General features: G+C 49.6%; 58 protein-coding genes and 4 non-coding genes across 62 annotated transcripts; 33 read left to right on the top strand and 29 right to left on the bottom strand.

Moving 5' to 3' along the window:
• Positions 1–1,366: 1,366 nt before the first annotated feature.
• On the top strand, positions 1,367–2,209 carry ColSpa_09715 (acyltransferase mlcH; the record flags this gene model as incomplete). The annotated part of the gene is made up of 2 exons (XM_049275927.1): positions 1,367–1,727; positions 1,782–2,209. The coding sequence occupies 2 exons, from the start codon at positions 1,367–1,369 to the stop codon at positions 2,207–2,209; spliced, it is 789 nt and encodes a 262-aa protein (XP_049131884.1).
• Positions 2,210–7,992: 5,783 nt separating this feature from the next.
• ColSpa_09714 (5-aminolevulinate synthase, mitochondrial) lies at positions 7,993–9,663 on the top strand (the record flags this gene model as incomplete). The annotated part of the gene is made up of 3 exons (XM_049275926.1): positions 7,993–8,074; positions 8,124–8,332; positions 8,392–9,663. 3 exons carry the CDS (start codon positions 7,993–7,995, stop codon positions 9,661–9,663), a joined length of 1,563 nt encoding a protein of 520 aa, XP_049131883.1.
• A 1,715-nt stretch (positions 9,664–11,378) lies between these two features.
• On the top strand, positions 11,379–11,789 carry ColSpa_09713 (hybrid PKS-NRPS synthetase lepA; the record flags this gene model as incomplete). The annotated part of the gene is made up of 1 exon (XM_049275925.1): positions 11,379–11,789. One exon carries the CDS (start codon positions 11,379–11,381, stop codon positions 11,787–11,789), a length of 411 nt encoding a protein of 136 aa, XP_049131882.1.
• A 412-nt stretch (positions 11,790–12,201) lies between these two features.
• On the top strand, positions 12,202–12,414 carry ColSpa_09712 (terminal uridylyltransferase cid1; the record flags this gene model as incomplete). The annotated part of the gene is made up of 1 exon (XM_049275924.1): positions 12,202–12,414. One exon carries the CDS (start codon positions 12,202–12,204, stop codon positions 12,412–12,414), a length of 213 nt encoding a protein of 70 aa, XP_049131881.1.
• A 1,917-nt stretch (positions 12,415–14,331) lies between these two features.
• ColSpa_09711 (uncharacterized protein) lies at positions 14,332–14,511 on the bottom strand (the record flags this gene model as incomplete). The annotated part of the gene is made up of 1 exon (XM_049275923.1): positions 14,332–14,511. One exon carries the CDS (start codon positions 14,509–14,511, stop codon positions 14,332–14,334), a length of 180 nt encoding a protein of 59 aa, XP_049131880.1.
• A 4,532-nt stretch (positions 14,512–19,043) lies between these two features.
• On the top strand, positions 19,044–20,509 carry ColSpa_09710 (uncharacterized protein; the record flags this gene model as incomplete). The annotated part of the gene is made up of 2 exons (XM_049275922.1): positions 19,044–19,477; positions 19,612–20,509. The coding sequence occupies 2 exons, from the start codon at positions 19,044–19,046 to the stop codon at positions 20,507–20,509; spliced, it is 1,332 nt and encodes a 443-aa protein (XP_049131879.1).
• A 226-nt stretch (positions 20,510–20,735) lies between these two features.
• ColSpa_09709 (putative formate transporter) lies at positions 20,736–21,563 on the bottom strand (the record flags this gene model as incomplete). The annotated part of the gene is made up of 1 exon (XM_049275921.1): positions 20,736–21,563. One exon carries the CDS (start codon positions 21,561–21,563, stop codon positions 20,736–20,738), a length of 828 nt encoding a protein of 275 aa, XP_049131878.1.
• Positions 21,564–22,747: 1,184 nt separating this feature from the next.
• On the bottom strand, positions 22,748–23,352 carry ColSpa_09708 (uncharacterized protein; the record flags this gene model as incomplete). Its single annotated transcript, XM_049275920.1, has 3 exons — positions 22,748–22,774; positions 22,799–23,169; positions 23,256–23,352. The coding sequence occupies 3 exons, from the start codon at positions 23,350–23,352 to the stop codon at positions 22,748–22,750; spliced, it is 495 nt and encodes a 164-aa protein (XP_049131877.1).
• A 686-nt stretch (positions 23,353–24,038) lies between these two features.
• On the bottom strand, positions 24,039–24,686 carry ColSpa_09707 (ankyrin repeat domain-containing protein 27; the record flags this gene model as incomplete). Its single annotated transcript, XM_049275919.1, has 1 exon — positions 24,039–24,686. One exon carries the CDS (start codon positions 24,684–24,686, stop codon positions 24,039–24,041), a length of 648 nt encoding a protein of 215 aa, XP_049131876.1.
• Positions 24,687–26,082: 1,396 nt separating this feature from the next.
• On the bottom strand, positions 26,083–27,173 carry ColSpa_09706 (vegetative incompatibility protein HET-E-1; the record flags this gene model as incomplete). The annotated part of the gene is made up of 2 exons (XM_049275918.1): positions 26,083–26,094; positions 26,196–27,173. 2 exons carry the CDS (start codon positions 27,171–27,173, stop codon positions 26,083–26,085), a joined length of 990 nt encoding a protein of 329 aa, XP_049131875.1.
• A 1,336-nt stretch (positions 27,174–28,509) lies between these two features.
• Positions 28,510–29,854, bottom strand: ColSpa_09705 (uncharacterized protein; the record flags this gene model as incomplete). The annotated part of the gene is made up of 2 exons (XM_049275917.1): positions 28,510–28,554; positions 28,778–29,854. The coding sequence occupies 2 exons, from the start codon at positions 29,852–29,854 to the stop codon at positions 28,510–28,512; spliced, it is 1,122 nt and encodes a 373-aa protein (XP_049131874.1).
• An 822-nt stretch (positions 29,855–30,676) lies between these two features.
• Positions 30,677–31,737, bottom strand: ColSpa_09704 (uncharacterized protein; the record flags this gene model as incomplete). Its single annotated transcript, XM_049275916.1, has 3 exons — positions 30,677–30,883; positions 30,938–31,337; positions 31,400–31,737. The coding sequence occupies 3 exons, from the start codon at positions 31,735–31,737 to the stop codon at positions 30,677–30,679; spliced, it is 945 nt and encodes a 314-aa protein (XP_049131873.1).
• A 1,973-nt stretch (positions 31,738–33,710) lies between these two features.
• ColSpa_09703 (uncharacterized protein) lies at positions 33,711–34,300 on the bottom strand (the record flags this gene model as incomplete). Its single annotated transcript, XM_049275915.1, has 2 exons — positions 33,711–33,776; positions 33,839–34,300. 2 exons carry the CDS (start codon positions 34,298–34,300, stop codon positions 33,711–33,713), a joined length of 528 nt encoding a protein of 175 aa, XP_049131872.1.
• A 962-nt stretch (positions 34,301–35,262) lies between these two features.
• Positions 35,263–36,390, top strand: ColSpa_09702 (uncharacterized protein; the record flags this gene model as incomplete). Its single annotated transcript, XM_049275914.1, has 1 exon — positions 35,263–36,390. One exon carries the CDS (start codon positions 35,263–35,265, stop codon positions 36,388–36,390), a length of 1,128 nt encoding a protein of 375 aa, XP_049131871.1.
• Positions 36,391–37,765: 1,375 nt separating this feature from the next.
• Positions 37,766–39,211, top strand: ColSpa_09701 (endo-beta-1,6-galactanase; the record flags this gene model as incomplete). The annotated part of the gene is made up of 1 exon (XM_049275913.1): positions 37,766–39,211. One exon carries the CDS (start codon positions 37,766–37,768, stop codon positions 39,209–39,211), a length of 1,446 nt encoding a protein of 481 aa, XP_049131870.1.
• A 254-nt stretch (positions 39,212–39,465) lies between these two features.
• Positions 39,466–39,552, bottom strand: ColSpa_tRNA_258. The gene is given in 2 exon segments: positions 39,466–39,500; positions 39,516–39,552. It is a non-coding gene; the product is annotated as a tRNA-Glu (tRNA).
• Positions 39,553–40,654: 1,102 nt separating this feature from the next.
• On the bottom strand, positions 40,655–40,738 carry ColSpa_tRNA_257. The gene is given in 2 exon segments: positions 40,655–40,689; positions 40,702–40,738. It is a non-coding gene; the product is annotated as a tRNA-Gly (tRNA).
• Positions 40,739–48,085: 7,347 nt separating this feature from the next.
• ColSpa_tRNA_256 lies at positions 48,086–48,167 on the bottom strand. The gene has a single exon. It is a non-coding gene; the product is annotated as a tRNA-Leu (tRNA).
• Positions 48,168–49,986: 1,819 nt separating this feature from the next.
• ColSpa_09700 (uncharacterized protein) lies at positions 49,987–50,469 on the top strand (the record flags this gene model as incomplete). The annotated part of the gene is made up of 1 exon (XM_049275912.1): positions 49,987–50,469. The coding sequence occupies one exon, from the start codon at positions 49,987–49,989 to the stop codon at positions 50,467–50,469; it is 483 nt and encodes a 160-aa protein (XP_049131869.1).
• Positions 50,470–51,522: 1,053 nt separating this feature from the next.
• On the top strand, positions 51,523–53,010 carry ColSpa_09699 (uncharacterized protein; the record flags this gene model as incomplete). Its single annotated transcript, XM_049275911.1, has 1 exon — positions 51,523–53,010. The coding sequence occupies one exon, from the start codon at positions 51,523–51,525 to the stop codon at positions 53,008–53,010; it is 1,488 nt and encodes a 495-aa protein (XP_049131868.1).
• Positions 53,011–54,293: 1,283 nt separating this feature from the next.
• ColSpa_09698 (putative very-long-chain (3R)-3-hydroxyacyl-CoA dehydratase) lies at positions 54,294–54,981 on the bottom strand (the record flags this gene model as incomplete). Its single annotated transcript, XM_049275910.1, has 2 exons — positions 54,294–54,784; positions 54,843–54,981. 2 exons carry the CDS (start codon positions 54,979–54,981, stop codon positions 54,294–54,296), a joined length of 630 nt encoding a protein of 209 aa, XP_049131867.1.
• A 2,253-nt stretch (positions 54,982–57,234) lies between these two features.
• On the top strand, positions 57,235–58,193 carry ColSpa_09697 (uncharacterized protein; the record flags this gene model as incomplete). The annotated part of the gene is made up of 4 exons (XM_049275909.1): positions 57,235–57,272; positions 57,338–57,695; positions 57,813–57,973; positions 58,055–58,193. The coding sequence occupies 4 exons, from the start codon at positions 57,235–57,237 to the stop codon at positions 58,191–58,193; spliced, it is 696 nt and encodes a 231-aa protein (XP_049131866.1).
• Positions 58,194–58,244: 51 nt separating this feature from the next.
• Positions 58,245–59,764, top strand: ColSpa_09696 (polyol transporter 5; the record flags this gene model as incomplete). Its single annotated transcript, XM_049275908.1, has 5 exons — positions 58,245–58,365; positions 58,612–58,878; positions 58,931–59,125; positions 59,186–59,290; positions 59,358–59,764. 5 exons carry the CDS (start codon positions 58,245–58,247, stop codon positions 59,762–59,764), a joined length of 1,095 nt encoding a protein of 364 aa, XP_049131865.1.
• Positions 59,765–60,139: 375 nt separating this feature from the next.
• On the bottom strand, positions 60,140–62,046 carry ColSpa_09695 (putative transporter; the record flags this gene model as incomplete). The annotated part of the gene is made up of 6 exons (XM_049275907.1): positions 60,140–60,157; positions 60,210–61,028; positions 61,081–61,179; positions 61,235–61,596; positions 61,665–61,865; positions 61,941–62,046. The coding sequence occupies 6 exons, from the start codon at positions 62,044–62,046 to the stop codon at positions 60,140–60,142; spliced, it is 1,605 nt and encodes a 534-aa protein (XP_049131864.1).
• Positions 62,047–63,197: 1,151 nt separating this feature from the next.
• Positions 63,198–64,979, bottom strand: ColSpa_09694 (uncharacterized protein; the record flags this gene model as incomplete). The annotated part of the gene is made up of 1 exon (XM_049275906.1): positions 63,198–64,979. One exon carries the CDS (start codon positions 64,977–64,979, stop codon positions 63,198–63,200), a length of 1,782 nt encoding a protein of 593 aa, XP_049131863.1.
• Positions 64,980–69,713: 4,734 nt separating this feature from the next.
• ColSpa_tRNA_255 lies at positions 69,714–69,826 on the bottom strand. Its single transcript has 2 exons — positions 69,791–69,826; positions 69,714–69,749 (listed from the first exon to the last, which is right to left on the bottom strand). It is a non-coding gene; the product is annotated as a tRNA-Ala (tRNA).
• Positions 69,827–73,369: 3,543 nt separating this feature from the next.
• ColSpa_09693 (cell wall mannoprotein 1) lies at positions 73,370–74,008 on the top strand (the record flags this gene model as incomplete). Its single annotated transcript, XM_049275905.1, has 1 exon — positions 73,370–74,008. One exon carries the CDS (start codon positions 73,370–73,372, stop codon positions 74,006–74,008), a length of 639 nt encoding a protein of 212 aa, XP_049131862.1.
• A 4,646-nt stretch (positions 74,009–78,654) lies between these two features.
• ColSpa_09692 (uncharacterized protein) lies at positions 78,655–79,781 on the top strand (the record flags this gene model as incomplete). Its single annotated transcript, XM_049275904.1, has 2 exons — positions 78,655–79,235; positions 79,295–79,781. 2 exons carry the CDS (start codon positions 78,655–78,657, stop codon positions 79,779–79,781), a joined length of 1,068 nt encoding a protein of 355 aa, XP_049131861.1.
• Positions 79,782–84,869: 5,088 nt separating this feature from the next.
• Positions 84,870–85,322, top strand: ColSpa_09691 (uncharacterized protein; the record flags this gene model as incomplete). Its single annotated transcript, XM_049275903.1, has 1 exon — positions 84,870–85,322. One exon carries the CDS (start codon positions 84,870–84,872, stop codon positions 85,320–85,322), a length of 453 nt encoding a protein of 150 aa, XP_049131860.1.
• A 5,407-nt stretch (positions 85,323–90,729) lies between these two features.
• On the top strand, positions 90,730–92,118 carry ColSpa_09690 (uncharacterized protein; the record flags this gene model as incomplete). Its single annotated transcript, XM_049275902.1, has 1 exon — positions 90,730–92,118. The coding sequence occupies one exon, from the start codon at positions 90,730–90,732 to the stop codon at positions 92,116–92,118; it is 1,389 nt and encodes a 462-aa protein (XP_049131859.1).
• A 226-nt stretch (positions 92,119–92,344) lies between these two features.
• Positions 92,345–93,367, bottom strand: ColSpa_09689 (uncharacterized protein; the record flags this gene model as incomplete). The annotated part of the gene is made up of 1 exon (XM_049275901.1): positions 92,345–93,367. One exon carries the CDS (start codon positions 93,365–93,367, stop codon positions 92,345–92,347), a length of 1,023 nt encoding a protein of 340 aa, XP_049131858.1.
• Positions 93,368–95,040: 1,673 nt separating this feature from the next.
• ColSpa_09688 (uncharacterized protein) lies at positions 95,041–98,040 on the top strand (the record flags this gene model as incomplete). The annotated part of the gene is made up of 1 exon (XM_049275900.1): positions 95,041–98,040. One exon carries the CDS (start codon positions 95,041–95,043, stop codon positions 98,038–98,040), a length of 3,000 nt encoding a protein of 999 aa, XP_049131857.1.
• Positions 98,041–98,998: 958 nt separating this feature from the next.
• Positions 98,999–100,045, bottom strand: ColSpa_09687 (endo-1,4-beta-xylanase Z; the record flags this gene model as incomplete). Its single annotated transcript, XM_049275899.1, has 1 exon — positions 98,999–100,045. The coding sequence occupies one exon, from the start codon at positions 100,043–100,045 to the stop codon at positions 98,999–99,001; it is 1,047 nt and encodes a 348-aa protein (XP_049131856.1).
• Positions 100,046–102,753: 2,708 nt separating this feature from the next.
• On the top strand, positions 102,754–105,470 carry ColSpa_09686 (sterol 3-beta-glucosyltransferase UGT80B1; the record flags this gene model as incomplete). Its single annotated transcript, XM_049275898.1, has 5 exons — positions 102,754–103,490; positions 103,559–103,779; positions 103,803–104,166; positions 104,255–104,539; positions 104,675–105,470. The coding sequence occupies 5 exons, from the start codon at positions 102,754–102,756 to the stop codon at positions 105,468–105,470; spliced, it is 2,403 nt and encodes an 800-aa protein (XP_049131855.1).
• A 14,071-nt stretch (positions 105,471–119,541) lies between these two features.
• ColSpa_09685 (uncharacterized protein) lies at positions 119,542–119,808 on the top strand (the record flags this gene model as incomplete). Its single annotated transcript, XM_049275897.1, has 1 exon — positions 119,542–119,808. One exon carries the CDS (start codon positions 119,542–119,544, stop codon positions 119,806–119,808), a length of 267 nt encoding a protein of 88 aa, XP_049131854.1.
• Positions 119,809–119,922: 114 nt separating this feature from the next.
• Positions 119,923–120,348, top strand: ColSpa_09684 (uncharacterized protein; the record flags this gene model as incomplete). Its single annotated transcript, XM_049275896.1, has 1 exon — positions 119,923–120,348. The coding sequence occupies one exon, from the start codon at positions 119,923–119,925 to the stop codon at positions 120,346–120,348; it is 426 nt and encodes a 141-aa protein (XP_049131853.1).
• A 643-nt stretch (positions 120,349–120,991) lies between these two features.
• ColSpa_09683 (putative assembly chaperone of rpl4) lies at positions 120,992–122,966 on the bottom strand (the record flags this gene model as incomplete). The annotated part of the gene is made up of 3 exons (XM_049275895.1): positions 120,992–121,307; positions 121,389–121,544; positions 121,567–122,966. The coding sequence occupies 3 exons, from the start codon at positions 122,964–122,966 to the stop codon at positions 120,992–120,994; spliced, it is 1,872 nt and encodes a 623-aa protein (XP_049131852.1).
• Positions 122,967–124,426: 1,460 nt separating this feature from the next.
• ColSpa_09682 (homoserine O-acetyltransferase) lies at positions 124,427–125,791 on the bottom strand (the record flags this gene model as incomplete). Its single annotated transcript, XM_049275894.1, has 2 exons — positions 124,427–125,730; positions 125,782–125,791. 2 exons carry the CDS (start codon positions 125,789–125,791, stop codon positions 124,427–124,429), a joined length of 1,314 nt encoding a protein of 437 aa, XP_049131851.1.
• A 754-nt stretch (positions 125,792–126,545) lies between these two features.
• Positions 126,546–127,221, top strand: ColSpa_09681 (nitrilase 2; the record flags this gene model as incomplete). The annotated part of the gene is made up of 4 exons (XM_049275893.1): positions 126,546–126,685; positions 126,707–126,810; positions 126,861–127,054; positions 127,105–127,221. The coding sequence occupies 4 exons, from the start codon at positions 126,546–126,548 to the stop codon at positions 127,219–127,221; spliced, it is 555 nt and encodes a 184-aa protein (XP_049131850.1).
• Positions 127,222–127,285: 64 nt separating this feature from the next.
• Positions 127,286–127,806, top strand: ColSpa_09680 (nitrilase; the record flags this gene model as incomplete). Its single annotated transcript, XM_049275892.1, has 3 exons — positions 127,286–127,311; positions 127,377–127,695; positions 127,759–127,806. The coding sequence occupies 3 exons, from the start codon at positions 127,286–127,288 to the stop codon at positions 127,804–127,806; spliced, it is 393 nt and encodes a 130-aa protein (XP_049131849.1).
• A 2,739-nt stretch (positions 127,807–130,545) lies between these two features.
• ColSpa_09679 (uncharacterized protein) lies at positions 130,546–132,473 on the top strand (the record flags this gene model as incomplete). The annotated part of the gene is made up of 5 exons (XM_049275891.1): positions 130,546–130,634; positions 130,922–131,293; positions 131,348–131,906; positions 132,045–132,119; positions 132,171–132,473. 5 exons carry the CDS (start codon positions 130,546–130,548, stop codon positions 132,471–132,473), a joined length of 1,398 nt encoding a protein of 465 aa, XP_049131848.1.
• Positions 132,474–132,523: 50 nt separating this feature from the next.
• ColSpa_09678 (uncharacterized protein) lies at positions 132,524–133,215 on the top strand (the record flags this gene model as incomplete). The annotated part of the gene is made up of 2 exons (XM_049275890.1): positions 132,524–133,097; positions 133,163–133,215. The coding sequence occupies 2 exons, from the start codon at positions 132,524–132,526 to the stop codon at positions 133,213–133,215; spliced, it is 627 nt and encodes a 208-aa protein (XP_049131847.1).
• Positions 133,216–133,684: 469 nt separating this feature from the next.
• Positions 133,685–135,300, top strand: ColSpa_09677 (homocysteine synthase; the record flags this gene model as incomplete). Its single annotated transcript, XM_049275889.1, has 4 exons — positions 133,685–133,719; positions 133,780–133,895; positions 133,949–134,868; positions 134,926–135,300. 4 exons carry the CDS (start codon positions 133,685–133,687, stop codon positions 135,298–135,300), a joined length of 1,446 nt encoding a protein of 481 aa, XP_049131846.1.
• Positions 135,301–136,165: 865 nt separating this feature from the next.
• On the top strand, positions 136,166–136,555 carry ColSpa_09676 (uncharacterized protein; the record flags this gene model as incomplete). The annotated part of the gene is made up of 1 exon (XM_049275888.1): positions 136,166–136,555. The coding sequence occupies one exon, from the start codon at positions 136,166–136,168 to the stop codon at positions 136,553–136,555; it is 390 nt and encodes a 129-aa protein (XP_049131845.1).
• Positions 136,556–137,457: 902 nt separating this feature from the next.
• On the top strand, positions 137,458–138,414 carry ColSpa_09675 (uncharacterized protein; the record flags this gene model as incomplete). Its single annotated transcript, XM_049275887.1, has 3 exons — positions 137,458–137,560; positions 137,616–137,886; positions 137,949–138,414. The coding sequence occupies 3 exons, from the start codon at positions 137,458–137,460 to the stop codon at positions 138,412–138,414; spliced, it is 840 nt and encodes a 279-aa protein (XP_049131844.1).
• A 405-nt stretch (positions 138,415–138,819) lies between these two features.
• ColSpa_09674 (ligninase LG5) lies at positions 138,820–141,046 on the bottom strand (the record flags this gene model as incomplete). Its single annotated transcript, XM_049275886.1, has 3 exons — positions 138,820–139,599; positions 139,658–140,604; positions 140,932–141,046. 3 exons carry the CDS (start codon positions 141,044–141,046, stop codon positions 138,820–138,822), a joined length of 1,842 nt encoding a protein of 613 aa, XP_049131843.1.
• A 3,651-nt stretch (positions 141,047–144,697) lies between these two features.
• ColSpa_09673 (uncharacterized protein) lies at positions 144,698–145,144 on the top strand (the record flags this gene model as incomplete). Its single annotated transcript, XM_049275885.1, has 1 exon — positions 144,698–145,144. The coding sequence occupies one exon, from the start codon at positions 144,698–144,700 to the stop codon at positions 145,142–145,144; it is 447 nt and encodes a 148-aa protein (XP_049131842.1).
• A 3,098-nt stretch (positions 145,145–148,242) lies between these two features.
• ColSpa_09672 (ABC1 family protein YPL109C, mitochondrial) lies at positions 148,243–150,426 on the bottom strand (the record flags this gene model as incomplete). The annotated part of the gene is made up of 3 exons (XM_049275884.1): positions 148,243–148,287; positions 148,347–149,819; positions 149,875–150,426. 3 exons carry the CDS (start codon positions 150,424–150,426, stop codon positions 148,243–148,245), a joined length of 2,070 nt encoding a protein of 689 aa, XP_049131841.1.
• Positions 150,427–151,259: 833 nt separating this feature from the next.
• ColSpa_09671 (cytochrome c heme lyase) lies at positions 151,260–152,438 on the top strand (the record flags this gene model as incomplete). Its single annotated transcript, XM_049275883.1, has 3 exons — positions 151,260–151,361; positions 151,411–151,506; positions 151,578–152,438. The coding sequence occupies 3 exons, from the start codon at positions 151,260–151,262 to the stop codon at positions 152,436–152,438; spliced, it is 1,059 nt and encodes a 352-aa protein (XP_049131840.1).
• A 395-nt stretch (positions 152,439–152,833) lies between these two features.
• On the bottom strand, positions 152,834–153,465 carry ColSpa_09670 (uncharacterized protein; the record flags this gene model as incomplete). Its single annotated transcript, XM_049275882.1, has 2 exons — positions 152,834–153,351; positions 153,414–153,465. The coding sequence occupies 2 exons, from the start codon at positions 153,463–153,465 to the stop codon at positions 152,834–152,836; spliced, it is 570 nt and encodes a 189-aa protein (XP_049131839.1).
• A 2,036-nt stretch (positions 153,466–155,501) lies between these two features.
• Positions 155,502–156,265, top strand: ColSpa_09669 (uncharacterized protein; the record flags this gene model as incomplete). The annotated part of the gene is made up of 2 exons (XM_049275881.1): positions 155,502–155,713; positions 155,797–156,265. The coding sequence occupies 2 exons, from the start codon at positions 155,502–155,504 to the stop codon at positions 156,263–156,265; spliced, it is 681 nt and encodes a 226-aa protein (XP_049131838.1).
• A 304-nt stretch (positions 156,266–156,569) lies between these two features.
• ColSpa_09668 (uncharacterized protein) lies at positions 156,570–157,308 on the bottom strand (the record flags this gene model as incomplete). The annotated part of the gene is made up of 3 exons (XM_049275880.1): positions 156,570–156,964; positions 157,028–157,054; positions 157,161–157,308. 3 exons carry the CDS (start codon positions 157,306–157,308, stop codon positions 156,570–156,572), a joined length of 570 nt encoding a protein of 189 aa, XP_049131837.1.
• A 3,343-nt stretch (positions 157,309–160,651) lies between these two features.
• ColSpa_09667 (uncharacterized protein) lies at positions 160,652–161,689 on the top strand (the record flags this gene model as incomplete). The annotated part of the gene is made up of 3 exons (XM_049275879.1): positions 160,652–160,894; positions 160,972–161,390; positions 161,452–161,689. 3 exons carry the CDS (start codon positions 160,652–160,654, stop codon positions 161,687–161,689), a joined length of 900 nt encoding a protein of 299 aa, XP_049131836.1.
• A 644-nt stretch (positions 161,690–162,333) lies between these two features.
• Positions 162,334–162,513, top strand: ColSpa_09666 (uncharacterized protein; the record flags this gene model as incomplete). The annotated part of the gene is made up of 1 exon (XM_049275878.1): positions 162,334–162,513. The coding sequence occupies one exon, from the start codon at positions 162,334–162,336 to the stop codon at positions 162,511–162,513; it is 180 nt and encodes a 59-aa protein (XP_049131835.1).
• Positions 162,514–164,429: 1,916 nt separating this feature from the next.
• Positions 164,430–166,018, top strand: ColSpa_09665 (clavaminate synthase-like protein At3g21360; the record flags this gene model as incomplete). The annotated part of the gene is made up of 5 exons (XM_049275877.1): positions 164,430–164,848; positions 165,002–165,069; positions 165,181–165,474; positions 165,574–165,788; positions 165,854–166,018. The coding sequence occupies 5 exons, from the start codon at positions 164,430–164,432 to the stop codon at positions 166,016–166,018; spliced, it is 1,161 nt and encodes a 386-aa protein (XP_049131834.1).
• A 286-nt stretch (positions 166,019–166,304) lies between these two features.
• Positions 166,305–167,504, bottom strand: ColSpa_09664 (uncharacterized protein; the record flags this gene model as incomplete). The annotated part of the gene is made up of 1 exon (XM_049275876.1): positions 166,305–167,504. The coding sequence occupies one exon, from the start codon at positions 167,502–167,504 to the stop codon at positions 166,305–166,307; it is 1,200 nt and encodes a 399-aa protein (XP_049131833.1).
• Positions 167,505–168,359: 855 nt separating this feature from the next.
• ColSpa_09663 (cytochrome P450 monooxygenase atE) lies at positions 168,360–169,663 on the bottom strand (the record flags this gene model as incomplete). The annotated part of the gene is made up of 2 exons (XM_049275875.1): positions 168,360–168,881; positions 168,944–169,663. The coding sequence occupies 2 exons, from the start codon at positions 169,661–169,663 to the stop codon at positions 168,360–168,362; spliced, it is 1,242 nt and encodes a 413-aa protein (XP_049131832.1).
• Positions 169,664–173,957: 4,294 nt separating this feature from the next.
• On the bottom strand, positions 173,958–174,406 carry ColSpa_09662 (putative peptidoglycan-N-acetylglucosamine deacetylase; the record flags this gene model as incomplete). The annotated part of the gene is made up of 2 exons (XM_049275874.1): positions 173,958–174,183; positions 174,249–174,406. The coding sequence occupies 2 exons, from the start codon at positions 174,404–174,406 to the stop codon at positions 173,958–173,960; spliced, it is 384 nt and encodes a 127-aa protein (XP_049131831.1).
• A 662-nt stretch (positions 174,407–175,068) lies between these two features.
• On the bottom strand, positions 175,069–176,037 carry ColSpa_09661 (peptide transporter PTR2; the record flags this gene model as incomplete). Its single annotated transcript, XM_049275873.1, has 5 exons — positions 175,069–175,171; positions 175,227–175,518; positions 175,589–175,716; positions 175,781–175,836; positions 175,888–176,037. 5 exons carry the CDS (start codon positions 176,035–176,037, stop codon positions 175,069–175,071), a joined length of 729 nt encoding a protein of 242 aa, XP_049131830.1.
• A 2,867-nt stretch (positions 176,038–178,904) lies between these two features.
• On the top strand, positions 178,905–180,235 carry ColSpa_09660 (D-amino-acid oxidase; the record flags this gene model as incomplete). Its single annotated transcript, XM_049275872.1, has 5 exons — positions 178,905–178,963; positions 179,016–179,135; positions 179,198–179,396; positions 179,453–179,856; positions 179,926–180,235. The coding sequence occupies 5 exons, from the start codon at positions 178,905–178,907 to the stop codon at positions 180,233–180,235; spliced, it is 1,092 nt and encodes a 363-aa protein (XP_049131829.1).
• A 2,549-nt stretch (positions 180,236–182,784) lies between these two features.
• On the bottom strand, positions 182,785–183,665 carry ColSpa_09659 (putative endo-beta-1,4-glucanase D; the record flags this gene model as incomplete). Its single annotated transcript, XM_049275871.1, has 3 exons — positions 182,785–182,838; positions 182,904–183,596; positions 183,657–183,665. 3 exons carry the CDS (start codon positions 183,663–183,665, stop codon positions 182,785–182,787), a joined length of 756 nt encoding a protein of 251 aa, XP_049131828.1.
• Positions 183,666–201,136: 17,471 nt separating this feature from the next.
• On the bottom strand, positions 201,137–202,243 carry ColSpa_09658 (uncharacterized protein; the record flags this gene model as incomplete). Its single annotated transcript, XM_049275870.1, has 1 exon — positions 201,137–202,243. The coding sequence occupies one exon, from the start codon at positions 202,241–202,243 to the stop codon at positions 201,137–201,139; it is 1,107 nt and encodes a 368-aa protein (XP_049131827.1).
• Positions 202,244–203,544: the final 1,301 nt, after the last annotated feature.

The raw sequence follows: 203,544 nt of genomic DNA, 5'->3' as shown, positions 1-203,544 counted from the left end.
AACGTTACACTTTCTTCTCCACCATCCCAGTCTAGTGTACACATTGTCGAAAAGACAAACCGGAACGAGGTGTGAGCCGCAGTTGTAGTGTTACCAAGTCTCTCACCCAAATCGTATTGAGGTTCGCCTATGAAACCGCAGTTGCATCGTCGCAACGCGTCATTGTAGGTCGTCCACCAACATTTAGCACCGACATGCAGTGAGGCTTGGGTTGTCGGCTCAAACAACTCCATTCTTGTTGATTCATTACAGTTCAAAAAATCAAGGAAGAGCTTCTGCGGATCCGCATGCAAATAGCATGACATGCAAAAGGAATGCGGAGAACGGCTTACGGATGCGGATCCGCAACTACCATGTCAAGCATGTCACCGCGACTTTGCGGGGAAACAAACTCTCGCACAGCGGCTTGCAGGGTACCCCTTGTCTAGACCGGGTCAACTCGGGCTCTCACTTGTTCCTCTTAGAATTGTCATGGTAGAGTTCCACAGGCGTTATTGGCTACCTATGTTGGGGCCAAGGATGCATCAACCGAGGCTCGCACCGGTTACGAAGGTTGTCTTCCAGGTTTGTCCTACTTCGCTCCTCACCTTAGATGAAGCTTTGATCATTTTCGGGGAAGAACAAGCGACGCATCCGAAAAGAAACACACCCGAAAGCGCTGATTGCAGGAGCCAAGAAACCGGCTGAACCAGTGCCTACAGCCATAACACCTGGAATTTCTGCTTCAAACTCTCACCGACCTGCATCGTTCCTCCCTCTCCAACTTTGTTGGCTTCAGCGTTTGTCTCTTTCAACTGCTTACCACCCTTAGCTGTACCAAAGCTTTCCCGGGAGCCCAGTTCATTTGTTCAGCCATGCCTTTTTCGACGCGAACTGTCGAACAGATCAAGAGCATTGTAGAAAATGCCGTGGCGAAGGACCCCAAGCGAATACCTGGAGCGACGGTGGTCGTTATCGACCGGACAGGTGCTGAGCAGTTCGCTCACTCTGCTGGTAATAGAGGAATATCCTCCAAAGAACCCATGACTCTGGATAGTGTGTTTTGGATTGCCTCATGCACCAAGATGGTAGTCGGTATTGCATGCATGCAGTTAGTGGAGAAGGGTTTACTGAAGCTGGATGATCCGGATCATCTGGAGAAACTGTGCCCAGAGCTAGCTGATATCAAAGTTCTTGACGATGAGGGGAAACTCGTGGACAGAAAACGAGGGATCACTTTACGCATGTTACTGACACACACCGCCGGGTTTGGATACACGTTCTTCAGCAAGAGACTCCGTGATTGGAGTCTTCCGGCCGGGGTTGACGAGTTCTCGGGAAGCATCCGAGACATGGTGCAACCTCTGCTATTTCAACCAGGGGAAGGATGGGAATATGGGGCAAGTCAGAACTGTTTCAGCTCTATCTACGGAGATTGTTCCTGACCAAGACACAGATTGGTATCGACTGGGCTGGCGTCGCCATTGAGCGTGCCACAAACATCAGTCTAAATGATTACATACAGGCGAACATCTGCCAACCACTGGGACTTCAGAACATCAACATGATCCCAACGGCTTCAATGAAAGCACAACTGGCTTACATGCACTACAAAAAGCCAAACGGCGAGATTGTTACTAGAGACCACCCCATTCATCGCCCGCTCATTGCTCAATCACAAGAAGAGATCCGCGGATGTTTCAACAGCGGTGGCGCCGGAATCTTCGCGAAACCGCAAGAATACAGCCGTAAGAATGTTTTCGTACTATCTGTAGTCTGTATACTAACACCAGAAAACGCAGGTATACTGGCGGTTTTTCTGAACGATGGAACATGCCCTATCACCAACGCCCAAATCCTGAAAAAAGAGACGGTAGACGAAATGTTTACCAACCAGATAGCCAATTTCCCTAATTTCTCCAGACAAGGCGTTCAGGATGCTAAGCCGGAGTTGACCAATGAACTTCCCGAGCTTTACCCAGTTCCTGGCAACCCGCCACAAGGTTGGGGGCTAACGTTCATGATTACCGGTGGAACAACGGGACGGTCTGATGGGACGGCCTGGTGGGCGGGACTGCCAAACCTGTTCTGGTGGTGTGACCGACAAAACGGGGTGGCTGGAATTGTTTGCTCTCAGATTCTGCCCTTTGGGGACCCAGCAGTGCTCGGATTGTGGTCAGAGGTCGAAACTGCTGTCTACAAAGGGCTCAGAATTCCAAACAAAGTATGATGATGTTTAGTTGTAGGCCTGGATAGGGTTCCAGATGATTGTTTATTCCACGTCGCATACACCTGGATTTTGATGCCAAACATGATACTCAATTAGAACTAGTTGTCAGGATTCTTTCTCCCATGGATGCTGAAGCCAGCCACTGGCATTTACTGGCGAAGCCTTTGTCAATACTGAAGTAATAATTGGAAAAATGCAGAGCCCTGGCCGAACTGAGATTTTGCATTCCTGGGTCCAATTTCAGCTTGTAAAATCTGGAAACAACGTCCAATACCTACATCAACATCACATAAGCTTGGACCGACATCTTGTAGCCAGACGAGGGCACCAACACAAGGCCAATTGTTAGTCCTAAACCCCAGCAAAGGATCGGCGGGGACGAAGCCGCATGCACCCCGCTCCTTGCATGCAGCTAAATGCGGGGTTGACAAGGAATTCCCCGTGACAATGGCGTTTCGGATGGCCGGAGCTACGCAAGTCACTGGGGAACCAGCGGAGAGAGGTCGGGGTAACTGGAGCACGTCCTGCTGTTGCAATCTCAGCGTGGCTTAACCTCCCCTCCACTGCATCTCATCTTTTTGACGTTCTCGAAGCCGAGTATGCTCCCTGGCACTCGCGATGAGAAGGCAGAACAGCAGCTGTGATCAATGCCGTAAGGGCAAAAGGGCCTGCGACGCCGGTGCCCTCAAAGACATCCAACTCTGCCTGGACGCCGATTTGCAATGGGAGGTTGGCAAGTTTTTGAATCATCTCTCTAGATCAATGAGCATAGGTTAATTGTTCTTAACAGACTGGCAAAGCACGACTGGATCGTGCTCCAACTGTACGAAGACCAGTAAAAGCTGTACGTTCAACTGGGCTCAGTCACAGAAAGTCCAGATCCGCGAAAGGCGACAGTCGTCTGAGAAGGCTATTTTGCCCAGCCGCAAACGGTTGAAGTCTGGCCATGAAAGGAAACCACCCCCAACAAGGGAACTCAGTCAACCCTATGTTATCGAGTCTCAATCGATCGTCTCCGACAAAAACCTCACTTTGTTAAATGCCGAGTTACTTGGCATACCTGATTTCCCTGTGGTGGAGTCTCAAATCACCCGGAACTTTTTCTCACCGTCTCAACATGACGACACCACTAGCTGCGACCTGTCACTTGACGAAAACTCATTCGTCTTCCCGTCTTCCTCGTCAATGTCAATTCCTAGTTTCTCCGGAGAGCAATTAGATTTGGACCAGACCGAAAGTAGCCGGTCTCAAAACCAATCTGTGTCCGGCGTCAGTCCAGATTCTGCAGTGGATATTGTGAAAAATCAGTCTTGGCAATCGCAAAGCTCACCCATTTATGAAAACTCTGGACTCTCCGAATTTTCTCCATCGCAGAGAATGATCTTTCGAACAAATAACGGACTCATGACAGATAATCTCATGGGACTTTATCAGGACGTCATGGAGGGGGCTCTATCTTGTTGGTTGACAGAGCAGAATTGCCCTTACCTGACACCACCCCAAACTCCGAATCTGTCAGTCTTGACAGACAGTCAGTCGTATAAGTCAATCTCAGCACCATCAAATTTCCCGAACAGAATTTATCGGCGCGTTCTCAAGCTCGACAAGTCCCTTAGCTCCCTTGGAATTAAACCTTTGAGCAACTCAGAGGACAGAAAAGCCACAAAGGCGCTCCACCTTGCAATAATGGCATTCACATCACAATGGGCACAAGGTAGCCAGAGGAGCCAAGAGCGGTACAAAAAGCCAAACATCTTTGGCGAAGACCTTTTCTCAAATGGGTTCGGAGAAGATTTTGACGCCGCACTTCAAGTAACGTTCTGGAACCAAGCCAGAAAGTGTCTGGACGACTGTGCTGGGATCGGTTCATTTAAGGTAGCCATGGCGGAGTTAATCTTCGGTCTTACGCAGAAACACATTGACGAAACGGATCGTGAAGACGACAAATTTGGTAACTTAACATTGCATCAAGCTGAAGAAAATGGGAGCAAAAGATGTTGCACGACAAGAAGGGTTCAGAGAATCATTGACGAAGAAGGATATTCAATCTACGTTGAACGTGGCGCTCGGAGGCTTCATGTTCTCAAACATCAATCTGACAGTTTTGAGAGAAAGACGAAACTCGGACGGAGTTCTTCGACGCAAAAGGACTTCGGAGGTGATAACCGCTCGGAAGAAAAATCGACTTTGAAACTGATATTCTGGTTGGCCATCATGTTTGACACGCTTTCGGCTGCGATCGCGGAGAGACCACTTACGGTATCAGATGAAGACAGCAATGAAAGCGAAACGAGACGAGCCGCGATGAATGAAGATAAATCGGCCTCTTTGGCACCGAATGAGCGATGGAACGATCGGTATATCATTAAGAAGAATGAGACTTTGAACCCGTTGAGATTACCCTGTCCAGAGGAGAATATTTCAAGAGAGCTTATTGACGCAGCGCCCGTCAAGGTTCTACTCTTCAGGAAGATCACTCGTATACAAAGTCTTTTATCTCGAGGCGCGAGTCAAACCGTTATTGAAGATGCTATACAAGACGGCTTAGCGGTCTATCGCCATTGGAACATGAAGTACAGACCACTGTTCCAGGACTGTCTTCAGTGTCATAACTCGTTGCCGCCCAAGATCCAGAGCTGGTACGTGTGCCTCCTCGGACACTGGCTTCTCGCTGTCATGATGATAGCGGACTGCGTCAAACTCGTGGACGAGCAAGAGCTCAGTGTACCTTCGCGGGCAATGGAGCGTGCTGAAGCTAGTCTGACCGATCATCTTCGACGAACGAGTATGCAGGGGTTGTCTGACCTTGCAAGAGCTTCAACGCCACGAGATGATGAGATGGGGAGATTGACGGCTTTTCACCCGGCTGTGAACGAGGGCGCACTTCTGACTGAGCCCTGGACCATGGTATTGATTCGATCTTTTTCTATGGCAGGAACGTTGTTTCTCGATGAAGCAATTAAGTCAGGCAAATCGAGCCTGTGTACAGAAAACTCTCAGTCAGACCTCCTCAACAGATGCGAGGACTGTGTGAAGGCTCTTTGGTATCTGGGTAGAAAGTCAAGCTTGTCTCGACAGGTTGCTGTTATTCTAGAAGATGGTCTGAATGCTGAGCGATCTAAGATGTTCGACCTGGAAGGGGGTCTCGCATTGTATGATTCGTTGGCACTCTTCGACTCAGTTGAAGGATTCTGACAGAGATGGGAAAATTGGAGGCCAGAGACATACTGCTGACCAAGCTGGGCAGGTTTCACGAGATAGCGGGGCTAATCGGGCCATAAAATGTGGTCATACTCTCAAATATTGGGCGCTCCGGCTTGTAAACATTTATCGGGTTGTGGTTGGTCCATTTCCGTGACTCAACGTGGACGTCCATGAGGAGAACGCCACAAGACGTTATAATGGCGACATTTCATAATTCTCGTAGAAACGAAACAGTAATCCCCTCTTCCACGCTGAAGATGTATAAATGAATGCGTGTGATAGTACTGAATAGGCAGGAGATTTGCGAACATCTCGATGTAACGTTAGACGGGGACGGTGGATCGCGACATTGGGTCACCCCAGGCCTAGATCTCTTCAGCTCTCCACGTCAAGATGGCGCCAAAACCCACCACGCAAACATTCTGAATTGCGATAAATCCAATAGTATTGTGCAAGGCGTGCATGTGGTCTTAAAGCAGATGATCTTTGGTTCTCATGCGTATGACTGGGTCTGCATGAACCGATGTCGGGCGGTTTGGCTAATTATTCAATGGATGCCAAACTGACATCAGCACAAGGCCACCTTGTCAGTTCCGTTCCACTGCATGTAAAGGTTTTCTCCTGAATCCAACTTCATAGACCTTGCATGTCAGCCCCAACGCTAGCATGGATCGGAAAGGGTCCGGACCGCACCGCTATCCGCAGAATCTGAGTAGGTACATGCGCAATAACCTTGCAAGTATCCCGCAACCAAATCCTCGCAGCAGGGGGTTGTGATGAGGCACTTTGTTTTTATTCCTGCAAAAGTTCTTTCAAGTATTCCGAAGACAGCTATCGAATTTTGAACCAAGTGCTAGGGCAGTTTGCTAAGCGAAGGATATAACTACACCAATAATGTTGGAGTAATCTGATGGGGCATGGCAGTGGCTCTGCCAAAAGTCTGCTACCTAGCAGCTTGTGAGTTCTGCACGAACTAGTAGATTGATGAATATCGGCTTGTATTTCTAGACACCATTACGGAGAAGTCGTCAGTTCACTACTTAGAATGAGACTGCGCATCATTGCGTGATTTATGCGGATAGGGCAGGATTGGTTTCCGAGGACTTGCACCAATTGATCAAACGGAGGCAATACTAGATGATGTTTGCGACATTTCAACATCTCATCTGTGTATGGTGGGATTTGAAATGCGCTTACCAAATAGATTGCTTGCTCCGTAGCTTTGACTCATTTCAAGAGCGACTCTTTTTTGCCCTCTTCGGAACAGGATCCACCGACGTGCTTTAGTTTGCGGCTTGAATCTTAGGTTAGACGGGGAAGGGTTTCAAAGAACGACTACTTGACATGGTCACAGAGACATATACTAGTTCTGCCACGTCGGCTTGGCATGTATGCATTGTCTCTGTGAATCCTCAGGAACACATCTGGTTCACGCAGGGCTTGCAAGTGCGGGCCAACGACCCATTGGTGTCCCCAGTACCCCGAACAAAAGTCGAAGCACACCCTTTCGCGGGATAGTCTGCTGCGGCTGAATGTAAGCGACCCGAGAGTCTTCCCGCTCGTCCCTGCCATTGAGAACTATGCCTTTTTTCGAAGACAATAGGATTTAAATCCATGTTCGCGTTATTCTTGAGGCCAGTTTCTGACAAACGATATGTTACAACAGCATTCTTTCTTTCTTTCTCTCTCTTTTTTTTATCAAAAATATCATTCCATTTTTTTTTTTTGAACGATGTTGGAATTGGACTTCTGAAGGATCTTAACCCCATCTATGCCGTACACAGTTCACTTTCAAGGTGTAGTTGGTGGTGCGGTTCGGCTATTGGAATGAAACCGAAGATCCTGCGCCTAAGCACAGAATCAGAATGGGTATAGACTGTAGTGACTCTGCATGCTTCAAACCCGTAGCGATCATAACATTAGCGCGACAAAAGTTCTCCCCTCAAGTCTTCATGCATTGCCAAGGCTCATACATCAGTGAACCTTGTGAGATTCTTACAAGCTCGCCATTCAGTCAGACTTGTAGACAAATTTCGAACCAATCAACCATCAACAGTCTGCTTCTTGCCTCCTGGTCCCGTTTCAACTTGTTCTAATAGCCTTTCATTCAGGCTGACATGCAGCTCGTGTCCATGTTGGCTTCTTGTCCACAGACATAAGCCATTACATGCAAACGAGGCACTATACGCACGAATCTCACAAGGGTTGAGCCCCCATCCTGAGACGTATGACTAGACGAATGTTGTAACCAAATCATTCATGCCGGCAAGAAGTAGTAGCCCGCTACCTGGATGAGAAGTGATGCTGCAAGACCACTCACGATCCTGGGATCACACCCATGTGGTGCGACATACAGGACGCACGTATGGAACGCCTTTGCAGAATTTTCGATTTGAACTGAATGTATCAAGCGTAAGCCAAGTGAGCCTCGTGGAAACTATAAAGCCTTCCTTGTCCGAACTCTGTCGTCCGAACCTCGAGAAAGATGAAGCTGTGACTACCATAGCTAACCGCAGAGGCTGCTTGTTTCCTCAAAACCGAGCTTTTTCTTTGAAGTTTGTTCTCCTCTGGTTCTCAAAATGTCTGCGAGAATACTTGAAAAAGGCTGTCGCACCATTAGTCGGTCTGCCAAGCTTCAAAGTAACAATTCCAGACCTCTGGGTATGTCGCTGATTCCTTCGACGTCTTCATCAGTTTCTAACACCCAAAGCCTCAATTGCTAGTGTCGAGGTTCCAACTGGAATTCCGAACTTCGCTCGGTTCCCTTATGAGGACCGGTATGCAGAAGTCATTAAGACCAAGAAAGATGACAAGTCGTATCGGTACTTCCGGAATGTGAACCGTCTCGCACACGAATTTCCTCTTGCGCATTCAGCCGACGAGGGCAAAAAGATCAATGTCTGGTGTACAAATGACTATGTGAGTCTCGCAAGCTATGATACTTTCACTATTAAGAGCACCGCTAATGATTACTGCAGCTGGGCATGGGCGGCAACTCCGAAGTCTTGAAGACTATGCACGACGTTCTCGATAGATACGGAGCTTGCTCCGGCGGGTCTCGCAACATCTCGGGTCACAATCGCTTTGCGGTATCCTTGGAGAAGACACTTGCTAAACTCCACGGGAAGGAGGCTGCTCTCTACTTCAGTTCCGGCTATGTTGCCAATGACTCAGCTCTGACAGTCCTCGGACGACAACTTCCCGGCTGTGTCTTCCTCTCGGATGCATCCAACCATTCCTCAATTATCGAAGGCATCCGACACTCAGGGGCCAACAAGCTCGTCTGGAAGCACAATGATCTCGCGGACCTCGAGAGAAAGTTGGCAGCCATCGCACCAGGCGTACCGAAAGTCATCTGTTTCGAATCCATTTACTCCATGTGTGGCACTGTCGCGCCGATCTCGGAGATATGCGATCTCGCTGAACGCTATGGTGCACTTACATTTCTTGACGAGGTTCACGCCGTTGGTCTCTACGGGCCTCACGGAGCTGGTGTTTCTGAGCATCTCGATTTCGAGGCTCACAGCTCAGGTAGTTATGAGGGCACAGTACTATCCCGCATTGACATCGTGTCTGGCGCTCTTGGCAAAGGCTTCGGCACCATGGGAGGGTACGTTGCTGGCTCCTGCGATCTTGTGGATATGATTCGGTCGCTTTCACGAGGATTTATTTTCACCACCGCAGCTCCACCAGCTACGATGGCCGGGGCTGAGGCGGCCATCACGTTTCAGGGCCAGAACCCTCAGGACAGGATTCAGCTCCAGCGCAACACTCGTTTCGTCAAGCAGCGGCTGCTTAAGCACGGAATACCCGTCTTACCCAACACTTCGCATATTGTCCCTGTTATGGTGGGTGATGCAGAGCGTTGCAAGATTGCCGCTGATATACTTTTTGACGAGTATGGCATCTATGTCCAGCCTATCAACAGCCCTAGTGTGCCTGTGGGGCAGGAACGTCTCCGCATTTCACCTACGGCTGCACACACATTGGAACACCAAGACAACCTCGTTAATGCGTTGATCAGCATTTGGGAGAGACTTGGGCTGAGGAAACTGAATGAGTGGGCTACAGATGAGAGTGGCCAGGTTGCTGATGGGTGGGAGACTACTGGTCTTGAATCGCCCGTCTGGAGTAACAAGCAGCTAGGACTTCCGGAAGAGATCCCGGAGGATATCATAGGGGTTCCTGCCAGAAATCTTTCTGGTTACTCCACTGGGAAGACCGCATTAGAGGACACACGCCTTTCGTAAACAAGGATGATACAGGTTTTTAGACTTATCTAAGATTTAGAGTTGAAGTTTAAGCTTTCTTCGAATGAGACATGTGTTTTCCCACTTCGAGGACATACATAGGGGAACACAGGCGTACAACGTGATGAGGCAATTGCGCAGCACAAGAAGTCGGGGGATCTCAACATACCCTAGAGCTGATTGATTAACGGACCTTAAAATATCCAAAGGCTAAAGCCGGTGAGCTCCGCAGTCTTTCATGAAACTATATCAATAAAAGATATTGTAAGCTCGCTTCTTAGCGCCGTTCGTTGCATGATTTTTCGGGAAGTGCCCTTGATAGGGCTAGTATGCCTTGCTTGGCCCACTACCAGAAATTACTAGAGTGGTAGACAATCTAGCCATGAGGTGTTCTACGGCATTTGAATGTGCATAGCACACCTTCATCCATGCGAAATTTGCAACTTTAGTGAGGCAGACATACATACATGCGGGCCCAGTCAACCTTGAAATGACCCAGATGGAATGAAACTCAACAAGTAGGCACCGACTTCGGTTTCGGGCAGATTCCGGGCTGGCGAAAAAAGATGCCATGTTATGAATGTGTCAAGGATTAGACCTCACTGGGCGCCTGGCAAGCATACGGTTGGGCACGCTCGTGAATCAGCGACGAGTTGTTTGATATTTTCCTCAATTCACCAACTAACCATGGACAACGGAACGATGATTCAGTTGTAGCTTTTGCACTCATGATCGGTGCTGTATATATAAAGTCATTTTTCATTGATGCGTACGTGACTCGACTTGATGTCGATTCGAGTCCTCTTTCTCTTCACTGAGTGCCGTGAATTTAGACATTCCTCTTGGCCATCTGGCACCGAAATGGCTGGTTGATAAGCATGGTGGCATGACAATTATGATTCCGTGTTGTGCTAGCTCAGCAAAAGTGCTATTACTCTTTCGATTTGTATACCTACATCAGCTGCCAGGACTGGTTACTATTGCTATAGCATATGGCTTCATTCCGGGGGTTATGGAATCACGTTCGCCGGCGACCTTTACTAACCTTACCAACCTAATCTTTGAATATGACAAGCGCATGCGCATGGGTTATACCGTCGCAAGCGTTGGAGCTCTGATTGGAACCCATCGGTGGCGCTGCTCAAGATCCGAACAAGTAGGCGGATTCTATTGAAGGCATTCAATCAAAGCTCCAAGGAGCCTGAATATTTGTGGGCGGGTTCATGTCGGCAGCTGTAAGTGCGATGTCGACCTGGAGGACGTCGCGAGCATCATAATCCGAGAGTCCAAAGGGTCCATCGCGGATGCCGTCGTTACCATTCGCGGCGATCCCGCGTTCCTTGTCGCTCACGTCGTGTTGGCCGCGAACTTGGTAACGGTCGAGGACTATTCGGGATCCTTCGCCGACACACTACCGCTGCCGCAGGACATGCGCCCATCCGTCGTCGTCGCCATGGGTCGTTTGCCCGATGAGTAGCAACGGCAAGATCGACCGCCGCGCTGTTACCGCATTGCGGCTCCCGACCTCGATGGCGGAGACACGTCCCGCGATACAGGCAGACAAGCGGCTCAGTCTCGCTGAGGGGGGTCTGAAGCTTCTCTAGGACTCTGTCCTTCACCAGACTTTCGCCGGCAAGCCGCTAACCTCGGATTCGGATTTCTTCCTGGACGGCGGGGCTTCGCTGCTCTTGGTGATGCTGCAGAGCGCGGTCCGGATGTCGATGGGCGTGTCATTGTCGTTGAAGGATATGTACCATGCCAGCACGCTCGGGGCCATGGCAGCGCTGGTTGCGCAGCGCAAAAGCGATAGCTGGGTGCCGGAGGTGATTGACTGGGACACGGAAACGGCTCTGGCGGGATCCCTTGATGCCAGCGTCTCTGATGGCTGGGGGCCTCCGAGAAAGGAGGGTGGGTTAGGAGTTCTCATGACGGGTTCGACTGATTTTCTTGGGGGCGCGATCTTGGCATCTTTACTGAAGAGCCCTCAAGTTGCAAAGATCCACTGCATCACAGTCGATCACGGCTCGGAACCATCGCAGCTTGAGGATCAAAGGGTCGTGGTTCACGACGGAAGTCTCTTGGAGCCCCTTCTCGGGCTACGGGAAGATGTCTACGAGCGGTTCTAGTCAACAGTCGACGCCATCGTCCTCGCAGGCGCGCAAGGCCACTGCCTGAACAACCATTTCACCCTCCGCGCTCCAAACGTCCACTCGACGCGACAGATGGGCCTCGTCGCCCTCCCCGCCGGATCCCCATCCATTACCTCTCCTCGAACCGCGTCACCTTGCTGAACCCCGATGGCGTGGCAACGCTGATCCCGTCGGCGTGCGGAAGCATGAACTGAGGACGGATGGAAGAGAAAGGTTCACGGCAAAGTGGACGAGCGAGGTGATTTTGGAACAGCTGTCCGTAGCCTCTATAACCCAAGCGAACGGAGGTGTGGCTGTCCTCGTTACGATGCACCGGCCCTGCGCCGTCGTCGGCGACTAGGCGCCCATCGAAGACGCACTGAACGCGCTCCTGAGGTACTCCCGACTCATGTGCGCCGTGCCACGGATCTCGAGTCTGAACGTTGACGGGTACTTTGACTTCCGTCGCGTCGAGGACGCGGCAGTCGAGATCGCGGCGGCTGTTAAAGGGCCTGCACCTGGCCAAGGGGTATCGTTCCGGCACTACTCCAGCGGCGTCAGGGTGCCGCCCGCGGCGTTCCGAGGGTACATGGAGAAGACGTACGGGGACGCGTTCGCGTAGCTGGAGCTGGAGGAGTGGGTTGAAGGTGCCCGGCAGGAGGGGATAGAGGAATTGATCGTGGCCTATTTATTGGTCGTTACGGAGAGGGGGTAGAGGATAGTGTTTCCTTTCATGGGGAACGAGGCAAGGTGAGACGATGGGAGCTTGACTTTTGTTTCGCATGTTGTTGGATACAACTGCACATGGACACTCGGCTGGGTGAATGGGACGGAACATCTTTGTCGTTGTGGAGTTAACGGGAATAAACATGTGAGCTCTGAGGATTCAACTTGTGAAGATAATCATGTACACTAAGGTATCGTAAATGATTTAGCTATGCAATGACGACGACTGTAAACTAACTCGAGCTCCGGCAAGGGAGCGATGGACGTTGTGCTCCGTAATGGCCCCGATATGAAGAGGCGTTCCCCACGTCGGCCACGCTGGTTTTACATCGCAGTTGACGAGAACTCGACTCGGCCATTGCTATCCACCAGGCTGCTGGGTATCTTTGCCAAAAGTGTCATTGCCTATTCCGAGCCTGACTGCAGCCAGTCCACCATTCTTGTACCGGTTGATGTCCCCTTTCCGCTGCGCTCAATACGCCCTTGGCGGCACCATGCGTGCCTTGGGGGAAGGCCACTTTCGTTTCCCAAACCCCGCGCGTCCGTAGCATCATCTCACAACGGTGCCTTATCGCTTCCTTCCTCGTAACATCGTATCGTCGTTTCTTCTCGCCCGCAGCATAGTCACAGCAGGGTGCAACCGCCCGGAAGGGCTCATCAGACCATGGGGTAGGTCCTGGACGCTTCCTCTCGATTCCAATGTGGCGATTCCCGGTCTTCTGTTCCGATCATATGCGTGCGCTTAGCTTCTGTCGTTCTGTGTCGGTATCCTTTGGGTATCTTCGCTCGAGTCATCGACTGGACTATTTGCCGTTCGTCGCTGTAGATGGGGAGGACCGTGGGTCACTCGGGGAGGGCAAACTCGAATGGCAAGCGTTCAAAACAAAAAGGTATATTCATATCGGCCCCCAACTCCATAGATGCAAAATATGTTGGCATAGTGCGCCCGGGTATGTAGTAATGTACTGGGTCTCGGCAGACTGAGAACCTTGATATAGACAACAGATGGGGGTATAATAGAATGTCGATGAAGCGCGCGCACGCGTGAGAAGGCGGTCTTAGTTGGTCTTCTGCTTGGGAGCGCCCTTGAACTTGCGGGTGATGGCAATGCCAGCGACGCCAGCGACCATGAGGGCCTCGACGCTCAAGAGACCGACCCAGATGATGTTGAGAATCTGCTCCTCGTAGCCGCTGCCAATGTACATGGTCATCTTGTCGTAGAGCATGGGGTAGGCGCCGGAGACGAAGAGGAAGACTTGAGTGACGTAGAACGTGTACCAGTAAGGACTGGAGAGAGAAACCACCGTTAGCACTGGACACGATGCAGAACAAAAATAACGCCGGCGGATGCGCCAATCTTATAAATAGCGCGCGAACTTTGCGCTTTGTCCCTGTTGTTGGGATTTTGTTGTGTTTGCGCTCCCCCAGTCCGTGGATCTGTCTCCAAATAAGGAACATAAATTGCGGGGATCTTGAAACCCTGCCGCATGGAAGAACCATGGGTGTGCCAAGGTGTGGCCCCGCGAAGACTTCGCACTTGCTCTGGGGGGACCGGGCGGGAAGTCGAAAGACATGCAATGCGGGCTGAAACGGCGGCGGCTGAGGGTTGAGCACAAAGGAAGCACAAAGAAAGGCAAGGGAACGGTGAACGGGATGATTGAGTTTGATGTTGATCATTGGGGGGGGTTCAGATGAAGTTCAGACGGCTGAAGCACGCCACCAGGTAAGGGATCCCATCCGTGAGGTGATTTGGGAAAAGCCAGATGGCGAACAGAGACAATGCAAGGGAAGTGTAACTTGGGAAGAAGCAAACTTACCGGCTCTGGTCCGTCAAGCGCGTCCACTGAATGCGTCGATGATCCTCCTCGCCAGCTTGGGAGGCCTGTACAGCGAGAACGATTCCGGAAAGGCAAAAGGACATCAAGAACATCATACGCTGGAACAGCGTGACGTGGTTGTTATAGTCGAGCAGGGCCTCGAGAAGGGCGAACATGATGACTCCTGTCTGGGGGTGGCGGTGGTAGTGGCCTGTTTGCGCTGGCGGTGAGACCTGATGAGAGGCGAGGCGAGAAACCGGATTCTGGACACGTAGGTGGGAAATTCTGGAGCAGAATGAGCCTCGAGTGCAGAATCGAGCAGCGAGCTGCAGTAGTGTGGCGTTGGGGGGCGGATACACGCAGTAGTTGCGGTGTGACGGCGTCGAAGAACTGCAGGGCAGGGCCACGAGGACAGGATTGAAAGAGTTTGGGGGTTGGGAAGGTTTGCCGCCGATAATGGCTGGATGTGTTTTTGGGTCTTTGGGGGTGGGAGGAGTGCTGGAGCTGAGCCGAGCTAGGCTGAGACGATGCCAGGTGAGTTTGGCCCTGGTTCAAAGCCCGGTTGCAATATGGTTAATTGCGATTATGCGTCAGTGCTCCAGGTAAATGCGATTGTTCCGGAGAACAAATGAAAATTTTACGTTGGAGAAAATGATAAGGTTGCAGCCGGTGTCGAATTGAGCAATGGCACAATCAAAACTAGACGGATGGTGTTGTTCGGTCTGGCAGCGTGAGGGGGAGGGGACGGGGAGGGGGTGGCGGCGAGGAAACCAGAGTATAAGGTACCGGGGCAAACAACAAAGAAAAAGGTGGGAAAATGGTCAAAATTAAACAAAATTAAACGCGCCCCCACTCCATCTGTTATCGCGCTCCACGTGTCCTTATCGTCGGCACCAAACTGGACGGTGCCGGGCCCTCGGCTGGCGGGCCTAGCGAGCCGGCCTCTGAGTGCCCACTGACGCTGTGCCGCTGGTCCACTGTCCGCCCAGTCCAGGTCGAGTCCAGCCCTGGTTGAGGCCCTTTTGGGATTACAGGCAGGAAAAAGGGACCAACCACGCCGCGGTGGCACATGAGCAGGCCTTCCGCACCCTGGCGTAGGAACAATCTCCTGCCAAATTGGCTGGTCATCTTCCTTCATGCAGTTCTCGGACCTATATCGCTCTTTGAAGACAGCGGCTTGTACAACAGTCCGACCTCGGGTCTTGACATTGCCCCCGACGAACATCCCGTTGATTCAGTGTTGGGTGCGCGGGGTAGGCGCCGGCCCAAAAATGGCACGAGCTCCGATGTGGGGCCTCCGGGGCGCGGAATCCCATCGAACGCTGCCCCACATCCGTGCCGCCGAGTGAGGCAGTCTCGGGTCGCACCGCGCCTGCCCCAAGGCTACCTGCCTTAGTGTGTAGTCTTCGCGCTATCACCTTCTTGCCGATATGTTTGTGATGCCAATACGAGCAGGCATTCGCCGCAGGTCATGTCAGATTCAACGGCAGCTCGCCATTCACGCAACCCATCTCCATGCCATCATCTCATGGCGCGCCACAACAGCTGCCTTGACATCCATCCTTGACGATGCCCCATCTTCGAGTTGCGATTTCTCCAAAATGCCTTACTTGACCGAAAAACATTGCATCTCTCACTTGGAGACAAACCAACAATTTGTTCGCGATGTGACAAGTTCCATCTCCCCCCACAAATAACCCCACGCGCCTCTGAGATGCCCATGTTTTGCTGACCAGCAAGGATCCCGGGATCGATCGAGAACTCCACGGCAGACAGCAGGGCAAGCGAGACCTCCAAACCCATGAAGGTACCCTCATCATGTCGTCAGGACGCATGCCATCAGCTCGACGTTGTGGTATACCCTTGTTGCGTCTGGCGACAAACAATCACCAGCAGCGCTACGGGTCTGCGAATGCACCGTTTTCTGCGCCCCAATGTCCATCATCACCTACTTAACTGAGCAACTCCGTCTGTACACTTTGGACGATCCGTTACCTGTTTCTAAAACACCGCCGCGCTTTCTGCCAGGGATCCTGCAGGGCTGCAGCAGTTCGAGCGCTTAACGTTGGTGCAACCCGTGTAAGCAGCCAATGAACGGAGAGCGTCACATCCTATCGCAGTCAACCGCCCAACCACCCAACATCAACAAAACTCCGCGGATCGCCATACGGTGCCTGACACTTGCAGCGCCAAATGCCAAATTAAGTCGTCTTGTTTCGCTGTGCTCGCTCTCTACAGACAGCTACGCTTACGAGAGCCGCAACCCGAAAACCATGGCGTCCAACAACGGCAGCTATCGCGACTACGACTTGGGTGCCAAACATCCCCGTGTGTATAGAATACCACGAAAGCCCGTGTCCCAAACGAGAGTCGCCTACAACCCAGTGGAAAATCCTGGACAAGAAATTGAGACACATACCAATGAAGCCAGACCATGGGAAGAACCATGGCGGTTTTCATTCGGTTACGACAATAGACTGGACAGTGCCAATACGGTTCCGAGAGCGAGGGCTGAGAAGTACAAAACGAACGACACGATCCAAAATACTAGCTTGCTCAAGAGCGCAGCTACTGTCAGAATCGAGAGTGAGCACGGGAATACAGTAACTGATGACGGGAGAGCGACATGGCGACCTAAATGGCTCCGACCAGCCGTATTCGGCTTGTTTGTCTGCTTCTTTCTCCTCTCCACTGCTGCCCTCGCGCTCATGTTGTACTACTCACGGAAAAACAACGGATTGTTCCAAATCGATCACAGCTTAGTCCACATATACGTGTGGCGATTCGGTCCGACAGCTAGTTAGTCATGCCCAGGCCCTCTATGAACTAACCTCGTCAAAGTCCGATCAGCTTGCTGACTTTGCGCCTTTCAGTTCTTACTATCCTGTCGATCTTGTGGGCCAGAGTCGAACTACAGTCCATGATGTACATGCCGTGGCTCGCGCTGCGTTGGCGGCAGCCGGATGAGAGGAGCGGATTGTTGCTTGACTATCTGTCGATGCTCTCCCCCGCTGCTCTCATCCGTTCTATCCGAGAAAAACACTATTTGGTGTCACTTGTGGCGATTGTCTCGGTATTGCTCAAGGCCCAAGTCGTTCTTGCACCTGGTTTGTTTAGCTTTGCGACAATCCATGTGCCCGAAAGTATCGATGTTCGCATCCATGATTCTTTTGCGTTGTCTATGGACGGCGAAACCGAGGACCAGCAAGATACGAGCGCGTGGTACATGGGCATGGCGCTACGAAACTTCGATATGAGCTACCCCTTTGGAGTAACTGACAAAATTGCGTATCAGACTTTTGGGGCCTCGAGCGGCAATTCTCGCGGGACTGTTGACAAACCTGTGACCGCGGTTGTGGATGGGTTGTTCACGGACCTCCACTGTTTGCAGCTAGCTGGTTACTCGATTGTTGATCAGCTTCCTGTTGGTTTTAGCACAGAACTTCAAGTCGACCTACATTTCCAAGGTTGTGGCGGACCAATCCGTGTCCAAAACTCGGAAGTCGACCTCAACCTTCCCAAAAGCAACGTTACTTACTGGGTCATTGAAGCCAACCAAACGCGATCATGTCCCGGCTTAGCACAGGATTTGCCGTCTTTCTTGTACTACGCGGCGGTTTTCAAGCCGTCGCTGGCAAATTCCTCCATTCTCCGATTTGAGAGTGCTGCTGCTGTTCTTTGTGAGCCGCGTACGTGGCTGTCCAAAGTCCAGGTGGTCGACGACGGGGTCGCCCCGAAAGTTGATTTGCTGCAAAACGAAACAAAGACGCCAGTACTTGTGAACATGTGGAACTTGATGCAACGTTCCGTACCGAGATCGCAAGGTCGATGGGGCATCAACCCAAGCAGAAACATGATGGGTCCCATCAGCGCCGCCAAAGTCTTTAGAGGAGAAGTGTTAGAAACGCGAGACACAGACAACCCGGAATTCTATACCAACGAAGCTTTGTACGACTCCGTCATGAATCTTACCCATTCGCTCGGTCCATTTTTGGGACACTACCGACTCCGAGGAGAAGACGACGCCACAGTGCTCGGTTCCAGACTCCAGAGCATGGATCGTCTTATGATCAACCAGTGGACTTGTCTATCAATGATTGCTTTGTTCTTACTGCTCATTTCCATAACAACATACTCGGCTTTTCGGTGTAAGCTCCAGGCATTTGTTTGGTATCGAAACCCCGCAACGCCTCTCGGGAATTTGATATTTCTACGAGATCACCCAGAGCTCGCAAAAGCCACTTTTGACCTGACCGCTGAGGAAAGGAAATGGGACCGCTGCAGCTTCACTCCGCTGGTCCTAAGAACCTGGGCGCGATTGTCCTTTGGCTTATATACTCTCCTTCTCATGGCTGGGCTGATTCTGACGCTACAACTGTCAAACTCATCTGGCGGACTCGCCACCATCGACACCGAAGGGTATTTGCACCTCGCGTGGACTTCCGTCCCGGCTCTGGTAGCGCTTGGAGTATCTCTCTATATCAGCTCATGCGACTGGGCTTACAGAGATCTTGGAACTCTCTGCCGTCTCTCTAAGAAATCCTGTGGCACACGGGATCTCGACGGTTCCCTACTAGATGTGATGGGTATAAGGGCTTTGTACCACTCCATCCGACAGAGATTATGGTCTATCACATGCTCGCAAACATTGGCGTTGATTTGCGGCGTTCTGACTTCTCTCGTATCTGTCCTCTTCGCCGTGCAAGTCATGCCGGAGACGACGAACGTTCAATTACAACAACAGACGGTGTTCGGCTTACCAGACAATTTCCTGTACAACGATACTTACGAAATCAAACAAACGCAGATAGCCGCACTTCTCCTCCGCCGAGACGAAGCCAACTTGACGTATCCAAAGAACACCTTCGACGACCTCGTCTTCCCTGCTTTCGAGAGCATCAAGAGTCTAGACAGCTCGAAGAATCTATCTGTCACGATCAACACACAAGCACTAAAGGTTGAGCCTAGTTGCGTTGAAGTTCCCAAGGACAAGTACCGCCTAACATTTCGGAACTACACGGAAAGTGGCAAGACTTGGTTCTACTCGAGCTTCAACGAGCATACCCCGTGCCCTGGCGGCCAAGGGATTATCAACCTCACCACGGAGTTTCCTTTAGGCGAAGCGAGCCTGTTCGGTCGGTCGTATGTGGCCAATAACGTACAGAGCATATACCATCCAAAAACCATTGATGTTGAATGCAAACTCAACCAGACACTCCAGAACTACACAATGGAACTCCCCTTCACATATGTCTGGGGGAGTTCTCTGTAGAAAGAAATGACTTCGACTGGTTCTCCGTCTGGAGATGTAACTACACCTGGGCCGAGCTGGACACGGAGGTAAACATGATTGCTTCCGACGACGGGTTCATCATCGATCCAGAGAACCCCCCACGACCGGATCTGTCAAGCCTGAGGCCCTTGGACCCGCCGATCGATCTACCTCAGCCCAACGGCTTTGCGGGGCTCGTTCCGGAAATCAACCAACGTGACAGGCAAGCCATCGGCGTTGAATACTTCTTTTTGCCTCTAGTCGAGCCTTACGGCCCGCTATCGAAGGAGGCATTTGGAGATCCCGAAAAGGTGGAAGAGATTCTTCAGCTGCTGCACCATAATTACGCCTTCAGCGCCGCCCAGATAGCCAACACTGAGAACCGCAAGAGGGTTGAGGATGTCCTTGGCACAACGAGCGGTGCCCTGCTCTTGAACGCGACTGTTTTGGACAGAGGCCGGCGACGACTCGTGCAGGACCCGAACGTGACGTACATTCTCGTTGGAATCCTGGGCGCAGTCATCCTCGTCAACATGTGGGCGTTGATGTCCACTGTGCTTCGTCGGCGCGGCAGCGAGAGTTCGTTGCTGGACATGGATGTCGCGGGTCTGGCGCTGGACGGTTGGCGAAGTATCGCGTCAATGGCCGGCCTGTTGAGTGAATCCAATGCATCGACACATCTACCCCCGAATACCGAGTTGCTGTCGACGAAAGAGCTGCATGGGCAGATGTCAGATGTCAGCTTCCGCCTGGGTTGGTTCCGCAGGGAATGGGACCAGACACGGCATTACACCATCGGTGTGATGGACGATGGAGAGTTCAACTTTATGGGAGTACGGAAGACGGTGAATAGAGAAAAGACAGATTCGTTGAGTCAGGAGAGAGTGGAAGGGTGGATTTAGGGTGTATTGATATGCAGAAATAATCCACATCAGCAACGGAACAACGTACAGCTAAAGTTCTAGATTATATACCCATTATCAAAACATATGGCTCTTCAAAGACACGGTTATTGTTCAAAAACCGAGTATGGCAAACTAGCCGCCACTGCAAAGTTAGGCATGTCAACAGCTTCCGCAATCTTCAAATCGGCCGCGACGCTGCACAGCATGTACGCATCCTCTCGCTCTAGGCCCGCGTTGCGACAAGATGCGCAATCAGCGACCTCAACGCCTTCCTGCTCGCCTCTAGCAGATCCGAATCGATCCCCAGCACCGCGTACACCGCCGGGTCGCTCTGCGCGCCGCCATGCACCGAGCCCCGCGTGTCGTAGTGCGGGCTCGTGACGTACGGCATGTCCTTGCGGATGTTGAACCGCAGCGCGGCCTTCATCGGCGTCTCGATGGCCGTGCCGCAGACCTCGCCGTCGCCCTGCGCCGCGTGGCCGTCCCCGCAGGAGAACATGGCGCCCGGGACGCGCACGGGCAGGTAGAGCTTCGTGCCCTGGGTGATGTGCCGGCAGTCCATGTTGCCGCCAGTCTCGAGGGGTGGGATGGTGGAGAAGTCGCCCTCTTCGGCCGGGGCGATGCCGGCCCACCCGAGGAAAGGGCGGAGTGGGATCTTGATCCCGGGAGCGAAGTCGATGTGCGTTGCGTCGGGAGCCCAGGTGTAGTGTTTCAGCACGTGGTTCGGAAACTCGTCGGTGAGCAGGCCGAAGCCAGGAATAATGCCGGTGAAGCCCCAGCCGGCGGTGGTGAGGGAGAGGATCTCGATCTCGAGGACGTCGCCGGGCACGGCGCCGGAGATGGCGACCGGGCCGAAGATTGGGTCAAACGTGGAGAGGTCCAGGGACGCGAATTCGGAGGTTGTAAAGGTCCGGGTGACTTGGCCGCCCGAGGAGTCGTGAAGGTCAAAGGTTACCGTGTCGCCCGGGGAGATGGTGATCTGAGGCGGGGTTGTGCGGGACCATTTCAGGCGGGAGTGCGTTGAAGGAATATGGAAGTTGCCGGGGGCCATTTTGGGAAGATCGGATTTGTATTTCGATGAGTTGCTTACAGATGAGTGGAAGCGGCTTCGTAGGTGTAGTTGAGTATTTGAGTCTGAGTTTGAGGTCGACACGTGGGATTGGGCCTTGGCATCCGGAATGCTGACGGCGTCGAAGTCGCTTATCGGCCGTCGGGTGCGGGGTCCAATCGTGACGTATCCCGGCACGGCGGGGCGGATCCGATGCGGTCATGTCTTGCTAACCTTCCGGAATTGACTAGCTTGGATATCTGATGAAGATATAGAAATCAACCAGGGTTGGTTCTTCTTGACAGTTTCGGCCGCGTGGTTGGTATTTATCATCCGTCCAAACATCCGTTGAGCGTGATTCAATCAACTTCAATGGGGTATCAAGAGGACAAAATAGTCCCCACCTTCATTCGATAAGGTACTTACTGTGAGGATGGAAATAATACCCTGAAGTCAGCCTGTTGAGCTTTTGACTGCGAATAATGCTAGCTTACCCGCTCATAATGCTTGTATGATTTTAATCGCGCCGATTATCCCACCAAGTCTTGAGTATACAGCCCCCCTGTTCCAAAGACTTCCAAGGCTGCCTCAGTCTCTTAATCTTCCTCTGGTCCATAACCATATCTCCTCAAAACCGATTTCCCTCATTACGGAAGCCTCTGCAATTTTGGTATAACCCGGTCACCTGGTGTTCTGAAGTCGATCGAGCTGAGTCGACTGGAATGAGCAGGGTAATTTTTGGAAAGATTCAGCTAGAGGGGTTCCTATTAGGATAGCTTCTGACACAGGGAAAAAACAGCAGCTTTCATCATAGCACTGATGATCGCCTCTCTAGGCACGGCATGGTAGGAAACCCTAGATCTTGCTCCAAGTGTTAAGCTTTAAAGCTTCGTCATAAATTTGGTCGACTCTGATAACTACTGAAGTATTCCGGGCCAAAGGGCTATCATGTAACTACTAACGAGTGCTGTGGCCAGCGACATGACTTTCAGCGACGAACGGAAGTGTATAATCAAATTCAAGGATGCTTGCCAATATGAGAGCCAACATGTCCAGTCAGCCATATGAGTCCTGGCTTTTGGATAGTAGTACGTAATCTATCACGCTGAAAATGCTTCAACCTGTACAGCAACATCTACGCGACAGGTCCCGTAGTCACTGGCACGGCGCACTTGAACCCACCAGTTTTAGCCAACGTTCTCGGATACGCGGTACTAGTGGACCAAAAACAAACTTACGTATGTAACGACCAAACTGCCTCCGTCAAAGATCGTCTCAAGCGAGACCTCCTCGTTGTTGGCGGGCACAAGTGTGATGTCATTTCGCGTGTTCCAGTAAATGTTGGAAATGGGAACTGGCTGTCCAATCCCGGGCTTTACTGTGGCATTGGCCCAGATGCCAGGATCTCCTCCAGTTGCATCGGCAAAGACCTTGATACCGACTTGTTGTGGGGGGTAGGGTGAGCCGTAACCTACTGCACCGGCGATTTTAATGACTAGGTTGCCGTCAAAGGGTGAAGAGATATCGAAGTCGGTAATGTTAGCTGCTGGCGAAGACTGGCCGTCTGCACCATCGAGAATGACCTCTAGCGGGGTCGTGCTGTCGCATCCTGAGGATTCATTAGTTACGCAATTCATTGGATGGCACCATGGCTTCGTGCTAAACAGCATCGTTGACGATATTAATTCCGCTTACCTGAAAAATCGGCGCGAACACCCCAAGAGCCTTGCGCTACAGCAGCATGAGCAGTGCCGGCGGCAATAAGAGTGGTCAAAACAATAGAAGAGAACATGTTGTGCCGTTTCTGTTTTTCTTGTCAAGATCGATGGTCGTGAAATCCGTCCCAAAGTGTTACGACAGCGGTCGGTATCCTCGGAGGCTAAGGTTTTAAGAGAATCACAAAAGGCAAGTCACCGGATCCCCTGCCAAGAAAACAAAATCTAAGAAGTTGTAATTAAAAATCGGTCTGAACTTTGTCATGCGCTTGTGTGGGACCATTGATTGGCCGCTTATCATTTTCTCCCATGTAATTTATATAGAGTTAGCCAAGTTACTGCTAACGAGTCAGCCTTTAAGATTCCAACTTTATGTAGGGATGGCGCCGAAGGCTTTGCTTTCGTGCATATTTACTAATATAACAGTTCACGCGTGGGATTTCCGTGGACCAAACTGGCTACATTGTGTCCGAACCCTTTTCTTTTTTTGAAAGAACTATTTTCTAGCCACCCTGGGACCATATCCTTTGACACTAGCTTTAGCCCAGCTTGCTGGAAGTGCACCAGAACCCCGCGCTGTGCTATATATTACAGACAAGGAAGCTATGGACTGCAATTCGTTGGCGATATATACCAAGAAATGTGTATTATAGTTCGAATCATATTGTGGTAGTCTAAAACGTTAGGGAAGTCGCACAACAGTGAATAACAAAACTAGGTAGGGCTTTATTTTTGCGCCCATCAAGAAATGAACCTCTTCCAACTACCTCTCATTGTTTTTGCTCTTAAGACGATGCAGCTCTGCACCTATCTCGTTCTGGCCTAGATAAAGCGCGAGTTCGAGCGGAGTCTGCGGCGTCTCCAACTTATACAACCTCCCAACTGGCCCTTCGCCATCCTCAACGATCTCAAGCCTGAGGTACCCATCACATCGCCCTTCAGTCTCGCAACCTGCCTCAAGAAGTCGAGAGACAGCTTCCAGGTTTCCGTTCGCAACAGCGAGATGTACCGGCTGACAAAATGCCCAGTCGCCTGTCGTCCAACGGTTCATGTCTGCTCGTGTTGAAGTGCTGCTCTTGAGCAGCTCAAGCACGCAATCGGCAAACCTATATAGACAGGCAAAGTGCAGTGGTGTCAACCCGAGTACCTGAGTGACGTTGTCTGCGGCTGCACCCAAAAGAAGCAAAGTTTTGACAGCTTGTGTCCGACCAGCCATAACAGCAGCGTGCAGCGGGCTGCGGCCGTAGTCATCACCAACGTCTAGAATGGCACCCATATCCACCAGCTTGCTGACAATTTCCGGATTACCTCCGCAAGCTGCGTGAAACAGGACCGATCGACCGGCGTCATCTCTGGCATTGACTTGTCGGCTCATGTCCATCAGATTTGCCAAGGTTTCCAATGCCTGCATGTTGCCTGTCGCGGCTGCCCTATGTATGGGAAGCTCACCGAAACAGTTAATGTGTGGGAAAGACTCCGACCCAAGGAAGTCTTCTTTGATATGCTCAACAAGGGATTGTAATCTTGGGTTAGTCCAGCCTGACGGTATGTAGGATGATAATAGGTGCAGAACAGTCTCTAGCCGTCTGGTAGTGAACTTGTGAAAAATGTCTGGATCCGTCTCAGGGCCGAACCCAACCGGTTCCCCTGACATCCCATATCTTGTCGCTTGAGTCTCCTTTCTCTCCTTTTTGCTTTTCAAATACATTTCTCTCTCCTCTTCTAGCATATATGCAGCGAGGTTTAAATGTCCATTGAGGACCGCGAGGTGAACTGCCATGAAACCGCTTGTTGTTCGACTAGTCGTATCGGCGCCAAGCTTCGTCAGTGTTTTTACCACAGATTGTGAACCGAGCGTCGCGGCCCAATGAAGGGCTCGGAACTTGTCGAATTCTTCAGTTGCCATCTCGATTATGCTTTTATTTTTCTTCGCCAGTGACATAACGGTTCGATCATCTCTTGCTCGAATGGCGTTCACAAGAACTGCGTATGGCTTTGTCCGCTCAATTTTCACGGCATGAAGCTCGTTGCCAAACCGGATCGCGATATTTCCAGAAAACTTAGTCCTAATCCCGGCCTGGATTCTTTGAACGGGAGAAAAAATGTCCAGAAATGTTTCTTCATAGTAACATCGACGCGTCGTTGCTTTGATTTCATCAAATGTCGAAACGGGGCTCTTGGTCTGCTCCAAGACGTTTGCTCCAATACTCCTAGCAATCGGGCCCTCGTCAGAAGCTACGATGAGTTCCGATTTCGCAGAAACCTCCAGTAAGATGAAACGCCGGCCACGCCTCTGATACTCGTTTGTGTCAATTGTGATGTATCCAAGCTCCTTGAACGCTGTGGAAGAAACATCTTCTGATGCAGCAGAAATATGTGGAAATTTCAGATACACCGATTCGAGGCTGTCTCCAGTAAATGGGTGCTTTTCATAACACACCTCCCACCGTCTATTGATGCGACGAAGCCCGATTGCCACATTGAATACAGAAACAAAGCCAGGTTCGTTCGATACAAACCGCAGTACAGCAATTGTACGATCTGATTGGGGCTCTTTGGTCCGAATTACCGACAAAGCAGCATCCCATCTTTCAGGGGGATGTGCACTACGGATGCTGAACGGCCCACGTCCATCAGTTGCCATACCTGCGGTAAGTTGATATTTGCTTTGGACTCTCAGCTCTGGGAGTGCGTAAAATGGTTTTTGCCTGACATAGATGTTTTCGTAGGCTCCTCCGGCTTCATCAAATTGCTCTTGGGGAACTAGAATGACTGAGCCGTCTTCTGAGGTTACCCGGGCGAACTGATCACTCCATAACCTTCGCAGAATGATACGGGGGCTCAAGTCCGTTACAGAAGAAGCAGAATCCAAAACGAGGCAGTCAAGTACGGCGTAGTATTCGTCAGCTTCTGGTCTTACAGGGACAAGAAGCATGTTTGTCCGAAGACCCTGGTTGGTGACACTTGCAGGTGAGCTCTCATGAGATTCCGACGGAGGAAGTGGCCGGACATGACCAATTTCCACTTGAGAGAACAATTTTGGCGATTCAGCGAGGAGGCCAAATAGGTCGTCCGAGCTAGGAGAAACATCCGGTGGCATTCCCCATAAGAATAGAGACTGATCGTCTGTTTCTTTGAGAATTTCCTCTTGCAGACGGATGAAGGAGCGGTCGCCTTCTCCGTACAAAAGTGGCATGTTGACATTGAATAGGCCCATCATGCAGTATGCAATATCCTCTGGTCGTGTCGTCTCTCTAAGAGCGGCCCAGCGCATCCTGTTGGCAACGCTGATGTCTGATAATGAGGCCGTGCCCGCGAGGATCTGATTGTTGATGCCGGTGATTTTAGCTAGGAACTGACAAAATGCATTTCCTGACCTTTTCTCGCCTATGTAGGACCAGTCCCTTGCGTAGAACTTGACAACCTTCGGCGCGATAAGCTCTTGCAGCGTCCATCCTCTCGTGAACCAACGACTTCGCCGAAAGCTTGAGGTCTCCGAGAACGGGTCATCTGATTCCACGGGCTCTACGTCCGATAGGTAGGCATAGCAGACTGCTGCGTTCTGGTACCAGCGGTACATCGAATTGATGGATTCCGAGAGCTCGGCACTGCTGGTTTTATCAATGCAGCAAGTGTCGATCCAAAGATAGCCGTACCCGTGGCTCATGGCCAGGTTAGCTGCATCTTGTATCTTTCGAAAACCGCTTTTCATGCGGATGTTCTCGACTGCTTCTGCTACAACCGGGCTTTTGGCCACATCTGAGGCTGAGCTCAGGGCCTTGAAGCTTTGGAAAGTTACCTCATCGTTGCCCCACGTGTGTGACAATATGGCATAGCTCTGACGAGGGTCGCCTTGCACCTCAACGGGCTGGAGTTTATTTGTATCGATGAGCCACATGTGGACTGGAACACTTGGTCTGGATGAAAAAGATGCGATGAATTGCGATTGGTGAAGTATGTGGCCGTTAGATGACGTGAGAGAAGCGCGGAGATTAATCAAACCCCAATCGTCTCTTGGGATCTGATTGGGTCGGTTATGTGCAGCTGACCAGGGTTTTCAAGTTGACATGGCTTGATGCTCTGCTTCGGTCCCTTTCAATATTCGATACTCAAAAGTTGATGGATCTGATCGCTGAGAAACCGAAAATTATACATCATTTCACTTGGGGAGATCTGGTTTCAGCCTTGGCGATGAATCTTCTCACGACTCAATAACGAAATCTGCGAAGGCTTGTGAGGGCATGACAAGGAAAAATTACGTGCGAAATCCCTGAAATCTAGAGCCTAGGTTGCAGCAAGCAACTGTAGTTTAGCACAAGAGTGTGACCTGTGAAAAAACATTGCACACAACTAGAAGGGGGCTAGAAACTGAACGATGGGCACCACCAGCCACTAAGTCGTGTTGTCTCAAAGCAAGATACTTTCATCTGTCTGCCTATTGGACGCAACAAGCAGCAAAAAACTACGTACATACAAGCTGAGACACTATCCGCAAATTATCCATCCTCTCCAACACCTTGGCATCTGACTCTTGCCAGGGAAATTCTTGTTCGAGTGAGCGTATCAACTTCTCATGTTGGGGAGATCTGGGCTTGATCGACGTATCAAAGGGCTTTGGATGGCTGATGATGCCAGATTGAAACTTTGCCTTTGCTTCAATTACTTTGCCGTTGACGACTTTCTTAGCAATGTAGAATACCGCCAGCGACTGAGCAAAGTTAAGGAACATCGAGTGATCGGCAAGGATCTTTCCTGGGCAGACCCAACGGCCGAAGGCGAATATCACCTTACGCGGACCAGGCTCCGGCTTGCGATCCTGACTCTCCATGTGTTTCTCAGACCGGAAATCCATGGGGTCCTTATAGACGGCAGGATCATGGGCGAACCACCTGCACAAGTCGTTGTCAGCACCGGGCCCCCTCTTTCAAAATGCTACGTAAGCCGCTTGGATGTTTTCACATCTCCACCTGTTCGTATTGTACGGTTTGCACATTTGAACTGGGCGGCGGCACTTATTAACATTCTCCACGCTCGGTAGATCAGACTCCGAAGTGGGCGGCTCCGAATATCCACCGGGCTTGCAAATATTAGTGACAACTTCCATCACATACAGTATGAGCTGAAAGCTGGAAGAGTGAAGCTGTACTGTTTTGCTTGAGAACAGAAAAGCTTCCATGATCAGATCTGCACTCTGTATGCTCGCAGGCATAGAATTGGACACAAGTGGTAAGATTTTACTCAGCCCTATTCGTCAACTGTGTCATCGTAGCAGCAATTATCTATGCAACATCTATTTATCCCGTAACCCTTCGCAGAGCTTCTGAGTACCATACAGTACCCAAACAGCCGATGCAAAAAGAGCCCTTCGTCTGAACCGTATCATCCCCTAGACATATTTGCTCCCTTGATGGCAATTCTCTTATTGAGATTAGGCACTTTGGCGCCAGTGTCTTCATTGAAAAGCTCAGGCTTCTCAATGGGAAGTTGCTTGACGACAATAACGTCACACTCTGGGCTCTCGGGGCCCTCAGCAACCTGCTTGGCAGCGGCAGTGCTAACCTCCTTAGCCACAGTGGGCTTTTCGGTAGTTTTCAGACTCCTCTCCTCAAGAGGGACCTGCCTGGCATCGGAGGCCTGCTCCGTAGAGACATCATTCTCGTGTATCTTTGTGACGGGAAGTTTCGTAAGAGCATTGGTAAGAGACTCGATGCCAAAGTAAAGAGAGTGAGCCTCGGCCAACAGACAGATCAACGAGGTGTTTTTCTTGTCGCCCTTCGTGTCTGCGACATCGCCAGCTGACTTCATGAAGCTCTTGGCCATTCTTTTGACGGTGTCGGTGCGGCGTACCAGGGTTAAGTGATCCGTCTTGGTGAGAAGCATGTAACCCTCAGGCACCTTTGGTATCCGGCCAAGCTTATCGTTGGTTGTAGTATGCTCATCTCGAAGTTGTTCTTTGTCTTGATGGGCGTCCTTGTTTGCGGCATGCGGATTGGCCGTGGTCTTCGGTGGCATGCCACGAGTTCCATCAGCGCTGGCAAAGTCTTTGGTGAGCCGTAGTTTGGGAACTCTGGCGATTTGAGACTTGAGTCTAGCAATCTCAGACTGGAGTCGACGGGTACGGCCGCTGTGGACCACGATGGGCTGAGGGTCAGATTCGGAGGAGTCCTCTTGTATCTCACAGCTTGGTTCATCAACCTTCTTCTTGGTTACCTTTGTAGGTGTTTCGGGCAATGTCTGGAAACGCGGTTTCGAAGAGTCCTTCTGCGCAGACAGAGTCGTCTTCTTGGGTGTCTGTGACTTGGTGGCGTCAAAGTCGGAAGTACCAAACTGAGCTTCGGTTGGTTTAGTATTGGATATCTTCTGACGCTTCGCCGGGGGCAAGACAGTGGTTGTGATCTCGCGCTTGTTCGCTTTCTCGGGTTGCTGAGTTGCCTTTGGTTTCTTTTTGATGTCGGAAGAAGGAGAATCGTGCGCTTTCGTGGTCAACTTGGCTTCAGGCGTAGTTTTCTTTGCAACGCGAAGCTTGCGGGAGGCGTCGGGAGATGCAGCAGAGGATATAGGTCGACGGTGACGAGCCATAGTGATAAGGCAGCAATGAGCACGTCAGAGGGTTCCAAGTTGCTCAGAGGAGGATTGGCTTGGAGGGCTTTTGGCAGTAAACTCCACGAAAAAAGCCCTGAAAAGGCGCGGTCAGAGAGAACAGATCATCTAGCAGGGTGAAAGGAATAAAACGAAATACCTTTGCGTAGATCGGAGCAGCTCCGGCGGTGATACAGCGTGTGGCGTTGAGTTGTTGTTTTTGAGAAGCTGATAGGTGATCAACGCAAGGCGACGTGACGTCAAGTGAGATTCCACACAGTTTGTGAGGAAAGAACAGGACGCAATAAAGCCTGGAACTGGAGGTGAGGTAACTCGGAAAGGCAAGTAAGACCAGCTGGCTTTGTCGAGGTGCTTCCAGCCCAGTCTTCCTGCCGCAGATATGGCGTCGCAATATGTTTACAAGTGGCCACAGCGAACACCGGAAATACAACGTCGTCATCTCACCTGTATTAAGCTGATGGCGCTTGAGCAAGTGACGAATTGCAACGCACAAACTTGCCCCTGATCAAAATATCATACACACAGTGCGTTGCCAATGTGATATTGAATGACGATGAAAGGTACTTGCACGGAAGGGATGATACTGCGGACGCAGCAAATACGACATCAGGGTTCATCACACGGAATAGGCATTTACATCATGAACATCCTTGACTTGGATATCGTTTAGAGAATCGACCTATTGACCGTCGTGTTGCCAAAAAGAACCCACAGAGAGTCGGCTATTGTAGTGGCTACATTTCGCGAAACTGAATCACGCTGTCCCAGTTGGAAATAACACAAGGCGAACAATCCAGGTGATCAGTTATCCTTCTCGCCTTGCTCACTCTTCTCCTCGACGCTGCCGTTGCCATCACGGCTGGCAGTCGCGTCACCAACCTGCTCCTGATGATCCTCCATATTGTCGCCGACGGCGTTGTCATCACCCTCCGCCTCGTCAAGAAGACCGTGGCGTGCCCGGTAGCTGTCCGAGCGCGGCATGGGAATGTGGTGGGCCAGTTCCTTGTGCTACGCGCTGTCAGTTGCTATATCATCGTAATAAAAATGAGTATTGTAACCTACCTGGTTCAGACTGTACATGCGGGTGTACGATCTGCTGCCACCAGGACAAAGATCGCACAAGTAACGCTTCATGGGACGGCCAGCATTGCCACCAACAGCGAGACCAGGGACCTCAGCTGCAGGGGCGCCAGCAATAACAAGTCCCTGACCTGGGACGATGTTATGACCAGAACCAGGGCCGGGCTGGTTGGTGCCATAGGCGATCTGGTTGTTGGCGACGATGCTTTGACCCATGGGAGGGTTGCCAGCAAATACCTGGCCAGTGTTGTGAACTCGACGAGCGAGCACATTCAAGTCGATATGGAGTTGTCGAAAGGCTTGCATGTAGCTTGCGCCAGTGGCGGCGCGGATTCCCTCGATGAGGGAGGCCAAGGTGAACTCTGTGAAGCTCGACATGTTCCTAAAGACATATTTAGCTGAGTTCTCATATGAAAAACACACTTAGGATAGTAGAAAGCTTACGTAGCTTGCTGGTAGTTGTTGTTCTGGATATTCGCGGTGTTTTCCTTGGGCGCTTGGATGGGATGAATGGAGGAAGATGAAGAGGAAGCGACTTCAGGCGAATTATTGGGTGAAGGGCTTTTATGGTTTTCCTTGGCGACGGCGACACCAGTGCCACCGCCAGATTCGGTGGATGGTGCCTTGGGGGCGTCTTCGTCTGCCGCGGGAGCGGCAGCGAGACGGGCCCTGCGAACAGAGCGAGTCTCGGGCGGAGATGCCAGAGCGGTACGCTTCTGGCTGGCACCTTTCTGCTTGGCAGAAGGGTTCTTGACAACACTATCCTTGTTCTTGGGTGCCATTCTGTGACGAAGAATGTGAGTACTCGCTGTACGGCTGGGGAAATTCTTTGACTTACTTGTGTCGCTCTGCTAGTCTTAGACTGGTATTTTGGGGAGTAAAGTGTAGAACTGTGTAGAATCTGACGGTGATGCGGACACAGCCTTGGTTGTGGGATGTAGAAAGAAGAAAGAGATGGAAGTAGGCCTCGAGACAAAAGGGAACTACCTGTGTGATGGAAAATGTGGGGCTATAGACGGAAGTAAAGCAGCATTTGATAGGATAAAATTTCAGACTGCAGTACTCTCAAGGAAGGAGAGGATTAAGGAAGGAAGGAAAGACGGTTCTTGCTAGGCCAGGTAATTACCTAGGTAATTGGAGGTTGAAGAAGTAGACTCGCTTCTCGGGAAGGTAGACTCGGGAACCATAGAAGCACCTGCTAACCGAGCCAAATCTTAAAGATCAAAAAACCCCATCTCCAAGACCGATTTTTCATCAGTATTAGCTAGCATAAGTGAAAGCGCAGATAGCACTTGTGGTATAGCCCAACGATCCAGCACTGAGGTGGTCTGCGAGGCTACACCGTTTTCTCATGCCTCATGCTACAATCCTCCTGTCCGTGCCGTCATGATCGGCTCATATAGACTGGATACCTAGGTAATGGACAATTGCAGGAGACTCTATGGAAAGGCTAGGCAGAATAAGGACGGTAAAGATAGAGCGGAAACAAATAGAAGGTAAAGTACCGGATTCTACAAATCTTCGGTTTGGGGGTTTCGTAAACTGAGATATTTAATCGAGGCCATTCTTAGATGTGGGTATTTTCTATCCGTTTACACCGCTCCTCCAGACCATTCTTGATGCGGTGTGATAGACCTGTACGTTGTCAATCTGCATCTGATTGTCGACTTCAACCTCCCTCTTCTCTTGTTCGCCAGCCAGTTTGATCAGCCTTCATGTTTGATTGCGACAAGCTCGAGGGTCTTTGTCAGTCCTAATATGAGGCTACGGTGTTTACGTTAGTGCTGTTTCCAGATTCTCACAATGACGTCGCTAAAATTCTAGATTTTGACATTATCTCTGCCTTTAGGGAGCACACAGAGGTGTTGCTCACATGGCAGCCAAGCACGGGGCATGGTCACACTCCAAGCTCTTGTTACGGCGCCGACGCTGCAGCTTAGGGCTGCCACCAGCCATGACTTCCGCTTGAGTTTCCCCCTCGATATGAGAAGGAGATCAAGGGACCTGATTTGAGCGACCATTGGCTAGCTGAGTTCTCTTAGGCCAGCTCAAGCTCTTGGTCATGGCCGCATCTGTGGTGACAGGCTGTGACTGTATATCTGCAAAGGAAGTTCAAGGAGACAGGAGTTTCATTGACGACTTGGTGTTTGGGGTGCCATAATAACTGCGTCATCTTTTCTGGTGTCGGTCATCTCTTGGAACCAACCATCGGAATGGAAACGACAAACCCTGCGTTCTACTTGAAAAATGGATGGTTGGCGGTTAGGTAAGATACTTGTATCATCAGGGCAAGAGAAAGATGCCCGTTTATATGGTTGAGAAGATGGATGACATGAAGTTCCAGGCCGAAACTCCTTGAGTTGGCGGATCGGTTGCTTGTCCTTCGACAACTTCACTTGCCTGAGTCCACCAGCCCCCGCGACGTAAGTTCCAGATAAATCCACACAGATAGAGTTCGGTAACATGATTCCACTCATAGTTCCATAGAGGACAAGATTGCATGCAAATAACATGGCATCACGATGCTTGAGTGAGTAATTTTCAGGCTTTTGAGTCAAGGCGAGACATCGATGAACGACCACATAAAAGAAAAAAATTGGGATCAGGGCATATTGATTGATGAAAATTGGAATACCAAGAGCTATTACCGGACCGCAAGTACTAAAGTACGTCTTGACAGCCTGCTGCGAACAATAATTAGCTGTATTCTGCCCAACGAGTTCAATCCACATCAACTTACCAGTCATGGCCATCTTCATTTGACGTCAACTTCGTTCTCATCCTTTTTCGTAAAGCTTGCTTTGTGATTGAGTTTGTAGTGCTGTATATCATATGCCAGGTAAGCCCACGCATGTAATCGAGCAACCCAGCTGGAACACTCACACGACTACGCGAGCTTTTGTGGAGGAAAGCCCTTGAGCAGCCGGGGAATTCGCAAGTGAACTGTTTGATATCTCTCTCATCCGCAGAAGCATCAGAAGCGGTGCCAGAGGCAGAGGCAGAAGCCTTGACCTTTGGAGTCGTCTGCTTGGCCGCGGAACCCTTGCTCTTCGGGGCGGCGCGTTTGGTTTTGGTGGCAGCGGTTTCGGCAGTGGCTGGCTTGAAGGAAGAAACTATTGGATTGTTGGCACTGGAAGTTCCGGCGTTGCGAGAGTTGCTGATAGGAGCAGCAGCAGCCGGCTTGGCCTGTGCCGATATCTCATCTGCATTGTCTGACTCTGTCTTGACGAGATTGTTCTCGATGATTTTCTGCGCGGCTTGCAACACCTCGTCGATGGGCTTCTTAGTGGTGACCGCGATATCCTCAAGAGCGTCAAGAACCATCTTGTCGAGACGAGTAGCCATACTGAAGAATGGTCAGCTGCTTGCTTGGCCACGAGGGATCAGAGACAGCACTCACTTGATCTCTTCTGGAATGCCGGTGGTCTCCTCTTAAATGGGGCTGGGGAAGGTGGTTCGCGAGAGAATTAGTCAAGTTTGCCTGTTGAAGAAACTGAAAACTCCGATGACCGAAGACGGCAGCTTTGAGGAGCAGATTAACAGAAGAAGCTTTTGAACTTCGAGGAAAGAGCGTACGGGGGTAGCCAATGAGGTGAGGGCCATCCAAGAATCGAAACTTGCGGGTACCGAAGAAAGTCTTCGAAAGGATTGCCCGGGTGAAGGCTAACACAGAGACTGGACGTATGTGAAACGGTGAGCCGCATGAGGGTTAGGTGATTGATTATGCTCCATCTATCGCCGACAGATGGGACCGTGAAAAATATCTCGCGTGGTTCTCTGACGGCAGATACGGCTCGAAAAGTGACTTTGAACACCTGTGTTCTTTTGACAAAGGTATCGTTCTCTTATCCGGGAACAGCTTTTAACTGATTAGTAACGTTGCAAGTTCAAGGACGATCTTTGTGTTGTCACTTGGAGTTTGACACAGGCCTGGGACCAACCAATATTCCTTGCTTTCGGCATTCGACGCTCCAACGGTTATCGCACTTGGATTTAGATTCGAGTTCTTTGCTTGAATCAACCCTATTGCAGAAGCTTTCCTGCTGCATCAAAGCGCGATTTGAGTTGTTGCCGCGATGGCGAGAACAGAAAGAGTTGGACGCGTCGGTGGTGGCGGAAGTGGTAGTGCAGGTGCTGGTGGACCCCTCATCCCTGACGCGCCTTCCTCTTTGAACAGCCCGACCATCTCTGCCAGAAACACCATTGGCATGCGCCAGAATCCATCGCCTAGTGCCAAATTACATCCTTTTAATAAGCCATCAGTTGGCACTCGAGTATATGATACCAAAGCCGCTCCGTGTGGTAGCATGTCGTCTGATCTTCCCAACACTCTAGGTCCATCATCCTTTACATCCACTTCACCTAACGGCAACGAAAAAGTCGACATTTGTTACGAAGCCGACGAGTCTGGTCCAAACTTCAAAGAGATTAACAGGGAAGAAAACGACGCAGGATTTGATGAACTTCCCTCAACCCCAACCCCTAAGCGCAAGTCTCAAGCCAACAAGCGCAATCAGCGGACGCCAGAGAACATGATGTCTACCGTTACACCATTGACGAAGGCCACAGGTCAGTCGACCGACGATCCTTTTATCGACGAAGCAACTCCGCGCAACGACAACCCCATAATCATAGACCTGTCGAGTAGCCGTCGAGCTAAGTCTCCCGACTTGGAAGCTGGATCGTCTGGTGTTTCTTCGACGCCTTCAACTCCTACAAAGGCACCAGGCGAGCGTCGTCGTTCTGCATTCTCTCAGCCGAAGTCCATTACCCATGGCGAAGCGCTTCGCGAAGTTCGGCGTGTCATTATCGAGATCAACTATATCAAGGCCGAATACCGGCGAGTCCGTGGCTTGTTCGAGCATCTCATGCGGGATGAAAACGCTACCCCGGTTATTCTTGAAGCCACCGTGGATGCCACATCAAGACGTCTCATGCGCGCGGTTAAGGACGACGAGAGAATGCAGAGTGGCGACCCACCAAGACATCTGCCCTACCCGCCTGTGATGATTCCTGAGCTTCTGGCGGCTGTGGAGAAAGCTGAAATTACCAAAAGAAATTGGTATGCAGAGACCAACCGACTGTTTTGGCTTCTTGAAAACATCGATAACGTGAAGATGCCAGCGTTGAAGCTAAAGCTGGAGATGGCACGAAAAAAGGAGGCCGCCGCAAAACAGAGAGAAGGTATTCCAGCTGCCACCATTGCGTGCCAGAGACCTGTTTCATCTTATGATACGCCACTGAGTGTGGGAAAGACTTCTGTGTCTTCTCCTGCCGCAGCTCGTCGGGCTCGTCCGGACGAAACGCCCAGTGCCTCTCCGGCTACCTCTGAGGTCAACGACCAGCCTACGCTTGATAGAGGTATACGAAACGCCATGCGACGAGCTGCTGATTCTGGTCCTGCTGAGACCTTCATGAAAAAGGCTCGTCGTTGAGGTTTTGTGGAACTTTTTCGAAGGGCCACTTGAGAGGTTCGCTTTTATGGACACGTTGATTAACTTTCATGGCTGACCATTGTTACAGAAGAGCTCACAAAGTCACCTTGGTGTTTGTTGTTCAGACAAGCCTTGTGGTCATCTAAGCATCAAGCCGACTTGCTGTTTGTTTACCCGTACCTACTTGTAGACAGAAGTCCTCACATGCACTTGCCCCGCTTTGGTCAGTATGTTGGCTGCGGTTTGCTAAGCATTTGGTTTCGACCAAGCTGACAACGTCATCTACGCAGTTGTTCTTGTATATCCGAAAGGAAACATTGCATAGTGCCCAAGGTCAGCTGAGGTTTGGTGACACAACCCGCGGGTGCCGGAGCCGAACCGAAGGAAGCAAGCTCCCGCTTCATGATCTTCCGCCAATGCAGAAGCTAGATGCAGATTGCTCCACTTTCACCCCGCGATGCATGCCACGCCGTCGGATGACCCCTTTTCCCCGCATTTTCGAACTAGACAAACTACGCCAACACGCTTCACCAAGCTTTGGGAATCCGGATAGCGGCATTGGATCGGTTATAGGGAAAGCCATGCATGGATTGGGACGCTTCTTGGAGGATGGATGAACTATTGGGAGATGAGGGGGTTGGTGGGAAGGTTTGTGAGATCACTGCGAATCAGGATATCCAGGCTAGGTGTGTGTGTTCTGGAGCGGACATTGAACACCGACGTAGTCCTTTGCGCAATTTTATACGAGAATTCTCAGGGAAGATAGTCCTTACCGCGTCAATAACCTTTGTTTCTGTACCGCTTCATCCTTGCAGGCTTGTTTGCTGCTCATCGATATTACTGTGGATTCATACGGCACCCTCGGCTCAAGCCTTAATCTATTGACATTTGCTCAGGGGCGGATCTCAGCAACACGTGGTTAACAGCGATACTGCAATGTAACTCTAATCTTGAGACGAGTCGTTCGGCGCACAACCGACGTTCAGCGCAATTCTGTCTCGACATTCGATTGTTTCCAACTACAAAAACCATCGCCGTTACTTCTGTCTCGGACCATAACGGCCGAACTTGGGGTTTCCCGATCCAGAGGAATCACCGGTTTACCGACCAGGCGCACGGTTAAGGTCCCTTTCCGCTATGAAGCTGGATCTGATAGCTCGCCTAGAGCGGTCACAAGCGCTTCCATGCGGTCCGCGCATCCCCGTCCGCAAAGTAACCGCTATACGAGATCCACCGCCTCCGAGTCAGCGCCCCTGCTCGCTACCAATATCTGGAATGCTACGTAGATGCACCATGATGATTATAAGGAGGAATACCCGGTCCCGATTCTCAGAAAATTGCACGACAGCAGATTCCGGCTCCTCAGACCTTCGTTATGCAGCTCAAGCCTCTCGCGGCCGTGGCCTTGGGCCTAGCCTCCATCTCCCCCGCCGCAGCTGACACAACGACAACCATCGACGCCAAGTCCAACCGCGGCACCTGGGAAGGATGGGGAACCTCTCTGGCCTGGTGGGCGCGTCGCTTCGGCACCCGCGACGACCTCGCCGACATCTTCTTCACCACCAAGACAACCACCTTCGGTGGCGCAAGTCTTCCCGGCCTCGGCTTCAACATCGTCCGCCACAACGCTGGCGCCTGCAGTTGGAACAGCATCGGTGGCGAGAGTATGGTCGTCTCCTCCAAAATGATGCCGTCCAGGCAGATTGAGGGCCACTGGATCGACTGGAACAGCGCCGACCCAACTTCGAGCAGCTGGAAGTGGGACGTTGACGTGAACCAGCGCACCATGCTGCAAAAGGCCAAGAGCCGCGGCGCAAACCGGTTCGAGTTGTTTTCCAACTCGCCCATGTGGTGGATGACCAAGAACCACAACCCTTCGGGGTCTGCCGACGGCAGCGAAAACATCCAGTCGTGGAACCTCGCGCAGCACGCCGTCTACATGGCTACTATTGCCAAGTATGCCAAGGACAACTGGGGCATTACCTTTGAGTCTGTTGAGCCCTTTAACGAGCCCACGGCGAACTGGTGGAAGGCGGACGGCACGCAGGAGGGATGCCACATTGACGTCGCCACGCAGGCGACCATTATCAACGCCCTGCGGACGGAGCTTAACAAACGCGGTCTGAACAGCATGACCATTGCCGCGTCGGACGAGTCGTACTACGATCAAGCTGTGACAACCCTCAAGAATTTGGGCGATGCTGCGCTCAAGAACGTCGCTCGCATCAACGTTCACGGGTACCAGTACGGCGACGGCAAGCGTGACCAAGTCTTTTCCCTCTCCTCAGCCCGTGGCCTGCGGCTGTGGAATAGTGAGTACGGCGAGAGCGATGCCACGGGCGAGAGACTCGTGAGCAATCTTATCCTCGACTTCCGGTGGTTGAAGCCGACGGGCTGGGTGTACTGGCAAGTACTCGACGGCGGCGGCTGGGGTATAATCGACGCCGACAATGAGGCGGGCACAGTAGGCTCCGCGAACCAAAAGTACTTTGTGTTTGCGCAGTTCTCGCGGCACATCCGCGAGGGCATGCAGATCCTGGACGGCGGCGCGGATAACGTCGTGGCGGCGTACGACGCGGCCCACTCGAAGCTCGTCATTGTCGCGGTCAACTGGGGCGACGCCCAGTATCTCAACTTTGACCTGAGTAAGTTCACGCAGGCGTCGACGAACGGGGCCAAGATCACGCGCTGGCGGACGCAGATTGGTAGCGGCGATCGGTATGTGCAGGCGACTGACACGACGATGAGCGGGACCAAGTTTTGGTCTTACTTTGAGACCAAGATGGTGCAGACTTTTGAGGTCAATAATGTGAAGCTGTAGTAGTCAGGGCATTGGCACGTCGGGCGTAATGTATGCGTAATGCAACTTTTTGTCCCAACCTTCTCAAGTTTGCTAGTTGGGGTGCATTCAGATTTTGTCTCCTGTTGTTGAGAGTAGGCGTTGCAGTCTGACGTGACAACAAAAAGGAAAAAGTCCTAAATTACCAGCGCCTTCCCACGAAGCCACCAAAAAAGAATTTGTTTCATTTCGATCTGCGCGTAGTATGAAAAACGGTCAAATGGCAAAACTAAATGTTCCGAAACCGAGAATCGAACTCGGGGCTATGCCTAACCTTTCACCGAGATGAGAGGGCATCATGTTGGCCACTACACCATATCGGACTGGATGTTGTTGCAGGGGGTTTAGGTGGAGTTGACTAAGTTCTGTGCCAGATGCTGGGGTGGCGTGCTGGTGGAGAGTGTTGAACATGGGACTGCGCTCCAAGTGTTGGGCTTGGAGTTAGCGAGAGTTCGCCGATGCAGAGGCTCCAATCTCAAAAACATCAAACACCAGGTCTTTATGCGATGCGGTTGCCGAATAGCAAGTCGAGAGTTTGGCTTGTCGTTGCTGCATGCGCCGCAGAAGCAGAATATGTTCACAGCATATCGAGAGGAGGGTAGGTACAACTGGCTTGAAGCAGCACAAATTAACCACGAGCGATCAATGCTCATTCCAGAATTTTCAGTGCTCTCCTCTAGTGTGTTGGTGCCCTGTAGCCGTTCAGATTCCGCTGGACATTTTTTCTGTGTGCAACATGACAAGACTCGGTACACGTCGACTGCGCTAGGCAACTCTCCACCTGCCTGTCTTGGGAAACTTTTCCGTGAGGCCTGGTGGTTCATTGGGTACTGTGGGTGTCGGGCCATGCCGACATTCTCCTGACCGTACCTATACACGTTTGGCGACAAAGTTCAGCCTGACACCAGGGTTTCGCAACACATCATTAATCAGCGTTTCCACCGGGAAGAATGAAAAAATACGGCAGAGTTGTTCATAACGCTCAGGAGATGGGCTTGGGTCAGTTCCAAGTTTTCACTGGCTAAAACCGCTCTTGTGGAGTTGATTTTGCACATTCTCTACATATCGCAACACACAACTTGAGCGACAGAGTGCAGCCACCGACCGCCATATACGTGATCTTTATCCATTTCCAATGCTCAATTAAACACTAATTAGCATTTAGTAAGGGCAAGAAGTAAGGAGTTGAAGTTTGAGATATTGCATTGTTGGCTTGCTATCCAGCATATCTACAACGGCGCATGCGAACACAAGCTTTCCAGATGATAGTTTTAGAGCCAGACGGGAAACGTTTATGCACGGCTTTTAGCTAAAAGACATGTACTGAAATGCATCCCAAGTTGGTAGACTTGAGAACTACATTGCTAGTTCGAGATCGTAGATTCAAATAACAGGATCAAAAAACTGGCGAAAGAACAAAACAAATGCGACCAAGGGGAGTCGAACCCCTGTCCCCAGCTTACATGGCTTAGTGGAAGGCTGGGATGATAACCGCTACACTATAGTCGCTTTGGTTGAAGTGTGAGAGACCAATTGGATGTTGGATTTTTCGGGATCAGGACTGCTTATGATAAATGAGCCTGAGACCAAATCTCGGTTAGTGAGGGGTCCGTGCACTGTGAGACTGTGAGCCTGCTCGGAACAGTAGGCTTGAACAAAAACACTGGTGTCTAAGTTTGTTCGATGTGCAGTTGCGGCTATGGTCCTCAACCGAAAGACATTCTCGGAAGCCCACCTTTCAGGTTTTTGAATTGGCTTTACGAGCATCAGTATAACACTGTTACTGAACCACAACCAGTGACGACGGGGCACATGCAGAGTGACTCAAACTTAGTAACTACTATCCAACCGATTTCGACAAGACGTCTGAAACTCACATCAACTTGAATCTCCACCATTTCTCCCAAAATGTCAATGCTGATGCATTTGCTTGGGCAAGTGTTTCTCTGCAATGTCGAACAGAACATGTAATTGGCTCCACTCCTCACACTAGGGTTTTAGACGTCTTGCCGCAGTCGTGATGGGACACCTCCGCAAAAGGTCACAACTTCATATGACGGCCAAACGATGGCAGAGTTCTTCATAATTATGCCACTTGGTATCCTATGCTTAGAGAAATTGAATAACAGCGCGCGCATCATGTTCCGCAACAGTAGCACTCTGGACGGCTGTAACGGAGACCATAAGAGTAATGATAGTAGAAAACTGCATCTTGGACTAGCGAAAAAGCTTGGAAAAGAATTGCGCAGACTTGTACGGTGTATTGATGGAACTAGAAAGCTGAAAATCTTGCGTGAGGTGATGTGACAGCTGCTACTGGTCGGTGCTCGAGGTGGTGTCTTATAGATATGACCTCTATTGAATATTCCTTTGATCGATATGCTGATAGTTCGAAAGTTGTCAATCGTAAACAATCGGCATCAACATCCCCACCAAATGTTGAAAATCAGTCAACTGTGCGGCAATTAATTAGTGATATACTCTCTATCCATCACCATCACCAGCAGCCTATGCCTATGCAACCTTCCTTTTGAAGCAACATGCAACAAGCAAGAGCTTACTTTTAGATGAACTCTACAATCTTATACATTAAGCAAGCCCTGGGTAGCCAAGAAGAAGATTTGCTAGTTGAATATGCAATCTCTTCTCAGGAAGGCTGCCTTGCTAAAGAAATGGGCAGGATCGTATTACAATTAGATAGGGTCACGTAGGGGGTTAACATCACAGCTATCACCTCGGTCACCTGCTCTATACGCATGCTGCTACTTCTCCCTTTGTTTGCATGAGACAGTTTTCAATATTGCCGTCTTGTTCTCTCATCTTTTCTTTATCTACATTATCCCCTGCTTCTGCTCTATGCTTAATATCGAACTACAATCTAGTGTTTCTTACTTTGATTGTGTTAAGAATCCGTCTTTGCAACCATTGAAAGCTCTTGTTAGCAGTACATACCGGCATTACTAGGTCAAAAGTCTTTGCACAGCAATAAGAACAACCCAATCAACGGCACAGAGGGGACCCATTAGCTTGGGGTCACTTCACAGTGCACCACCAGAGGTCCTGTGGCTCACCCTCCCACGGTAGCTTTTCATTGGTTTATCCTTATCGTTGTGCGAAGACTTTTGACCTAGTACTGCCGGTACCTGGCACAACTCCGGAGTAGGTTACCGTTAATTAATATATTAGCCGTCAGTCGCAACGGCAATTGTAGCCATAAAGCACATATTTGTGCCTCACCCTTTCGCCATAACCAAAGAACATACCGAACACCGTGGCCAAGTTTACGTCTAAGGTCGGATGCAGGATGTTACTGTATCTTGTTGAGTTGCAGAAACAGTCGTGAGTCTGGAAAGCTGCTATGGTGTTCTCAAGATATGTGTCGTGGAACCGTTAGGTAAAGGTCTGCAATCTTGTCCTTCCTGTCTACGAGACCATTGTTTGCTTAATTCCCCTCATCAAATGCTCGAAAGACTGGCGCAAGTTGGCTTACTGGATAAGTACGCTGCCCGCAAGGCTAGCAGGATTGATGGTGCTTTGAGTGCCTTCTAGGGCCGTCGATGCGTTCGCTCGATGGGTTTACGAGCCCGCAGTGAGGTTCTGCTTGAATCATCACTAGCAGTATTAATCCTTTGCTGCTTGCGAAATCAGACCTATATCGGGAGTACGACGTTTCTCACTCTCAGTGAATGCCACCTATCACCAAAATATCATTTCAGAATGCCTACTTTACAGATAAGCATGTTCCTCGCGATGAAGAGCACGCTGCGCTTGTTGAGGTTAAAATCCATCGAGATTACCGAAGCAGGCGGTGAAGCGAGCGACTCTAAGTGGAGGATTCGAATGCCCAAAATGGTGACTTATCTGGACCATGGCTTAAGGCAGTTGACCCTTGCCACATTTCGCCTCTGTCATCGTGATGTTTTCTATAGGTCCTTTTGAGCTTTGAATCGGCTCCTAACCAACAGGATCTCGTCCCTCTTCACCCTCTCTTACATTGGCAAACACTTCATTATACGACAGATACTACTAGGGCGTTCTAATGGACGCTGCCGAGTTCCGTATCCGCTGGACTCATACCATTGGCTTAAGATCCCAGACTTATGTCGTGATCGTAAAATGACAAAGGGGCTAAGCCAATAGAAAATCACCTCAATCATCACAACTGGAATGTGGGGTAGTCTTGCCGAGTTAAAGCATCGAAGGATTGAGGGGTAGGCCAGCGCAATTTCCATGATAAAAGACAATCCTGAGGCATTTGATAACGATTTGATGATGGGCAATTACAGATCGAAGTTATAAATGCAATCAAGTTCCACTATTTGGGACAACAGAACTTTTTACGAACTTGTAGCTAGTCGCAATGGAGACGTCATCATTTGAGGTGATAATTGTCGGAGGCGGCACAGCAGGATGTGTTCTAGCTTCTCGTTTATCTGCTCGGTCTGACTTGCGGGTACTCTTACTTGAGGCCGGAGTGAACAACACCCATGATGAAAAAGTCACTACGCCGCTACCCAGTCGACGGATGTTTGGCGATCCAAACTACGAATGGTGTTCAACATCAGCGCCGCAGGCTGGCTTGAACGGGCGCACGATACAGCATGTTCGAGGACGAATGATTGGCGGAAGCAGCGCAATCAACTCGCACAGCTTGGTCTACCCGAACAAGGCAATGCACGATGCATGGGCCGAAATTGCAGGGGACCAAAGATGGAGTTGGGAACAGATGAGAGACTGTTATCAGATATTCAAGACGGAACAACCTCAAAACTCAACTGGAGAGGTTGCACGCTCCGGTGGCCCCATACAAGCTTCATATCCAAAGGAGCCGCATCTTCTGCACAAGGCGTGGGAGGATGTGTTCAGCCAGCTGAGTGCTAAGTTTGAAGGAGATGGTTCCTATGGCGAGGCTGTAGGAGGCGTAACAATTTCCAATGCTATCGACGGCAGCCCTGGAAAGGGAGTGAGAAGCTTTGCCGGCAATTCATACCTTGAATTGGCGGCGGAAAGGGAAAACCTCGTTGTTGAGTGCGGGGCGACTGTCCAAAGAATCATCTTTGAGGACAACGAGTCCGACATGACGAAGGGTCTACGTGCTGTGGCTGTATGCTATGAGAAAGAAGGTCTTCTGACCACGATCAAAGCAAAAAGAGAAGTGATTATTTGCGGGGGAACATTCGGTAGCCCACAAATCCTCGAACTGTCAGGAATTGGGAATAGGGCCATCTTGGAAGCTTGCGGAATACCATGTCTAGTCGACTTGCCTGGCGTTGGCGGTGAGCGAACAACTAAGCATTCCTGTCTAGCATGTCATACTAACCCTGATAACGCAGAAAACCTTCAGGATCACCTCAACTTTGGACCAAGCGTGGAAGTCAGGCCCGACATTGAGACAATGGACGTTGCATCAAGAGATCCAGCTGTTGCCGCGGCTCAGAGAGCAGAGTATGAGCAGCACAGAACCGGGCCTCTGTCAGAAGGGGGGCTTACAGCTTCGCTTACTGGCCGCTTCAACTTTTCAACACACCAACAGAAGAAACTGCCCTGCAAGTCCTCCTCGAACAAGCGGTTTCAGCCGGAGATCAAGCCACGCAAATGCAACAGGACTTCATCCGCCGCATGATCCTCGAAGAGGGCGAAGCAAGTGCGACGGTTTTCATGATCAGAAAGCAGAGGTACACTGTTACTGGCAGTGAAGCGCCTGGGAACTACATGACTGTCATCGCTATGCTGTCTCATCCTTTTAGTCGTGGATCTACCCACATCAAAAGCTCAGACTGCCACGATCAACCTGCTATAGACTGCGCATATTTGTCTCATCCCCTGGATGTCGAAATACTTGCACGCCACGTCCTACAGATCGAAAAGTTGCTAGATCATCCTGTGTTTGCCTCTATTCTCAGACCTGCTGGCAATCGCTTACCGGCTGATACGGGATTTCGAACATTGGAGGACATCAAAGACGCGATTCGTAGGCATGGTGCTACAAACTATCACCCATGTGGGACATGCACAATGATGGAAGATGGCCTTGGAGGCGTTGTGAACGGCGATTTGCTGGTTAGAGGGACGAGTAACCTGCGCGTTTGCGATGCTAGCATATTTCCCATCATTCCACGGGGAAACATTCTGAGCACAGTGTATGCGGTTGCTGAGAGGGCATCCGGAATTATTTTAGCTTCGTACAACAAGGAAAATATATAGAGCCCGGTGGTAGTTCGTCTTCAACACTTACAACATACTGTTCATGATAAACTGTAACGAGATCTAGGCATGTACGTTTCGGTTATTAAAAAATGTGACGGCAATTTAGAAACTGAGATTCTTTCGTTTAACCGCCATCAGATTACGCACCATCAACTTCGCCATCTTAGAGCTGCATAATGCAATAATTCAAAACATAGATTACTACAGACAGGGCCGCTGTTCTTGCGGTCCACACGGCACTATTTACCGCAAGCACGAGCTTACGAAATCCGACCGATACTCAGTTCACGATGAAATTCGCTGTCATTATGATGCAATCATCGATATTACGCTATCCCAGGATGTCTAAAAAGGACGCGAGGCTGATTCGTCGAGTCAAACAGCTGTCGGCATGATGAAGGTTCGACTTTAGGGTAAGAGTGACCGGGCATGCGATGAACCGAGACGTTGACAAGGGTTCGGGTGCTCAGCATGGTGGACCGTCTGATTCATGCCTATGGGAATCCGCCCCTTTTTGAAAGTCGCTTTTATTTTTGTTGTTTCTGTTGCTCCCACACTTCGATACAAAGCCTTTATATGTACTGCACATAGTCTGCGGCATGACAACTTGGTCTTGGATTGACCTACTGACTCAACACATATCTCTGGCCTAAGAAGAGAATACCTTCTCGTCATGTCTTGTTCAATTTCCAAGCTTCGTGAACGTGGAAACTACGAGGCTTGGGAGATTACTTTTGATAATTCATCGGGCCTGACCGAGCCGCAGAGGGCAATGTTAACCGGAATTTCGACTGAGCCAACCCCCGGTGACCCGAATCACGCTAGGTGGTATAGGGACAGATCCCATGTCTACAACGTTTTGATTAACTCTATCGACAACCGCATCTTCTCTGGCTTTCAGCCTACGGCATACTTGAGCACGATGGGATACCTTGGAGTCTATACCAAACCCTCCGCAAATACTGCAAACCTACTGCCAAGTTTGCAATCAGTCTTATGGAAAAGCTCAAACCACAAGGATTACTGACTTTCTAACCCCAGGAGAATTTGTGGCATTCGCCGAGTTCATACGACTCTGCGTCGAGGGGAAACCGCCACTCTATGGCTCTGACGTGGCTACTTTTCGATTCGGTGGTACGAACCCACCCGGACCTCGCTGACATACACGGTACGGTGACCGACGCAGATCAATGGATCAATTTGTTGCAGGAGGTGCGCCATTTGCCCAATGTCAGGAAGCGACCCGCCCATGGGCCGCCCGGAGAACAACTATCTGCTGCATCGAAGTCTTCGTCAAGGTCTGATTCTCCGGAGCAGACCTCGCTAAACCAAACTGCCACCGACGAGAACTGCGAGATCTAAAGGGCGAGGTCGCTCTCGGACACCCATATTAAGCTCATTGCAACAAGAACGTCCGAGTTCAATATGTGGTGGCTGTGATTCACCAGCTTTGGGATCTTGAAAGGGAGCTTAGCTATCTTCTATTCAACTTATGATTTGCGTAGATGCTGCGGAGTTCATTTGGAACACCATCGTTGTTTAGGGTTGGTGGCCAACGTACTTGTGACGGAGAGGCGCTGATTCACTCGGCGGAACGATGGCGCCGGAACTTGTTCGTTTCGCGGTAGCAAACATGGCACTTGTTTACTGTTATTTTGCTGCAAGGCATTTTGCAAAATTCACGAGACGATGTAAAGACTCAGGTACCTCTTGCTCTTCAGGGTCTTAGCTGCTTGTCATAAATACCAATACTGGATAAGTCCATGCCCTATCTTTGGCGACCAAGTATCTAGCTATGATATTCATAACCAATGAGCTTGTACTAAAGCTAATTGAAACATTGATCTTATTTCTTTCCGTTCCTCTGTCGCGGATAAAAAGTTGCAAATTATTGCGATCTCAGTTCGCTTTATAATCTAATTGTATTCTTAGCTTCACCGAATGCCGACCTTTCACGACCAATTTAATCGCACGATGCCGAGCGGCGAGAGCTATCTGATCCATAATGGTTCTGAAATTCACCAAGTACCTATGGACTATTGAATTTTACTTAGAGGTCACCGAATTCCCGACAATTACGGCTTTGCTTGTTAATTTTACTGGCCAAGGTGATCCCGATATCCTCTCTAAAGCGCCAGTGGCTGCATAGGACGATTTACCGTCGTCAGCCCTCTCGTTAGCGATGATTAGTGGAAGCAGATCACAGCAAACGCTGGTCTGTGTAAAAAGATCTCTTATGTATATATCTCACGTGCTTGATCCTCTTTGGCACTCAACCGATGCTAAACACGCAGTTGATTTGATTGTATCCAAACGTACTGAGCTTTGTGGTAAACAATGGAGGACTACGGAACCTACATTCGAACAGAAGAAAAATAAGGAATGAATGCAGAGTATGAGAAGTTCCTAATCAGATGGAGATGATAAGGAACTCACTGTCTCTATGATAAAAGGCAGGTTCTGAATTGAAAATGTTATTCCCATCAGTTTAATTCAGCTGCATGAACGACGGGGTTGTTCTGTACTGTCACTCCCAAACAAGGGTTTTCTGGTTGTCCACAAAACAGGTCAGAGAACGCCCCAGCCAACATCAGTAAAGCTGTTACCAAAGGTATCTAAAGCAACAACGAAAATTAGACCAAAAGGTAATGACAAGAGTGGGATTCGAACCCACGCCAATTGCTTGACTAGCACCTGAAGCTAGCGCCTTAGACCGCTCGGCCATCTTGCCTTAATCACTTCCACGTATTTTTAGTATCCTAGTCTGGTTCCATAATTGCTTCCCCAGAATCTACGGGCATCAATTAGTGGAGAGCCGCAACAAAGCACACTTAACCGTTATCGCACTCTCTCTGCGGCGTTTTCGAGTGGAAATGGGTTATTTGCAAGTTCCGGGGTGTAATGAGTCAACAGCATTGGAGTATAAGATGAACAATTGTGGTTCTTGCCGTAGTAAGGAATCTTTCATCTGTACAAGTGCACACTTGTAGTTTTGGTTCGTGAAAGAAATAGGCTTTACGGAGAGACCTGTCTCCCTGAACAGGGTGACGAAGCATATCTCTGGAAATCCTAATAACTCTATAGATGCTCGCGGCGGGTGTCCAAAACTTCACCAGTTCCTGCTAAGTGGAGCAAGCTTCTCTTACAATTGGGCACCTGGATCCGTGGACCCATCCTGCAGTCTCGTTTGTAGGATTTCCCTGCTCATTGACCTACTTTCAACCCTCAGTTTCCGGGTATCAAAGGGCAGACTTTACTCAACAGCTTTGAACAATGCTGGCTGCCGGAAAGGAGGTTTTCAATTGTAAACACTAATTATCCACGGCATGCAAATAAGTTTCTCACCATCCTCACTTGCCAACTTGAAGAGCAATATTTCGAAGAAAGGTCTTGTCAACTCACCAACGCAATAACACTATAGCAACACTACAATGATGTTTTTCAAGCTCCAGTTATTTTTCCAAGGCTCAGCAGACAACGACCTGATCATGCTTTTTACCCCTCTGTTGCTATTAGTTGATGACCTATTTCAATGTAATCTGGCGAGACTATTATGCATGGCACTCTGCTCCAAATCCCGCGATTATGCCTCAGTTAAATGCCTATGATCCTTGTCTTTTTCCCAGAAACTCGCTCGATAATTACAATTTCTTTCGTCTCAGTCCACAGCTTGTCACAACTGACGTCGAGATCTTCAGGCAACAATAGCACTGTCTTCACCATTGTTGAAACTTTGTCTTGCTGTGTTGACACACCCTTACAACATAGGCAAGCATCAAAAAAGCTCGAGGGATTGAGGCGAGGGCATAATGCACTGTTTACAACAAAGAGACCGAGAGAATATTAGTCTCAGTCCTTACGAGCTGGGTAAGTCCCCCTAACGATCGTTAACATAACAATCGACTAGAGCAACCGACTCCATCAAAACGGCCTCGTTTTCCGTTGCCGACGGAGGTATCCCTGGAATAGATTCCGAAATTTCGAAAATTTCAACAAGTTACAAGCTCCAAGGAGTGTCCGAACAGACCTATTCAGAAAGTCCCACAAATTTCGACCAGCTAACACCGAGAGATGTTGCCCATCATTGTTTCTGGCGACGGGCGCCATTGCGTCTCGCTCGGTTCCAAAATCCTCGGCTCGAAACAGCACACATCCAAACCTCGTTTCGCCAACTCACCCGTCTCTCCGCCTTGCAGCGTTGTTCTGTCCTCCATACCTGAGATCCGGATTGAAATGGCAAACATGAGATATGTTCGAACCGATGCTGGAGGCAGCGTGTCACCATCCAATCATTCTCAATCCCCCGGTCATCTCCAAGTTCCCTGCAAATCCAAGCGAAGACCCAAGCGTAAATCAAAGCCTCGAACCCAACACACGCCTCAGCCCGTTGAACCCAAGGCTGGTCACAAAAAGACGTTCTGGGCTATTTCGACCGCGCTCTTGGCATCCATCATGTTGAGACCTATGGAGACCATGAGCCCTTTGTCGGCAGTAGATGCTGTGCTAATCACATTTCTCTTCGTTTCATCGCGCTAATCGGTCTTGTCATGATGCTCAGCCTCATTGTTTCAATAGCCTTGTTCATCTACTTCTCCCACAAGTATCGTGTCGGTCCCGTGTGGTTCGCCTGGACAGGTGTCGGCGCAGCGAGTTGGATCGCGTCCTTCCTGGCCTTTATGATAGTCAAGCGATCGAAGAAGCGCGTCCTGCACGATGTCGAGGTCGCCCGACAAAGCAACCAACTGAGCGGCCGCATTCATGACAGCACTATCACACAGGCTGCCATGATTGGTGACTCTAATGCAAACAGACAGCATGCCATACCTGTTGACTCCGCCACTGCCGCCGGCGCCGGCAATGCTTCCAACACTGCTACGGCTGGTGTGGCACTGGCACTCCGCAGACATCGTTCCGGGCTTGGAGGTATTTCAGAGAAGGGCTTGAACGGCGATGATGACTGGGCTCGTGGTGCGGAAGAGCGTTTGGACACGCCGGTTGCCATACATAGAGCACAGGAAGGAGTGAACGAGTGAAAGACTGAATGAATGGCACCTCACGAAACAAGAGGGTTCTTACAGGGGTACATTCATACTCTATAAAGACGGATACCAACAGGCCCTGAACTGTTTGAGTTGCGCTCGAGGTGATATTTCGCGATTCATCTCCTGATTTTGTTTGATATAAATTATGATTTCGATGACTTGGCGCAAAGATTGACAGAGCATATAAGCTGTGATTGTAGAGAATCACTTGAGAGCTAAATATATGTTGGCTTTTCTCGTAGATGAATGCAGTATCAGAGGCACATGGAGACATAAATAGTCGCCCATGAGTGCTCTTCTGAGCTAGCGGCTGGTCGCTGATCCGCATTCCCAACTCATATTTCTTTCTTGTTATGTAAGCAGTTACTGCAGTTGGTGGTTTTCCACGAACTTTCCGATACTTCCCATCTCGCAGCACAGGAGGGTTTGGAATCTTACGTGACCACGTGGTTTCAGGATGATCGCCAGTATGAAGGTAGACTTGAATTGAGATTCCTTGCTGCCCCGGGCCAAATTTGGCAATTTCATTCAAGACATAATAACAAACCCGAGATTTCGGTTTCCTGAATGGGGTATTTGGAACGGAGGCTAATTGCTGATGGCAACTGAGCATTCCACAGATTATTCGACTCCAAACGACGGTAATACTGGATCTCACCCCATCAAATGTTCTTGACTGTTCTTCTTCCTCATGATAACTTCACCATCGTTTCTGGGGAGTCACTTCTGCTCGCTCCTGCCCTCTGGGTAAGATATCATTCATCTGTAATACTTGGTGCTGATTGGGCCTGGCAAAAGCGTAACTAACTTTGCATCCGGGGCGAACTTCTGCCCACCTCACCTCACACTGCAATGGGATAATACTTTTCGCCCACAAATACCGCCTTCTTTCTCAGCCCACTTACGACCTTCCTTTCTTCTTCTCATGGTTGCTTCTAGCCGTTCGCTAAAACCTCACCTTCTTTTGTTATTCTCTTTCTCTCTCTCCTTCGTCCGTAGCTGTGAACAGCCTCTAGTTAAAGGAGCACAGCGACAACAGCAATAATGTCGATCCCACAGCAGGCCTCCTTCAGCTCTGCAACGACCGCGGTCGCCAGCCGCAGAACAGCGTATCCCTCGGTTGAGGAGCTCGCGTCGTTCAAACTCCCTCTCAAACCCTGTATTAATGAGCCAACCTGCGACGACGTCTCTCACTCCTCGAATGAGTCTGTTCACATCCGCCACCTTACGCCGCATCCCTCCACACCCACGCCGGCCTCGCCCATCACCACAGAGACCTCAGATCGCGACTTTATCGCCGACGACAGTCCGTCCACCGTCCATGGAGAGTCCATGTTCTACCCGCGCCATCCGCTGGCCAATCGCACGCCCTCTACCAATATCCCAGTCTCCCCTCACTGGCCCTTCCAAGATGCTACTCCTCGGCTCTCAGTCATGGTCCCCATCACACAAGGAATCACCGAGTCCTCCAGAGCCTTTAACCTAGGCACCAGAAGCAGCCGCATTGGTCAGGTTAGCGTGACCGAGTCTTTGGACGAGTTCCAGGTCAACCACCCAAATGCAAACCTTCTCTCGCTTCATCCAAGACCTCTTACTTACAGCCTGGCCCCGCGCAGCCTTGCTAAGGTCCCCGAGTTGGTCGAAAAGCCGCAGAGAAACGTTCAATCCAAGCAGGCAATTCCGACAACACAGAGGGAAAAGCCTTTGACATTCCTCCACAGCCGTCGCCAGAGCCGCCACCTTTTCAAGCTCCATCTACGCCATCGCCGTGAGAAACGGAATAGCTCCGTCAAGCCGAAGACGTTCTGGTACCAGCGCCTCAGCATCAGCACGAAGATCTTCCGCGGCTCGGCTAGCATCACCATGTTCTTCCTCGTTAACTCTTTCGTTTCGACGTCTGCCCTCATCACCCTTGCCACTGCCAGACTCAACGTCCCTCACGGCGTCGTTGTCTGGGTTATCGTCAGTCTGAGCACGTGCGTCTTCACACTGATAATTCTCTATCTCATGCGAAAGTTCCGCAACGCCGTTCTCTATGACGAAGAGCACCGAGGCCGCTCATCCAATCCCAAGAATTCGTTCGATACGCACATGGGTCACATGCAGTTGCCCGCCAGCCCTTCGGAGATATATCATCGTCGACAACTTGGCGCAGCTGTTGAGCAAGAGCTGGGTTACGCAGAGCAGATGAATAACGAGATTGTCAAGAGCCCTCGTGGATTGGAGACCAACCACGTCATTCCGCCATCTCCTTTTGGCCAGCCTTTTGATTCTCTAGTCCCTTTTTCGCCCCGCGACGCCATCGATAACTACTGGATCAGCAACTCTTTCATCTCATCAGCTCACTCCGATGCCAGCTCCATGACTGCCGTAATCACTTCGTCACCGAAGGCTCCAACAACCAAGCCGGAGATTGGCCTGCCAGGAACGATGAAAAATAATCGGAACGAGCCACGATCACACCGAGATGCTGAAAATGAGTTGAGCCCTTTGGAGTTTGAGAACTGGGACGGGTGGCTGGATTGGGATTGAGATGGACCGTTAAGCAGGCGATTGGAACATGATACCCGGTGGCAGCGGCGTACTCGTTTTTGTTGGGGTGTTTTCGGATCATTTGATGTACGAATAATAGGCAAGGGTGGGATGTTATCAGTGACGAGCTTGACGAAGAATAAGGACTTCATGATTCTGCATCCCTTGGCTAGTCTCCGTGAAGAAGCTCAACCCAGTTTTTCTTCAAGGCCACCAACGAACCTATGTTATCGGAAGACTTTTGGACTGCTATACCTGTGAAGACTATTTTCCTCGTCACGATCTCAGTGAACACCCTTTCCCCACGGCAATGGGTAAGATTTATAGGTGCTGCGACAGTCAGATTATTGGTGTTTCTTATCTCCATGTACTCATCAAATGTGATGCTTAGCCCCTCCCTCGGTTTTCCCATCCTCCTCGTCAGATGATGAAAGCAAGGCCTCCTCTTCTAGCACCCAATCATCTAATGGTATATCCTCCGCCAGCAACTTTCTATACTTCCTCGTTCTGTATTTCCTGAAAGCAAATACAATTCCAATAACAATCCCTGATAAGACTGCAATACCCAGTCCCATAGAAACCCATGCCCTCCATCCTCTGAGACAACAAGGATACAGCGACATATAGATGCCTACGCTCCATTCCATCCATCCCATCTTCCGCATCTGATCTGGCTTCAGGCCCTTTCGAACAAGATGTTTGTGTCTTGGACCCGTCGGCCCAGACTGAAACCGTTTGATCTTGAACCTCGGCACTGTTTCCTGGCGGGGATCGGAGTCCGGGTATGCCAAATCTCCCCAACGTCCCGAGTAGTAGAAGAAGGATGTCAGGTTTGAGGACTGCGGTGGTGCAGGGTATGATTGATTGGGAGGATCCAACCTAGTCAAAGTGAAAGATTTGGCGTCGAAGTGGTAGAAATAGGCCGAAAGGACGGGGTCCCATCTCTTTCCTTCGTCACAATAGTCTATCAATACGGCATTGTGTACTTGGTCTCTGCAAGACTAGGTTAGACAGAGATCGACGAAGTTGCATATAGGATCATGGAGCTTACCCCGGTGTCGGATAGTTGGCATGAGATCCACATGCACTGTACACTATTGGCTGCAGCATGTTAACAGACTGAGGTCAAATGTAACAAGCAGCTGGGGTTGAGGCTGGCTTACACGACCGTCCGCCTTCGACAATTTTGAGTCGTCCCAATTGTAAGATTCACCATCAACATGTTGACTGAAATAGATCCCGATAGGTTGGCCATCTCGGAAGCGGATCATGTTGTGCTCCCTTCAAACATCTGTGTCAGTAATGAAGCGATGACGGAAGTTCAGCTGTAGGGGGACGAACCAGTCGCCAATGTGATCACCAAAGTGCATACCGGATGCTGCCTTTTCGCCTTTGACCATCCGGTTGAACGGTTCCAAGACCTGTGTAATGTTGGGTCCTTCATTATAAGAGTAAAAGTAAAAGTAGAAAGCGTCCATCTCGCGTTCGTTCTTCTCGACCAGGATCACAACGCAGGGCGTGGCGTTATGGATCCTGCCATCCGTATCCGGGGTCGCACCAAAAAGCCATGCTGGGAACGTGGTAGGATCATCTTTAGACGTGAGAGCTACTTCATCGAACTTGTTGAGAACCTCCAGATTATCCAGATCTAGTGGTGGTGTATCAGGCACTTGCTTTCCATCCAGCTCTGGCGATGTGTGGTGGATGTGGGTGAGAAGATCGCTGGGCATGTATCGATCATCTGAATGCAACCATAGAAGAGGTGCTGCTCGGCCTATTAGCTTTCCTGTGGTGTTTGATGTCAAGTATCAGAGGTCGAGGTAGTGAATTACCGTGCCGGGTGACGTAGTCGGGACACTGGCGATCCGCACCGTCCCGCTCCGCAAGAGTGGAGCATATGAACAGGCCGATTAGGAAAACGATGCTCCGGCGTGAGAATGCCTGCTTGAAAGCAGACGCTGCATCGGCCATCTCATATTCTAATTCTTCGTCGCCTGATGATATTTTTGCGGAAAAGAAGCGTGCGATTCATCGCGAGCTACCAAAAGGTCAATGTGAATATGCTTAATCAGCACATATGTACGTCAGCGTCACCGCGGGAACCCTCGGGGTGCGGCCAAGGGGCCGGAACTCTCGGAGTGGGGCTAAGCGCGCATGGCCCCTCTTTTCGTTCCGTTCACGTAGCCGTCCAACCGATTGTTCTCCATAGAACATTTCATGATGAGTGTTTTGCGCTCTCGCGGCACCTTGAGCCGGATCTAGAACGCTTTCGATGAAGTGAGTCCGGAACCATTGTGTAATTTGACACCAAGCTGCACACACTGATCCGATCCCTGGGGGATCATCTCTCGTTCTCGGTATTTGCGTTGCACGATGCAGTTTAATGCGTCAACTCTCACTCAAGATTTTGGCTTAAGAAGCACTCACGGATCACGCCACGGCCAAACCAAACAAGTGCATGGAGGTTCTACAAATCTAGTGCGAGCGACTAGAAGTAGAGCCGCAACGCGTCTGATGGAGATTTTCACAGCCACGAAAATACGCGGATGTAGATATCGCAGACTCTGTTGAAAAAGGAAAGATCATTTGATTGGTGGTTTGGCGCTCTGCCAGTGATCGCCGTCATTATGGGCTTTCCGCATCAGGTGTGCATGCCAATTAGCAGGCAAACTACAACTCCGTATCAACCTTATCCTTTCTTCCATCCTATCGTGTTTGGGCAACATTCATTCTTGGCTAAACCTCTTGAGAAGGCACCCAGCAAATGCGAAATATTCGGAATATATGCTCAAGCGTCTGCTTCCGACTGGGCGCGCTGTGTGAGGAACGCTCGATGCATCTAGAAGGCGAGGTAGGCGCTTTGACAGGGAGGTCGGATTCACTAAGTGAAGTTTGTTCTCACATTCGCAATATACTTCGTTTCATCCAGCCCTGGTTCGATAGACGTACATACTTTCGTTTTAATCAGTGGATGTGATCGGTTGATCGCTTTTTCCTAGACCAGAGAGCTAGGGTTCGGGACATCCTCGAACCATGCTTAATCTAATAGAGTTAGGTGCCTAAAGCCACAGCAGCACAAGAAGAAACTCAACTGTACTTTTAAAGAAACTACAGACGATGGCAGCTTTGCATTTTTCGACGTCACACCACACAAACACGCTTCCCGAGAGAGTCGGACTTTGCCGATCCTGACCTTGGGACGTGAAGCGAACGGACGCCGAGACATTCAAGTGTGTATAAGCTTCATCGGTGTCCGGAGGCTTTAATCTTCGAGCAATTAATGCGGTGATCGTTGTCGATTTTCAAACCGAATTCAAACTTGGCTGGCCTGGCTTTCTGATCGTCCAACAGGTGGAGCTTTTGGGATTCTTTTCAGATCTGTAGGGCGTCCCCAGATTTCCCCCGGGCTTGCCAGGCGTTCTTTCATGGGGATGCGCCTTGGTGTGCGCCTCTTACGTTGTTTCGATCCCAACAAGGCAATAATCGTCATCCCCCCATCCTACAATTCTCATTTCTCACCCCCCTACAAGAAAAGCACGGGACTGTCATTTTTTCTTACCATTAACGGCGCGGTGCACCACTGATACCTGCCGGTACTTGCAGGAAGATCCCAGTAGGACCAAGCTTCCCTAAGCTTTTCCGCCACGAAGGGGGGCTCACCTTGGCTTCGGTGGCACCACGCGACCTAGCCAAGACTAAGCCGAACCGCTGCTCAATGGCGATACCGACAGGTTGCCGCAGCATAAGCTGCGTCGTTAAGGGTGCGTTGGGTGCTACCCCGCAGGAAGTTTGTCACAGGGACCAACCGATTTGGGGCGCTTGCATCTCACTGAGATTGGGCTGTCTGGCTCGACAATTGGTGACGGTTGCATGTTTCGATAGTGTAGTGTACCTCATACGACTTTCGTTCCCTCCCTTTCCTCCGTGCCTTGACAGTCGACCAACCAATTTCCCGGCTGTCTGCTCGCCCGACGCCCGCTACGTCGCGGTAAGAACTCGTTATGGATGGGACGAAGCATAATCCCCCGCACGCTTTGGATGACGGGACAGCCTAGCTCCGACCTCCCAGCGGATAAATCTGGAAATATTTAATCTGAACCCCCTCTCTCTTCGGACGGGACGAGGCGTGCACACTCGTCTGCCACATCGCGTCATTGACACCCAGCAGCTATTGCAGACAATTTCTGTAGTGTATAGCCTTACTGCGACTGTTCAACCGACACCATGGCCGAGCCCGAGAAGAAACTCGACACAGACTCACCGTACGTGAGCCCCTCCTTGTCTATCACTAATATGCGAACCGACCAACTGACATATACGCATGCAGTTTTCAGAAGGAGGGCGCCTTGCACCACGATGAGCGCAAGAAGAGCATCGCGGAACTGACCCAAAACCTCGAGGGAGAGATCAAGAACCCGCTCAAAGGCATCCCAAAGGCGGAGCTCCTCGAGCAAGTCACCGTCTACCAGAAAGCGCACGGTCTCCCCGATGACATCCTCCCCCTTTTGAAGAAAGGCGCTCTGGTCGCGCAGAACCCGGCATTGTTCGAGTCGATTGACGAACTCGATGAGAGTGAGAAGCAGGCCCTGCGCGAGGAAGTGACCCACCGGTGGAAGCATCCTTGGCCGCTCTACTACACGATCATCCTTAATTCCATCGCCGCTGCGATCCAAGGATGGGATCAAGTAAGCCCTTTTTTCTCTATACTTGTCTGAGAACCCAGGATGACGCTACCCAATCGTGGCTCCCGTCCCTCCATTTGTGTATCCCCTCCGCAATCTTGGTCTAACTTTCCCATATAGACTGGCTCCAACGGTGCCAATTTGGCATTCCCGGTGGCGCTTGGCATCCCTGATACAGCTGGCTCGGCTTGTGGCCCTGTTGCAAACGAGGGCGACTGCGCAAAGAACAGCTGGATCATCGGCTTTGTCAATTCCATGCCCTACATCACGATTTGTCTCTTGTAAGTGAAAGACGCGCATGATGCGCAACGCCGGCAATCCCGTTGGATACATAAAGGGCGTCCATTAACAATGCATGACAGCGCTTGTTGGATTTCCGATCCCCTCAACGAACTCCTCGGCCGTCGCGGTGTCATCTTCATCGCTGCCATCTTCTCGCTGCTTGCGCCGTTCGGTATGGCCGTGTCGCAGACTTGGGGTCAGCTCGCGGCGTGCAGGTAATGAGACCCCAATAGTATTGAGTCGCTAAACCACTGACCCTCCGACGACAGAATGCTTCTCGGAATCGGCATGGGCTTGAAAGAAGTCACGGTTCCTGTCTTCTCCGCCGAGAACTCCCCCACTCTTATCCGCGGTGGCCTGGTCATGTCTTGGCAGGTCTGGACTGCATTCGGTGAGCGTCACTCCAGCCCCCAAGTTGCAGCCCCAAGAATGATCGACGAGAACAAGATTTCTTGGTGTTTCTTGGACTCCTCTTGGCAACGCATCAATCCGAAACTAATTCCAAAAAACAGGCATCTTTCTTGGCACATGCGCCAATCTCGCTGTCGGCCAGACGGGCGCGATCGCTTGGCGCCTCCAATTCGGCTCAGCTTTCATCCCCGCCGTCCCGCTAGTCATCGGCACCTACTTCTGCCAGAGTCCCCTCGATGGTATCTCAAGAAGGGCCGCCACCTCAAGGCATGGGGATCGCTTCTGCGTCTGCGCAACACGCCGCTGCAGGCCGCGCGAGACCTGTACTACATCCACGCGCTGCTCGAGTATGAGGAGACATTGGTTCTGGAGTCCGGGTTGAAGGTTACGAGTAACATGTTCACCCGCTTTGTCGAGCTGTTCACGATCCCGAGAATCAGGCGCGCGACATGGGCTGCTGGTATTGTCATGATTGCGCAGCAGATGTGTGGAAGTGGGTATTCGGGAGCTGCAGTCTCGGAATGTGCAAGCTGACATGAATTCAGTCAACATTATCTCGTTCTACAGCTCGACTATCTTCAAGCAGAGCGGCATCAGCGACTACACTGCACTCTGGGCCAGTTTCGGATTTGGGTTGATTAACTTTACGTTCGCATGGCCTGCTGTCTGGACCATCGACACCTTCGGCCGACGAACACTCTTGCTATTCACTTTCCCGAACATGTTCTGGACCCTGCTAGGTTCGTTGTACCATCTCTTAGAGATCACAACCTTTTATCATAGACTAACATGCCATCCAGTTGCTGGTCTCTGCTACCTCATTGACAGCGACGCTGAAAAGAGTACCGCCAGAATCGCAGCCGTTGCAACATTCGTCTACCTGTTTGCCGCCTTCTACTCCCCTGGTACGTCTGCTTTACCCCAAAATCTTTGGCAAAGTAAAACCACCCCTGTACTGACTGTGCCTCGCAGGTGAGGGCCCTGTCCCCTTCATGTACTCGGCCGAAGTCTTCCCTCTTTCCCACCGTGAGATTGGCATGTCCTGGGCCGTCGCGACCAACAATTTCTGGGGCTCGATACTGTCCCTGACCTTCCCGCGCATGCTCATAGCCATGACCGCGACGGGCGCCTTTTCCTTCTATGCAGGCCTCAATCTGGTGGCTTTAGCGCTGATCTTCCTGTTCGTCCCTGAGACGAAGCAAAAGTCACTCGAGGAGCTCGACTACGTCTTTGGTGTGCCGGACCGGAAGCACGCGTCGTACCAGCTCAAGACTGTGCTGCCGTGGTGGATCAACAGGTGGATTCTGCAGAAGAAGGGCGCCAAATGCCCGCCTCTTTACCATGATGAGAATGCCGAGAACCAACCCGGTGGGGAGTAAGGCATTAATCGTGACATTGAATCCTTGAATGGTGTCCCGCGTACATTGCCTACTAAAACCCCTTTCGGAGGAGCCATAGGGGAGATTTGGAAGGTCATCTGATTGCTGGAATCGTCGAAGGCGACTATTGACGCAGTCTCTCTTAGAGATCGTACTATACCCCTCATTAGTAATAATCGCTATATTTATTGCCCAGAAGCACTGCGGTCCACTATGTGCTCCCTGTTTTTTTTTAATTCAGTTTTGAAATTTGAAAAGCTTCTATTGTGCTAACCAATATCCGGTCCATGCTGAACGTTGCCTCAAAACTGGTTTTTCGCTATGCATGACAGAAAAAAACAACATTCGTCCCTCTAGTTCCAGCAGAAGGCGGCTCTAGAGTGTGTATCGGAACTGGCATATTGGTTAGCATAGGTCTTACTGGTGGGTTAACGGGGATACTCACGTAAGGGTTCTCGAAATCAGTGTAGTCCTGTTCGCCATACTCCTTGCCCCTCTTCGCCCTCTCCTCAGCCGTCAGCCCATCGGCAGCCATAGCAGCGTCCCTCTTCTTGTTTCTCCTGACCAGCACCCACCGCCATGTCAAGACCAATGCGAACTCCAATCCGAAGCAGATCGCACACCCAATTGTGCCAGGAGTGTACTTGGGCGCGTCCTTAGACTTGAAGATCTGGCTACCGACCATGTTCCCCACACAGTACCCGACAAACGTGAAGCTGCTCGTGATGGTGCGCTTTGTGCGGCCGGCCGTGTTGCTCGGAATGAGGGACCACGCGAGGAAGAGACCCAAGACGAAGGGCACCGTGATGAAGTAGCAACCCCACTTGCTCCACTTGATGGCCGGATCGTTGGGGAGAAGGGACATGCCCAGGAAGCCGGCGAAGGGCGGGAGGACCGAAGTGGCCATGATCCATAGGCGGAGGTTGGCGCGCTTGCTGGTGAGAAGACCGACGCCGATAAAGATGATGACGGACATGACGGAGCGGGGGATTTCGATAAGAATCGTTTGGAGGTTGGCTTTGTTGTTGTCAGTAATCCGCATTAGATATAGAGACATAAGGTAACACATACTGAAGCCGAAAGAAGTTATGATGATACTGCTGAACGTTGTAAGACCTCCGTTGGGAACAGAGCTAAGGAAAGCGTTGACGCCAGCAAACCAGAAGCAGGGATCAATGAGGCACTCCCGGACCTGCTTCCACTTCCATCCCTTGATGGCGGTGCGGTCGTGGCCTGTGTTGTTGGACATGATGCGCGCGTTCGCCTGTTACTGGTTAGCTGCCAATGGAAAGGATGCAAAGCATTTAGGGGCTTACCATATCCTTCTCCGCCTGGGTCAACCACTTCACCTCGGAAGGGGTACCCAGAAGGAACAAGCAGAGACATCCGATGGCGGTGGTAAGACTGCCGAGGAACTGCAAGCCCGTCAATATTCTGGTCCACATATTTCAGCGACAGAATGCGACTTACGTAGGAGATGTACCGCCACGGCTCCGCGCCCTCCTTATGCTGCGTCGAAGCTCCAATCCCGTACATGATCAAATTCGCAATGACACCGAATCCGGCGTTGGCGCTCTGGAAGACGAGCGCCCTAGAAGCGTGCTCGCGCGTCTTGTACCACGTACCAACCAGCAAGAGAAACCCGGGCGAGATGCAGCACTCGAAGGCTCCCTGAAGGGCGCGGAGGGCGACCAGCTGGGTGAAGTTCTGTGCGAAGCCGATGCAGAGGACGACGATGCCCCAGCAGATCATGTACACGGAGAGGGTGCGACCCATTTTGTAGCGTTGGAGGACGATGTTGCTTGGAAACTCGAAGCACATGTATGTGATGTCTGGGCGAGGCAGAAGTTGATTAGCTTTGTGATGGACGGGATAACAGAGGAGAAGTAGAGAAGCCTACAGAAGACTGTTGTCAGCCACGAGTATTGCTGCCCCTTCAAGCCCGTATCTTCACGCAGACCGAAAATGGCCTGGGTGCCGAGGGCAGTTTTGTCGGTTTGCTGGATGCCATAGCATATCCACATGAGCGGGAGGAGGTACTTGTCGACTTTGCGCTTGAGTTTGTGATACTCCTCCTTCGTGTATTGACCTTCCACAGTGACTATATCGATGTCGTTAGCCAATCAGAAACTTCAAAGCACTCGCAATGTCCGCCATGATGAGCGGGACTTCTCACCGAGGTCAGTCTCGCCGTTCGTCTCGCTTGTGCTGTCGGACTGGTCCGAGACGACGGCAACCTTCTTCTCCGTCATGGGAGCTTCCAGGTCCTGAGGTGAGGCCATGGTAGCGGTAGTTCACAGAGGAACCTCAAGGCAGGAGTTCAAAGTCGAAATTGACGGGAAGATCACAGACGACAACAGTTCGAACAGAATGGGATGCCCTGCCAGTGGTGCTACGGTCGTGACATATGAATGCTGAACCTTAGTTATATGAACATGACTGCTGCCGTAACTATCGATTACCAAGTTTGACTGCCGAAGGCGACGTAACCCCTCCTCCCGAAAGCCCGAGATAAGGATTCCCGCGGAGAGAGAGAGATTCAACCGACGATCGCTACCTCCAACGCATGATAGCCGACCGCGGGCCTATCCTGGTGGGCCTGCCGTGAACGGTGAACCAGCATGGAAAGTGTTCTTACGGACAAATTGACATGTCGGTTGGTTCTGCAGTAGCCCATGGCGACGTGGGTCCCATGTCGCAACCATTTACAGATCTTATCTGGACATGCGTTGACTCGAGGGATTGGGGGCGAGATAAAGGCCCAATGAGGAGGCGGAGAGCTAGAGAAAACATAGGTCGGGTTCAAGATTACCGTCACGGCGGATAATGATACTCGGACTCGAGAGGGGTGGTTGTCTTGCAGGGGGGTGAGATGACGATGTTACGCTGGGTGCGCCGCGAAGTTGATAGGAAGGCTTGTTGTGCGGGATGATAAGACGGGAGGCGGGGGCCAAGGCCGGCATCCCTTGCCGGCGAACGCTGTCCGACGACCGGACGTCAGAGCCAATCGATATAATGGCCTGTTCTGCTCCTAGTTTAGCCAAACAAAATATGGCAAAGGGTTCCTCGCTGACTGCCAAGATCTCGAACGGGTATGTTGAGTCCACAATGGAGGCGGGGAAGCCGGGGTCGTTCTTATCACTACCCCAATCGCGGACATGGGAGAGATACCGTAGATGCCCGAAACGATAACAGATTATGGCAAGATTTCGCCATCTGCACTGGATATTCGGTTGTTATGCGACCAAGATCGTGAAGGCGAAGACGAACGTCACTAGTTGTGGTGGTTGCTTACCTGCATGGAGAGTGATGAATGACATGAAAATTTGGGAGGTTTGGCACACAAATTTATCTGCAGGAACATGAGCAGTCAATGCGAGAAAAACCAAACTTTTTTTTATAGATGCTGGACGAGAGTCATGCTCCATGCCCGCTACACAGCTTTCGAAGCGCGAGACTTGTTGTCCCGGTGCCGCCTCTCTTTAGCAGCCGTTTTCCGGCGCTTCATCCACGACTGATTGAGGTTCTTGCGATTGTCCCAGAACCACTTCTGGAAGTCGCCGCCGGGGCCCGCGCTGCCGCTCTCGGCCTCGGCGTTCCGCTCCGCGTTCAACGTAGCCTCGATCTCCTCCCGCGTCTCCTCGTCCTCCTCGTCCTCATCGCCCTCGGCGCCAATGGCCCAAAACGGCTTCGTGTGGTTCGGGTGTGCCGTGTCAGGTGTGGGCGCTGCGCTTCTAACGTTACGCCACTCAAACTCCTGTGCGGTAAAAGGGGTCATGGGAAGCTGGCTGGCCGGTGCGACGTCTTCCTCCTCTTCCAGGTCATCGTTGTCGCCACCGCCGCCGAAGAAGCTGAAAGGCTCCGCCTCCTTGGCCGTTTGGGGGTTTTCACCATCGCCCTGCTTCGGGCGCTTGTAGAGGGCCTCAAGAGGGTGGACCTGGGACGGGGTGGATGGCGGGGGTATCTTAATGGTAAGGCTGACATTGGAGCCAGCGGATCTGGGTCGCGACGCATCGGCGGCCTTGATGGCAGACAGAGGAGTTCCGAATACGGCTTGCTTAGTAGGCTTTGCATCATCGCCCATTTCTTCGTCGTCGTCGTCTGAACCGTTGTCAGAGCTGCTGTCATCAGACGAGGAGCCGCTGCTGCTGGTCGTATCATCTTCTTTGCGCGGCGGTCTCGGCGTCTGCTTCGCGGGTGTCACAGGCGCTGTCCCGACGGGCGTCGCCTTGACCGGTTCCGATTCATCGCCTGAGCTTTCGTCTGAAGAGGTATCCTCATCGGACGACGTGCCGCTGCTGCTTGTGGAATCTTCATCCTGCGGCGGCGGTGTAGGAGCCTTGGCCTTTTTCGATGGCTTGGGTCCTTTGGACTCGGGCACCGGTGCGGTTGCAGTCCTCCTTGTCTTGGGCGGCTCGATAACATTCCCCTCGGCGTCAACCCATCCTTTGCCTTCGATGTACTCGGTTGTGAGCGACTCAGCTGGCGCGGGCTTGGTCGCCTTGAGAAACGTGGGGAACTTTGTCGTCTTCTCGAACTCGTGAATGATAACCTCCCTCGACTTCTTCTTGCGCTTTTTGCGTTCGGTTTCGTCCTCTGGTTCGGTTGTCGCCGGGAGTTGCTTGGCGGGCAGCTTGGTCTTCAGCAGACACTCCTCTTTTTCAGTGTACTTGGATCGCTCCTCGCGCTTCTTGGTCTTGTCCTTCTTCTCCTTCTTTTCCTTGTCCTTCTTGCTCTTCTTCTCCCTTATCTTGGCCTCCTCGGGGACCGTCCATCCTCGCTTGACCTTGCGATCGCGCAGCTGAACACCCTCAACGACATTGTCGTCGCGCTTCTGCCTCTTTCTCTCCTCCTTGTCCTTTGACTTCTTCTTTCGCTTCTTTCCAGTCTCTTCACCTTCGGGGACAGGTGTGTAATCCTCTACCGGGCGAGCCTTGTCGATGCGCATCTTGACCCCTTTCAGCACAGCGCCGTTGAGTTTCTTCTTGAGTTTCTCGGCGTCTGGCTCGGGAAGTTCGACGAAGCCGTAGCGCTTCTCGGGGAAGGTCTCGAGCGTGTGGAAGGAGATGTTACGGGCGTTGGGCAAGGCCGAAGGCGGAACGACAATTTTCAAGAGGTCCTGGTCGAAAGGAGTGATGTGCAACCTCGTGTAGGCGCTGCTGGTGTCAGATGGTCCAGCAGGGTCGGAAGTAGTCGGTGCGCTACTTGCGGTCATCATTAGATATTATCGCGTCGAGGGAAGAGCAAAACGAACAAACTCTTGACGCTGTCTGAGCGTCGTGTGCCCGTCAAAAAATGTCAAGAGAATGGCAGTCGAGCTAATGAAGCTTCACCCAGAGGATTTTGCCGATCCAGTCGAAAACCCTTTGTTGCGCAGGGATTTTTATTGGCCCAGGCATGGGCTTGGCAAGAGCAGTGCATAATACAAAACACTGTGTGTCAGCACTGTCGCAGATAACCCCACCATGGTTGGCTTATGTCATCTCGGCGACCTTTCCCGGACCTAAGTTTCCTGTCATGAACACCAAAGCTTAAGCTATTAACTCTCAAGGATGCTATGCAGATGCACCTCACTTGCAAACTGGGCATGTCGAGCTACCTCTTCCTTGCTTTTCCTGGCTGCTTAATTTGTCTTCTGTGACCCACCAAGCTCCCACAGAACTTCGGTGCAATGCTCAAGCGAGTATTGGCCTAGGTGCCTCACACGATGATCGTACCTGCTCACCATCTACTAATCACCTTCGCCAATAGAGGAAGCCATGCTGAACCTTCCAACAATTTTTCTTCCAGCAGGAGCTACCGTATGGCGATTGTGTATGCCACACAGAATACAATTCATCAGCTCTGCCAATCTCTTCTCTTTGACACCGAACAATATCAACCCTAGTACAACTCGCCACTGTTTTATTATCTTGTCAAGAGCACTCGCCCGCCCTCAGTCTCGTACCCTCGTTCTCTAAGTCAACTGGACCCTTTTCGAAAAGTTTTTCTCTTGAAGTCTCTCACCCTCGTCCCCCAAAAATGGGTGGCGACTCTATTCCTGGCGATGATGACTCCCAAACTATTCGGTCAGCCAGAAGAGCCAGTGTCTCCGTCCACGAGCCTCCTATACTCACGGAGCTGCCAGCAGTATTTCTACCATCATGCAATAACGGAACCGTCATCTACCCGACTACAACGCAGAGGAATCCTAGATACCCCCGACGCGTTTCAGATATTACACCAGCACCACTCACTACGCTCAGTTGTAGCTTGCTCAGCCATGGAGATCCCGAAACCCTGGACTGGGTTCCTCAAGCCAAGGTAGCATTTCGCCGACCCTCTCGATGCATGAGTATGGAGGAGACCGCTGCTCAACCCCACAATCAGCACCCTTCGAAAACCGTCGAGAAAAACTCTGTCAGAAAGAGAAATCTGGCGAGTATGTTTATTCAGGATATTGCTTTTCTCGCCATGATGATGGTATTCTTCAATTTGTTGCTAATCACCTTGAACAGGAAAGAGTTCCGTCGCCGGTGACCCTCTTAGGCTCTCGGCTGCACTCGGATATATTAGACCAGGGCAAACTGCGCCAGCAAATGGATATCAACATGCTTCAACGACGTCATCACGGCCCGATGCGGATATTGCCAGCGTCCTGGATGCCAATTCTGTGTCCCACGATCCACGAAACTTTCAGCTCAAGCAAACTGCAGAGAGCCCAGGACGTTCTGCTTACAGATTATGGGGAAAGACTTATATGCTAACGCAGGGCATCATGGCAAAGGTCCAAAACCACCTTGCTGGGCATCGAAAGGTGGAAAACATCCCACCCGGAGAGACTGACTCATCCGCCATGGTCCCCCTAGAATCTTGTCAATATATCTTTGACGATAGTCTAGTCAAAGACATCGTCAAGATTGTTGTTCAGGAGATGTGCAGGCACGGTCTTAACTTCCAACGCACCACAGTCACCGACCATTATCAAGCGATGGGCAATTCGGCACAGACGTGGCTTTCGAGAAAGCCCTGCTGCCTTGAGGGCGCACTAAAGCCCCATGCCTCAACCGTGGCTGACCCTGCAACCACTATCAGCGAGCCCGAGACGTCTTTCTTTGCTCGAAGCACCTCGGATGGACAAGTTCGCTCAAGAACCAGGTCCCTACAAACACCTATTATGTCCATTATCTGCCGGAAGATAAGCACCGACATCAAATGGGCGGATGACAGGCAGACTGGCGCAACAGATCGGGAACCAGCTTCCGATTTCTCAGGAGTTCCAGTGTACCCCTCATCCCAGTGCAGTTCTTTTATGCTTAGTACATGCACTTCAGATGGGCCTTCTCATAATTCCAGTCCAAGGGTCAACTCCGAGACACCTGACTTTCATGGCTTCTCTCTTAGCCCCCAGAGTGTGTCCGAGAAGGAAATTGTTAAGGGAGTGACCACCAAAACCGATAAGATTAATGACCGCAGAATGGTATCATTCTCAACACTTCCAAAGCGGCATTGCACTAATGAGTGGTTGAGTCCCCCTGCTACATTTCTTACCTGCCAGAATAGCACCAGCATGTATCACCTTGGTATCGACGCAAGACTCGGTAGCATCGCCAACCCTGGTCTCGCCGAAGAACAAGTAGAGGATGTTGGGCCACACCAGAATCTCTTGCAAGGACTTCTCAAATCGAATGCTACCAATTCCTCGCCCAAAGCCCCTGGCGCTGTTGTAGACGTACAATCGTGCAGGCAGAATGCCTTGTGGCTTGCATCAGCCGAGCATGCAACGCGACGTTCTGCTCATTTTGCCGAGCATCTTGATTGGGAGCATTCAGACGACCCAAAGCCTAGCTTCATGCAGAAGATTACTCGAAAGATCAGCTCTGCTTTTCAAGGTCCTGCCATTGGCCGCTCAACCCGCGCACCAGCACCGTCAGAAGTAGATGGTCAATTTTACGACAAGTTCACTGACGCACTTAGTACTAGCCGATCACTCACTGGAAATGAAGGTCGAACCGTTGAATATCTCTCCGAGCCCGAGCCTGACTCCATCTACCAAGCCATGACGTTGCTGAAGCCAGGCAAAACGAAGCCGCAGCGCCGGAACACTTGCTCAGAGGACAATATTCCTCACCTATGTGAGGATGACCTCAACAAATCAGGATTACGTACACGATGTGTTCAAGCGAGTCCCTGAGCTAGTTCAGAGGGGGAGGAGGGTATGATGTGACTGATAAAAAGGAGAAGAAACCAAACACCCTAGATGGTAACTCTCCTCAATTATGACTAACAAGACCACCACCTATAATAAGTTCCATTCACTGTTTAATCTCCAAGAGTGTGTGAACAGCACTTTGACTGTATCTCCTTTCCCTCTCGAGTATGATTCCACTTATGAGTTCTTTTCTTGCCGTTACGGTCGAACTAAGAACAGCTGAGTATCGTTGACTGGCATTGAGGCCTAAGTCTCGCGCCCGAGCCTTCGATTAGCACTGCCCTTAGCTAGACGCCGTAACCGTCCACAGGCACAAGGGAGTTCCGATTCATCATATCACCCTGAATAACAGCACATGCATCTCATTGGGTTTGAGGTAGAAGAAAGCTTCTTAGTCAAAGTGTTTCAGATTCAACAGCCTCAAAGAGAAACGATAAAACATCGCATCGCAAGGGACGACTCATGACCTGTTATGCCACAGTTTCAGTGCCTGCCTGTACCTCAGGTTCGTCCGTTTCTTCCGCTTACGCCCTTAAACTAGATGCCTATCAGATATCGTTAGCCTAAATCTCCACAAGAGACATAGCAGTGACTATGGGTATCAGGTTCGCTTTGAAAGCTCACTTACGACCAAAAGTACGTTTGGAGGCTGAGGTCCCTCAACGTCTTGCGCACTTCACTGAGGAAGACTATAATCTCTACGTCTTTCCTCCCATTACCTCTTTCAGAAGAAAGACTCCGAACTCTTCAAGCCCCAGATCGATGTATTCCAGGTTAGTTGCGCCAACTTCTTTAAGCTTGGGTCCAAGGCCAGCCTCCGATGAGAATAGGCCAGCGTTGCTCGACAACATCGACAACTCCAGCGTCTTTTAGATTGTTGGCGATTCCATGATCACGCGACTGTTTGGCTGTTTTACCAGGCTTATCTGTGGCCTCAAATATAGGTTTATCCCATCTCCTGTAGATGTGGTCCTTGAGCAGGTCGTCTCCGATACTCTGCGAGTGGTCTTCAATATCCAAGTCTTTGATTTCAATGTAACCGCCAGGCTTAAGATGTTGGAAGGCTTGAGCATAGAGCTTGGTCCAATCCGAAACACAGTCTTCCAGATGGCGAACGTAGATGTAGTCAAAACACTTGAGAGGCCAAGTCCACTCTTATTCGAAATGGTCAATTTGGAAGTTGCAGTTGGGCGGAACCCCTCCTGGCTGAATGGGCGATATGTCAATCCCGGTGATTTACGCTGACAGAAAGTCATCGGCAAAATCTCTATGCTCAGTTAGTCACCAAAATTGGTGTTTCTGCAAACCAGCACGTTCGCAGCGGTGGTCTCCGGATGTCAAACCCACATAGCACAAGTAACAAGGGAGTATCTAAATTACGGCAAGCTCTACACAAGACATCAGGGCATAACTTCACTCAGCACAAGCGAAAGAGGATTCATTAGGGCTGCCTGGGTTGTGGCTTAGCATTATGTCCCAGACGAAATTACTAGTAGCTCTAGTGCAGACAGAATACTTAGATGGACGACAGAAATGCCTCTGAACTATTCACACTATTTAAATAGTCCAATGCGGTCATCAGCCCTGGGTGGCTCAACCTCATCAATAGCAGAAACAGGGTAATGGGTCAACCAATGGGATCCGGACCTAAATTTACCAACGCACTCTCTGACGGAAGAACGTGTTGCGCCTATCAATACCACAAAAATCATCAACGGGGGAACAAAGCATCACTATCGCAGCGCGGTGCAAAACGATTGGACACTGTGGGAATTGAACCCACGACCTTTCACAGATCAGCGCATCTGACACTGTTTGACGAGCGCAGAAGAAGATGCGAAGCGAAAATCATACCCCTAGACCAAGCGCCCATTGCTGGATGCTGAGGACTCGCAAACTCCCGGTTTATGTCGGTCGTCAGAAGCCTAGGTGGGGGGAAGAGGGGCTTCTAGTCTTCTACCGGTTACCATCGGCCAACATGCAATGATATTGGTTTCGAGTTACTTGCAACACTCAGGTCTTTGTGTTTGTCTCCCCAAGAGCAACACATCATTCAACTGTTGATCAGATACTGAGGGTGTGCACGTCCAGGTTTGGAAGGCCCGTGGAGGTAGATGTGCTCTTCTTGCTCTTCGCCGTGGCCTGGCATGTCTACTTGGCTCCCAACTCCAACATCAAATCCAGCCTACCGAGCCCCGACAACGGGTTGTTTCGTGCCACATGCTGGTCCTACCAGTATGGCGCAGGCAAGCAGTGTTCTTTCAAAGCAAGCACAGTAAATTCGATTGCGAAAATGGGTTTCCCCAAGTTTTCCTGTCAAGGGATCGGGCAGAGGCGATTAAGGTGAACCCTAATGCAAAGCCGTTGACGCTAAATGTTCCGGCAAGTCTTGTCATCCGGTAGCCTAGTTGCGGGTAGCGTAGCGAGATCTGGGGTTTGTAGTAGGTATCAGCCTGAGTCTCCCAACCCTTTCAGAATCTCCAGTCAATTAGCAGCCGACATGCCGCAAGCTCTCAGCTTATTGGCTCAAAAACTTATTTCCTAACAGAGAAAAACACTACATTCCGTGATCCGAAGCTTTCCCAAATTGATAGCAAAGATTCAGTGGGAGCCAACGGTCCGTAGTGGTTGCGGCGGCAGACTCGACCAATCAAAACATGAACTTCGGAGTTTTGACTCGCGCCTGAGAGTTGCAACCACACCGACCCATTTGAAAGCACGAAGCCTGTTTACATGGACTGTCGGCTCAAGCATGAGACAAACAGCCACACAGCCAGTTCGATCTTGGGTTGCTTTGCTGGTAGTCAATGAGCTGTTCCGGCGAAGTTCCATCGCTATACATGGAAGTCTAGATGATCTGGGAAACCATCTGGTCATGTTCCTTCCTTCCGCATGAGCCCCCACCACGTGGAAAACTTGCACTATCTGTCTTGCACACCACAGCTTATTATCCTGCCGAAGATTCTTCTTATCTTTTGAAAAATCACCAATCTTGCGTCCATTGACATGAGTCGCTAGGCGCCCATGCACCGCACGACTGGGATTTTGCGTCATCAGGGCCAGGAAAGGCTAGCCGGTGGTTTGTTTTAAAAACTGATTGCCGCGGGTCCCCAGTTGCCGGCGTCGCCCCCCCCTGGCGGCTGATAGAATTATGTCTACTGTTCATCTGCGCTGTCAGAGGATTTTGGCAAGCTCTCCTTGTTCCATAGCATCAGATACTGCTTTTGTACACTGTTCTTTCCTAAACCGTCTTAAAGTCAAGAAGTCGACGGAAGATTCCTGCCTAGTGACTTCGGCAGATAATGAATGAAAGAAGTTACTGGATTGAAAAGACTGTCTTTGCCCAAGTATGTTGTCGTTAGAGCGTATGTTGCCGATAACATCGTGAATCTTGGGAGAAAACATCGGCAAGGTAACTATAGCAGAGGATGCGCAATTTCCTCTTGCGATGAAACCGCAATCGGGCTCTTGCAGCGTCATATTAAATGCGTCGAAGGGCTTAAGGTCATGCGCTCTGAGTTTGGATGGCATATTGGCACTCTGGTGTTACTAACTATCATCCCGGGATTCCACGGGATTTTCCGACAGCAAAACGCCGATGGACAGAAACCAGAATTCTCCAACTTCCAATCTTCTACAATGACTTCGTTTGCTCAAGACAGCTACGAAAAAACGGAAAACACCAGATCGTGTTGTGAGTTGGACTCTGTATCGACTAATGGAGAGTATAACTCGAGGGGGGCGGTTGTGCAAAGCATGCGGGTCGGCCGTTTCAAGATTATAGCATCTCGTCGATAACGATCAGGTCTGGTAGATTGTGGCGTATGAGCGAGTGCGAGCAAAAGTTGTGGCAAGGTATGTCTGCGTTTGATGAAGCCAGCAGCACTGTAATTGGCCACTGCGGATGTGATCTTGAACAGAGCACGTGTGTTGCTTCCACACTTGATGCATCGACACGATCCTTGGAATTGGCACAAGTAGCGCTGCACCCGATGGGCCTTGCACCATCTCAGCATGACTATTTCCGACTAGGGCTAATGCGATCCCCCAGATTTTTGATCTACAAACCGTTCGCTGACAGTAAGGTTTTTCGATTACCGACCCGGATGATCTTTCATGCTGGGTCATACTATAATGGTATCATGAGGCGCTGAAAATGACTGGCCTTAACCCTGTGATGGGATGGAGGGCTGGCGGGGTGAAGCAGACACGAGCTACCTGTATCTAGTCATACATGGGATATCCGATGACGCTGGCAGGACAATCCAGGCGTATAAGCTGTTGGGACATATAGCAGGCGAGTCCACCCACTTAGCTCCCAGGACACCTCCAGGGAGGGGTAGCTGCTAATATGTCAAGAGGTTAAGCGAGTGCGAATGACCAGGGTTGAGGATCCCAAGCCAGGACCCGGCAGCCTGGCGACCAGCCCCTTCAGGCCGTTTGACAGCCCAGCCGCTATCACGAGCGCGATGACAGTGTGGATTGTGCCGAGGGACCATCCGGTTCAGCCTGGCAGTTTGGCAGCTTTCTGGCGCTTGTTTGACATGGCTTTCTGAGAAAACAGGACAACAACGACCCTTCGTGCTTTGCGATTGGTCTGGCATGAGATCAACTCTGTGGGAAGTTTCGACTGAATGGCGGCCGGTCCGCGCCACAAAGCGTTTCAGCTCTGATACCAGAATCATACTAGCCTACTGGCTCCCTGAATTAATCAACGGCCTGTGCCCTTTGCAGGTCGCACAGCAAGTAATAGAGTTCCGACTGGGCCAGCTTGATTGGGTTCCCCCACATTTCAACACTCTCCCCGTTCATGAGCTTATTCCGAGAATCTCGTTAAGATTGCTGCAGGGCTAACGGCGTTCCAAAGAAGTTTTCTCAGCTCTCGCATCAATGGCAGGGTTTATCCCATCAGATGTACATGTCATCCCACGCCGTTATACCATTCACAACTCGGATGAGTTCTCACATCACCCTCATTGAGTGACGGCTAGCATCCGGAGCCTGCTTCGTAGGCCAACTCAAAAACGCACGTGTGTCAAGATGCCCCAAAAGAGTCCTATTAGAGGCCCTCATGCGGTCAGGGTGAACACCAAGAGGCTTCTTTGCGTCTCATTACCCAAAAAGGAAACTCCCAGGAGAAAAGTAGTTGTAGGCCACACACACACTCTAAGCAGAAACATCACTGCCCTAGTGCGTCCGAAAATGGAAAGTTAGGGGAGAAAAACAGATGCAGAATAGCAATTTCCAGTTCGATCCAGATTTTGATAAATCGAGCAAAGGCGCCACACCACTTCCCGTTCTGGCTTTCGTTCGACGTCGTTCTCTCCACTATTCAAGCCCATCTCCTTCGCGCCAACGATCACTTTAAGTCAATATTATTCCTGTTTAGTAGTATTTTAATATCCTCCAGCAAAATGCACGGGTCTCAGGTTCTTCTCGTCGCCCTCCAGGCGTGGGCGATCGCCGCTGGTCCTGTCCTTGTACCTCGCCAAAAAGATGTCATCACTGGTGCTCTTGGAATGGTTCAAAGCTCACTTAAGCAGCTCGACACGGCTGTCAACAAACTCAGCGCGACCGATGCCAACTCTGCCGTCGGCGTTCTCAACGCGGCCCAGGGCGCGCAATCCATGATCGAGAAGGCCACAAGCCAGATCTCGAATGCTGATAACTTGGGTCTCTTCGGAGCCCTTGGACTTCAACAGACGGCCACTGATCTTGTCGGTCAAGTTCAGACCACCCTCGGCGACCTCGAGAAGAAGAAGCCCGTATTCGACCAGCTTGGCGTCACTTCTGTAGTATCGGACGCTCTTCAGCAACAAAAGTCAGGCAGCGGTCAGCTCGGTGATATGCTCCTTAGCAAGGTTCCGGCCATCGCGCGCCCGATCGCTCAGAAGAGCACCGGCCAGCTCACTGAAGCTATCGACAGTGCCATCGCGACATTTAAGAAGCCAGCTGCTGCCAAGCCTGCAGCTCCTGCAGCCCCTGCCAAGCCTCCTGCGGCTCCTGCGGCTCCTGCAGTCGCTGCAGCCGCTGCAGCGGCAGCGGCAGCATAGTTGGAGAAAACTACGATGGCTGCGCTGGGTCTCGCGGCAGGACTATGGTCTTGTAGAAGGCAACGGGAACGGGGATGAGGTTTCTCAACGGGGCGAGGAAGACTGATGGCAGATGGAAGTGGATGGTAAGAGCGTAGCTAGGAAAGCAGGGTTGGGTAATCGATTTCGAATTCACGCAAGTTTCTCGTGAGAATGGTAGCCTCTCTCGTATTCACTACATGATTACATGAATTTTCTATGTCTAAAACAGCTAACTATCTCGAAGTAATTCAAAAAGTTATCAGAGAGAAAGAGTATGCCGTAAAACTGTGAAAGCCGTGCGGCTAAGATCTGTGTCTTGCCAATAAGTTCTTTATGACAGTCACGATTGCGTTGAATCATGCATATGTCATTGGGGCGCAAATCTTGCGGCTTTTATGGCGCATGAGCTCAAGAGACATGTACAGATCCAGGCTTAAGGGAACGACATCATAGGAAGTCCAAATGCAAAAATAATTCTGCTGTGATACAACTATTAATAAGATCCTGCGCATACATACTGGTCCTTGGGTATTGTGCTCATCGATACCTGCCTAGTCCAAAATTCATCATTCACAACTGACCGGTAGTTATCCCCTCATTTTCTTTAGCCAAAATACCTGCGCAACTTGCTTTGCAGACTTTCTGTCCCAGCCACCAGCGATCGGCGAACCTAGCGCAGAGTTTCTGAAGGCAAGTTGGTCAGGGTATAAAGTTTAAATCAGCTGCAACGCAGCTGAGACTGAACCAAAGGGAGATGTGATAAGCTCGGCGCGGGCCTTTACGAAATAACAGGGTCATTCGTTACCAACGTCAACCTTGCCGTCGATCCGGCGAAGCTTTTAGCATCGTTAGTCTTTCAATTCTGCCATTAACAGGCCGCGAAGTGATACCTGCTCGAAAGGTTAGGGGTCATCATTGCTAACCTTTTTGCGTCGCACGCTCACACTCTAGTTGTTCCTAATCGGACCTGTCCGGGTATTCTTGCCCTTGAAATTTCTTGGCGTTACACCAGTAAATGTTTTGCTCATGCTTTCTTCGCGCATGAATAGCTTCGTGAATGACACCTGGCTGACGGCTTGGTTCGCAGAGGTCATATATTTGCGGAACTTCGGCTGACACTGGCGATAATTTTGCTGGTTTGACTAACTGGAAGACTACAAGAGATTTCAACGGAAAGTCGCTTTCTCACTTTGATCTCGTTCAGACATTTCCCTTCATAGACAAGCTTGTGTATGTTTGGAAAGTCAAGAACAATGCTCGAATCATGCAGCTATCCCCATTTGTCACTCTGAGTCCATCCGATCGCTTGATTGCTTTGTTGGCGCAAGCGAACCTTCTGTAAGGGCTCCAAAAAGAAAGAGAAGAGGAAATAGACACCTCAAATATCACAAAACCATCACAGAGCTGTCAAGTTTCTTTAAAAGTCTTAGTGTAAGTTCCTTGGCCCACAAAGGTGCTGATAAGCTCTCAATAGGTTTCTTCCTCTATTGACCCTGCCAGGTCTAATGAGCCTTGGCCGCCTTCTACATGGGACGAAGCTCTCGATAGAGTTGCTTGCCCGTAGTTGGACCTCCCATCGTGACCTGAAGACAGGACAAGGAGCTTATCCAGTACCCCATGGAGAAAGGCGCAGGAAACGGTGTTGAACCCAGCGTGAGGTTTCAAGCTCTTTGTTTCACCGGGGCCAGCTTTCGCCAACTTCCGAGCCGCTCAAACATATTTCCAAGACCATGTTGCGCGGTCCATCCGAAACAGCAGGGCATCTTCCGGGGAGTTAGGAACCTCATCATGGAATAACTCCCCGGTTTCAATGCTTCTCAATGTCTTTGCCCACAGTCCCTGATTCAGCAAGGGGCTAATCACACATGCCAAAGTGGCGTTTAATCACCAATCAGTAGCAATAGACCAGCAACTCTTGTATTATCTCAAACACCGTTCACCAGACACGAGAAATCATTCTCGCCCTAGTTGCGTTATTGATGGCTACGCGTTAGATGTTTTTGACTCATGTCTTATGCTGCCATCATTACTCATTAAAGAACAGAACGCGACTGTGTGGGGGATTTTGCATCTATGGTCGAGACAAAGCCAAGGGGAGGTGCCAGAGATATATGTAGGAGTTAGATCTCTCGACGATCGCGCAGACTTGATTCACTCTTCAACGAGTTGCTGTTTTATGTACTATCCATATGTATTCGCAGGAAACCCCCCAAGTCGTTCAAATTGCCGTCCAGTCAGCTTTCATACAAAAGGCTGGCTTTTGTAAAGAAACCCAAGTACTGTTTTGACACTCATATCCAAGTGATTACATGGCGAAGTCCCCAACTAAACCATCTAGCGCCAGGCATCAGAGTTATCTTCAGAACGGCAAGAGCTTGTCTTAATATTGAACTGTAACGATCTGACAGGACCCAGAAGTGACCATATTGATTCCAGCTAGGCTCTGAGTGCAATGTCACATGGGTTCTCGATGATCTCAAGGCTTATGGCTCTTTTGGACAAGTAGCCCGACGGCACCGTGCCATGCTTTATAACTAGAAGAGAGTATTCACACGATCAAAAATGCTGAAAAATCCGATCCGAGTTTTCGGGGAGGAGAGTTGTACGACAATCTGCATTATCGTCGATAATTGATCGGAGCTTCTGGTATGACATATTTTCACAATCAAAGAGTGACGAAGTCCCTCTTTAAAACTGCTATGGACAGAGTTGTGGGACCTGTGAGGGCGAAAGAATTGTTGACTGACCGTAAGGAAAGGGGGAGGTGGCGTAGCGCCCACTTCCAAGGCATATCATATTTTCAAGAGCTAGTTGGAGCGCAGTCGGCGTGGCTGACCCGTGTAGATGCGCCACAAAGGTAGCATCAGCAGTACCCATCCACCATAGCCAGGATCGGAAAGCCACTAATGACAAGTAGGTGTCCACTGTCTGGTTGGAGGGGTTCGGTCTAGACTAGGTATATGCTTATTTGGTATGTTTCGGACCTTGAGTGCGACCGCAGCACAGTCGATGCACAGCTAAGCCAACGCAGTCGTGTTAGTCACCTAGACAACATTAGTCCCCGGCACCTCTGTTTCTTGACATCCACACACAACAAATATGAACACGTCCAACTACTACTCACCCCTTGTCCCCCCAGAAATCCATGAAACTATGCGCTTACATTCAAAATGAAATGGGCAAGATGGTTATTATGCGTCGCCCCGAATTTAGCAGCAATCAAAACATCAAGATAGGGGCAAAAATAGATGGATTCTGTGTCGGACGGAAAGAAGACCTTGCATTCCACATAAGGGTTGACAACTGTCGATGTGGAGCGTGAGAAATTTGAGTGTGTATCATCCAACGGCGATCACTGTCCTGGATAAATACTCATCTGTATATTGCGGCATTTGCAATGTTGGTCTTCCTCTGTTCCGCATGGTAAGGGCTTGATTACGTCCTGTACTTAGGTGCGTGGTTTGCCCTACTGCAACAAAAATCTCTGATGAAAACATCCCATAACCTCTATCGGAGACGAACAACGATCATTTCGCGAGAACCTCGGTAGTGGGGCGTCGTGCCGCATTTCCGTATGAATTGCTGATGATTCGCTAAACGAACCCACACATTTAGGACGGGGGCTTGTGTATGTGTTCCGCAATCCGGTCGATCACTGTCAGATAATCGTCTAAACCGGCGAGCCTTGCGTTCGGATCTGATAGTTGCAATAGTACCAGAGCTATGCTCGATGTTTTAAGCGCCTAGCTGTCGTGTTGCATACCATGTTGCTCTATAAGCATCTCTCGAACCGTTCAACACAAGCTGTAGCGATTTATTAGATGCATATCAGCTCGAGATCGATAATGACACTTCAGAGAACTTGTCCCTGTTCCTGCGACTAGCCCACCTAGGCAGGCTTGTTCATTTCTCCCTTGCTGTGTTGTCATGATCGACAAGCTTGTTTTGCCTAGCTTGGGAACACGATCGAGCCAGCGCCTCGGAATCAAACATCATCCGCTCTTCACCTGGTGATTAGTTATCATGATCCTGGCCGCGCTATGTTTCTGTTTGATTCTGGTATGCGAGCAGCGCGCTCTCTCGCTACCGTCTCCACTTTTGCCGGACTATTCCGGTGGGGTCTTGAGTGGACAAGCGTCTGGATTCAGTGCTAGGACTCGGTTGACATGACTCTCGACTCGACTGTAGATTGGATTTACAATTATCCCCCACCTACGTTGTGCTGGTACACCGAGCAGTACTACCCAGCCATGCTAGTCAACGGCCAGGGCCTAGGCTGTAATAGGAAAAGGAGGCCGATGAAGAAGGACCATCGTGGTTCGTCTCGTCTCTCAGCGGAACCTCCCGCTGCCATCGTCATCAAGCGCGCGGTAGACTTCGTGAAGTCGGTTCTCTGAAAGGGATGCATGACAAGAGATATTGTAGACTAAGAATTCGAGTCTCCGAATTATACCCTGAAGTGATTACAGCGACTTGCGGTGAAGGCATCTCAGGGGAAATCACGTTCATCTGTGAATTTCTATAAGAGGAGGTACATGACACCAATTTACAGATTTAGTCAACACAAGCAACTCACCGGTGATTTTGTTACAATCGTTTGCTCGGATAAACTCAAATCTGTCACTATGGTTCGCCCCCTCTTTGCTTTTGCCCTTCTAGGCGCTCGAGCCTTGGTCAGCGCCGCTGCCGAGTTCGAAACCCGCACCATCGACGAGATCTACCAAGCTGCTCTTAAGGAAGGTGGTGTCGTCACCCTGTGGCACGGCGGCGATGAGACCACTCAGCAGAACTCACTGAAGTCCAAGTTCGAGAAGGAATTCCCTGGCATGACCCTCAACGTCACCGTCGATCTCTCTAAGTATCACGACGGTAAACTGGACGATCAGATCGCAGCCAACAATGTCTATGTTGACAGCATCATCCTCCAGACCCTTCACGACTACCCTCGATGGGCCTCTGAGGGTGCTCTCTTGGATTACGCCCCTCTGGGCTACGACCAAATCCTCCCCGAGTTCAAAACCAACGAGACTGCCGCATACTACGGTCTCTTCATTATTACATGGGGCGGTCAATGGCACTCTGGAAAACTGCCCAACATCACAGCACCGGTCGAGTGGGAGGACTGGGTTAACCCTGACCTCAAGGACAAGCTTGTCCTTACCTACCCCAACGACGACGATGCGGTTCTCTTTGCCTTTGACCTCATGTAAGTTGCAAGCTTTTCGTAGCTCTTGTGAAATGCTCAAAATTAATGGTCCCAATTAGTCTCAAGCAATATGGCACCGCCTGGTTCGACAAGCTTCTCGCCCTGAACCCCCGCTGGGTCCGCGGCACTCAGACTCCACGCACAATTTACGCCAAAAATGACACCCAATGGGCCGCCACCTTCACCTCCTCCAGCGTTCTGAACCCGGTTTCTCCTACCAAGGCCTCCTTCCCCGTCAAGGGTCAGTTCGTGTCATGGCCCCAGACTGGTGGTATCCTCAAGAACGCACCCCACCCCGAGGGTGCCAAGCTTCTGCACGCTTATATGCTCAGCAATGAGTTCCAGAGCGCGCGCGGAGGATGGAGCGTCCGTGGGGACGTCCCTCCCCCGGCCAACTACCCTGCCATCTTGGAGATGCCCGGCACCGATCCGACCGCTTTCGGCAAGTGGATGTCCGACCGCGCGGCTGTTGAAAGACTCCGCTTCTGGCTGGAAGACCGCCTTGGCACTGCTCAGGGTCTCAGCCCCCTCATTGATGACCTTTGAGCGTCAAATGACATAGATGCAGACGGATAATGTTTTTGTACATTTACTTTTAGCTTGGTCGTGAGGATCTCCGTCACTAGCCTCACACGTAAATAAAGATCTTGAACATGCAAATTTAAACAAGTGATTGCAAAAGGTCAACAATATGCACGTGTAGAAAGTCTCGTGGTTTGAGACTCAAAGACAGTGTAGTCTTATCGCCAGCGCAAATCTATGCATTCAGCCCATGGTCTCTAGATAAAACCCGAGGCAAGTTTGTTGGGCAACATTGTATGCGGATGCTCCGATCTGGATTCGGCATAGCCTGCATGACCTTGAGCAAGTTAGTAAAGCAACATGGCTTTGCCCGAAGCCGATTCCTTGCAGCCGGCAAACAGAAAGGTCAAGGCGTCCCACGTCAGATTCTGACATGCAGTTGAGTTGCAGTAACAAGTGGGGCCCACGCTACTTTCGTGCTTGTTTGGTTTAAAGTGTAAACAGCGCCAAAGTTAAAGTCATAGAGGTTAGCTTAAGACTTTATTTCTTCTGTTAATACGTAACGTGGATTCGCCACGATGTTTTTCCTGTACTTCAACCAGGCGTCAGCTGTGCAGGGTTCAGAATGATCCATTGGATTGAAAGCTTTGGGACGACAAGGGTCTGCGCGACTCATGAATCAAGTTATTCATCCCCCTTGTTTCGTTAAGGGCAACCCACCGCTACTGACAATACCAGCGGTATTAGTGTACCTGTGGAAAATGGCACATTGAATGCTAGCAAAATCACCATCTCAAATGCCTGAAGCAATAGGTTGAACTATGGCGTGTACGCCGGATTCCCATCTGTTAGTGTCTAGCTAATATTCTATCACCGTAGCCTTCAACGTGACGAAAAGACGCGAGCAGGAATGCTAACCCGACTTCAGATTCGCAAACAAAGTGAGAAACAACATGCACCGCCGAGCATCTGACGGCCATCACTGCCCCTCCAGTGTGTGCTGGTGTGGTATGGATGATAGATCCCAGATATTCGAAAGAACCCGTCGGGTTTGTGTGCTTTGTCTGCGAACCTTCTAGAAGACTTCCACGAAAAAAGTAAGGCTATTTTGTAGCTACCTCATATTGGAAAAGATCTAACCCGATGTCTTAAGAAAAGTGGCACACTAAGGGTATCTTCCAGTTGATACATGCTACTTTCATTGTATGTGAGGCGCCAGAAAAGCTTCATCTGCTTATATTATGGGCTACATACGGCATGTGGTTTCATTCTTAAGATTGAATCTCGAAAAGCGTATGAACGACATGTGATAAGTTACTTGTTTATTTAGCTCCCCGTCGTGCAGTCTCCAGTGAGCCCCAGCGAGACTTTTACCTATGCTTGATCCGTAGCCCCCTATGTTTACCCTTGGTTCTGCAGCCTGGTCGTTCACCTACCCACCAGACAAAGCTTGAATCCGGCCCTAGTTTGCGGTGATTTATCCCGTTTTTCTGCTACATTAATGAGAGTTATTTTCAGTATTGAATAGTACTGGTTGCATCCCGGATGATGAGGTATAGTACTGCCGATACGAAGGCTGTGATTGGGTGACCTCGTGATCTACTATGATGTGTCCCAATATGAGGATTAGGTGTTAGGGAAACTTGAAGAAGTAGGTAGTGCGAAGGCCGGGTCGAAATTTTGGACGATTACGGATATCACGTTGCCATGCAAACTCTGTCGACCCCCGCTCTCTGGCGATTTAGGCCCGTCCAGCCATGATGAGACGCTTGGAAGAGCGTGTAGAATCATCAGATTATTTACGTGCTAATTACAACATTTCGTGGGCCTTGTATGGTCAACCAATCCAGCCTGGTTGGAAGTGCTTCTCTCTGGTGCCATGTTCTGAGATCATTTGCATCCCGCTAACCGCCCTTAGTAGTGCAAGAGGACTGCCACAAGGGTCACCTCCGCCTCGCGACTCCAAAGCACAGCCGCCGCTGAAGCCCCACTGGGTGATCAATCATGGTTCTGGAATGGTCAGCCTGACGACGTCTTGCAGCCAGTCGCATTCGCATCACACAGGATATCATTCATCTACCCCGGCACTTCATCCAACTTGACCCCGCTTTCGCCCGTCACATCCAACTTCTGTCAGCATTCTTCTCTACTCCGCGAGAAGGCTCGAGGCTAGATTTCTTTGGGAATTGGTTTGAAACAGATCATTCCCAACGAGTGAATGACCTCAAAATGTCCGTTGCACAGGCCACGAGACGGAGTGGGTAAGTGAGCTTGGCCGGAACATCGTGGTGATTGCCTTGTGTACTAACGGGCCCATTACGCAGTGACGACTTGTGGGCCGCCGCGGTAGCCACGCTTGGAGACGATTTGAAGTCCCAGATCAATTTCACCCAAGGGTCGATGCACACTTCCGTCAACGAACTTCTAGCCGCGACTACGGAGGCAAGGGAACGCTTGGATGCGCGCTCGTGGTCCTTTACGCGTAACGGCAAGAAGGTGATCGTGCGCGACGTCCTGACAAAGGTGGCCAAATGGGTTCGTCATTTCAAGGAAGTGGGCGATATTGCCGTGCAATATGACCCAGCACACGCTGCTCTACCTTGGGCAGGCGTCAGCTTTCTTTTGAAAGTAAGATTTTGGCCCATCTATCAACAGTGTAGTTGGATTTCGTTGACAACCAAGCAGGTCGCCTTGGGGGATCTAGAAACCTGCAGCAGCGTGCTCGAGAGAACAGTTGGCATTGTGGAGTTGATATGTCGCAACGCTCTCATTGAAAGTCTTCTGGGAGATGCTTCATCTACTGCCGCGGGGGAATTACGTCGCGCCTTAATTAAACTATTTGCTAGCATTCTAACCTATCTCGCCAAGGCCAGATCGTTTTACCTCAAACCCACTGCCAGTGAGTTAGCACACTTTCCCCCTCGCTCCCAGCAGCTAAATCAACCAGCACGCATTCTGAAGCACGGGATTCTCGCATCATCAGATTTAGAGTCGACATTTACAAATATTACCAATGACCATGAAGACGTAACACGGTTTTCTGTCATCTTCGGGTTAGAAGGTTAGTCACGGCTCCCTAGGATGTACGAATATGCTCATGCGGTGAAGCCCAACTTGAAATGCATAGCGAACTCAAGCAGATGCTGAAGGAGTTCAACGCCCCTGCACAACGCTGGAACAAGGCGCTCGCTTCCTTGACGGATCAACTTGATGGTCAGTTCTGATTGAATATTGTGTTTCGGTGTCACTGATTACCCAGTTAGTGGAACGGAGGGTGAAGATTCTACAGTGGCTTTCTGTCGAACCTTACCAGCAGCACCACCAACAAGCGCAGAGCGAAGTCATGAAGGGCACGGGTAGATGGCTTTTAGAGGATTCGACCTACCTCCAATGGAAAAAAGAAAGCGCTTCGTCTATTCTATGGCTCCATGGTATTCCAGGCTCCGGGAAAAGCAAGCTCGCGTAGGTTCAGAAGATCGGTTTGAATATGAGATACTCAGCTGACAAAGCAAAGATCTATTGTCATCCAAGATGCACTGGAATCGTTTTCGAACAGTCATTCGCCGGCCCCCGTATATTTCTACTGTTCCCGTAATCCAGCCGAGCCTGGGCGGTCCAACCCCGCTAGCATAGCGGCCAGCATCTCACGTCAGCTCTCCACCCCTGTCGCTGGAGGGCCGATACTTGAAGAGGTCGTCGAGGTGTACCGAAAAAGAGAGAAAAGTGCGTTCGCCTCTGGGCCGCTTCACCTTGGTGAAAACAAGGACCTTATCCTCAAGCTGCTGGATCGATACAAAGACGCAGCAATTACTATTGTGATTGATGCCCTTGACGAATGCGCCGAAGCAAGCCGCAGTTCTCTCTTAGAATTGCTTGAGGACCTTATGAAGACCTCTCCCTGTCTTCTTAAGATATTCGTCTCTAGTCGGGACGACCAAGACATTGTCTACAAGCTAGATAATTATCCGAACCTTCACCTCTCTTCCGATCGCAACTCAGCAGATATTGATTTCTACGTAACCACTGAAATAGATCACCTTATCAGGAAGGGGGATTTGCTACGATACAGCTCAAGGAGGGTAGAGCTGCGTAATAATATTGTCGAAGAGCTCAAACGCAACGCACATGGCATGTAAGTTTTCTGTTGCAATGAAAGATGGTCACAACTCTTACAATGTTAGGTTTCGCTGGGCAAGCCTCCAACTACAAGAACTTTGCCGTCAGCGCACTGATGAAGCGATCGAGGAGAGACTTGGACGACTACCTAAGACTCTGGAAGATCTCTATCGTGATATCTTATTCAGAATCGAAAACATCGAGGCAGACGCAGATCGGCGGATCACTCGCAGCGCTCTCAGTTGGCTCCTCTGTGCCCAGTGGCAATTCCGGTCAAAAGATTTCTTAGCCGCCGTATGTCTGACAAAACGTGGTCTTATTTGCCAAATCTCAAAAGAACAGCTTTTACAGCTGTGCTGTAATCTGGTCGTCTACGATTCTGCCCAAGATGCATTTCGTTTTTCGCATTTGTCGGTCCGAGAGTTCCTCGAATTTCAGAAAGACTATCAACGAGTGTCCGTCAACGCACTTGTAGCAGAAGCATGCCTTCACGGTGTTGTTGCAGTCCCTGCGGGCCCGGAACCATATGCTCTCAAACACTATTGCGACCATTATTGGGGAGAACATGCGCAGGCAGGCTTACAGGGAGAACAAACTTCGCTAAAAAACGCTCTGTTCAACTTCCTTTTTGGGGAGCAGAACGCATCAAACTTGTGCGATTGGCGAGAAAGAATGAGGCGAATGGGCCAAAAGATGAGCTTCGTCGTACCGAGAAACCTTTGGTGGAAGCTTCAGGATGCCGTTTCCGGTGTACTTATTTATCCAGGCTTAATGGTTTTGTGTGCGTTCGACTTAGCAGGTGTTCTTAATCCTGAAGATTGGACGCATTTGAGCTCAAAGGAACTTGGTACGTCCATGAACTTTCTTCAAGAATTTGCCGCAAAGCGCGGCAGAAGTAAACTCATAACATGGCAGTTGGAAAAAGATATTCCCTTTGCAATGGAAGAGCAATTGCTGGTGGTTGTTGCCAGTAATGGTAGGAGTGGCCGAGATATCATGGCGCTCCTACTCGACAAGCGCGGAGACGAGATTCAGATCACAGAAAACGTTCTAAAGGCTGCAGCTAGCAATGGTAGCCACGGGACTATAGCATTGCTTCTTGATAAACGGGGGGACGAGATACGTATCACAGAAGACGTTGTTAAGGCTGCGGCTCAGAATACTGGGTCTGGCCTAGCAATCATGGCACTCCTTCTTGATACGCGTGGGGACGAGATCCAGATCACGGAAAACTCCCTCGAGGCTGCAGCTGCGAACTCCAAAAGTGGCCCAGGGATTATAGCTCTATTCCTTGAAACACATAAGGAGATTCCAATCACAGAGAACGTTCTTAAGGCTGCAGCTAGCAACCATGGAATAGACCAAGAGATTATAGCGCTACTCCTCAAAACACCTGGAGAGGGGATTCAAATCACAGAAAATGTTCTTAAAGCTGTAGCCGAGAACTAGAAAAGTGGCCAAGAAATCATGGCGCTACTCCTTGAATCACATAAAGAGGAGATTCAAATCACAGAAAACGTTCTGATAGCAGCAGCTGAGAACTGGGAATGCGGCCAGAAAATTTTAAGGCTTCTACTCGACAAGCATAAAGACAAAATCCAGATTACAGAAGGCTTTCTTAGAGCTGCAGCTGGCAACCATAAAAAAGGCCGAGAGATTATGGCGCTACTCCTCAACACACACAAGGAGGAAACCCAGATCACAGAACACGTCCTTGATGCTGCAATGAAACATGGTAGCAAAGAGACTGTAGTATTGCTTCTTAATGAGCAGGGAGACAACATCTGTATTACAGAAGATGCTGTCAAGGCTATAGTAAAGTACCATGACCAAGACTTTATAGCACTACTTCTTGGTAAATGCAGATCCAAGATACACATCACGGAGGATGTTATTAAGGCTGCAACTGAGAACATCCGGTATGGCCTGGAGGTTATGACCCTACTTCTTCATGAATACGGATCCGAGATACACATCACAGAGACTGTTGTCAAAGCTGCGGCCAAGCACCCACAGTTTGGTCCAGCAATCATAGCATTGCTTCTTGATAAGCGTGGAGACGAGATACGTATTACAGAAGATGTTGTCATGGCTGCGACTCAAACTGTGGATGCCAGACGAGCTGTTCAACTTCTTCTAGCACGACGGAGGACTGAGACCATTCATTCCATTACAACCAGGGTATGTTTTGCAGTGGCTTCTCGCGGCCAACTGGAAGTTCTTGGATACCTTTGCTCCCATATCTCACCCGCAGACGTGCATTATGAATGGAGAGATATTGCACATCTCTATCATTGGGCTGTGACAGGCCACGTGGGAGAAATCAAAAAGCTTTTGCAAAAAACGGTCGCGCTCAATACGAAAGATAGCCTCGGCCGAACACCTCTTTGGATTGCCGCAAGCATGGGGCATACGCAGGTTGTCGAGGTTTTAGCACAACAAAGTGGGATCGACGTCGATTGTTTATCAGCCTCTGGGCAATCACCCATATTCTGGCCTTGTCAAAAGGGCCATGAGAACATTGTCAGAGTTCTTGTCTCTGCGGGAGCGAGGACTGATTTCGTGGATGTCGATGGGCAGACCGCTTTGTCCATAGCGAGAGAAAGGGGACACGAGAACATTGTTCGCATTTTACTCGATTCAGAATCGACAAGACATAGAAATGGCGCTTCGACCCGGCTGAAAGTATGGGGATACCGGTTGTCGCTATTTGGAGTTGCCGCCTTTCTTGGTCTTGTCAGTATCTTGATATGCCTTCTTTGTCGTTTGGAAGCCCTTCCTGGTCAATGGGCACTGCACGGTTGGAGGGCCACTTAAAGCTACGATATGACCAACGAGCCCGCAAAAACCCCCGCAATCGTCTTTGAAAGAATTGTTCGTTCGGGAAGGAAAAATGGAATTATACAAGGACGCCACGCGCCTAGATTGCTCTTGGAGGAAAGGACGTGACGGACAGCCTTGGCGTTTGCAGATTTGAGGACAACCATTTTGTTCTGAACCGCGCTTGTTGAATGCACTTACAGTCAGAAATTTTTTTTTCTTTCAAACCAAGTACATGTTAGAGATCGCAGGTACGCAATAAAGAATCACTCTCAATCTTTGTTTTGTCTTCTGTTTGTCCCTCCACCAGTTCCTAGCTGAAGACCAAACTCGGATCTATTCCACTTTCTCGCCCATGCACTCTCACTGCGGTACAGTGCCTATCGGCAAGCTTCACAGTAAAAAAGAAGTTAAACTGGATAGCGAATATGGGCACTACATTTGAGCTCAGAAAGGGGGTACTTTGATCAATCTTCTTGTCCATTTCAGGCGTGTAAACTCAGGGGGAAACGTTGACTACTCCATTCAGCTGTCCCTTGGACTTGATCCGTGGTCCTTGCTGCTAATCACCTCCCATTTCTCGGTCATAAATCGATCAGAAAGAGGGCAATAGCGTAACTTTTGCATTTGAACTTTGATTGAGAGAACTCCGAAGACTCAATCATTAAGCATGTGTATCATATTTCTTGGCTGGTTATGCTTTGAACGTGACGCTTTCGACCCAGAATCCTAGCAAGGTTTCCATCAGCACCAATTTTAATGTTGGGCAATCACACAGTATACGATCAAGCCAGAAACGGATGTCCTGCTCAGAAGTTCCGGCTCAAAATCAGCTGTTATGGCAGGAATTGGTGTGCCAACGAAATCAGGCGACACAGATGCTGGAGCACGCACGAACCCTTTTCCCAAAGGGGCGCACAGCCGCTTCAAGACCCGGATAATCACGATTTTTGACGCAGGAAGACAAAGCAAGGCTCGCGTATTGAGTTGGTTGAGTGTTTTGCACGTCGAATAGAGGAGACGTATCGTGGGTCGTTCTTGAGATATTGTTCATTGTGTAATAGCGAGAACTCGCGATCACCAGCACGCGGCCATGATTGACATCTTGGCATTCAGCACCGGAAGATGGATTCTAAGGAGCGACCACCGGCAACTAAGCTGGCTGGGATCACCTTTGTAGACATATCAATCAAGTGCAGGCAAGTGGTAAAAGGTCTGTTGAATTTGGGAAAGACAGGGCGCATAGCCAAAGCAGAGGATGTCAATGTTGAACATTAATCTCAAGCGACGTGAAGAGCATGATTGTCACTTGGGATTTACTGGATCTAGGTCAAGGCCACTTGGGCGGCTTCGCTGAGCGATTCGCTAGTGCTGACTCTGTATTGGAAAGTCGGCCTTGGTGACGCTTCTCGGCAAATATCAGCCTACACGGACAATGCCTCACAATCCAAGCGTAGCTCGATTAGGTTACTTCGTCCCAGAGTGCGACGAAGCAAGGGAGAAAAAACAAGCTTCTGTCGAGGAATCAGCTGGTCCCAAGTTTCAAGGCGACACATGGGCTGCAACGCAAACAGTTGAGACAGCGACGTTGAACGGCAGGCCGACGATCCAAGGGAAGCCCACGGTGCGTCGTCAAAGTAAAAAGGCCGCGGCGCTGTCGTGCAGCGAGGCGCGCTACAGACCGGCGTGGCAACGGGCCACACGCGAGACCCTGAGCATGGGTTTTGGTGTCGGTGAGGTTTTACCCGTGGGATCCCTGACAAGAATCCGAAAGAGCCCTCAAAGGTGGTGTGATCTCTCGGGTCGGGGGATCACGTTGTCTAGGGCGTTCGGGAGGGCCTCGTCCCTGTTGGTCAGTTGATTCCTAGAGCATCCAGGTGTGTGTCAGAGTGTGAGAGACATAGGGCCTCCGCATCTGCAAAAGGCAGCCGGATGCAGGGCGTCGTTTTGAGAGAGGCGGCCATTGTGAAGATTGGATGCTGGATGTCAAGGCGTGCGAGCAGAGCGAATTTACTCTAGCCGAATGTTAGGTAAGCAAAGAGGACCATCAACAGGCAATTGAAAATTGAGAGGGCACTGCTGGTGTCGCATACATAGGACCGGTAAAGGACAGGAATAACCGGAAGGTTAGGGTAAAGAGGGAGGGAGCGGACAAAAAGAAGAAGAAAAAGAAAAAGGCCAAGACATGCATAACCCAGGTAAATTGCAAACAAACACGTCGATCCGGATCTACCATAGCGTGATCAATTGGACCATTTCCAATAATAAATGCCGTCGAATGGGCTGCTTCTTGCAAGCACCTTGTCTCCGTGCTGCAAGCTCTTCCCATGCGCGCCTCGATGATGGAGTTTTGGTCTCGAGAGCAAGCAGGCAGTCGCAACGTGAAGTGTACTGCACAGCGGTTGCCAAAAGTGCCAAAACCACCATTTCCCACTTTGAATGCGACTGCAACGTTCCTGCCACTCGTCTGTGTGTGTAACTGAGTAGTGTCGTACTTCGCGAACCGGCGATGGGCCAGACGTGCACCTGCCAATGGGAAGGAAGGTAAGGCCTTGGGCCAGTCACGATGTCGATTTTGGATTTTTCCAGGGGAGGCAGGGGCGAGCTTCAAGGGGCTCGAAAGAATCCCAAGGGGGAAGGAAGGAGGGGGTTACTGCCCGCCGGGTTCCTGCCAACCATGGTGTACAGCCAGCCCTGTGAGAGCGGGCCCAGTACGGAGCGGATCCACGGCCACCTTCTGTCCAACTCCTTCCTCATCGCTCTCTGTGCTCTGCTCGTCATTCGTGCTCCATTTCCCATCAGCGTGCTATCCGTCTATTCTCTACTACCATCGCTTTTGTCCATGGCCAAATCCACGATTGCAACTCTAATCCAACCAAGGTGCAGCGCCATCCCTTGCTCCCATCGCTCCCTAGCAGTGATACTTTCCTCCCGCGAGCAAAAGACGGCCATTTCCTATCGGACACAACACCCCGATCGGTCCGTTCATTCGTAGACTTCTAGGGGGCCATTGTCATGCGATGTGACCCAAGCCTCGGGGCGCAAATCCCAAGGGGTTGGCGCCAAGAGACGTGACGGGGTCGTCAACCAGGATCTCTCGTAGCGGCCAAGGGCCGCTGTACAATCGACAACGTCATTGTGCCGCGATGCAAATGCTATTGCCATTGCCCATCGCAGCATGTGCGTCTTCAATTTTGATGGCGCTGAGATGAATGAGCCTCCGCCCTATGCATCAGCAGCGTTTTTTTTTTAATATTGTCCGCCATGCAATGCATTCAACAGCTTCATCACTACCCTCTCCCACACGCGGGTTACTGTTTTACAGCAAAAGATGTTGATATGACAGCGGGGACTGGGGCAGTCTGGCCAGGCACTGCAAGCATGTCGTTTGTTTAGGTCGGACGGATTCCCGCCCACACACGAACAACCCCCCATTTCTCCTCAGATCCATATTTTTCCCTTCCCTTTCTTTTCGCTTTTCTGCATCCGCAACTTGCAGAACCTCGGCCTTCCTGCATCTGCATCCGGACCGCCCAAAGGGGGGGGCCCTCGTTGTCGGACACTCCTGAAGCGTGGGAGACCCTGAGACGGCAGTGGATTCGGGGTGGAGTGTACATCGGAGCGAAAAAAACCAAACCTGGGGGAATCTTGGTGTGCCACGCGCCCGTCTCATCTAGATTCCTGTTCTTGCCGGGTTTTCACTTTGCGCGCTCCCTCGTCCAACCCTGCATCTCGTTCCCGCCTTGCCTCGCTGGCATGTGTCGGTCTCGCTCTGTCAAGCTGCCTGCCTACTTTACATAAGGTCATCATTTCGCATCGCGGCATTTGCTCAGCCTCCCCGCGAACCGCTTTGTTGGGAGAGACAGGCCTCGGCATACTCCCTTCTTTCGCTCTTGGTCAGCCCTCGTGAGTACCAGACTCGAACGCTGTCTCACTCTCGCATGTAACCCCGCCTAATCAAGATCTAATATCTCACCTTCGCGTCTCCCCTCTGCTAGACGACACTTAATCCATTACACACTCACCTCTCTTCATCATGACTCCATCATTACTTCTTTCCCTGCCCGATGAGGTTCTGCTGCAAATCGTCGGCCATTTGACGCCGCCGCTCGATGGTCTCGATATCCCCTTTCAGGCCTACACCGATCCGGATGGCGTTGTCGTCTCGAACCGTGTCGCCCTTTACCGCCTCGCTTTTGTGTGTCGACGGTTATCGGATCTGGCAGTCCCCTATCTCTACCAAACCGTCTATCTCTGGGGTCAGACCCGCCTTCAGTCGCTGCTCCAGACCCTACTTGAGCGTCCGGAGCGAGGCGAGAACATGCGCATCCTGTCCTACGTCTCCTGTTTGGGCACAGATCACTATCCCACCGACGTTCTCTGCCCCTACAAGCGCACAGAATGGCGCTGCCTGGTGGATGCCTCGCCCCGGTTCCCGGACCGCATCAAGACAGTTGTTCGTGAAGCCAAGACCGAGCTGGAATTCGCACAAATCGTCTTCGCCCTCGTTCTCTACTCTTCGCCGAACCTGCGCACTCTGCATATGCGCATGCCGTTCGCAGCGGGTGAATACCAGAAGCTCAAGGACATCCTCACACCCGACATCGAGACTGCCGAAGGCTGCCCCCGCGTCCTGAGCTCCCTCACCCGCGTCATGCTCGAACCCATGCCTGACTTTCCCGGAGCCAGCTTCTGGCCCCGTCGCGAGCTGCCGTGTCTCCTGCGGCTGCCCAACCTGCGCTCTGTGGAGCTCGGCTCCGCTGTGTTCCGGCCCGCTGTTCTGGAGCCCGGTGACGGCTGGGGTGACGATGGGAGCTGGAAGAACGTCGAAGAGATCCGACTTGTGCGGAGCAGCATGTGGGGCCAAGGCTGGCACGCCATCTGCGCTCTGTGTCCGAATCTGAAGCTTCTCGAGATGGGCCCTTCCGGCGTCGCGGAACAACCTGCCGACGGCGAACACAACCTCAACACCGCATTGTCCCTTGTCTCCGATACCCTTGAAACGTTCTCATTTGAAGGCATCCTTGCAGGCAACTTCTCCCAACATGTTGGCGGAGACGGTACTCTCACCTGTTTGCCCAAGATGAAGGCCCTGCGCAATGTCAAGCTCGATATTGGCATTCTGTATGGAAACCCACAGAGGGTTCAAGACATTGATATTCGTCACCGGCTGCCCGCGTCGTTGGAGATACTTGACTTGGCAGAGCTGTGGCATGACGTCGAGGTCGACCAGCTCTCGCCCAAGGAGCGCTCCAAGTACGAGCAGGGCCTTCAAGATGCTCTGCATAAGCTCGTCTTTGAGAGCAAGGACACGTTGCCCAATCTGAAGGAGATCACCTTCCGCCCGAACCCCTTTTATGACCCTTTGCCGATACCAGAAACTCTCACTTGCCCGTCCGAGGTAAGCTTCAAGCTTGTCTACTAGGTAGCCTGTAAGGACATGAGAATATGGCCAACAGTCTAGCATTTTGTATCAGCGGAATAGGAGTAATAGGCATGCATAGGACAGGGTCTTGCAGAGTATATACAGCATTAAAAGTATACCACATTGGCGCAATCTAATAAGAAGATATCCATAATAGCCGGCGCTTGCGCATTGGACAACGTGAACAGCGACCTACCTAGTTTTCGAGTGGAGGGGAAACAGTGGCTTAGAATCTCCACCAACTTCGCTGCCGCTTGCCATCCGACGAACCATGGTGACTTTTCCGTCTCCTGTTAACCTCGTCATGGAATCGAACCGACTGACGCCTTTCTCGCCTCCGTACTTGTTCAGGACCACACTCACGCTTGTGAGTCTGCACCTTCCCCTGACGCCCCTCACGACCGTCATATTTCCGATCCCAACTCTCTCGGCGAGCATATCTCCACGGCCTAGCATCTTCGTCCCGTCCAACTTCCCCGGAGCTACCGTCACCCCGATACTTCCCCTGCCCCCGATCTTCAACGATCCCACCGACCCTCCGCTGCCCCAGCAGCTCGTACTTTCTCAGCAAGCCCACGTACTTGACCCAGCAATCCGCCAAAACCTCGATGCTCAGCTTCAGATCGTCCGTCTCGACGACCATGTCCCCGATGCGCCGCGTCCAGCCGCATTCCCACTCCTGCAGGACCCGCTCGCACGCCGCGCCGTGGGCGCTCCGGTGCCGCGCGCGTTCCCTCTCGACCCGGAGCCGGGCCTTTTCGAGCTCCGACTCGGCGTGGAGGAGGACGCGGCCGATGTCGAGGAGCTCGGAGACGGCGAAGTGGAAGTCGGAGGACTCGACGGCGCAGAAGTCTGGGTTGCGGTCAAAGGTGCGGAGGGTACGCCAGGGTGCGCGGTGTGGTGTCGCGAAGGGGGTAGGGTTTGCTCGGGAGGGGTGTGGGCTTGAGTACGGGTATGAGTGGAAGTGCGAGCCCGACTGTCGGTGTGAGTGGGCAGGAAGTCGCTGGGGCTCGGAGTCATATGTGCAGACGTACCGGTGGTATTTTGTCAGCTTTCGACATTGGCGCGCGCAGCGGTAGGTGGTGACGTCGAGGCTGCAGCAGCCATGGGAAGGGCAGCGCCTGGAGGAGGAGATGGATGTCCGATGGCTGTGGGAGGATGGGGTGCATGGGCAGGATGGGGGCGTTTCGTAGGGGTTGACGTAGAGGGTTGTGGTGGATGTGATGACGGGGCGAACGTCGCATGACATCGTGTGGGTGAGGACTTTGTAGCACATATTTACGGGGTTATTTGGGGTTTAGGGGTTCTTACCAAGTTTGGGTTCCGGGGAAGAGGTCAAGGTCGTCTTTCTGGGTGGTCTGTATATGCGCTTGGTGCTGCGGGCTAGGGGCTTGGACGTTGTACGGGTGGATTATTCAACTTACCGAGTTTGGGACAGAGATAGTAGAGGCGTACTCTGCAAATCTTGTGAGAATCCCGGAGTTGATCAATGCATTGTTTCCATGGGCGTTGAGTAGTATTGATTCAAAGATCAAATAGCATGCGGGCGATGACAAAGAAGCTGTCTCGCAGACACCGAGGCTGTGGTGAACCATTCCTTATTCTCTGCTTTACGAAAAACGTCGCCTTTGTTTCCGAACTTTATGCTATCAACAAAGGGCTCAGAGTAGATGGTGAGGTCCCATTGATCGCTGTGCTAAACCGTCCAAGCTAAGGTCAGAATTTGGTGTGGATATTTGAGTGGAAGTAAAAAAGTATCAAGTCTTGCCAACGCTGAGAATGTTATGATGCCGTCTTAGTAAGTTACATTGGCAATGGCTACAGAACAAGGATGGTTGTGTATATCCGTTACGTGTTGAGAGCTCCGTAGACAACTCCGTTATATGTTCGCAGGCAACTGGGCTCGCTGCTAAGAAATCAGCAATTCCAAGGGTTAGAGATTTTGCCTTGGTCTTTCAAGGAAATAAGGCTTGAGATCAATGTCTTGATGTCATCTCCCTTGGATGGCGCGCTGGTCCTGTCTGTGAGCTTGTTTTCGTATGGACTGCCAACAGCTACGAATCGCAGACTATGCTTTGTTCACTGAGACTTGAGGCTTCACAGGCGCCGTTAGCTTTGCTCATTGGGTAAGTTTTATAGGTGTCTGATGTCAGGAGCCAGCTCTGTGAGTTTCATGAGATGGCTTGATGTTAGAAAGCTAGGCCAGCGTTCCTAGTCGATTGTCATGAGACGGGCACCGTGAATGCTACGTCGCAAGGCGACTGAGCCTATTCTTCTTGGGCATAGGTTAAAATAAAGGGCATTTATCGGCCCCGATCCTCAGAGAAAACCCAAGAACTTTATCAACAATACGTCTCAAGGACGATGGACATGCCGGTTGTGGGGCTGAGGGCTTTTGTGTTCCCCATGATTGACCGTAGTAAGCCCTCCGCTGCCATTGCGGGAGTGCCAATCAGAGAGATCCAGAACAGATTCGGTGAGGAGATAATGTCTCCCAAAGGCCGGGCTGTTCGGTACTCACATTGGGGATGATTCCGCCCTAAAGCCTAGCGACTTCTTGTTAGTGGCTGTCTGCGCCTGTTCAGCCCTGGAGAGACACGGCGGCATTAATGGGAAGAGTTGCGCGTCGCGGACACTTTTTGAGATAAATTTGTCCTTGAGCACAATCGCCATTCAGTGGCGTTATTATTGCATATGTAGAGTGTATAGATAAGCAGGCTGGGCGAGTTGATCGGCAAGGCGAACCATAAGGCAACCTGCATATGAGATTGCCACGTCATGGAGTGCTCTGGTGTTGTGTAGCCAAGCAAAGCAGAAGGATAAACCCCCACCACCTACTCTCTACCCGCCTTTTTTCCACATCGAATACTCAAAGCGTGTTGACTGTGGTTCCTAGCTGCCAAGGCCCAAAAAACGTTGTCAATGGACATTTCAAAGTTCACAGCGGCAGCAGCATCACAAACGAACGAGTTTCAGGTGGCATTAGCAAGCTTGAATCTCGACTTTTCCCTGTTCAAGGTAGAAGCACCGCAGGAGTACAAGGCGGTCGGCAAGCACATATCATCATCGAGAAAGCAAAATGCAGAAGAAGGCCCGGCACACCGCACCGCTCGAAAGCTTGACACGCTTATTGGGTCTATGATAACATCGCCTGAACTTTTGGTTAAGGCCTATGGGCAACGTGTCTCGGAAATATCGTCGTCGACGGCGTTCAACCCCCGAGGCTCACAAAAGGACGGCCTCTTCAAAGAACACGTTGGTGCTGACTCGACGACCATCTGGGCTGCTGCAACATCCGGCAAAGGTGCATTGGCGGTGCATTTGCTTGCTTGCATGTTGGCGCGCTTATGGACGCCAGCCGAAGCTACGTCGATATGGGCGGAGATTGTGCAACGTCGCAAAGCGCAAATTACGGCTGAATACGACACAAACGAGCCGTCCCATTTCCCCCTGATTCAGGCGTCACGTCTTGAAATCTCGAGATCTGAGCTTGCAAACTGGGATGCCGGCGCTCGAGCTTGGCTTACCGTTGCTGACAACGCGATGTTGCGCCAGCACACGCAGCTACGTCTTATCACCGAAAACCTCTCCATTTCAGTAAACAACAAGTTGGACGTGTTCTCGGGCGTTATTGATGCTTGGAAGACTGGCATGCAGACGGTCGAGCACCTTTTACAGGGCATTGCACAGAGAGTTGATAATGGTGCAATACTCCTCGCGCTATCGGCCTGGCATATCTACCCGGATATGATTGTGTTCGGCGACAGGAACAAGACCATAAAACAGCATGATAATCTGATCACAAAAGGAGGATGCTTGACTATTGGTCTTGAGGACGCAGACCAGTCTCAAAGCAAAGGAGTATACTGGTCGCTCTCCTTGGCGCATCTTCGATTCTATGGAGATCCCATCATCTGCCAGCGCTCCGCAGCTGAAGATGCGTCTCGTGTTACCTTCAATGAGTTCACGCTTGTTGCCCTGGGATGCTTTCTTCAGAAATGGTGTGCATGGACTCAACACGGCCTGGAGATCCCATCGGTCACGAACCTGATCATTGCTTTGGGTCGCTTCGTTTCACGCATATCCGGCGAGTTCAAATCCAATCCAACGATGACTATTCAAGAAGCGCTTCCTGCATACAACTTGACACTTGCAGCCTCAGGCTGGATTGGTGTTCTTGCGAAAGCCTGCGAGATGTTGGAGGAAAGCAATCAAATCAAGGAGTATCAGAATCTAGTCAAACTGGGTACTCGACGAGGTTCTTCATTCCTATCTCCTGCAACAGGACATCCACCTCGGCTATTTGGTCTTACGTCTCCAGAAATCGTTCTTAACATGTTGAAAAGCACCTCGCACGTCCAGTTGAAAGCGTTGAGGGTCTTGGTCTCTGCAGACAAACACCTGCGCAACAAGAACTTATTCATCAAGTACCGTCAAGGTTTTGGGTCCAACAAATGGTATGAGTTTGCGACCCTAACACCAATCCGCAACAATTCCAAAACCAAGGACTATGTGCGCTGGGTTCCTTTGCATCTACCAGCTGACACGGCCGGGAAACGACTGCAAGAGATCGCTTCATTAGGAGAAGTCTGCGAAAGATATAACCCGGACAGTATTCTGTCGTTTGACGATGGTATCAAATTTTTGACTCGATCATCTGGAACACGAACTTGGGATGATGTGGCGCCGATGTCGCTTGCTCTCACGAATGACGAGGCGTACGAACACAAGTCAAACAGTGGAACTGTTACTCAAATTCGCATTCGGAATCTAGGCCGTGGGTGGCCGGTATCTCTCTTCACCATGGACAGTGACCTGAAGCAAATCGACATGGACATTTCGCCAAACCACCTCATTCGGTTCCTGGATGAAAGACTTTTTGACGTCGCCAAACTCGAAAACCATCTGACTCATTCCTGGTTCGAGAAGTCATCGCCTGCTTATATCCGATGCATGAAAGCTCTTGCGTCTGCGAATACAATATACGGTTCCTTGCCTGGGGCCACAGTCTCCCTGAGCGTGCTACGTCGAGAGCTGGGGAAGCAGAAATGGGTCCCAAAAGATAGTACCTCCGACTCCATGTGCGACGAAGACGAAGATGATGATTTTGTTATGATCAAGAGGCGCCACCGCTTCTTCGAAGGGTATGAGGTTGATAGAGCTCATGGGCTATCTTGCGTAGCATTCTTCGAGACTGGCTCACTGGACTTGTCACCTGATTCCTTCGACAATGTTCTAGCTATCTCGTCCGGAAACTCTATATTTGCGTCAAAATCAATCCTCTGCGACCCTTGGGAGAACCCAGAGCCATACAAACTTCAGAGGCTTACTGCCAACATTGGAAGACCGGGACTCTCATTACTCATACCACCCATCAATCCAAAAATGCGGCAGCCTGAATTCGATTCTTGGAAGGTAGTCAACCACGAGCCTTTTGACGGAGGCTCCAAAGACCATTTCAGCAATACCTCTATCCACCTTTCATTCACGAAGTACGAAAGCCCCGTTCCAGGCGCGGTTCACCATGGTGCCCAGGATGTCGAGGCGACTTACGTTGAGACCCTAGCACAAGTCCATGAAGGCCCGAAGTGGGTTGCTGATGTGGACATTCTTGCAGCACTGCAAAGTAGCCTCCTGAAGAGAGTAGCCTTTCCGAATGAATGCGAAGGCCACGTAATCAGACATAAGCCCAGGTTTCCTGCGGCATCAATTGACAACTGGGAAGAGATGATTGACAGCCCTGGAACAGCGGGTGTAGTAAGGGCAGAGGACAACTTCGTGGCGAGACTTGCAGCTGCAGCAGTGTCCGTCCAGCAGGGAAAATTGACTTTCATCCTTCCAAGGCAGCTTTGCTGGAAGTGCATTGAGAACGACACATGGCATACACAGGATGATTTGGCGGGGGGGACGTTCATTTGGTAGCAGTTTGTATCTTTAAATATCAAGATAATGGTCCTTTCTAGGTTTGACAAATTTAATGGATGTCGGACAAAAGATGAGTTTATTGGTTAGAGAATCGTGGTAGCGTTCTTTAGGTCTTTTTTCACCTTTGAAGCTTTCCCTATCACCGCCGTGTAGTCACATGGGTTATCATTGGTATCCTGCAGACTTGGATGTTGCTCGTAATGATAAAGACCTTAGCTTTTTCTTCTTTTGCTGAGCGCAGAGCAAGAACAACTCCGATTGCTCAATAATGTAAACTCATCGTAAAACACGAGTTCTCCCCACATACAAACGGTTGGCATATTAGTTATATTGTTTGGAATAGGGGCAACTGCGAGGCAATGGGAGATAGATATTCACGGGCCAACACCGGCTACATTAGGCAAGGTGGGGCATGTCCCACTCCACCTTGAGGCTGGCCGTTAGATCGAAATTGTTAAAGCACATAAGTTGATGCGATATCTTTGTCGTGCCTTTTAGGTCTTTATCTAGGAGGATCCCCTTGTGTTCTTCCTTAGCCTATCAAAGGGGGTAAAATGTACATGCGGATTTCGTACTTGTTGGCCGGTGAACACATAAGCGAGCACTCAGAAGTGGACAACAGTATCGCACGGGTTTATAGACACCATTGATTCTTTATATGCCTGTTTGTGTATCTATTTAAGTATAATTGCCACATATCTATCTATGCGGCTGCGAAAATTACTTTGGTTGCCGTCCCACTGACCAGTCAATAGGCGGTAAGTAGCTTTGATGTAAACCAGCTACAACTACTGCTTTACAGGCGCCGTTTTGCACTCCTGTGAAATTCTACACGTAGGCCATACCAATGGCCATACCTTTCAATAATTTGCTTTCCTTTACGTAAGTGTTGCCAAACTCCCTGGGACTGAGACTGGAGCTGTGTAAATGGCAGTCTCTGATGGCTTGACGCTGCTCAAAGTTCCCGAGGAGCGCTAACGAAGTTCTCCAGCGCTGTGTGAGTCGCGTAGAACGCACTCTTGGGATTGTAGTTCTCGTCGAACATCAGTGGCTTCGCACCCGGTAGCCAGGTGTAGGCGTGCTTATCAGTGAAGCCCCAAAAGCTGATGTCGTTGATTCCTGCCTTTAAAGCCTCATCTATAACGGCGCCGTAGATATCGGCCTGGAGTGTGGCGTTGAGTGTGTGGACGTCCAGTTCAGCGATCGTAACTTCCAGTCCGAGCGCCTGGTATGATTTGGCCATGTCCGTGATCACGCCCGGTGTCGGGGCTACTTCGGTGATGTGCATCTGCAGAGCGACTCCATCAATTGGAACGCCGTTTGCTACGAGTCCGGAAACTAGATCGTAGAGTTCCTGACGCTTGCCGGGTAGCGACTCAACAAGATTATCGTTGATGAACAGCTTGGCGTCCGGGTCTGCTGCGCGGGCGATGCGAAATGCATCTTCGATGTAGCCAGGACCGAGTACGTTGTAGAAATCTGTGACGTTCAAGCCGCCGCCCATTGTTGCAAGGGCTTCTGTGACAACGTCCCACCGATCCATCTTGCCGTGATACCGGTGCATAATCGCCTCGAAGTGAGCCGTCATCGCGGCACGAAACGCCGTAGGCTCGGTAATGTTGAGCAGGTAGTCGGGGTTACAGCAAGTCGAGATGAGCCCGTGTCCCTTGACCACCATGGCGTTGTCTTCCGCGAAGGTCACAAGGCGGTCAAGCGTGTCCCAGTTGTAGTACCCTTCCGTTGGGTTAATGAACGACCACTTCAACTCATTCTCGGGAGAGAGACTGTTGAATTGCTCAGCAAGGACGGTCGCGAACTGAGGATCATCAAGGTAGGTTGGATTGATTGCACCGGACCCGATCAGAATGTCCTTCTTAGCTGCCTCCTCCCTGAGCGAAGTGGTTCCAGTGCTGGGGATGGCGTTGGCTCCTTCGATAGCGGCGACAAGCGCGAAGCTGAGCGTTGCGGCACCAATGGCCTTAATAGTTTTGAATGATGACATGTTCTCTGGTTATTACTACTGAAGAGTGAGTGTCTTGTAGTTACCATCTCAACATCCTCGAGGGCTTTATATCTTTGTGGTATAATCGAGTACGAGTCGGCATCAAGAGGCGTGGACACACGGCACGTCAGCTCGATCCCTAGAATTACATCAGAATAGAGGCTGAGTAGAAAATGAGGAACGAGAACGAGGAACTAGGAACGAGGAACGAGGGACAGAGAACAGGGAAGGCGGGCGGGGAGCGAGAACGGGCCAATACCAGGAAGTCTTTACAACTGAATTAGTAACTGAACTAATAAAGAAAGACAACTAAACAAAAAAACGACATACTCTCGGGCTCATGCAATTGACATTCTGGCACGAGCGAACCAGGGCAACACATTGTGCTACAAATTAATTGCACTGATAATAAGAGCTCTATTTCAATGTCCCATGTTTACACTACATAGATACGCCGCACAGAAAGTAACCGCGCCGGTTATAATATTTCAGCAAGAGACAGACCGAGCAACTCGGCAGTTTCGCCATAGAATTCAGTTTCATTCACGACCTTCCTCCGTGAGAATCGACAGACCTCGATTTATGGACTTTGCGGTTTCCATCGATAACTTCCTTGAGTCTGATATGGCTGATAGTGCACCCCGAGCACTGGAACAGCATGTCGTCGACAAATCGGGCACCTAACTGGGGCATTATTATGGGACTTTGTCGACGACTGCTTCTTGTATTGCAATAGCCAGTAAGAAACATCAAGGCTCAAGATAGCTAGGACCAAACATGCGCACTTCTCTGGCAGTGTCACCCTCGAAACCTCCGGAGATGTTGGTGGAACTTCGAAGACCGAAGGAACGATAAGTTCTCAGGGTTACTCCAACTACAAAACTGCGCTCAAAGCTCAGCAGCTGCTGATTATTGTGTTCTCACGTGTCCGCAGAGCACTAAGCCAGTATTTAGCTTGAACGTATCTAGAGAAAGGTTAAACATGGATGCCCTTGTCTTATTGTATGCTATTTGTCTTGTCTGCTTGCTCCATCCATCGTTCTGTTTCACTATGCGGCCGCGCCACTTCGCGACGCTGCCGTGCAATACCTGGCACCCAAACGCAGTTCATCTTACCTGTCAAATCCAAAACGGCTGTCAAGAGGACTTTGTCTATTAGAAAGCTTCTTCGAGCTAATATTATCTGGTCTAAGTACTCTTAACGTAATGTGCCCAAACAAAGGCCTAGGTGCCTACTATGCACAGAGACGATGTTGCGTTAGCAATCAATACTATTCATGCTTTGACCTCTTTGTGGGTCACTTTTGTTCATAGGAGTGCCAGAAATAGTAATTCCGGAGGGTCTATACAGAAAGATGCTGTTTCTAGCCAACGGCCAACAACAGACTAAACAACCACCCTGGGAATATGAATGGGAACTGGACACGGGTTATGACAAAGACACGGATTGAAAGAACGAGGAATGAGGAACGAAGAACGAGTTCAGTACGAGGTGGAACAAGAGAAATATGGGACCCAAGCTAACCGCGGCGGGGCCAAAACTAGCCCGGAACCAGCTCCGATTCAAACACGTACCGCACTGTACATTTACACTCAGCAAAGATGAATTCCACTTCTTTCCCCAAGCTAGCCAAATACAGCTAGTAAGCTACCCAGCAGCCCACCAAGTCAATCATAGAAGGCGTTCAATCGAATCCCACGTCCAATAGTTACAATACTGTGTGTCCGACACGAATATTGACATGACGGTGTTGATATGATGTACGTTGTTGTAATCACAGTGGCTGAGCCTGTAAGTGCCGCAAGAATTGATCCGCTCATTCGCGCATGCGCCCCGCTGTTTGACCGTGGAGAGCTTTGATCCACGACACCAGCGATCGGTGTATCCAGAGACATGCTGGTACGAGTTTTGTCAGGCCCTGAATTAGCGACATGACTCGGGCAAGGCGAAAACTACAGTTGGGTACACGCTGAGAGGCGCAATGGAGAAAAGTTATCAAACCAGCAGGGATATCGGTAATGTCATTCGGTTGGGCCGTACGAGATACGAAAAACGACGTGAATCGCAACGCTAGTCGATAGTTTGAAAGTGCTGTCATTAGCTGCAATGGCAGGATACCACTGCAGCCGGCATATCGAGACGCTATGTTGAAACTGGGCTATTTCACATGCGTCGCCACACACGTCTCATGGCTTGCCTGTTCGGACACTGGATGACAGATAATGCGTCAATAATCGGATGGGGGAAACGGGCGAGGCTTTGGCCACAACAATGTCATATATTTTATTTCTCTCCATCAACAAAGTTAATGCCTTCCCATCTGTCTATCACTAGTTTTTGCCTCGAAGATTTTCGTTTGACACATCACGTTCCAAACTCAAGCATTACCACTGCACATCAATCTCCGAATTACGAACCACATCAGCTCAGCGAACTCTCGCACCACTGTCTACCATGGACAACAAAAGGAAAACAATCCGGTACGAGCTCGAGGATGAACAGTCATACCTCCAGGCGGAACGTTACAATCACGACCGGCGAACAGCAAGCGAACTTAGCCTTTCTACAATGAAAGATGAGGAGAAAACAAGTATCCCGGTCCAACCACCTGCAGAGTCATACCAGATGCCCAGTGAAATGTGGGACGAAAGCGCCAAAGTCCTGAGTTAGATACGAACCACATTCCGATGGAAAACCTTAGCTGACCATGATAACGGTTTTAGGTGATGGCCGTGTGGACATTGACTGTGATTCTAAGCTGGCACGCGCTATATCCCTCATGTACTCGCCGAAAACAAATATTCACGAAAACCCACCATCCGAATCAACAGACACCGATCATGGCCTGCCCATATATAACGAAGTTCTGAGTCAAGACGGAAAGTCGTTCTCTCTTAGACTTAACATAGTGATACAAGTGGTGGGCAGCCGTGGGGATGTGCAGCCGTTTGTTGCGTTGGGCAGTGAGCTCCAGCGACGCGGCCACCGAGTCCGATTGGCCACACACGATCTTTTCGATACTTTTGTTCGGGAATCTGGCCTTGAATATTACCCAATTGGCGGCAATCCAGCGGCATTAATGGCTTACATGGTAAAGAATCCCGGCCTAATTCCAAGCTTGAAGAGTATTCAGGCGGGCGAAATCCAACAAAAGCGCGAAATGATTGAGGAAATGCTTGAAGGATTCTGGAACTCTTGCATACGGCCAGACACACAGACAAATAAGCCCTTTGTGGCTGATGCAATCATCGCCAACCCCCCCAGCTTTGCACATGTTCACTGTGCTCAAGCCCTCGGGATACCAGTCCACTTGATGTTTACAATGCCGTGGACCAGCACTACAGCTTTCCCGCATCCACTCGCAAATCTCAAAAACGTCGGGCCTGAGCCTGCTCTATCAAACTATATTTCGTACGGCGTTGTAGACTACCTGACCTGGCAAGGGTATGTATTCTACCCAGGTCTAAACCACAGGCGTTATCAGACAATATCTAATAAATATGGACTACTAGCTTGGGTGACGTAGTAAACAAGTGGCGCAGGACGCTCCACCTGGAGGATGTCGCAATGTTCGACGGACCGAAGCTTGCGGAATCATTGAAGATCCCTTTTACCTATTGCTGGTCTCCAGCCTTAGTCCCAAAGCCGACCGACTGGGCCGGTCACATTGGTCAGTCTAACTACACCAAAGACCAATCAACCAATTTCCTAATCAATTCCCTCATCATTTGGAGTAGCCACTAACTGCAGCCATAGATGTGTGCGGATTCTTCTTCCGCGAGGCCCCGAGTTACACACCACCTGAATCCTTAGCCAAATTCCTGTCTAATGGTCCAACCCCGGTGTATATAGGGTTTGGCAGCATTGTTCTTGAGGATCCGGACCGTATGATTAAAACCATCGTCGGCGCAGTTCGTGAAACCAAAATACGCGCTATCATCTCCAAAGGCTGGTCCGATTTGGCTGGCTCGGAAGATGAGGCCATCTACTGGATCGGAGACTGTCCACACGAGTGGCTTTTTCAGCATGTAGCTGCAGTTGTACACCATGGAGGGGCAGGTACCACTGCCTGTGGCTTGCGGAATGGAAAGCCGACCACGATCATCCCATTCTTTGGAGAGTGAGTGATCTGTTTATGGAATTGTAGCTGCGGCTCTCCTTCTTGCCGTGTCCTACGGAGGGAACACAAGAGCTGATGTTAATCATAGTCAACCATTCTGGGGCGATATGGTCGCAAACGCGGGTGCTGGCCCCAAGCCCATACGTCAACAACACCTGAACGTAGCGAACCTCGCCGACGCAATCAGATATTGCCTTTCGCCCCGTGCAGTATCCGCGGCACAATCTATAGCCGCCCAGATGGAGTCTGAGAACGGCGTTAAAGCCGCAGTTGACTCGTGGCACAGACAACTACCCTTGGAGCGCATGCAGTGCGACCTGATCCCGAGCCAGCCTGCAGCTTGGGCCTACGCCAAATCCAAAAAGCCCATTAAGTTATCAAAAATAGCTACCGAAATGTTACTGTCTCAGAGCAAAATGAAACCCAAGCATTGCTCCTTGTTAGTGATACCCCTCGATTCCTCAATCCAATTCAGAAATTTGATAGACTGACTCAATGCCATTGACAGGTACCAGAGCAATCCCATCACAATAGATGTCACCCGCTGGGATCCCGTTTCCGGAGGAGCGTCTGCGGTTATGGCCACTGCGGTCGATATGACCGGGTCTATCACGGGCATGGTGACCAAGCCCATTGAAGAATACCGGGACGAGCAACGGCGGCGTGCGCGAGACCGCGAACGACAAAGCCGTGGTCTTGCTGCAGTTGCCGACGAGCGTAGCTCGGCAGCGTCTGTGAAAAGCAGTGACAGTAGTACTGAGAAGCGACCTTCGCTAGCTGGCAAAATGGCGGGCGCTTCGGCCAAGAGCATCGGTCTCTTGGGTCCTAGTGCTGCCAAGGGGATGCTCGTAGATATTCCTCTTGCCTTGACCGAAGGCCTAAGAACTGTTCCGAAACATTTTGGTACAGAAGTACGCACACATGGGCCCGTTACTGATGCCAAGAGCGGCGCTGTGGTGGCTGGTAAGACTTTTGTCTGGGGCTTCGTGGACGGCATGAGCGACCTTGTGATGCAGCCTGTCAAGGGGGCATCGGAAGAAGGTGCTATTGGCGCTGCGAAAGGTCTTGGTAAGGGCGCTGTGAGTCTCGTAGCGAAAAGTGGTGCAGGTATGTTTGGATTGTTTGCGTACCCTAGCGCCGGTATCGCAAAAAGTCTGAGGTCAGCGGTGTACAGCGGGACGCGCAAGACAATAGCCAACGAAAAACATGGCGAGGGACAGTGGTTGGTCGGTTGCAACGCGGCGTCACAGGTGGATACAGGGGAAGTACTTGCGGGGTTTGAACGTTTACGACAACTAAAATAAGTGCATTCAAGCCAGGCATATCGTTGTTTTGGTATAAAATGTCACTTGAATGAACAGCTTATGGTGTGTTTGGCAACTCGAGTAAGGCTTCAGCTGAATGGTAGCGCCATAGTATGGCCTGCGCGAAGGTGCACGTACGGGTGGATGATGGCACCTTAAAGCCATTGTTGTAACTGGGCAAGATCGAGTTCACCTGGCCCCTGTTAATAGGCCAATGAGATAGCCACCGCGTGAATGCGGCAATTCAACATACACAGATGCACAAAGCGCAATCGACACAGCAGGACCAGTAGTGTCCATACAATCTGTAATTATGACACTTAACTCACGAAGACAGATCTACCATCAATTCGCCAATTCGAGTTCTAACTTAATTGCCTATTCTTTAGCTACTAAATTGTAACTAACGCTCAAACACCAAGTCCTGGTTACTAAACAAGCGGGAGTCAAGGCAACGGTTAGAAGCGTTCCTTTGACCTGCTTTCAGGGTCAATGTAATCAAGGTTGATGTTTGTGGAATGTCGCGACTGTTCTATAGCTTCAAGGGACATGAGTTCGCTTGGGTGTTTCCAGAGGAATAGGACCATAACAAGAAACATAAGCGTGGCGTCGAAGACGTATAGAAAATACTCATGGCGAAGCAGATAACCGTTGTTTCCCATCAGATATTCAACGACACGAAATATTGACCTGAGCATAATGATGCCCGAGCCAGCGTAAAGTGTTTCCATATGCTTTTTCCAGATTGAGCAGGCTTTCCCGCTACCCCTTCCTTGATGTCGAGAAAAGCGTCTCTGGAACGTTACGGCGACAACAATAAAAAATCCGAAAAAGACTATTTGGGCGAAGAGACCGGCGATAATGATCTTTTCTCCAAGATGAAGCATATCAAGAGTACCAGCGGCCTGTATACCACCTCCTATGTTTTAGTGTCAGCACTGTAAGGCAACACAATTTGTGTACATAGCAGTCAATGGGGGCTTCTCACCAGCCATCTGCAGCAAGAACGACAACACATCTCCGGTAACGAAAACCTTAGTCAACCATTTTTTGGAAATGACAGAGTAGCGGTCTCCATCAACGAAGGCAATGATTTGGCCGAGGATAATATAGATGGAGGCGGCGAATAGGGCTGGCGCCACGAGAAGGAGTAAACTCTGAATGATGTACGGTCCCAGCGCCCAAATGTCTCCCGACGAGATTACACGGGCAATATAGCCTACTAGTTCAACTGTGTCTCGGTATCAGTGATAAGCCCACAGAGCGCACAAGTAGTCGACAGGGTATCAGAGGTAGCTCACATATACCGCCAATGACGAAAGGGGTAAACGACCATGTCCGACGCATTACAACCATTCCGCCATGGGCTATTGTAGCAATGGCATAAAGTGCAATAAATACTGAGGCGGCCGCAATGCTTGGATAATATCGGTAAGGTACCCAGGCGTTGGGATCATCGAGAGAAGGTTTGTAGTTTTCGAAAGGCATGGTGATACTCTCATGAGCCTGGCACAATACCCGTAGAAGTTCAAGTGGTGAGTGTTGAACAAAAGATCAAGGCCGTGGCCTTCCGAACCAAGTCGGGGGAAACATGGGGACAATATTTATGAAGAAGGGAGGGGATTATTGACAGTGCTCGTATTTCCTCGTTTAAAAACAAAGCGTTGCGGGTCATTTTCAATGCTCCAAGCACTGGCCTTCTGTGGAATACGGAATACGTCGGCAACTAAAACGGAGCTAGCTACGCACGATTGCTGTGGCTTGACGGGTTGATGGTTGCATCAACGTGTTGTTAGAATTTTCTGGCTAAGGGGCGCTAGATCATTCATGAGATGATCACCTTGTTCATTAATTAGAGATCGCAATGGCAGTGGGAAGCTTTTCTGCTCCCCCCCCTCTTATCATTGTTACGAGCTTCCGTTCTTGCGTCTTTTTGAAAAAATTTGGCTCCTGTCATTAGGCAGTAAGCTAGGAGTGTTTATCATCCTGCTTGGCCCTTAGCATATTGATTTAACTTCTTTGATTGTTGCTCTATAGTTCAAAACTCAAATCTCCCTTGTCAATGGTGCAAACGAAGTTTTTCGCAAAAGTGACTAAAATATCAATCATTGCAGGGAGGAAGAGAGCAAGAGATAAGGTTCATCAGAGTATCTTTCCCGTTAACAAATCTATCGCAGCCATCTATTTCGCGACTGATGTAGAAGACTTGCATCCAGCTCTGCATCCCAGTATCGACCATATTTACAAGCGTTCGCTGTGATTTTTGGCAGTGTCGTCTTGACTTCTGAGAATATCATTTGGTAAGCGCAGCAAATCAGCAAAGTCCCCGCCAACATATGCTGTGATGGCGCGTATTATAAATTGACCTGCATCGTCAAAGAGCCAGAAGTCTCTGCTCCAATACAGTAAAATCGCGTAATGAGCGAGAATAATAAGAGCTTGAGGCTGGCGTTGCCTTAAAGCGTCAACATATCCATCATTTATTCGGGCAGCAAACGATATAGGGGCAGAGAAACCGGTTCTCTGCATCCTACTGGCGTGGTGGTATAGCTGGAAAGCCTGTCGGAGAATCGTAGTTGCGTTGCGGCATGCCTGGACGTGTGGCAGGCTTGCATCCGATTCATCCAGCATCCTGTCTAAACCATCGCACTCGGTGCTTGTAAAAGATCCTTCTTCAATGTGCCCAGACTCTACGAAGTCGAGAAACTCTCTTAATCCTGAGTTCCTGATTGTCTTCTGAGGTCTGTTGGTCAGAACCCCGACACCGCGGTGCAGACTGAGATATGTAGCGAAACGATCTAGAAACACTTCGAAATCATCGCGGTGCTTACGAAGTGTGTCCCATAGAACCAACTGGCCAACAGAAAAGGAGAAAAGAATCATGAGAATATCTGTGTCTTCGGATAAGTCCTTCTTCGTTTCGTTGAAAAGTAACAGGCCGCGGTTCTGGAGTCGTATAGCCTCGCATTGGTGATGGTCTGCACGGGCTCGATCAAATCCGATTTGATGTAAACTTGTAAGAGAAAGAAGAACGTCCATCAGATACGGTGTCGTAAGACAATTCTGGAGCCTTATTGTAGCAATGGTGTCCAGAAAAATGTCTGTGGCATCACAGGCCAGCATGATGGTTTGCGCATGATTGAATAGTGCGATATGCTCGAGGGTAAAGAATTGTCCGTTGACTGAACATAACATGTCGCGAGACCTGCGGCTAGGTGCAGCGGCTCCCAATCCAAATGAGCTATGCGTCGAAGTCGTGCTTTCTGGTTCGCTGCCGTCACTACAACTAAGTGAACCTGATGGATAATCATCAATGCAGGCCATGTCCGTTGCTGGATCGGGCAGTTCAGTACAGGCAAGAAGAGCCTCGATATAGCTGCATCTTCTGCCCGATACTGAGCAATTGACGCAGACTGGACGCGTTTCGTCACACTTGACATGCCTTCGCTTGCACTCGTGGCACCCATTTCTCGACTTTCGATGTTTTCTTCTTGCTTTACTGACACCACGGGCGGGTCGAAGATGCTGATCTTCGGTAGGAGTCATCGCGGAATTGGCACGCGGAAAAGGGAATGTGAAAAAGAGTTTGATGACGATAGTACGCATTCCCAATCGCCCCTGACGAGCGTGTTATTTAGGGAAGGGCGCAGTGCATGAGCAACCTTTACTACCAAGAGTCGGGAAACTGACGCGAAACCAGCTTCCTGGGATGGGATTCCAGATAGATGCTGTTGTGGAGAACTAGATGGCAATTCCCCCGACGAAAGGAGGTGGTTCGTTCATGCCTCGTTTATCGTTTATCGTTTATCGTATTCTGCTTTCTATAGCAATTGAGGGTAGGCTAACCGTATGGGGCTGCCAAGGCTCGTTCCGGGATGTGGAGCCTCAAGCTATTCTCCACCTCGTACACTCACCTAACCCTTCTACTCCCCAGTGACCCACCCAGCTGTCGTACTTCGTTCTTCATTCTCATCTTTCTCGGGGAGTCGAATCATCATAATTCTTGTCCCTAGCTCAACAACCTATTATTCGACATCATGGTCTCATCTCCCACAGAGGTAGCAGAAGTAACGAGCCCGTACAGACGCCGCCCACACAAGAAATCGCGAACGGGATGTTCTGAGTGCAGGAGACGAAGAGTCAAGGTACGATTTTCCAATTTGACGACTACTTCTTCTCAGACCTGTACTTTTTCTTTTACTGTTTTATCCTCTGTGGTGCCTTGATCGTCCTATCTCCTTTCTTGAAGTTCCAGCTTGCTCCGGGGATCCATCTGTTGCTAGCGAGAAGCAAGTTTTCCTAACTGCTGCGATGAAAAACCCATGAACAACGAACGTCACTAACCCTGTCTGTAGTGCCCAGAAGACAAGCCGAGATGTAAACGCTGCGTTCGACATGGTGCCGAATGCCACTATCCGGTCCCTACGACTGCCAATTCTTATCCAAGTCCAACCGCAGACAGTCCTACGGCAGAGGTCAGCCCATGCCCGTCAGCAGTTGAACCAGTTGTTTCGGCTGTGCTGCACTACTCGTCGCCGTCCACTATCTTTGAGACTCCTGGCGAAGCCGTAAATTTCACACTGGAAGACATGTCTTTACTCCACCATTGGACTGTTTCGACAAGTCTAACCATCGTGAAGTTTCCAAGCGCCGACTACTTCTGGCAGAAAGTTTTCCCACAAATCGCCTTTAAGCACCCGTTTGTGATGCACGGAATCCTCAGCTTGACCTCTTTGCATCTTGCGCACCTGGCTCTGGGCGACAAAAGACGCCATTTGTCAAAGGCAGCCAGCCGCCACAACCAAGCGCTGCAAGGGCTCAGGACGGCCATGGCAAATATTTCAGATGACAATAGCAAAGCACTATTCGTAAGTGCGACCATTAACATCGTCTACGTTTTCGGCATGTACGGAGACCTTTACGACAGCCTCGATGGCAACCAAAGTCACTCCACTCGAATTGCTCGAATCCTGGGTGCGGAATGGATACCAATGATCCGCGGTATAGAAGCTGTACTGAGCCCGATATACGACTCCTTACGGTTCGGAAGTTTGGGTCCGCTTCTAGGTCTAGGGATCTGGGGGGACTTGAATCCTGACCTTGAGCCGATAGTTGGAGATGAGCGACTGAAAAGACTTCAGACTATATGGAGCGATCATTCTGATCGTGAATTGTACGACCAGTCTCTGTACCTCCTGAGGAAGTGTCACGCCTACATGACTCAATTTTCGGCACCAGGTGGAGACTCGGATGTAGAATTAGCCCCTTACAACAGAACCTGGTCTGGCCCTCTGATGTGGTTGCATTTTGTTCCTGAAGATTTCCTTTTGAGACTCCGTCAGCGACAACCGCCAGCTCTGGTGATATTTGCTCACCTTGGAGTTCTTCTGCATACCCTAGACGACATTTGGTTTTTCAAAGGATGGGGTAGAAACATCGTTATGGTGGTAGATGAATTGTTAGGAGACTACTGGGAGCAGTGGATGCAATGGCCACGGGAAGTCGTGATCGTAACTTGATGCCTTTTGTTTGGAATTTCTGCCTTCAATTTACCAATAAAACACCATCCATCATGACAAGAAGAAAGCTTTAGGCAATAGCCAAAACTCTCTTATGTCGTGGTCTCTGGTTGCTATTTGTACATGACACAGTCCTCCTGGAAACCGTTCCGGATTTGATAGGTAAGATGGACTGGGTCGGGTCGCCGGACGTATGGAACGGCAACATTTAACACCTGATAAGCTTAGTTTAGACTTAACTAAGAGCTTGCAAAAGCTGATCTTCGTTAATGACAAACTGATGACCGTGAATGAGAGCACCAAACGATGGCGATGTATGTCTGAAGTGATGAGCCCTCATCTCAGCACTATCCATCCCTATCTTCAGCCTCTTACAAGTATCCATGCTACCTTCCTGTCACTACCCTTTCTTCTTTATGATACAAGATATCTTCTACTCCTCATATTATTTTGAGTTTCAGTCAATATATCTCAGCGGCTCCGACCTTGGTAGTAGGTTGTATGGAGCCATCACTGTCAGGGTTGTAGCTGTTGCTTCTGCTTGCCACGGTTGAAGTGAGGTCTGATCCAGCAGTCGTTCCACGATTTTGGTTATTTCGTACTGGCATTGGTACATTGAGATCTAGCATAGTCCAGAGGTGCTACTGTGTTGGGTTATACGTACTGTGGCTTTTTCTGTACAGGGTGAACTGTGCTAGACCGCTTATGTGGGGCTAGAACAACAACTTACACTAAATATCTTAGTGGCTTTTACTTCATCCTCTCCTCAATCATATCTCGAAACTTTGATGTGCTCGCTCTACTCCTCCGCACCGTTCTGGGCTTCTCGAAGGTTCCAAGATAAGTATTACTGTGTGCCTATTAAGAAGCAATGGTTTAGGTGTCAAGCAAGCAATTTCCTGTGTTATAGGCAGCCTTCAAGGCGGCCGGGGCAACTATTGATTCTCTTACCCGCCTGTATGAGTAAGAGAAGGTCGTCTCATCTCTGTGTTAGTATAGTTGGCGGCTCTTGGCCGCCTCCATCCAGCTGTAAAGACCCAAAGCACTGATGACGTAATTGGTAGAAGCGTAGAGCAAAAATACAGAATATGTAACCGCCAGACCAATCTATGTATAAGTCAGAGTATCGTCCCAGTTATGCCCCGGTGTAAGATGACCCACTACGACGACTCTACTGCCAGCAAAGCCCAACATTTGACTCACATCCCAATATGCTATGATGGATAGCCCCCCTACAAAAAGTTAAAGACTTGCGTTGAGCAACATGACAGGGATTTGCCATAAATACGCCCGCCAGTTGCAGAGGCGATAACTAGTTACAGCCCCTGGCGGCTCTCCAGCCGCCGAAGACTGGAGGGTATGGTAGTCATCCGCAAGTAATTTCAATATGAACTCTGGGCCATCTAGGTAGGTGCCCAGACGATGAAGCGCGACGAGCTGTTGTGCGGCTGATGCGATGATCGAAATAGAGAGTAGTAAGGTTATGTACCACCCTGGCTTGGTAAGAATAATGCAAGACGCCGTGGCACTGTTCTCAAAATGTGACCAGCTAAGAGAACTAGAGATGCTCCCCGATACAACGGAACCCTAAGTCGAAGGATGCTAGTTAGCCACGCATCTCACTAGGGGGGTATTTCTTCTAACTCTCTAGGGACAATGATGAGCATTCATAGAGGATGGGAGTCTGCGACATAAAGTCACCAGACTCGTGTTTAGTTGCGATGTCGTATTTTCTCGCCATCTAACTGCAAGATCATATTGTCTTTGTAGATCTGATTCATTGAGAAGCAAGTTGATGGGCTCGCATGAGGTTGCCCAAGCTGAGGCATGGAAAGGGATAGCGCGTTTGATTACGAATTAGAAGAAATGATCCCAGCTCAACAGTGGGGAGGACTTTGCCTGAGCTACTAAATGATCGCTGCGAGACTTCAAACAAGTCAATATGGCCAGATCGATGATGATTAGAGCATCTCAGCAGACAATGGTAGGAGCCTGCGAATTCAGGGTAATATTCCGAAATAAGTACTTTTCCCCATCACCCGGTGCATGCCCTCCTTTCCTTACCTGCTAAATAATTCTGCACCAATTGCTAGTGCCCGGCTGGGAGGTGGGATAGAGTCAGGGTAAGAGTGAGTGATGAATGATAGAGGCTGCACATCTGATTGGTAAGGAATAGCCGAACCCGCCAAGGTGAAGCTGGCCTGCTTCCGATGATCTAGAAACCAAGATCCTCGTCGACGACAACATTTTCTGCAAAATGTATGGCCATTACGAGTCGCGGTACGGATACATTCTGGTCCTCCAAAGCAGCAAAATAAAGATTTACATGAACCAAGTTTACAATAAGCTCTCGGATGATATGCCTAAAGGATTCCAGAGATCTGACGGCACCAAAAGCATTCTGGGAGGTGCCCCATGGCATGCACAATGGAGACCTACACCTGGCCAACTAGGACAGTGAAAGCACTTGCGACATCATCAACATTGATGTGCGGATCAGCGCCCGAAGTAAGTCACCTGGTCATGGGATCACTTGTCTAACCCTGGGCTGCAGCTTTCCTGGTCATCTTGCTAGCTTGTGGTTGCAGCCTGCCTTATGTCACCAGTGGCAAGGCATACTTATCGTACTATGAAGTGAATTTTGACCCTAAATTCAGCCTCACTAACAAGATTATGGGATTCTTTGACGACTAGCATATTATAATAAATGAGCCCGACGACAAATCCCATCCACCTTCGTACTACCAAGTATTTGCCAGCTTGGACTTTGATCCACTCCAAACTCTCCGCCTGTATACCGAAAATAAAAGTCTGCGCCTTCGATGGTTGCTAACTAATAGTCTCGTCGATTCCGTGGGCTCCAGAAGGATATGTCGAAACCCTTAACAGGCTCATTTATACCGTTAGTTGCGGAACGAAGCCTTCGGCCTCCTACAGCTTTCACGATTGCATTCTCGTCAGAAACGACCGAAATCATGGAGGAATAAACCAGAATTTTCCTGGGGTTATGTTTGACTGGGAGATCTATGTCTGCATTGGGTGAGACCAACAAGTTCGTCGAACCGTGCGCATCAAAACGTTTGATGCAGCAGCATACTACAAATGCGTTGAAATGAACAACACATATGTACTTGAGGGCATGACCGATTGGGATGACGATTCTATTTCTAACGGAAGGTCAGTTGACAGATCCTTGTATAAATGATACACACGTCCACAACCGCTAACATACCTTCCCGTCAGTGAATCGGTTGGGCTCTCGGTGCAATGTCTTAACCAACAACTGCCGAGATATGGTTGCGAAACTCGTTGGTCCGGCCTCAAGCCATGGGAGAAACGGTAGGAAGATGTAGTTAGTGAGTGACAGCTCTTTGGCTTTAGATACATATCGGTGGGTGTATGGCCATAGATTAAGGCGAGTCATCCAACTATGGAACATCTTGTATGTACAGGATTGTGAGGCAAGTAACTTGGTTTGATCCGGGCAAGGACTGTCTGAGCGAATTTCTCAATGTTTGCCGTTGCCATGTTCTCAGCGCAACATAACCCGCGTTCCATTCTGAAGTGCACTGTGACGTTCAAGACCAAGTGACTCACGTTTTGATCAGCGCAGGATGTCTCTGTCCCTCACTCCGTTTGGATAATACAGGACGTATTGGGTATCTTCCAAAAGCATCAAAGAGATCGTCTACCAGTAGTTCCTATTTTCGAACTTTCTGTAAAACTTAAATACGTCATCGTATCGTCCCAGAGACTAACCGATGCCGACATACATCGGAGCACAGGGCTTGACCATCACGGTGCATTGAGGCCACAGGAAAGGGCACCATTGACGAGACAGCGAAGCGATGCTTTCATCGGAGCATATGCCGTAGTAATCTCGTAGCACATCATGCCCCAGAATGAGCACTCTTTGTCGGGTACAAGGCTTGCGTGCTCCGGTGCGCTGCCTTAGAGATGAAGTAAAACTGCAGGCATTAGATCGTATAATCGACAGTGCTCCATTGACTATGGCTGCAGAAACAGATACAATTTCCTCATTGATATACCGATGTGCTATGAGTTCGACTTCAACGTTCTCAACCAAATTGGAGGCAGGTTTGTAAGTTTTGAGGTTCGTTGAGATTAGAAAGTCTGTCCAGCCTTCGTAGGCAACTAACACTAAACCACCCCCCTTTACTGTAATACAACAATGCAACTGGGCTTGCGCTTATCGCAAATCAAGTCTATGCAAAAGGCGCACATCTGTTCGAAACCCTCAGAGAAAACCCAGCAGGCCGCTATTCGGCGCAGTAGACAGATACTTGGATCGAGGTAGAAGCTTTTCACTGCACCATCTTGACTGCTGAATGCTGAGGACAACAACAGCATCATTGATTTCACTACACTAGGGATTGATCTTTAACGATCAGCGACAAAATGCTATGGATTTTGAGTAATAGATTGTCGAGGAGGGATCCATTGTTCATCCAAAGTACATGATGCCTCTTCTCAACCTGTAGAGGCACTTTGAATATTCTACCGGCAGGATAATATGAAGAGAGACTGTGTCACTGATTGAAACATGTAAACATCGCGGCTGCTCCCGTTGCGGTATCAATCACTAAATGAAGCAGTGCTTCCCATGCGGCTGGTGATTGGGCGATGTCGCGGCATCCAGCGAGTAGCGGCAAAACCACCCTGCAGCGTTGTTTATCTTACTCGGTTTGTGGCACAGCCCATGGTGCACTCGACGAACTGCAGCCTGTAACACCTTCTAGTCTTATCGTTTTTCTGATGACTATATTCAAATGATGTACCTATGCAGAAGACAGCCCAAAGTTCAATTTCTGACACTAAACAGTCGAGTTGAGTATTTTGGATGACGGGGAGGCCCTTTGAATCATCCATCGAACAGCACTTTCTACATGCTTAGTGACAGTGTCGGTATCTGCGGACATACTCCTCTCCGCAGCCGATTGGGATACCGGGGGATCAGAGAATGCACCCTGCTCATCGTCGACTGCCCCGTTATCACCACACTGGCCATGCCATCGGGAGAACAATGATGCCGCCTGTAGGCAGAAGCTTGCCAGTGAAGATCCTCAAGTTGATTCCATGGATAGGGAAGGTGGCGCAAGCTGGAGCAGCGACGGTTCTTGAGGAGAAAGCTTGAAACTAAGCATCTGCGGAGATTTGAATGCAAGCGCGTGATCATGCAAGGGTGGTCGGGAGCCCCAGGCACAGCGATTGTCTTACCAATCATTCTCAACGTTAGGGTACACAAGGTCAGGATAAGAGACCAGCCACTGAGTGCATCTGTTGGCTGTGAGATAAGTCCCTGCGATAGGCGGTCGTCTTACAGTGTACAGAAACCCCGCTCGAATTTGATGACGTTATTCTCTCTCCTTGGCTCCTCGGCTTGCACCAGTACCTAGTCGGTTTTCCCCTGCTCTGCGCGCCGGCGCAGAGACGGTCCAACTTCATCCACGACCTTCGCGCATTGGTCATTGACCCGCACTTGGGGATAAGTCATTCTGAAACAAACAAAAAACCCCTTGAAAGATGTCTTCTCTTTACTACGTGTTGACGTGGCGCGTTAGCATCTTGGCTCATGGGGTGTCAGGGCGGCTGGCTGGAAGAGCTAGCGGGAGACTGGTTGCGCGGTCTGCCCAACTGACAAATGACAAGTGGATAAACAGGACCCAATCAGGCACGATGTTCAAAAACATCACCGCAACGGCGTAGAAGACGGCCGCGTGGTGTCCTATACCAGACACCCGGGCCATGCACATAAATATTTGTGTGATGAGTTTCCACCGGCTAGATGATGGATCGTTTCCTCCATATTTTCCGCCGCCCAGTCCCGCAGAGGCGGCAGTAAGTGGAGCGGCGACAGCCTTGATCACGGTGCGCCGACGATTTGCATCATGGCTTCTTTGCGAGTTTTGAATGGATCTGATGGTGGGGATTCTGGGTACGGTTCCGAACGGGTAAGTTTTCCACTTTGTGCGGAATCAGATGTTCTGAAGTAAGTCGCTGATGACTCGCCTTTGCGTTAGGACCCAGTGGCCGGTGAAATGGAAAGAGCCGAGCGAATACATTGTTGGACAGCTGACACTGACGATATACCCGTCGATTTGCGCGCGAAAACGACGAGCTTCGAATACACTAGAGCAAGGCAGGAGGCTTTCGCAGCAAGGCAGATCGGTGCTTTCAATAAGGGTTACGGACCTCTACTCCAAGAATCATTGCCGCATCGTCCGTATAGCGAAACAGCTTCGCGGTAAGTCCCTGAAATCACCTCTATCGGTTTTCTGGTCCAAGTACTCATGTCTTCCCTTCCTGGCTTCTAGAACACAGAGACCTAAGGAAACCGCAGAACAGGCTTTGGTGGCTCCCGATGTTCAGCCTCCACAATCGCCATTGGGGACTAGGAATACTAGGCCACGAAGCATCGATCGCACAGCCCTTTTATATGCTTCAATTCGTGCGGTACTCAAGCAACAGCCAGATTACGCTGGAGACGTAATCAACGCCTTAAAAAGCCTTCCCGCGGATAACCAACAAGTCCTTCGGCACGGCTGCCCATGCGTCGGGGTTCAACATGGCGTCTTGTCTGTCAAAGACGAGAACTACAACGATGAGAACGAAGAAGATACTCTTGGGGACAATTGCGTTGGTCTAGTTGACGGTGACTCATCTGAGAGCATCAAAACTGGATCTAGTTTCGCAACTTCAACTGGTTCATCCAGCAGATCATCAGGGACGACATCTCCTCCCGACAAGAGAACCCGCAAAAGGGGCCAAACAGGGAGCAATAGCGATGGAGGAGGCGACGATAAAGACAACCAAACCAACATCAAGCCAAAAAGGGCACGCGTCAAACAGACAGGAGTGAAGCACTGGCTTTGCCCGTACTGTCTCACATGCTTGGATCCACCCAGAAGCTGTGTTCCCCGGACCTCTTTCAAGGAATTCACCGATCTAATGTGAGTAAACGATTGTATTTTTAGGATTCCACAAGCCTCTGCTAATCTTTGGATTTCTTTAGACGGCATTTGGAAAGGGTCCATCGTGGACAAACACAACGCCAGCCTGAATTGTCTATGACTGAAGCCCAATGGAGACGCATCAATGAAAGCATTGACAGCGAACCAGAGCACCTGAAAAAGAAATACAAAAAGAATTCGAACGAATCAAAGGAGAAGAACCTAGAACGTTTCAAGAGGATCTGGGTTATTCTTTTCTCAGACATTGAACTTAACCTCTTATCGCCTTGTAAGTCACCTCCCTGTTCGTTAAATGGGCCATTACTACAAAATTGATACAAAAAGTAACAAAGTACAAGTCTGCGAAGACCTGTGTTGTTCACACATCAAAGAGACACTACTGGAATCCATTTACGCAGCCAGGGCCAACCGAGCCTTTGAAAGCGGTCGAATCGGCTCAGTGAGCGACTTCAGAGCAACCCAGCAAGAGCAGATCGATATGATGCGAGAGACACTCAGGATCGTGGACAACTTGATCGAAAGCATCCTGGGGCATACACGGACAGGTTGATGAGTTCTTTAGGGCAGGGCCGCAAGCTTCCACGTGTCTCGGCTTTGTTCTCGCCAATGGGGCTCGGGGTCTCAAAAGGTTATCCCGGAACTATTCTTCCCAATGCTTGAACCCTACTTCAACAATTCGCTTTTTATACAAAAGTTGATTCATTAAGACCGGAAATCCCATGCGACTTAGTAGGTAAGCCGAAAACATGGAGGGTCTGGACAGAGACAGGAGTTTTGTGCATTTCATGCTTTTATGGGATTGGTTTAAAAAAAAAGTTCACGGATGACAGATAAAAGAAGATTTAATTGTGTAGAGAATCATGATGAATTTCTTTGGGATTTTGTCAATTTAAAGCTTTTGCCATCATCACCATGTGTTTACATGGGTAATCGTTGTTATATTGCAGACTTAGAGGCTGCTCCTGACGGTAGGACCGTAGCTTTTCCATGTTTTGTTGTGCGCAGAGCGAAAGCAACTCCAATTGCTCAAGTATGGAATTTAAACATAAACGGACTCTTTTCACTCACTCAAAATCGGGTGTTTACTGCGTCTCAACCCCATCGGTCCAAGCATGAGTCTGGGCTTTGACTTTGTGACGAAGACTCCAACAGCAACTTGAAGATATTTGGTATCGGAACCGTACAACTTTCTATTACTCGGCAGTGAAGTAACGTTTCATGTTAATGCACACATGTTTGATTAACTGAAGTTGGCCTCCAAGTTCCAATCCCCGCTCAATGTTTCGCCTGGCAACGAGGCTGTGGCTCGGGGCGTCAACCAACCGAACCAACGACATGGTCAACACATTAGCGAATGAAATCTATTCCTCGATGAAGGGTTTTGTTCAACAAAAACCTCATCGAAAGTTCCAACTCGACGCATTGTTCGACCAGTGACCTTCAATCCCACACTTTTGTTTTACAATATTACTAGGCTCCACAGCGCCATCAGTCTTGTTCCTCCTCGCTAGCTGCTGTATCTTTAGCACACTGCATTCAGTCCAGGATTCGACTTGAAGGATGGCCGACGCAAAAAAGAAGGAGTCCAGCTTGCAGCTGCCGCTTCAGCGCACCAACGGCAAGAGCCTGACCGGGAAGATTATGTGGCTTCCGGGCAAGAAGAACATCCTCACTGATCTGATCGATCCTGTTCTCGACGATGGCGCATACACCCACCCGGTCGTCATCATGTCCAGGATCCCATCGCCTGAAGGCCTAGTCGGAATATTCATGGTGCTGAAAACGCTTTACCTGATGAATGCCATCTACATCCCCCGAACTCAGTGACTGACATAAAGGCAGATCACATCCTTCGGCGCAAGAAGCATAGCTCAATCTCACACTCCCGACTGGCAACACTGGCTCGAATATGTCCCCATCAAACCCGCCACACACTCCTCCATGCCCAACGCCCAACTCAGTCTGCCGGATAACTGCCCACCCCTGGAGAAGAACTCTTACGTCAACATCCGCCAGTGCTACTCCGTCCAACTCGAGGCGTTGCGTCCGTATCGGAGGGATGGCAGGGATCCAACTCTGGGCAAGGCATCACTCAAGGCGCTGAAGGAGGCATCTGCATTCATCGACCTCTACGATCCCAACACGCCGAAAAAGTTGCGAGATGCCAAGGCGTGGGAGATGATAGGGAAGAGTCCGAAGAAGGTATCGAGTCGAGGTGAGGACATTCCATCGCCGCAGGAGGAGGCTTTTCACGCCCCACGTTGCTCCGGCTTCGTCGTCGTGCTGGGCTTGGCTGGCTCATTCCGTGCTATCTTGGTTGCTATGTCTCTTTTTGACATGCCGCTGATACTCAAGCCAAGGTATTAAGGTTACCCTAGGAGGAAATAGAAAAGGCCTCGGTAGATGAAACTGGGCAATAACTTCAGCTTCCGTGGCCCTGCGGTTTCCAGAAGTCACCAAACTGCATAAAGCAAGGTAGATCAGATCGAAAGATAAACTGCCACACCCTGGCAGATTAGAGCTCATATCAAAGTAATGATGTCACGATCCTGTTCACCGATTTATTCTAAGTTCATATTCACGAATAATGTATACTTTGTTGATCCGTAGTCCAGCCCCATAAATCTATGTCAAGCTTATGTCCATGTCGAACGGCTACAAAGTTTATTGACCAACTGTCATCTTGACGTATACCAGGCCCCAGCCGTCGCGCGTAACACATTTTACTTCTGGTTCTCCCGAGGCGGGACCCCCCTTCTTGAGAACCAGACAGGCCACGGGATGGGAACAGATTTAAAGTTAGGCTGGCAACTGACGGGCTGTGGGCTCTTGTTTCCATCAACGCTGACTTTGCCGTCTGTGGCTTCAACTGTATGCTGCGTGCTATAATAGTGATACAACCACGTTGATATCTTGGAACGAAAAAAGGCAACATTCTACGACTCCCCATTGGACTCCGATAAATGCCATGCACCAATCTCCCAAATGTCATCCGTCCTTCCAAGCCTTGCTACGCCTGCCTCCTCCTCCTCACCCACCTCCCAATATGGCCATAGGCCCCATCATCCAAGAACCCCGGTCCGCCGATACGGTACGCGGCAAGGCCATGCCTCCGCTGCATCAGTAAAGCCAGGGACCTGGGAGTATGTGTGAGCGGCGGCTGGTACATGCATTTCGACAGGGGGTCTCGGGCGACAACGTCGCTGCGGCGGGCCTCCGCACCTTTGATGAAGTTGTTCTCTTGCTCCCAATGCGTCGGGATCCGGAGGACTTTGCTGTGGATAACGTTGAGTGCGATGACCGCGTCTTCGGCGCGGACGACGAGCCTGTTTGCATCGATGGTCAATGTTTACCCCGTAACGAACTCGCAACCGCGAGAGATGGAAAGAGAGAGGAGGTATACTTACGACACGTTAATCTCACTCGCACCCTGGCTGACCATGAAGATGTTGATCTTCGCCGACGCCAGCGCGCCCATGATCTCTGCCGAAATGCCTACCATGTTCCGCATCTTGTGCCCGACGACGGTCACAATCGACATGTTCTCCGTGATGACGACCTTGCTGCACGTCAGCGTACTCTTACATCGTGCATGCACCAGGTCTCCGGGGGCCGGGCCTCACCTTTCCAAACTTCTCCAACTCGACTCGCAACCGCTGCTGCCGACACGAACCTTCTTCTGAATGCTGAAACGCGAGGCTCACGCTCCGCTCGCTCGTCGTCACGAGGTCCGTCTGGATCCCCGCGTCCTCGAGCCGGTCGAAGACGCCCGAGAGGAACCCCTGCGACTTGGTGTTCCTGTTGCACACGACGTTGACCAGTAAGATGTCGTCCTTGACGGTGACGGCCGTCGGCCGCCGCCGCTCCTGCTGCGCGCCGTGGTACCCGTTCCCTAGCATGAAGTCAATGGTGGGGAGCGGCACCTTCACGTCGACCTTTTCGTCCGTCGGCGTGGGCGGCGTGAGAGGCGGCGACGGCGTCCGCGTCGGGTAAATGATGGTGCCCGCGCCAGTCGGATTGAAGACGTTCTTTAGCCTCAGCGGGATGTTGGCGCAGCGTATCTGGTCCATCGTCAGGGGATGGATGACCTCGCTCCCGTAGTATGTCAGCTCCGTCGCTTCCTCAGGGGTGACGGTCGATAGCAGCCTCGCCGAGGGGACCTTTCTCGGGTCCGCCGTGAAGATGCCGTCCACCTCCTTCCAGATCTGCAGCTCCGCCGCCTCGGTCCCGACCGCGCACATGGCGGCGCAGAGGTCCGAGTACCCGCGGCCGACGGACTTGAGCAGCGAGTCAGGCATGATGCCGAAGAAGCCCGTGACGATGGGGACACAGTCGCCGCAGCCGCGTATCCGCTTAGCGATCTCGTCCGCGACGAGGTGGTAAAACCTGGGGCCGAGGCCGTCGAGCGCCGTCTTCTGGTCAAAGACGCTGCTCCCGAAGACGGATTCAATGATGTCCTCGAGGATCACCGGCTCGGCGGGGACGTCCTTGCTGTTGAGGAACGCCGCCACGACCCTGCACGCCAGCTTCTCCCCGAGTGAGATGACGCGGTCCTGCGCCCTGGGGGACAGCTCCCCGATGATCTGCGCCGCCAGCAGGAACCGGCGGAGGCTCTCGCACTCCTTGACAATGACGGTCTTGGTGGTGTCGAAGATGTCGTGGCATAGATCGCTCCTCGTCCCGTTGGAGTTGACGAGGTGCTTCTCGAGAAGCCGCACATGGCCATCCCGTACGGCGTCGATGGTCCTGTTTAGCTGCGCCTGGGCCGACAGACCAGCCTCAGCATGAGCTATGCACTCGAGCAGGAGACTTGTGGTGCCGCTCGCCTTGGTGGAACCCGAGAGAGCCGAGCACACAACAACGAGGTTGTAGTCTCGCAGGTGAGATGGGATGATCTTGCTGCAGATCGACTCGAGGAGCTTCCCCAGACTCGTACCACCATACTTCTGGACGAGCCACGGCCTGTTGTTCTTGGCACATTCCATGGTGGGCTGTGGGAATGGGCGAACGGCGGACGGGAGCGGTGATCCTGTTGGCGCGGACGGCGCAGAGTCAGTCAAGCGGCAGCGGTGGGCCTTCGCGTTCGGTTCTGGTGGGCGCTCAGTGACTCGGTTTATTGGACTCCATATATCGTCGATTCCGGCTGGCGAGGATTCAGTCAACAGGTTTTTCGAAGAGCGAACCGTAGACCATGGCGGGCGGCGAGGGGGAGCTCGACGGTAGGTGGTGTCCGAGGCGGTCGAATTCGGCGACGTCGCGGGACCCTCGTTCGGTCAACGGCCATTGAGAAATCGTAGGTATTTCCTACGCGTCCAGTTCCCATCTCGGGCCTGACGGCCGCTGTCATTGGCGATGCTTTTCGGGCACGGCGGAGTTTGGCCGTCGGTGAATGCTGCACGATCGTTGGCCAAATCCCGGCTCGGGATTTGAACCAAATAGGCCACTTTCTTTGGAACGACGAGATTTCGCTCCCTTCGGGAACTGCGCCAAACGAGAGGGGATCCCTACGTTTTGTAATGACGTTTTCAAGCCTGCTTCGGCGCCAAAGTGTGGTGCAAGATTCCCTGCCAGAGTTTTGGCGTCGTTGTGGGATGTTGGACTTGTGTGGGCGCAACGTGGGTGACTAAAGGCGAAGTGCCTTTGTGTCGACGATCCGAACGCCTCGGGAGTTTCTCATGCCAATGCCCAATCCGATGGCCTCCAGAAGAAAAAAAACTGAAAGAGAGTTCAGACGTCCAATCCCTTCCATCGTATTCGGTTCATTCCATCTCTTTGAGCAAGAAACGTGCAGGAGTATCAGCCAAGGGTTCTTTTTAGATCGCAGGTCGAACCCATACTGCAGTGTCACAGTGGCATGCCTAGTGTCGTAGAGTTGACACACTAAGACAAATTTCGAAACTTATTATAACGCCGCTGCGAAGCAACAGCGTGCGGGCGGCTGCACTTCCTAGTTGGGGCATAGACAGATGGCAAATGTAAGGATATATGTTTGACATACAACGGTCCAAACCCGATATATCCCTGGACCAGAATAAAAGAACATGGCGGCAGGCGACAGTTGACCGGCTAACAGGAAGAAAACAACGCACTGTTGCCAATGTGTGTGTCCCAATTTGACCCACGAGCCCTTTTCGTAAACCGCGAGATCACGCATGGAAAAATCGGGTTGCGCAAAATGTTTCCAAAGCTTCCTTGCTACAGGTCAAACCAAGGATTACTTTAAATTGTACCTGACCGTGGAAATTATGTACGTAAATTAGAAATCATCATTTATCTTGCCTTCTACTACGGTGAGTGAAATGAGTAGATTCGAGACTTCCTCTCCTAAAACTCGACAGGTGGTACTGCCGCCCACTTATCCGAGATCAAGGCCAGCTACTAGGCGTTCCGTTTATCCGAGTCTAGTGCTTCGGGATTCAACATGCTTGTGCCTGACTAGGCAATTTTAGTAACTTTCAAGCTCTCCTGTCAGACTCCCGCCTGCTGCAATGTTTGTGTCGGAGTTCGGAGACTCGTTCGAGTCGTACGTCACAGTGTACAGATCCGGCAGTTTGGAGCGCAAGTGGAACTGAATCAAGACATCGAGCTGCTCGAACTCGAGTAGGAAGCCGTCGTGCCCATCCGAGGACTTCAGCACAGACAGCGACGCCCCCGGAAGGTGGGCGGCAAGGCGCTCTTGTTGCTCTGGTAGGAATAGTGCGTCGGTCTCGACGCTGATGACCAGTGCTCCCGAAGGCACGCTGGACAACACCTGCGCCAGACCGTCGTCGCCTGAACCCTGCGCCCGGCCGTAAGCAACGTCGTGGCTGTCCATTTTGTTGGTGATGTGCAGGTAGCAGTTGGCGTCGAAGCGCTTGATGAATTTCTCCCCCTGGTAGTGCAGGTATCCTTGAGCGGAAAAGGAGGGATCTTGTTTTCGCTGTGCAATTTCATTTCCGCCGTGGCTCTGCATTCCCCTTGGCAGTACTTCTGTTCTAGGGAGGTCCAAAAGGGGTTCTTGGGGCTTAGATGGAGGCCGGGGTGGTTTTCTCCCGAAGCGATTGTCGAAGCTCGTGCAAGACCGGTACGTTAACATGGCAATCATTCGAGCAGCAGCTAGTCCCGCTGATGGTTGACCTTCGGGTGTCGGCTCGTAATATCCGTCGTCGAACTTAGGGTCGGAGTAGATGCACTGCCGCTGAGTTTCGGCCCAGGAAATGCCCCAAGCGGAATGGTCAGCAGCAGTAGCGATTGGAATGATGTTTCGGACGAATCCAGGAGGTGCGCAAAGAGGCCACTCGAGAGTCGTCATGCCGCCCATAGACCCACCGACGACGGCAGCAATTGACTTGACGCCGAGGGCATCAAGCACCAATTTGTGAGCCTTGACATCGTCTCTAATGGTTGTTTGAGGAAACTGGCTCGCATATGATCGGCCAGTGTCCGGGTTGATGGTCAATGGCGATGCACTTCCATAAGGAGAGCCAAGCACGTTCCCACAGAAGATGAAGAAATGCCGGGGATCAAAGGCTTTTCCAGGTCCAATAAGAGGGCTCCACCAATCGCTCACATCGCTACTCCCAGTCAGAGCGTGACATACGACCAGGACATTGTCGCCGCTGTCATTGAGCTTCCCCCATGTCCTGTATGCCACGGGACAGTCCGCGAGCAACTCCCCAGACTCTAGTTGAAACCTTTGGATGGCGGCGAAACGTTGGTTGCGGATGAGGCGTGCGTAGAAGTTGGTTGGGTTTGGATTGGAGTCAAGCACTGTTGCAAGGTCAGAAGGTGGCAGCGCATTTGGTATGAGTAATAGCGTACGTAGAGCCATTCTATGGTTGTACTGAGTTTTGAAATCTGGAGGAAGTACTTGCCGTACTAGAATGTCGACTACAAGCTGGGAGAGATGTCCAAAACTAGATGAGAACAGAATCGTGCAGAGTTGTTAATGATAAGTCGTGTTCCAATGCTGGATGAAGTTGCCTATCACATTCTTCGGGGACGGTCTGGCACTCTTAATGAACAAGACCAGTTTTGAATTGTTCCGAGCATCTAGAGGTGCCAAACACCTGTTCGGAATACGTTTTTAATGGATGGACATGGCGGAAGGAAGTCTCATCAGCCATCATGGGCCTATGAAGCTGAAGTTACCCCCACCTCCCAAACATCACAGCATGACCTTGCGTTTCGGCGATTTTGCGTCGAGAGTCCAAGACGTGTCTGGTCAATCATCTAGCATATCCCTATCATCTCTCGATGACGGGATTGTCAAAAGACTGTTCGCTCTAGTTCCGTTATCACCGGGCTTTGAAGAGGGGCCGGGATTTGAGCCATAAGTCCAAAGCCCCAGACAGCGTGAAATCGGTAAATCATGTTCCCGGAGCATCCCGCATTTTGCAGACGCCGGCCTGGGCGATATCGAAGGATTGTCAGACCATCCAATGAGAACAATGAATGCAGTTGGACCTTTTGGGCGGCGTAGCTATGACTCGAATTATGTCCTCGCGGGGAACACCTTAAAATCCGCCGTTGTTTGCAGAATGCGCTTGCTGGCCATCCGAGTTCAGGCTTTACACATGATCAAAATGGCATCTACTCGTTCCATTGTCAAAGTTGCGGCTGTGCAAGCTGCTCCCGTCTCCTTTGACCTGGAAAAGAGCCTGCAAAAGCTGAGTAAGCTAACAGAGGAAGCTGCAGCGGCTGGTGCGGACCTTGTGGTGTTCCCGTAAGTACACAGTAACACTAGGTCTCTCTTGTTGAAGTTGCTGAAATATCACAGGGAAGCTTTCTTGTCTGCGTACCCATGGCGATATTCTTTTGATACGACAATTGGTGCCCGAGAGCCAAGAGGTAATTTCCAGGATTATTTCATGGTGGAAGGCGGAGTTGACCTATCACAGGGCGCCAATGGTTCGCCAAGTACTTTGATTCGGCTGTCGAAGTGCCCTCTCCCGCTTTCGAAAAGCTCTGCGAGATAGCCAGGGCAAACAACGTTCTCTTGCAAGTCGGAATCATAGAAAAAGCAGGCGGCACGCTGTACTGTACTGCGCTGCTTCTCGACCGCGAGGGAAAGATTGTGTACAAGCATCGCAAGGTAATGCCGCCAATCACGTGAGTTGGTCGCTAAAAGCTGACATGTGCAAGTTAATTCCGACGGCGGCCGAACGTCTCGTATGGGGAAGAGGCTCCGGCGATGGCCTTCAGGTATTGCAGACGGATGTTGGAAAGATCGGAAGCCTCATCTGGTTGGTCGCTCCGTGAGGGCGCAGGGCGGCACGATGCTGATGTAAAACGCAGTTGGGAGAATTACATGCCGGCGGCCCGCATGGCCTTGTACCAACAGGGCATCGAGTGAGTCGACGTGCGCATGTGTCGGGAAGCTTGGCTGCCGCTGACGTTGGCCAACTCGTCTACAGGATTTACGTCGCGCCGCACGCGGATGACTTGCCGTCATGGATAGCGTCAATGCAGCACATTGCCAAGGAGGGACGTTGCTTTGTTATATCGGTCAACTCGGTGTGCAAGGTGTCAGACTTTCCGTCCGACTACCCGCCGTTCACGGCCGAACACCCTGACCGGCGTCCGGACGGAGGCCAATGGGAAGCGGATGACATTGTTAACCACGGAGGCTCATGCATTGTTGGACCGCTGGGGACATTTCTTGCCGAGCCGGTGTGGGACAAGGAGACCATCATCTATGCCGACCTCAGGATGACAGACCTCACGGAGTCAAGGGTAGGCCGTTCCGCACGAGCTGCATTTCCCCACTGGTTGGTCCTACACTAATCGCGCGGACAGCTCGACTTTGACCCAGTCGGCAGTTATTCCCGGCCCGATGTCTTGTAAGTGGTGGCCATGACTAGGATGCGCGACGTGCCAAGGGGGCCTGGATCGTCGCCGATCAAAAGCTGACAGGTTGTCTAGTTCGTTGACAGTCAACACCAAGCCCGGCACCAACGTTGTATTCACCCGCTGAGGCAGAGGCGGCGGTGCGCCGGCGTTGCGTGGGGGGGGGATGAGAGTGGTGGAAGCCAATGGAGCGAACCGCCAGTGGGGTGCCGTGCGGAGAAGCCAGGATGGAGCCTGAGTCCCCTGAGTTTTATGGGACCTGACTCAGCGGCAGCGTGTTTGTGAGTCTGCATTGCAACGAGAGGCAGGCCCCGATACCTCCACGGTGTGGCAACGGTAACGGAGCTGGTTGGCCGCATCAAAGTTCGAGAAGCTTTGGACAAGGTGCAGGCGAACGTGTTTGTCCAAGGGGGTTGTGATGTACAACGTTTGACGGCACTTTAGGTAGGGCGGGGTTGCTGTGCCCTGCCATTGCGTCCCATCTTGTTAGGGCGTGTCGCGTTACACAGACCAGAGTAGACTGTTTTTGTTGAAAGTTGACCAACCTGGCGACGAGTTGGATCTCGAATCGTCAATTGGTCGGGTTCCAACAACATCATGGCATGTCATCTCAAGTCCAGCACCTACAGAGTATGGCAAGCGAAGCTTCGTTGCATGACAGACGCGAGTTGATAGAGATACCAAGTGCTGCTGTAAGATCCCAACGCTGGCCAAAGGCTGGTGCGCCCCCGTCTTTGATCGTGTGAGGCAGCAAGAAAAAACGAATCGTGATATCGGAGTGTGTTGTCCGTGTCCGATGGTGTGCCGAGTTCTTGAGTCGACGCCTAGCTTCTGCTGCAGGGCCGAGGTTGTAGCTACTAGTAAGTTGGTGTTACTCAATTGGGGTGAGGCCGGAGGAGGTCCGACGTCGATTGGTGGCAGCAAAGTCAGGTCACAGTCGTCAGGTCTAGAAAGAGAGAGAGCAAGCATGTCCAGGCGTAGCGTTGGATGGCATGATGATAAGGATGAGTTGAGTTTGGTTGAACTCGGGGTCGGGGTCGGCCAGGTTGGAGACGGCAGGGCCGCACCAGGCAGGCACGGACACGGTGCCAAGGGGCGCAGGGGAAAGACGGTGCCGAACCGTCGTCACCTCAGGTGTGTGAGGAAGCAAGGGTTGCAGAAGCCGCCGAACAAGCGAAACCGAAGCAGGCCGAAGGAGGCGGAGGAGTACTCCGTCTGGTAATTAAGAGGAAGATGAGGATAAGGATGAGTGAGAATGAGAATGAGGATGAGCCTTAACCCCTTGTCCACTGTGCCATTTCCCAAAAGTGTGCCGGACATGCATAGTAATATCCCCCTGTTCGAGGATGGGTCCAGCCAGCTGCCACACTGTGTACAGGTGTTGCCAATGGGCCAAGTGGGCGGTACGTACCCAGCTGGGACCTGCTAGGGATTACGACAATGCCACAATGCGATTGGCCAACTCTGTCCTCTACCCAAGATCCGTATCCATACCGAAGCCCACTTATGCTTTCCACCCCCGGGATGCAGCTTCTCCATTTCAACTCCCGAAGTGAGCAGAAGGGAGGAGCACAAGGACAGAGACAACAGCCCTGGAGGGCGCAGACACCCCCACAAGTGCACTTACTCACTATACTGCACTGCATACTTACGTTTCTCTAGCTAGGTAGGTACCACACGGGTGAAGGTCAGGGCAGGCTAAAAAAATAAAAAAATAATGAAAATGAAGAAGAAAAATAAAGAGAAATAAAAAGTCCCAAAGAGAACTTCCCCTCGAGCTGGTACTAATTAGCTGCTAGCTGCTGGCTGCTGGTCGCTGCTGCCCGTTTTGGTCGCTCTGGCCCGGCCACGATCGAACGATCCGCATCTTCGCTTCCTCTCTCTTCTTCTCCCCCACCTTCCCTGTCGGCCAAATGCTCCACGTCCGCCGTCGCCTTTCCCATTACAAATCCCTCCCGGTCGCCGCATTTTGCCCCTCCGTCGCCGATTGCAAGCAAACACAGCTTCTGCACCAAAAAAAACACAACCCCCAACCATTTGCGCGCGCGCATCGACGGACCTGCCCGCGCCTGCGCCTGCACCTGTACCTGCACTCGCATCCACCTCTGCAACTTGCACTTGCACTTGCACCCACCACACGCGACAAACAAACGACGACCATTGCGACCGAAATCTGCGACTCTTCTGCATCTACACCAGCTGACGAAATTGGCCAAGCCCCCCTTTTTGCAGCTGGCACCCTCCACCTCTCGCTCTCACACCCGTCCTAATCATCCTGCCCATGCCTGGCCTGGTCTGGTCTGACCTGACCTGACCTTTCCCAATCTCCGGCTCGGCCGCTGCGTAGCTACGGCAGCTGCTAGTCATCCACGCCCACACCTCCCGTTACTCACTCACTCGCTCACCCGCAGCTCCCACGGCTTTCCTTTGACTTTATTACGTATCCCCCACCTCTCGAGACCACCGGCTGCGTGCTCGCTGCTCTGTTTCGATTTAACCCAGGCGCCGCCTCGCCACGCCGACCAAGAGCCCTCGTAAAAGAGCTGGGCCGAACTGAGCTAAACCGGTCTCCGCTGCCGCCACCCGCTCCGTGTGCCAGACCCCGATCCGCCCGGGAAGGATTGCTGGCCACCTCGTCTCGTCCCCCGCCGCCTTTCCGTCTGTCTCTGGCCAAGACGGTCATCCTTAATCCATCTTGTGCGTATAGCGTCGTCAGCCCACTCGGCCATGAGCACCATGACGGAAGCCGTGGCACCCCCGATCCCGGCCTCCGCAGCCAAGAAGAAGTTTGCGACGCCTCCCGTCAAGATTGCCTGCCTTGCCTGGTATGTCTCTCTACTCCCTAGTCGTTGTTGATGGTCGACTGTTTGGCTCTCCTGTGCTCTGTGCCCGAACTCGCCGCCATGGCACATCTGCACCTTGCGTCGCGCTCTCGAGCTGTAGCTCACACGTAGATAGTCGAGCATCGCGAACACGGTGTGACGGATCGACCCCATGTGCTAGTGTAAGCATCTGTCCAGCACGGCACAACGCCGACCCCGTTGCGGCATGGAAGCGTGGCTGACGCGGTGCAGTGCAAAAGTAGAGGGCGCGAATGCGTCTACAAGCCTAGCCGAAGAGGCGGCGCTCGCGTGAGGAGAAAGCCGCGGCCGGCCGACGAGCTAGCCCAGCAGGCCCAGGCCTTTAATGGCGAGATGCCTCCTGACGAAGTTGCCCATCAAGACCGTGAGTCATTGCGCTTGAGAACCGAGTCGGATCAGTTCTTGACCGAGGCCACAGCCATCTCTGTCCAAAACTACATTGATCCCGGCGCGGGATTGAAGCAGCTGCAAGACTTCTTTCAGGATAGCGACTTCATCTTTGACACCCTCTTCATGTCGGGCGTGCCCGGGAGCACCAGCGGCGAGAGTGCCTCGGAGCATTCGTTCAACTTTCCGGCGCCTCAAATCCCCGTTGCGAGAACCTACAAGAGCGACCAAGCCATGTAAGTATCGTCGCCCCACGACGTCTGGGCCACCAAGTGCTCATGGTCGAATAGCCTCGATGCCTACTACATCTTCATCCACCCTTTCTTCCCGATCCTGCCGCCGCCCGCCGGCTTGCCAATGGACCAGGCCGTGCCACACTTTCAGAACGACACGGACGGCTTTGCCGACGAGTATCAGCCATCGACACCACTCAGCTTGGCCATCTCTGCAATTCTTGCACTAATTCCGTGCGCCAATGATACCAACCATCTCAACAAGGAGTCCGTTGTCTTCCGACGAAGATATGCCCAGTACCTGGCCCAATGTGCCGTCGAGAGTATCGAAATCGAGTCGGAAATCCCGGACTCTTCGATCGAGCCGCCAAAGGCACTAAACGAATCCCCCGACGACTTCACCAGGCAGCAGTTCCATCCCGGCGTGCCAATAGAGCTCGAGAGTATCGTCGCCTTGGACATTCTCAGCGTCTACGAGTACGCGCAGAGGGGTAACCTGAAGAAGATGCAGGCTAGGGCCGGCCAGGCCCTAGTGTCCGCTATGTCATTGTCTCTTCACACCTGCACCGAGGATGACGAGTTTTCCGAGGCCAAGCGGAGAGTATGGTGGATGACGGTGTGTTTCTTCCCATGCTCCGCCTGAAGGGTCGCGTGGCTAACGGTGTATGTAGTACATTTGCGTCTGTCAGGGGTCCATCGTCAGTAATACGGTATGCTTTCTTCTCCCAATCTCAGGAAGCGCAAACTGACTTAGGCCGAGGAGCCAACCTTCTCCGTGTTTACACCCAGCTACACAGCAAAATACCCCGTAATACAATCAGACCCCGAGGTAGGTGTCGACTAGATTAGTACCCTCGGGCCAGGACTGACTTTTGCCCAGGCCTTTGCTGTGTACATTCAAGCCCAGCAAGCGATCCTTTCGGCAACCCAGTTTGTCATTGAGCTCAATAAGACTGTTAAATCTGGGGGTGACATGACGCGCATTTACGCGCGGATGAAGGAGATGGAGCAGTACCTTGAGCCCCTCAACGCGATGGCCGACTCCTGGATCCTGCAGTCGACAACGACAACGCCACTCGATCCTACGGAGGAAGTCCTGTCCCGCTCTTTGAGGTGTATGGCTCGCATCAAGCTCAACAGGCAAGTACACGAATATCCTTCCGGATCTGGGAACCATTGCTGACAACAATCAGTGCGCGAATCAAGTTGCACCGATACTGCGCGTTCTTTGATATGCCGGTCTTCTCGGGGAAGCACTGCGACCTCAAGTCCAAATCTGACAACGACGGCAGCGGGGAACCGCGGTCCTGGCCGTCATGCTCCTGCAGCTCCATGATGAGTTTGCCATCACCACCAGTGGCCGCATCAAACGGATCGACCACGCCGCCAGACAAGAAATCCCCTCACTCGGAACATTCGCCCAATGGCAACTCGCCGGCCGCTTTCCCCTTCAGTAGTCACCAGTCTGCCAAAATCTGTCTGAAGGCGGCGATCAACATTGCTCAGTCTTTTGACGACCTTCCGTATCCCAACCCATTTGGCCAGCTGTGCCCTGCACCATGTTATCTGGCACCCACTTCGACTATTGTGTGTCCGAGGACCATGCCCTCGTTCGCTTGTTGCGCCATGCAGTGCGCTTACGCGTTGCTAATGGTCAACCACAAGACCAAAGCAATGTACCCGGAGAACGCATTGGCCACGCCGATGGTGGAAAGCCTTCTGATCCGCCTACAGACGGGGTTGGCCTCCATATCGGCAACGTTGGAGAACTATGCCACGGCGTTTGAGGCACTTGGCGGGATGCGCGGTAAGTAACCCCTCAATCTCGGCATCACATTGTTCGATGCCTTGCATGCTGACGTCCTGCTGCAGACCAAATCCGGAGCGTAATCGAACCCACCATGATGTTTGACACTCCGGTCTAGAAATGGCCCGATCCGCAATTTACCTCCAGCTTGTCCCCAATCTATCTGCGGTACGCCTGCAGGATCCCCTGCAGTGCCTGCAGTTCGCCTGCGGCTCGGACTTTACGACATTCCGACGGGATTCTTATGGGATCTGGACGCGGGCTCTGAGTGGAGTCCCGGGGACGGGCGTAAAGAAGGGGGAGGGTTGCGGGGTTTGCTCTTTTATCAGCAAAGACCGGATATCGAGCAACTCCGATCCGCAACTTGCCACTATCCCTGCATCGAGCTGAGGGGTATCGAACGACTTGAAACGAAGTGATGGAGCTGTCTTGGATGGCGTTGAGGAACATTTAAGATATTGGGTTTGCCATGATAAGATGACACAAGCTGGAGCGACAGTGTCAGCAGATCATCTGGAATTGGATCAGGAACTGAATCACGATATTAGAATATTACCCCTCTCAAACTGTTATACTAGTCTTTCAAGATGCCTGTCTCCGGGTCTTTGAGCAACGTGGACTGGTGAGAGGATCCCGATCGGCTTTTGCATTACCAGGCGCTGACACAATGGTTGCTACCTAGGGAGCCGAGCTTCTCCACGGTTGCCGTCCATGGTGGCCAGGAGCCCGACCCTGTCAACGGCTCTCGTGCTGTCCCTCTGTACCAGACGGCTGCTTACAACTTCACCGACGCTGCTGGTCAGTCCTCCTTGTGCTCGTGACGCCATGCTTGACACTGACCCCGATCGCAGATGGCGCCAGCAAGTTTGCATGGAGCAAGGACGGATATGTTTATACGCGCATGGGCAACCCGACCAACAGCGTCTTCGAGTCGCGCATGGCGATGCTCGAGGGCGGTGTCGGCGCCGTTGCAGCGTCCTCGGGCCACGCCGCGCAGTTCATGGCCCTGACGCAGTGCTGCGAGCCCGGCCACAACTTTGTCAGCACCAGCTGGCTGTATGGCGGCACCTACAACCAGTTCCGAGTGTACATGAAAAAGTTCAAGATCGACGTCAAGTGGGTTGTCGGCAACGAGCCCGCCGACATTGACGCGGCCATTGACGAGAACACACGGTGCGTCTACATTGAGACGATCAGCAACCCGAAGCATAGCGTCCCCGACATTCAGGCCATCGCCGATGTGGCGCACAAGCACGGCATCCCGCTCATTGTGGACAACACCTTTGGCATGGGCGGATACCTCTGCCAGCCCATCAAGCAGGGCGCCGACATTGTCACCCACTCCGCAACCAAGTGGATCGGCGGCCACGGCACGTCGATGGGCGGCATCGTCGTTGACGGCGGTCACTTTGACTGGAGCGCCTCGGGCAAGTTTCCCGGCTTCACGGAGCCGGCGGACGGTTACCACGGTCTGAGGTTCTGGGACACGTACGGGTACAAGGCGCTCTCGGCCAAGGTGCGGATGGACAGCATGCGTGACCTGGGACCGTGCCTGAGCCCCTTCAACGCGTGGCTCTTGCTCCAGGGTTTGGAGACACTCGCGCTGAGAGGCGAGCGGCACTCGGAGAACACGCAGAAGCTGGCCGAGTGGCTCGAGGCACACCCGAGCGTCAACTGGGTGCTCTACCCGGGTCTCAAGTCACACCCGGACTACGAGTACACTAAGAGGGTGTTCACAAATGGCGCCGGCGGTGTGCTGACATTCGGTGTCGTGAGTACCCACTGTATAAACCCTCGATGCGACTATATACGCTAACAGCCCCTTTAGGCCGGAAACATCGACCAAGTCCGCTCCGTCGTCGACAATCTCAAGCTCTGCTCGCACCTCGCCAACGTCGGCGACGCAAAGACGCTCATCATCCACCCGTGGGTGACGACGCACCAGCAGCTCCCCGACGAGGAGAAGATCAAGGGCGGCGTGACGCCTGACCTGATCCGCGTGTCAGTGGGCATCGAAGGATTCGAGGATATCAAGAAGGACTTTGCGCAGGCGTTCGAGGCGGCGGGCCTACCGGCGGCGACCAAGGCGGGCGGCGACCCGTTCGATACGGCGCTAAGGTTGGTCTCGGGCGGGTTCATGGGGGAGAAGGCGACGGGGGCGCCGAGGCCTGGGACGGACGGGACTGTGTCTGTTAAGGCGTAATGGAACTTGGCGTGGGTGGTAAGGGGCCAGATTTGGGTGCGCTTGGAAGCCATGGATGATGCATGGATGCCAAGAGATCGGATGTTTCTTAGAACTAGATACTCGTACCTCACAAGTAGTGAATGGCATGTTATCTCAGCCCGCTTCTGGAAGTTTCTCGCCTGAGTCAAGAGACGAGCCTCTACAAAGCTTGTCTAGAGTGAGACGAGAGGCGGAGAGATGCTGGCGTCAGATTTGAGGGCCGAACGGAGAGGGATATTTTAGGACCATGGCATTGAGTCCTGAGGCTACCTTCCGAGACCTACCTCCACCGGGTTTGAGGCCGAAGGACTTTTGTTGGTGGGCTGGCTGGTCGGGTTACAAAGTTAACTCTCATGACCTTTGGAACGACCACTTCGGCCAGCCCCATGACACTTCCCGCAAAACCCGATGCGCATACATACATGTATGCCCGCCAACTTGAACCCATTCTCGTGGTTCCGATATGCTTGAAGAGTCTTACTCAGATCCCGCCTGAAGTGAATGAGCAACGGTAGGAAGCTGACGATAAGCACAACGTCCTACTTCATCTCCAACTGTGAGTGGACGGCAGTGATTACCTAAGGCCGCGTGTAAACCGTCTCACCCTCTCGGATTCTCTCTTCCCACACCCCTCCTCATTACGTTGCTGGAACTTTAAGCATAGCACTGCCGTCATCATTGCGCAAATACAAAACACCAAGAAACAGTATCGCCAACTCGCCATCCAAAAACCTAATGAGACAGGAATTATTCCATCGCCCACCGTGACCACTGTCTCACCCCACCTGCAGAAAGGCATCGTCCACTCAACGTCCCGGTCAACACACCTGGACACCAGCGAGATATGGCGCAGAAGAACATGGAGCCTGCCGAGGTGCAGATGGAGTTGCATGCGAGTGAGATGGGGGAAGAGGGGGGAGGGACCAAGGATCACAAGGGCCAGTCAAGCGCGGCGGAGGGCATGCACGGCTCGGGGAATGCGGATGCACAGAGACGTTACGCTCCGCGCCCCGGGAGCTTCGTCCCGCCTCATGTGCTGCGGGCCCTGGCTAACAGCGAGGCTAATTCGGACAGGGAGCGCGCGGCTGCGCAGAGGACGCTGGACTTTGACATCCACCGGAAGACTACGAGGCAGCATTCGGAGGAGGATGACCAAGGCGAAGACAGAGACAGGGGTGATGTCAGCGATGATGCTACGAAGGCATCGTTGGCGGCGAGTGGAAAGAGGGAGTAGGGGTGATCCACGCCAGAAACTACTGTGTTTTGTCAACCTAGCTCTGGATGGATTTGGTTGTTTGGCGCATAGAAAGGAACATGGTTGCGCCATATACCAAGCATCACTCATTTCGTGTTTGGAAATGGGATTGCTTCTCCATCAGAATGTCAAAGAATTTCTGTGCATGAGCAACCATGCATGATGCGATGATGTATTAGGAATCAGACGCTTGAGAAGCGGCATGCCATTGTCGTTATCCTTGCCAATCTCCCCAGACAATTTACAGCGCAGCCAACATGAGCAAAAGGTGCGGAAACCTGGAACCAGTCGACACGTCGGAAACCATCCTTGCACTCGGGCATTTACGGTCACATCCGGGGAGGGGGGCGCCAACGACCGGCACCCGGCGGCCAGGCCCCGGCTCCGACATGATCCCCACATAACCCTCCTGCGGTGGGTCCCGCCGCCAGGTCAAGGGGCTTGCGTACCAGTGGAGCGGCGCGAGTGGTGCGACTTTTGCTCAGGCAACATAATCAGACCACCATCAGTCGGTTTCTCAGCCCGTCGACCGCAGACACCACGACGCACCAGAAATCGGCTCATCCAGCGCGACTCGGCGCATGATGACGCAGGAAACCATGCGGCTGTTGTCCGCAGGGACCGAGGAGCCCTCTGTTCAAATATCGCGGGGTCCCTTTTCTCGTCTTTGCGTGGGATGGACGGGTGAGAGCCATTCGGATTTCACGCATTACCAACGACGAACGGCCATCGGTGTTGTTGAAATACACATCATATCTTGATCGAGTTGTCTTGTCTAATTTACATTGACGACAACGAGAATAACGACTGTTAGTCAACTTTGACCGAAGAAAACACTCAGCTGCAGATCGACCATATTCGCCAGAGCAACAACCGTCACGATGGGGCTCATGAGGCACATGAACCACATCGACCGCGAGGAGCTGTACACAGACCTCGAGGCGCGCATCCGCTACCTCCACAGCTTCCTCGACTTTAGCAGCAGTGCGTCCCTCCTGAATTTTCTTCCGTTTGAGAAAAACACACTAACGAGAACCAGAGGACATCGAGGCACTCATCTCGGGCGCCAAATACGTCAAGGCCCTGATCCCCGCCGTCGTCAACATAGTCTACCACAAGCTGCTGCAGTACGACATCACCGCCCGCGCCTTCACCACCCGCTCCACCAGCTTCGAGGGCCCCATGGACGAGATCCCCGACGACAACTCGCCCCAGATCCTGCACCGCAAGATGTTCCTCCGGGCGTACCTGGCCAAGCTTTGTTCCGACCCGAGCAAGATGGAGTTCTGGGAATACCTCGACAAGGTTGGGTACGTAGCTCCCCCCCTTCCCGCGGTCTGGCTGGTTGAGAAGCGACTGACACCAGGCACAGAATGATGCACGTCGGCCTCGGCCGCAAACACCCCCTTCACGTCGAGTACATCCACCTCGGCGCCTGCCTCTCCTTCATCCAGGACGTCATGACGGAGGCGATCCTCTCGCACCCGCGCCTGTCCATGCAGCGCAAGATCGCCCTCGTCAAGGCCCTCGGCAAGGTCATCTGGATCCAGAACGACCTCATGGCCAAGTGGCACGTCCGGGACGGCGCCGAGTTCGCCAGGGACGACGAGGAGCCTGAAATCGAGGAGGAGGGCTACTTGCACGGCCGCAAGATCCTCGAGAACGAGTCGGACGAGGAGAACGTTGCCGGGCCCAAGTCGCCCTCGAGGCTGCCGCGACCGAACAGCGCTGGCGGGGGCGGGGTGTGTCCGTTTACGGGGATCACCGCCGAGGTGGAAGGGTTGAAGGTCGGAGGGAAGAAGGAGGAAGGGACGCAGAAGGTTGAGACCTCTGCATAGAGAGCATGGGTTTGCCCCTGTATTATTTGAGCATGGTTAGATGGCGTTTGGGACCTGTGGCACCAGAACATGGCTTAACTTGGCGGTCTTGAGGGTTCCAGTTCAGAGATGATTTATAGTGTCGGCGGATATTTGCCGACAAAGGGAAAGAAGCATATATTGGTAAACTTGCGGTCTCATTTTTGTATCAACCGTTCTCAGCCTTCATATTTGTTCCTTGTTTGAACGATTTAAAATTCCATTAAACTATCGCAATTACGGTTTCGATTAAGAAATCGACATTTATGTGCTTATATCCTATGTCGAGGCATGTCCAACAGTGTTATATACCCAGCATTACCCCAATGACCAGTTCAGATGTGAGCCCCAAGAGCAGTATGTCCACCAGAGAATACAGACCGGCATTCAGTAACCGTAGCCGCCGTTAGAACTCCCCTTCGAACCACCGTTCGAGGGAGTGTTGCCGTTCGGCACAGCGGGGGAGTTGCCCTTGGACGGCGCCGAAGGAGAGTTGTTGTTGCCCTTTGGCAGTGCGGCAGGAGTGTTATCCTTGGGCTTGTCGTCCTTCGCAGGCACAGAGGGGGTGTTATAGGTCGGCACGGAGGGAGTGTTGCCCTTGGGAGGTGCGGCAGGAGCGTTGTCCTTCGGCTTGTCGTCCTTCGCAGGCACAGAGGGGGTGTTGTAAGTAGGCACGGAGGGGGTGCTACCCTTGGGCGGCGCTGAGGGAGTGTTGTTGTTGTTGTTATTGTTGTCCTTCGACTTGTCGTCCTTCGCAGGCACAGAGGGGGTGTTGTAAGTAGGTACGGAGGGAGTGTTACCCTTAGGCGGTGCTGAGGGAGTGTTGTTTTTGTCCTTCGGCTTGTCGTCCTTCGTAGGCACAGTGGGAGTATTGTAAGTTGGCACAGCAGGGGTGTTGGCCTTGGACGGTGCGCCAGGAGTGTTGCCCTTGGACGCATCAGGGCCGGCGGGCGGGGGAGGAGGCCCGATGGGCTTACCACCTCTCAGCTCGTCGGGGATCTGGGGAACCTTGCCCTTGGTGGCGACCCATTGGTCAACGTTGCCCTGGTCAGGAGCTCTGAAGTTGTTGCCAGCCCAGCGGAGGGGCAGTGCCTTGGTGCACTCTGTCAAGTCGTTGATGTTGTTGACGCCGAGGAGAGAAAGACGGATGTACTCGCGGGCGTAACCCTGGACGCCAAAGTCAGCATGCATGATTCCTGTGTCGGTTAGAATTGTTTGTGCTTACATCGTTCCAGGCAGCCTGCCCACCAGGACCGGCGAAAGCCTGGAACTGGGCGCTGGTGCGGGAATCCTTGGAGAGGACGACGTCGCTAGCGAACTTGAAGACGCGAGCGGGAGCATTGCCGAGCGTCTCAGAGTAGAACTTGACGTCCCAGACACCGGGTGTGCTGTCTTGCGGGTCACCGGCACGCTCTGTGTCAACGTAGCGCTGCTGGCTGGTGGTGTGGGCGCCAATCAGCGAGATGAGACCGTACGAGCTGATGGTCTTGTTGCCGAAAAGCTCAATTAGGTAGTCGGCGGAGCCGGTGACCGAGGGAAGAAGGTCGTGGGGCGCGGGGACAGAAGAATCCTTGCGGCCGACAAAGGTGCGGACACGAGGTCCCATGGGGCAGACAACGGTGGCCGTGTTGGCGGAGAACTGGATCAAGTCGGCCATGCTGATGCCGTATTGCTTGTACTTGTTGAACCAGACCTTGGTCTGCTCGACAATCTCCTCTAGGCCCCTGTTCTCATCGCGCTTGATCTCCTCCGGAGCAAGGATGATGGAGCCGTCAGCTCCACCCAGGAGTCCGGTGGCCTTTGACCAGCCGCCAGCATCGTGGAAGCCGAGGCGGATGGCGGCGCGGGCGAAGTCGGTGCATCGTCCAGACTCACCCTTGAACGTAGTTTGAAGGTCGTCGGCAATGTACTTCCAGATACAGCAGGTATCGGCGGCACATTCAGGGGTGTCCTTTGGCGGGCATGCGCCACCCTTGGGTAAAGAAGAACCCGGAGTGGAGACGCTTATCGGAACGGGGATGGAAGGGACACCGCCTCCTGAGGCCGGAGGAGCGCCGCCGCCTCCAGATGGAGGAGGACTACCTCCGTATTGGGGCGGGCCGCCTTTGCCAGACGGGGGAGTACCACCTCCCGGAGCCGGGGGAGCGCCGCCTCCAGATGAGGGCGGACCGCCTTTGCCAGATGGAGGAGCACCACCTCCTGGGGCCGGGGAAGCACCGCCTCCAGATGAGGGCGGACCGCCTTTGCCAGATGGGGGCGCGCCGCCGCCGCCACCGCCGCCGCCGCTTCCACCACCACCATATCCACCACCGCCTCCACCACCACCAGAGCCGTAGTCTCTCTTACGAATGGACCTATGTTTAGGCCCGCCGCTAGAGTAGGAATCGTCGCTTTCCGGGCTGCCAGAGCCGGTCAAAAGCTGCTTGACGCTCTTGCCAACAGAGGTAAGCTTCGAGTCGTCGAGGGTGACGAGGTCGCCGAGGAGCTCGGTCGATTTACCACCGTTGTTGGATTTGCTTTGTCGGGACTGTATCTCGGAGAGAGTGTTCTTCATGCCGGGGTAGGCAAGAACGGGAGCAGCCACAAGGGCAGCGGTAAGGATAGAGACGCGCATGATGCTGATTACCCAGCGGCTTTGGAAGCGAGTGAATGGAAGTTTTGTGGGTAGCTGTGTAGACAAAGGCTCTAAACCAGAGAGGCAGAAACGACTGTAATAGACCAGAGTTGGATATAAAGGTAGAAGAATGAAGCGATGTGTCCCGATGTAGCCAACTGCTAGAAAGCGGAAACTACTGGCTCATTATATGCTCAGCGATAGTTGAACGTTCTCGAGCCTGCGGTCTCGAACATCTCTCTAGCAGACTGCCGGTCGCTTTGAAGCCAACGTAAAGCAGACTGTGGAGATTGGCAGCCTGTCTTCACATCGATCGGCCCTTGGGCACGTCCCGGGTGTCTATGACATAGTGTATGGTTGTAGATGCATCTCTCCTCTATTGCTCCTACTACTTGGGTTCATTGAGCCGAATGGAATCTGGCCTGGGCCGGGTATTGACGACGATCATGGTCCGTCTTGCCTCCAATCAAAGCTTTGAGATTAAAGCGAGCTAGTGGCTGACGGCTACTGGGTGGTGTGGTGAAGGGGCGTCAACGGAGAGGAGATTAAGGGGCTTGCACTAACCTAGAAGGTAAAAAAGCTTACCTTCTTTGCCAAATTGAACTGCAATATTTCCCTTCACGTCTCGATATTCATCCATTGTGGTTGTGAGCATCTTCGGCTTTAGATGGTTTGTAATTGATAAAAGAAATGACAACGAAGAACGGTGCTCGAGTCTTTAAACCTATTCTCCCACGCCATCAATGATGCAATGAGCGAGGAACGGCTATGTGTGTAGACTGCGGGTATGCAGACACATCTCAAGCCATTGAGCTTATTTTGAGTCCGTTCTTCCGAAAGACGGCCAAGCCCGTGCCTGTGATGGAGTCCAATGGAGAAAGGAAACAAGCGTCCCTTTCAGGATTAAGAAAGCGGGTCGAAATACCACAGAAATGGTCGGCCTTGTTTAGCGCTGTGCATCCTTCGCAAACAAGCTTCGGTGGCTGATTCGATGACCATATGTTTTTTCTCGTGTTTTACGGGCACAGCTCGGTATTTTTGGCTCCCCTGAAACATTGGCCCAAGGTACGTTCGAACCCCACGGAACGACAAACGCCAAACGCCAAAAGTCAAACGCCAGACGCCAAACGCCAAACGCCAAACCCCAAGCGCTAAAAGCTCTGAATGAGAGCGTGGTCGAGCTTGTGTGCGGAGAAATGACCTGCGTCTTCATCTGGTCATGTCTTAATACTCGGCCGAGCGCCGGAAGTGCGGCTCCTCTTAGGAGTTGCTTCTTGGTTCGACTCAATAGTAATGGGGGTTTACCGGTTGGGTTTCTCTTTAGAAAGGGGGTTTCACCCAACAAATATGATTATCCATTATCATCTCCCCACTTGTTACTTATTCACGGTGATTTCTTCGGCATGCTATTTGAGTAGATTTCGCTAGCATGACTACCTAGTCAACGGTCAGTTTGGCTCTTGCAATGTGGTTTGGAAAAACGCCTTGATTTCGCCATAGTGTCGGCTTCTCAAACCAGCCCAAGACCCAACGTGGTATGCATTCCCGAAAGGTCACGAACGCATCGTTCCCGGGAACCAGGATTACGATCCGCCGCCACGTCTCAGGGAGAACCGCTAACATCGGACCGCTTGTCGCTAGCCAGACTCATGATATGTCATAAGCCTCAAGCTCTCTCCCATCCCTTAGTCTGAGCGGGATGGCCGCGGGCACCCCATGCACACGGGTTTATTGTACCGTTTATCCGCCATATTTCGAGCGAAGAGAAAACTGTGGATGGTATTGGCGATATTGTCGTCACAGCGCGTCACCTCGATTGTCAATAGCAAAAGGCTGCTAGCACTGCGAAAGTTACTACCAATGCCTTTTTGTTGACAGAAAGAGAGTGGTTCCGGCGTTTGACCTGGCAAGTAACTCGTAATTCGCGGCGAGATGGCGAATCATCTTCTGTCATCAACACCATCAATCCTGGTATACCAAGAAGCACATAGTAGCGGTATTGTTCGGCCGACTGCTTCGACGTAGCCGTGACACGAGTCGAGACGGTCTAAGTGAGTTGCCTTGCTCATTTTCTCAATGATTGCCGCTCGGTTAGTACAGAGTAAGCCGAGTGTAGAACTCGGTGGAAGCCGTCTAATCCCGTGGATCTTGGGTAAGAGTCTCGAACAGCATCTTGCTCCTCAGTGACACGCACCGTCGTCGTCACCTACAGAACGCTCTGATGCTTGTTGAAGACCGTGTCATCCGGCACGGTGCGCCACGCTCATTGACAACCGTCATGACTCCACGACTCGAATCGGTGCAGCAAGCTTTTCTTCAGGAGGTGCGGGGAGATGTTCGGACTCGGAGCAAGAGGCGCAAAGATAATACCAAACATTAGGTACATTTCATCAGAAATGACGTGCTGCTGGAAAGCTGGTTCTTCTCGACTACGCTCGATCATTGGTGACTCTCGTGGTCGTACTTTTGACTCGTCACGTATCTCTAACGCCCAGTCGGTGGTGCAAGTGATGGCGAAGCCGTCAGGGGTCACAGCCATAGTGTTGCTCGATCCAACGAAGCCGCCAGGGTAGTTCAGGCTCACCATGACATTACATCCAGACAGAAAACTTGATCATGATAGTGGAAGTAGGCGGGACGAGCAACGTGGTTAGGACGTGCCACAAACGCATTCGCTTCGGAAGGGAGAACAAGTGTGCTGTTGAAAAGGGGTAGTTGCAGTTGAACATGACACATGTTGTTTTGCACATCGGCTTCATCCATTTTTGAATAGCAGATCAGCTGACTTCAAAACAAGACGACATCTGAAAGGGCTAGAAAGCTCAAACTCCCAACCCAATGCCTCTACTAGTCAGTTTTTAGGGTCGTGCTGCCTCCCCCTTTTCTCAAATCTAGCTGAGCTGATTGACTAGTTCCCCAAGCCGGCCAGCAGCGGGGGACTGAATGCGGGACCCCTGCAGGGGCCGTACACATCGCCGGTCGTCGAGTTGACGCTCTCATCTTTTTGTTATTGACAAACAAAACATTGAAGTAATCAGAAGATCGCTAAAAACCTGTCCAGTAGTCTATCTGACGAGCTCCAAGTTGAAAGCTCATCAGATTTCAGAGCTACAAAGTACTTTTCTTTCTGTCGTTTCCTAGAAAGCCGTAGGCACCGGCAATGTGCTCTAGCCCTTGCGTACGGGCATCACATCCAATTCAATCTATCATATTGCAGGTCTTTGTCCTTTGGCAAGACTGTCCGGCTTCAATATACGTGGGAATATCCAGGAAACATTATCTCACCTCTCTAGGTCATTACCTTGGCATAAGCTGCATAGAACCTTATCCGAGCCAATAGGAAGAGGGTGACTTTGGAAAATGCCCTTCAATCTGCCTTGAGTGCAAAGCAGTACGCTGGCTGTGCAAGAACAACATCAGGACTGGAACCTGAGTGGTTTGTACGGCTGGCCTCCCCCGCTGTTGACTAGGAGTTTGTCAGCTGACAGCCACATTAGAATCGCACATTCACGGCTTGGCTCCAAACCAGACTGCGAACAGTCATCGTTACATCTAGTCCATCTCTCATACATAGAGTTCACGGACATCTCAGCAAAGCCACTCAGTCTCATGCACAAGTTTGTATCCGCGTAATCAAATTAATTTGACATCATGGCCGAGGTTCTCGGGGTAGTTGCCAGCGCCATCGCAGTGGGGCAGGCCACAGGTCAGGCTGCAAAATCAGTCCTGAAGCTCAAACAACTGTGGGATCAGATTGAGAACGCTCCTCAGCGCTTCGATGATCTCTTATCCAAGTTGGAGATCCTGGACGCGCTTCTCAAGGACGTGGACAGACAGTTCGCCGAACCCAGCTTACCTGCCGGCTTTTGGGACAGGAGTCTTGCACAACAGACCTTCAAGCTCTGCCGAAGTGTGTCTACGCAGCTGGAGAGCTTGTGCATCACCTTAAATGATCAAATCCGCTCGCCGAAAAAGTCTAAACGGGTCAGAGGGGCAATCAAGGTCGTCGTCGACGACGACTACCTCAAGGCTCTGGAAGCCAAGTTAGAGTCAGCATTTTCGCTTCTTCAAATGGCACATCAATGCTACCTCGGGTGAGTTGAGGCAATATGCCACCTTGGGATTAACCCCAGCTAACAGGCATCTCAGCGCACTCACGCAAGCCTTACCCGATATCATAAGCCAACGTTTGAGGGTTATGGATTCCGAATGCATCGAAGAAGGCCAACGTATCCGTGTACTCGAAAGCCTCAATCTCGTTAAAAGGAAAACAAAAATACAAAAGCCAACCAGTCCGACCTGTATCTCACGCCAAGCCACTCTTCGCCGCTTATCGCTATGGGGCTGGCTTACTATTGAAAGGCGGGAGGATGGGTCCGATTACACATCAACCTTGAGGATGAGAGATTGGCTAACCAACAATATGTGGGAAGTCCAAAGCAAAAGAGCATGGGGAAGCTGGCAATTCAGCTTCAAAGTCCACAATACAATCCCTAATAATGGGCCGGTCATGGAGTGTATCCGCCAAGATAATGCCTCGGGGCTATTGAGGCTTTTCAATGAGCGCCAAGCGTCTCTCTATGACCAAAGTAGCTTCAACGGTAGCTTGTTACATGTAAGTAGTCTTCGAAAAATGGCTTAAAGAGGAGGAAGCGCTCAATGATCAAACGCTCGACTAATACTTAGTGTCCAGTTGGCATGCCAATGTGGAAGCTATGACGTTTCCAAGTTGCTTCTGAAACTGGGTTTAGAAGTCGAGGAGATTTACCCCAGTTCAGAACATCCCACACCAGGATGGTTACCATTCCCATCCGCTCTGAGACCAATGGTAACCAGCCGAATGATAGATCTGTGGGCTGATTTTGGATTGGACAGCTCATGTTTCAGTCCGAGATTTGACTTACCACACAACATTCTTTCTTTGCGCGCTATGGTAGACGATGATTTAAAAACGCTCCAACGAAGACTATGCCCGGATTACTTTTTGATGGAATTCACTGAGCGCTGCCGAGTTGCTTGGTCATTGGTATCCGTGACTTCTTTGTCACCAGGATGGGTGCTGAGGCATTCGCCATGCAGCCCGTCAACGTTTTGCTATTTTGTTCAAGGCGAGGATAATCTTTCCCCAAATGATCTATCAAGATCCAACGCAGCAGGAGCCTCATTGTTAATCTGCGCAGCGGCAGCCTTCGGTGTCTGCGTGGCTGAGCAGAAGTTTCCAGTGAGAAACGAGAATTCACACAAGAATGGAGATGGATTTGTGGCGTGGTCTGACTTTCTTCTCAATCTTCTTTCACGTGGATGGCAGCCAGAGGCTGTCATCTTCTCCTTCATGCCGCATCAGTATCTGCATCCCTGGCAAACATACACGGGGAGAGCAGTCACGCCGCTACTTTCCGTCTTGTACGGGGCATCAGAACTTATTCCAGACGCTGTCTGCGACTCCGCCCGCCCAGATGACGTGGTCGTTGTCTTCCGAGAATCGTTGCACCAATGGATCGGGCTTCTACACTCTTCTGGAGTGGACTTATTAGGCTATGGCTTGTGGGAGCGACGCCAAAAGGTCTCACAAGACGTGTGGGACACAATCGACAATTTGTGCTGGATAGATGCAAGAGTGCAATATGTGGTTCATCTCATCGGGTTTGAAATTGGACCTCATCCTAATGACTGGAGTTTTTGGTTGGTAGAAGAATACGAAAGATATGCGCTGGAGTTCTGGGACATGTTGGAAAGAAGAAGAGAAACAATGCCTGGAAGTTGGGTGGATTGAGTGAGCCGTATCCTTGGAACTAGCATCTTTGGTTACATTTCAACAGTACTTGCAATTAAGACCGGCGTGAAGAGATCGTGTCTACTTCGTTGGCGAGCTCTCCCCTGCTCAATCGCCTTGAGTACGTGATTTGACTATTCAAAATTCAACCCGCGACTTTCGGAAGGCAAGATCCAAACAAGACCTTATTTGTGGGGTTTATTATATTTTTCTTGCAATAAACTCTTGAAAATACAAGCTCTCAATGGAGTCTGAGCTAGAAGTATATAAGATAGGTTGGCTCTAATACCGTTGAGTGTATGCCCATTTCATGCAATCTGACGTCTCTTTGAGAGAAGACAGTTATTGAATCCGCTTCATTCTGACCGTTGACGCAAGGATCGACCTGTTCTGCGCGGATTTCAAGCTCTACCAGAAGAATGACAACCCAGGAGGGATATATGCCTGCAACGGCCCTATTGCCGCGGGCGACCACCGATACAGCTTCAGTGTCGTGGACAGAGAGACCGTCAAGATCTGGCACTACTTGGGTACTAGGTGAGCTTGCCCACATTTCATGAAGCCTTGCACACCAGCCAACTCCGCCTCGAGTGCCATGTACAGGGAAGCACATGTTCCAACACTCTGCATAAACAACTTCTGCTTGGGCTATCCTTTCACGTGGCCCGACATCTGCACACATGTTATCGCCTCGAAGATTCGATGAGGTATGGTACGCAACAACTCTGCCAATCCGAAGTAACGAGGATAAACCCCAGATCGCTGGGTAGTATCTCACATTCTTTACTCTGAGCATGTTTTTGAAAGCTTTCTAGGACGTTTTGTTGTCAATATACACTCCAGATGAATTTCTTTTTCCTTTTTTCTTCTTCTTCAATTTTATTTCATAGTTTTCTTTCCTCTCCTTTTTCTTTCTTCCTTTGAAAGGGAAGTTAGTATCGACGACAGCCTTGGTTGTTCAACTCATCCTATTAAGAGAGTTTCTCATTTGAACCACCATACGTTGACTCACCTAGTCACTTTGGAGGGGACGGAAGACTCGCATGGCTTGGTTGGGTATTGCAGCGAGCCAGACGGGAAGCTCGGACCATTTGCAAACAGCCGAGCGCAAGACCAAGGTCGTTCCTCAGGGGGTCTCATGGAAATTGAGGGATATGAGGACGGTCGGGATTGAGGACACTAGTGATAGCTTCATCGGGCACGATCGACGGACGCGGTAGCTCCTGGTATTGTAGCTTCCATGGCTCGTCCATACGCGCACTAGCTTGGGCACCAGACAGACAACAAATTGAATCAATGAGTCTTCATGACATGATTAAATCGGGGTGTATTCGAGGCCTCTGCTCTATGAGTTGTATATCTACCCCGCGTCTGTCTAGAGCGCCAACCCATGCAATCATTTACCCATACTGTACAGTTTAAATTACACATTCGGTGCGAGGAGGTCGTACTTGACGCAACGTTCAACCTGGAGGCGGTTAGCTGGGTTACGATGTGCGGCCCCCGGGGAGCAGCCCATTCACTTACATCTTCGATGCTAGCCTGCAAGAAGCGTCTGGTCTCCAGGCCCGCCCACACCACCAACATGCTGAAATCGCCGTGCTTCGCCATCTCGGCGCCGCTCTGGGCGCTCAGCTGGCGCAGAATCGGGAGGGAGCTGGTGAGCAGATCCATGTCGGGGTTCAGGCTCCGCCCGATGCCCTCGAGAAGCAAGATGCTGATGACAACGTTCACAAAGTCGCCCTCGAGCCGGACATGGTGGCCGCGGACCATGCCCAGCACTTCCTGCAGGATATCGCCAATCTTGATGTTCCCCAGCGCCAGGGTGCGGCTCTTGACGCCGAGGACGAGGTGCTGCATCTTGAGCGCAAACACCTCCTTGTCCAGCACGGCGTCGGGCTGGCGACAGCGCTCGCACATGAGGTTGCCAGCCTTGTAGCCGTCGAACTCGGCCACGGCGCGGAACAGGTCGAGGAAGTTGGTACGGTTCGTCTCATTGAGCTCCGTCACGAGGCCCGTATCGATGAAGATGAGCTGCGGGCGGAAGCCCTCGTTGTCGATCTTTTGGAGCTCGGCGACCCAAGCGGCCGGATTCTTGCGGTGGCGGTAGGGGCGCAGTCTAGCAAGGACCTGCTCCGTAACGTCGTCCTGCTCTTCAAAGTGCTCTTTGCTGTGGTTCTTACGGAACTTGATGTCGGGCTCGTGGGATTGGTAGAAGCGCACCATGATGTTGCCGGGATGCAGGTCTGCGTGGACAAAATTGTCGATCAGCAGCATGCGCAGGAAGGCGTCGAGGCCCTCCGAGGCGATGTCCTGCTGGAAGACCCCGCCGCCGTTCTCCAAAAAGTCGGCCAACGGGATACCCTGCGCGAACTCCTCGACCAGCACGTTGCGGGTGGTGAACTCGGTGTAGGGATACGGGAACCAGGCGGTGGTGCGTTCCTTGAAGTTTTTACGGAACTTGGCGAGGTTGGCGGCCTCGATGCGGAGGTCAAGCTGGAGCTTCATCATCTCGCCGAACTGGGCGACCTCGTCGGGGAGGGAGAGCCACTCGATCGTGGGAATGAGGTTAAGGGCAGATGCGAAGAAGTGCATGATGCGCAGGTCTCGCCGGACGGTCCTCTCAACGCGCGGGTGCAGCACCTTGACGGCGACGTAGGTCGAAGGGACCCTCTTCGGCGTGCTCTTGAGAGCTGCATCGACGTTCTTGGCCACCTTGTGGCGGAGCGGCTGGGGTCCATCGACGATGTCGTTGTCGCTGGGCGCGGCAAGGTCGGGCTTCAGCTTGGCCCGGTAAACCTGCGCAATGGCGCCGACGCCTAACGGCTTCTCGTCAAATTCCTCAAAGATGTCGTCAAAGTGGCGGCCGTCAAAGGCAGCGGAGACGATGCGCTTGGTTTCGTGCATGGAGTGCGCCGGGGCGTTGGAGTGGAGTTTCGACATGATTTCGCACATTTCGTTGGGGAAGATGTCGGAGCGCGAAGCTGCCCATTGACCGAGCTGCGACGTGGTGAGCTTTCTTGTGGCGCATCGAGAGCTTTCTCAAAGATCATACCTTGATGAAGGCCGGCCCAGCCCATTCCATTGACTGGACCAGGAAGCCGTACCACCAGAGCGTTCCGCTGCGCTCATTATCGCGATCGGGCCGCCGCTTACCCAGCCAGATGGCGGGGACCGCAACGATGACGGGGACGAAGATGACGAGGAGATGGAGAAAGCGCGCGCCAGTGCACAATGGCTCCCAGATGTAGACGTCCACGGCGATCTTCAGCGTGTGCCAGGCGCGCGAGATGCCGCTGTCATCGTCGGCGACCTTCTTCTTGATCTCGGCTCGGCTGACCTCGAGCATGCGCTTCTCGCCCGTCTGGTCGGTGCCCCCGTTATCCTTTTCTGACAGTTCAAAAAAGGCAGCCGTGCCGAGCGCGCCTGCACCTGCACCGCCCGCTCGGAGGGTGTATTTCGTGTATCGGTTGGCCCGCCATGGCAGCCGCCTCGTCTGGGTGGTGCGGAAAGCGCCTCTGAATGTGGAGTAGAAATGGGTGCCGTTCGCTGGCGCTCGGAAGCCCGGACGTGGACAAAACCGGCCCAGGACGAAGGCCAGTCTCATCTCGAGGGAGGATTGGGGGGTGAAGGTCGGAAGACGGGTATCATGTTCTCAATCTCGAGGTCGAGTTGGGTGTCGAGGTCGTTTACAGGGCTGGTCGGGAGGAGGGAGGAATTGGCGTGAGCTGGGCGGGCTGAGCTGACGGTTCGGGATGCGCACGCCCAGTGTCGGATCGCGGGACCGGGACTAGGATCACCCACGAGCGTAATCGAAAGGACGTCAACGGTTCGGTGGTGACGTAGGGATTATTTCGCCGGGGGGGGGGGGGGGGAGATGGCAAGCTGCTGAGCGGGAAATCCTCGGGAAATCATGTGCCAATCAATCAATGACACTCGCATTTTTTTAGTTGGGCGATTTTCCGAGGGGCGAGTGACACGTCCAGGCGGCCCTTTTTTTTCTTCTTTTTTTTTTTTGCTGCGCTTGAGGAGTGACGCGGGCCAAAGTCGGAAAGTGATCGCGGGTCTATCCGATGGCCAACGCCAACGACAGGGGAGATTTGGGCGAATGGACCACTGCGGTGCCGTCCATTGCCCATTACATGCTGAGCTGACCCCAAGCTGAGCTGAGCACCACCATAGCGCGCAAAGGCCTGAAGAAACCCACAGGCCAAGCCCACTGTCCTCGAACTTCTTTATCCGCCGTTCCCAATTTCTTATCGCCAGATTCCGCGCGCCCGTAAATCTTTTTTTCTTTTCTTTCTCCTAGCAAGGCTCCTCCAACAACCCGTCACGCCTCACGTCGTCGCATCCGATACCTTCTTGTACAATACTTTGTTCCTGCTACTACTACCTTTTCTCCCCATCTTCTGTTAATCTCAATCTTATCAACTCTCCATCATGGGTTGGTTCTGGGCTGATGGCCCTGCGACGTCCATCCACGCGAGCTCCGTTTCCGTGTCGCATCCCCATGGCGCTGCCGTCCCGGCCGGCCCTCCTCCTGTACGTCCGATCCCTTCGTCGATACACGGCTCTGCCTAACACTTTCTAGCCCGGCTGTCCGATGCACAACAAGACCCTCGACGCCCTGAACCCGAACGCAAAGCCCGCCGCCGCCGCCGCACCCGCTGCTCCTTCCGCATGCCCGGTCCCTCACGATCAACGCCAGGCCGCTGCTCCTCCCCCTCGGCATGCCCCGTTCCCCACGATCAACGGCAGTCCGCGGCGCCGCCGTCGTCATGTCCCGTGCCGCACGACAAGCCCAAGCCCGAGCCCAAGGGCTTCCTCCAGCAGATCAACCCCCTCAACTACATGTTCAAGGAAATCTCGCAGGCCCCCGCCGAGAACCAGGTCATCGCCCTCCCCACCGAGCGCGAGCCCTCGACGATACCCAAGGGCTCCGGCGATGGCAACTGGGAGTACCCCTCACCCCAGCAGATGTACAACGCCCTCCTGCGCAAGGGCTACACCGACACCGACATCACCGCCGTCGAGTCCATGGTTTCGGTCCACAACTTCCTCAACGAGGGCGCCTGGGCCGAGATCGTCAGCTGGGAAGAGCGCTTCGGCAAGGGCCTGTACAAGGGCTGGCAGGCCTGCAAGCGCGGCGAGGAGAACTCGGACGACATGGTCGAGAAGCTCAAGGACGGCACCGAGTCGCCGCCCACCCTCATTCGCTTCCAGGGCCGCCCCAAGGACATGACGCCCAAGGCCGTCATGTGGCAGGTGGCGGGCTGGCTTTACCCGTCCAAGTTTGAGTACGTTCCCACGAAAGCCCTTTCGCTCTTGAACACGCCCACTAACCCGCGCAGGACCGAGCCCCCCTTTGACCGACACGACTGGTACGTCTCCCGCAAGATGGGCGACGTCGAGAAGGAGATCCGATACGTCATCGACTACTATTCGGGCGAGCCCGAGCCCACCGGCGAACCCGTCTTCTACCTCGACGTCCGGCCCGCCATGACACCTCTCGGCGCGGCAGAGCGTCTCATCCGATGGGGTGGTGATGTGTGGTGGAAGGCCTCCGGCGCCGAGGTGCGCGAGAGGGAGCAGCTCGAGAAGCAGTGGAAGCAAAATTAGAGGCAACGACGACAAAGAACAAGAACAAGAACAAAAGCGAACGGAGGGGTCCCCGAGGGTGAGCGGGCTTGCTTGCGGCGTGTACACTTGGAAAACCCCGACATGTCTTTACGGGGTGAGTATTGTTTTTTACGGCGGCGTTTTGACACGATACAAACGGTTCGGTGCTTGGAAAAAGAACAAGACGCTCTTCTTCCTCCTTCCCCCCTCTTGTCATTAATACCATACCATCATCACATGGCCTGTATAGTACGCCCGAGAAAGGGCGGCATGTTTCAATGTATTTTCAACGTCGAGACGACCGGTTGAATAATGATTCAATTCACATTAACTTCCACTATTGGCTCCTTCCCCCCCATCTTGACACCCCGCCGCGGGGTTCGTCCTCCGCGAGCCTAGGCAGTCTGGGCGGCCAGGGCAGTGACCTGGTCCAGGAGCGCCTTGGCCTCCTTGGGCGCGTTCTTGAGGACCTTGTCGCGCAGGTGGTCGACCTGCTGGCCGGCCGCCGCAGGAGGGTTCCCCTGGGCCGTCTGGATGCGCGAGACCTGCATGGCCAGGAAGAACTTGGGCACCTTGATGCCCAGGCCGCCTCCGACGGAACGGATGCCGGCCTCGGTGGCGACGTAGGCGTCGAGCTGGTTCTGGAACGTCGCGAGGTCGTTGTCGGCGAGGGGCTCCTTGGTGGCGAACTTGCTGAGCGCGAACGCGAGGGGCGTCTGGTTCGAGTCGGCAAAGTTGATGGCCGAGAACTTTACGCCGCCGGCATCGACGTCGGGCACGCCCGAGAGCGTCTTCTTGGTGGCGTCGCAGGTGACCTTGTTCTGGAGGCTGGTGGCGGCGTCCGCGACCTCCTGTGGGAGAACCGTGTTGCCGACGAGGAAGCAGGCGTTTTGGCGCGGGGCGAGGCTGGGGGCTATTGTGTATGTTAGTCTTGGGACCTTTGGCATCTCGACCAGAAAGTTGACGGTGACCTACCTGCGAGAGCGACACCAGCAGCGGCCGCGAGGACGACGAAAGAGAGCTGCATCTTGACGTGATTATAAAGAGCTTTTCGAAAAAGGTGTCTTGGAAGAGACGGTGGGAAGGTCAACAGCGGATGGTAAGTCGTGAAGAGAAACGAAACGAAGCGAAAGACCTTGCCGGAAGGACTGAATGGGAAGAAACAAAGAGTGAATTACTAGTGATGGAAACAACAAGAGTCAAGACCACACCAGGTACGACTGGACATGATCGCCTTTTAAGCATCACATCACTCGCAAGGGTGGGAAGCGAAGGGAGGGGCTCTTGGCAAATAAGCATAGGGCGGCCCCCCGTACTAGTCTAAACATCGTCAAAACCTGCTCTCACTGCGGCTCTGATGGGGTGGAATCTGGGTCATGTTGACTTTGATGCGCAGCACATCCCCCGGCCGTCCCCTGTTGGCGATTTTCGTCCAGAGTCCGGGATCGTCCCTCTTGGACTCCTGGCGTGACCGAAGCCCGGCCCCCAATCACAAGACGTGATGCCGAGTTGCAGAGGGCTATCAGCATGAGCCATGAGCCAAAACCTAAAGAGACTCGGTTGACAGGTGCCGGAGCGGGTGAGGGTTAAGGTTGGCAGAGTCTCAAGGAGGCCGCGAGAAGCGTGGGATTTTTTAGCGCGATATTGGCCGTGTTATTGCACGACTGCGCAGGCGCCCAGGTCCAAAAGAGCCTCCTCTGCAACACCCCGAGTCTCAAAAGCTTGTCGCCGGCGCTCGATGCGGTAAGGCTGTCCCTGACGGCCTGCTTTTGAGCCGCGGTCGCGCGCAGCTCTGCCGTTTCGGGCTCCTTTGCGGAACCCATGTCGTCCGAAGAAGGGCACGCCAGACGGGGCTAGTTGGCGATTTGGGCAAGGGCTGGCGGACGCAGTTTGGATGTGACTGCTGGTGGGGGTTCACCTCAAGTCTCTTTTGAGACTTCGTCTGGTCTTCGCTTTAGATCCGAACGGGAGACCCTTGTCCACGACTCTGCCAGCCCCTTTGTTTCAGCGCATCCAAGAACCAATCAAGGGCGAGACGACGGGGATCTGGAGGTGTTCCAGAGTTGAAGATCTCGGGCGGGTGCGACATCGTGGAAGAGCCTCCTTCCTTGGCGGTTGGGGTTTACTCACCAGAGCAGAGTTGTATTTGTTCGTGTTGTTCCCCTTTGTCGAGGGCGAGGAGGTTTAGGGGCAAGGGGAAGGGGGAAAGGTGGGAGAGGCGGTTGCATGATGGCTTGGCTCCGGCAGGTCGGCCGAGATGGTTTGTTATTGATACGTGAATGACATATTGGTCCGCCGAGGGTTATGGATCTGCTTCGCCAGCGACGTTGGGAGGCGTTGGTAGTCGGCAGCCCTGGATGGGAACCACACGTGGGCAATGATCTCGACAATCCCCAAAGGAGTTTCTGCGCCAGTTGTTAGCTTGTTCTGCTTAGGACTTTAAAAAAATTCTTGAGCCCGACATTACATCAACGATAACAAATGCGATAACGGGTTTACACACTCCTACCGTTATTTCCAGGGTTCCCAAGTCTTTGGAAATTTTGGCAGAGTTTGGTAATTGAGACCGATCGCAATAGTCTTGGCGACGAGCTCCCGGCCCATCATCTGAAGCTCAACGAACGGTGCAAGGGCCAAGTCAAGATTCCATTTCTTAGCAAGTCGAGGCTCTCTTAGTCGCGAGCCATTGGGGCATTGCAGCATGTCAAGAGCCATGGCTCATCACCGCATCTTGGTTGACTCACAGTGAGAGCAACTTTGTTATCGGGTTGTGATCCCCACATTGCCATGGCCTTTCACCCCTTCGGTAGCGACCACCCCTGTCTGTGCAGGGTAATTCTGCATGAGCCATGATGATATCATATGCGCTTACCTCATTGCACGCGATGCATTGAACCGCGCTCCACTCACTGCAGCTTGAGATTGAGATATAACCTCACGATAGCTGACTGCTGAGAAAGTGAGACTGGCCGCCAAGAGAAGAACAAGATTTTTAATACAGATATCTACTCTATGAACACAAACACAACTACCTCAAGCCAACAGCAAGCACAAGTTCTCAAAATGGGTGTCACTGAGTTCTCCTACTTCACCGTCAAGCCGGGCGCGACGTTCCCGGACAAGGATGGCGACTACGACTGGGTTACCAACCTTGCCGTCAGCCAACCCGGCGCCGGGAGCATCTACTACGGCAACGCGATCGAGAAGCCAGACCAGTCGTGGTGTTTCCTCGACTGGGACTCTGTCGAAGACCATGCAAAGTACCGCAACACCGCGTAAGCCACCGTCCCGAGCCACGCCGCCTTCACAGGGTCGCGTTTGCAATCCACATGACAAACAGCTGACCGCGTTCCTACAGAGCCCACGATCCCATCGGTGAGAGCTTGGGCCAATACCTCGACTGGACAAAGGGCTACATAAAGCACATCGCCCCCACCCCCTGGCCGCCCACCATCCTCGCCCAAGCCCCCGTCGTCGAGGTCCTCACCCTCTTCTTCCCGGCGGACCTCTCCGAGGGAGCCAAGACCGCGCTGAGCGCGCAGATGGACGAGTTCAAGGCCAAGGCTCTCGACACGTCGCCGGATTTCCAGGGCATCAGTCACGGATGGAGCGTTGAGAACGACGTGCCCGTCACCGACGAGCCTGGCAAGACGGGCAACATGCTGGCGGCCTTCATCGGGTGGCCGAGCGTCGAGGCGCATCACAAGTTCCGCGAAACGGAGGCTTTCAAGGAGAACATCGGGCTCTTACGGGATATGAAGGATGTCGTCAAGTTGGCGGTTTTCCACGTTAGTTGTGAGAGCAAAAGCCCTCCTGCAAAGGAGTGAGACATTGGCTCAGGTGCTGGAGGGTAAAAGCAATTCATTCATGTTGAATCAATTTGTTTTAAACTTATATCTGTTTGTTTTTATTGACAGAGTCTGAAATTTCCATGAAATCAAGTTAACAATGATTACTTGGACTGAATGTCTGTGTTCGAACAATGCTGGTATTGAAAACAGCTCAGTCATTTCTTAGGGAAATGCGGCAGCTGCGTGGAATAAACTCGCTCCAAAAATAACTCATACTCTACATGGCTTCAACCCCTTGGTCGAAAGAGCGTAACAGCGCCAGGCCGTTAACACTAGTAATCTACTCAACCATAGCCCACGAGCCCGACGGACCATACACGACCTCATGGAAGCTCTCTTTCGTGAAATCAATGACATGGATGGGCGTGTCGTGCTCGTCAACGATGGCCCCGGTCTCGGCGCCCATCTGGAACCACACGGCAGCTTGCAACTTGGGCGTCAAGGACTCCCTCCCGGGAGGCAGGGGGCCGAAGTGGCTGACGTAGACGGGGGCTTCGACGCCGTTTACCGTCTTGTACACGACGGCAGACGCAGACGACGCCTCGTTCACGAACAAGATGTCGTCATCGGGCACGTCGGGGTCGGGGGTGGAGGAGCCGTCGCTCCAGTCCGGGGGCAGGATCCAGGTCTCTCCCGAGGAGATGGGTTGCGGTGTCGTTGCAACGTCGAAGCGAACTGGTGCCGTGTCAGGGAGACCGATATCATGGCACGTGTAGGAGATAGCCGGGCAGAACTTACCTCCGCTGGCGAACGCACTGCTGCTGGCTGCGATTGAATAGTCTTCCTTCCATGTCACCATCAGATTCCTCGCACAAACTGACTATCTTTTAGCTACGCGGCTCTGGATCATGTTTCTGCATTGTAGACGTACCTGAAGAGTATCCGATGACGTTGAACTTGGTGGAACCCGGTCTGGCGGTGGTATCAAAGCCAAAGGCCAGACATATCTTGTGCCCACTGGTTTTGAACTTTGTAACGCAGTTCTTGTCGATGCGGATGTTGAGTTTATATTCAGCCATTATGATAGCTGAGATTTGTTGACAGTACTGAAGTTTTGATTGGCTAGTGCCGATGTTAACTGGACGTAGTCTGAGTGATCTCAAGTAATTGAGCTGTAAGATGGTATTGATGAGAAGTATTGAGGTTTAACCTCGTCGAACCGGGCACTACGTAGATAAATAAGCTGCCACTATACATTCTCCGTGCCCCTTTCTAGACATGGACCCTACTGCTCTTTCCAATCATGTGAACTCTGCCCACAACGAGAACGTTGGGAACCTTTCTGTCTCAGCAGCGCCATGACTTGGGTCGACAGCTAATGACGCAGCTGTCTTGGTTCGCATGCAGATCAGCCAAGGTTCGGAACTCCGAACATCGAGAGCAAAAAAGATGCAAGTCCGAATGAATTCTTCACCGAAGAGTGACGACTGCCAACCACTTTGACGGAATGCCATCGCATTCGCCTCTCCTAGGGGGGACGCGACAGGGTTTTATCGATGCTTTTGATAACCTGCGTCCGGTCCAGGTTTAGCTCCATCGATGCTACCGGCGCCTTGATTCCTACCGCGGATAGCTTATGTGCACGTGGGAGGCTCCCCATCCCTTTCGTCGAGCATTGGCTGGAGGAATGCCTGTGGCTTGTCCTCGCAGGGTCGTTTCCAGCCACATCGCACGAGAAGTGCTATCGAGGCGGCCGTTTCTTTTCTTATTCTGACCCTTCCAGCCCATTGGAATGGGCAGAGCGCTCTGAGAGCAGCAAAAAAAACACGCCACCCACGGTTTCGCTCATTCCGCTGGCTCTTGTGCTTGTGGCGGCTGAGCGACGATACTGGCTGTTCAGTGGTGGTGAACCGGATGCGGCAGTGCTTCGGTCAGCATCGAGCAGGGCTCTGTCCGACGACGCACAGATGATCTATCATGACTTGTTTTTTCCCCCTGGCTGATCTTGTTATCCTAGTAGCCGAAGAAACATGAACAAACATGACCAAGATCCAGACAGCATATTCTAGATGAGACGGCCGGGGAGGGGTGGAGAAATGTCGGACTGTGCCGCCCTCGGGTTGTCGGGCCGCACCAGGCAACCGGTTCCGTGTCTTTCAGCAGGGCTTCGCGGTACATATGACGATGCGCGACAAAAAGAAGTCGGTGTCATTGCATCTCATGACCCTCGTCGCAGGCGCAGACATGAGGCGCATGTACGCGTTGCGAGACTGGTTTGTGTCATGGTCTGATATCTACGGGCAATCACTAAATTTCTTCTTCCTCGTTTCATCGGCTGTCAAGGCTCCATGCATGGAGTATGAACATCGCAGAGCCTCTCGCAACATGACGTGCACGCAAAGGTCATTCATTGCTCGCCAAATGATGCGTGGCGGTTGTGTGTTTAATCCGTCTTCGCGCGCACCCAAGTCGCAAAACGGCTAGAATCGTTTCGGCAGTATCTCAGGTGGTCGATGTGCAACCAGTTCAGGGGCATGTTGGCTTCCAGTAGCTTTTGGAATCGCATTGGGATATCTGCTCGTGGACAAGCTCAGTCGCAGTTGACCCTCCCGAGTGGATCATTTTCTAACATTCAAGGGTCATTCAGGCTCCAAGCTTTACAGGGCATCCCAAAGTCAAAATGGGACGGGACGGTAACTTTTGCCACTATATCCTAGAAATGAGGACAATTGAGCCTCTTGTCCTAATGATACTTGCTCTCGCTTACAAGACGACACTAGGTACGCCAACTCCACGGAACCAAGAGATGAAGTTAGTTGGTAGCAAAAAAAGCTTTTCAACAATCCTGCCGTTGAAATCACCGTCCAGCGAATTAATACGATAGCTTGGCGGAGAGTAGTGACTAAGCGGAGCTCACGCGTGCCAAGTCCCTTTGATTACCTCAACGCGCAACTGCGTCTCAGATCAAGTACCACTGCCTCCATCCGGGTCCCGCAGGTTTTCCCACCATATGCCGAGCCAGTGCGGAGACTTAGGTTGCGGGCTGAGTAAATGTTTATCTGACGTCCCGGTGAAATGGAATGACAACTAGATTACCATACTAGCGTCCGGCTCATCACCCGTTCTAGAACGCTTTTGGTCGACGGGTTGCCAGAAAGGTGATATCGCTGCTTGTTAGGGTGTCTCAGGGCCCATCTTGGCGGGATTAGAGTTCGCGGTTAATAACTGCTGGCGGATATTGGAAACGAGAATTTAAATGGTGTGGATTTCTCCTCTGATCGCCGCCAGCGAAGCGCGCTGTCCGCGCATCGCGTGTCGAGTCAGCCTCGAGGAGCAAAACGGAGCATCCGCCGGCTTATCATCAACTGGCAGAATGTTCCAACAACTCGATTGGCATTGTCTGGCGAACATCAGACACCAACCTCAAGCAACGTGCCGTGCAGAGATCTGCGTGTCAGAACTCTGAGCCAAGTTTGATGCCCTCTGACCGCGGAGTTGCACCCTGGACAATAACAGAGTATTTCGAGATCTTCCACGGAGACCATGCCAGTTCCACATTCCCCCCCTGAGGTTTCGCGTCTTTCGCAAAGTCGGATTCTATCCCAAGGCAATCGCCGGATTGCGCAAACAATGATCTACGACGGCAACAATGATGCTATCTCGCCAATAAAGTTAGGCTAAAAAGTGTGCGTTAATCCATATCCCCTTAATATCAATACCATTACACGTTAGATCTTTGCAAGTCTTCCACGTGGCGTAGGGAGCCAATGCTCAGTTGATGCCGGGAAGTCCGGAGTTTCCAGTGAGGTTTTCGTGGATCAGACAATCTGGCACGACTCGCGTGTTCACCTTGACAGCAGATTTGGGGAGACGAATTGGCCGCCTTAAGTCCTGTGCAGTCAACCCCCAAATGGGGCAGTGGTTCCGAAACTGAATCATCGGAAAGTCTAATGGGCTCTTTACGGGGCGTAACCCTGCTTCTCATCAGCAGAGCGGCTACCCAACAGCACGGCTCAGGCTGACGAGGCGCGCCGAGTTACAGATGGCAAGGAAGCATGACACGGCCTTCCAAGAAACCCCCCATTCAATCCCAGACAGCAGCAAAAAGTTTCCGGAGAGTAAGGGGCGGCGGAGAGGTGAAAGAGACCACCCCGGATGAAGAGACTGGAGACGACAGAAGGAGCATGGCAGGCCAGGAACGGCTCCAGATCAGACGGCACGAAGCTGAGCTGGCATACAAATTATGGTGACTCCCCACCATCTGATTCCCGTCCTTTTCGCTTGGACTCCGAAGTTTCTGTAGATCATCTTTTCCGTTCTTTACACATTCTTTTCTGTTCGTCTCATCTAGACGCTATTACCAAAAACCACCACACTCTTTTTTTTATTGTACAGACCCCGCTCGTAGCCGGCCTAGGAACAATGTTCACTTCTACTCTCGTCCTCTCCCTTGTCGCCACCGCGGCGGCCGCTTGCAGCGGTAGCACCAAGAACGACACCGCCGGTGCCAAGGCTCAGTGCAGCCTCCAGTTCGACGGCCGCATCCCGAAGGCATTCACCACCGCCGATTTCGATGGCACCTCCAGCCCTTTCAACACCGCCAACGTCTTCGGTAAGGGTCTCAAGTTCAGCGAACTTATCCAGCTCCCCGGTAGCCAATCCCTGGTGAGTTACCTCGGGAGGATTCAGAATTCTCCATCAAAAGCGGGTTTCCGGGGTTAAAGACTAACACCGCCCCTTAGTTTGATGGCAACTCCACCCAGGCCTTCGAGGTCACCATTAGTGACAAGTCCATCTTTGCCCCGTCGGCGACCAACGTCCAGATTGGCTTCCGCCGCGCCGAGATGCTGCCTCTCAGCAACAACGGCACGGACCCCTCGACTGTGGGCATCAAGACCTTGCACTTCAGCCTTCAGAAGGATGCCCAGCGCCCTCTGAACCTGTCCCACGAGTACCAGCTTGTCTTCCTCGAGAGCGCCGACTTCAGCACCAACCAGCTCGTCCTCAAGACTGGCACCATCCTCGGCCAGAACACCGAGGACCCTGACACCCTCCAGCTCTTCGGCAACGTGAACTCCAACCCCGTCCCCGAGCTTTTCAAGACCAAGTTCACCCCCGGTGTCTTCCACAACTTCGCCGTCAAGCTTGACTTCACCGCCAAGTATGTGTTTTCAGGACCCCGGAGGCTTCCCCATGACTGTATTGCTAACATCTGATCCCAGCACCACCGAAGTCTTCTACTCCCAGGGTAACTCCGCCCTGAAGTCCCAGGGTGCCGCTGTCGCCAACAACATTGCCGGCCAGGGCCAGTACCACTTTGGTATGCTCAAGAAGCCCGTCAACGGCGGTTCTGACATCACCAAGAGCGGCGACCAGCCTTCCGGCATCAACGAGGGTATCATCTACGGCGGCATCTTCCAGGAGGACAGCTCCAGCGGCTGCATCTCCCTGTCTCCTTAAATCGACAAGAGGCGACGGTGTAGATTAAGGGCCTTTTCTCTTTACCAACATTTCTGCCTTACAAAGTTTACTTTGTGGTGATGTAGATATTATCCTTCTAAAGAGAAAACATTCCACAAAACATTCCCCCAAATGACCACTTGCGACTGTGTTTGACAGTGAAAATGCTACTACTGGCCATCTTTAACGTGAGAAGCCTTCCTGTCTTGATCCTCTGGATCAAACTGGTTCTCCTGTGCATGGGCACCAACATGACGGAGACCGACTTGCCTCACGACAAAATACGCTGGGACTACTGCAATACCCCACAGAGCAAAGTTGACTCCCAACGCCGCTGTCAGCTAAAATGGAATGTCAGCGACCAACTTGAAAGTACTGATGAAGCGCATGGGCAACTCACAGGTGTGCTAGTTGAACTGATGCCAGAGCTAATGCATTGTCCCGCACTCTCAAGCGCCCTGGCGGCACTCGTGTATCTCACGATATCGCTAGGGTGCTGCGACATCCAGCCTACCAGCCAGTAACCATAGTTGTAGGTAAGCGCAAAGTTGACCTGCCACATGATGTACAACGCCCAACCACGTCCAAAGCCCGCCTCACTCCAGTCAAGGGATGGCTTGTGCTTCACGTACTCGTCCTGAACGATGGCGCCCCAGATCCAGCAACCGCCAATGAGCGCCATCAAAAACACGTACGAAACCCGTGCGCGTGTCGTCAGCGAAAGACGCTTCCAATCCAGAAAGCTCCCCAACATCGCGGTGCCAGCGATCTGCGCCAGCGCTGAGACGAGCGACGCCAAGGCACGGGAGCGGATGGAGAAGTAGAGGGACAGGTACGAGCTGCTGTATGGCAATAGCCAGTTGACGTATACGAAAAAGGGCGCACTATCGTCGGGTGATCGATTAGGTGAGACTTCGGGCATGAGCGACGCGCCATGAGACTTACACCAGGAGGAATTCCTTTCGAAGCATGAGACGTCCGAGCTCTCTTAATTCAGCCGAGTCGGATATGCGTTCGACAATCTGGACGCGGGTTCCGTTCCGTCGGACAACTTTCTCTGGTGGGGAAAGGAGCAGGGCAACAAGGGGCCCGAGACATTCTTGAATAAGGTTGAGTCAGTAGCGTCTCGTAATGTCTCCAACGGCAGCTTGTTATCGGCGGGCTGGGTCAATTAGCCGGAAGCTTGGGCCTGAACTTACGTAGAACTACAAACACGATGTAAGTCCTCCAGTCAAGCTTCCCCGTACGTCGGCCTTGATAGTTGAAAGCGAGGTTGATGATACCGCCCAAGATGCTGCCGCTGTTTCGATAGCAGAGCCAGTAGGCCAAGTACTTGCCTCGGTTTTCTGGCTCGGGATAGCTGAGCATAATCGCTCCCTCCGCGGCCCAGAACAACCCTGCTGTAATACCGCAGGCTGCCGATCCGACGTAAATGAACCACTCATTACCATAGCGGTTGTTGGTATACAGAGCCGCAGAATAGATGACATAGCCGATGGTACCAAATGCGAATGTGGCTTTTAACCCAACCCTGTTGGCGACTATACTGCCAACTAAACACGTGAGTGTCATCAGCGAAAAGAGAACAGCGTTGCCAGCCCTGTTTCTCCTGTCAGTGACGGTCCAATTCGTTCTTCAGAAACAACCTTACATGACAAGATACGGAGACTGTTGGCCTCCTGCCCCAACCGAGTTCATTGCATTCCATAGTCCTGGTGCAGTAAACGCCGCAATACCAACCACCGTTGCCTGAAAGAAGACGCCGCGGTACCATTGATACTTTGGCGCAAGCGCACCTTCATCTTCAGTGGAAGCCACTGGAAGTTGTGAAGCGCTCGTTTCTGCTGCTGAAGCCATCTTGCTGACAATGACAAACACCAGTTAAACCGTTGACTATGTTGGTGGTTATCAACTCAAATCCTAACCGGAATGTTCTCATACTTAAGCTGTGCATTATCCCGAGTTGGCGGCATTAGAGACCGCAGATGCAAAAGGATAGCTGTTGTGTGTATTGCGTGATGCGTCGCAGTCGGGCTGCTTCCGAAGCCATTCCTTTTTGGCACAAGAAACATTGTGGTGACACACGAATCGGGAGTTCTCATAGAGTGCTCCACTACTTTGGTGTGACTGGTTGGAGTTCCGCAGGATCACGACATGCTGACCTGCGATGGCGTGTTCAACTTCCGGCTTGTTTCCAGGTGATATCTCCGGCTTCCAGAGCAAGGCAAACCAAAGAGCGATCTAACCTTATCATGAATTTGGGTACCAAATGGTAAACCAATGGAATTTGGGACTGAGCTTGTACAAGTAATTGTATCAGCAACTAACATCCTCTTGCAGTACTTTACTTGTCTCTTACGTATTCATGGCTAGCAGAAAGTAGTACTCACAGTGAAGGCGTCAAAATGCTTCATCCGAGCTCGCTGGTTGCTCTAGATATGTCCTTTCAATTGCCCGCTCCCGCCCGAAATCGCACGGCCGCGCATTCGTCTGTCGTCGCATAGGATCCGACGCCTGAGGTGAGGATCCGCGATCACGTCATGCACCAGGAGGAAGCCCAATCACTTTGGTGAATATAGACCCCAATGCACCAATCTTTCGACTGACTAATCCATGATATTGGGAGAGGGGATAACTACATAAAAGTCTTGTATTTCGCCCGAAGACGCAAATGGCACATGGGGTCCAGGTGAGCCGCATCTTTCCGGACACTTAGCTCGAACTTACACCACGACTCACCATGGCAGCGGGTCAAGTGACCTCAACCCACAAGGATACTTCGTCTACGTCAAGAGAAGGTGACCGACGGAGTATTGAGGAAACCTTGCAGCTCTTTGAGCCATTTACAGTACCTGGTCAACACGACACAGCCGCCTTTGGACTACCATGGTCATCCCCCTTCCCCCTTGGCCTCAAGGCGACAAAGGCTCTCAGTCTCTCGAACAGCATCGAAGTTATCAAGAGCTTTACACAGTCTGGTGATCTGGCCCGTTTAATCAAACACCACGCTGGCGCCATTTTGATCCGCGGGCTTCCAATTGAGACGCCCGACGATTATAGCAAAGTTGCCCATGCCTTTGGCTTCCGCCCTCACGTCGAGGTTGGACGTCCTCCGTTGCGAACTGTTTTGGCACCAAATGTGAAAACGGCAAATGAAGGGTAAGTCCCAGCCACCCCAATATAGTTCGGTGAGACCTCGGACTGGCAAGTTGTCTTGCATGTCAAGCTGTATGATAGTATCACTTGCTGGAGCCGTAACGGGAAGCTGATTAGGCTCAACAGTCCACCAGAATTGCCCATTTGGCCACACAGTGAATATGGATGGAGTACCATCAACCCAGCATGGTTGACTTTTAGCGCTCTTAAGCTTCCCGATTCTGGTATGTTACATTTTGCTGATACGAGTGTTCCTACTTTTACATTCACCCACCAATTGTGAATCTTGTTTCTTGTTATACTGAGCCCTAGATGTTCATCGCTGACCCAAATAGGTGGCGCAACCCCAATTACTTCGGCTATTTACATTGCCCATGAGCTTTCTCGTCAGAAGCCTCAATTTCTCTCGGAGCTTCTCAACAAGGGTGTCAAATACGTCTATCGCTACACAACAAATCCGCTTGTTTCTAACACTGGGACGAGTATACGCGGGGCTTACGGCCAAGAGGTCACAGACGAGGACGACGAAATAACGGCAAGGAATAAGATTGAGGACGAGGTTCGACGCCACAGCAATCGATTCGAGTGGCACGAAGACGGTAGCATAAGCGTGACACATATTGTTCCTGGTGAGAACGTATTCCATGGATTCTGGCTTCACTTGTGACTGCCCAGAAACTAACAACAATGCCAAGCTATCCGGGTTCACAATCCTACAGAAGCAACAGTATTCTTCGGAAACGTCACATCCGCCTGGGGTCGCAGCAGGCATCATGGTGCGACGAGGCCTCCCTTCCAGGGTGACGACGGATCCTACCACCCTCCGCCGACCTACGGCGATGGCACGCCCATTGATCTTGAGGACTTGGACCTGCTGCTGAAACTCGCAGAGGATGGTGCCGTTGATGTCGAATGGGAGAAAGGAGATTTGGTGCTACTGGACGTGAGTATTTGACCGAGAGAGTTTGCCCTAGCGTGATGTGGCTGACACCAGAGGCGCCCCACCAGAACTACGCCGTGATGCATTCCCGTAAGCCATGGAAGGGCACACGACAGGTCCTTGCTGCTCTATGGGATGACGACGGAAGGATCAGGGACTTTCCAGAAGGCGTTGAGTTACTGAAGTCCAGTCCCAGGGTGCCTCGAACAGAACCCAAGGGGACCAGCGTGTGATAAGTATCGTTTGGCCAGAGTTCCTGGAACTGGTTGTTGATTTATTGATTGTCTCTTTGGACGATCAATCTTAGCATCGACGTGACTAGTGAATATAGGGTTAGGTGCTTTGTCCTTGCGTACATTGCTCGGACTGGGAGATCTGGGGTCATGCAATCAAGAGAATCGATAGGGTTGAGGATAATCAAAGGTTGAGCTTTGTTCTCGAATGGAGCAACGATTTGATGTTATCTTTATAGAAAATATGGTGCATGTGTTGAATCAAATATGAAGCATTCGACGCTCATTAAGGACAAATCGCCCTCTTCCCGGTGCCGCCTGAGATATCAGACAGTCCAAACCAGCCGCACTCCGAGTCAAACAATGCTTCAAAATCGTTGTAGAACATCCTGCCTGTGTTGATGTACGGACCCTTTTCTTTGCTCGGCTCGGCCTCCATGACAAACCCCGATGGCTGCATGGTGGCGGGGTCGGGCTTGCCAGCACCTTGAGCAATGACAGTGTAAGTGGCGATCGGATTCTTGTCGTCAGGCACCGACACAACAACCTTGCTTCCCCTCGCCAAGACCTGAGGGTGCGTTTTGATGTATTCGGACGTGGTGGTATTTGCGCGCGAACTGACGTTTTTGTACACCGCCACATAGGCTTGGGGAATGCCTGTATCGAATAGCGCATGGCCATAGTTCCAGGGCGAGTCGTTGATCTTGATCGCCATCTTCACCATTTGCCAGTCAGTATCGTTGGACCCAGCCCGCAGCTCGAGCTTTGTCTTGCAGAACCCCTCGGCATTGTCAGTTGTGAGTCCAACTTTGACGCCGTCTTTGGTAATTATGTAGCCCTGGTGAATATCTTTCACCTTGTCCACGCCGATTTGCGCGATGTGGATGAGAGGCACCTTGTCAGGCAAGGCATCTGGCTGCTCAGAACTGCCTCTACCGAAGCCAACACCAATGTAGTGGATGTCGTTTGGCCACATGGTAACGTTTGACTTCTGTGCCTCTGTGCAAGAGCCTTGGGTCTTCCAGGCACGGCAGATGCTGGCTTCAGTGACAACCATGATCGGGACGGTTGCGATGATCTCTTGACGATTTGCCCGCTCATCTGCCTCCGTGTAGAAGGTTAGGTTGGCATCGATCCAGTAGCCTTGCCATAAGCGGCCGCTGGAGGAAAGGTACTCGTTGCCTGGACGGCTCTTGTCAAACTGTGTGCTGTCCGAGAACCCAAGTAGACCGCCGCCGATCATGACACCGGTGGAGCCGGTGTCCATACCAGCAGCGGCGACGTGTTTCGTTGAAGACCATTTTGTTGCAATCGAAAACTCGAAAGACGGAGTGTTGTTCATAAGAGGGAAAGTCTTGACGAATGGAATGAAGGCGGTGTTCTGTGTAGTTGCTTTCGGATATGTCGGAGGTCCCGAAGCAGGGCACGAACCGGCCGTAGCAAGATGTATAGTGGCCGAGAGGACGAGGGAAGTATAAAGGTGCATGGTGAAGTATTATCAGTTTCTCGGATGAACTGAAATACATGATGAATGTTGAGCATATTCCGGGAGAGAAGGAATATTTTAGGTCGACAAATACGCAAAACCAGCCTAGCCATGTGCTGGAGGCTGCGCCCAGTGAAGGTTTGCGTAGTGGAAATCTAGATCTCCACGCCGTGCAAACTCAAAATGGGACAGACATGCCCATAAAATTGCTTGCCGAAGCTTCTCACCCAAGGTGCCTAAGTCTTGATGCATTTCCCTTCAAGCTCTGATTTTAATTAGACTTGTACTTGTTTGCACTCGAAGACGAAAACAATTCGGGTCTTTGTTTCTCACGCTGTAACACCTACATAATTCCGGCAGTGGTATAGCCCTTCTCGAAAAACCAAAAACCAAAAACCAAGGGAGTTGTCAATAATTAAACTCGGTATTAGTGCATTCCAACAGTTTAGCATTCGATTCCGGCAATGCTCCTAATCATCCGGGTCCCGGGGGTTCCGACTTCTAATCAACAGATTTCGCAGTGTATTTCTGGAGTGGATGATCCGCTATCATTATCAGCCAAAGCACACCCATTTAAGCCCTTGCGTGAATGGACTCAGGTATTAGTTTTCGTACAAAACTACTGGGGTAAGCACTCGCTCACATGTTTTTCATCACAAATTCTCACAGGAACTCAGAGTTTGATCTCCTGGCAGTATACTTACTTACATTTGACAGAACATTCTTGCACAGTGATCCATTAAGCAAGGCTTCATCGTTGTAGATAAACAGCAAATTCACTTTGTTGTCGTAGATTTACTCTCCATTACAACCAAATAACCTTGGAATAAAACCGATAGGTGGTACTTAAATACGCTACTCGAACCTTCGGAGCCATGCATCTGCCTTGTTCCATTCAGCTACCAAAACGTCTCGTCGTTCTTCACTTCGCAACTCAAAGCTCACGTCGAAAAGCTTTGGGCCAGTAAGAATGGCATCCTTGAAAGCCGTCTGCACATTGGTATCCGGCATGCGTTCTCCTGGCACGATGTCAAAGCACCAGAGAAGCTTCGACATGGTCATTAACATGCTGTTCTCGGCCATCCGCTGTCCAGCACACACTCTTCTTCCAGCCCCAAAACCGTAAGTGAGCCTTCGCGATTGATCCGAGATCCCGTCTTTGAATCTCTCGTCACTTCCATTGACGCCAAATGTACTATTGACAAATCGTTCAGGTTTGAAGGAATCCGGATCTTCGTATTCGTCTGGATCATGACTAATGGCCCAGATGTTCATAAGGATTGTCGTATGGGCCGGGATATGGTTACCTTGGTACACATCATCTTGAGTTGTGGCATGAGGAATAGCCAATGGGAAGCCAGGACGCCACCTCAAAGTCTGTAACATGAGTTAGGATTGGTGGAACGGTAAGCTAGGACCCCGAGCAACGGGCTACTTACCTCCAGGAAGCAAGCCTTAAGGTAAGGCAAATTTGCTTCTTTGAGCTTCTTGGAACAGACACCGTCTTCGCCGAATACAGAATCGATTTCCGCCTGAGCTTCCTTCTGTATGTCTGGATACGCAGCCATAGCGAGCACGAAGGTTTCAAAGGCACCGGCAGTAGTATCAGAGCCACCTTCCATAAGAAAGCCAGCGATGTACTCCAGCTCGACATCGCTGTATCCTTCCTTCATGTTGTTCCGGATAAGGCTGGCCACGAAGCTGTCCTCACCCTTCCCCTGCTCAATGCGAGTCTTAGCTTCATCAAACAGATCGTGGTACAACCCATTCTGCTTCTTTTTCAACGCAGAAGCCCTCTGCTTCCAACCGCGCCACGGTGTCATGGCGTCTGGCACGTACTGCAAGAACGGAAAGACATCGAAAGGCGGAACAGCCCCCTGGTCTAGCATGGCTGCCCACTCCGCTTGGCAATCAAAAAACTGTTTGATTTTGCCTTTATCGTCAAAGTCTTTACCCCTGGTGCCAAAGACACTCAACATTATGATAGCACCAAAGTATCTCAAAATGTAATCGTGATAGTTGCCAGGGTCAGAAAACAGCTCGTACATCATTTGGGACGACTCGGCGTCTTGCAGAACCATTAATTTGTCAACCTCCTCATCTTTCAGGAAGTCTGTGATGGTCTTCCTTGCCTTGCGCCACTTAGGCCCATACGGCATAAAGACAAGATGGATGTCGCCGGGTGGTGGTACCACATACTCAACGATGGGTACGTATGGCCGGGAGGAGTAGATTGCGCCGCGTTGGTCCAAGAGATCACGGGCAGACTTCCAAGAGTTAATGACGACAGCCTTATTTCTTGGACCGAGTTGCAGGCCAATGAGACCGTGGGACCCATAGGTTCGGCTCCAGTCTGCGAACTGGAGGAAGGGCTTAGTCAACGGGATCTGATGGAGATTTCCAAGAAATGGTACGGTCGGCGGCCCTGGTGGGAAGTTAATGTTGGAATTTGAGGGATAAAGGAGAAAACGAATAGAAAGGTATATAAGCGATAGAATCGCAGACCCTAGGACTAATGTCAACAAGGCCATATCGAGAGTTGGAGATGAGTTAGACTTCAGAATTAGGTAAGAATACACCACTTTATATACCATCGAACATAGGTATAAGGTATGCTCAACCTGCAATGCGCTGAATCAGCGCGTTGTTATTTAGGTAGGGATGCGCGGACTCGCAGTAATACAGAAACTTTTATTGGTCAAGACACGGTGCTGACTGGCGACCGTACTGTCGTGTAACCTGCCCCTCATCGTTCACCTCGTTGAGCGAGAATGATTTCTGGAAAATCTACCTCCGCCGAGACTGTTTTTACCAATTACACAATACCAACGGCGCAGTATCAGGCAGGACATATATGCCTGAAAGCGAGGGCCATGACCAAGAGTTCTATTCCTACATATCGTGCAAGTAGCCTTTCCAGAGGCCATCCACGTAGATTTCCAGAAAAGGGTAAACGGTATTTCGTCTGTGCTGTGACCAGCAATATCCTGTAAAGTTTGAAGCTGTAGGGAATTTTAGAGAAATTTCTCAATACCTTTAGCGTAATCATAAAGCAAAGATTCAGGTTTAGCTGTTGGGAGAAATGACAAGAATAACATCCAGTACCTTGTAGAGATTAGAGCGAGCGAGAAGCCGCAGAGAAAGACTTTTGTGTTTTGAACAGGGAACCAAAATCCTCACACTAGATATCAGATCTTGTTGGAGAAAAGCTTGCCGTATTAGAAGCTTGAAGGTTGCGTGAGGGCCGGCTACGAGTTTTGGGACTAAAAGGGCAGTAATGTTGGCTTGTCTCCATTTTTCGTGCGGACACGAGCAGGGCTTGACGTGCTCATCTCGCATCGGACTCGGATTCTAACCAATTGAGACATTGAGCTCGAAGATTTTTCACAAGAGAAAGCTTGTGAGGTTCACCACGGCGTCGAATCGTGAATCGTTTAGTGTCAGGATGTGATCCACATGTTATACCCACCGCACGCCACGCCTACCGCTCATGACAGTCTGTCAAGTGCACTGTCTGGCCAGTGAAGAAGTTGCTGTCACGGTGACAACTAATCTGGATCACGAACCAACCCTAAGGCTGGTAAAGTAGAGGAAGCTAAGATCCTAGAGTGGTCACTACCAGGGCTGGTAGACGGGATGATGTTGAGACACTGATCGAATGAATATCCGTTACTGAATCCGTGCGCCCAATGGCCTCCAGAAGATGCATGCACATGCAAATGCAAGATCAGCATTTTCTGATAGGGGATCATTCTTTGGACAGTTCCTGATCGAAGAATGAGACATACATAACCATGTCGAGTCCCCTTCAACGACGACTCGCAATGCCATTTCCGGCCAGCTCACGTGATTTTGTCATGATTCCAAGACATCATTTCCCCCTTTCAACTGTCTTCGACTCAAAACGTCTGGTGTTGGTGGAGATTCGCCAGGCTTCTCAAATCAGGACGTTTATCGATTCCAGAACGGATCAGGCACCGCACCGCATGGGCCGATGGCGTCTGTTAGCGTTCCCCTCTGTCAGCAAACAACAACATCGCTCCTCCGATGTAACCACTAGCTGTATCATAGGAGACGCCATGCCTCGTAACCGATTGCACTAGCTGAGGCCGCCTACCCGCCAGTCGCAGCAGAGAGCTGGGGGCCATTTGAGGAATGAGACAAGAGTCCGTAGCTTGGACGGTGGAACAGCAGATACTGTGCCTCTTCGGGTTTAGGGAAGGTTGGTTAACCACATGGCTCGGACTTTCTCATCACAACTAGTGCATCCTAATATCCGCATTGACCTCGACTCTCCCAATTGGACGAGTGGTGGCTGTCTCTAATACCCTTACTTTCGCAACTCTGCGAGCTGAGAGATTTCCATCCTGATTGTTGTGTTCTCCCTTTCCCTGCAGTCATTCGTTCCAAGTCAGGATTCCTTCGTTTGAGTGCCTGTTTTCTCATTCTAACTTTGTAAATGTTGCATGACGCGAATACTTGAGCTTACAAGCGAGCGTTTTTTACCAATCGCTTGGACATATAACCGACCAACAGTAACTTTATCAAACACGCATCTCATACAGCTGGAACTGGATAACAATGAATCATGGCTAATCAGGAGAACCATGGGAGATGGTATGAGATCACGGAGAAGCTTTTCAAGCGGGGTCTTCTTGGGGACATTCTCAATACACCTGGCAACATCATCAGTCAGGTGTTGTCATCGCCGGCGACGACAACTCAGGAAAACGTTCAGGCAGAGAATACACAGGCAGCAGCCACGACGCAAGCGGCTGCTGCACCGGCTGCAACAACGCAAGCTGCCGCTGCTCCAGTTGCGACGACTCAAGCACCGGCTGTACAGCAGCCCGCTGCGACCCCGGCCTCATCACCAAAGCAAGATCAGCAACAGCAAACTCCAACTCCAGCCGCTCAAGCACCGGCAACAAATCAACAGCCGGCTCAGCAACCGACATCAACCAATGCTGCGGTTACCAATGTAGCAACCACTGGTTCCAGTCCAGCTCCCGTTCTCACCACGTCAGCCCCTGCAGCTGCCGAGACTGCGCTTCCGGCAGCCGAGAATGCTGCATCGTCACCAGTACTCTCACAACCAGCGAACTCAATAGGAACTGGAGCAGTGAATGGCGGAGGAGCGACACCCACCAAACCTGGAGCAACTAGTTCTTCACCAACACCGCAGGCACCAAACTCTGGAAACATATCTAACTCAAGTAATCAAACGCCTTTAATCGCCACTGGTGTCGTGTGTGAGTTCGATCCTTCAATCTCCGCATTGAGTAGCCAGGATGGGCAATGCTGACAACCTTTGTAGTAGGTATTGTGGTACTTCTTGGATTGTCACTTCTTATTTTTTGGTGCTGTCGCCGGAAGAAACGAGCAGCTCTCCATGCTCACGAAGCCGTCCCACCGGGAAGCCCCATGAACGAGTATGGCCCTGGCCACCGCTTCCGAGACCATGTCGACCAAGTCTTTCCTTCGATGGCTGAGAATCGTGCCATCAACACATCAGATGAGCTTATCATTCAACATCCTCAGCCTGGACAGCCACCACTTGCACAAACACACCCACATGATGAGGAGGGAGAAAGTACTCCGGCCAACCCATACGCGGCACAGCCTTTTTCATATGCCCAGGCGCAACAGTATGTCCAGTCTCTCGCCGATACGGGAACCTTTGGGTTTCCTCCGCCACCGCCGATTCCGCAGCCATCTCCGATTCGGATCTTTAGGTGGCCGACTCGGTCCTCTCGTAGTGGAGCTTCCACACCGAGCGTGTTAAGTGGTCTTCGATCAACGAAGACCCCTTCGCGTCATCAATCACGAGCATCTCGCAGTACAATGTCATCGATGCTATGGCATGGTCGGAGAGACATCATTGCTAGAAGTACCATGAATCAACGCTCTGTCTCGCCGAGATCCCACTTTCTTTCTACCCACAGCCCCGAGAGCACAATGCCAGACGGTCTACACACTCCAATTTTGGACTGGCTAAATTGGATTCGTGGCCATCAGCAAGTGGAGCCCGACCCAGAGATGAACCACAGGAAGAGCTTCGCCAGCACCACCGAGAGTTCGACTTCCGAAACCACCAATAACAGCTCTGCCAGCACTGCCAGCAGCGGCGTCTTCTCACCAACACTCCATTCATGGCACCCGCCGACAAATAGGGCCAGTGTGACCCCCGAAACTTTCCAATATATTCCACTGCCATTGTTCAGGAGTCCAAGCAGTAATAACGAAATGAGATCAGAGACATCTGGCGGCGTCCGCATCCCGAACTTTGGATGACAAAAGACGTAGCGTCTGATAATATACTTACTGTAGTCACTCATTGCATTACTAAGGTGTCAGGGTTGGCAACTGTATTTTCATTTCGTTCAATAAATACCACACCGAATCATCGTAAAGCTCAACGTTGCCTCTCGCCTCTTGTAAACCTTGTATACACTATGGCACTGTACCCTCAAGAATCACTTCCTCCTCGGCGCTCTTTTTATTACGTCCCGGGTAGAAGCAAGCATAAAAGGCGCAGCCGGACACAAATCCAACAATTCCCAAAGAGCCATACATCCATACCAGGTAAGGGTCTTGGGAGACAGGTGCAAGCGCAATGCAAATAGCGGCGGCGACACCAATAGTCAACCAGAATAGGGCAGATACAACTGATCGAAGGCTGTAAAGAATAACACTTGTCAGTCAACAGTCCCAGCGAGTGCTCCGGCTGTAAGAGGCGCTTACTTCTTTGGTGCCTGGGTGAAGGCTAGCTCCAGTCCGGTAACGATGATGAACGCCTCCGAAAACGCCACGAGGATATAAGCGGGTGCCTGAATCCAAACGTGAATGCTATTCGGAGGGGAGTTATAAATGTAATGCTGCAGTACGCTGGCATAGACCATGGAGATGGATGCGAAAAGGAATCCCACAAAGATTCGAGTCACCGGGTCGAAATCAATGCGATACTTTCGGAAAAGAGGATAGACCACCACTATGAAGCACGAACGTTAGGAGGATGACTTTGAAGCCTTCAGTATGGGAATGACTCACTGTCGAGAAAAGGAATAAATATGCACAAGGCAATAGGGTCAAGATTCTGTAGCAAGTCGTTCGGTGTGCCATGCAAAGCCATCTCGCCCGCTTGAGAAATAAGATTGTTCCAGATTTGGATCCAGCAAATAAAGTAAAGTGGAAAGAAGAGGAACATCTACATTACTAACTGTGAGAACTATGCTTGCATACACGAAGATCGAGAGTTTGTTTACGTACCTTGCAACTCTTTAGCCCCCGCATCACATCCATGACATATCCATCTGTGTAACGAGCTTCGCTCGCAATAGCATAGTTGGCATGATGTCCAGACTCTCTCAGCGCCGAAGGAGTCGCATTCTCGAAACCCTTCTCCTTAATAGCGATGCGGGTTACACGTAGGGCGTCGATGATTGCGGAGCCTTCGGGTGGAACTTTGACATATTTTTTCTGCCCTGAAATAAATACGCCGGCCGATATGATAATTGCACTGCTCCTTATTAGAACACCCAACCCATACTTTTCGGGATTTTGCTCACATGAGTGGAATTAGATAAGCCAGCCAGAAGGAATGATGTGCTTCAACATTGACAGTAATCAGTGGCGACAGCGCGCCAATGTTGACAACCCAATAGAACCTGGAAGAGCTTATCAGTTTTGTCTGGTTAATGACTATTTTAGAGGTTGACTTACCACATGAACAACCTCTGAACCGTAAGTTCGGGATCTACCAGGACATCTTCTCCAGACTTCAAGGTTCGGACAACAGGGTGAGAGTTTCGATACTGCTCAGCGCACAGAGGCGTCACGTTGGCCTTGATACCACCGGTACCTAGCCCAATTGTGACCATTGCGGCGATTAATCCACCAAAACCCGCTCCATTGTTGATCGAAGCCGGCGTCGAAGTCGCGACAAGTATGATTAGACCAACAATGTAGACAGCGCAAGCTGCAAGGATCGCCTTGAACTTTCCTAGATACTGATCTGGATTAAAAGGAGGTCAGCACGTGCTACGAGATGAAATTCCCTCCATAAGCTAGAAGTCGCTGCTTACCTGCCACAACAGCTCCAACAACGGTAGATGCATAGGCCCAAAACTTGAAGAAGTTGCCCAAAGCTGTCGCAACGGCTTGACCTCGACCAAGTGCCCCAGGAAGATCAGAGGTGGGATCATATGGATTGCTATCACACAATTAGTCGATCGTCTCAAAAGAACCAAGGAGCATAAATACTCCTATGCACTCACTTGATGTAGTTCTGAATTGGTCCGCTGAGACCAAAGTATGTGAATCGCTCACCAAGCTGGAAATTTCAGTAACAGTTTACAAGCGTTGCATTGAAGAGCCAACTTACCTCTACAACTAAAATCAGCAGCGCAACGGTTGGAAGTTTGTCCGGTACCCTCCGGAGACCCTCCCATTGTGAGGTAGGTGGTTTGGCAGGCGCTTCTGGTTGTACTTGTGCTTCCTCTGGGCCCGTGGTGTTGTACTTAGTGTCTTCCATAGCTACTTCACTACACAACAAATGGGGTTTCCAAAACATGTATCTGCGAACATCGCACGATGTGTCTCGAGTGGCGTGGCTTGACATGTAATCATATAGTTGACTGCACACTCGAGTAAATACTACCCCAAATCTTTGTTCACTGGTCCCCTGACTCGATCCAGTGAGGTGGGTGAAGTGGGGTCTCCCCAGGCTGCATGAACAGATACGGGAGATAACACTAAGGGGTTTCTGAGGAGATTGATTGGCGGCGTTTTCTGGCCTATCACCAAAGATAGTCTTGAAGAACGCCGCCAATCAGATTGAAAACCGTCATCAGACCGGGTCCATCAGCCGTTGTACCCACCAAGATCGGTCATCTCGACGCCACCAATAGAAGAGGGCATTAGCAACAGACAGAGTCCTCAGGTCCGGTTCGGCGATACATAGCCATGAGTTGGAATCTGCGTTTGTTGCAGTAGTCTTCATCTAGACTCAAAGTCTTCACTTCTCATACTCAAGCCATCCGACTCTAAACAAGGCCTATCCAACGGGAGCATTTCGATCTTGGTTTAATTATTGTCTGCGGTTACGAAAATGACATTCCCAAGAAAAATGGATGACCAACCAGTCCCAAAACTAAACAGTGGCCGGCTTACGTTTTCTGCTGGCGATTATCCTGGCATAGACTCCCAATGGGTTTCTCTTTGGAACGAACACGGCGGGGCGATGGTCAGGGCCGATGAAGTGACAATTGAAGAATACCGAGAATCTCCGGGACAATACAGTTTCACATATCCAACTTGCACAGGTAAGGATTTTCTGGGCAATGATTGAGTCTCGGAAGCAGCGCTAACAAGAAGCGTCATTAAGGTCCGGAAGTATCCCATGTGGAGGATCGCAAAGTCCCTGTCACGCGCCCATTTGGGGAGGTCACCGTGCGAATCTATTCGCCTGAAGGACCGGGGCCTTTTCCTGTACACGTCAATTTTCATGGCGGTGAGTTGTGACAATTGAGCCACCATGTTTTCTTGCTAAGATATAATGTGAAGGCGGGTGGGTTCTGGGCGGACTCAATAGTGAAGCCGCTTGGTGTCGTCACATTTGCAACAATTCAAACATCAAGGTTATTGACGTGGACTATCGCATGGGACCAGAACACAAATTCCCGACAGCCATATACGACTGTTGGGACGCCGTTAGATGGGTAAGTCATTAGGATACTACGATTCCTGCAAAGATGTTTGTTTAACATTTGTTACCAGACCATCAAGAACGCAACAGCCTTGAACATAGAACCAACGAGCGTTTCATTCGGGGGTCTTTCAGCCGGTGGACAAATGTCAGCTGTACTAGCCCACTTTGCCAGAGACGAAAATATCCCGATAAAGTTGCATTTGATGATCGTGCCAGCTACCGACATGAGGTATTGCCATCGAAAGATCAAGGAGCTTAACGAGGCAAACTGTCCATATGAGAGTGCCCGTTTATATCACGCCCTTCCCTGGGGACCCCTAGGACGTGAGCAATGGTTTCTGAAATATTGGTTAGGGGACGATGATGGTAAGAAAATTGTACTTCTTTCGCACGAGATGAGCTAAAAGGAGGTTCACAGATGAACAAGCAAGTTGTCTCGATGATTGGAAACTCACACCGGTACTAGCACCGAATTTCAAGAGCTTGCCACCAGCTCACATAATCACGGCCGAGTTTGATCTGGAGAGGGATGAAGGGGAATACTACGGAAAACTTCTTCAAGATGCAGGGAACAAGGTCTCGGTGAAAAGATATGCGGGGGTTCCTCATGCGTTTGCACATTACAACCACCCTCAAAGAGGCCTCTCCAAGAGCTTTGAGTTCATCAAGGACACTTCCGAGCTGCTTAGATTCACTCATTACGGAGAATAAGAACAACTCTGTTGCTGTGAGTTCGGACAGAAAAATTACAGAAATCAGCACGTGGAAAGTGCCTATGGCCACGTTGGCTGCGCGCGCAAGGAAGCAGCTCAGAGTTGTTCCTATGTTGCTGAGTGGTGCCTCGCTAAGAAGCAAATCCTGGAAAGCCCCTTCCTCATGGCATTTTCTTAGTCAACCTGTGAACCTGGAATGATTAGATCACTCTCACAAACTTGGTCGGTAGTGACAGTGAATAGGATCATACCAAGGCTGATGCCTGTCTAGCACCGCACTGTCACCTCTACCACGGGACGACATTGTCTGACCATCTGCGACTTGGGAACATACTAAGTTTATTAGAGAAGACTATAAGAGGCTGTGCTCCTTATGCTACTATTTGAACGTTAGAGCTTGGAAGGTAATCGACTCTAGCTACAAAATGGCGATATCACGTTTCTCAAGAAACACGAGCATGGAAACTTGACCAATATTTCTGGGAGAAACGCAAATCCAATAACTAAGTAAACCTGACAAACGTGTAAAACCTGTTCCTTCCCTATGTTAACACTGCCGAAAAAGTAAACTTTCAATCCGACCGGGAGAGGAAATTTTTATCAACAAGTAAAACTAGGTTGTCAGAACATGTGTAGATGACTTGATTAAGCGCGTAGTTAACTAAGGCAATCTGGCTTGGTTGAGATTGCGGGCGTTCCAGGGACATCGTCGACTTTGAAGGCGGGTCTCAATCGTGAACGCCGCCAATCGATTTAGACGCCGGTATCGGTAGTTTCTCCGTAGGCCAGCAGACTATGACAAGATGAGCCGACGTGATTGTCGCAGTAATTGATTGTTGTCCACACCACATTATCATTCTAACAGATCTTGAGTCAACGTTTAAAAAAGGCATTGAATTTCTCAAGCCTGTGTTATTCTGCGTCTCGTATTCTGGCATTGTTTGGACGTATAGATACAATTAAGCATTGAGCGACACTATGACTGAATTAATGGAAGTAGCAGCGCTACGACTGAATGATCCTATCGTCGTAGTCGGGTGAGTCAAAAATGCATTACAGTTGGAAAGTATCGTGCTGACAGATACATAGTGCTGGTGTCATTGGCCTCGACATTGCTCTTGTTCTTGCCCGACGAGGACTGGGGCGACGGACCACCGTTGTAGCCGAACATTTTCCCGGTGATACATCGGTGAATTACACCTCACCATGGTATGTATAGTGCATATCCAAGCATTCGACTTGCAGTATCTCAATATTGACAATTGATCAAGGGCTGGTGCCAACTTTTCCGCTATATCTGGGAGCGACAAGAACGCTTTGACATGGGATCGCCTTGGATACAGCCATTTGACTCAGTTGGCCACAACCGTTGGTAAAGAGTCTTATGTTCAAAAAACGCCGAGCATTGAGTACTGGGACGAGCCTGTCTCTGAGGACAAGATCAAGTCAATGTCTGAGTATCTGGAAGATGTGAGCATTTGCTCCCGTCTACAACATGTTTGAGCAACGTACTTACTTCTTTGTAGTTCAAAGTAATTCCTCTCAACGAACTCCCAAATGGAGTCCAATTTGGTACATCGTTCACAACCGTCACAATCAACGCACCCAAACATATTGAATACCTCTTCCGCTTGTTGAAAGACGAATATGGCGTCCGATTTATCAAGAAAAAGCTTCCAAGTATCCAGTCCGCATACCTCAGCGCGAGCACTAAGATCGTGTTCAACTGCACTGGAAATGCATCGAAGTTCCTATCTGGTGTCGAAGACCCCAAATGCTACCCGACAAGAGGCCAGATTGTGCTGGCAAAGGCACCTCAAGTGCAAACCAACATCATGCGACATGGTAGAGACTATGAGACATACATCATTCCAAGACCATGGTCGAATGGTAACGTGGTCCTTGGAGGGTACATGCAAAAGGGCATTATGTAGGCCTCCCACCTTTGGCAAAAGACAGTACCTATCTGGACATTTTTTCTTGACTGACCGACTAAAAGCACGAGCGATACTTTTGCGCACGAGACTGCGTCCATTCTGCAACGCACGGCAGACCTTAGTATTGAACTTAGCCAACGAAAGCCGGACGTTCTTGCAAGCTTTTCCGGTCTGAGACCTTCTCGCGAAGGCGGCGCAAGAGTCGAACGAACTGGAATATCTGTGAACGGAGAGAAGCGGATTCTTGTGCACGACTATGGTGCGAGTGGTACCGGTTTCCAGGCTGGCTTTGGTATGGCTTTAGAGGCTGTTGAAACGGTCAAGGAGGTTTTGACAGTCTTGAAGGAAGACGATTGTCGCTCAAAACTCTGATTTTGCGTACGTCAAACTGGTTGAAACAGACCTCAGGACCCAATCTTATAATAATTCTGCAGCTCTAAATGCTTCTTCAACATGCGGTTCAAGGCGAAGAACGTTTGTAATACCACGCCAGAATAAAGCGTCAATCCTGAGAAGGCCAAGACGAAGAAATGAGAACGAAGCGACTTTCAACCGAAGACTTTTGCGAGTCGACTGTAAATCGGCAATCCAGTTAGAAGCTTCTTCGAAGCCTGAAGATGAAATGGTCATCGTCATCAACGTGAAGCAAATCGATGAGAAGACTAGCTGAGTCCAAGATGGCCAGAATATACCATCTTTGTCAGGATTCAGGTTCCGAATAACATTTGCAAGAGCCTGAGTACAGTCCCTCGTATTCTTTCTTGCCGCTTGCTCGAAAGTTTGTTTATCCGGGCTATGTGGCGAAAGCGGTGCCAAAAAAGGCCGTAGCTCTGCTCGAAGAATGACCAACTGAGTGTAATGTAGCGTAAGCTTACGCAAATTTGAATCGACATCGCTTGTTTCTGACATCGAGACTAGAGCCCGAAGCAGTGGCTGACTCTTTGCTGAAATTGTATAATAGTTCTTGGACAGCTCATAGACGGCTCGAACAGAACTAAGAAGTCAGTACCGCAGCACAGGATTGAAACTACATAAATATACTCACTAAAGACTTCCAAGAGCAGAACTTAGAACCTCTGTGATGTTTGCAAAGTCAATAAGTCGCGACTCATCATTGGAGCCGAGACCCGAATCAACAAAATCTCCACGTTCCAAACTTGTGACCAGCCAGTTGTCCCGATTGGTCAACGGTGGAGTTCCGTGGGCGGAAGCTATCCATATATCAATCGCAAATATGATAAACGCGAGTCTTCGACGATGAGCTTTCTGTCGCTCAGTCATCGACCATTCAGAAGGCTTGAGGTGAAGGCCGAGAGTTGTGGCACAAGAGACAAGTCTTCCCAGCACATCCCGTCGATGAGCTGTGTCAGCTACTAAAGGGTCCGCAGAAGGTCGTAAGACGAGAAGAATCAACGTTTGGACAACAGCGATGCTTGGAGAGTGGACCTCGTACGAAAGAGCCTGGTTAATGATCTGCGACAACGCCGGGTACGGAGGCTTGTCATATGCAATGTCCACGCTGAGTTTGTCGTCATACACTACAAATGGAAATGAAGCGGCATATATAGCAGCAAGGAGGTATGATGGTGTTGACGTGGAATCCGGGAACAGCGTTGTTGAGAAAACAGGGAATTGGGGCTGAATGAAGTCCCTAAAAAGTTTGATGAGACGCGCACCAACCGCAGTGGGAATCACGGTCAGCAGCTGCCTAGAGAGGAATTCGTCGTTTGGCCGTTCCAGACCGCATTCGTCTCTTCGACGGGAAAAGATGGACTGCTGGGAAACGAGAAACTGGCAGGGAATCGGAGAGTCCTGCACTGAATGAATGGCAAGTTCCTTAAAACCAAACATGCCATTTTCATCTATGCGATAATGTCGTAGTAGGAGGGGGTCCATGTCACCGCTGAGTCCTAACAACTGCGGGTTGGCACCAGGAGGATAGCCGATTTCATCCCCTGGTTCTGGCTGTCGGGGCGTAATGCTCGTCCACACAGTGGAAGGCGGGCTAGGAGCGCGCGGGCTTCGAAACATGGCCTCAAACTCGGACTGCGTGGTCTCGAAATTGAGACTGTCGACAAAAGCCATGTCAACGTCGTGGGGGGTTGGTTTTCCGGGACATTTGGTATTAGATGCGTCGGGCTGTGCGCCGTTGTCATTGGCATGGGCGGCTGTGAGGCCGAGGGAGATGCAGTTTGTCCTTGGACCTCATCTAATGGCAAAGGCCGTTTCCTGGGTGCGGCGCCTTCAATGAAGGTGCATTCACGGCCATGCAGAACACAGAGGCGACAAGGTGGTGCTTGATTAATTCGACATGCGGTCTTTCGCGAACGACAGAAGTCACAAGGCCGCTGCCGCTTGCTCATGTATCGACGCTGTTGGCCGGACATGATGGAGGTCATTGACGCGTTGTCAACGCGCTGTGGCTGTTCGAGGTGGCGCGAAGTTGTCAAATGATAAGCTGAAGACAGCACATGCTCTTGTGAATAATGTTTCTGCACAATCCAATTGTAACTTAGATCTGTTGGTTCTTGAGGTAACCAAACTTGATAGGCGGCGGCTGGATTCCGGGTGCAAGACAGCAGTGCAAGGTGAGGAAGGTCGGATGTTCTAGTTGGGAAAAGAAAGGCCTTGTGAGTCGAACGGGTACAGTGTTGCTGCCAGCTGGGGCCAGCTGGCGAAGACTGTCCACGAAGTTCTAGACAAGAGTTGAAAGTTCTTGACGTGGAATAATTATCACTCGGCTACTACATATAACACTCGGGCAGAAAGAACATGACTGTTCAGCAGGGAATTGAAGCTTCACAATAGGGTTTCTGTTGTAGAAGGCCCATAATTAATGATGCCAGATCAAGTCTGAACATGAGATTTATGCAATTTTAGTTTCGCTATCAAACCCATCAAACTATTACCATCAAAGTTTCTCAGGCACACTGGTAGTAGTACGGCACTGAAACACCCTGGCAAGTTGAACCAGACTGTGAGAGAAAATATTAGTCAGAAAACCTGATGAATTGCTTCAAGGAATGAATTGGAAACTTACCGCGCAAGTCGTGCATCCTGTCCATCCCTGACCGCCACACTGGCCGTACTTCTGCACAGTACACGACGGCGGATTCCCAGTTCCCGGCGAGGTGCCTTCGCCTCCACCTCCGACAGGCGTGACAGGAAGAGCTGTACCAACAGGTCCCTTAGTAGCATCGCACGTCGACTCGCATCCACTACATCCTGACCCGGCTGTCTTGGTGGTACCGATTGAGGCAACGGCGCCACCCGGAACCACATAGGATGAGAGCTTTGCATGAATGTTGACGCCAATGCCCGGGTCGCTAGCCTTATAAGCGCCAGGAAAACTGAAGGTAGCAGGCTTTGCCGTGCCCGTACCTCCCGTGACTGAGATCTGGTAGCAAGTCATGTACAGTTGCGCCCCACCAGAAGGACTAGCCGCGTGCAACGCAATCACTTCGGCACGTAGGAGGTAGTCTCCGTCGGCAATGTCCTTACTAATGGGGATGTTCATCTTGCCGCAGCAGGTATTGAGGTCTTTGACGCCCCAGTTGTCGTCGTCACCTGAACCGGCACCTGCTTTCGCGGACCAGCCGTCCTGGAAAATCTTGAACCATGGCGAAGAGCCATCGGCCGAGGCGGCGTTGTCGACTTTGCTAAGGTACACTATGACAGGGCCGTAGTGTGCGCCGCCAATGGCTTCGTTTTTGCAGCTTCGATCACCATTTTGCTATCCAAGCTCCCTGTTAACCTTGCTCTTACATACGAGTGTTTGGTGATGTTTACGCACCTGGTGCATCTCGATGGTGACCGTGCCACCAGCCTTGACCGGGCACTTCCCTTTCGCAGCGGTAGTTCCACCAACATTACATCGGACTTCGCTGCCGGCGACGTTGGTGACAGGAGAGTTGCTTTGGGGTAATCTAGCACACTGTGAACCGTACGGGGCAGTCAGCACAACGAAAAATACGTGCAAGAAAGGAGAAGGGTACTTATCATATCGACTCCGTCAACCCAAAGTTGCTGGAATGTTGCATGAGCAGCAACTTCTTGAGCAGCGAGGGCCCCCAAGACGGTGATTATAATTGACTTCATGTTCACAGGACAGAATTGGTGTGGACGAGGGGGTCAGAAGTATGATGAGTAGCCCTGAGTTAATATGGGGGTACGATCTAGAGAGAGAACAAGGTAAGAGGTCACAACACAGCCATGCCCTTATTTATACCTCATCAATGGCCCAATAGATCATAACAGAACACTAAAATTCCCCGCAGGCATGCAGCTGCGATTGTTCAAATTTGCAATGAAGGCGAAATACCGTTCCTGGCAGTAGAGTTTTCAAAATCTAGAACATCATCAAGAAGAGATTTCGGTCCTTCATCTGACAGAGTGTGGCTGCTACGGATGGTCACCCCGATCTCGCCGGCTAGGCACATTTTTTGATTCAAATGCTGACATCTGTAACCCCCCAAAGTAATCTATGAGCTTGGTACTCGGACTCACGAGGCCGGTAAGAACGCCATTAGGCAGTATCGAAATACCAATGTGATTAGACTTGGCAATTTAGGAGATTGAAATAGCCGGTGCACCGGCAGAAGTCGCCGGCCAGTTGCGTTCCGTGACCGAAGCGACACAGAGTAGTGTGGTAACATCGGCTTCGCTGAAGGGCCATCAGCCGGATCAAATAGTCCTGAAATATCTATGAGTGTTGGAATAACAGCACCAGCTGGTTGTATAACACGCACGACTCAGGGACACACATCATGGCAGAGGGCACAGACTAGATATTCGGCTTTTGGTTATCCATTAAGGGGATCAAAAGTATATTTATGCTGAACTAACTTAGGGATAAATAAAATTATATATCTTATATATAAAAGCTAAGTCTTATAGTTAAAAAGATAATTATAGAAAAATATATTTTTAGTTTATTTTAATTTTAATTTAAGTATAATTATATAAATAAGTTCTCTTAAAAAAAAAGAATTTATTTAATACTAATTAATAGTTATTTAGTAATTTATATAATTGTTTTATATAATTATAGATTAGTAAGAGTAAAGAGATAAAACTTAGGCTTTATAGTTAGGCTATTAGGTAATCTTATATTTTATATAAAGTAAGAAATCCTTAAGGATATTTAAGGGGTTATATTAGAAAGTCTTTTATACTAAGAAACCTTAATTTTACTTATTATTATTTATTAAGTTAAATTAAGTAAATAAGATAAAAATGACTTTTATTTTATTATTATATAAAATAAATTCTTATTATTATTTATTAAGCTAAACTAAATAAGAATCTTTATTATATTATATATAAAATATAAAATATATATTATAGTACTAAATAAACTAATTTTAATATTATATAATATAAAATAACTACTAAATATAATATAGCTTTTTAAGAGGATTTAAAAGATAATTATTAAAGCTAATATAATAATATTAATAGATATTTATTAATATATAAAGAAATAAATATAAGAAGTAAAGTCTTATTATATATATAAAAAAAGATTATAAATCCTAAATACTAAGGAAATCTAGTTAATATTATATAAGTATTATTTAAAAAAAGAATAACTATATATATTATATATATTAATATAAAAATACTTTATTTTAAGTAATTAAAGGAAAACTTAATAATATTATTATATAAAGATTTTAATAAATAGTCTATTTTTTAATAAGAAAAGGTTTATTATATATTTAAAGTAGAGTTTATATAACTTATTAAGCTAAAGGGATTTTAATTACTATTAATAAGAAATATAAATTAATAGCTAATTAAATTTATTAAGAAGATTAAAAGGAAGTTTAATAAGTAAAAAGAATAGCTTTTTACTTATATAGTACTTATACTAAGTTATATAATTATAATAACTTAAATACTTATTTAAAACCTTAAATTAACTTTACTTTAGAATATAGCTAAATTAATAATAAAGCTAATTAAGCCCTTATATAATATATAAATAACTTAAATATTAATTATATAAGAGTAGTTATAATTAGCTTTAAGAAATATACTTTTTAGAACAAGATTTATATAAAAGGTTAAGAGTTTTTTATAAATCTAAGGTTATATAATACCTTTATATTAAAGAAATAATATCTATAACTTATTATTAAGATAAATAGTTTAGAATAGATTATATAAGTTAACTATAATCTTAATCTTTTAGAAAAAATAAAAAAAAAATAAGAATTATATAGGTAAGCTATATAATATTTTATATAATAAGGTAAAGGTCTTTATTAGTTTTTATTAACGCTTTAGGATTACTAAAGACTAATATTATATAGTATTTCTTAATATCTTAGCTAATTATATAAAAGAGTTTTATCTTTATTATATTAGACTAATAAGGAGATAAGATAAAATATATAATATGTTAGAAATATACTTTAATACTAATATTAACTATACTTTTTATTAGATAGATTAGATAAGTCTATTTTTTATATAAGTTAAATAAGATAATTTAGATAAGAATTTAATAGATATATTAGAGATACTTTTAGATAAGATACCTCTTATATAGTAGGTACTTAGCCTAGGTTTTTAAGGGAAAATTATACTTTATATATAAGTTACCTAAGTATATAAAGGTGTACTAAAGCTAAAAACTACTCTAAGTAATCTTAAAGTATATTATATATATAAGTAATTCTTTTCTAGCCTAAGAGTATTACTATAAGTCACTTTAAATAAAAAGTCTATATTATATAATATTAACTTTATAAATAGAAGATACTTTAATAATAAGAGTTACTTATAATTATTATATAATAGATTATTAAATAATAAAGAATTTTTTTAATAACCTTAGAAAGGTTAACTTTTATTATAACCTAGGTTTAATTATATAATATCTAAGAAAAAATATTTTATATATAAGAAAAAGGGTTATTAGTTTATAAATTATTTAGATAAAGAATATAATTATATAAAAGACTAATACTTTTAGGTATATAGTATACTTAAATAAGAACTATAAAGAGATTTTGCTTTATATCTTTTTAACTTTAAAAAAAAAAACCTAGTAGATAAATTATATAATAAGGAGAGAGAATTTATAGGAAATAAAGAGATATTAGTTTTCTTAATGTCTTTTTTATTCTTTTATTATATAATAAAAAAGAATATCTTTTTATTACTAAAGACGTTAAAGGCCTATTAATTCTTGTTATATAATCCTTATATCTTATTATACTAAAAAAAACTATAAGATATAAGAGTAGTAAAGTTCTTTACTATAAAGAAACCTTAAGTTCTTATATATTTATAGGAGAACCTTTATATAGTAATATCTTAGGAACTAGGATTAGTAAACGTATAATTTAAGATAAGTAACTTAATTATATTAGTTAATACTATAGAAATAGAGAATTAGTTTAGAAAGGTTATATATTATATTCTTAATGCTTTTACTTTGTTCTTGTTTTTATTATATAATATAGATAAGTTAGGTATATATTTTAATAATATTGATAATATGATTATATAGTAAGATAAAAAACTTATCCTAGTTATACAGAAATAGGGTTACCTATTCTTTAACTTTAGTTATATAAAGGCTAGTATGTTCTTTATAGAAGAATAACTTTAAAGACTTTATAAATAATTTAAATATCCTTATATAGATTATTTTTACTATTTCCTAAAAAAGACTAGGTATTATAATATTAATATTGTTAAAATAACAGTACTAGCTGGTTGTACGACACACATGACTCAGGGACATACATCATGACAGAGGGCACAGACTGGATATTTAGCTCTTAGTTATCTATTAAGGGGATCAAAAGTATATTCATATTGAACTAACTTAGGGATATATAAGATTATATATTTTATATATAAAAGCTAAGTCTTATAGTTAAGAAAATAATTATAGAAAATATATTTTTAGTTTATTTTAACTTTAACTTAAGTATAATTATATAAATAAGTTCTTTTAGAAAAAGAGAATTTATTTAATATTAATTAGTAGTTATTTAGTAATTTATATAATTGCTTTATATAATTATAGATTAGTAAAAATAAAGAAATAAGACTTAGGCTTTATAGCTAGGCTACTAGGTAGTCTTGTACTTTATATAAGGTAAGAAATCCTTAGGGATATTTAAGGGGTTATACTAAAAAGTCTTTTATATTAAGAAGCTTTAATTTTACTTATTGTTATTTGTTAAGCTAAACTAAATAAATAGGATAAAGATGATTTTTGTTTTATTATTATATAAGATAAATTTTTATTATTATTTATTAAGCTAAATTAAATAAGAATCTTTATTATATTATATATAGAGTATAAAGTGTATATTATAGTACTAAATAAACTAATTTTAATGTTATATAATATAAAATAACTACTAAATATAATATAGCTTTCTAAGAGGATTTAGAAGATAATTATTAAAGCTAATATAATAATATTAATAGATACTTGTTAATATATAAAGAAATAAGTGTAAAGAGTAAAGTCTTATTATATATATAGAAAAAGACTATGAATCTTAGACGCTAAGGAAATTTAGTTAATATTATATAGGTATTATTTAAAGAAGAGATAACTATATATATTATATATATTAATATAGAAATACTTTATTTTAAGTAATTAAAAGAAAACTTAATAATATTATTATATAAAGATTTTAATAAATAGTTTATTTTTTAATAAAAAAAAGTTTATTATGTGTTTAAGGTAAAGTTTATATAACTTATTAAGCTAAAAAGATTTAAATTACTACTAATAAAAAATATAAATTAATAGCTAGTTAAATTTATTAAGGAGATTAGGAGGAAGTTTAATAAGTAAGAAGAATAGCTTTCTACTTATATAGTACTTATACTAAGTTGTATAATTATAATAACTTAAATACCTATTTAAAACCTTGAATTAACTTTACCTTAAAATATAGCTGAACTAATAATAGAGCTAATTAAACCCTTGTATAATACATAGATAACTTAAATATTAATTATATAAAAGTAGTTATAATTAGCTTTAGGAAATATACTTTTTAGAACAAGATTTATATAAGAGGTTAAGAGTTTTTTATAAATCTAGGGTTATATAATACTTTTATATTAAAAAGATAGTATTTATAACTTATTACTAAAATAAATAGTTTAGAATAAATTATATAAGCTAATTATAATCTTAATTTTTTAGAAGGGATGGAGAAAAGATAAGAATTATATAGGTAAGCTATATAATATCTTATATAATAAAGTAAAGGTCTTTATTAGTTTTTGTTAATGTTTTAGGATTATTAAAGACTAATATTATATAGTATTTCTTAATATCTTAGCTAATTATATGAAAGAGTTTTATTTCTATTATATTAGATTAATAAGGAGATAAGATAAGATATATAATATATTAAAAATATACTTTAATATTAATATTAATTATACTTTCTATTAGATAAATTAGATAAGTTTATTCTTTATATAAGTTAAATAAGATAATTTAGATAAGAATCTGATGGACGTATTAGAGATACTCTTAGATAAGATACCTTTTGTATAGTAGGTACTTAGCCTAGGTTTTTAAAGGGAGATTATGCTTTATATATAAGTTACCTAAGTGTATAGAGGTGTATTAGAGCTAAAAACTACTCTAAGTAATCTTAAAGTATATTATATATATAAGTAATTCTTTTTTAGTCTAAGAGTATTACTATAAGTTACTTTAGATAAGAAGTTTATATTATATAATATTAACTTTATAGATAGAAGATATTTTAATAATAAGAGTTACTTATAACTATTATATAATAGACTATTAGATAATAAAGGATCTTTTTAATAACCTTAGAAAGGTTAACTTTTATTATAACTTAGGTTTAATTATATAATATTTAAGAAAAAATGTTTTGTGTATAAGAAGAAGGGTTATTAGTTTATGAATTATTTAGATAAAGAATATAATTATATAAAAGACTAATACTTTTAGGTATATAGTATACTTAAATAAGAACTATAAAGAGATTTTGTTTTGTATTTTCTTAACTTTAAAGGAGAAAACTTAGTAGACAAATTATGTGATAAAGAGAGAGAATTTATAAAAGATGAAGAGATATTAGCTTTCTTAATGTCTTCTTTATTTTTCTATTATATAATAAGAGAGGATATTTTTTTATTACTAAAGATATTAAAGGCCTGTTAATTCTTATTATATAATCCTTATATCTTATTGTATTAAAGGGAACTATAGGATATAAAAGTAGTAAAGTTCTTTATTATAAAAAAACCTTAAGTCCTTATATACTTATAGAAGAACTTTTGTATAGTAATATTCTAGGGACTAGGATTAGTAAATATATAATTTAAAGTAAGTAACTTAATTATATTAGTTAGTATTATAGAAATAAAGAATTAGCTTAGAAAGGTTATATATTATATCCTTAATACTTTTACTTTGTTTCTGTTTTTATTATATAATATAGACAGGTTAGGTGTATATTTTAATAATATTAATAATATGATTGTATAGTAAGATAAAAAACCTATCCTAGTTATATAAAAATAAGGTTACTTATTCTTTAATTTTAGTTATATAGAGGTTAGTATATTTTTTATAGAAGAATAACTTTAAAGGCTTTATAGATAATTTAGATATTCTTATATAAACTGTTTTTATTACCTCTTAAAGAAGACTAAGTATTATAATATTAATATTAATATTTTAGAAAAGGTCTAGAAGTTTTATTATTATTATTAATTATATGACTTAGTACTAAAGAGGTTTAAGTTTACACTTAAAGACAAAAGCTATTTTAATTATAAGATAATTATAAATATTATATAACTAAGAGATAAGAATATCTTATATGTTATTAATATAAAGATAAGCTTTTAAGGAGCTATTTTCTTAAAGTCCTTATTTATATAAGATATATAAAATATACTTTATAAATACTAAATTAGTATATATATTAGTTTACTAGACTATATTATACATAACCTAAGTATAAACTTTATATTATTAGAATTTAAGAACTATACTAATATTATAGGTATATTATATAAAGAAATACTAGTAAAAGCCTACTAGGTAGTAGGTAAGATAGAAAGAGCTTATACTCCTCTAAAGCATATGTATAATATCTTATATACTAAGCTTAGGTATAATATAGACAAGGAAACTATTCTTTAGATAGCTGTGAAGGCATTGAACGATATAGCTAGTCTGTATAGTATTATATTTATACTACTTATCTTTAGTATATATCTAAGGATTAATAAGGACTTACTTCTATTACCTAAAATCACTTAAAGGGTAAAAGTAATCTAAAAAGTAATAAAAATGCTTTAAAGTATTTATGTAAAAGTAGAGATTAATTGTATAATTAATACCAGAAATGGCCTTAACCTCTAGAGCATATTATTACTACTAATCTAGAGTAAGGTTCTAGTATAAAGAGAAAACAAGGGATAGACTAGACTATACAAAATCCAGGCTATAAAAGGCTATATAGTAATAGTTAAGATAGTTAATGGTTTTATACAGTTTTATATAACATATATTAAACTATACTATTAAGATATAGTATAGTTAGATTTAGATATTATATAACTTATTCCTTAGAAATAGCTAAATAAGAGAAGAAGACTAAAGAAAGGCTAGAAAAGGGCTATATAATAATTACTATGTATTAATTAAGTATTTTTATTTTAGAAAAAAAAGACTATAAGGAGTTAATAGAAAAGTTATAGCTTAATAATATAATTATAATACTAGGTACTTTATATAAAGAGTTAGACTAAATAGAGATAAATAACTTTATTAACTAAAGAGTTTTTACTTTTATATTATATAATCTAAAAGAGTATAATTATCTTTATATTTATAAGATATAAATAGTATAAGAGATTAAGAATTTATTATTTAAGCTATAACGTATATGCATAGCGAGTCGCCCATCATAGCGAGCCGCCCACTTTTCCTTAATTCTACACTCTTCACCTTCACAACAACCTTCCTCTACGTACGACCATGAGTTCCTCTTCAAATGAAAGTCGCATTATCCTTGCAATTGAAGCTATTAAAAAGGACCCAAAACTATCCGTTCGAAAAGCAGCTTCTATCTATAAGGTCCCGAGAACTACACTTCGCGACCGACGCGCTGGACTTCTACCACGACGCGAAACTCGTACGAATTCAATGAAGATGACTCAGGTGGAAGAAACTGTGATTCTTGAACGAGTTATTGACCTGATCGATCGAGGATTTCCACCGCGACTTGACGACGTACGAGATATGGCCGATTGTCTCCTTGACGAACGTGACGCGACGCGTGTCGGACCGCGATGGGCAGAGAACTTCGTACGACGCCAACCACAACTAAAGACGCGTTTTCGACGTAGAATCGACTATCAGAGGGCATTGGCTGAAGATCCTGCAATTGTGCAGGCCTGGTTTGCCCTCGTACGAAACACAATCGCGAAGTACGGAATACACGATGACGATGTCTACAATTTTGATGAGACGGGCTTCTTGATGGGAATGCTGTCGCACGCAAAGGTTATTACAACCTCTGACCGCCGTGGAAGGCCTCGTACGAAGCAGCCTGGCAATCGCGAATGGGTTTCTGTCATTCAGGGCGTATGTGCAGATGGCTGGGCGCTGCCTCCATACGTCATTGTTAAGGGCAAATATCACCTACTCTCATGGTATACCAATGGCCAATTCCCACCCGAATGGCGCGTCCACCCTAGCGAAAATGGATGGACTACAAATGAGATTGGCCTAGATTGGCTAAAACATTTTGAAAAGTGCACAAAGTCTCGCACGAAGGGTGTTAAACGGCTCCTAATCCTTGATGGCCACAACAGCCACAAATCCACCAAGTTTGACGATTACTGCAAGGAACACGGCATTATTGCTCTTTGCATGCCTCCGCATTCATCGCACGAGCTTCAGCCTCTTGATGTTGGCTGTTTTAGTCCGCTGAAGGCTTCATATGGCAAGGAAATCGAGAAGATGATGCGGATGCAGATTACGCACATTACTAAGGATGATTTCTTTCCTGCCTTCAAGGCAGCCTTTTTTACTTCAATAAGCAAAGAAAACGTACAAGCTGGTTTTAGACAGGCTGGCCTTGTACCATTCGACCCAGAAGCAGTTCTTTCCCGCCTGGATTTCAAGCCAAAGACGCCAACACCATCCAACTCATGCCCAAGCAGCCAGGGCTCCTGGGACCCAAAGACACCAACCACAGCACATGACGCCGTACGAAGCTCTGCTTCACTTAAGAAAAGAATCACTAGTCATCAAGATAGCTCACCAACTCATTTGTACGAGGTTGTTGATTTGCAAGCTAAAGGTATTAGCAAGTTAGCACACAAACTAGCTCTTGTTGAAGCCGAGTGCCGCGGGCTTCGTACGGCAAATGAGATACTAAGTAAGCGCCGGAGAGCTAAGAAAACCCAACTACGTCTTGGAGGGTCACTTAATACAGCTGAAGCTGAGGCAATACGGGTAGAAAAGGGGGTTGTTGATGCTGGAGGCGAAAACATGCGTCAAGAGGGTGCTCGTACGGAGGGGGGTGAATCGCGCGGGCGGCGATGTGGTAACTGCGGAAAGACTGGACATAATGTACGAACATGTCAGGTAGTTTGGGAGACCTCTGAAGAAGAGGCTGATGAGTAGTTTCAATTGATTTCGTACGATGTGGCTTAATTGACTTACACAAATGGCTGGAGGGTAGTGAAAGGTGGGCGGCTCGCTATGATGGGCGACTCGCTATGCATATACGTTATAAGAAGTTAAGACTTGTTATATAAGGGTATAAGGACTAAAAGAAAGAAGAACTTTTAACCTAGGTATTTATTATTTAATAGATAAGCTAAAGGCTTATACTTATAATTAGATTTACTTTTGTATAAGACTATAAATATAAAGGGGAACTTAGAGATATAACCTAGGTATATATATAATTAGATAATTATCTAACTAGGATAATTATTGTATAATTACTTAAGGAGTTAAAAGATAAATACTTTAAGAATATATTTCTTTATATCTTAAAACTACTATATAGCTTAGTAGAGTTAAGCTTATATTAGTATAAAACTTATTTTAAGTATTATAAGAAAGATCTAAAGATAATAGAGTTAATATATGATTTATGTTTACTATATATAATAGAAGAATTAGATATTTTTAGGATTATAGTTATATAAATAGATAATATACTTAGCTTTATTATACTTGTTTTTTCCTAGAGAAAAGAAGAAGAGCTAAGAAGAAAAGAACTTTATGTAAAACTAAAGACTATTTTATTACTTAATAATGAAATTAACTTTAATAGGAAAAGGATTTAATTATATAATAACTATATTACTTTTACTTAAAAAGGTTAGGTAAAGTACTTAAAACTTATTAATCTTAATGTGTATAATGTATATTAGTAGTATGTTTTTTAAAGGGTAAGAGGAGTATATTTTATATTTATTTGTTAATTAGAGGTATTATATAACTTATTAATTATAGTTTAAACTAAGGAACTTAATAAGAAGAATATTAAAGCTTTAAATATATAGCTTTAGTAGTAAATTAATAACTTTATATAAGGTCTTATATATATTTCTTTTAATCTTTATTATGTAAAGATATATATCTTTATAAATGGATTATTTATAAATAACTTAGATTTATTATTATAACTTAGATTTATTATTATACTAGCTAAGGAAATAGCTTATATAATAATAGACTTTTAGATTAAAGGAAACATTATATATTAAAGTTTAATAAAGTGTAAGAGAGTTATATAAAGCGTATTTGTAAGCAAGTTATATAAGATAACTATAGGATTTAATAGTAGGATATTTCTTAGTATAATACTTACTAAGATCCTTTATATATTATAACTTTTAAGGATTCTAGTTATTATTTATTTAGACTTATAATCTCTATATAAGTGTTTTATATAACTAAGTATAATAGATAAAAAGAGGCTCATGATTGATATTATAAGTCTATGTGAGTTATATAAAAAGAAAGAGATTTTAGAAGTAAGATAAATTAATAGGAAAGATAACCTTATTAATACTTTTACTAAGAAATTACTAAACTTAGTATTTAGATAATTAATTATAATAAATATATTAAGGATTTGAATTAAGGTGTATATTAAAAGATTAAGAGAAAATACTTAATAATTAATTTATATAACTTTATTATTATATATTATTAATTATTTAAAAATGAAGTATAACTTTAAGAAGGTATTTAATATATTTAACTATTACTAATACTAATTTTAATGTTAGATTATACCTTTATTATATTTATAATTTTCTTAAATTACTATATTATGTAATTTATTTGATTATTATATGAGATTTTAGGGAAAAGAAGTTGTATAATTACTTCTTGTTAATAACTATAAGGCTAGTAAAAGTACTAAGGAAGTAATTACCCTTATTAATATTCTTACTAAGCTTACTACTAAGCGTATAAGGCTTATGAGTATTAGTAATATTAAGAGCCTTATAGTTGCTAGGGCTATTGTTATTATTGTTATTATTATTGCCTAGGTTGTTAAATAAATTAATATCTTAATTATAGTAGGTATAGTAAGTGTTGTGTGACTACTAGATGTACTTAGCATAAGCACTACTCTGAAAAATAGGAATGTGGGTGTATTGGTAGAAGTATAGAGAGTTAGTAGTTATGTATTTATTATTATAGGTAATAGCTGTATAACTATAAGACTAAACTAAGACTATAAAGAAGTAGCCTTAGTGGTAAATAATACTAGTAATAAACTACTAGATAAAAGTGTTACTAATAATATGGATCTTGATATTATGTAATAGTATATTAATGATAAGACGCTTCTTATTTTATAGTTAAGGTTAATATATAAAGATAAGGTAAAGACAAAAGTAATATATATTAATAGCTAGAGCTAATAGAAGAGTGTAATTATTAGTGTTATTAGTTGAAAGATAAAGTTAATAACTACTAGATATATTAGTATATATATTAATGTTATTGAAGATTAAACTACTAGTAGTAGTAAGAAATATAATAGATTAATTATGTAAAGTGCTATTAATGAATTAGTAAGAGGAAATATATAAGAGGAAATCTTATATATAAGTAGTTATTATTAGAGTTAATTAAGGAAAAAGAAGAAGATTATTATTGATTAATTATATAGGAAAATAATATATATAAAAAGTAAAGAAGAAAAGAAAAGAGGAAAAAAAAAATAAATAAAAAGGGTTTTAAATACTTAAGGTTATTATATAAAAAAAAAAAGGTATATTAATAGTAAGAGTAAAAGTAAAGTTAATAAGAAAGAAAGGAACTTTACTAATATATAGCTTATCTATTTAACTAGGTAAGAAGAGAATAAATAGTTACTTAAAGTTTTAATATTAGTGATTTATTATATAACGTAAATAGCTTAACTTATAGGGTTATACAATAAGGTTATTAATGTTATAATTAGTATAACTTAATTAGATATTATAAAAAGTTATGTAGTTATAAAAGAAAAAGTTATAAGTATTAGAATAATAGTATTAGCTAGTTATATGTTACGGTCAGATATCCGACAGTGGTGTTTTCTGCTAATAGGCAGCTGAGGTCGATACTCGGTAACAGTAAGGTAAGTCTTGTTGGTAATCTTGCTGGTCTGTTGGTGTCTGGTGATCAGTCAGGCACGTCTAGGCGTAGATAGCTTTATAGCTTCACAACAGAAGGATAATCTAAGAGTCACTTATGAGAGAGTGAATCACGAAGTTGATTGCTGAAGAGCTATGGAGAGTCTTTGAGCCCCAGGCTCAAGTCCTGTCTATATACTGATGTCTCCCTATCGTGATGCTGTTGATGGTGATCAACTAGAGTGGGTCCGGGGTGAGCTGCTCACTTGGTGATCGCTCCCAGTGATCACCTTATCTCTTGATCACTTTCTTATCATCACGTGATCTGTCCATAGTTCTTCCGTTCCGACCCTTGCCCGTAAGCGCCGTGATCATGCATACATGAGCCCGAATGTCCCCTGGTCCCTCGTGGGTTCGTTCCAGGTGGTTACGTTAACCAACGCTTTCCTGGGTCGTAACATCAGGTCTCCCCTCCAAAGGTCTAGCCCCTTAGACCTATATAGGTAAGTGGGTTCCCGCCGCGGGCTGTCCCTGGGTTTATCTCATTCTCATCTTTCTTCCACCATGTCGTTGGTGACTAATGCGGCAGAGTCAGACACTCTTAAATCTGGCAAGGCTTCTTCCACCAAGCGCCGTCTCGCGGATTCCTTGAGGATTCGTGAACACGGAATTGAAATCGAAATGCCGTGTAGTTGGTGTCGTTCCAAGGGGATCCGTTGCAAGATGCTTGCGGGTTTCCAGAAGTGTCAAGAGTGTACTCGCCGGGGTCGCTCTTGTGATGGGGATGATAATGCGATTTGCGAATGTGAGTGTTTTTCGTGGTTCCGAGGTGTGTGGCTTTCTAATGATCGTAGTGGATCGTTTGCTGAATGAAGCCGATCGTCTGGATAAGGCTGAAGAGCAGGAGGAAGAGTTGCTTCGTCAGAAGGCGGAGTTACTGCGAAAGCAAGCAGAACTGTTCCGTCTTGCGCAGGCGGAGATGGATGCGTCTCTTGCCCGGCTCGATCGTTTACGTAAAGAGAAACGGATGATTTTCAAGAGGGGTCGTGAGGCCGCTGCTGAGTGGCCTGCGGATTCGCCCGTCGATCCGGTGGTTGAGGCGGTTCACGAGGTACAGGCTAGTGGTGGTTTTGGTGCAATTGACCTGTCCTTCCTTGAGTCTTTTGATCCTAGCGATCCGTCCTGGCAGTCCTTCGGTGAGCTGCCTGTTGAGGGTTTCGTGGCTGAGGGTTCTGGGACTCGCGATAGTCCTGAAGGAGTTGCTGGGAGTGTTGGAGGTTCTTGACTGGCTCCCATGAATTGTCCTCGTGTCCGTATCCTTTCCATTTAATAAGATATTGTGTTTCTCCGTTTTCCTCTCGCTCGTCAATGATTCGTTCGACTTCGTACTCCGGTTCGTTTGGTTCCACGATGATGCAGTCGTTGGTGTTTGATCCTCGCGGTGCTGGTTCAAGCAGTGCGATATGAAAAACTGGATGTATCTTCATTGTGTCTGGTAAGTCGAGTTTGAAGTTGACGTCTGAGATTTTCTGAATGATTTTGAAAGGTCCAAGTTTTTTGTAGTCCAATTTGTCACTTGGTCTTTTCGTTTTGATGTTGCGTCGCAGAAGATACGCGCTATCTTCCTCTTCAAAGGTTGGTCCCTCAACCCTTGATGTGTTGGCGTATTTCTTCATTCGTGCCCTGACAAATTCGAGATCTTTGGTGGCATTCTCTTGGATTTCTCGTAATTTGTTGTAATCTGCCACAGCCTTTAGTGCTCGTGGTCCCTGTCGAGGTTCTCCATATGCCGTAGGCTCGAATCCGTAATTCAGGTAGAATGGGGAGTTCAGTGTGCTTTCTCCTATAGCACTGTTATAGGCGAATTGGGCCATTGGAAGCAATGGTACCCAATTGTCTTGGTCGTAGTTGACATAACATCGTAGATACTGTTCCAGTATCTGGTTGATTCGTTCGGTTTGTCCATCGGTTTGTGGGTGAAAAGCGGTCGATAGCTTGTGATCAGCTCCTAGTTGCGAAATCAGGGATTTCCAAAACTTGGATGTGAACAGTTTGTCTCTATCGGATACGATTTCCTTGGGCAATCCGTGGTTGCTGACGATGTATTTCAAAAACGCGTACGCTAGGTCTTCTGCCGTGCTTGACTCTAAGTACGGGATGAAGTATGCGTATTTCGTGAGTCGGTCGACAATGACCAATATGCTGTCATAGTAGGTTTTCGTGAGTGGTTCTTTTGACTTGGGGAGTTTGACGATAAAGTCCAAAGAGATTGAGTGCCACGCTTCTGGTGGCGCTGGTAGTGGTTGCAATTGTCCGTATGGTTTGTGTGGACTATTTTTGCTTTTCTTGCACATGTCGCAATCCTTGATTGCTGAAGCCACTTCTGCTCGAGTGACTCGTGCGTCGTAATGTTGTCGAATTCGTTTAAATGTTTTGGTAACTCCTTGGTGTCCGTGGGCCCTAGCACTATGAATCTCCATGATCTGTTCAGGTGTCATCCTGCCAGTCGTGCTGGTATTGACACGGGTACCGATCATAATGAGTTTCTGTGCTGGGACAAGGTCACCGTTCTTGTCCTCCTTGAGGATGACTTGGGTTTCTTCTGGTACCGGGGTTTCGTGGTCCGGTCTTCGGCTTAGGGCATCAGCTCTTCCGTTCTCAGATCCTTTGACGTAGATGATTCTGAAGTTGAATTCTGACAGGAATTCAGACCATCTGATCTGTCGTTTGTTGAGGACTTTAGAGGTGGTGAAGTGAGTGAGGTTCTTATGGTCGGTGTAGACCTTGACTTCATGTTTGGTCCCGGATAACTGAGGTTTCCATTCTTGGAAAGCTTCGATAATTGCCATGAGTTCCTTGTCGTGGATTTGGTAATTGAGCTCGGCTCCGCTAAGTTTTCGAGAGAAGAAAGCGCAAGGGTGTAGCTTTCCTTCATCGTCGCGTTGGCCGAGTTGTCCACCGATGGCGTAGTCTGAAGCGTCGGTTTCCAGTTCGAAGGGTTTTCTTGGGTCTGGGATTATCAGAACTGGTTCGGAACAAACTTGTTGCTTGACTTCTTCGAAGGCTTTTTCTTGTTCTTCGGTCCATTCGAAGGGTACGTCCTTTCTGGTGAGCTTGATGAGGGGGTTGATTTTGGCGGAATATCCTTTGAGGAATCGTCGGTAAAAGTTGACGAATCCCAAAAAGGATTGGATGTCCTTGACATTTTGAGGTCGGGGCCAGTCCTTGACGGCCGCGATTTTTCCATTTTCCATCCGGATCTTTCCTGGTGTGATGGTGAATCCTAAGAAGTCGACTCGTTGACTGTGGAATACGCTCTTTTCGGGTTCGACTAGTAGTTTGGCTTCTTGTAGTCGTTGGAGTACGGTGTGAACGTGCTTCTCGTGTTCCTCGGGGGTACGAGAGTAGATGAGTATATCGTCTAGGTAGACGACAACGAACACATCTATAAATTCTCTCAGGACGTGGTTGATCATTGTCTGGAAGGTGGCGGGTGCATTGGTGAGTCCGAAAGGCATGACTAGATACTCGAAGTTGCCTTTCCTGGTGCGGAAGCAAGTCTTCCACTCCTCGCCTTCCTTCATCCTGATCAGGTTGTAGGCTCCTTTGAGGTCGATGGCTGTGAACCATTTGGCGTGGTACAGCTGGTCTCGTAATTCTGAGATAAGAGGTAGCGGGTAGCAGTTCTTGATTGTAATATCGTTGAGTTGTCGGTAATCCACGCAGAGTCGTAGTTTGCCATTTTTCTTTGGTACAAACAATATTGGGTATCCTGCAGGGGATGTCGATGGTCGGATGTAACCTTTGCGTAGGTTTTCTTCGAGGTATTTGTCAAGTGCCTCGCGTTCCGTTTCATTCAGTCCGTAGATTTTGTGAAACTTCGGGTGTGCTCCTTCTTTGAGCGGGATCTCGTGATCGTACGAGCTATGTTCAGGCAAGCCGGTTTCCAATTCTTCAGCAAAGAGTTTGGTGTACTTGCGGTATTGTTCTGGGATCGGAGAGAGGCGTTCTTCCTCTCGTTGATCGTTGATGAATTGTTCGAATTGTTCGTCCTTCGTGGGCTCGATTCTTTTGACGTATGCGACGTATCTGTGTCGCTTTGATTCACTCGGGGGTTGCGGCTTGCAACGCTGCCTCGCAGTCGAATCTCTCCATTGGAGTTGGCCTGTTCTCCAATCTATGCTCGGGTTGTGTTGTCGTAACCATGGGATTCCAAGGATGACATCCATGTCTCCTATTTGTGCTATGTCGAAGATCAGATGTTCTTGACGGTCATGGGTAACCATAGAGAGTTGCGCGGTTTCTCTGTCAATGGTGCCTCCACCGTACTCAACTGTTTCTCCTTCCACGTTTTGCAGGGTGTATGGTTCCTCCTTGAATCTCCATGTGATTCCTCGTTGATTCACCAGTCGTGGTGACATCAGGTTTGCTTGTGCTCCACTGTCAATTACGACCTGAGTGGGCTGTCCTTCGATGTAGACGCTCAGAACCAGGTGTGAGGCGTCTGTCGTCGTGGCGAGGTATAGGGACTTCCTCAGTGTCGCCTTCTGCTGTCCCTGTGCAGTTGGCGTCCCTAGTTTTTTGAGTAGTGTCGGTGGGCTTGCTTCCCCTTCATGTCCACCGGTTTTATCTCGGGGGGGTTTGTTCCCTAATCTGGGTTCTCCAGGTTTTGGCTTTGCCTACGTAATGCATCATACATTCGTCGTGCATGCATTTGGACCAGTGTTTGATCAGTCCGTTGTAGCACAGAACCGGGTGTTCCGGACTGGGTTGCATGTGTAACCAGCTCGCTTTGAATTCCTTGACTATCCATGTGCCGAGTTGGTGGTGGAGGTAGATCATGGGAATCGGCTGCTGCTTCCTTCGTCGAGGGAAGAAGTCGTTAAGTTCCTTGTCCTGGAGGTGGAACTGGCATTCGTCGTAGATGCAATCGGCCCAGAATACTTCGGTGTGGCGTGCGTGTTTTTGGTCGAGGTACTCGTGGTCTCCGAATATAGGTTCCTCTAGGACGGATACTACTGGTTTCCCGTCGATTCCGGTATCGTCTGTTCCATAGAACCAGACTTCTTGATCGTCCTCATTCTTTTCGTACTGTGGTCGGTACTCAGGGTAGTCCTTTTTGGTGGGCCAAGCCCTTTTGACCATCGGGTCGTCGCTGAAGTCGACATTCGCTTGCGCAGCTATTGGTTCGTCCGGGTCGTAATGAGTTGGGCTTTGGTTGGCCTCGTAGAGCTGTGCTTCCCTTTCACGGAAGACTTCTCGTCCAGGGTCCGATTCGTCAGAGGATTCTTCTTCTTCTGAGAATGGTGTGAATGTAATCGTCCTGGTTTTCTTCTCAATATCCTTGTAGGATGTCGATTGCGTAGAGGTTTGGCTTGATCTTCTGAGATCCATGAGTTGCTTGGCAGCCTTTCTTTCGAGCTTGCTCGAGGGTTCGAACTCATCAAGCGATTCCTCATGTTCTTCTTCAGAGCTTGTTTTCTCGCCAAGTACTTCAATCGACTCCTGGGGTGTGGGTTCCCTGAACCCGAGTTTTGGAGGAGAAAATCTGGGTCGTCGTGGTTGCTTCCGTCCCACGGCTACTATCTTAGTGGGCTTCCCAGGTTTGATGCTCCTTTCCTCCTTGAGAGCGTTCTCGAAGTCCTCCTCGAGTGCCCATTGTTTCTGGAAGTTCCCTTGGGCTTGTATGCGTAGTTGGAGTCGTTCCTCGATGACTTTCAGGGTGTCGGGCATACAGGGGTTGTCTTCCTTGCTTTGTGCAGCTTCCTTGGCTCGGATGAGCTTGGTGATTAGCTGTTGGTTTCGTTGCTCCAGTTGCTGAACCGTGGTTTGTTCTGGGTGGCCTCCTTTCTGGGTTCGTCGGGAGATTGCCACAGTTCTGGGTTTGGGCTGTTGTGGGTACCATCCGGCTTGCTCTTTCAGTTCTTGATGAACTAAACAGTTGTCGTCGAAGCAGGTGGTCCAGTTCCTTTGTTCGTGGGGAACTTCCCTTCTTGCTACGTTGGCTTTCCTAGTGCCTTCAGGTACGGGTCGGTTCTGGAGTCGCTTAGGTTGTTTGCAGTCTCTAGCTATGTGGCCGGGCTTCTCGCAGTTGTAGCATTTGAAGTCCTTCGGATCCCGGTGGTTCTGGTGAGGCTTCCTGGTTGCAGCACCAACGTCCATGGGTCCGCTGTGTTGCCCATAGGAGGTGCTCGGCTTACTGTGTTGTTGGTTGTTCTGCCAGTACGAGTTGGGTTGCGAGTTCCTAGGTCCCTGCGGCACATACTTTTTGCTGGTATTCGGCTGAGGGCGGCGTGCTTCTCCTTTTTCCTTTCGCCGTTCGTACAGCCTGGTATCGATTCTGACTGCGATTTCCACGTATTGTAGGAAGTCGTTGGGTCGGTCGAGCTTGGATAGCTCGTCTTTTACTTCTTCCTTAAGTCCTTGGTAGAACATGAAGATCTTGGTGTCGTCGGTGTAATCAAGTCGTGCGCAGATTCTTCGGAACTCTGCAGCGTAGTTGGTGGCTGACTTGGTTTGTTTGAGATTTGCCAAGTCTCGCTCGGCTTGTCGTTTCTCGTCTGGGTCCTGGAATAAGGATTTCAAGGCGTACTCGAATCCTGCGAAGCTCCCAAAGATTTGCTGGGTCTCTAGGTTGCAGTGCTCCAGCGTCTCACTGTCCAGGTAGTCTTCTAGGTAGGGTTCGAACCAAGAGAGGACTCGTCCTCTGAAGAAGGTGCCTGCATGGATGATTCTCTCCGTTTCCGTACGGAAGTTGCCAGAGTGAAACGTCTGGTAGGTCCTGACCTGTATCAAGAATCCTTTAAGCGTTCCAGGGGTCCCGTCGTAGGTGGTGGGGGAGTTGAGCTTGAGTTTTTCCCGCCCATCCACTGGGGTCGAGATGATGTTGGCAGCAGCTCGGAGAGTGCGAACTTCTTCCCTGAGATTGTTGGTTTGCTGGACCTCAGCCCGAAGTTGGTCAAGGAGTGCCGCGTTGTTGTTGAACATCTGTTGCATGTCCGCGATGTCCTTGTGGGCCTTCTTGAGTTGCTTGG

The sequence above is a fragment of the Colletotrichum spaethianum genome (genome assembly GCF_022836535.1).
Source record: "Colletotrichum spaethianum MAFF 239500 DNA, contig30, whole genome shotgun sequence".
NCBI lineage: Eukaryota > Fungi > Ascomycota > Sordariomycetes > Glomerellales > Glomerellaceae > Colletotrichum > Colletotrichum spaethianum.
Note: the sequence above shows the minus strand (reverse complement) of the source record. Positions and strands in the feature narration are given on the sequence as shown.